The sequence below is a fragment of the Fusarium subglutinans genome (genome assembly GCF_013396075.1).
Source record: "Fusarium subglutinans strain NRRL 66333 chromosome Unknown NRRL66333_c0000055, whole genome shotgun sequence".
In the NCBI taxonomy this organism is placed as follows: domain Eukaryota; kingdom Fungi; phylum Ascomycota; class Sordariomycetes; order Hypocreales; family Nectriaceae; genus Fusarium; species Fusarium subglutinans.
The window spans coordinates 1-274,406 of record NW_023502118.1 but is presented as its reverse complement, the minus strand read 5'-3'; the positions used below and the strand labels follow the sequence as shown (position 1 = coordinate 274,406).

At 49.0% G+C, this 274,406-nt stretch overlaps 76 protein-coding genes across 76 annotated transcripts in view; 45 read left to right on the top strand and 31 right to left on the bottom strand.

Annotated features, from left to right (window-relative positions):
• The window catches only part of FSUBG_5607 (uncharacterized protein), a gene marked incomplete at both ends in the record, with an annotated part of 6,368 nt that extends 5,742 nt beyond the window's left edge, over positions 1-626 (bottom strand). Inside the window, one exon of the mRNA XM_036683722.1 lies at positions 1-626. This exon is cut by the window's left edge and continues 3,423 nt beyond it. Within this exon, the coding sequence (XP_036538949.1) occupies positions 1-626 (626 nt within the window).
• Positions 627-1,352: 726 nt separating this feature from the next.
• FSUBG_5606 (amidophosphoribosyltransferase) lies at positions 1,353-2,813 on the bottom strand (the record flags this gene model as incomplete). The annotated part of the gene is made up of 1 exon (XM_036683721.1): positions 1,353-2,813. The coding sequence occupies one exon, from the start codon at positions 2,811-2,813 to the stop codon at positions 1,353-1,355; it is 1,461 nt and encodes a 486-aa protein (XP_036538948.1).
• A 1,609-nt stretch (positions 2,814-4,422) lies between these two features.
• On the top strand, positions 4,423-6,363 carry FSUBG_5605 (DNA (cytosine-5-)-methyltransferase; the record flags this gene model as incomplete). Its single annotated transcript, XM_036683720.1, has 2 exons — positions 4,423-4,614; positions 5,014-6,363. 2 exons carry the CDS (start codon positions 4,423-4,425, stop codon positions 6,361-6,363), a joined length of 1,542 nt encoding a protein of 513 aa, XP_036538947.1.
• Positions 6,364-7,031: 668 nt separating this feature from the next.
• FSUBG_5604 (atp-dependent helicase) lies at positions 7,032-9,487 on the top strand (the record flags this gene model as incomplete). Its single annotated transcript, XM_036683719.1, has 2 exons — positions 7,032-7,094; positions 7,148-9,487. 2 exons carry the CDS (start codon positions 7,032-7,034, stop codon positions 9,485-9,487), a joined length of 2,403 nt encoding a protein of 800 aa, XP_036538946.1.
• Positions 9,488-11,769: 2,282 nt separating this feature from the next.
• FSUBG_5603 (zinc finger transcription factor ace1) lies at positions 11,770-13,675 on the top strand (the record flags this gene model as incomplete). The annotated part of the gene is made up of 3 exons (XM_036683718.1): positions 11,770-13,260; positions 13,321-13,346; positions 13,396-13,675. The coding sequence occupies 3 exons, from the start codon at positions 11,770-11,772 to the stop codon at positions 13,673-13,675; spliced, it is 1,797 nt and encodes a 598-aa protein (XP_036538945.1).
• Positions 13,676-14,849: 1,174 nt separating this feature from the next.
• FSUBG_5602 (Hsp70 heat shock protein) lies at positions 14,850-16,681 on the top strand (the record flags this gene model as incomplete). The annotated part of the gene is made up of 3 exons (XM_036683717.1): positions 14,850-14,985; positions 15,063-15,189; positions 15,253-16,681. 3 exons carry the CDS (start codon positions 14,850-14,852, stop codon positions 16,679-16,681), a joined length of 1,692 nt encoding a protein of 563 aa, XP_036538944.1.
• A 289-nt stretch (positions 16,682-16,970) lies between these two features.
• FSUBG_5601 (uncharacterized protein) lies at positions 16,971-18,417 on the bottom strand (the record flags this gene model as incomplete). Its single annotated transcript, XM_036683716.1, has 4 exons — positions 16,971-17,602; positions 17,654-18,242; positions 18,304-18,327; positions 18,379-18,417. 4 exons carry the CDS (start codon positions 18,415-18,417, stop codon positions 16,971-16,973), a joined length of 1,284 nt encoding a protein of 427 aa, XP_036538943.1.
• Positions 18,418-21,256: 2,839 nt separating this feature from the next.
• Positions 21,257-23,977, top strand: FSUBG_5600 (ribonucleases P MRP subunit POP1; the record flags this gene model as incomplete). The annotated part of the gene is made up of 2 exons (XM_036683715.1): positions 21,257-22,484; positions 22,539-23,977. 2 exons carry the CDS (start codon positions 21,257-21,259, stop codon positions 23,975-23,977), a joined length of 2,667 nt encoding a protein of 888 aa, XP_036538942.1.
• A 368-nt stretch (positions 23,978-24,345) lies between these two features.
• Positions 24,346-24,876, top strand: FSUBG_5599 (glutathione-dependent formaldehyde-activating; the record flags this gene model as incomplete). Its single annotated transcript, XM_036683712.1, has 1 exon — positions 24,346-24,876. The coding sequence occupies one exon, from the start codon at positions 24,346-24,348 to the stop codon at positions 24,874-24,876; it is 531 nt and encodes a 176-aa protein (XP_036538941.1).
• A 261-nt stretch (positions 24,877-25,137) lies between these two features.
• On the bottom strand, positions 25,138-26,212 carry FSUBG_5598 (ell-associated factor; the record flags this gene model as incomplete). Its single annotated transcript, XM_036683711.1, has 2 exons — positions 25,138-26,048; positions 26,104-26,212. The coding sequence occupies 2 exons, from the start codon at positions 26,210-26,212 to the stop codon at positions 25,138-25,140; spliced, it is 1,020 nt and encodes a 339-aa protein (XP_036538940.1).
• Positions 26,213-33,742: 7,530 nt separating this feature from the next.
• Positions 33,743-35,943, top strand: FSUBG_5597 (ariadne-2; the record flags this gene model as incomplete). Its single annotated transcript, XM_036683710.1, has 2 exons — positions 33,743-34,362; positions 34,431-35,943. The coding sequence occupies 2 exons, from the start codon at positions 33,743-33,745 to the stop codon at positions 35,941-35,943; spliced, it is 2,133 nt and encodes a 710-aa protein (XP_036538939.1).
• Positions 35,944-38,976: 3,033 nt separating this feature from the next.
• On the top strand, positions 38,977-41,644 carry FSUBG_5596 (GTPase-activating beta-chimerin; the record flags this gene model as incomplete). Its single annotated transcript, XM_036683709.1, has 7 exons — positions 38,977-39,237; positions 39,304-39,357; positions 39,430-40,042; positions 40,099-40,304; positions 40,352-41,099; positions 41,148-41,297; positions 41,367-41,644. The coding sequence occupies 7 exons, from the start codon at positions 38,977-38,979 to the stop codon at positions 41,642-41,644; spliced, it is 2,310 nt and encodes a 769-aa protein (XP_036538938.1).
• Positions 41,645-42,772: 1,128 nt separating this feature from the next.
• FSUBG_5595 (SRB8-DNA-directed RNA polymerase II holoenzyme and Srb10 CDK subcomplex subunit) lies at positions 42,773-47,435 on the bottom strand (the record flags this gene model as incomplete). The annotated part of the gene is made up of 3 exons (XM_036683708.1): positions 42,773-45,955; positions 46,007-46,211; positions 46,264-47,435. 3 exons carry the CDS (start codon positions 47,433-47,435, stop codon positions 42,773-42,775), a joined length of 4,560 nt encoding a protein of 1,519 aa, XP_036538937.1.
• A 3,909-nt stretch (positions 47,436-51,344) lies between these two features.
• On the bottom strand, positions 51,345-52,187 carry FSUBG_5594 (FMn-binding split barrel-related; the record flags this gene model as incomplete). Its single annotated transcript, XM_036683707.1, has 1 exon — positions 51,345-52,187. One exon carries the CDS (start codon positions 52,185-52,187, stop codon positions 51,345-51,347), a length of 843 nt encoding a protein of 280 aa, XP_036538936.1.
• Positions 52,188-55,068: 2,881 nt separating this feature from the next.
• Positions 55,069-57,190, top strand: FSUBG_5593 (agc ndr ndr-unclassified kinase; the record flags this gene model as incomplete). Its single annotated transcript, XM_036683706.1, has 3 exons — positions 55,069-55,660; positions 55,728-56,766; positions 56,833-57,190. The coding sequence occupies 3 exons, from the start codon at positions 55,069-55,071 to the stop codon at positions 57,188-57,190; spliced, it is 1,989 nt and encodes a 662-aa protein (XP_036538935.1).
• Positions 57,191-58,479: 1,289 nt separating this feature from the next.
• FSUBG_5592 (nitrogen regulatory areA) lies at positions 58,480-61,590 on the bottom strand (the record flags this gene model as incomplete). Its single annotated transcript, XM_036683705.1, has 3 exons — positions 58,480-60,534; positions 60,687-61,035; positions 61,127-61,590. The coding sequence occupies 3 exons, from the start codon at positions 61,588-61,590 to the stop codon at positions 58,480-58,482; spliced, it is 2,868 nt and encodes a 955-aa protein (XP_036538934.1).
• Positions 61,591-73,357: 11,767 nt separating this feature from the next.
• FSUBG_5591 (AGC YANK kinase) lies at positions 73,358-75,546 on the bottom strand (the record flags this gene model as incomplete). The annotated part of the gene is made up of 7 exons (XM_036683704.1): positions 73,358-73,835; positions 73,887-74,338; positions 74,394-74,549; positions 74,596-74,800; positions 74,854-74,965; positions 75,088-75,210; positions 75,504-75,546. The coding sequence occupies 7 exons, from the start codon at positions 75,544-75,546 to the stop codon at positions 73,358-73,360; spliced, it is 1,569 nt and encodes a 522-aa protein (XP_036538933.1).
• Positions 75,547-81,808: 6,262 nt separating this feature from the next.
• On the top strand, positions 81,809-82,231 carry FSUBG_5590 (uncharacterized protein; the record flags this gene model as incomplete). The annotated part of the gene is made up of 1 exon (XM_036683703.1): positions 81,809-82,231. One exon carries the CDS (start codon positions 81,809-81,811, stop codon positions 82,229-82,231), a length of 423 nt encoding a protein of 140 aa, XP_036538932.1.
• Positions 82,232-82,767: 536 nt separating this feature from the next.
• Positions 82,768-83,115, top strand: FSUBG_5589 (uncharacterized protein; the record flags this gene model as incomplete). The annotated part of the gene is made up of 1 exon (XM_036683701.1): positions 82,768-83,115. The coding sequence occupies one exon, from the start codon at positions 82,768-82,770 to the stop codon at positions 83,113-83,115; it is 348 nt and encodes a 115-aa protein (XP_036538931.1).
• A 976-nt stretch (positions 83,116-84,091) lies between these two features.
• On the bottom strand, positions 84,092-84,753 carry FSUBG_5588 (uncharacterized protein; the record flags this gene model as incomplete). Its single annotated transcript, XM_036683700.1, has 2 exons — positions 84,092-84,669; positions 84,735-84,753. 2 exons carry the CDS (start codon positions 84,751-84,753, stop codon positions 84,092-84,094), a joined length of 597 nt encoding a protein of 198 aa, XP_036538930.1.
• Positions 84,754-85,469: 716 nt separating this feature from the next.
• On the top strand, positions 85,470-86,213 carry FSUBG_5587 (FMP52 mitochondrial; the record flags this gene model as incomplete). Its single annotated transcript, XM_036683699.1, has 1 exon — positions 85,470-86,213. The coding sequence occupies one exon, from the start codon at positions 85,470-85,472 to the stop codon at positions 86,211-86,213; it is 744 nt and encodes a 247-aa protein (XP_036538929.1).
• An 891-nt stretch (positions 86,214-87,104) lies between these two features.
• FSUBG_5586 (riboflavin kinase) lies at positions 87,105-87,782 on the top strand (the record flags this gene model as incomplete). The annotated part of the gene is made up of 2 exons (XM_036683698.1): positions 87,105-87,212; positions 87,258-87,782. 2 exons carry the CDS (start codon positions 87,105-87,107, stop codon positions 87,780-87,782), a joined length of 633 nt encoding a protein of 210 aa, XP_036538928.1.
• A 348-nt stretch (positions 87,783-88,130) lies between these two features.
• On the bottom strand, positions 88,131-90,402 carry FSUBG_5585 (transcriptional regulator RDS2; the record flags this gene model as incomplete). Its single annotated transcript, XM_036683697.1, has 3 exons — positions 88,131-88,181; positions 88,236-89,962; positions 90,183-90,402. The coding sequence occupies 3 exons, from the start codon at positions 90,400-90,402 to the stop codon at positions 88,131-88,133; spliced, it is 1,998 nt and encodes a 665-aa protein (XP_036538927.1).
• Positions 90,403-95,906: 5,504 nt separating this feature from the next.
• Positions 95,907-97,479, bottom strand: FSUBG_5584 (drug proton antiporter YHK8; the record flags this gene model as incomplete). Its single annotated transcript, XM_036683696.1, has 4 exons — positions 95,907-95,970; positions 96,022-96,550; positions 96,604-97,106; positions 97,163-97,479. The coding sequence occupies 4 exons, from the start codon at positions 97,477-97,479 to the stop codon at positions 95,907-95,909; spliced, it is 1,413 nt and encodes a 470-aa protein (XP_036538926.1).
• Positions 97,480-99,952: 2,473 nt separating this feature from the next.
• On the top strand, positions 99,953-100,600 carry FSUBG_5583 (methyltransferase domain protein; the record flags this gene model as incomplete). The annotated part of the gene is made up of 1 exon (XM_036683695.1): positions 99,953-100,600. One exon carries the CDS (start codon positions 99,953-99,955, stop codon positions 100,598-100,600), a length of 648 nt encoding a protein of 215 aa, XP_036538925.1.
• A 1,522-nt stretch (positions 100,601-102,122) lies between these two features.
• Positions 102,123-104,275, bottom strand: FSUBG_5582 (glucan 1 3-beta-glucosidase; the record flags this gene model as incomplete). Its single annotated transcript, XM_036683694.1, has 2 exons — positions 102,123-103,735; positions 103,786-104,275. 2 exons carry the CDS (start codon positions 104,273-104,275, stop codon positions 102,123-102,125), a joined length of 2,103 nt encoding a protein of 700 aa, XP_036538924.1.
• A 1,123-nt stretch (positions 104,276-105,398) lies between these two features.
• Positions 105,399-106,667, top strand: FSUBG_5581 (3-methyl-2-oxobutanoate dehydrogenase (lipoamide)E1 beta chain precursor; the record flags this gene model as incomplete). Its single annotated transcript, XM_036683693.1, has 2 exons — positions 105,399-106,575; positions 106,630-106,667. 2 exons carry the CDS (start codon positions 105,399-105,401, stop codon positions 106,665-106,667), a joined length of 1,215 nt encoding a protein of 404 aa, XP_036538923.1.
• Positions 106,668-107,070: 403 nt separating this feature from the next.
• Positions 107,071-108,219, top strand: FSUBG_5580 (F-actin-capping subunit alpha; the record flags this gene model as incomplete). The annotated part of the gene is made up of 7 exons (XM_036683692.1): positions 107,071-107,124; positions 107,182-107,200; positions 107,259-107,340; positions 107,405-107,522; positions 107,579-107,631; positions 107,685-107,822; positions 107,871-108,219. 7 exons carry the CDS (start codon positions 107,071-107,073, stop codon positions 108,217-108,219), a joined length of 813 nt encoding a protein of 270 aa, XP_036538922.1.
• A 2,059-nt stretch (positions 108,220-110,278) lies between these two features.
• Positions 110,279-110,830, top strand: FSUBG_5579 (cytochrome b5; the record flags this gene model as incomplete). Its single annotated transcript, XM_036683690.1, has 2 exons — positions 110,279-110,397; positions 110,467-110,830. 2 exons carry the CDS (start codon positions 110,279-110,281, stop codon positions 110,828-110,830), a joined length of 483 nt encoding a protein of 160 aa, XP_036538921.1.
• A 1,361-nt stretch (positions 110,831-112,191) lies between these two features.
• On the top strand, positions 112,192-113,106 carry FSUBG_5578 (transcription initiation factor TFIIE subunit beta; the record flags this gene model as incomplete). Its single annotated transcript, XM_036683689.1, has 1 exon — positions 112,192-113,106. The coding sequence occupies one exon, from the start codon at positions 112,192-112,194 to the stop codon at positions 113,104-113,106; it is 915 nt and encodes a 304-aa protein (XP_036538920.1).
• A 348-nt stretch (positions 113,107-113,454) lies between these two features.
• Positions 113,455-114,147, bottom strand: FSUBG_5577 (uncharacterized protein; the record flags this gene model as incomplete). The annotated part of the gene is made up of 2 exons (XM_036683688.1): positions 113,455-113,939; positions 113,985-114,147. 2 exons carry the CDS (start codon positions 114,145-114,147, stop codon positions 113,455-113,457), a joined length of 648 nt encoding a protein of 215 aa, XP_036538919.1.
• A 1,573-nt stretch (positions 114,148-115,720) lies between these two features.
• On the bottom strand, positions 115,721-117,133 carry FSUBG_5576 (zinc finger protein; the record flags this gene model as incomplete). Its single annotated transcript, XM_036683687.1, has 3 exons — positions 115,721-116,446; positions 116,496-116,635; positions 116,689-117,133. The coding sequence occupies 3 exons, from the start codon at positions 117,131-117,133 to the stop codon at positions 115,721-115,723; spliced, it is 1,311 nt and encodes a 436-aa protein (XP_036538918.1).
• A 9,770-nt stretch (positions 117,134-126,903) lies between these two features.
• On the bottom strand, positions 126,904-128,498 carry FSUBG_5575 (LSB5-possible role in the regulation of actin cytoskeletal organization; the record flags this gene model as incomplete). Its single annotated transcript, XM_036683686.1, has 5 exons — positions 126,904-127,178; positions 127,228-127,384; positions 127,435-127,896; positions 127,945-128,340; positions 128,481-128,498. The coding sequence occupies 5 exons, from the start codon at positions 128,496-128,498 to the stop codon at positions 126,904-126,906; spliced, it is 1,308 nt and encodes a 435-aa protein (XP_036538917.1).
• A 1,475-nt stretch (positions 128,499-129,973) lies between these two features.
• Positions 129,974-132,070, top strand: FSUBG_5574 (methionyl-tRNA synthetase; the record flags this gene model as incomplete). Its single annotated transcript, XM_036683685.1, has 2 exons — positions 129,974-131,004; positions 131,065-132,070. The coding sequence occupies 2 exons, from the start codon at positions 129,974-129,976 to the stop codon at positions 132,068-132,070; spliced, it is 2,037 nt and encodes a 678-aa protein (XP_036538916.1).
• An 809-nt stretch (positions 132,071-132,879) lies between these two features.
• On the bottom strand, positions 132,880-133,707 carry FSUBG_5573 (methylene-fatty-acyl-phospholipid synthase; the record flags this gene model as incomplete). The annotated part of the gene is made up of 4 exons (XM_036683684.1): positions 132,880-133,385; positions 133,444-133,460; positions 133,522-133,561; positions 133,647-133,707. 4 exons carry the CDS (start codon positions 133,705-133,707, stop codon positions 132,880-132,882), a joined length of 624 nt encoding a protein of 207 aa, XP_036538915.1.
• Positions 133,708-134,587: 880 nt separating this feature from the next.
• FSUBG_5572 (uncharacterized protein) lies at positions 134,588-136,209 on the bottom strand (the record flags this gene model as incomplete). Its single annotated transcript, XM_036683683.1, has 4 exons — positions 134,588-135,696; positions 135,737-135,902; positions 135,952-136,073; positions 136,170-136,209. 4 exons carry the CDS (start codon positions 136,207-136,209, stop codon positions 134,588-134,590), a joined length of 1,437 nt encoding a protein of 478 aa, XP_036538914.1.
• A 762-nt stretch (positions 136,210-136,971) lies between these two features.
• Positions 136,972-139,541, bottom strand: FSUBG_5571 (beta-glucosidase; the record flags this gene model as incomplete). Its single annotated transcript, XM_036683682.1, has 6 exons — positions 136,972-137,979; positions 138,036-138,377; positions 138,429-138,737; positions 138,784-138,856; positions 138,914-139,087; positions 139,201-139,541. 6 exons carry the CDS (start codon positions 139,539-139,541, stop codon positions 136,972-136,974), a joined length of 2,247 nt encoding a protein of 748 aa, XP_036538913.1.
• Positions 139,542-140,640: 1,099 nt separating this feature from the next.
• On the top strand, positions 140,641-142,986 carry FSUBG_5570 (alpha-d-xyloside xylohydrolase; the record flags this gene model as incomplete). Its single annotated transcript, XM_036683681.1, has 1 exon — positions 140,641-142,986. One exon carries the CDS (start codon positions 140,641-140,643, stop codon positions 142,984-142,986), a length of 2,346 nt encoding a protein of 781 aa, XP_036538912.1.
• Positions 142,987-145,422: 2,436 nt separating this feature from the next.
• FSUBG_5569 (uncharacterized protein) lies at positions 145,423-147,407 on the top strand (the record flags this gene model as incomplete). The annotated part of the gene is made up of 8 exons (XM_036683679.1): positions 145,423-145,469; positions 145,538-145,786; positions 145,840-145,904; positions 145,957-146,412; positions 146,474-146,489; positions 146,641-146,735; positions 146,794-147,159; positions 147,217-147,407. The coding sequence occupies 8 exons, from the start codon at positions 145,423-145,425 to the stop codon at positions 147,405-147,407; spliced, it is 1,485 nt and encodes a 494-aa protein (XP_036538911.1).
• Positions 147,408-147,797: 390 nt separating this feature from the next.
• On the bottom strand, positions 147,798-151,220 carry FSUBG_5568 (nitrite reductase; the record flags this gene model as incomplete). Its single annotated transcript, XM_036683678.1, has 4 exons — positions 147,798-148,878; positions 148,930-150,902; positions 150,953-151,103; positions 151,156-151,220. The coding sequence occupies 4 exons, from the start codon at positions 151,218-151,220 to the stop codon at positions 147,798-147,800; spliced, it is 3,270 nt and encodes a 1,089-aa protein (XP_036538910.1).
• Positions 151,221-152,589: 1,369 nt separating this feature from the next.
• Positions 152,590-153,193, top strand: FSUBG_5567 (uncharacterized protein; the record flags this gene model as incomplete). Its single annotated transcript, XM_036683677.1, has 2 exons — positions 152,590-153,025; positions 153,081-153,193. 2 exons carry the CDS (start codon positions 152,590-152,592, stop codon positions 153,191-153,193), a joined length of 549 nt encoding a protein of 182 aa, XP_036538909.1.
• Positions 153,194-153,342: 149 nt separating this feature from the next.
• FSUBG_5566 (uncharacterized protein) lies at positions 153,343-158,372 on the bottom strand (the record flags this gene model as incomplete). Its single annotated transcript, XM_036683676.1, has 7 exons — positions 153,343-153,972; positions 154,022-155,432; positions 155,482-155,915; positions 155,964-156,101; positions 156,635-157,106; positions 157,157-157,729; positions 157,777-158,372. 7 exons carry the CDS (start codon positions 158,370-158,372, stop codon positions 153,343-153,345), a joined length of 4,254 nt encoding a protein of 1,417 aa, XP_036538908.1.
• A 2,021-nt stretch (positions 158,373-160,393) lies between these two features.
• FSUBG_5565 (glucosamine-6-phosphate deaminase) lies at positions 160,394-161,768 on the top strand (the record flags this gene model as incomplete). Its single annotated transcript, XM_036683675.1, has 3 exons — positions 160,394-160,573; positions 160,619-161,197; positions 161,247-161,768. The coding sequence occupies 3 exons, from the start codon at positions 160,394-160,396 to the stop codon at positions 161,766-161,768; spliced, it is 1,281 nt and encodes a 426-aa protein (XP_036538907.1).
• Positions 161,769-162,433: 665 nt separating this feature from the next.
• Positions 162,434-164,138, bottom strand: FSUBG_5564 (acid phosphatase; the record flags this gene model as incomplete). Its single annotated transcript, XM_036683674.1, has 4 exons — positions 162,434-162,551; positions 162,606-162,991; positions 163,045-164,045; positions 164,111-164,138. 4 exons carry the CDS (start codon positions 164,136-164,138, stop codon positions 162,434-162,436), a joined length of 1,533 nt encoding a protein of 510 aa, XP_036538906.1.
• Positions 164,139-164,986: 848 nt separating this feature from the next.
• FSUBG_5563 (n-acetylglucosamine-6-phosphate deacetylase) lies at positions 164,987-166,424 on the bottom strand (the record flags this gene model as incomplete). The annotated part of the gene is made up of 3 exons (XM_036683673.1): positions 164,987-165,269; positions 165,321-165,991; positions 166,044-166,424. The coding sequence occupies 3 exons, from the start codon at positions 166,422-166,424 to the stop codon at positions 164,987-164,989; spliced, it is 1,335 nt and encodes a 444-aa protein (XP_036538905.1).
• Positions 166,425-166,977: 553 nt separating this feature from the next.
• FSUBG_5562 (beta-n-acetylhexosaminidase) lies at positions 166,978-170,483 on the top strand (the record flags this gene model as incomplete). Its single annotated transcript, XM_036683672.1, has 6 exons — positions 166,978-167,378; positions 167,553-167,671; positions 167,725-169,005; positions 169,055-170,283; positions 170,331-170,417; positions 170,466-170,483. 6 exons carry the CDS (start codon positions 166,978-166,980, stop codon positions 170,481-170,483), a joined length of 3,135 nt encoding a protein of 1,044 aa, XP_036538904.1.
• A 1,636-nt stretch (positions 170,484-172,119) lies between these two features.
• FSUBG_5561 (nicotine oxidase) lies at positions 172,120-174,243 on the top strand (the record flags this gene model as incomplete). The annotated part of the gene is made up of 4 exons (XM_036683671.1): positions 172,120-172,279; positions 172,944-173,146; positions 173,198-173,293; positions 173,347-174,243. The coding sequence occupies 4 exons, from the start codon at positions 172,120-172,122 to the stop codon at positions 174,241-174,243; spliced, it is 1,356 nt and encodes a 451-aa protein (XP_036538903.1).
• A 390-nt stretch (positions 174,244-174,633) lies between these two features.
• FSUBG_5560 (DNA helicase II ATP-dependent DNA helicase) lies at positions 174,634-174,906 on the bottom strand (the record flags this gene model as incomplete). The annotated part of the gene is made up of 1 exon (XM_036683670.1): positions 174,634-174,906. The coding sequence occupies one exon, from the start codon at positions 174,904-174,906 to the stop codon at positions 174,634-174,636; it is 273 nt and encodes a 90-aa protein (XP_036538902.1).
• Positions 174,907-175,174: 268 nt separating this feature from the next.
• Positions 175,175-178,156, bottom strand: FSUBG_5559 (DNA helicase II ATP-dependent DNA helicase; the record flags this gene model as incomplete). The annotated part of the gene is made up of 1 exon (XM_036683668.1): positions 175,175-178,156. The coding sequence occupies one exon, from the start codon at positions 178,154-178,156 to the stop codon at positions 175,175-175,177; it is 2,982 nt and encodes a 993-aa protein (XP_036538901.1).
• A 1,956-nt stretch (positions 178,157-180,112) lies between these two features.
• Positions 180,113-181,630, top strand: FSUBG_5558 (RNA polymerase II transcription initiation nucleotide excision repair factor; the record flags this gene model as incomplete). Its single annotated transcript, XM_036683667.1, has 1 exon — positions 180,113-181,630. The coding sequence occupies one exon, from the start codon at positions 180,113-180,115 to the stop codon at positions 181,628-181,630; it is 1,518 nt and encodes a 505-aa protein (XP_036538900.1).
• Positions 181,631-183,827: 2,197 nt separating this feature from the next.
• Positions 183,828-186,830, top strand: FSUBG_5557 (myc-type bHLH transcription factor; the record flags this gene model as incomplete). The annotated part of the gene is made up of 2 exons (XM_036683666.1): positions 183,828-184,700; positions 184,749-186,830. 2 exons carry the CDS (start codon positions 183,828-183,830, stop codon positions 186,828-186,830), a joined length of 2,955 nt encoding a protein of 984 aa, XP_036538899.1.
• Positions 186,831-187,534: 704 nt separating this feature from the next.
• FSUBG_5556 (uncharacterized protein) lies at positions 187,535-189,889 on the bottom strand (the record flags this gene model as incomplete). Its single annotated transcript, XM_036683665.1, has 2 exons — positions 187,535-189,543; positions 189,598-189,889. The coding sequence occupies 2 exons, from the start codon at positions 189,887-189,889 to the stop codon at positions 187,535-187,537; spliced, it is 2,301 nt and encodes a 766-aa protein (XP_036538898.1).
• Positions 189,890-190,233: 344 nt separating this feature from the next.
• Positions 190,234-190,752, top strand: FSUBG_5555 (uncharacterized protein; the record flags this gene model as incomplete). The annotated part of the gene is made up of 2 exons (XM_036683664.1): positions 190,234-190,286; positions 190,338-190,752. The coding sequence occupies 2 exons, from the start codon at positions 190,234-190,236 to the stop codon at positions 190,750-190,752; spliced, it is 468 nt and encodes a 155-aa protein (XP_036538897.1).
• A 1,363-nt stretch (positions 190,753-192,115) lies between these two features.
• On the bottom strand, positions 192,116-194,134 carry FSUBG_5554 (alcohol oxidase; the record flags this gene model as incomplete). Its single annotated transcript, XM_036683663.1, has 5 exons — positions 192,116-193,480; positions 193,561-193,629; positions 193,684-193,831; positions 193,878-194,015; positions 194,085-194,134. The coding sequence occupies 5 exons, from the start codon at positions 194,132-194,134 to the stop codon at positions 192,116-192,118; spliced, it is 1,770 nt and encodes a 589-aa protein (XP_036538896.1).
• A 1,792-nt stretch (positions 194,135-195,926) lies between these two features.
• On the top strand, positions 195,927-197,360 carry FSUBG_5553 (integral membrane protein PTH11; the record flags this gene model as incomplete). The annotated part of the gene is made up of 7 exons (XM_036683662.1): positions 195,927-196,079; positions 196,133-196,160; positions 196,219-196,390; positions 196,439-196,575; positions 196,617-196,677; positions 196,737-196,883; positions 196,934-197,360. 7 exons carry the CDS (start codon positions 195,927-195,929, stop codon positions 197,358-197,360), a joined length of 1,125 nt encoding a protein of 374 aa, XP_036538895.1.
• A 1,667-nt stretch (positions 197,361-199,027) lies between these two features.
• FSUBG_5552 (NADPH-ferrihemo reductase) lies at positions 199,028-201,205 on the bottom strand (the record flags this gene model as incomplete). The annotated part of the gene is made up of 2 exons (XM_036683661.1): positions 199,028-200,908; positions 200,960-201,205. 2 exons carry the CDS (start codon positions 201,203-201,205, stop codon positions 199,028-199,030), a joined length of 2,127 nt encoding a protein of 708 aa, XP_036538894.1.
• A 1,518-nt stretch (positions 201,206-202,723) lies between these two features.
• FSUBG_5551 (ARCA-like protein) lies at positions 202,724-204,956 on the bottom strand (the record flags this gene model as incomplete). The annotated part of the gene is made up of 9 exons (XM_036683660.1): positions 202,724-202,746; positions 202,791-202,852; positions 202,969-202,997; positions 203,052-203,506; positions 203,555-204,561; positions 204,609-204,705; positions 204,773-204,783; positions 204,845-204,873; positions 204,915-204,956. 9 exons carry the CDS (start codon positions 204,954-204,956, stop codon positions 202,724-202,726), a joined length of 1,755 nt encoding a protein of 584 aa, XP_036538893.1.
• An 893-nt stretch (positions 204,957-205,849) lies between these two features.
• Positions 205,850-207,510, top strand: FSUBG_5550 (myo-inositol transporter; the record flags this gene model as incomplete). Its single annotated transcript, XM_036683659.1, has 2 exons — positions 205,850-206,056; positions 206,119-207,510. The coding sequence occupies 2 exons, from the start codon at positions 205,850-205,852 to the stop codon at positions 207,508-207,510; spliced, it is 1,599 nt and encodes a 532-aa protein (XP_036538892.1).
• Positions 207,511-208,933: 1,423 nt separating this feature from the next.
• On the top strand, positions 208,934-210,061 carry FSUBG_5549 (myo-inositol 2-dehydrogenase; the record flags this gene model as incomplete). Its single annotated transcript, XM_036683657.1, has 2 exons — positions 208,934-209,254; positions 209,321-210,061. 2 exons carry the CDS (start codon positions 208,934-208,936, stop codon positions 210,059-210,061), a joined length of 1,062 nt encoding a protein of 353 aa, XP_036538891.1.
• Positions 210,062-212,159: 2,098 nt separating this feature from the next.
• Positions 212,160-214,063, top strand: FSUBG_5548 (beta-fructofuranosidase; the record flags this gene model as incomplete). The annotated part of the gene is made up of 2 exons (XM_036683656.1): positions 212,160-213,898; positions 213,946-214,063. 2 exons carry the CDS (start codon positions 212,160-212,162, stop codon positions 214,061-214,063), a joined length of 1,857 nt encoding a protein of 618 aa, XP_036538890.1.
• A 5,297-nt stretch (positions 214,064-219,360) lies between these two features.
• FSUBG_5547 (uncharacterized protein) lies at positions 219,361-219,759 on the top strand (the record flags this gene model as incomplete). Its single annotated transcript, XM_036683655.1, has 3 exons — positions 219,361-219,412; positions 219,470-219,529; positions 219,587-219,759. The coding sequence occupies 3 exons, from the start codon at positions 219,361-219,363 to the stop codon at positions 219,757-219,759; spliced, it is 285 nt and encodes a 94-aa protein (XP_036538889.1).
• Positions 219,760-221,103: 1,344 nt separating this feature from the next.
• On the top strand, positions 221,104-222,267 carry FSUBG_5546 (ribosomal S7; the record flags this gene model as incomplete). The annotated part of the gene is made up of 3 exons (XM_036683654.1): positions 221,104-221,337; positions 221,392-221,760; positions 221,815-222,267. The coding sequence occupies 3 exons, from the start codon at positions 221,104-221,106 to the stop codon at positions 222,265-222,267; spliced, it is 1,056 nt and encodes a 351-aa protein (XP_036538888.1).
• A 1,964-nt stretch (positions 222,268-224,231) lies between these two features.
• Positions 224,232-226,441, top strand: FSUBG_5545 (usp family; the record flags this gene model as incomplete). The annotated part of the gene is made up of 3 exons (XM_036683653.1): positions 224,232-225,297; positions 225,350-226,214; positions 226,276-226,441. The coding sequence occupies 3 exons, from the start codon at positions 224,232-224,234 to the stop codon at positions 226,439-226,441; spliced, it is 2,097 nt and encodes a 698-aa protein (XP_036538887.1).
• Positions 226,442-227,419: 978 nt separating this feature from the next.
• FSUBG_5544 (beta transducin) lies at positions 227,420-229,379 on the top strand (the record flags this gene model as incomplete). Its single annotated transcript, XM_036683652.1, has 2 exons — positions 227,420-228,593; positions 228,649-229,379. The coding sequence occupies 2 exons, from the start codon at positions 227,420-227,422 to the stop codon at positions 229,377-229,379; spliced, it is 1,905 nt and encodes a 634-aa protein (XP_036538886.1).
• Positions 229,380-230,654: 1,275 nt separating this feature from the next.
• Positions 230,655-232,910, top strand: FSUBG_5543 (uncharacterized protein; the record flags this gene model as incomplete). Its single annotated transcript, XM_036683651.1, has 4 exons — positions 230,655-231,274; positions 231,327-231,589; positions 231,644-232,091; positions 232,139-232,910. 4 exons carry the CDS (start codon positions 230,655-230,657, stop codon positions 232,908-232,910), a joined length of 2,103 nt encoding a protein of 700 aa, XP_036538885.1.
• Positions 232,911-233,752: 842 nt separating this feature from the next.
• FSUBG_5542 (polyadenylate-binding cytoplasmic and nuclear) lies at positions 233,753-236,059 on the bottom strand (the record flags this gene model as incomplete). Its single annotated transcript, XM_036683650.1, has 2 exons — positions 233,753-233,876; positions 233,931-236,059. 2 exons carry the CDS (start codon positions 236,057-236,059, stop codon positions 233,753-233,755), a joined length of 2,253 nt encoding a protein of 750 aa, XP_036538884.1.
• Positions 236,060-238,347: 2,288 nt separating this feature from the next.
• On the top strand, positions 238,348-241,893 carry FSUBG_5541 (ubiquitin ligase e3 C; the record flags this gene model as incomplete). Its single annotated transcript, XM_036683649.1, has 4 exons — positions 238,348-238,776; positions 238,822-238,847; positions 238,909-239,024; positions 239,156-241,893. 4 exons carry the CDS (start codon positions 238,348-238,350, stop codon positions 241,891-241,893), a joined length of 3,309 nt encoding a protein of 1,102 aa, XP_036538883.1.
• Positions 241,894-242,221: 328 nt separating this feature from the next.
• On the bottom strand, positions 242,222-243,881 carry FSUBG_5540 (meiotically up-regulated; the record flags this gene model as incomplete). The annotated part of the gene is made up of 3 exons (XM_036683648.1): positions 242,222-242,324; positions 242,375-243,519; positions 243,576-243,881. 3 exons carry the CDS (start codon positions 243,879-243,881, stop codon positions 242,222-242,224), a joined length of 1,554 nt encoding a protein of 517 aa, XP_036538882.1.
• Positions 243,882-246,867: 2,986 nt separating this feature from the next.
• Positions 246,868-248,835, top strand: FSUBG_5539 (uncharacterized protein; the record flags this gene model as incomplete). The annotated part of the gene is made up of 2 exons (XM_036683646.1): positions 246,868-248,672; positions 248,736-248,835. The coding sequence occupies 2 exons, from the start codon at positions 246,868-246,870 to the stop codon at positions 248,833-248,835; spliced, it is 1,905 nt and encodes a 634-aa protein (XP_036538881.1).
• A 4,313-nt stretch (positions 248,836-253,148) lies between these two features.
• FSUBG_5538 (TATA binding protein) lies at positions 253,149-254,088 on the top strand (the record flags this gene model as incomplete). Its single annotated transcript, XM_036683645.1, has 4 exons — positions 253,149-253,393; positions 253,455-253,542; positions 253,592-254,012; positions 254,072-254,088. 4 exons carry the CDS (start codon positions 253,149-253,151, stop codon positions 254,086-254,088), a joined length of 771 nt encoding a protein of 256 aa, XP_036538880.1.
• Positions 254,089-255,058: 970 nt separating this feature from the next.
• On the top strand, positions 255,059-256,480 carry FSUBG_5537 (fructosyl amino acid oxidase; the record flags this gene model as incomplete). The annotated part of the gene is made up of 1 exon (XM_036683644.1): positions 255,059-256,480. One exon carries the CDS (start codon positions 255,059-255,061, stop codon positions 256,478-256,480), a length of 1,422 nt encoding a protein of 473 aa, XP_036538879.1.
• Positions 256,481-257,028: 548 nt separating this feature from the next.
• FSUBG_5536 (phosphoribosylglycinamide formyltransferase) lies at positions 257,029-257,841 on the bottom strand (the record flags this gene model as incomplete). The annotated part of the gene is made up of 3 exons (XM_036683643.1): positions 257,029-257,296; positions 257,354-257,588; positions 257,667-257,841. 3 exons carry the CDS (start codon positions 257,839-257,841, stop codon positions 257,029-257,031), a joined length of 678 nt encoding a protein of 225 aa, XP_036538878.1.
• Positions 257,842-258,627: 786 nt separating this feature from the next.
• On the top strand, positions 258,628-260,994 carry FSUBG_5535 (u2 snRNP-associated SURP motif-containing protein; the record flags this gene model as incomplete). The annotated part of the gene is made up of 1 exon (XM_036683642.1): positions 258,628-260,994. The coding sequence occupies one exon, from the start codon at positions 258,628-258,630 to the stop codon at positions 260,992-260,994; it is 2,367 nt and encodes a 788-aa protein (XP_036538877.1).
• A 1,724-nt stretch (positions 260,995-262,718) lies between these two features.
• FSUBG_5534 (copper-activated transcription factor) lies at positions 262,719-265,942 on the top strand (the record flags this gene model as incomplete). The annotated part of the gene is made up of 3 exons (XM_036683641.1): positions 262,719-262,750; positions 263,006-264,197; positions 264,830-265,942. The coding sequence occupies 3 exons, from the start codon at positions 262,719-262,721 to the stop codon at positions 265,940-265,942; spliced, it is 2,337 nt and encodes a 778-aa protein (XP_036538876.1).
• Positions 265,943-266,389: 447 nt separating this feature from the next.
• On the top strand, positions 266,390-267,187 carry FSUBG_5533 (nicotinamide n-methyltransferase; the record flags this gene model as incomplete). The annotated part of the gene is made up of 1 exon (XM_036683640.1): positions 266,390-267,187. One exon carries the CDS (start codon positions 266,390-266,392, stop codon positions 267,185-267,187), a length of 798 nt encoding a protein of 265 aa, XP_036538875.1.
• A 625-nt stretch (positions 267,188-267,812) lies between these two features.
• On the top strand, positions 267,813-268,740 carry FSUBG_5532 (nicotinamide n-methyltransferase; the record flags this gene model as incomplete). The annotated part of the gene is made up of 2 exons (XM_036683639.1): positions 267,813-267,957; positions 268,010-268,740. 2 exons carry the CDS (start codon positions 267,813-267,815, stop codon positions 268,738-268,740), a joined length of 876 nt encoding a protein of 291 aa, XP_036538874.1.
• Between the last annotated feature and the right edge of the window lie 5,666 nt (positions 268,741-274,406).

Sequence of the window (274,406 nt, the reverse complement as noted above, 5' to 3'; positions counted from 1 at the left end):
TTGAGGCCACTTTTCCCTTGAAGTCGCTGGAAAACATACTGAAAGGTCATCCTTCGATCAGCATCCTCCATATACGGCATGCAGCATAGTGCCTCGTATATAGAGATATGGACCTCGGGTAGATGCTCACCGAGTTGGGATTTCTTGAAAGTAGAGCCTTCTGAAATGATCTTCTCAATAAACCCCTTAGCCCATCGGAGGCTTAGGTCGATTCGTTCAACATCTCTCTGCTCCAACATCGACCGAATATCGACTACAACTTCTTCGTTCCATCGTTCTTGGAATTGCTGCAAGAGTTCTCTGCGTTGCATATGCCAATTATAGACACAATCTGCGCAATGCTTTAAGCAACCGTTAAGCCTTTCGCTGAGCTGCTCTCCCCATTTCCCTTGGCTTGATTGATCGAAGCCGAAAATCAGGCAATTCCAGTATGTGACTTCTAGTCGCTCCTTTCCTGCCTTAATCCGATTATTCTTTTCTTCTTGCGTAATCGATGAGTCGGGGTCGTCCATGAGTTTGTAGTTTTCATTATCCTCGTCGTTGATGCGTGGGCACAGGAGATGGCATTCCTCGTCGAAGCGTTGAATCTTCTCGTACCATTGGCTGAGTTGCTCATGAAGATCCATTGTAGGGTTCGCAGGTACGTTGGCGCATCTCTTGGGATCGTGACTAAAACAAAGGGTTCGGGGGTGCTGTGGGAAGTCGGATTTTCATGAGGTTGCGACAATTTATTGCCAAGTGTAGCGAGGGTCGCATCCGGTGAAGAGAAGGGTATCTTCAAACTTGTCGCAACGAGTTGAAAGTTGGTTGGTGGTGGTGGTCGAAAAAATCGAAGTTGAGTTGAGGGATCGTTGCTGGGGCACTCTGGCTCCAAAATCAAACAACCCGTTCCTTAAGTGCCTGACAGTTTGCGGGACAACCCTAGGAGATAGAACAGGGATGCGAATGAAAGGCCGGGTCGCAGAGAATGTATGAAGTCCCTTGATATCCTGTCGGAGCTTGTATACCAGTGAGGCAATGAGCCTACGGAGCAATAGGAAAGAAGAAGATCAGGTAGGATAGGAAAATAGTTGTAACGCTAGGTCAGAAACTGGCCGGGCTTTGACGCGCTTGGGTTGCCGCGTTTTGTGCAGGGGGTTTAATGAAAAATAGCGGGCCGTTCGTCGCTGGCTGACAAGGCACCTAAGCCACTGATGTCTAATTTGGGTGAAATGGTTGCTGAAGTGGCTTGTGATAGGACACAGGTAGGATAATGCATTGCATGTGTAAGAAACATAGTTGCACGAAATGCTAAAGAGGTGCAACTTATTTGATGAAAACAGCCTTACCCCCAATTATCTAACCACAGGCACTTAATCACTGTCCTCTTCCTTCAGCTGCTTCTTCAATCCTGCTTTCCCTCCATACTGTCTCTTCCCTGTTCGCTCCATCAGTCCATCAAGAGGACATTTTGATTTATTCCATTCTTCGCTCCCCTCGCTTGTGTTTGCTCTACAGCGGATACAACTTCGTCCGTGTTGGACGAACAGCTTGTGCAATCCATACTTCAGATGATTGGGGATGCGCACCTCCAGATGACTAAATGTTTGATCTCGAGTGGCTTTGGGGGGTATCCATTTCAACCATCCACTGATGCGGTGAACATGGGTATCGACTGCGAAGCTAGGTTGTTGGAGACAGAAGAGAATAACGCAAGATGCTGTCTTGACGCCAATGCCAGGGAATTTAGTGAGTGTCTGCATGGCTTCATCAGGAGCCATCCCATGTATATGGTCTAGCGAAAGAATATCTTGGTCTGTCTTCAAGATTTCAAGATCTTTTTGACCCTGAGTTTTGTTGTCCGCTCCGGCAATACCAGACAAGCTCCCCCCTTTCTTCTCTTGCATAAATGCCTCTCGTCGTTTGGTGTTCTCTTCATGAACTAACTCCAGGATTGCCTTGATGTCCTTGCCCTTGACCTGAGCCAAGCCACCTGTCTTGATTGATTCAACGATGGTGGGCAAAGGAGCAATTCTGACCTTGTTCCAGTCAACACTGCCTTTTCCGATACCTTTGTCAACAGTGCCAAATGTGGCCACCAGCCCCCTGAATGCTGCACTTGAGTTGCGGTTGGAGGTGTTCGCGCTTAGGCGGGTACGAATCAAGGCATCGAGAACAGATGGTACCTCTCCGCAACCCGACACTTCCAAAGATGGCGCTGGTATCTTCTCGGGGGCTTTGGCCTCTCCGTGTATTTTTGCCAGTCGGCGATAGACCACTTCACATTCTTCTGCTGATGGGGCGTTCCACTCTGGAAAGGGCGTCATGCCAGGAGTAAGTCCATACGGGTTATCCTTCGTTTTTTTGGCCGTTTTCCGAACTGGTGCTTCCATTGCCACCTGGAGATCCTCATCCTTGACCTCCATCTTTAGGGGGGTGGACTTGACTTGAGGTTTAGTTATTGTCTCGTCATCAGATTCGAAGTATGAGGATTTCGATGTCGATTTCCTTGGGCGAAGGGATCTTCGGGTTGCCAACTCCGTGACCTGGGTCGAACCTTGCTTCACAGCTTTCATCCCTGATTTGGCCACAGGTGAGATATCTCCGACTCTGGTACTTCTCTTCAAGTCCTGTGTCTCTTCCAAATTTTCTGGGGGTGTAGGAATCGTTTCAATGTTCTTCCGGGGAACACGAACTGGTCCCAGATTGTGTGGAAGGTCATCCAAATACTCATCTTCCACCTGGTCCTTGTTCTTCCTCCCGGTCTTCATTCTCTTCGTGGGCACCTCCCCTCCACTAGCAACCTTACGTTTTCGTAAAGTTCGAGCAGCCATCTCGACTTGCGCAGAAGCTGTGGAAGTGTGGAAGTGACGAAAGCTTGGAGATGATGTAAATAGGCTCGGACAGGGGTGCAGGGGTGTCGAAAGCTTGACGGCAAATAGCAAATAGCTTTTCATTCCACAAGAGCAGGCAATCTTTTGATGTTCTATTTCAGAAGGGTACTCATTTTTGTTCTGGCCATGGTAAGTGTTTGATCAGTTTTGTGATTACCTACTTATAGTTGATCGCATCAATGACCTCAACAGTCGACACAAGGATCGCTGGGGTCTATCTCCATCCTGCAAATCGCTGCTCTGCCAGGACGGGATCCACTGAACTAGGTACCTTAGGTAGGTACCTAATCGAAACTGGTCAAACAGTTAGTCGTAGTCCCCTTTACTTACCCTGTGCCATCCGCTCTTGAGACAGCAACATCAAGGAGCATCAAAACACAATGAATACATTTATTATGTTCTTCAATTATTACTTCAACCTCCATAACTCCTTTGTCTTTCTTTCTCTAAGGGATCACAAATTATCACTACCCCAACTTCCATCATACCCAATCAGGGCTCAGTGACAGCTTTTGTTAATAAGATGCGTTAAGAATGTTCCAACATCAGTCAGCTGAATCAAGGAGATTCCGAATAGAGCTCAGCAAATGGCCCAGGGAAGCATTTAGAGACATGAATGAATCTGGCTATGCTTTTGGAGCTCCATCTGAACGGCGGTGAACTCATTCATCACATTCAAGTGCCTTCCACTGCCTCACAACACCTTTGCAATACGAACCCGTTAGCCACTGGATCTATCATCAGAAGCTATTGAACATACGCTAGAGCCAGTCAGGCCAGATGGCGTTATTTGATAGCTAATATAGTTGTGGTATGCATGTTTTTAGATTGAGTAACATAGCCAGCAGGTCTTGTGCGGTTTATATGTGATGTACACTGCCCAAATAGTGAACACTGCTGGACTGGAACATCGATTGAAGAGCTCTAACGGAGCTACAAGATCCATTGATTCTATAAGACGCTGGTGAGCTATTTCTCGGTGTGGCATAACCGATAGATAGAGCGGATGGTCTCCCTATGCACACACAAGCGCATGTAAAAGACGGCGCCTGGGACACTGATGCAATGATACCTAAAGGAAGCATATATATCAGGTCCTGTAATAGAGCTGTAGCACAAGCGCCACGAGAATACGATGCAGGTCACAAGAACATAATGATTGTTTCAATATAAATCCTCAACTGGTCAATAGTACTTATACCAAGGTTTCATGACGGATAAGAGCTTTGACGGGACAAACGACCCATAGGTCATATTGCACGAACCAAATATTTTCAGAGAAAGATACATGTTGCCCCAGATACCAAGGAATTTACTTAAACTTGAGGACCTAACCGCTTCTGATACAATAAAATGCTTCTCTCGCTTTCTCTCCTGCAACCAACCATCGCTTTTTCACACTCTATTCACTGGCCTGAGGCAACAACTGCCTCGTTTGCTCGGGTATGCAATTATAATCTTTTCTTTCCCATATTGTGAGTCACAGTGAACTAACGCGGAGCGACGTAGACATTTCTTTTGCTCGCTAGGCTGAGGTCGATTCTTAAATATGCCTTGTGAAAGAATCGATATTGAGGCGCATCAAGAGACTGATGACGTTTTATTTATTTCTCAAGAATATCGTGGGACCTTTGGTCATCGAAGGCGTCTCTCATCTTGCACAATTGGAGATGAGGATACCAGCAGTCACTCAGATACCTCAGCCCATCCTCTCAAACAGGGTGAACTCGAGCTCAAGGCAGTAAGGCTACTGAATACGACTATACAAGCAGGTTCATTTCTTGAAGTGCGCCCATTCTTTCACGGAAAATATCTTGTTGAGTTCATTCTGGTCAAAATTCTGGTTCGATGCCGGTCTACAAATGCGATCAAAATCCGTGGCACACCCTTCCTGAGAAACCGTTCGGCTTTAGCAAAGCTTCCAAAGAAGCCAAATGAAGTCTGCATGCTCATATGTCGAGATGATGACACGAACCACGAAGAAGCAACAGACATCAGTGCATCACAAGTGGTTCAAATGCACACTCTGCTGATAACCAACGCCAAATACCCCAATTTCAACCGGGCTGTCTTCAATCCACAATATCCCGCAGAAAGGGGCCGACCGAATGTGCAGTCCACGCACTTGACCTGCCGCTAGAAGCTGGAGGTTTGTTATGCTGGACAAGGGAACCGTCGGAAGCAAGATGAAGAATCTCTTGCTCGTATTGACCCCAGCGAAGTCTCACGGAGAGAATATAGAATTTCCAACGAGATACTCCGCAACAGATGGCGAGGAACTACCGCCAAAGGAGGCTCATGGAACCCCTTTTCAGCCAGTCACTATATCGACCTGGAGTCTGAGCGGCCCAACGAAGAAGATCGAAGCCACGGTCAGCAGTACACGATATTTGACTCTTGTTCCGGTGCTGGCGGAGTATCGCGAGGAGCCCTTATGGCTGGTTTCAAAGTCCGATATGCGTTGGATAAAGCACCAGAGGTTTGGGATACCTACCAAGCAAATTTCCCTGAAACCGAACTATTCAAGATGTCCCTTGACCAGTTTCTATCTAGTGCGCAGACGATCCATATGCGAGTTGATGTTCTACATTTTTCTCCGCCATGTCAATTCTTTTCGCCAGCACACACGCACGCATCAGAACATGATGATGCAAATATTTTTGCGTTATATGGCTGCAATCAACTCCTCAAGAAGCTGCGCCCCCGTATTATCACTGTGGAACAAACATTCGGGCTCACGCATGACCGGCACGAGGAGTACTTCAATGGCTTCCTCGGAGACTTCACACAGCATGGCTACTCCATACGCTGGAAAGTCATAAGGCTTTGCACATGGGGAGCTGCTCAAGACCGGAGACGCCTAATCATAATTGCCGCCGCACCTGGAGAGAGACTTCCGACCTTCCCCAAGGCTACACACAGTCAGGATGGCGGCAACGGATTGCTGCCCTACAATAGCATCGGAAAGGCGCTAAGGGGCATCCGCGCTGGAGACGATCTTCATGACCTTGACGATGTCCAGTATTTTGATCCACCACGGGTGCCATATGACCCAGAACGCCTGGCAGGGACTATCACCACTGGCGGAAGTTACTTCTACTACCCTGACGGCTCACGAAAGCTCACTCTCAGAGAGCATGCAAGCTTGCAGGGATTTCCCAAGTCACATCAGTTCTTCGGTACTAAAACATCCATCAAACGGCAAATTGGAAACGCATTTCCCCCAAACACGGTCCGTGTTCTCTACAAGCACTTAGAACAATGGCTCTTGAACGAAGACCGCATGAAGCCATTCAACAACAACCAGGACGCCATCCTCATTGAGGATGATTCCGACACAACAGCCAATCTTACAGATAATTCTGAGGATAGGTCACGCCACTCTCTGGATATGATGGACCGAAATATTTTTGAGACTTTCGATATGCCGCAACATCGACGCGGCAGAGACCCTTGGGCAGTCGAGGACATGGTGATTGACTTGACCTAGCTCCTGAGCAGGTTTGATCAAGACAACATGTTACGGAGAACGAGATTAGTGGTTCCTGGCTTCGTATTGTAGCAGCCTAGAAACTAGATGACAGTTTTTCTCCTTGGAAAGGGCACGATGTGGTAGATAACTGTTCTGTTCGAGCTATAGATCCATAGATACCTACCTTCGTACTTAAGGTAGCCGTCACGAATACTAATGTTTGATAACATTACCTAACTTCTAAGGTACCTTCCTTAGTACTTTAGTACTTTACTTGGCACATACCTACGCTCTGAGATAAGGTACCCTTTATAAGAGAGAGCCGACCCTGAACAGGTGCGTAAGTAAGCACCTAACACCTGCTACCACTGCCTTCTCTCTCGCTGCCCTCAAAAAACTCCCTCCGACTTTTGACAGTGATTCACAGCTGGCGCGCAGTGCGGAGCTGCGCGTCGGGTGCCTGCCGCGGGAGCCCTACATGAGCACCTTCTTATAACAAACGGCGAGTGCAAACGCCTCTCCTCCTTCCCTCTTCTTTTCTTCACCCTTGCAAGCTTCTGCCTGAGATTAGGTAGCTAGAAGGGACCATCGTCTCCCACTTCCACTTTTTCTTTTCATTCTCCTTTCGATTCTTTAATGAGCCTCAGAAACTCGCTGCTATCACGACTTGTTGCTATTGTTCCGATATGGCATCATCTGCTTCCCTCGTATCGGCCCCTGTCGGAAGAAGTGTTCCTACGTCCGGAAATGTGAGTTTGGGCCATCCAGCCCTGTGAATTATGTCACTGACATTGTGCTTCAGAAGCCACTGGAACCACTGTACACCCTGTCTGTGAGCGAGTATGTGATCAGACACGAGAATGGCACTATGATCGAACAACGAAATGAGGAGACTATATTGAAACGATTCAATGATCTTCGAACCCCCTTCAAGGCCTGGCCCATAGGTCAAATTGAATCCTTGGGCAACTCTTTCACCACGACGTGGCTCCTCCTTGTCCCGGTTCCTAAACAATGCGAAGAGGTCATCTTTCCTGCGCTCACTGACAACTTCCGCATCGAGTTTGAAGAAAGAATAAATCTTTCGAACAAGACCTACTCTCTCGTCAACTTGTCAGCAACACGCGTAAAAAACCCGTATGAGGATATGGAGACCATCGTCGGCCCAGAAGTCGTGAATTGTGCGGCCTTCAACGTCCAAGTGCCACGTGCGGTGAAGAACGTCGAAGGCGACCAAGAGATCCTCGAGCTCATGGATCATATGAAGACAGCCGCTGCACTCGACGACTTTGAACACATAACCTTGGATCCGCCGAGTCAAAAACATGTCTTCATCACATGGGAGACGTTTTCGAATACTTACGAGGCCGAACTAGCCGCACTGCATCGCCTAACTGGAGGTTGCCAAATTGAAAGTCGACAGGTCAGCCCAAAGTGTAAGGCTGCTTTTGAGACAATACTTGAATTCAAGCGACCAAACACGGCGGCTGCTATCGATCTCCACGGGATATTCCCCCACCTCCAGAACCCGCATCACCCAGATCATAGGGTTCGGAAGAACCTTCTGCGACGATTCCGATCCTTTAACAAGGACCACGTAGCCGCATTCCAGGGACTAAAGGCTATACCGAGCGGTCTCTATTTTGTGAATGGATGTCCCGGTGCGGGTAAGACCGAGTGGAACATGGTCGTTTCTGCTCTGATTCAGTCAGTACGTCGTCCAGGCGCGAAGAGACGTTATAACCCCATTCTATTTCTGGTTGACCTCAACAAAACTGTCGATGATGCTGCGGACCGCTACTTGAACTTGGCAAAGGACTGTGGTCTTCACCTTCGCATCATTCGAATGCACGGTTGGCCTTACGAAATCAAGAACAGCGAGAAACTGAGCAAGAACCAAGCAGAAGACTTCGAGCAGCAAACAGACTTCACAAGAAAGTTTCTGACAACTGCAAACATTGCAAAGACTTTGAATACCGGCAGAAACACCAACAAGGCGCCAACACTTGATGAAGCTGCCTGGGACTACTATGAAAAGCACAAGCATGGTGGTTTTGTGGTGCTCAAGAAGGTGCTCACGAGAATGGAGGCCGAGGAAGTCTTGCACCATGACGACTGGAAATGTCTGCGCAATGAGATCACGAAACTGTACACTGCGGTTTTGAAGCAGGCAGACTTCATAGCCACGACACCCGTGGCCGCATATGGCGGCTTCGCTAGGCTTTTCAAGCCAGACATCATCTTCATGGATGAAGCACCTCATGCCAGAGAGCTGACGACGCTCATACCTATCGCCTTCTTCGAGCCGATTGCTTGGATATTCACGGGTGATGTCAAACAGACTCGACCTTTCGTGAAGAGCGGCGATCCACGCGATGCCCTGAAGAAAGGACTTGAGGTGAATCCATATGCTGAGCAGCTGCGTCTTAGTCTCATGGAAAGGGCCCATAGAATGGGGGCGATCAATTGTTCATTGTTGATCAACAAGCGAGCCCACGGGAATTTGCACAAGCTGCCGTCGGATCTCTTCTATGGCGGAAAGATGTCATCTGATTACCCATCATCGAGGCAGTTCCCGGAAACGGTTAGCTACCTGAGACGGCACCTTGAAGCCCTTGGTAGTGGAAAAAGGCTGAACGCGAACCGGGCTATTGTTGCCCTTTCGGCGAGCAAAGAAGAAAACCATTGTCACAGTTTCTGGAACCCTGTGAATCATCGCTGGGTCTTGGCTGAAGTCCAAAAGCTTTTGCAGGACCCGGCATTCCGAACGATCACGGACAGTAAGCAGCCCGGGCGTGTGATGATTCAGACACCATACAGTGTCTCCATGCGTCAGTATGCACACGTGGTTAAAGGATGGCCAGTTGAGTGGCAGGAGAGGACAGAGGTTTTGACGGTGGATAAGGCTCAAGGTAACCAGGCAGATGTGGTTTTCCTCGATATGGTGAGAACCACGAAGCCCGGCTTCATGGACGAGGCACAGCGCCTCAACGTGGCGATAACCAGAGCCAGACAAGCGGAAATTGTTCTGATGCACCCTGCAATGACTTTTCGCATCCGTCAGGGTAAGCGGGTACCGACCGATTACACCTCAAAGGTCTGGAACGATGCAGTTGTGAACGATCGCTTATTCGTGGTCTAACTGTGAAGTCTTCAAGAGGGATTGTTGAGGACGATGAGGAAAAGCGTGTTTGACGGTGTTTGTAGCTGTTTGAGCACTTGAAGTTCAGTTGGTTGATAGGACAAATTGGGTCTGTCTTTTTGTTAATTAAAGGATGTTGGGTTGAACCAAAGCAGAAGTCTATCGAAGCCTGTACGTTGTTGTCTAGAAAACGTTGAATGAAAGAGAAATCGTCAACAAATATTGCTACTCGCTTCCCTTTAGTCAAGAGATGAAGTCAAAACAAGGTCACACAGTACTCCATATCCGATGGACTAGGGAGCTTAGTAGTGTGAAGTGTCTTGGAGGCAATCGAGCCACACTGGGGTCGGTGTGGTGGGGGAAATGGCTTGGCAACAAGATCGGGATTTTGTGAAGCATGAATGTTAAATTTAGAAACGGGAATAAATGCCTTGTCCATGTCTTCACTTTCTCTAAGACGATGCGAAATGGGACTGGAATGTTCAGCGCAACGACTGACAGTGCTGACATGAATAAACCGGGATTGGCTCAGGACATTACCATGGAAGAGAAGCCAAGAATAAGGGTCCAATGGAGTATCTACCTACGCAGGAGGGGGTTAAATGGAGGAAAGACTGTCCAAGTTATTTTATTATCCTTGACATTCTGTCACAATAGGCTAACATAATCTTATCAGGCGAAAAAAACCATGACACTCTTTTCTGTTTACTAACCGATGTCCAAAACCCCCCCCTCCCTAGGTATAGGCACGTAGATAGAACAGTGACCCAAGGGTCCGTCATCCAAGACATCCTTTTTATCAAAGGCCGGTCCACTCTTTGAATTCAACTAACTATTATTTCTAATATTTCCAAACCCCGTCACGGATCCTATTTGTTATGATGGGTAATAGTTACATTTTATCACGGACGAGAGTAACGGAATGACAATAATCTCGCATGATCAGTGCCAATCAGACTGATCCGAAATGGTGCCAATTCTCAATCCTTGCCTTGCTCCCGCTCGGTCACGAACACTGGAGAGGACGGGGCTGAGTCTTGGCTTGTAGGGCCAGCGAATAAGAACATCTTGTAAATACAGAGCTGTCAGATCTAATGCTGTAGGCTTGAGCAAGGAGGACATTCATTATGCAGCCAATTTGATGGCTCTCTGAGTAATCTTTGCTCTTTCGATACCTAGGTATTCACAAATGCATTTATTTATAGAACTTGGCTGCAAATTATCATCGGCATTATATGGGGCCAGTAGCTTGAGACCAGCTGTTTAACGAAACCCGCGGTCGAATGAAAACAGGGAACAGTGACATCGTCTCCCGATGTGACGATGCGATTGTTGCTAATACTGCTCATCTTCAATCAAAAAGAGAGAAAAGACCTTGACGTAGGAATTGAGATAGATAGATAAGTTGATAATTATAGACAGCACCGTTGAAGTCAAACAAGTGATTGTGTTGAAACTGGATGACCCTGATGACGCCAGGGGCGAGTTGACACTAAGCCGAGATGAGGGTGTGGCTTAGACTGACGGAGCTTCGGACGGGAAGAGGGGCCTAAATAACCGCCCATGTCCAATGAAATCTCGCCCCGGTTGAGCTACCTTGATCTGGCAAGGGGAGGCAAGAAAACTGAGCTAAGGAACAAAAAGATACAGGCATAATTCATCTTAGATCTAGTGAAAGCTAGACCGTGTAATTTTGACAACCTGTTCTAACGTCGGAAGTTTTCTTGCGCCCTGGTGCCATGGGCAGTTGAGGACGTTGGAGCCCTGAAAAGGCGCGATAAAAACCAATTGTCAGAAGGTGCTCGCTCTAGAGGGCCGTTGCTTTGCGCTTGGCCGCTGACGACCACCCCCGGATTCCGCTATGCCATTGCATCTCACTCATGCATGAATCTGTCTCTCCCAACGATCGATCATGAGTACACTAACTATCTAACAGCTAAAGTGATCATCCCTTAATCCCCGCCATATCTTCCGATTCATCGACTAGACCCTTTCAACAAAGCACAAGCCTTCCACGGGGCTCGCTGTGTCTCGCGCGACTGCGACGGCGGCCTCCCAAGTCCCGAGCATCCAGTATTATACCGGCCACCCCGCCCCATTGACCTAACCCAGCAATACGAAAAGAAGCATCACTACTCGATTAGGTGTCCCAGTTCTCGGCTACTATTAGCTCTTGCTGGTCGCTGCTGGCTACCTCCCTATCCGCTACTTATTCCTCGAACCTAGTGCGGTCTAATTAGATGGATACTCTGCGATGTCTAAGTCGGAGGAAGAGCTATGCGATGGGTAATCTCGAAACCAGAGGCGTCGTGTTGAAACGCCAGCTCAGCGATGGAGGAATCGCGGGTGTTGTTGTTGGTGTTATCGTGGGCATTGCCCTCGTTGTTCTTTGCTCGTATCCCTTTATCATCCGCCGCATCAGACGCCGAAAACAAACATCTCTTCACGGCCCCCCGGACACGAACGACCCGGAGACTGGCGAAGTTCCAGCAACTGGAGCCCCGGGCATAGATGACAATCAACGCCGCCTGTCCTCACAAGACTCTTTCAAACCTTCAGGAGAAAATACGCGTGGGGGAGTTGATGGATCTGTCAAAGACTTAGATTGGACAGCCCACGATGGCTTTTTGCAGCAAATCAATGGGCAAGGTCAACCAGACTATGTTCCCCGAATCGAAACAAATTTGCCTTCCTATGGCTTTGGAAATGCCCAGCCAACTGCCAAAGACTCAATACCGCGCTCAGCACCATTCGGCTCCGATGAGAATCATCATGAAGAGTACATGCCGCAGTCTATTGGTGATGCACCCCGTGCTGTTCTTAATGGGACCAGTGCGGATTACTATAGCCCATCAGTCCCCTCAGAAGCATTTGGCATGTTTTCGACCGAGGAGCCCCGACCTCAGCCTGAACGTTCATGGTCGCGTGGGAGCTCTTTGAGATATAATTTAAAACAGATGTTTAGTCGCAAGAGCACGCGCGATCAGTCTCTTAATTCACCAACATCGGAATGCCTGGCTGGAAACATCGAAAGCGTACCAAGAGCACAGGATGGAAGTCTTCAACGGATCACTACAGCAGGCGGACCGACCGAGTCTCCTACTGACATGACTGCTCCGGCGACCGATTCTTTGCCGGTACCTTCGTCTACCCAAGCCTTGGGCTCCCCGATCGCTTTACCATCTATCCTGCCAAAGGGGGCTGTGCAAAGCCCCCCAGATTCCCCACCGACCACTTTCAACTTCAACGCGTCTCAATCCCCTCCTAGCCATCCCGCTCCTGGTACTGTGAATCCCATGGACATCATGCCTGCATCGACAGAAACCGAATTGTGGCACAGGAACGACTACCAATTATATGTATCGCAATCCTCACCCAACCAGCCGCCCCCCTCAGTAGGGCCTGTCACGCATGAAGGACCTGTGGACTCGCCGTCGCCGTTGACCCTCCCTCCTAGTGATCCTCAACCTCAGCCTGTGCCCATAGTTCACTCACCTACACCGACCCAGAGTCAAATAGCGTTTAAAACGGAGGAGGTCGATGACAACCAGGATATCTCTATGTCTGAAATTCCAACGGCCAACCACTTGAGTCCTCTCCCCAACAGTAGTGTTCGACACCCAAGCTATCCCTCCGATGCGTCTACCCCCCTGCCTGGACCGGCATTCACCAACCCGTCATCGCTCAGTACACCTGCGACACAGCTTGATACCCCTTCACCTCACTCTGGCACATCTTCAGACTACCGACATAGCGTGTCACCAGGAAACGCTGTAAGCAACCCGTCACCGAGCAATGGTTCACACGCATGTGATGAGCCTGGTTGTAACCAGGTGTTCGACCAGCCACACAAGCTCAAGTAAGTTTATCATCGCCTGGCTGGTACAAGTCGCTCATTAACCCAATAGGCATCATCAACGATATCATACGAAAGATCACAAATGCCCTTACCCGAACTGTGGCAAGGGATTCGGGACCAAGACACATCTCCAGCGACATGTCAATGATCGACATGAGAGAAAGAAAAAGTTCCACTGTGCTGTGCAAGGCTGCGACTACTCAAGGCAAGGAGGAAAGGGATTCCCTCGCAAGGATAACTGGAAACGACATATGACTAAGATTCATAACATGGATCAGAGACACCTCCCAGAACCTGTGGAAGTCGACCAGGAGATGAGCGGCACATAAGAACACCTGCCTGAGACGTCATCTTATTTGCTGCTATAGATAGGGGATACTGCCGCCGCATCTGGCACTGTACTATGTGGCCCCTGGATCGGCCGCTGACTGACAAGCCTTGGCATTTTACTAGGTTCTCTGTTTACCTATTTTCCTTTTTCATTTACAGCGATTTGATTCTTACACTCATTCAATGTTGGCATATTTGGGTATTGGAAGTCTTGGATTCAGCACAAAAATCAATGTTGGGACGTGTAGGACTATTCGGGCGTTAGGTCATGGGAAAAGACATATTCGTCCAACAACGGACGAGCCAGGCGTGTTCGTTCTTGGGTATCTATCTATTAATTCGACACTCTAGAGATAACGCTCAGCCAGGAACACACATCATATGTACTGTACGACGGCCTCGGGGAGCAAGAAAACAACAGACCTTGATATAGGGTGTCAAAATAAATTCGGTAAAGGTTAACCTAAGCTTAGGCTATCTTAGCTAAATCTTTTTGTTATTTAGGACCGCGGTCCTGAGTTTTCTTTCCTCTCCTAGGACGGGACATATGGCAGCAGAGTGCACGGACACCAAAGGTTACCTAATAAGGTAAGGAGAGAGGTTTTTTTTTAGGAGTCCTACTGTACTATTAATTGCACAAACAGGTACCTGAGACTTTGGTGCAGTAGCAACAGAGATCAAAGTTACCAACACAGTTTAGGCACTGTGATATACCGTGTATGCACTGTATACAAAAGCTTTATCCCTATTAAAACTAGCTATAATTAAGATATCGGGTTAGGGTTAGCTTTTAATGTTAAATTAAGGCTAATCCTATGTTATTTGAGGCTTAAAATTAGGGTTAGGGTATAGTATTAAGGTTAAAACCTGGGTTATCTAGGTTATGTCTTTGTATTTTGAGGTACCTTCTTTCCTATTGGGGTTAGCTTGTTTGTGCAAATAGAGCTTTTTGTTTGTACATTTACTCCGTAGTAAGACTCTTTTTTTTTTTTCCAATCTCTGAGGGAAAAGAAAGAAACCCCACTAACATCTATCACCAACTCGCCCTCGCCCTCCAAAATCTTGACACCTTGAAACCTCTTTGCTTCAACTCAACAGAGGGACAAAGTCTTGAATTTTCCTCTTTCTCTCTCTTTCTATAAGGACCCGCAAAACTCCCTCCCTCCCGACCTAATGAGTGACAACGCTGGAGCCAAGGGCCCTGAGCCTGGCGAGCGAGTTGCCATTGGTATTACCTTTGGTAACTCTAACAGTTCCATTGCCTATACTGTTGATGACAAGGCAGAGGTTATTGCCAACGAAGACGGAGGTATGTTCTAGATCGATTTGAACTGTGCCCCGTGATACTGTCACTAGGTCGCTTGCTAACCATTAACTGCTTGATAGACCGACAAATTCCCACCGTTCTGTCTTACGTTGACGGTGATGAGTACTACGGTGGACAGGCCAAGAACTTCCTCGTTCGCAACCCCGATAACACCATCGCCAACTTCCGAGACTTCCTTGGCCAAGAGTACGCGACCTTTCCGCCGCACTCTCAATTCTGGAACTAAGGACACTGACAAGATGCCTTCAGATTCAAGTCCATCGATCCCACCCACTCTCATGCCTCCGCCCACCCCAAGGATGTTTCCGGCACCGTTGCTTTCTCTGTCAAGGACAAGAGCGAGGAAGAGACCTCGACTGTTTCAGTTTCAGAGGCTACTACTCGATACCTGCGACGACTTGTGGGTTCTGCTTCCGACTACCTGGGCAAGAAGGTCACCTCGGCCGTCGTTACCGTCCCCACAAACTTCACCGAGAAGCAGCGAGAGGCTCTGATCAAGGCCGCCAACGACGCCGACATCGAGATCCTCCAGCTTATTTCTGACCCTGTCGCCGCTGTACTGGCTTACGATGCCCGTCCTGAGGCCAAGATCGAGGATAAGACTATTGTTGTCGCCGACCTTGGTGGCACTCGCTCAGATGTTGCCGTTATCGCTTCGCGAGGCGGTCTCTACACTATCCTCGCCACTGCTCACGATTACGAGTTTGCTGGCGTTCATTTGGACAATGCTCTTATGGAACACTTCGCCAAGGAGTTCCAAAAGAAGCACAGCATCGACCCCCGAAACAACACTCGCAGTCTTGCAAAGCTTCGGCTTGAGTCTGAGGCTACCAAGCGAGCTCTGAGCCTGGGTAGCAACGCTCAGTTCAGCGTCGAGAGCTTGGCGGATGGTTTCGATTTCTCTGTTACCATCAACAGGATACGATACGAGATGATTGCCCGCAAGGTTTTCGAGGGCTTCAACCGACTCATCGAGGGTGTTGTCAAGAAGGCCGGCCTCGATGTTCTTGACATTGACGAGGTTATTCTGTCAGGAGGTACTGCCCACACCCCTCGTATCGCTAACAACCTCCGTGGTATCTTCCCTGAGACTACCGAGATTCAGGCTCCCGCCACGAGCGTGTCCGCCATCAACCCTTCTGAGCTCCTTGCTCGCGGTGCTGCCCTCCAGGCCTCTTTGATCCAAGAGTACGAGGCCGCCGATATCGAGCAGTCCACTCACCCTGCTGTCACCACTGTCAAGCACATCTCCAACGCTATTGGTGTTATCACCGTGGGTACTGACGGCGAGGATGTCTTCACCCCCATCATTGCTCCTGAGACCGCCGCCCCTGCCCGTCGCACTATTCATATTCCTGCTCCTAAGGAAGGTGGCGATGTTCTTATTAACATTGTTGAGGGTAACACCCACATCAAGGTCACCAAGCCTGAGCCTAAGGCTAAGGAGGAGAATGGAGATGAGGATGAGGACGACTCCGATTTTGATGATTCTGATGAAGAGGAAGAGGAGACTCGGGAGAAGATCTGGAAGGTTGGCAACCCTCTTGCCGAGGCCGCCATCAAGGGCGTCAAGGCTGGTGGCAAGGTCGAAGTCACGATCAACATTCTAGCCGATCTAGGCGTTACCGTCACAGCCCGGGAAGTTGGCGGCAAGGGTGGTGTGCGAGGAAACATCTAAGTCTGGAAGTGCCGGACTCAAAAGCAGGAACTTTGATTGAAAAGCCGCAATGATTTTATGAGTGGGTTTACAAGGGGGGCTGGCATGCAAAAAGCACGGGATTATTGGTATATTCTAGAGGACACAATAGAGGGTTGTCAGGGATGAATTGAATAAAGACTTTTAACATTCACAAGAATAATATCGAAACATTTCGGTGGAAGCAATCCGGGAAACATTGTTAAACAGTTAATCTAGCCAACTCTTCGAGGCCGTGAACAAGCTCAGTTTGACGTTTACATTAGACCCTTCAAATTACCTGGTTCGCATCACCCGGTAATCGCCAAGCAATGAGGTCGTTTCGCATATCATCCTCTCTAACCTCGCGGGTTCCCTTGTAACTCACTTCGCGCATTGGGTCGTTATCAATTGTCATAGTAGACGTCATGCTCGCCATACTACGCGCATGGTCGAGGTGGCGCTCATGGATGCGTACACCTTTGCGCCGGTTCGACGGAGTAACTGTAACTGTCGAGAAGCTCTTATCACTCGAGTTACTTGGTGTGCGGCGATGTGAGGAGCCAGCCGGGCCGTTATTTTGGTGATTGTGCGAAGGTGAGGCAGTTCTGTTTGAGTGGTGGTGATTATGGTGATGAGGATGAAGGAGGTTGTGAGTTATACGGCGAGTGTCGCGGGCTCGGATGGTATCACGTGGACTCATATCATCGTCGTCGTCGTCTTCTTCTCCATCAGTGATAGGGGAAGCATTATGAGGTTTAGTTTTCCATCCGTTACCTCCGTTGAAAATATCCTCAATGACTTCTTCAGCGGAGTGCTCATTCGGTTGCCGACTCCACGAAGCAGCGAGAACGCTTCGGTACAGGTCTTGGAGCTCAGCGGCGTCGCGAGGCTTAGATAAGTTGGGAACCGCGACAGCTATTGCTATATATTGTCAGCGGCAGGGAATCATATGGAAGAATCAGTTCAACTTACGCCCAGCGTCGTCCTCTATTGCCTCGCTCATGATGCCTCCAATACCTCCAAAGACGGGAGCCGTTTTCAGAGGAGGAGCTACATAACTCCGTTCTCCGTCGACTTGGATCATGAGGATACTGATCTTCAACGTGCTGTTGACTTTGCTATCCTGCATGAGATACCTTCTCACAATGCCATCCTCGACAACATCTGAATCACGGCGCGGCCGTGATGTACCACCCCTCGTCGGGCTGACACCCATACTGTTGCTACGCATACGACCAGGAGATGCGACATCCTTGACGAAGGCTTCGCTCTCTTCCACGTACTCGCTCAGGTTGAGGCGAACAATACCAAGGGTGACCTTCTCTGTCAAGCCAAATTCCTGTATGACCTCAAACTCCATGGGACATTCGGTAAGGTTGTTATTGCGGTCTATCGATATGCGGATAGAAGGTACCGCGGTGACAAAGCCCCATTCAACTCTGTGGTTGGCAATTGGACATTTCTGCGTGCGCCCGCGATGCTCCGCGGTCATTGAGTGAGAGAGGTGCCATTTGACAAAAGCCTGACCAGAAACGAGCGGCACGTTATTAAGGTCGTAAATCTAGGAAGTAATAAGTCAGGGTTTCCTCATAGAGTGGCTGGATGTAGAGTGAAGGATGTACCTTGAGATGAAGGTCGAATTTTGGCTAGAGATGAGTCAACCTGAGTTCGAGTTGAAGACTGAGATGAATCCTTACCTTACGAGCCTTGCCAACTTCAGGTTTGAGAAAGCCCATGTTAGCAAAGATTGTCAAGATATCCCTCTACCGATGATTCGCAATGCTCAAGTTACAACAATGTGAGTAAGGTAGGTATATAGCGAGCTCGCTTGAGCGTGACTACAGACTTCCGTAATGAGACTGCAGTGAGTGAATGAGTGCTGGTTGCAGTATCGGCAAAGTTAAGATGCCAGAGAATATATATACAAACAGCCCGCGTAATGCAGCGGAAATGCGAACCTTGTGGGGATGCGGCTTACTTAAAGAGGCCATCCCCTTCTGGATCTACCTCTGTTTGTTTGGCGTGGGCTTTGGCGTTGACTTTGACTTTGACTTTGGCTTTGACTTTGGATTTGGCTCTGGTCTGCCAGACACTTCCAACTCTAGTGGACTCTGTCAGCGACTGGCCTAACGATACGGGGGTCCTCTATGGCGGGCTGTATCTGACGGAACGGTCGCGGCCGTTTGAATGTGGAACTGAAACTGACTGTAGTCAGTGATGATAAGATAAGCCCGTGATCGAGAGCTGATGATCCCAACGTAAATGATGAGGATATCGTCATGTGCAATGGTTGAAGGATGGCCCCTGTGACTTGACGCCACGAGAGATGTAACCAGCAAAGCCACAGGAGGCTGATAGCCGTCCTGATAATCAAGAGTACCTACCGACTTACCTCTGTATTACTCAAGGGAGGGCATGTTAACTCAAAATAATTGCATACCTACCTAGGTAGATATTCATCTTTTTTAGATATCATATTCCCGAACGCTTTACTAAGTATAATCTGGCTGTTACACTCTTGTCCAAGCCTGGAAGTGGTATTATCCCCGTTGATGAGGTCCTACATTTGGTCTTCAGCTCCCTCGCTTCTAAAAAGAAAGAAAGAAAAACGCCTGCGAGTCATTCCAGCAAGGCTCGAGCCCGACCCGACCAGCTGGACCGCCACCGATTCATATGTTTCATTGAGAGCCATTTACTCCGTAGATAGGGAGAAATGGATTTAAAGGAGATCGATCTATCGGAAATGTCTCAACATCGAGATCCTACAAGGATGATTTTAGACATGATTGTATGGTTACTCATGATACATAATAACCATCATGTTCTTAGAACTTCTAACAAACTGGTAACAAGACCTACTGAATACGACTTAGTTTCTCAGCGCCCATGTTCGATTTTGAGCTGAGAGAGTAAGCGATCCTGGCAAGGTGAAATAGTCTGAAACAGAAGAGGAACAGGGGGGGTAGTTCAGCCGTCGAGAGAAGAGACAAAAGACAAAATCTATTCTATAGTTACCCATGGACCGAGAACCAACAATGGACTATTGCAGATAGAGCTCTCAACATCACGTAATATTCTCAACCTTGATAGTAAATTCGAAGTAAGAGTCTAGGCTAGCGGCACGATTCAAGTCTTTCCTGGTCATTATTACCTAGGTATGTGCCTTGTTCGTCTAGCTTGTGTGACCATACAGACCAAACAGTTCCCTCTCCTCCCGCGAGAAGAGATGACAAAAGAGACAACTTGTACTATTATGCACAATCTTCTCCCTTAATTCTCAAACGCCCGTTTCCCGATCTGTCCTTCGGCTCCCTGCCGCCTTGCAGGTTGCATCGCTTCCTTATGATGGCGTTCTCAAAAGAAGCAATATACCACAGTTATGAGACCTTGGAGTCCGATGCTTCGGTAAGATGTCCCATCGGTCACCTCTCACCATGAACCTTAAGCATATTTCACAACAATGTGATCGAATAAAACTGAGAGGTCAGACATGTAATATAGAAGCGGCCCTGCAAAAAGGGGGACGATCGCCGTTGAGTCCTGATCTCTTTCTTTGTCAAAATCATCTACTCTCGAGAATGTGTGACTATTTCTTTGTATGGGCTCCCTCGTTACTTGAGTTAGTGCAGTGAAGGAAGCCTCTTGCTAACCGCCAATGCAAGGTCGAGTTTCGGTGCCAACATCATGCTTGGATTGTTCGAAAGTGGTGCCCAAAATACGAAAGATCACAACGACCATGTACGCCTAATGTTGTTGATCCCCCGGAATTTTGGTATGTTCTCCGTCATTACATCGATCTGTGTCAGATGCATTGAGACACTAATAAGCTGATCGGGTTCTAGGGGCCATAAGATGTGTTCCAAATGCCAACCTCCAGGACAATTGGCAGAAGCAGTGAGGAGACATTACAGTGTTACGGGATAGAGCCAGAATAGACGATTCGGGGAAGCTCAGTGGCCTCATCATCACGTTTTGATCAAAAATCACTTTCTCGTCGCGGCTTGGTAACCAAGTAGACCCCAAATATCTGATCGTCTCAGCTTGGCAACATCTAGGACGATTATCTGGCGAATGGCGCAAACTTGATGGATTATTATACCCTTACTAGAGGCGTTCATATGTTATTTCGATGTCAATGTTGGATAATTCAATACTGAAACCAAATTACTGATTTCATTAACGATGTGCAAATGTGTCAAAGCGCATGTTGGACGTGTTCGTCCTATGTAAATAAAGGTTCCTTAGCTTGGTGGCTAGCTCTGAAGAACTGTCCTGGCTTGGGAAATAAAATCGCGTGGCTTCCAACTGATCTATTTTTTGCAGAGAAAAAAAAAATTAAATAAATAGCAAAATTAATCGACTGACTCGCCCTCTTCTGTCAAAACAAGCCTCCCTAAGTACCTACTAGGTAGGTATTCACATGTCATGATGGCGGTTCTGAAATGATGACTTCCATTTAGGGTCCGTCAAAGCTTATCGATAAAGCTTTTATTTTCTTTCCATCGCGTTTCGACGTTTACATTCAAGATGACCAAGAACTCCCAAGATTGATATCTTGACAACAAATATCTCACCATGGCTCCGGGATCTTCTACCGGAGCCCAATCTGGGCCGGACAGCAGAAAGCGAAAGGCCGACACATCGGCATCGAATGGCCGTAGGGAGAAGCGCTCTGTGGTTCATTCTGCGCGCAGCATCCCTGCACAGCCCGCCGAAGCTGCACTCAAAGATGGCGAACTTGATCTCCAGGCTTTTGTGGCTGCCCACGAGTTCGAGGTTCGCGCACTTGAGCAGAGCATGGCCACATCGAAAGCTGTTGCTACCAGTCGCGCCTTTCAGAAGGTACCAAGAGGCTTACGCCGCCGCACGGCGAGTCACAACCCCAAACGGGTGCCTCGCCGACTGCGAAAGCGAGCTTTCAAAGAAATGAAAGACGACAACACTCCGGTTGTCGAAGCCAGAAGGAGGAAACCCAGAACAACGCGAGCGAAAATAAGATCCGAAACAGCACGAAAGTTGGGAATATTGGCAGCGAGGAAACGCAAGGCTAGCCAGGCGAAGGCGAAGGCGAAGCAGGATGGAGATGTCAGTAAAGACAAAGCATTAGCTGTAATAGGAAGACCACCGAGACCAAAACTTCGACGAAACGAGCTCAACGAGCCTCCAAAGCCAAAGTCCAAGTTCCGCAAGCGTCAACTGAACAAAACATGGTTACCAACTCACTCATGGCATGCCAAAAGAGCACGCATGACTGATCCGTTGGAGCCTTTATGGCGGTTCGCTATCCCATTAACACCAAACGAAAAGATATACCGACCTACACATCGAGCTCAGGGCGATAGAGGCGCAGTTGTATGGGAGATGAGCTACATGAGCACAATTGGACTTTACGGTAAACGCGCTGGCATAGAACGTGTATTGAAGCGGATAGGGGTTGTTCAGGATTCGTGTTGGAATGACAGGGGAAAGAAGTGGAGGATCGGAACCCGCTCGTGGACCGGTGTTCTAACTCGGACAGTTCAAACGGGAGAGCAGAATCAAGTCGACCGAAAGATGATCGGACCATGTACTATCTTATGGAACCCCGAACCACCGACGCAAGAAGACAAGCAAGAGCTCAAACAAGAATCGAGACAGGTTTTCTTGAGGATCCACCCATCAGCCTTCCTCGAACTGTTTAACGAGTTACTATCTTTAATAAAGCAGGAAAACCCTCGGCTTTACATCGAAGATCTCCGGTTTGAGATTGGAAGCTTAGACTTGACAGGACCGGGATCTACAGAAGCTCTGCTAGCTATATTACGTACTTATCCGATAAAGGACAAGACGAAGACAGATCATACTGAACTTTTTCAAGGGCTGGCCGGGTTGACAAATGCGGCCACTCTCCCTGCTGGCGCAGTGTTAGGGTTCTCGGTGCAGGATCCCCGTCTTCAATATCCTCCAATTCGCCTTGAGGTTCCCGAAGACCCAGAGTCACAACTTCAACTCCTCGAAAGGATAACGCCGTGGCTGGCCGAGGATGGTTTGAACCCGTATGCCTTATTCGATCGCGACACTCGCCATGCCGCGTCCTGCTTCCCTTCACAAAAACAAATCGATAGACGACGAGCAAAAAATGCTCCCGGAACCACCTTGAAACTCACAGCAGATGATCCCCCGATCCCGGTCATCCTTTTGGCTTCCCGAACGGATAGAGGCACACAGAAGCAAGGTACATGGACTCTGCTTGCACCATGGAAGTGTATACAGCATCTATGGTACTGCTTGGTGCATTATCCCCTTTCTTCAGGGGGTAACCCACGATTCGCAGGTCTGAACGAGATCCGCCAGGTTGCCTTCGAACGAGGCCAAGCTTGGTTCCCTGGGGACTATCCGGGAACCAAGGCGGGTGCTGCATGGGAGCTCGAAGAGCGTCGAAAAAGAAAAGCGGCTTGGGAGAAACGACCAAAGAGCAAGAGAACCGCATGGGAATCACTTGATCTGGGCGGTGGGAGGAAGGGCGAGATTGGCGATGGCTTCGCTAGCGATTTTGAGCTGTTGTTCAATGCAGCAGGTTCACAAACTAGCGATGAGAACAATACTGAGGGCGCGATGGACGTGGACCAGGACGAAAATCCAGCTTCAACACAAGTATCGAAGCAACAAGAGCCACGCATTTACCAGCTGCGTCAAATCACGAAAGATGTTTTTGACCAAGCCGTCACTTCTCCGTCTACCCCTTCAACAATACCGATAAACGCTCTTCTTGGAGTCCGTATATCTCTAATCTCTAGGGGCGTTGTCACACCCTGTGCTCGCATCTACCGCCTTCCATCTCGTCCTACCACAGCTCCACAGTCCTCTGAAGCCGAAGTCCCTGCCACTATTCCCCCGGGTTCATTATCTACGCCCTCCTCGCTTCCCTACGATCTTCGGTCCCAATGGCTCTCTCAGGCCCGGCCGTCTCTGTCCACAAAGAACAAAACATCCAGAACCTCGACGCCCCGCGACTTGGAATTTCTGAAGCGTCAACTTGCTGCTGAACTTGTCTCTAAACCTGCTCCTTACCCCTTTTCGCCGGCTAATGAATCCGACATGAATGGCCATCCCCTTGTTCCTAACGCCGAAGATCTCGTTGGTTTCGTCACCGCCGGATCATTTAGTCTAAGTGAGGGGCACGGTATGGCCATTGGTTCAATCGCGATAGACAAGGTGTTAGACGATGTCAAGCAAAACGCAAAGGAAGGACGATATTGTATTGTTAGAAATGCGGGTGAGAGCGTCGGGTGGCTTGCAAAATGGGAGGCTGTCTAAATATGTTATGATTTAAACATCAACTGGCGTACTGACACAGTAGTTGAATTCTTCTTTTCGGACATCATGAGTGCGGTTGGCGAGGCATGCGTGCATTTATACCCATGCCTAAACATGATACATAGATAGGCATTAGTTTACCGGCCATGAGAATTAATAGCGCCAGGAGTTCTGAATTTATGGATGTTCATTAAACAGGGAAGCGAAAGGCGCCATTGACATTCTTGCCGCGGGCAAAGTGTCTTGATGAGGGGTCGCGCCCTTCAACACTATGCAATATAACACTCAAGCTTCTTCCTTGTCTCAATGCTTTTTAATATCAAACATTTCGGTCTCGTTGCCACTATCACTCGTATCAAAGTAACTCAATGGCCTCAGAAGAATACCCTGCAAGCGTCTCTGGCGGATGTCTCTGTGGCTCAGTTCGCTACAGGCTGACATTTCCATCTGGCCATGACTGGAAGAGAAGCGTACGACTCACTTCCCGTTTCTCAGATCTCATTGAACTAACCATCACTTGGCAGTGCTCAACCTGCCAATGCTCCCAGTGCCGTAAGAATGGCGGCTCTCTCATTGCATGGCTTCATTCAGTCCCTGCTTCCAGCGTAGAGTTCACCTCTCAGACGACGCTATCGCGATACCACGCCTCACCGGAAGCCGCACGAGGCTTCTGTACCAGTTGCGGCAGCTGGCTCTTCTGGCGCTATGAAAACTCCGAAAAGATCAGCATGTCTGTTGGAACATTTGACAAAGACGACCTGAAAACCTGGGGCCGGCAACTATCCTATTCGGAGGTCCATCTTTGGTCCGAGGATGTGATCGAGGGTATCACGGATCACCTGCCAGGAGAGAAATGGAAGTATGATAATGAAGGAGAAGGGGCTGAGAGGATAGCATGAGGGGCACCATAAGCACGTTGTTTTCTATGTGAATATATATTTCATCGTGTGTTTGTTTTACGATAGTATAGCCGGAAATGGTTCCAGGAGTCGTACTGGAAGTGGCAGTGATGTCGTCTAGTATTCCTTTGAAAATGGCTCTTTTCCAACGCCTGGTTAACAGCATAACCACTGTCTCTGGCAGTATCTGCGCAGTAGATCCCGTAGAAACGCCGCATATAAACACGAAATAATCGAAAGGCGCAATAAACCCAAACCTTTTTAGTCCTCTTCACTAATCTCACTTTCATCGCCATCAGGGCTTTCTTGTTGGCTGTTCTCCAGATTTTCGAACGCGTCCTCGAGTTCTTTGGCGAGATCGACTTCTAATCCTTCCTCCCCTTCCTCTTCCCCGTCTACATCCATAGGATCGGGCCCAGTCTCATATTGGCTACGGTTGTTGACAGGGCTGGGCAGCTTGAACTCAAAGTCTGGATCATCATCTTCCTCGCCGTCGGCATCATCACCTTCAGACTCGCGCTGATCCATGAATTCATCAAAGCGGCGCACAGACGGGAAAGCAGGCGAGAAGTCAGTCCTACGCGCTGTGTTGGTGTCGGCACCAGGATACTCGACAAGAAGGCCACCATCGTCATCATCCTCATCCTCGTCCTCTTCTTCGGGGGCTGGTGTACGCTTCTTGGGCTCCGCAGGTTTTGATTGTTCATTAGATTGAGGTACTGGTAGCGAGAGCTCGATATTCTTGGGGGCCTGCTTCTTCTCGGGCTTGCGCTTGACATCTCTCTTCTGTATGGAGGATTTGGCGCGTGCTTTGGCATTGGATTTGTCGGAGGCACTCTTTTCAACCTTTGTGTTTGTTTTTGATGCGCTGTTTGATGTGCTGTTGATGTGAGGATATTGTCGACGGAGACTGTCAGCATCGGCGTTACCAGGCAGTCGAGTGACGTTCATGTTGAAGGTAGAGTCGACAAGATCGAGGATAAAGGCCTCGCGGCTGGGGTCGAAATAAAGAACATATTGGCCACTATCTTTATTCCTCGTCCCTGTGAACGCATACTTTGCGTCGTTATCGGTATATGTGAGGTCGTAGGATGCCGTCTTCCCAGGGATAGAGGGTTTTATGCGAGCTAAGTTGGGGGCTGACTCTGACGATAGTGTCGGCTTGTGATTGTCTTGGAGTATGTAAGTATCATGGCACATCGAACTTGGAGGTTGAGAAAAACCTACACTTGATGCCGGTGAAGATCTCGTTTGATGTCTTGCCTAAGAGAGCATCTCCGAGGATGACGGGATAGTTGCCCGTCTTTGTCGGATCGATCAGGCCAGCCGCTGCCATAGTTTGATGCGCGACAGGGCGTGTAGCAAGGCGTTAGAAAGTGAGGGTATAATACTGGCGTTGGAAGGTAAAGAGTGTAGCAATGCGATATATTATCCCTGGAGGATATCCAAAATGTTATTGTCTCGAGTTCTTCGATTCAAATTGACGCGCGGGTTGAGGAAAGGGAAGTCCGGAGGAGGGTCTAGAGTCTAGAGCCCGAGAAGATGGGGCCGAGTGGACGGGGGTTCAAAGTGGGGAGACGCCAGCAGGGGAGTAGGCCAACAGGGTAATAAGAGGAGCAAGTGTACGGAGTAATGTCGTTCGGACCTATTTTATCAACATCGGCGATAAAACCACGATATTGTACTGTCTATAATATCCAGCAATTTCAGAGTTGAGATAGGAAATCGCAAAGACAAAGGCGAATATTGTATGCTTTCAGCAAATCATTTGTTTTGCACTAGGATCCAATGCTTTGATCAGTTGTCACGAGCTGACTTCCATTAATAGACTGACTCACTGTTTTGTTGTAGCCTGCTGAGGCAGTGAACCAGCTTGAACAAAGGAACTCACCAAGTTCCCGATTCAGAGCAACAGGGAACAAAGCACTTTCAAGTCCATTTTCAAAGCTCATGTGATAAGCCTTGCCAACAAGCCTGTTAATCAGCCTATCCTGTTTTACTAAATCCTATTATACGATGCCAAACTCCGTGCCTCCGAAGAATGGCCTTGAAACCTTAACAACTGGTTCTTAGTAGGACATAACAGTGCCGCTTTAGTTTTCAGAATCTACTGCATTGAATTTGGCTGCCTCTTGGCCTCATACGGCCTACTCAAGATCCATAGCCTTCTTTTTGTCCTATTCAAACCTACGGCTCTCTCCGACCATCGTCAACAGCTATCTGGCTCTGTCGCTACTCTGGTTTGATCTTTCGGATCTTCTGGTTCGTGCTGTCCATAATAAAGGGCTTCTCTCCAAACGAGGTTATAGAAATCGTATACGTCACTCAGAATGGTATGCTTACGTCTAATAAGAGTTCTTGACGGGCTATGAAAGGGGTGTGATGACTCATAGACGTGACAGAGATGGTTTTCCCATACTTGCAAGAACATTGGAATATAGCTCTATCTTCAACTTACAAAGTGTAGATGTCCTGCTATCCAACTATCATACATCATACATCATACCCATCATCTATTGTCTAAAACAAAAAGTTTTGAAAACACGGCAGATGGATCGCCAGTAGACTGTGCTGGCTTCACCAAGAATGGGATGTTTTCAGTATGCTTTTTTTTTCTTTTACGTGGTATTTCCTGTTCGCCATGGTATCAGAAAGTAATACGGATATGTCATAACGATGATACCGAGATGTCTTTACAATCAAGCCAATCTCCTCGGTGAAATATCACAGACTGTAGCAAGCAGTTAAACGCCGATGGACAGGCTTCCAACGCAGTTCGACTACTGGGCAGGAGAACATTCGAGGCAGAATCTAGCAACATTTGAGCTACGAATAGATCTATCTCCATTCAAAAAGCAAACTAAACTCATACCAAACTTATCAGAGTATTATGATACCTTAGGATAAGAGTCTCAAGATTTCTTCTAGATCATGGCCGAGTACGGGATCCTTAGGCTACCCAATGTTTACAACCAAGCCTTGGAGTCGGACATAGCTCCGGATTACCACACAAGGTAGATATGTGATGCTGTGATAAGGTTGTGGGGGGTTCAAATGAGGCTTCAGCCTCCCAATATACGAACAAGATACTCATCGCCCTCACTGTTGCCTAGGAAATATATGATGCACAGGGATATAATATCTGGTCTATTGGGAATCGAATATTTATTTATATACAAACTCTTTGAGTTTTAGTAAGAACGTCTGACTCCACTAGCCTTACTACTGATATGGGTCTTGGGTGATAAGGTAAGCATCCAACTTGTGTGAAGCTGGAGTCAAGGCAATATGGCGATGCCGTCTTGCCTGGGAAATGCTTGAGACCTGTTAGAATCTGGGCCTGAAACTGCATAGCCTGGGCTCCAGTATTTACACAAAGGTAGGTATTTGGCAAACATCCAAACTCCAAGTGCCAATGTTCGTATGGCTGTTTTGGCTAAATGATTTAATTTTGATAGATCTTTAGTGTGTGAGAATATCCCAAGTGCTTTGGTTTCGAAGTTTATTATGCGTGTTCCAGATCGTAATCTCGTAGTTTGTGGCTGATCTGAGAACTCATATTCGATAAAAGTCGGCGAAGTTCATATATGGCTCCATTAATTCTATATTCTTTATGCAAGGTGGCAGAGCAATGTCGGCACACCGACATTCGGCGTTTCTTTTGTTCCCTTGCCTTACTTACATCTGAGTCTTCCATACTTGATTGATTTGAAGCCATCAACTTACTCGCCACTCGGTGAGATAGATCTAGGCAACTCGGTAAAAATAGCACAGTAGCTTTTTTCCCTCCAGGCAGAATAGACTCTATTTACCTCTTATCCAATATTAACTCTCAATAAACAAGCCATTTAATATATGCTTTTATCATAAGTCAACCATTCCATATGGTGGTCATAACGTGCCTATGGTTTTTGATCTGCTAGTCTGCCTTGTCTGCCTCAATGGTGCATTGCTGAGACCCGTGTGCCAGTGACCGGCTGAGACGGATGGATAACAGACTTCCAACATCCGTTGGTGATGAGTCAAGACATCGATCAGCAACAGTGCACACCCTCATGTACCAGCTGCTCGGAACTGGCGTTGATCATAACGTCAACATCGAGCCTCAGACACGAAAATATAGATGCGTGAAGTTTTGAGATTCAACACAATCCGAATACCGTGTTCTCTTCTAAACAAACATGGATTGCTGAGCATCCGAGTGTCTTAATACGCTATAGCAAGGGGGTTAATAAGAAGTCAGCTGTCGGCGATTGGGCTTCGGGAATCGTCGATCCGACGTCGATCACTCATGCAGCCCGCTTTTGTTCAAGGAAAACTTACAAGCGACCTGTAGGTAGGGATACAACAGAACGACGAGTCTAGATTCATACAGTTGAAAAGACGGCGAACTCATAGCGCTTCGTTTCAAGCGCGATGCTGAGTGGTCGCGAAAGGTTCTGAGGCCTGCCTCATTATAACGAAGGTGGCATTTCTTGTCTTGAACCTACCTACACAAGCCTGCCTATTCGTTGGTTTTGTGTCAAGTTTGGCAGTTAATCGTATCCGCTAGACTACCTAATACGGTGCACGCTGACACTAGAGAGTTCAGCTAAACCAGACCCAGTTCCTGGATGGTTACTTCAGCTCTTTCCTTGGTCTCGTCTCATCCTCCCTTGTAGTCCTGGCAACGTGATTGGAAAGCGAGCGTGTTTAGGCTTCACATCTCCCGCCAAGTTTTTATGACTCTAACAGCTCGACTGTGGCATTAAGTTCAAACTCGTAAGCCATTGACTAACGATAGCAGTTTTTAGCTCCCGCGAGCTTGTTCTTGGGGGCAAACTCAAGAGCGTAGCTCCCGCCAATTGACTTGTAGTGTTGACCTTCAAACGGCGTAGGCTGGTACGTATGTATGTAGAGTGGTTGCAGCTGCGGATACTGGGGGCTAATTAAGCTAACCATTAATTGTTGCCGATGCCTCGGCCGGGCGGGAAGTTTGAAGGCTGAAGCTTTGTTGAAACGAAACTCAAATGGGGTGCTAGCAGAGTCTACAGCGACACGAATGCTTTGATGGTTCGAGATGAAGAGCTTCCGATGCTTGATGAAGGGCCCCATTGAATGATTGGCAAAAGAGCACTTGTGCTAATTAGTCCTCTTGCATGCGTATCATGCACATCATCTGCAGCCGTCACTAGTCCAGGCAAAAGGGCTGAGCGAGACTTCGCGATGCAGGCGGCTGAGCTTTGAGTTGTAGAGTATTAGCACAAGTTACATTATCCTCTACTGAGCGCTTGAATTGCTGGAAGACAACACTGACAGTCTTTGATGCGAGTTCCAGACATTCATACGCATTCTCATGCCGGTTCATCATCCGCCACCTCCCTTACTGCCCCAGTCTCAGACCTCACTTGGTTATACGATACAACGGCTGAACAACAACAAACTGCGGCACGCCCTCACCGGACAACAAGAGCTGAAAACGGACCCGGATCTCATCTAAAAGTTTGCCGAAACAGCAAGACTGAACCCTTGCGTAAAGCCTATCTACTCTTTGAGGTTGTGGCCCCGAGACATGCGGGTGATCTGCCGTCAAGGGATATCAAGATCTACGTTCGTCACAAACATTTCACATTCTCATCTGACACAAAGTCAGCCATTGATCGAAAATCCCGAGATTCGTCACATTGCGGCTGCATATACACCTGCATGATGTTCACCGCTGCCTCCTCTGCGGCTCGTAAACAGGAGATTGGGTGACTTTTTGACATCCCTCGGAGCGTCGTGGTTGTACGGAACCGGCGTCGCCCAGGCCAGACAGTCAGACGGACAGTTGGGAAATGAACATGCGACGATCGTTGGTAGAAAAAGCATTTACAAGCCCCATTGGATTGCGGCGGTTGCCGTGAAGCAACTCGTCTGAGCCTGACATTGAAATTGATAATTCGCTCGCAATACCACGGCTAATATTCGACTATCCCGCGTTTCGGGGAGTAAACTGCGGAGTGATTTAATGGTTGACGAGGTGGGTCAAACTTCGCGTCGTACGTTTTATGTACCGGAGGGTTAGCTCAATAGGTAGTAGGTAATGGCAAAATGATACTATTAGCCATAGGTAATGTCGTGTCAGAGGTCATCATGAGGGAAATATCGAGTCAGGATGCCTCAATTACTTCCCTGCTTTGGCATGGATGTCGTAACTCGCTCGCAGCTTGCCTGAATGGGCGACTCGATTGGAGTTCGCGAAAGGAGTGTGTTGTAGTAGGGATCTACATATCGGCAATCCAACGGTGTCTTTGAATGTGGAATAGTTGAACGCCGCGGTATCAAATGACTTGTGCCAAAGAGAGGCCGATCGACAAGAGCGGTTTGGATGAACAATTAAGCAATTGACGTTGAAAGTCTCTACGTCATGACATGATAGGCGAGCCGATCAAGGCATTCCTACCTACCTAGTACTTACCTTGGTAGCTTGGAACTGGAGGAGTTTGGGGATACGAATGCTACTGTACGTAAGGTACCTTATACTGACTCTTGTTCGGCAGATGCAATTGTGGTCTGTTGTTTGCAAGTATCGCAGCTTGCCGGCCCTCGAGCCAGAAGATAGAGAAAGGAAAAAGAAAAGTCAAAAAAAGAAAGCAATCAAAGAGACAATGTGCATATCAACTAATAAAAATACCAACAGGAGGGGAATATGTAAGAAAGGCGCCTCGATAAACTAAACAGAGAAAATACGTAGTGGGCTTCTTGGCGATGGAGCCGTCCCGGCCGAGTGCCTCCAATTATCTCATTCGGCAGCCCCCCTGTTCAGCCTGTGGCGTCTAAGGTCGCCTGACTGCCGGGAAGACAGGAACAGAAAGGAACGGTTAGACTACAATTTCGCAAAGTTCAGATGATGAGCCTGTGAATTCGATTCAGCTGCAATTGTCCCATCCCTTGAGGTTTCAATCGATCATCTACCCAAGGTGCTTCCCTACAAGCTGTACGTGTAATTGAATACTGCCAGGGGTGATTCCTTCTGATTCATTGTCCTCCCTACATTGTTTACCGCTCTGTTCTCCATTTCTCAGGCCTGCTCTGCGTCTCCATTCCCACTTACACACATTCTTGTGATGACCCCCTTTTTCTCCAGTTATCGCAATGTATCAGTGTATGTAGGTATCTCCCTCAATTTTGAGACTCCACTATGTGTCAGAGTTCTCGCAAAGAAAGACTCGACTTCGAATGGGCCATTGATGATGTGACGATGCGGATGGCAGGCAAGGAGAGAGTCCAGGACCCTGGTCCCTCCCCCTCGAACCCCCTGTATTGTCTTCTGTCTTGCCGCCCTTGTCAGCCCGAACCCTGGCTTTGGGGGGACCCGCCCTGTGATCGTGAGCTGATGTGGCTGGATATTTGCTTCTTTGCTTGGGTCAGCTTGGCTGTGAGTGTGACGATTGCTGATTATCGATTGCTGGTGGGCATTTTGTATTACCTCGACCGCTCCCGATCACGAAGAATGAAGTGCACAAGCAGAGTCAACGGTATAGATAACAGCCGGGTTAGCATGTTAGAAGGGCTGAAATACTGTATTTTATATCAGTCAAAGAGAGGCTGAGGTAAACAGCTGGCATGTTGGTCCATAATAATATATTGTTGTTCATGTTGGTAGGTCCCTTGACGCATGAGATTTAGTTTATTCGCGGCTTTTGATGTCTTATTTCCTTATTAGCACCCTGCTTGTTTCTTTGCTTTGCTTTGCTTTACCCTGCCTTACCTTACCTTGGCTTGCCTGCTCGGCCTTGTATCTTGGATGCCCACTCTGTTCTTGTCTCTGATCTGCTCTACCTAGCGCATTGTGATTTGGCCTGAACCTTTGATATCTCTTTTCGGAACAGGTATCCCTCTAAAGTGGAGGTTCCCCCGACCTCGAAGTCCCATCCCGCTCCCACCTGTGACTTTATTAAAGTATTATTAAGGATCATATCCCGGCCTCTTTTTTTTTCTAACCTTCTCTCGGTCTCTTTGGACGTCTCTCGACCTTGTCCTTTTCGTTTGAAGCTTGCCTGTCAAAATCTTGCTACTTGTATCTGCACTCTCCCGACGACTCCATTTTCGATCCCATCCTGTCCTTGGCCACCTCCATCCTACCTGATCTTGTTCGTGATTGTCTCTGGCCCATCTTTGCGCCCACCAGCAACTTGCACTTTTATATGCGAGTACGGATTCATTATTCCTATAATTCATCGTCCTCCTCTTTCAGTGCTTTGTTTGATGATTCTTCCTTTTCATCACTTTGTATTCTTACGTGGATGCTCATCGTGGCGCATTCTCACCTTCATCGCCGTCACTCGTATCTCTCCAATCGAAATTGACCTTCAACGTTCCAAACGGCAACAATTCTCCCTCTTGGGCACTGGTATTCAGTCGAATGCGCGCGCAAGATTTGTATGCTCCAAGACTTGACTCAGATCCAAGAGAGTTGTCACTTGTCAGACATTGCCAATTCCCCAGAACCGAATCGAACCCAACAAAACCCAACCCAGCGCAAGGCAACTTGTTAGTTGGCAGCCGGATCTCCCTGGGCTTTGTGTGATTTGTTCCATCATCATCGAATCGTCAATCTAGACGGAGCCACCCAATCCCAGAAGACTTCGCCAGCATCACCCCACGCCCACGCCCTACAAGAAAGTTCAACCACACGACAACTTCACTAGGTAATCTTGATTGCTTTGCTTTTCGCTCACCTCACCTCACCTTACTCCCTCTTGGCCATCGAACATTTTCCCCCAGGACCTCGTCTCTCCTCTCAATGATGCACTGAGAAAGCGATACCCTCGGACTCGACTCGAACTGAACCTCACCGCCACATTTCCATCTCCCCTGGCTAAAGAGTCGCCGTTCCCGGAACATGATCGCTGCGTCCCTCCGTCGGAGCCCGATCATCGCTGTCGATATGGCCAACTCCACCACAACGACGCCTTTGACCACCACAACCGTTAGCACTGGCGTCAACAACGGCGCAGACACTGAGCTAAGCGACCTCGACTACTTCATCACTGTACTCCAATTGCCGCATGGTCGAACGGAGAACCAGATCGAGGATGACCTCGTCTCCAAGGCCAACGCCCTCGGTATCTCGAGTGCGCCTGTTACTGATAAGCGTATCACCTCAAGCGTCGAGTCAGCCTCAACAGTCTATAATGCTCGAACATTTTCTATGCTCTCTGCCGGATCCACAAGCACCGCCCTGACCACGCATTCATCTATCTTTGGTCCATCTACACCTGATCTGGCGCTTTCCAGTGCCCGGCAATCCAAGGATCTGAGCTTTTCCCAGTATGATCGCTATCTATCAGTGATCGACCCTCACTACAACCACTCAAAAACTACAAGGGACTCACAAACGCCCGACGCCACTGCTCAGAGTATATTCAGCGGCAAGACCAAACGCAGCCTTTTCAGCGTTAGGTCGGGCTTCAGATTACGATGGAAGAAGAAGGCATCCCCACAGCCACTTCAGGTCATATTGTGCGTCCTAAACCGGATTCCGACTAACATGGTATCACGAAACCAGAGCGTGCTGACTCTCGTCATAGGACCTGTGCGAGCTGCCGTGCGGACTTCAAGAACTCCAAATCATTACACAGCATCTCATGTGGCCACACATATTGCGATAACTGCCTAAGATCGCTCATCCACACAGCCATGTCCGACGAATCGAGCATGCCACCGAGATGCTGTGCTCAGCCATTGCCGGGATCCTTGATGAAGGATCTTCTCAGTCGCGACGCCCAACAGGAGTTTTTGAAGGCCATTATACAATACAGTACACCCTGGCAGGCAAGAATATTCTGTTCCAACCCTTCATGCGGAGGATTCATTCCACCACATCAAAAATTGGACCCAAAGTATCCTTCCACTGTCACTTGCCGCAAATGCAACACAAGAATCTGCCTTATGTGTAAACATAACGCACATCCGACAGGAAAGGACTGCCCGGAAGATTGGGAACTAGATCAGGTTATCAAGGAAGGGGGCAAAGCTGGCTGGAAACGGTGTTACAAATGCCAGAACTTGGTGCCACTTGAAGAAGCAAGTACACATATGACTTGTCAGTGCAAAGCTCAGTTCTGCTACACATGTGGAGGTGTATGGGATGCTAATGCTGGGTGCCCGAACGATTGCGATGGGGAGGAAGAGATGGACCGGAGGAGAACGGAGGAAAAGGCTCAACTAGCCAAATATGAAGACGAGAAGGCCGCACAGGAAGCAGCCGCTGCAGCGGCATCCGCCGAGCGCCTAGAAGCCGAAGAACGAACGAGAAACAAAGCTGATTTTTCCAACCTCGCCGAGATGCATCGGCAAGAACTTGGACGATTCCTCGAATTCGCTGAACAGGGTAGGGAGCACATGAGGGCTCGGTTTGTCGAGCAGAAATGTGCGATGATGAAGCGTCACGCCGAGTTTAAGGAGAGCATGAAAGAAAAACACGCGAGGGCTGTGAGCCAATTGGAGGATCGTCAGGTAGCTGCCGAGATGGACCTGAGAAACACTCTGGAAGCGAGTGAAAGAAGTGTCAGGATTCGACTGAAGCATATGGAAGCTTACTGTGATGGGTTGGGACGCAATGGTGCGAACTCAAGCCCAGGCTCGAACTCCCAACCACATCGAGTGGTTACGGAACGCGATCTTCGAGAGCTCGGGCAACAGTACAATATTCGCGATGGCATGGAAAGATCGCATCAGGCCAAAATTAATGTGATGAGGGATCGCCAGGCCAAACGCATGGAAGAACTCATCGACCGACAAGAGGCAGAGTACGAAACCTTACTCGAGCGGAATCGACAGGAGCTTGTAGAGTTGCATGCTCAGGCGGTCCTGGAGGAAGAAACACTGGCGCACACATTCACTGCACGAAAATCTAAGCTTGTGCGTCGGTGGGAACTTGCCATTGAGATCTTGCGCAAGGAGCTCGAAGACCAAGACGGTGTCAAGTACGCACCGATTCCCACACCGACGTGGCCTGAACAAACATCGCAGGTTCTTGTCAGACCAAGCCAAACGCTCGGGGAACCCCTTGCTATAGCAAGGTCTTCCTATGGCATATGACTGACTAATGGTTCTTTTGTCTTCTGAGGAAGATAATTTGCATGTCTATCCGCAGCATCACATTGACTGCCACACGACTACCTTTATGATACAACATATTCTTCGTTCCATTTCACTTCACGATCAAAAGCGAATTTGCGCCTTACTCTCTTATAATTTTTCTTGTTTCAACACACGCACATATCTTATACAGCATTATACCAGGCGTAAAGGCCATGGGGTACGGACGACTCAGAGCAATCTCCGTCAGTTTGTCTCTTTCTGGAAATTTCGGGCATTTTCTTAATAGCATCAGCATAGCATTATGGCCGCATATTTCATTCATATATTGGTGGGGGCGAGACAAGGTCGTTATGAGACGACGCTCTGTTCGCAACCATACTCATACCCAGACATCGGTCTTGATAGAGCGGATATCCGAGGATCATAGAAGAAGGAGGAGAGGGTTATCAGACTCCAGACTTCGTTCGCACACTGTTTGCGAACGGACCTGAGTATTACGAAAGTTCTGGAGTGGGTGGCCTGGTTGAATGTGCATGACTGTAAATACCCCGGGCTTGATAGATAGGAATTGAATGATTGACCGAATGAATCAGAATGGTACTTCATCAAGCCATAGTACCACCCACCCGATAGCATGTGTTTGGCAAACGGCATCTGGGTCCGGCAACTTGCACCAAATTCGCCATCGAGAATGCTGTCGCACCCGCGGATTAAGTCAACAGCTGTAGCATCGCAGAAGATTGATGACTCGTTTAACCAGTAACACCAGACATGCACTTGCAGTAAGGTATCGGCATTGGAGGGCTGACGTTGGCGCCGAACCCTAGCCCCTTGTTCTATCCAGCAGCCAACATGCGTGTGTTGCGATAACGAATATTTGAGGTGGGCTGATGTGTATTGTGAAATCCGTTTGGTCTGTTTGTCAGGCCTAGGGTTGCATCGTCAAAGAGTGGCAAACACGGCGTGCTTGTGCATTCGTTTGTCGGAGAATACAGCCATCCTCTTCCTTCGTGGACATGTATGTAGCAAGGTGTTATTTTTTTTTTTCTACAAGGGTGATCATAAAAGACTCAGACTGTAGGACAAAACCACCCAATGCGGGTGATGTTGTTTGTTTGCGGCTGTGGCTGCATATTGTCTTTCTTGTTTTAGAAACAGGCGTCTCGGCAATTCGGGTAGACTTTCAATAGTCTTGTGCGCGTATCCTCTGCTGGAATAGAATATGCTAGGATCTTATATGAAACACGAGGTCTAGTTTGAGGATTTTCAACACTAACTAACCAGCGAGTTATAAATAGGAGAAGCTACATATATGTCTGAGCGACAACCTCAACGTTTCAAAGAGTTGTACGCTCTGTTGGCAGGCTAGGACATCCCTTTTTAAGCATATATGATAGATCAACCCTGTTGGAGCTTTTGTGTGTGGTTGAGGTGTGTTACCGTCAGGTGAGGGGGTATGAATGTAAGTGAGAACGCAACACAAACGTTGTCTCGCCTCTGCAGATATGGCTGCATAAGGCCGCAGAGGGTAATAGCACTGCGGTTCCCGCAGCAGGCTACCATTTGTGCGAGAGATTGGCTGTTATTTGATAGACGAACTAATGCTGGCGCCCGCAGCCACCGAAGAAGGCATGTTTCAATCGGTAAAGAGTCCTGGGCGGAACGATAGCCATCCGTCAGCAACGACGCATATCACATCAGGAGTCAGAGAACCAGGTGAATATAGTAGGTAGCGTTTAGAAAACTGCCGTCAGCCGTTGTGGCTTTTGAACTTGTCCAACTCGTCGCCAAACACGTTGCGAAAAGAGTGGGCGGGGGTACGTAAGTAGAAGACTTCCCGTCCACTTGCAATCTAAAGGTATTACATACCATCAGTACCTTAGGTATAGTATGTACTCCGTACCTAGAGCTTGTCTTGGCTGAGTAGCCGTTCCCTGTAAGAAATCATACATACCTAGGTAAGGTAGGTAGGTAGTGGGTGGGTGGCTTCAAGGCACTGTTTGTAAGGATCATGGGTAAGGTAATTCCTCCGGGCTCTTGCATTCGAGGCGCTTTTGTTTGTGCGTGCTAACTTTGAGGAAGTGGAGGTAAACAATGCCAATGGAAGTCTTTGTTTTGGGTGAAGTTGAGATCGGGGTTATCGAGCTAAGAGAGACAGACGTAGCCACCAAATAAAGGGTCCCGTCCCCCTCGTCCCCTGGAGCCGTCCTGTAGAAAGAGACCCCTAACACCGCTAAAGAACCGCCCCGAGAGACTGCCTTGAAACCCGAGGGGACAAGAAATAGGTGGGCTCAGCCACAATCAGCCCAATTTATGGTTCCAGGTTCCATCCAATCTGTCCGTCTACACCTCACAGGCTCACAGTCAGTGTTTCCTTTCCATTCCCTCCCCACCGGCGGCCGGCCAAGCGATCTCCATATCCATATCCATTTCCAATTCCAATTCCAATTCCAACTCCGACTCCATCTCCATTTGCATTGCATTTGCATCTTGCACCTTCGAGGTATATTTGCCTCTCTAATTTGGCCCCATCCGTTCTGTCACCTCTTCTTATACGGGCGCGTATTCGCCTGCGTTGCCTTGTGCATCCCCGCTGTTCATCATTTCCGAAAGACCGTGCTGCCTCGACGAACAATCGGCCCAGCCAGTCCGTCCTGGCACCGAATCATTGATCACCCCCCCGCCGCTGCGGATTGCGAAGCTCTCCCCATCAGAACAGAACAGGCACACAAAGCTTCATTCGCCAACAGCTGCTCCAACGCTACCATCACTGTTGTCGCCTTGACGCATATCCATTTTGACTTGTTCCTCGCGATTGTCACGGTGCTTATTGCGCTCCAATTCACTGATCCTACCTTAACTCTGCGACGGAACAGTTCCTGCCCAATCTCTACTCCACGACCTGACCCAACTCAAGGAATGTGAGCGTCCACTTCGACCAAGTCTGACTCAAACAAACAACTTGGACACTCCCCGGCATTATAAACTAAATATTCGTGCGGGACACCTTTCCAAATTGACATCAGCATCATGAACGAATACCACCCCCCGTCGGCGAACGAAGCCTTCTCTCCTTCACAGGAGCGCGACCGGTCCGGCAGCATGTCCTTGGGCAATATCCCATTGAGTCCTCAGGGACCCCCATCAGATCACGGCGGTGCTGCAGTTGACGACGCCATGAACAAAGACCAGAAATCCGACGCCGACACCACATCGCCTACGCAAACATCAGGTCCATCCGGTGTGAATTCCGAACAGATTAAGCAAGTTTCGGACGTTTTATCTTCCGAGGTATGACATACCTCAGGCAAAGCAACATGCTTAATGTCTGGATAATGGGCTAACTGTATTCAACAGATTGGCATTGTTACGCTGCTGAACCGCCTCAAACAGAGCATAGCTTCAGCAAAGGTGAGAAACCCACTGGACCCCATCCAGTTTCCCAACACTCAGGTAACCCGGCTTACTAACTGGGGATTCTAGGAATTTGCATTGTTCCTCAAGAAACGATCGAGTCTAGAAGAAGACCATGCCAATGGCATCAGGAAACTCACCCGTACCACCCAGGAGGTCATGCGCCGACCCGATCATCGGCAAGGCACATTCGGCAACGCATACGAGGCTATGGCAAGCACCCACGAGCGTATGGCTGAGAATGGCATCGAGTTTTCCAAAGAACTACACCAGATGCATGATGAGCTTATGGAGCTCGCTGGTGTTGCCGAGCGCAGCCGGAAGTCATGGAAGCAAAACGGTTTGTCCGCTGAGAACAAAGTAGCAGAGATGGAGCAGACTATGCGTAAGAGCAAGGCCAAGTACGACTCTCTTGCTGAGGATTATGAGCGGGTCAAGACCGGCGAGTCGCGCCAGAGCGGCAAAATGTTTGGCCTCAAGGGACACAAGTCAGCGCAACAGCATGAGGGTGAGCTGCTGAAGAAGGTTCAAGCAGCTGATTCTACCTACCACGGGCACGTCCAGGCATTGCAGGCTGAGAAGGCCCAACTTGTTTCGACGACACGCCCAGAAGCTATTCGAGCTCTTCAAGACTCGATTAAGGAGATTGATGCAGGCATCTCATTGCAGATGCAGAAGTTTGGTAAGTCTATCCTCGAGTATTCTAAATCGTACAATCGCAGCTCATTTTTTATTTAGCCTCCTTCAACGAGCGTCTACTATTAAGCAACGGTCTGAGTGTCAGCCCCATTCAGGGTCCTGGGGCCCAAGGCAGCTCTGCTCAACGCAGTCTGCGACAGGCTGCTTCTTCGATTGATAATGACAAAGACTTGAATGACTATGTCACGGCACAGCACAGAAGTGTGCCTCCCAACACTGGTGAAATCAAATATGAGCGCAATCCAGTAAGTGGCTACGGGAAAGTAATCAGTATTTTGACTAACAATTTTAGGCACTTAACCCTCCGGGCTCCAGCAGCCAGCATAATCCAGGAGGCCCTGTCCAACAACCCGCAGCTGTTGTGCAGTCACCAGTATCACAGACGCAGCCCCAAGGTGGTTTCTCCGGACCACAGCCTTTAGCTCCAGGATCAAGGACCAGTACCCTTGGTCTTGGCCCTATTACTGGCGTTACTGGCGGTGACCCTTCATTTCCCCCAACTGATGACCCTCGACCTTTTTCACAGCCTCATAATAGGAGCTTTAGTCAAGGTAACATGCCAGTGCAACAGGGCACTCCTAACCAGCAATTTTCAGGTCGGGGCCCCAATCAACAACAGGCACCTAATCAAAGATATGGTAATGGGGGGTCAATCAGTTCATCTGGGCCACCGCAACTTGGTGCCCTGCCCTTCCAGCCTGGCGGTTCCCCTCCTCAACAGCCAGTTCCTGGCCAAACTCCTCATGAACGTTCAGGAAGTGGGGTAAACTCTGGACAAGGACCTCCAGGTGCTACACGGTCACCACCTCCCTATGGAGCTTCTAGTCACCCTCCTCCTGGGCCTGGGCCTTCCGGGCCTGCCAGGCCAATGTTCGGCTTGCCACTGAGTCGTCTTTATGAACGTGACGGCTTGGCAGTACCAATGGTTGTTTACCAGTGTATCCAGGCGGTGGATATGTACGGCCTTAATGTGGAAGGCATATACCGCCAGTCTGGGTCCATGGCTCACATACAAAGACTAAAGAATATGTTCGACACAGGTTCGTCATGTTCTACTTGTACAAAGTACAGGGCTAATCACATAGCAGAGTCATCCAACCCTGCGCTCGATTTTAGGAATCCCGAGAACTTTTATCATGACGTCAATAGTGTTACTGGCCTGTTGAAGCAGTTTTTCCGTGATCTCCCCGACCCACTACTCACCCTCGAGTATCATGATAGCTTCATCACGGCTGCCAGTACGTCGCTCCAATTCCTTCCTTTCGTGTGTCCACCTCTCCTTGGCAAACACTGACTGATATGCACAGAACAAGAAGACGATACGGTGCGTCGCGATTCGATTCACGCGATCATCAACAGTCTTCCTGATCCCAACTACGCTACACTGCGTGCTCTCACTCTTCACCTCTGGAGAGTCATGGACAACAGCCACAACAACCGCATGAATTGCCACAACCTAGCCGTCATTTTTGGCCCGACACTCATGGGCACTGACCCCAGCACCGCCATTGCCGATGCGGGCTGGCAGATTAAGGCCATCGACACCATCCTGCAGAACACGCTCCAGATTTTTGACGAGGATTAAACGTGTATGTAAGCGCCTGGCGTTGGTTAAGGGCATAATATGTAACGCTTGTCGAAGGAGACGGAGAGGGATGTTTATGTCTATGCATGTTGGCTGTTTTTATGTTGCATGGCGCATCATATCTAATGCATGTTCGTTTCTTCTCGTGCTTGAAGATTAGTGTAAAACCACTGGGTGGCAAACGTGAGCGCTTTTTTCCCTTGTGCTTCTTTTGCGCTTGTTCAGTTTACATCTTATTTGTTCTCTTGCGTGTGATGGCATTCTGTATGTGATGGGTTAGACTCGCAGTTAAAAATACGCGAGGCATTTCAAATAATTTGCTGTAGGGTAAGCTATGCCACATGGCCCTTCGGTCTTTATCAGTAGTTATCGCTCCTGTTTAAAAGTCTATGGGATGTCTCATGTTCATGGCTCTCGAATCACTTCCACGGGAGCAGTCACGTCAACAGGCTCACGCATCATAGGGTGCATATCAGCATAATCACCGCTTTCCAGCATGGCAACCTAGTCGAGATGGTGATATGATGCTAATCAAGTGACTTGATTGAAATTCTATGCTATTCCACTCCAATGAGTGATGCAGATAAATGCAGCGAGCCTTCTGCCCTCTGTTCTCATCAGACACCAACCTTGATGTCTTTCGTACATGATAAATGCTCCAAGTATCGTGCGTGTTCTGTGCTCGACATATCATCAGCCGTTTCACCAGTCCTCTTTGTAATCAGCGCCATGCAAAAACACACAAGCAAACCCCAGAAAGCAGAAACAAAAAGAAATGCGTCATCTTCCCATAAAAGACAAAATAAAATATTCGACGAGACCATTGATGCACTATGCCCCTTGCAGCCCAGAATAAACAATACTGAGAATAATATCCGTCTTGCAGTGCACATTATCGCTTATGCCAACATGCCTGAGTTCCGTAACAGGGGTATAGCCGTGAGAAGAAGGAAAAGAAAACTTAGACACAGTCGGGTGTATGATAATGCATGTTGGTGATGCTAATGATGATGTAGGGAAAAGCCTGAACGCACTTCGCGTCATGCTGTATGAAGGGTGTCAAAATCTTTGACATCGATAACTTGGTTTGTGGTGATTAGAAGAGATACAAGCCGGTCCTGAACGATCTCACTGAAGCTTGATAGCTTCAAAAAGACCTAGGCTTAAGCTCGTATCGTTCTCACCCACATTGGGAGTCGGCTCGCTGAGCACCTCCCAGCGACGAAGAATGAAGGGACTCAGGCGCTCCTGGACTACTGGCCCGATGCCGTATTGCGCACCCATACCACGAGCGGCAGCACTCTGAGGCGTTGCCGCCTTTTCTCGGTGGGAGAGCATAAGATTATCTGACGGAGACAGTGGTGGTGAGCTGAATAAATAGTAAAGCCGAGGGTCAGATGATGTTCCCTGGTTAGGCATCCCGCCTGGAGTTAACAAGATGGCCCTGGCACAGTTGGCTCGCAATTCCTCGGGCAGGGCATCTACCAGGAGAATAGCAATGTCGAAGACCTGGTGGACAAGAGAGCCAACAATAGCTGGCGGCAGTGTTTCCAACTCAAGTAGCAGCCCGCAAAGAACAAGGACAATGCGTGCTCGAACATCATGCACGGGTGGGATGGGAGGCCGTGTCGCCGAAGCCGTGGGAAGAGGGGCTGATGGTGGCTCGGACGACAAGCTATGGAGAGTCACAAAGCGAAGCATGGCGGGCAGCCAATGCTGTAATACGGCGGCGTGACAGTTGGGACGCTCCTGAGGCCCTGCTGCGACGATTTCCCACAGGTCTGTCAGCTTCTCGACCATGCCCAACGATAACTGTGCCATCTTAGGGGGAGCTTGGCCCGAAATAATAGCCTCCACTACTTCTAGTAAGTTCTCGGCCATGCGGAGGGACTGCCGTGACCCAGTGTCGACAAATTCAGGAGCCTTCGATGAAGGGATCAAGTCGAGAAATCCAGTTTGAGCCTGTGTCTTGAGATGCTGGGTAATGTCGTCACTCAGACTAGGTAATAAACTGGTCCACATAATATTGCCTGCTTCAATGGCTCGATCCATCGCCCTGGCAAAGATCTCAAAGCGAGAGGAACTCTGATCTTGTCCCTCAATTACATTGGGCTGTGGCAAAGACAGGTCTAAGTTAAGCTTCAACTGACAGAACGGCAGTGTCAGCTCGTTGGCAATCTGTAAGATATGATCGAACGAAATTTGAGTATCGCCCGAGTCTCCAGGAATAAGAAGTTTCGTGGTCACCTTGCGGACAAGACCGACAGCTTCAGCAGGAAGCGCTCTGATGCCTAAAGCATTTGAGACAGCGGAGGAATCCACCAGAACAAGAGTTCGTAACGTCTCAAGCAGACTTTCTTGGCAATCAATATTGTCAAGAGGAAACTCGTTGCCATTGACATGATTTCTAACAGTCGAGTACTCGAGCAAAGCGTTTCGAACAAGGTTCAGCAATCCTTTGGACTGCTCAAATTTGGCGCACTTTTGCTCGGTATGAAACCGGTAGCTTTCCTCAGCCACAAGCCCTGTTCCCTGGGGAAGCGGCATGATGATGAGTTGTAAGAGTTCTTGTAAGTATGTCGCAGGACCTTTGGACGACTCTGGGGCAAGAGTCTGGATATTCGCGAACGGGGGGCTTGCGGTGCTCATTATAATAGGCATTGTCAGACACCCTGTAATGATAAGAAGTGGGAATAAGGTAGAAAGGGAGGAGCGGTTTGATATCGAACGAATATGACTTGTCCAGTCGGTCATGAGCTTATCGAAATGGTGAGCATCAAAAACTCGTATTCTTGCGAGTAAAGTTGCCAACACCCGGCGTGTATCGTCCTCCTTCTCCCACCCGCGCTCAAGAGCAGGGATTATCATTCGGAAAAGCTTGTTCATTGTTGGAGGGTCCAATCGTGTCCCACTGGAAAGTGTTTTCTCGACATCTTCAGCTACATTGTTTTCAGCTTGGTGAGAGGGGGTTGCCACGATGTCGGAAACCGGGGAGCAAGCATCAATAGCGTTGTTGCGATCATTTTGGACGAGTTCTTGGCGAAGCTGGCTGGCAATCACCTCATGACCAGCCATGCGTTGGGCAAGACTGTCAAGAGCAGCAAGTAGCGGTCGTGGAACGAGTCTTTGCTCCTCGTTCATCATTCTAAGGCGCTCGATCAGGCTGTTAAACAGTTCATCTGCGCTATCCAAGGCGCAGAAGATCTGCAAGTTTGAATGGACAGTATCGGCAACCGACGCCAGAACGTCAGAATCGGCGGTCTTCGCGCAAGCTCCAAGAATGTCGGATAACATGGCGTAATCTTCGGCCGTTTCCATAATGTCTCGAACAGCGGTGAACATAGGCAGAGACAAAGAATGGCCCTTCATGATGAACTGCCCAGTTAGCTCATCGCGCAAATGTGCCCCAATGCTGCTCCTTAGAGCAGTACTGCTACCGCCCAACCGTTGCAATAGCCTCTTGAATGACATTGGCTTTCGTCCTGACAATGGATCATCTGACAGTAAAGGGAGCCCCACAACATGTTTCACGACCCTGATTGCGTTGGTGATGTCTTGTTCCTCCTCAGCGATCGAATAGTTGCCAGCCCGTCTTAGTAGATTTCCTCTCTCAGCCCTTTTCTTCTCAGATAAAGCATGAAGCGGAAGCTCGACTAGCAACCTGCTAGAGCACGGACCTGATACGGGGTCGATTTCCGCGCCACAATGATAACCACCACGAGCGATAGTCCACTGCATATATTGCGAGACGGAAAAGTGGCCGGTTCGAACGAGCTCCGTGACAAGGTGATAGACGAGGTTCTTCCGTGCCTTGTCATTGGGAGCGATGTTGTCGAGCATCTCGAGGATGGGCGTAGTAGGGTTCACACGAAATTGGCTCCATTGCCGAATTAAACGGGCTGCGGCATAAACCTTGGCTAAACCTGGACGATGGAACGAAGTTGCCCACTCAACTACTGTCCTCATTATCAAAGACTTGTTCTCGCTCGTTGCCCAGCATGCTGCGGCTAAATGGTTATCGCCAGACTCTTTCAAGGCAGCATCAAGCAACTTAACCAGCTGACTCCGCCCGGCAGGAGGAGAAGCAGTACTAGACACAACCAGCCGTGAGTTTCGTGAATTAATGGCATGTAGTGCCTTTCGAGCCTGCTCATCATCAGAACGTACACAAGCATGTAAAGTATCCTTGTACGTCAACCAGGCTCCAGGGTTGATAAAGCTCTCTGGGTTGGAACGAATTAGTGAGCCGAGCAAAGCTGACAGTCTACTGGAGAGTTGCACAAGAAGATCCTTATCAGGGTCGTTGGATATCTGGTTTTGCTTAGTCAAACCGTTTTGAATAAGAGTTGCGAGTGAACCTACCACATGCAAGTGGCTGAGTAGAGCAAATACAAGCCTCCGGCCATACTTGCGTGACCTGAGAAGGTCTTTCCAGTAAATCTGAGCAATGAGCAGCCACATGGGAAGACGCGACTGAAGGCTATTCTCAATTCCAGACACAACCCAATCAAGGTAATGATCTCGATCTAGCAACTGCTCTGAGTAAAGGTTCGTTGCTAAGCGGATACTGTGTGACAGTTAGCTACCGTGCTTCTGGTACAATAAGCATGTCGACTTACGCATATGTGACTCGGCTTTTCCATTCACTCTCACCAAAACCAGCAACAACGGCATCGACAAATTGCTCAACAAAAACGGTCCAGTCGCGAGCCCATTTCAGTTCACCACCCATAACAAAGGCACCATTGACACCCTTCCTCTTCAACCCCCTGATCTCATTGGCACCGACACACTTTGCTAACCAAACAGCTCGCTCGGCGGGAACATTCTTGTTCAAGCATTGGTCGAGTAGCGTTCTTCCGCGAATGCCATGGGGAATTGTTCGGCTGAGGCGTCTTAAAGATATCGCGGGATTCGCAAGGTCCTTGAGCCAAACCTCTCTCTTCGTATCCGTGAGTGTGACTCGAGGTGGTGGTTTGAAAGTCGAGGGCGCATTGATCTGTCCTCGATGTCTGCGCTGAGTCAGAACTCCCATAAAAATAGTAGACAGTGCATTCAGGCCAGTCTTTTGCTTCAGAGCCGGAAAGATGGCAAGCTTAGCAGACGAAGTTTCGGGAACATTCAAGTTCACCTTATCCCATGTTCCTTTGGTGATCGCTTCGCTACTCCACTCGTCTTCATAATGTGCTCCATTCCAGGGAAAGAAATCGGCGTATCCAGAGTTAAGACCTTTGCTGAAAGGGTCGACGGGATTTCGTACTGCAGTTTCGGGTCGGTTGGCTGAGAAGTATCGTGGCGCGACGGAGGGAATCTCGACGGTGTATGGCTTTGGCCGGGCATCTTTCTTGACTGGCGCAGGCGCTGTCGCTGTAACTCGAGGAGCGAATCTCGGTTGCGAAGGTACTGGTCGACGTGTTGGCATCGGCATCAAAAGGAAGCTGGCGCTGTCGGCAGGGCTGCCGACCATAGCTTGAAAGGGATCGGAATTGGTAATTCGCGAGGGTGTAAGAGACTGCGGCGATTCGGATGTAGGTAAAGAACTAGAAGAAGCATTGTGTGACAACTCGAGCCGAAGACGTGAGCCGCCTCTTCTAGGTGTTGTGTGATAACGATTAGGGGTAGCATCGCCGGCGTCGGCGGTTAAATCGATGAAAGAAGCATCTTTTCGAACTGGCGAGGCAGCCGCCATAAACTGCTGCTGATGAGATAATGATCGCTGTGGCGGGGGGCGCTGGACAGGTAACGATGATGAGCTCACGGAACGCTGAGGCGGCCGCGGATGGGCGCCCATTGTGGTCCGCGAGGTCATTTCTGGGTCGTGGGCGGAGGCGCCATTCCGAAAAATCTAAATAAAGGGATGTATCGACTTGTGTTTTATGTGATGACGATGGACAACCGCAGTAAACGCGACTCCTGGGAATGGTGCTGCGATGTCCAACAGTATTCGGTGGTGCCTCAATACTCAAAGGTGAAATGGGGCTCGAGGTTTGCGTTCCTATGGTCGCGTTGTCGTTGATACGTGGTTTGTTGAGCCAGCCGCGCAACCAGAAGCATAGATGGACGAATAATCAACGTGATTCGGGAATCCGAACTCGATTGTTATCCATGCGTTCTATCATCCCCCAACTATCGCAGCCGCCGTTGCCGTTGTTGTTCCGGGTCGATAGGATGGAGCCACGCACGCGAATGGCTTCGACTCGGTGGAGTTGGGTTGTTCGAGTCAAAGAGGAGGAAGATACGGATGCACAAACTGGAAAGAATAGTGTCTAGATAGCGAAAGTATGTACACGAGCGGCACGGAACCCCGACCGAGAGCGGCAACTGTCGATGGATTGATTATGAGATGTACAGATGTGGATGGGGTCAGACGGGGCGAGGTAATGTTAGGTAGGTAGGTTGAGTTAGAGCGTTTCTGAGGTGAGGCAAGGCAAGGTTGGCAAGGTACTAACTTAAAAGGCCCTCAAGAGACAGGAGTGGAGACGAAGGTAGAAACTACCAACGGAGAGATGGCTAATGTGCCGCGACAACAGGGCTTTTGCGTTACAGGACGACTTTAGACACTATATCCGCAAAGTACCAATTACATAGCTTCGATAAGTTTTACATGGATCTGCCCCCCCCCCCCCCCCCCCCTCCCCCATCCGGGCTCTCAGCCGTCGCTTGGCCGGTCCCTTGAATCGTTTATTACGCTGGAACCCTGCCCGGACATTTTGAATTTGGAAAGGGTAGGTAGGAATTGTTCGTCGGTTGTCTCTTGATTCTCGAGACTGCCCGTGCGGGCCCGACCCGAGCTACGGGCTTAGACTACGGCTATGGCTGCGGATAGGGACCGACGGGGTCTGGGACTGGGGAATCAATTCCATTACATGAGTCTTATTACAGCGCGAGTCTTGAGAGGAAGATCGATTGGGACAGACGCTGAGCGTCAAGTGGCGATACATTGTGACAAATGACTCGTGGCTGGTTTACGATATTATGCTAATCACCGAGGATTCCTGAACAACAAAGCCCTCTATGCGTACAGTGCTACGTGTTGGCTCTCCAAGGGATAAGCGGGTGAATTGCTTGTAAAGGATTGAGACTGACGGGCGGGTTGAGGTGAAAGCGTTCGGGTCACATCAGAGTGCATAACATTGTTGTGCTATTCAAGGGGTTACAGTTGGCTACCTACCTGCTTGGCGATCAAATAACATCACAGCGCCCCCCAGCCAAAGGCCATCAACCCCGCTTGGAGGCACACAATCGCGCAGCTTAAGATCTCATAGAAGCATTTGCTTCGTGGAATGTGTGTTATCTATTGCACAGCGCTTCCATTGTTGGGGGTGACTGATGAGAGGCCGCCTCAGGTGTCGTTTGGCTCTGGTAAAATATTATCAAATTTGCTTGCAGATAATACTCGTGCAAGCAAGTAAGTCAGCTAGGAAATACATTGTGCTTAACCTGAGCACAATAATGAGTTTCTTTCTCTCAAAAGCTTGTCCCATATCAGTTGGACATGGATGTCAGCCATCATTTCTCGAGGTGCTTCCCATGACGGCATTCGGCCAGACGAGAGCGCTTCATTCGATGGCATATCACCTTTCCAACAGCTTTCAGCTCCCCCCTCTCGAGCCACGCCTAAGCGAATGGGACATTCTTATGTCAATCATCAACCGTCCACATTCACTTAGTTTAACCCCCAAGCCAAGCCATTGTAAATAATCGACCGATAGTTCCCCATCTAAGAACATCAGCGGCCAAGCCGTGGTCTGTGTCCCCACCAAAACAACTCCCCCTTGGCTGGCCCTTACTTTCTCTCTTCCCAGCGACATGGGCGTTGGGACTTGGGCTTCCGGGGATGGACACATCGGCGCTGACAAACAGTGAGATTTCTGCTGTAAGCCGCTCGCAAGCCCCGATGGCTGTGTAACTTTGTAAACTGCAGATAACCCTCACCGGTGACTTGATGACTATTGCGAAACCTAAAGTAAAATTGAATAAGTCTATTCGCTGGGATGATTGGACGAGCCTCTTTTGCCTCAGGGCTGAGAGGGGGACTTTATTGTGCGGATCATGGGGTTCATCAACTTCAATATGGTGCTGCTGTTGGCCCATACCAGCCGCTCTCGGCTTGGCTAGCATTCGCTTCGTTTGACAGGGTCGTGCGTTTGCGTTGCGGTGTGCCAGTTGATGCGGAGAAGATACCCGGAGGTACGGGGTGAGTGTCTTATCAGCTCACATCCAACGCCATCCCATGCAAGACAAGCCTCTTCATGCATGTATCATAATCACGGCTAATTTTGCAGCACCAGGTCGAGCCTCCAGCCTCTCAAAACTTGTTTGCCAGCTGTTTGACTTCTTGGAAAGGAACATCCTGTCTTTTCCGTCGGGATCCAACCCCGGCCCGAGATCCTCTACCGACTGACCAGTAACTAGGGGTACTAGTTGGCTGTATGAGCACTTAAAGTCTAAAAATCAGTGATTCTGAGAGCCCTTGAGTGAGGGATAGACTAAAACGTCCTCTTTGGGGGAGACCGTTGTGTTGCGGCAATGTTGTTCCGTAGGTAGGTATGGAAAGGTAACTTAGCAAGGCCTTTTCACATGCAGAGTTCCGTAATTCGTTGCACTGAGCCGTTCTCATGTCTCTTTCATTGTAAGGTACCTACTGTAGACCCTTTGTACACGGTACGGAGTACTTGTGACCCTGTACGAAACGGTGCCATGAGCATCAATGTACGGCTGAGGCTTCCTGAGACACCTTCATATGATATGCGAAGACTGGCAGAATAACTGCATCTTCACAATACCTAGGCTAAGATTCTGATGGCTTGTAGGATTGAGATATCCTATCGACAATAGGCTACGCTAGCTCATCCCGCGTTTCTCACACAATATTGACGCATGTTTTCCCCACAAACATGCAGTTTCAGTCTACATACATGCACCTAATCAGAACTCACGGGTAACGCAGGGTATCGGATCGTCCGTGGCCCGCCGGATCAATCCGTGCGACTATGTACGTACTTCGTGCAACCCACGACTATCGCCATCCCTTGCACCAGTCAAGAAGAGGCATATCATCTTTGCCCGTCCCTCCCAAATGCAGTCAAAGTGCACGGTCACATAAGGAAGGGAGAGCGACACCTTGAGTTGTTTGTTTGTGATGGGACACGGATCGTCACGGGCTTGGAGGTCAAACAGCTATGTATGAGCCAAGTCCCCGATCATTGGAGGCGGTGACTGGTGACCACACCACACGCTGCCAAGCTTAACGAGGCGGCTTGCCAAACGTGGGCGCTGGGTGAGACAAACACGCTCGTATCTCATTGCCAGTCCTGTCGGACCGTAGCACATACAGCAGAAATGCATGTCAAGTGAGACAACATGTCTCCAAATTGTTCAAGATGTGAATTCGGTTATCTGCGTGCCGTGTTCAAGAATCTCCTTGATGGTACAATTTGTCATCTCAGGGGACACAAGGAAAAGGAAAATGGTATGCAACAAAGGCTCGTACTGCCTTACTAGATGATTGCCGCCCCAGCTTATGTAAAATCGACTCCTCCGGTTTGAACAATTGCGGCCGCCATTAAGTATGGCCCCGTATTCGTAGCAAACACATGTGGGAAAGAATGTTCCAGCCCGAATATAGTATCGTCTCAAACGGAAAGAAAACAAGAGGAAAAGAAAGGAGTGCACTCATTCGGATCCGGCGATGTCACTACTACAGCTCTGCAGCATTAACTGACCACTCACTCCAACCTCTCTCCTCACCGGGAAGCTTGATGCTCTCCCATTCGTCTCTGGTAACGCTCTTCCACTCATCAACGGGCAGCCAGCCGATTCGGGCGCGGTCGCCAAAGCCGCCAACCCAGTAGATCTTGGTTACGACCAGACGCGCCCAAGCGCTCTCATGGATCACATTGCCAGGCAGCCAGTACTTGGCGTCCTGGTGCTTGCGTGTGAAGCATGCCGCAAGTTTCAGCGCTGATACCGGTGTGGTCTCGATGGGCTCAAGATACCCAAAGAGGGCAAAGCGTGGCAAGTTGGCCGCAGAGTAAGGGACAGTGTCCGGCACGGAGAGCGACTCCTCCAAACGGCTGTTGTAATCGTGACTGGGGAGGAAGGGGATATATGCTGAGAGTCGTGAAAGAAGGGAGATACGCTTAGCAGGCGGATAGGGTGGAACCCAGTTCATGGAGAGTGTAAGGTTTGATCCAGCCCGAACGTTCCTAAACGTTGTTGCGATCTTGATCTCGAGAATGGTAGGGTTGCCTTCATCCTCACAGTCCGCTACATAATCCATCATTCCGATAGGGACGCCCTCAAGTCCATTACTGTCGGTCTCGAGTCCAATATTAGATCGCCCAAAAGGGAAGACGGTCGAGAGTGTCGCAAGCTTGGTAAGAGCAAGGATGCGGCGCGCCATGATAACGGACTCGTGGACCGTTGGGATTTTATGAGGAGCATTTGTATCTGCGTTATCGCTGTCGCCAAAGATTTTGGACGCCGGCGTGAAAGCCTGCACCGTGGCAGCAAAGCCTGCTATGGCATGCGATAACTTCATGGTGTCGTTCTTAATCGTATCGCGTGGGCAGAGTCGATGACACCGAGAGGCTGGTGAGAAGGTTGACCTATGATGCGCTGGACACGGTTAACCAAGAATGAGAACACGGGTAGGAAGAAGGTAACAGAGGTAAGCCAGGCGAGGCGGTGGGAAATCCGATGGCTTTTGGCTTTGGATTCTGCTGGCGCGTGAGGAATTTGCTAGTGAACAATGGTGGATGTTGGCCGCGCTAAGCTGAGGGGAACTGATCCCATGATGGATGATGTTACTCTCGCCAAGGCTCATGTCAGTAGATTGATAAGATTAGATCCTTGCACGTTATCGGCTGAAACCGGTTGGCGACCATTCAGCTGTCAAAAATGACCCACAACATTTTGATGTTGTAAGAAGGCTCATGAGGAGTCATTTATTGAATTTCTTGATATTTATCAGTAATATTATACCAGTGCTGGGCGGGCCAGCCGGCTGCGAAAAGCGTATGCATCGCTTTTATCCTGCTAATAAGAGTCCAAAAGAGACAAGCAACTTATGACCTCTGATGGCTTGACCTGACGGAAAGGGCGACACCTCGGTGGGTGAGTTTAGTATGACTTAGTAGGATTTTGAACCCGTAGTTCGTCTTGGCACTCTGGATTAATCTCGTAGGTGTTCCTTTTCCCTGTGGGGAGTTTCCTGGGAGGTCTCCTTCGTCCAAATTTGGTTGCGGGCAGGGATAGTATTCAAGCAACATTCCAGTTTGAGAAGTCTTTGTACTCTGAATGAGCTGTTATTGCCCGTTAGTTGCTTCAAGGCTCATGATATATCTTTATCAAAGCTTATCTGGAGTTGAGTATTGTGTAAAGTCATGGTCATAGTAAAGTTATAACTCATTTGTCACTTTTGAGACAGCTTTGCGATTTGGCAAACCACACCGGACTGACGATTTGAGCCCCAGCGACGTTCTAAGCTCAGCCTAACGAACCCAGGGTACTTTGAACTCAAAGCAGTTTCTTTTGGTCTATTTGACGATCATGTCTGGGTGAGCAAGTTGAAGTAAAAATCATAGACCCCCACATCGCAGACACTTGAATGTATTCTAGAGCATCAAGTTTGATATGACCATATCTATGATTAAGAAGTAGCGATTTCTTTCTAGGCTTTATGTAGCTTACTAGGTTCTTAAGTAGGTAGTACATATTATATTGAATATTATGCTCAGGAGTGGGTTTATCATCAGCTCAGCTGTATTGTATACCTGCGCTCAGCCTCTCTATGGGGTTCAGATATAGTAGTTATGAGTTATAACAGCCGAATACAGAACGGAGTTCAACTCATTTTGCTTCTGATTCAGACGACCTGGCTACTACCATTGGGTATGACCAACTCAGCAAACTACTTAGCTAGGAAGTGCTTAAAAAACAATCCAACTGACCGAAATCTCAGTCGCCATACTCCACCTGTATCTTAAGTTTGGTACTCGATAATAGTCTGTATTCATGTACCGAGCGACAGTCTTCGGGGCCGTGTATCGTCAAGTAATCAGACCTGGTCTTCTCTTCCCCTTCTCCACTGATGAGCTCGACTCACGAAACGTGTTCATGAGTAGGTAGCTAGGTTGGTGACTGTTCGTTGCTCTCCTCTCTTGTTTGCTCTACACGACCCCTTGCCGGTCAGAAGGTTAGACTTGAGACTGCTAACACAGGCTATTGGGGCTCGACGCCTTCTTCACAAGATGATTCTTCGCTCTAGCTGTCTGAGATGCATCGGTTTTTCCAGGCAGGCAAAGGAGACACTTCTTTAGAGACTGCTCAATCATAACCATCTGACGCTGTTTTCTAGAACCTCTAGCTCAATGCTTAAACAAATCAGAGTCCTCTTCTCATGTAAATCCATTTCCCATACTTGAGCATTATATAATGTCAGAGGCATGAGGGCTTTTGTAATAGATTTAGCTGAGAGCAACTACCTTTAACATTACCTACCTAATCTGAGTTCTTGGTGATTTGGCGGTGCATGCTTAGAATCAGCCGATTGTTTTATCTATTAAGGTTATTTCTGAACTCGGGTGGTCTTTTTTGAAGAAGCCACCACAATAAGTACGATACCTACTGGCTATATATGAGCGTGTACGTATGGAAGGCCATTGACGAGTTACTTCGTCTTACCCTAAGGTAGCTAGGTGCTCTACCTTAGTACCCATAGTCGAGAAGAATGATCCGCCTTGTGGTAAGGTACATGCTTTAAGACGGGAGACTATCAGAATCTAAGATTAGGTGCCTTACTCAGGCGACAGCACGTCAGCCAAATGGAGATCATTCCATTTGATAGGCGGCTGTCAAAGCAAGGTCCATCGATTACTTACTTATTTTAGTGGATTATTTAGGTATGTACGTCTTGGTTGCAGTGGCAACCATCCCTAGGTAGATAGATTTGAAGGAACAGCCAATAGCGTTTCAAGTGGGGTCCTGCCCGATCACAGTGCTTGTAAGTTGTTGATCAGATCTTCATCGAGCATCCAGGTTCTTGCCATTTCAGACCTATCCTCTCCAATTTCTTTTCCTTAGTCGGAGCCAGCTTCCATTTGATTTAAATTTCGTCAAGCTCCATCACCATCAGTAAGTTCGCTTTTACAGCATCTATACGAGTCTCATTTATCGGGCTTCACTTCCACTGCCAATTCAGTGTTGATTGTTATTCTTATCTCTTCCCCACTCGCCGTCTGTCCAAGCCCAAGCTAAACAAAACAGAGCCCACCCGCTAGTCTACCCCTCGACTCCAACTCCAGCTCATATCGCGACAACTAAACATCCCCACCATACATATACTGCAGTACCGAACCTTCTTCTCCCTCAACATTCCCTCGCTCAATTAAGCAGACATCTCCGGAAGAAGACAAGCAGCCATGGCTAGCTTCATGTCCAGTTTCTTTCCCGGAGGGAAAGAAAAGAACCCGGCCAGCGAAAATGGCAGTTCGCGACCTGCTACACCATCCTCCAGGGTGGACAACTTCCTCAACCCCGCGAGCACACCTCAAGGCAGCCCGAGCAAGAAGACCAACCCTCCTGGCTCACACGACCTCCCGTCTGCATTCGAGAGTGCCTTGACACTCAATCCTCCTGTCATGGAGCCACCCCTCAAGTTGGGCCGCCCTCAAAGCGTTGTAACCCCGCTATCACCTGGCAAGACCAAGGTTCAGCCCCTCGACGAGTCCAACGTCAATGTCGATGAAAGCGTCGTCCACAAGACACGGCCTGCAAGCCCTCAAAAGAAACAAGGCCAGGAGAACACACCCCCTAGTTCTCGGTTGGCTGGCACCGATTCTCCTCACCAACATAGCCATGCTGCCGTCACTCGTCAACAGCACTATGAGCACAGAGAGCGACCAAACACGCCTGCAACGAAGAAATTCAACACCGCTCGAGGCCTGACACCCGAAGAGCGCGAGATTCTTCAGAAGCCCAACGTTAAGCGACTCGTTAATGTTACTCAGCTTTGTAGGCATCCCCCAAACCCATTGATCGTGATGGGCATCTTATTGATTGGTCTCTAATACTTTGTTAGACTTCCTTGACTATTACTTCGACCTCCTTACCTACGTTGGATCAAGACAAAATCGACTAGCAGCCTTCAAGAACGAGTACCCTCCGCCACCGGAGACTGATGAGCAGACGCACAACCAAATGTGGACCAAGTACACAGGACGAGAACGCGCCAACTTGCGCAAGCGTCGAGTTCGACTTCGACATGGCGACTTCCAGATTTTAACACAGGTTGGTCAAGGTGGATATGGCCAGGTATTCTTGGCTCAAAAGAAAGACACTCGTGAGGTTTGTGCCCTCAAAGTCATGAGCAAGAAGTTACTGTTCAAGCTTGACGAAGTTCGCCATGTCTTGACGGAGAGAGATATTCTGACCACCGCCCAAAGCGAGTGGCTCGTGAGGCTCCTCTACTCTTTCCAGGATGAAAAGAGTATTTATCTGGCCATGGAATATGTGCCTGGCGGCGACTTCCGCACCCTGCTTAACAACACCGGTGTGTTATCCAACCGCCATGCCCGTTTCTATATCGCCGAGATGTTCTGTTCCGTTGACGCCCTGCACCAACTCGGTTACATCCACAGAGACCTCAAGCCCGAGAACTTCCTTGTCGATTCTACAGGACACATCAAGTTGACCGATTTCGGTCTTGCTGCAGGTGTGCTCGCCCCGTCCAAAATTGAGTCAATGCGTATCAAGTTGGAAAAAGCATCCGAAAGTGCAGTTCCCTTCGGCAAGCCCATGGACCAGCGAACTGTGGCTGAGCGTCGAGAGAGCTACCGGACAATGCGCGAGAATGATGTCAACTATGCCAAATCCATTGTGGGATCGCCTGACTACATGGCCCCAGAGGTCCTTAGAGGGGAGGAATATGACTTCACGGTGGACTATTGGAGTCTGGGTTGCATGCTGTTCGAGGCACTCACTGGATTTCCTCCTTTCGCGGGTGCCACCCCGGATGAGACATGGCGTAACCTGAAGCACTGGAAGGAGGTGCTGAAGAGACCTGTATGGGAGGACCCCAATTACTTCCTGAGCAACAGAACTTGGAATTTCATCTGCACGTGAGTAAATCGCACACTTTTGATGCCAGGTCATGGCGAACTGAAGCTGACTGACTATGCCCCTAGATGCATCAACTCTCGCACAAGACGATTCTCGAATATCAAAGATATCTATGCTCACCACTACTTTGCAGAAGTTGAATGGGATGTTTTGCGACAAACTCGTGCGCCCTTTGTACCAGAGCTGGACTCGGAAACTGATGCGGGCTATTTCGATGATTTTACCAACGAGGCTGATATGGCCAAGTACAAGGAGGTTCATGACAAACAACAAGCTCTCGAGACAATGGCTGAGCGTGAAGACCAAATGAGCAAGAGTCTCTTCGTCGGATTCACGTTCAGACATCGCAAACCCGCAACGGAAGAAGGCGGGAGTCCCAGAAAGCGCATCCCCACTGATGAGACGTTTGGGACGATGTTCTAGGACGAGCCCCAAACTCCTCAGAGCGTGGTTGGCTGGCGAGGTTTTGTCAGCAGTGGAAAAGCACTCTTCTGATGTGATACGAGCGAGTTGCCTCAGGCCCTTATTTCCGGGTCTCAGGGCGTGGCATGCATACCAGTATGGGAATTCTTGATGTCTTTGTTGGTACTTGACCCCTAGTACTTTTCTTCTTCGATGTTGCTGTATTATCACTTTGATTACTGTATTCGACACTACAAGTTCTGCAGTTCTGTTTTCGCGTTATTCATTTTCGGCAGGCAGGAGTTCTATACGGACCAGGTTTTTGTGTGTACGGTCCGCTGGTATGGAGTCTGCGAGCTGTCAGGCAGCCCAGCCCACGATAGTTGAGGTTATGTATGTATGTTTTGAGAATAGTTTCCCTTCTGGCTTTGGCAGGTATGAGGCCAGGGGGATTCCGAAGATAGAAATGCCAATACCTTAGTATTGGCTCTGAAGTAACCAGCAACTAATTTTGACTCGCCAAGACCGTTTTGTGAGAGCATGCTCGCCTTTATGTTAGCCACATATACCAACCAACCTTACATACCACTGCCCACTTTAGTATCTCCTGATGTGGGAATCGAAATCGCCAGGACATGCATTTGAGACTCGAGACACTCGATCTGTTTTCTCGTGGTACCGTTCCCAAGCATTCCCAAACCTATTCGGTGGTTGCATTGATTTAGCCTACGAGAGCCGCCACAGGCAAGGAAGGATTTGTGAGAGAATGAACAAGAAGTATATAATAGACTTAAGTGGTATCATCAAACCTCTTTCAGAGGGTGTGTTCATTGCAAAGTCCTGTCCCATCCATCAAATTTGCACCATCAGAAACCCTCCCATTCGCTCGTTCCAAGGCCATCTATAGAAAAAACAACAAAAACGGAAACCCTCGGCCCATCGTCAGATCTATAAGGAGACGTTTGGAACTTGGAAAATTGTCGTGACAACTGCGCCATTTCCCGACAACATACAGGTTTCGGCATGTGCAATGATTACCCAGTAATAACCACATATCGAAAGGCCATTCCCTCCGATAAAACTCCAGCAACATCAGTAGCGGTACAATCCGCCGCAAGTTAACATCCAAGTAAGGTATCAATCCGTCATATGATCAAGTCTCCAAGAGAAACGCCACCATCTAAAACGCCCTGAAATCATGCCCCATGTCGTTCGAGTGTATCGTTCGCAAAATTTATACCGTCATTCAAGGCGAAGCCTCCAAAATCTCCATCATTACCACCAACTTATTTGGTTCTATGTTGTTGCGATCACAGACTCATCGTCAGCCATTCCCATTCTTGAGGACCGGCAGAGCTGCCAATCAACGAGCTTGTTTGCCCACCAGACATGCTGATCATGCCGGTAGCCGACCCTAGCGTACTGGGTCGCTGGTTCAAGTTGAAGCTGCTGGCGGACATGCCACCGGGCAAACTCGAGAGCCCAGCTGAGGAGCCGAAGGGACGCGGGCCGTCGATAGAGCTGGTTGATTCGGGACTGTCGATATCCATCGATACTGGTACATCTCCTCCAATGCTCTTGCTGTGGCGGCGTTGCCGTTTCGAAGAAGCAGTGGCGGGACGCTGCAACGACATTGATGAGGCACCAGGTCCAGGGCTAGTCTTTGGGGGCGCAGCCGCGATGGGGACAACCCCTTTACCGCCCACAGCACCAGAAGAGGGTCCCGGACCGCCAAAATGGCTGTTTGGAGTGCTTCCAGCGGTGTTGGCACCCGACGTAGTACCACTTACAGGGCTATCGATATCCTTACTGCTAGCGGGTTGACTAGTAGCAGGCGGTGTCGTTACTTTGGGCGTCGGGTTGCTGCTGTTTGGTTTGGTGCTATTTGCTGTCGCAGTGGACATCGACAAGGTCGAGTTTTTGCGAGAGTTCAGAGCACTCGCCGTCTTCTTTGACCTCGTGCTGCTCCCTCCAACGGGTACATTGGTCCCGGAACCACGATTTCGCTTCTTGATCACGTCCGTCTTCAAACTCAACGGCCTCACCACGCCGTGCAACTTTAGGAACAGACCACAAGCGTTACACAGTGGCTGGCCTTCAGGGTTTCGTCTCCATAAAGGAGTTGTCTGCGTGAAACAGTTCGTACACGTGGTCGGAGCATTTCCGTCGTTCCCATTACCGGCAGCTGACTGCAAGTTGGTGGTTGAGCCCTGCTTTGACATGGGAGGCGAAGAAGGCCTGCTTGGAGCCACAGATGAGAATCCTGACATGGTTCCGTTTCCATCACCAGCAGGAGAGCTTTGCATGGACTGTGCAAGCTGCTCAAAACCATTCTGCTGTCCGCCAAAGTGAACTGGCGTAGATGCATTTCGCGGTAACTTAGGATGCTGTCTTCTTAGGTTTCCTCCTCTGAAGGACTGCGACTGTGATCGCTCAAGGCCATTCGTTTCCCAGTCTCCATTGTTGTCTACAAAATCAGTTGTTGTTCCTCCGATCATCACCTGCTTGCGAGTTGGTCCGCCGGGGAAACGAGCTGCTTGGGTGCTGAACTGGCCTGGCAGGCTGGCATCCCAGCCCATCGCTCCCGACTCATCAAGTGATGAAGACATATCCTTTTGCATTGAAACATTACGATCAGCAAATGCGTTGTTATCCTCATCATCGGAGTCGGCTCCAAAAGAAAACATGTTATCTTGCGGCATCTGAATCGTGGGTGAAGTGACAGCTTGCTCATTTTGGAACACCTGGGCAGGGTCGATATGCCCAAATGAGCTAGGAGCAGTGCTATAAGCTGACATTGACTCCGATGCAGTACCTGGAGCAGAGAACATAGTGCTGCCGCTGTTTCCGTTCGAGCCACCATACATGAACTGCTGGCTAAGCATACTGCCGATGCTCTGCTGAAAGCCCTGTGGACGCTGCGGTCGCGCATCCTGGGATCCAAAATAGAATCCTTCCTGCTCAGGCACAGGATGAGGGGTCGAGACATTCGAGGGGTACGCAGACGCTGGTGGCGAATAAAAGTCGCCGTTGTTGTTATTGTTGTTGTTGCTCATAGATGCTGAAGGGACAGATGAATTGTGGTACATGCCGGAAAAGGGACCATGGGGTATCATAGGTGATGTTGACGGAGAAAATGAGAAGTTCTGCTGGAAATTTCCATTGTTGACCATGGAGTCATTTTCCATAAAAGTATCGAGGTTGAAGGGAACATTGCTGCCATTAGACTGCTGAGGGATGCCGGCCTGGTTGGGCTGGTCTAGGGAATAGTCATGCAACTCTGAATCAAGATCCAGGTCATTCTGCGCGGCAGTGCTATTGACAGCTGGGACTTGGGGGGAGAAATTAGCAGGGCGCTTTCGAGTCTGGTTGTGAAGGTTAGCAGCCGAGCGCGAAATAAGCTTGCTATCACATGTAAAATAAAGAAGTAACGCAAATTTGGAGGTTTGCGACGGGGGAATGGCAATATGCAGCGCTGCTGGTCACACAAAGAGGAGGGGCAATGAGAGTTACTCACCCTGCGATCATCGATGCTCGTTTTTCGAAGATGTCGGTTCACATAGTTGAATTCGCTACCCTGAGTAGCCTGGTGAACTGGTTGGACGGGGACAGACTGTGGGACAAAATTCTGGAGAGATGGTTCCTTGCGGGATTTGATTGGGATGGCCGACGCCATTGAACTGCCCGACCTATCGTCAACCATTTTATCACCTTCAGGAGACGCAAAGTTGATGGGCGAGCCAGAATTGTCAGAAAAAATGAAGTCGTCAAGATTCATAGCATCAGGTTGAGCCATATTGTTTTCAGAAGACTTTCTCAGCTGGGCAATGCCGCTAGGAGAGCTTTGCATCATTGGGCGTCCAAGCCTAAAGCCCTGGTTAGCACGTCATGGTCCAGATGTAAGAACGCGATTCGATGCACAAATGACGTTGTGGGAATAAAAGATGATTTACATACCGGCTGTTGGCGTCCATGTTCTTTTTCCTTCGAGCATCGGCCTCGTCTTGCCTCTGCTGCTGCTCTTCTTTGTGCCTGCGTATGTTGAGAGCCATCATACGCCAAGTCAGATTCTCCATGCGGTGCTGACTAGGGAGCTGGTGCTTGGTCCTCGCGAAGAATTTCCAGACCTGAGTCGCAAGCGGATCATCCTGCTGCATTCTGTCGATACTGCGATCCGAGTCGGCCAAGCCATTCTGGAGAAAAGGGAAAAGGGCGCTGCCGCCCAGGCCCTGCCGGGCAAGGGAATATGTGGTGGCCATGTCGGTCTTGTGCTCCTTGAAGCTGGCCGAAGCGTCACGAGAGTTTGGGATGCGGTTCGAGTTGCCACTGCGCTGAGTGGGAGCGTTGTGAATAGCAGCGCCAGGCCATGCACTTGGCCTTCTTGGAAAACGAAAGTCGTGCTCTGTTATTGTTGGGTTCATTGTTAGAACAGGACTTGAGGTTGCGATTGAGACAGATGTGCTCATGGAGGAAATATTGGCCGCGGCTTGTGGTGGAGCGAGGGTTGAACGGGCTATGAAAGAGGGAAGAGAGTATGACTGAGGGTGAGCGAGAGGCTGAGGTGACGAAGAGAAGGGCCCCCCACGTAGTGGCTTTAGTAGGAGGGTGTGAGAAGGTTCGGGTGTGGGTTGCACTGCTGCAGCTGCTTGCAGTCCAGATGCCGCTCAATAATTTACAGCGAGTATGTATGGGTGGATGGCACTGTAAGTTACAGAACCTAGCTGCAGCTGCAGCTGTAGCTATAGCTGAGAGCGGTAGGGCCCTGAGCAGAAATCCAACCTCGCTGAGATCAGGGCAACCACCTCACCACACCCAAAAGCGGCCACCTCAGACCGACTGGGATGCACCAGGTTCCGGGCGGGGTGGGGTGCTTGTTTTTGGGGGATGCTCCGGGGGCTTCAGTGGGAACCCGGCGTCAGTGAGGAGCGGGTGAGCGGGCGCTGTCCACCGGAGGAGAAAGCCCAGAGCGATTGAAGGGGTCGGGGGTTTGTTTGGTGTAGGTGCAGAGGAACGATCGAAGATGAGAACGTACGTACGTTACCAGGTACCTTAGGTACAGTAGGCACCTTATGTGTCTAGGTAGGTAGGTAGGTGTTGAAGTTGATGATGTATGTCCTCCGCACTATAATTGCTGGTGCCGTAAGGATATACTTGTGTCGTCGAATGAAAAGGACTTGACGGTGGAAGGATGAGATGACGAGAAAGCTAAAAACTTAGATGTAGGGGGGGAAAGGGATGCGGAGGGTTTTGAGAGTTTCGTCGAGTTTAGTTTCTTCGAGCCGAGTCGAGTCGAGCCAAATGGGATCTTGAGGTTTACGGATACAAAAGAGTAATATTCATCGAACCGATGGAGAGAAAGAAGACAGAAGGAACCGACATGACTGGCTCGTTTATTTCCGTACAGAGGGTAATCAATCGCTAGTGCCCCACGTTACTATTACCAGTCTCAGCAGCGAGCGCATCCATCGCACATCGACCCCCGACCAGAAAGAAATCAGAGGAGGGCCAGAATTAGACTAGACGAGGACGAGGATGAGGATGACGGGTATTCGCCAAGCCTTTCATCGTCTCGACAGGTACTGTACCCATCACAGCGGATCCCGCCACAGCACTTAGGCCCGAATCGACAAAGATGAGCCTGCTACTTTGCTACTGCGACGGCTGAACTCAATGGGCTTGGAAGAGTCACTGAGAGGACCAGGGAAAGCCGCAATCGCATTAGGTCCAATCTAGTCAATTCAAGTTTAGAAAACCGCCCACCTGTGGGTATACATACATACACTAACGCGCTGCCGATTCCTATAACCGGACCTCCACGTCCCCTCCAGAGGATACCTTACATGTGGCCCATCGATCAACTACGGAGTCCAGGGAGCCATGGCCCGCCGATTGTTGACGAGTGCCTCAGATTTCAAGGGTCCAGGCCCAATTTCTACATGTACTGTACGTATGCCACGGAAAGTGGTCGCGGGAACGCCACATTTTGGCCTTGCCCAACCCCCCAGGCCATGGCATTGTGTGTATGTAAGTCATTGAGTCAACTGTCGACATCTTGGCTGAATGCTTCGAAAGGCCATAGCTATTATGCTTTCTTGGAGGGAATAACTTGGGATTTCCATATGCTTATCCAACTCATCTTCCTACCTGATTTATACTTGATGATAATTCCTGTTGCACCTACTTTTATCGTGATCCTGAAAATTTGTCGCCGCGAGCTCGGCGGGACTTTCTTCTTTGTTTTTCCCTCATACCTCAACCTCCTCCGACTGCGGATGCGTCTTACAGCCAGATGGGATAGTGCCTTTCAAAACATCAAGGCTCAGGCAGGTTCCAAAGCTTGAAGAGGAACCTACCTAGCTCATTTGTCTTGTCTCGACTCTATTTATTCTCTCTTGTGAAATAAGACGAGAAAGAGAGAAAGAGAGAGAGAGAGAGAGAGAGAGAGAGAGAGAGAGAGAGAGAGAGAGAAACATCTCATGTGGCTCTCAAGTCGTAGCCACCAACAACACAACATGGATGATCACCAGCTCTACTATACAGTACAGCTGACGAACCCCGGGACCATGAGTGGACAACGGTCACTCTTTTTCGGGCAAACACCGCCAACTTTTAGGACCCACGATGTCGGGCTTGTGCAGGGCGGAGAGAATCGAGAAGCTGGGCTCTTCAGCCGTGTCAATGGTCAAGGGGCGCTAGGCACGTCCGACCCAATGAGCCATGAATTTTGAAGATCCAAGTAATTACTATGTACTGCTCTGCTCCTACGGATGGTTGTAGCAAATAAGACCCAGCCAAGCGGATAGACTATCGACCAAGGCGCGATCTATACTTTGATTGGTGTCGTTCTGCAGCGCACATGGCATGGGCCTGCTCGAAGTTCCGTTAACCGCCCCAAGCACCCAACCCGGCCGTTCTCGCAAGCATGGCAGCCTACGCTTGCCTGAATCCGTACTGGTCTAAGTCGACCTCAACGGCCGGATATCGCTTGTCAACATGTACTTGTTACTCTTCTTGACCAAAACACCAGACTGAAAGCCGAGTCATGACGCCCGTTTCTAAGCTATATGTTTCGACATTACCTGCTACGGATTGCGTCTGCCTTGTGTCGATTGTCGACATCAATGCACGGAAGTCACCACGCTTCCGAGCCATCCTATATAGCATCGCGTCTGTCACTTAAGACGGAGTATGCAAGTTGAAACATATCTGGTACCGAGGCATCTGTGCGACTTCGGACGATGGCTCAGTGGAGTTTGAACATTGCCAGATTTGTCCATACTGGCCGTCGCGTCTGTGGCAATTTGCCGCACCGCTCTCTGCATCTCATTCCTTCATTGAGGCAACTTCAGAAATGGATATTGAATAGAGGGGAATGAGAGAGCTTGAATGTATCTGGAACGCTTCATCAAGACAGACCCACGACCGTGCGTGAGCTTGTGCTAGGGGTCGCCCTGGCAGATTTAGATGGTGGAGCCATATTACTAGCCGCCACATACATACAATTCAGCCCAGCAAGAGGATTTTCAGGGTACCTGGTCGCTGGTTGCTCGATACAGACCAAGTTCATGGGCCTGTACATCCGTCACGGCAAAACAAACTAAAACTCTGGTCTTGGGGCTGTCACTTCGGCTTCTGGAGATGTACCATCACAAGTGAGGAAATGACGAACCGCACGACGTTAATTCTTCCGTGGTGGCTGCCAACTAAAAAGACGAGACCAGAGGCTCTCCAACAACACATGCCGTCGGTGTGCCTATACAGACGCTCATTGGACGAGGTGGTTCGTCGCAATTGCGGCTCCGAACCACCTATTTGAGACTTCGTTCTGGAAACATGGCTAGGGGAGGAAAGAAAACACAGGACCTTGACCCTAAGCAATGAAAATATTTAGGTGAATCTAGCTTAAGCTTAGAGGGGTCTTTCCTCAGTTTATTTTGACACCCTATGTCAAGGTCCGGTGTTTTCTTGCTCCTCCGAGGCATGGGCATCGAGCAGCACACGAACGAGTAGATTCGGGGAATACAAAGCTGGGGGAATGGGGAATTGGAGCACACGTCCAGATGCTCTGTACCACCATATATTGGCGGAGAACTCTGGGGGTCGTCTAGACTTCGTATCGTGTTACCAGAAAAGCGCCAAACAGCCCGCACGAGTCGAAGTGCAAGATTTAGGTACCAATCTACTACCTAAGTTTGAGGTTCATTCATGGATGTCACGAAAGACAGGGTATCGGGCACCCAAATTCTTATTCTTCCCTTGGACAGATTTGAACTGACAGGGTTTGATATTGACTTTGGCCAACTTGTGCCTTTTGGGGACTTCACCAACAAGCTCCGAAGTTTGAATGTAATGCATTCGATTTTCATTAGAAGAATCAAATATTCAAAGCATGCATTAGCCGGGAGCAGCAGGCAAAAGCAATCCCTGGCTACATACAGATGCTTATTTTAGCCGCATGTGTATATCCCGGTGAGCTGCACGACGACGTTGGACGGTTTGAGACAACAGCATTTACGGAGTAGTGGAAGTACATATTGAAGTTGGTGGAGCGAAACACATCCACACTCACATTCAAACTCTCTGTCTCACACACACATAGCGAGAGCACTTGCATCAACCCCCACTTACTACCCACGAGCCGGCAGGGATGTTGACGGGCGAGCTAGGAGGGTTAGGGGTGCCTTGCTAGTAGTACTTGGACAGCAGGTATGGTTGTTCCGGTATTTTCCATCCTCATCACCAAGACAATAAGAGTCTAGGCTGATGATATACCTTTGATGGACGAGTGTAAGCCCAAGCTGGTTATTGACAGAGCATTTGCAGGATCTACCTAGTCTTTACCGTGTGTATCTATCATCGTCTAACACCACGGGCAGAAACGCAATAACACGAGCTACATGGCCATGGAGATTCTCCAAAACCAACATCGCGATTGGACAAGGAGACTTGTCGCCATAGGCAGCAAATTAACTCTGATACCTACTCCGTAGTTCATGTTCGATTTGAACGAGATCAAATAATAACACCGAAAACGAATTCTATCCTCCTCGGGCCGGGAAACATAGACGAACGGCAACCCTTGTCACTTTCAGTGCCTCGTTCCTGTTGATGGCTTGCAACCACTCGGCTGTGAGAGGCTCGTGTAAGCGTTGCGCCCGCAAATGATTCAAATACTGCACTAAACGACCGAGCATGGTGTCAGCGGCTTGACCATCCTAGCCATCCTAGTCATCCATGAGAGTGTGGGTTCGATCTTTAGCCTGTTGCAAACAAGCACTGAATCAATAATAAATTATAAATCCACTGATCAATAGGTATCATCGACATCCGGCAAAACAAAGATCCAAAGGCTTTAGAGGCTGTCGCTACAGAATATTGGCAATGGAGGCTTGACGACACCTGATTCTTTTACAAGTTCAAGCGCCTGAGTATACGAGAAATAGTGGCTGTTGAGGGCAAGCAATTCCAACAAAACAACCATTTATACAATGCTCGCCCGAATCAAGTAGTTATACTGGATACCCCATTAGCCGGCAATGTTGCCTCGAGTCCCCAAGAAAGATGATGGTACTCTGGGGAGTCATGCGGGAATAGGTTTCCGTCGAGCCTGAATCGCTTTGAACGGCTCATACGCTCGAGATTCTGGGCAGTTCTCCGCCTCCTAGCATGAAAGAAAGCATGTGTTCAGTTGATGCAACTTCACTTCTTCTCATCAGCAACCGACAGCGGGAACAAAGCTCTATGCATATATTCTTTCCCCACACGCCGCTCCGCCTGCCAGACTGGGGAGTGGTGATCAGGGAGAACAGGGCCGGAGGGCCTTCAGAGGGAAACCCGGTGGCAGTGAAGGAGCAAATCAAGTGGCTCGTTTGATGGGTAACACGATCTGTAACATTCAAGGAGAAGAAGCCTCTCAGAGTCTCAAGCGGATCTCGCACAAGCAAGAGAGAGCCCGGAGTGTCGCCCCACTATAGCGGTGTGGGCCAGAGATAGAGACAGATATCAATATGTCATGCCTGCTTGTGTCCCCAGACATTAGGAGTGGGTTGACCGATCAGATCTCTCAGCGCCATTCTCCAACGCCCGCAACAGTCCCCTGGCCCGCAAATCAACATGTGAGATGCACTCGAGCGGCAGAAACCAGCAAGGAAACTAGGCGACCAGGCCTGTCGTGAGCCATTTGCTACTGTACTCCGTACGGTACCGGCATGACAGTTCTCTAGCTTCGGTCAAATCCCCGAGAGGCACCTATCAACAGAGACAGTCAAATTGGAGGGATGATGAGTGTCAGTGCCGCCTCGGCGCAGATTCACTGTTTGAGCCCTCGGGACCGGTTTCTGGCTTCCTTGCATCCGGTGGGAATAGACCTGGGGATCAACCTTGAATATTGCTTCGCCTGCAGGTGGGGGTCCCAGTTCGAGTTGGGGGTCCAAAGGTCAAGGAGCAGAGCATTGTGCGAGTGCAACACTCCGGACGGACGAGACCATGTTATCTCCTATCTCAAGAGGCATGCTGCTCGGCTGACCTTGGCGGTTAAGGTTGCGATCATCAGGCAGGGGTCGAGGTGTTGCCAACGCAGGCGAGTTGGACCATGATGCGTTCATCTCATCGAACTGCAAGAGCATCACCGGTGAGGTTGCTGTCCGGAGGTCTTGCTCGAGGCCCATGTCATGCTCAAGACTCCTTCAACCACTGCCAGGCTTCTCATCTCATCTCAGAGCCAGCAGACCAGACGTCCCAGCCGAGCTTGTTTGGGGTCTAGTTAGAAACAGTATGCTCAGAAAGTTGGGTGCACACAATCCGGGGTCCTCGAGGCTTTTAACTCCTGTGTTATCTCTAGCACGTACCAATGCGAGTCATCTCTGCAATCCTACGTGGCTGTTGACCCTCGTCACTTCTCAAAGGTTCTCGAGGCTGAAGATTAGATAACCAGGTTCCCCAATCATGGCCTGTGTCTGGCTGTGTATACGGGTTTATCAGTCCGGAGATCCAAGAAACACACTATCCGCATTACAGAAGAAACGGCCGCATATCAGTTGAAGCCAGTTGCTCTGTAACCTTATCTCAACGCCATCGCCCTGCATATCTGTGATACCATAGCCTTAAATTCGTCGATGCTGCTCCTTTGTCACTTCTGCTTAAAACAACTGTTGAAGGGACTCTTGTCATACGTCTATTTCTGCTGTCAAAGAAAGTGACACGAGACCCTGTTGGTCTTACAAAATGCTCAGAGGTCAATGCATACCAGACCGTGACCGTAGCCATTCTTTGTTTTCCTCATGCTCAAGGACCTGTGTGTGCTCTTTGTTAAACGAGCCCGATCGAGACACGAATCAATGTTCTAAACTTGGCCCTATCGAATAGTCATTATGAGGAATGATTCCCCGAAACGATGCGAGCGAAAGAATCCCAACATAATAAAATAACAAAGCACCTCGATATGGCCTTTCATGGCGAGCCCTGTCATGAGCTCTTCTCTTTGTCAACTAAGTCAGGATGATGCTATTCTTGCATGACTGTCGGTCCTGTAAAGGAAGATCCTTGAGAATGAGCCGCTCTATCAAGTGTTTATAGACCGATGAACCCCGTGGTTCACGACGAATTCAGAATGGCCCCGAAGCATATCGACTCCGCGAACGAAAAACATGCATATAAACTCTTCGATACGACTTCCGGTATATCTGTTTGTGGTCTTCAACACCCGGTATGCGTGGGCAATGCCAGTAGTAAACGGACATATAGTGTTGAGCAGGGAAGACACCGAGTCACTAGTATCCCACGCCCTTGGGAGCTTGACAACCCCAGACCAAAGGAACCAAGAGACTTGGCAGGACAATCATGCAAGAGACAATGTAAGGAGCAGTGCCAATAGAGGTGCAATTGTTGGGGGTACTGTTGCTGCCGGAATCATCATTTGCTTTACGGTATTTTTCGGCGTTCTCATCCTCAAGAAATATCTTGTTCCTCAGGGGAAATGCAATAAAGGGATCGTTGATGCGAAATCTTCACGCCCAGGTGCTGAGACACCAGGAACAACGACATCGGCTCACACTTCATGGCGTCAGACGTTCAACCATCGAATCTCGGTCCCGTATGCAGACTCTGTATACTCTCAGAGATCTCTCGGGAACACTACAGCTGCCACTCCTATGAGTAGGGCCTCAGCCCAACCAACCCCGCTACCTACTGTACCGTCAAAGGCTGCCCAGATCTTAGGAGTTGGAAATACGAAATTAGCAACGCCTCATGCAAAGGCACCTCTGTCTTCGCCTCGCTTACCAATTACACCTCTTTCAGAGAACTTTATGCCAGAGACTCCTATTCTTCAATACTCTTGGTCCCAGAGTTCTCCGAAGCAAAGCCCTCTTCGAAGGAACCCTCCGTTGCTGCCCCCTCCGCAGAATCCTCCTCCTCAAGGACCGCTGCCACCTGTCCCTACCCGCGAGCCACCAGCTAATGGGTATTCTAAGTCATCCAGAAGCCCCCGGGATCGTATATCTTCCGTTTGTACCATGAGCACTCTTGGTATGGAACTTCTCCGCGATGTGATGCAACCTCGGGACTCAACCACATTCAGCCCACCCCCTAAAAAGGCGTCCTTCTTTCGTTCACCACCGCCAATGCCAAAAACAAATCAGCCGCCTCAAGTAGCCAGGAGAAATTCCAAAGGGCAAAATACAGTGCCTGGTAGAAGATATTTTGTACCGCTGTTCAAGAACAATGGACAGCTGCCGAGTCCAACATCGCCTGATGAGGGGTTACTTTCAGAACCAGGGAGAAGGAACAGAACGAAGAGTGTTATCAATTCCAAGGCGGAAACGGTGTTACGAGACTCTGCGAGGGCTGGACTATTCTCTCTCGGTTACAATAAAATATGAGCCTTGCAGGCCGAGGTTAGGTGGATTTCTTTGCATTAATGAATGCTTGTTCACACTTACACCGACTACACCAAGCACGATTTATTGATTTAGCCTTATATACTACTTAATATACCAACATTTTCTCTTTACTCTGCAAAGTTTTACCATTGAAACAGCTTTCTTACTTCCCCAGTATTGCTCATCTTCCGCCTTGATGTCTGTCTTCACCATTTTGCGGAGTCTTGGGGAAGCCCAGATGATTTAATATGCAGTCTGTCCGTTTACTAAATACTCAATTAACTCTCCACAATATCCTCAATAATGCCAAAGGCGTGTATCTATCGTAGTTACACCCATCCGAGATAGATTGACCCTGGTCCGCCTACGTATTTGGTGGAACCCCCTTTCAGCTTGAGCACAACCGCCATTTCGACACAAGGACTTGCCACTCTGCTGCATCTTGGAATGTGCCAGAAACTTACTGTGCGTATATTGATAGGACGCACAGATTACAAAGTGATATCTCGCCAGTCTTTGTCACGAGCACCTCAATCAGAATATGAATCAGGGGTTCCGGGTAAAAGCTGGGAACAAGACCAGAATCTAATGATTGAGCCTTACAATTTCCTTTTGTTACTCACCTTATAACCATCACCGACATTTATTATACTATTCAGTCCCTTGATAGGCAGCTAACCTCACCCACCGCTCTGGATGCTTCTATTCCTTGCTGCGGTGTGGTTGAGCTGGAACCTGAAAGACGGCTCTCATAGCGACCTCTACAAGTACAAGTAAAGCTATCATCTGTGTTTTACTATTAAGACTAATATAGCATAGTTTCTATTACGGTTCAGCCTGTATCGCAGATGAACGTCAAGTATATTGGTTCCGCATCGCTGGGCCGCTGTCATGGCCCGCTCAGTTACATACGCTCCAGCGTGCGGATGGAATACCAAGCATGAAGGACAATTACTGCTTTATAAGTCCTGCACCTGTGCTCCGGGGTTGTGAATGCCTTGCTGCCTACTGAAAAGTGGGATTACATCTGGGATACGAGTAGGTCTCACGTTACTCTTAGCTATAAACCAACTAGAAAGCTACAAACCAACAGGTTTCAAGCAATTGGTATGCTTTAAACGCTGTCTCTATATGCCAGATCGCCATCATAGTGTCTATTGAACAAGAAACACAAGTTCCACTTCCATTTGCCAACCAAAAACGTGCTGTACAAGACCTCACCTATCGTGTTCAAGAGGCCGGTACAATCGCACCGAAACAAAATCTATTGACAATACGGGAAGCTTCAGACGCTCTTAGCCCTGTTGTATAACCAGGTTGGGAAACATCCGGTTGACAAGCCGCTTCTCAGGATATGGGACGACCTTTCAGGAGGTCAACCAGATGGATCCGGAGATATGTCCGCCAGAGCATCAGATATCCCATTGGTAACCTTTGACACCAATCTCCACTCCAGACTCATACCACTCATCGTAACTGGGCGCCTACGCCATATATATCTTTCACTTCCTTGCTGGAAGCACTCAAGAAGCCGGCCAACTTCGAAAGTCTCACCCCTGAAGAAAGCATCAGGCAATTACTGTGTTCTACCTATCCTTCATTTTGTCTCGAGTCAGGCTGGCCTAACATTTCCTATGTTGAAGAACAGGACTATTGCCGCATCAAACCTCCATACAGGATACCAGATGGGGAACTCAAGGTTCACCACCTATATGTTTGGGCAATCGGAGCAGATAAAGTCGTTCAATATTACAAATGGGACAAGGTTTCTTCAGACTTCAACTAGTGTCATAATATTCTTCGCCTGGATTTTAAGAGGCTTCATGAAGCAAGGCGGCGCCGGGGGCGGGGGCAGGGACAGATTCAACATCCGATGGACGATCTATAAACCGTTTTCAGTACATTACATCTTGTATATCCTCCATCATATTAAATGGAAATGTTTGGTGGTTTTTTTGGTGGATGCCTCTTTATCACAAGAGTTCCTGGACTACAACACCATGGGAGAGACACGCGCCGCTGCCAACCGATTGAGCAATATGTTCAGTCGTTGCTACGAATACGATATTCTTTTCTCTCTCTGATTACAGGTGTATATGGTTAGAGCAGAGGATTTTCAAGACGTCGTTGAGGGTTGTCATTTGCTTATTTTGTTGTTCTTGCCCTCGGTATTAGAATGTGGATGACCTTAGACTCAACTTTTGCTACTTCGAACAGTGGATTATAAAGTCTTACGGAGCTTGCTGTGCTTAAATTAAAACTAGGCATTTCAACAATCATGGGAGGAATCGTTCATTGCTGGCCATCACACTCAGAGTGATGATATCTCAAATATCTCTATGCTCCTTACTCTAAGTGTGCCTACCCTCCAGTTGCTCCGGATTTCGTTTTCCTGCCTTGAAGAAGACCTCCGGGCTAATTCAGGCCATGAGTCACGAACCAAAAAGATCGTTTACTTCCGGCGCATTCCCGAGTCCTCCTGGTCAAGGAGACAAGGTTCAAGGATTTCTTAGTGTTTGGAGGCGTTTCTTTAGAATTGCATGAATCAGGCGAATGAGCAGGTCAATATCAAAGTACAATGTGTAATGGGGTATTATTCCAAATATGCTCACAATAATAAACAAGTTAACCACCAGTACCGGAATCTTGTGGTAGTGCCCCTCCTCCCCTGTTTGCCTCCAAACCCATCCAGTCCAGTTGTATATGATCCTTCTCTTCCGGCCGGACATTTGTGAAAATGCCGTTAGTATGAATAATGTGTGTAAAGATATGATTATATCCCGCCAATGTCACCCTCATGGAGAAAAAGACGCCCTCGAGAGTGAAGCATCCGCCAGTTTGTTGTAGGTTCAAATGAATGAAGTGCCCCTGCAAACACTAAGCTCCCCTTCGTGTTGGTGATTTACTTGGTTCGTATCGCGTTGTTACAAATTAGCGTTCGTTTCTCTGATGCAAAACGCCCCCTGTAACCAGAGGCGGGAAGTACGTCTAGCCGTAAAACATGACCAAACGCCGTAATGAATGAAGTAGAGGCCGTTTCTCATCGTCCTTGCGCTGCTACTACTGCCGTATCTCGATCAAAATGCATGCTCGAGTGCGGCGGTTGAACAGTGAGCAGGAAACGCGGTACCTGTGCATGCCGGATTAAGCAGGCTGGTACCGCAGGGATTGTTGAATGATCAGTTCCTTGGTGCAGACTCTTCGTAGGATTGAGGCCGATAACTCTCGGCGTTGGCGTGTAATTCGTCAACTGGCTGTTTGTCGGTCGACTTTGAGACGCAAAAGGCCTGCTGTGAGCCTCGATCGTCCTCTATCCGATGACAACTCGTGCACCTTCTTTGCCCAATACACCCCTTTCTTTCGGCTTGGGGCTATTTGTACGACCCTTCTTTCCCTTGAGAAATCCAAACATACCGCCAGAGCCTTCACTCTTGCCGTCACCAATATTATTAGCATCTGTAGGCAAGGTTGCATCCTGGCGAGCTAGTTCAGACCAACTACCGCTGCCGTCGAGAGTTACTTGTACGCCCCCGGTAGGACTTGTCATCCGTTGGCCGGCAACAATCGGGACATGGCGAGCTCGGAAGTCATTCTGCAGTGGAGGTGGCGGAGCAGGGCGTACAGGGCGTCCCTGTCGGCTTTCATTACTGGTACTTGGGTTTAGAGGTGATGACTGATAACCTCCGTTGACTGCGGGCATAGGCGTTGCTTCATCCGTTGTGATCGCTTGAGGAGCGTTGTCCGAGTCGGGATGTCCTTCGGGATTTGCACCAGTGCCCTCAGTGATTCTGTTCAAGTTAGCAAATCGATCCCATAGCAGCCAGTCTGGGAGGTCATACCTTTTATAAGCAGCCACTGTATAGTCGAATGGCTTGAAATCTGTCTCAATCATGCGATACAGCTCGTCTTCCCTAATCTCTTTCTCGGTCGCATCGTCCTTTAGACGCTCTCGTGGTTTCTGGCGTCTCGCACGGGCTTCGAGTGGAGCCTCCTCTAATAGCAACTCTTCGAGGTCGTATGTGGCATCGAAATTGGTCTTCTCGGATGAAGGAACGAATATGGGTTCGATTCTCTTGAGTTCGAGAAGTTCGAAATCAAAACACTTGAAGAATTCGTTTTGCGTAAAGCTCTCCCATGTTGAGCCCATTCGAGTTTCGCGGTTCGGGTCGAGGGCGGAGCCGATAGCGTAGAGGCAAGCGAGGGACACAGGCGGTTGCGTAACGGGATATTTGGGAGAAGCGGCCTGGATCTGTTGACTGAGAGATCCTTCGGAGCCACCTTCGAATGGGCGCTATATCACATGAGAAAAAGGCGCATATATGACGGGTGCAGTTTAACAAGCTTACCTTGTTGTAGATACACTCGTAGAAGAGAACACCCAAGGACCACCAATCTGCCCGCACATCGTATCCTTTGCCAGCATAAACTTCAGGTGCAAGATAAGCTAATGTGCCGGACTTGCTAGTAAGTGTCCTTCCTGGAACGACGTCGGAAGCAACGTTCTATTTTGGTTAGTTTCAGCTGCATTTGAATGTAAGAGGAGCGTACAAAATCTGTTAAATGGACATGGCCATCCGCATCAAGCAGGACATTGTCGGGCTTAATATCTCGATGGATGATGTTTTGGGCGTGCACATATCGCAAAGCACATCCAAGCTCTGCAATCCAGAATCTAACAGCCTCTTCGGTAAAGGTTTTTCTCGAAATATGAAATCGTAAATCTCCGCCAGTCATAAGATCAACTACCAGATACCTGCCATCGAATGTGAGCTAGCACTAGACAGTGTAGATTATAGGAGGGCGTACATGTACTCAATATCTTGAAAACTGTATCTCAAGTTGCAAATGAAAGGATGGTTGACATATTCCAACATTCGACGTTCGCGGATGATGTTTCGTACGCTTTCGGATCGTACGACTGCAAGGTTGAAAAGGATTAGCATTGTGTCACAGAGATGATAGCAGGTTCCATCAGATTCATTGTTGCCACCGATGAAAGTGGTATATGAACCGAGACCTTAGGGAGCGCCCCGAGCTTACCTTCATCTTTGCGGATATATTTGAGGGCAAAGGACAAGTTCGTATCCTTCCGCTCAACAATTCGGACCTTTCCAAAGGCACCTCGGCCGACGACTCGCAACAGGCGGAAATGATTCAAGTTCACTAAAAAGTTGTTAGCATCAACCACCAATCACAATGCCATAAAATTAAGGAGCAGAAGCATGTAAGGCTGCGAGAGCAATAAAACAGAGAAACTGGTTCGTGAAGAGCGTGGATAGAGGTTGCATGACACACGTGGGAGACAGGATGACGCCAAGTAATATGCGGCTGAAAGATAGCAAATGGCATGCAGGATGACGGGAATCCCAGATAAACCAATGGCGACATAGGTTTGGGGGGCGAACGACATCAGAAACAGATGCAAAGAAGCTTCTGAGCTGAGCTGCTTGACGTACCTTCACCGTTCAGGTCGACGGGCTTTCCCTGGCCATTGCCCATCGCGAGGGGATCGATATGTTGGACAACGTTGAATTATCGTGAAAGATAGCAAAGTCCCATGCTGAGTCTTGAATCTAAGGAATGGATCGGGGGTGGAGTCGGAGCGCCGTGGTAGTATCCGCAGGGCACTGTATCTTGCGGTGTAAATCGTGGAAATCAAAATTCGATTCGAGATAGAGGATGTATTGATGGCACTGAGCTCGATGATGCTGATAGCGACGGCGACAACGATGATGATGGCAAAAGGATAAAAGTCGCAGGGGTACAGCAGCAGAAGCAAATGCAGCTCAAAAGTCAGCGAAGCAAGATGAGGCTTGGCTTGGCTGGGTTTTGGCGCTTGTCAAGTCGAATCGAATCGGGACACGGACAGAGCAGGGTCTGGACCTTAGCGGACAGCGTAAAGCACGGGAGGCGAGAATCGGATTTTTCTTGTAGTGCAATTCAGTCCAGCTTCGGTCTTTTGGGGGGGATGAGACGTCGATTCGGAGGTTGGTGGCGGCGGGAGGTCAAGGGGACGGCGTGCGACTTTGGACCGACTTTCTTAGGGAAGAGAGAGGGGAGAGAGGATGGTCTTTTGAGGGGGAGAAAAGGAGGCCCGGTGAAGAGGGGGCTTGTGGAGGCGTTTCGAGACGTGGGATGTCAAAGTGCTCTAGTTCTAGCTGAGTTGCCTAGCAGACTAGACTTGTTGGAAATGGAGAAGAAAATGTACTGTTGGTGAAAATACAAGATGGAGAACAGTACGGCAATAGCGGAAGAGAAATGGTCTAATATGGGCAATAAATGGCGATAAGGTACCTAGCGGTAAAGAGCTTTGACTCAGGTAAGTACAAGTTTGAGAGTGTTTGAATGGATGGATATTCCAGAGAGGAAGAAGAAGAGTCAATGGAACAAATGGAAATGGAAGGTCTCGGTACTAAGTTTAGGGAGGAGGACGGGAGTCAGTACCTATTAATCAAGGTGCTGTAGCTCAGTACAGGTAGGTCACAGTAGCTTAGCGGTAGCGGGCAACTGTGCTAAAAGGGAGAGGGGGTCCCTGTGTTTGAAAAGTGCCCATTGACCTGATGCTGCACATTAATCTACAAGTTGTCGAATCAATAACGATTTCGTACTGCAGACACGGAAACATTACAGGAGAGCCACACCATCAAACAAAGAACTAGTCAACTAGTGATGCCACTCTGAGCTTTCAGGGCGTACATGTCGGCTCCCGTCCCTGACGAGCCGTACCAGTACATGCTTCATTCAACTCCTTGGAAACGGGAGTGCAATTCGACACGGCCGAAAGTGATTCATGGTCTGTGCCTATTCAATTCCGTCCTTCTTGCAAACTCGAGTGGTCTGTTGTCTGTAGGTATCTCTAGTTCCCTTGCAATCCAATGTAAGAGAGCACGGACAACTGCATCCGTTGGCAGGGGTCCAGAATAATGAAAAAGCTAAGAACCGGAGCAACAGCACGAAAGAGGTCAGAAAGCCACGTCCAGAAGAGCAGTGATTTTCGTTTTTCTGCTCGCTTGTCAGACATTAGCTCTGCCTAACTGTTGACAGACATATATCTGGTTTATCAACGGGGGAACAGGGGGGGGTTCCCAAGCCAAGATGCTAGCTTATCAAGAGCTGGCGTCGAGTTGACTCCAGAAGAGGAATTCCTGTCGTCTGGTGTAAGACGGAGGATTCGACTTGACTCGACTTGGTGGATGCCTTCAAGTGCTAAGTTAGGAAGTATAAAACAACAACTAACTTGCAGACGATGTTTGCTGTGACTAGTAGGACAGAGTCCTGTACTGCAAAGTACCAGAACCGACAATTGCCATTACGGTACACAAAACCAAGCGTGGGCTAAATAACCGACCAACGATAGTGGCCGGTGGCAGTCCAACCAGAAAGAAGCGTCTGCTTGTTTGTTAGCATGGGATGGAATGGCTTGGCTCGGCTTGTGGGATATAATGGCATGAGGATTTGAGAATGGCTAGAGAAATGTCATGGTATGACTTTACTTTACGATGTATCAGGAGATGTGCTGATGAATAAAACTGGTTAGACAGCTCAGGCTACTTGAAAATGATGTTTGAAGTCGTCCATCTATACTATCTTGCCTTGTGTCGAGATGTTCCACAACTCCCGTAAAAGCAGCCTTCCCTCCTCCTCCTCTCTCCCCATACTCTATCTTGACCATCTCACATCGCCAAAGATGCCGTCGCCGCATTTCCTTGCATGGGTGAGTTCGTCTCTCTCGCTATTCCCATTTTCGTGCTCTCTCAGCTGGCTCAGAGTTGAGTTCGTTCGTCTGGCCCCAGACCATGACAAGGGTCCTGACTCTTGTAAAAGAGCCAGCCAAACATGACAGGGGACTGTATGTACGACCTACCCTGGTTCCACTGTCGTTCAAAAAGAGCCCAGGCGCAGGGTGCAGAGAAACGTCCTGCGTCCCTAGGTGCAGCATCGTTGACCTGCAATGTAACTATGCTAAAGGTGCACTATTATACCGCCAAAGATCATCACCACGTCCATCTCCTTTTTTTTCATTGACAAGTAAAAACACCCAGTTTCACAATCATATAATTTTCATTGTTTCAGGAAGCCACACACAGCCGGCATGTTTCCCTCTCTACGGTTACCGCTTACTACCACCTTGCATGTTCATCCGTAACATAACATTACTGACCAACTGATTACCTCTCCTCTTGTTCGGCGTGTCCGAAGGGGTAGTGCTTGTGGATTGGCGGCGCGTGGCGGAAACCAGTCTAACCACTGATCAGCTTGACAACTCGACTAAGACCAGACCATTTCGTGCCCCGTCGACACAAGATCGAAAACACACTGTTAGTTGTGTCCCAAGTATGTACCTTTCGACATGTGCTTCACGATGCAGACCATTTCTGACCTTTATCGCCGAGGCCAATCAGCTGCCGGGCGTGTGAGAGTCCCCTAATACTCACTGAAGCCGTGCTCGAGATCTACCTGTCGATACGTGCTAATTTTGACTTGGCGGCCTTACAAGTGCTCAGCAACCAACCAACTTGACCTTTGTCGCTTATTGGCCAGTTCTGTTTTAATCTTGTTCGATATTAATGTTTATTATTGAGGGAGCCGGATATGGTATTCACACGTTCAAGCTCTCGGATTCAACGTTCCCATTGCAGAACTCAAAACTCCGACCATGGCTAATATCGACACGGTATTGGTCCTTGAAATAATCGCAATTGGCCAGCTGAGCAAAGATCTGCTCCGCCTCAGCTCAAATTTCAACCTCGGATTTACAGGATGCCTAGGTTCGCCGGAGAAGTATTCCCCTTTTCGCCTGGACTCAATACGTAGCACTCTGCTGCTAGTGATCGTCTCCAATGTTTGAGCTCTTGATGCTTCGTGGCGTAAACCAATATGGGGGACCAACAACAGAAAACCCGACAAAGGCCGGACGGGCGGCCAGGTACGAAAAGACTAGGGGGGAAGCTGACACACGACGATCAAACTACTTCCTCTGTTAGGGATTGATGGAGACGGAGGAGACGTGGAGTTCTTGTTGGTCGCAGGGTTGACAGGGTTATTCGACATCGCTATTGACTGACCAACCAGCAACGACAACTCTCTAATGCAACTATCCAGCCAGTTGGGCCTTTGATGATGATGCATTCTCAGAAGACTCAGATCTCATCTGGAGGACGGGCCCCTGCATGAACGAGAGCGACTACTGTATGTTTGCTTCACAAACAGGCCTCCACTGGTTTGTGTTTGTGTGACCCTAGAGTCGTTCTGGAAGGCTTCTTTCGGCTCGCATGCTAATCACACAATACGGACGGCCCAGTACCGCTGCATATGCACGAGTCCTTCGGTTATGAGTTGGATTTGGATTCCGCAAACGCCGTTCATGTGCAGATAAGCGACGGAGATGCCTGTAGTCGTCGACCACTGCCACACTGGTGACCTGTCGTGTAAAGGGACATGGTGGCGTCCCTCATGACTTAATAACCAAGCAGCCAAACCGGGGCTAGTTTGGCCTGCCGCGTTCCGATGCATATAGACCGGCTTTGTTTGCCATGTTAGGACTGACGTATATTTCACTTACTCACTGCTCATAGAGGCACTGATGTAGTGGAGCTGAATACAGCTACCTAGAAGCTTTTACAGGTCAGAGATAATGCGTTCTGCAGCATCGCAATATCATGGTACGGAAGACGTAGGTGCAAATTGCACATATCTCACTTACACCGATCCCTTGCCGAGGTGCTGGATCGTATTGGGCGGTGGACACAACGCAATGGGCTGCCAATTACACCAACCCCAAGAAAAAGCAAAGAAGCACATATAGCACCAAAAAATAGTTGTTGTACTCCGTACCTGTACCACCATCTCGGGTCCCTGCTCCAGCTACCAACGGCGCCGCCTCTTTGATGCAGGCCAGCCAACCAATTTCATTTTGGAGCAGCCGCATCAGCATTCAGAAGATCCCCTGGGAGCTAACGGGCGGATAGGTGCTGAGATGGGAGGTGCCTCAACCGTGTTTCAAAGCCTGTAACCTCGGCGGTACTTGCAAAGTTAGGTACGGGTACTATGTTCCAGACTCTGAACGTCATCACAATCACAAGGCTGCCGAAGACGTTTGTCTGTTGCCCCTGTCCCTGATACCGTTCCAGATGCCGACCCTTGTTTGTTGATCCTCCTATTCTTTTAACGCCGCAGCCGCTTTCAAAGTATTTCGTGTTACTACGTAGTTCGATCAAGTCCTTGTCATGATTGCATACCTAGGTATCAAGTCCAAGTCTAGAGATGGAGTAATTTCAAATCCGCTGCATGAACACGGAGGAAGCTGATACTCGCCAGGGGGGATGGATAACTCCTCGCTCCCATCAAACCTTCAGCAGGGTTGATCCCCGAGCAATTCTTCAACGTCAACTCGAACTGCCTCCTGTCAACTTCCTTACAGTTAATCCCATCACCTCAGCGAACGGACCTCGTTTGATAAACCACGTGTGGCACTGGCTTCTTTGCATCCGCAGTGTTTCTTCTATGAAAACAAAATTGAATTGTTCTAGAACAATGCTCCAAGACGTTAGTGGCTTGGAAAACGCCTCTCGGGCAATGCCGCGGCCGGCCAAGAAGCATTTTATATCGAATATTGGTATAGGCAAAGAATCACTTCTCCGATACGATGCCTTTTTTCCGCTGAATGGCATTCAACATGAGTCTGGTTTGCCCATCGATGTGCCATTTATCCTATTTGCCGGTGATCTAACAACTGAGGCGCAACGCCGCCTGTCAAGGTCTACATTTCTCACGATAGTTTGGTGTTTAGTTTGTCTAGTTTCGTACTCACGAATCCACGGTGCGGGTATTTTTTTGTCAAGATCATACGTTTGTGTTCTAGAATTGGAAGAACAAGGATCCAGCTGAATCGCAACGGTCAATTTAAATAGCTTTGGTGCTTGGTGCGCATAATTGAGCAAGTTGCGCAAGCCTGATTCTCGACGATATCTCACAATCTTTCTTCTTCTGTATGCCCAGGTATGAATAGTCAATCTGCAGGCTGAAACTCCGAAACAATGGAGGTTGATGGATTTCTTTCTGAGCTATATTCGTATTATTCGATCAGAGGAGACGATCTTTCTGTCGACGAGGGCTAGACGGCGATCTCGTTTCAGTCGATAACTTTATTTCGTTGTTGTTCTCTGTGCAAGCGAAATTCGGCAAGTCAACTGACTTCTAATCCTTACGTTATGGATCCTACCTTGACGGCAGTCATGATCCTTCAACTACCGATCAGATGGATACTTATCTCAGATGATAGCGACGTTAACCTCTAAGGTAAGGTACAGTAGATACAGTATCTAACCTCTGCTATCTGAACAAATCATATCTCACCATAGATAACCTACCCTGGTTTCCCGGAGGGAGTGCTCCAACCCTGCCAGAGTCATCATAAAAATTCCCGATGCCATTACTCCGTCAATTTTTTAACTCGTAATTAAGTATCAATTTTAGCCACGAGGATTAAAAAGTCCCCAGTTCTTTCATTCCATGATCATCACCTAGGTATGGCGTAGGTTAGTCTACTAACCTAGAGGTAAGGTCAGTACAAATCATGACGACTAAGATCGCTTAGAGTATGATGCTTGATGACGTAGTTGAAATAACATCACTCCAATTTGAGCTGCATTTCAAGCCCAGATCTTGTCAAATACATATTTCAATTGCTTCAGAAAACTACACAGATCACCTGTAACATCACCTCAAGCTCAATTTCTACCAGAAACCCACGTCTATCGCCATGTCTCTCTTCCGCAATGTCCTCCGTACGACCGCAACCACTATCCGCCCTATTCACACAACAAGGCGCCTGCAGATGCCATATAAGCACGATCAGGACCGAGAATCTCTGCGCCCAGTTGTGAATGAGAACACAAAGTCAGGAACGGACGAGCAAGTTGCCTCGGAGCACGCAGACATTGCCTTTGACCCTAACACGACACGGCCCGAGGAAGCTGCCGACAAGACCAGGGAGAGGACCAAATCCAAGGGTCGAGAGGGAGAAGACGCCCTGAACGCGAGTGGTGCGAACCAAGAGCTTAGCACACCCATGGGTGATGAGAAAACGATCAAGACCAAGGGTGCTGGAGAAGAGATCTCAAAGGGAGGATCCAGTGGAAGTGGAAGTGCGCCCAAGAAGGGAGATCTACCCAAGGCCAAGTAACAAGTGGAAAAGCGAAGCGAGAAGTCAACAGGTTTATGAACTGTATCTCATCATATGTGTTACATATTTGTTCATCAGAAGAAGAGCTTGGGGGCTTGATTGCATATCTAGATAATGAAGAAGGAAAAAGCTCACCACACCAACCTCGGCGCCAGAAAAACATGGAACTTTTATCTCGATGAGTGATAGGAGAACGAATGACTGGCGAAGTGCTACAGCACTCCCACCTATTGATAGCACAGACAGTCACGACTACTAATGACTTACCTCGTTACCGTACCTACCTTAGTACCTAGCTAAGGTACCTAAGGTAGGCAGGTACTAGGTAGTGAGCCAGCAACTACACAAATATCGAAGGAAGCTCCCAACTGACAGACCTCGTCTTCCTTGTTTCACCTTCCAAGCTCAAAATGCCATCTGTTTTGAGCAATTCACATCATTGTTCCAAGTTTGATAGTCATTGAACAATACTCGAGTTACGTTCAATATTCATCATCTGTGATAGAAATATCATTTTCAACAAGCAAACGAACGTCATGAAACCCCCCGAAACATCACAATGTTACATCTCCCTAGAAGAACTGTTAGACGAAGCCGATCGGGACGACTTACACTTCGACATAGTCAACAAATTCAATCGAGCTCTGAATACTAGAGACCGCACCCCAGATCAATCTGATGATGAAGTTGATGATGAAGCTGATGATGAAGCTGATGATGAAGCTGATGATGAAGCTGATGATGAAGTTGATGAAGCTGACGACCAAAAAGGAGCAGAATCTAGTAGAAGTAGGCCTGGAACTGGACCAGACCAATCTACGGAGGGTCAACAGCTTGACGCCGAGGGACAGAAGCTCGCTGATGAACTGGACGAGCTATGGTAGAAACATGCCCGTCACAATCTCAACTCCGAAGCTTGCGTGTCTTCTGGCTTTTCTCAAACATTCCGGAATGCAGTCTGGAAAGTCTTCCGAGAAGTTCCTCGACGGATTCCAGTCGATGATGAACGTATTGATCTCCTTGTACACACGGTGGTTGCCCTCGGGAAAATGCACAAAAAAACAATCAATTCTCAGGGGATATATGTCTGGAAGGACTTCCTAGGACTGAAAGAGCTTCTTCTTGAAGTTTGTGAAGGCATGTTCCTCAGCTTGCCCTTCGTCTAAACCTCTCGAGTCCCACTGACTGTTACTTAGTTACTTTCCAGCGTCTGACGTATGAGGGCTCGGTGTCTTTTCAGTCATTTTATGCTCGTCTCGTTGCCAAGAATATACCGCTAGATGACACCCTTGCCTCCCACGTCATGAAAAAAGCACTGGAAGATCCATTACCACCTGATCGACAGATGGCCGAAACCTACATTCGTGCGGCCTGTGAATGGCTTATAGCAGCTGGCCCACAACTATTTCTTCGGATTAGGGATGTCGAAATAATATTGGCACAGCAATCACCACAATGGCCGTTCAAGCAGGGCGCAGTCCCCAGAGAAAGATGGGAATTGTGGAAAACGAGGCTCAAAGTACTGTGGGGAGCAGCATTCAGGCCTGACCAGCAAAGTCTGCAGGATAGACTGTTCGAGGCAGGCATTCACATGAATCGGGTACATGGCCAATACATGTTGGCTGAGATGGATCAAATGTGCCGAGATTATGGCGAATTTCAAGCATCGATACAGGAACAACGAGGAGATGTAAATAAATGGTTGGGTGGTGTATAACTTGCCAAGATACTGGAGAAGGGCAAGATAGCATTAGCAAACTGTTGTCAATTTTACATTCATCATGCCATGAAAACATGAAGCTGATAGTGGCTCGAACTCCCGACGCCAGATTATGCATATCACTACTAACGCACCAATGCCTAGGCGTACATCATATCGCCATCCTCGTCGTCGTCGTCATCCTGCACTGCAGGGACCTCCTTCTTCTTCCCCAAGTCTTGACGGCACATGGGACATGTACCCTTGCTGCGCAACCAAGGTCCGACGCACTCGAGATCAAATCGATGGCCTCCTTTGCATGGCAGCTCAACAACGAGGCAATACTCGTCTTCTAGATAGGGCACCTTGCAGATGGCGCAGTCGTCATCTTTCTTGAGGGTTTTGCGACTGACACGATCGATCGAGTCAACGAACTCTTGCGACACGCCATGTAAGCGAGTGGGGGGGTCGTTGATATCATCTTCTAGATTCATTATCAGAGACTCTAAAAAGTCTCGGTTATCATCTGTAGGGGCAGTTGTGTGCAGCAGGTGTAGCTGTTCCTGGAGGAGGCGGAAGAGAGCGGCCGTGTCCACGGGGGTAGGCGTGGCGTGTGGGTTGTGATGAGGAGTTTGGTCGCCTGAAGGTTCGGCGATCTGATCGAGGAGGGAGAAGAATGATGACATGTCTACGCGACGGCCTGAGCGACGGCCTTCAGCAAACTTGACATTGTGTTCGACTTGGGAATGGAAAGTTAGCTATAAGATCGAATGGAGGGGTTGAGGAGGGGTTATTCTATGTTACCTTCGTACTGAGTAGCCATTGCGAATCCTCGAAAGCTGTGTTTGATTGTTTGTACGCTGCTGGTGTAGATATTGAGAAAGGATAGTAGGAATAATGTACAGGGAGAAGAGAGGGCGCGCTGGCATCAAGACGTGGTTGTGTAACGGTCAGGCCCAGGCAGAGATGATGTCGCAAGTCGAGAGCTCTTCCATGAGTTGTGGGGTACCATGGGAAATGAGTGGAGAACTGGACCCCTGCTTTAAAGAGTGCAGGACGCCACAGTTGTGTAGTAATGTTAGGATGCAGACAGGGCAGAGCAGGGCTGAGAAAGTTAGTTATACATACGATTAGGTTCTTACAGGGTCACATAGAAGTTTGGCCCTTGAGATCAGTTAACAATGCATTCATGAATTGAGGCTTACATTGGTAGGAGAGCAATTGACTTGATTAATCACGATATCATCACATGCCAACTCGGTTTAATGTGGCTGATTCCCTATCCCGCTTGGACCATGTCGTCACATCATTCAGTCCCAAGCTCTCGGAGATCTAACGGTTTAAATACTGTACTTGCGTCTGTCTTGACTGCCTACCCATCGACCGATCGATCAACTAGTTAGGGTTTCAACGGACTGTTTATCTTCCGCCTTTCTTCCTATCCAAGTATCTTACCTTGCCTACCTACCTATTATTGCTCTCATCTTGATACCCTCACAAACCCTTCACCTACCATAACCACTAATTTACCCTGTCGCCATGTCTTTGCCCTCTGCTGCCATCATCGGCTCGACCGGCCTGGTCGGCTCAAATATCCTTTCAACGCTGCTGGCCTCCGAGATCTACAACCCTGTACATACCATCACTCGACGCGCTCCCAAGGCGACATCACCTCACCTCAATGCGATAGTCGATACCGATACGGCCAAATGGGCAGAGCTTCTCACAGGTCTCACGCCCAAGCCATCTGTCGTTTACTCTGCACTGGGCACCACTCGCGCTCAGGCAGGCGGAATCGCCAATCAGTGGAAGATCGACCATGATCTCAATATCGAACTCGCAAAGGCGTCCAAGGCTGCAGGTGTCTCGACCTTCGTATTCATCTCCAGCGCTGGAACACGGTCTCTGCTCTCCTCATCTTCGCCTTACGCCAAAATGAAGAACGGGGTTGAAGACGCGATCAAGGAACTCGACTTTGAGCAAGCCGTGATTCTCAAGCCCGGTATGATCCTCGGCCACCGAGAGGCCAGCCGCACAGTGGAGGGTATTGCTCAAGGGGCAGTCAACGGTCTTGGCCATCTCAGCGCTGGTATCAGAGATACCTTGGGTCAAGATGCTGATGTCATTGCGAAGGCGGCTGTGAGGGCTGCGCAGTTGGCGAGTGAGGGAAAGGCGCCGAGTAAATACTGGATTCTTGGTGGAAGCGACATTATCGAGTTGGGAAGGACTGAGTGGCCGGGTAACCAGACTCCCACGGAGACGAAGCCCGAGGCTGCTGCGTAGAATCTTTGCGAGGGTGACTTGACACAATCTCTTGGTTCAGTCACAACTCTCTCTACCTTTGCACAACGCTTTCGCAAACTGCCAGAATCAATTGGCGGGCTGTTTAATGACGTCCTTCCTCAAGTACTCATTAACAAAAAAAAAAAACATGAGACGAACAGAGTGGTTTCTAATCCATAATGCATACTCTCCTCCCTCTGCAACACTCAACGACTCTTGCGACAGAATTGCGCAATATAAAATGATCTTCAAGCTATCAAGACTCCAGCTGGAGATGCTTCACTAGAGGACCCCAGGGATGAGAAATAATTCGCCAGTTAAGAGCACATAGTATTCTCGGTCTTTTATCCGTCTTGTACCTTATATATGCTTATGATTTAACATCATTGGTTATGATCAATTGCTCAGTTCCCATCCCACTAGGTCTTGGCATGAGAGCACAACCCTGTCTATGATTCTGTACACCTCGTGTTGCGTTTCACGAAGCTATAAAATGCAGTAATTTCCCCCTGAATGAATACATGTTCACGTTGAAGCTGGTATATAGGTAGTTATCAAAGGCCTTCTGCTAGGCAGTAAGCAAGTCTTGATCTTTCCCCCGACCCATCGCACTTCGGCATTGCTTCTCCCCGCCCCCGCCATTCGCCAGATCTCATCATCAACTCCACTCCTCGACTCTGATAACCACCACCAGCTTCTATCGACTTCTCACTCACTCACTCACTCACTCACTCATTCACGAAGCTTCATCTTTTGCTACCACAACTAACCTAGATTTACTCAAGTAAGTTTCGCCTATGAGAATTTCCTATCAGCCCCCAGTTCTCACAATTCAATAGCCCAGTAATCCATACCCGCTGTCGAGCACATCATCGTCTGTGATTACATATCATGTCTTCCCGTCCTTCAGTCGTCGGCCCAGACTCCGGTCCCGAGGCCCCTTATCCTCTTCACATGGAAGGCAAAGTGATTTCTGGTTTCGGCCGCGGCTCCAAAGAGGTAAGTCTTCTTGCATGCATCACTTATTTTACTCACACTTCTTAGCTCGGCATCCCAACTGCCAATCTCCCTGTGGACGATGCTCTCACACCGTGGATCGCCAATATCTCCTCTGGAGTCTACTTCGGCTATGCCTCTCTCGCTCTGCCCACAACACACCCGGACATCTCATCGGCTTCAACCAACGGGCCTCCCAAGGCTGACACAGAGGATGCTCTCCTCGCTGCCGAAGCCCCTGCTAATCCTCCTTTCCACATCTTTCCCATGGTGATGTCCATTGGGTACAACCCCTTCTACAAGAACACAGTTCGCAGCGCAGAGGTCCATGTGCTGCACAAGTTCACCGCAGACTTTTATGATGTGCCTATGCGTCTCCTCATCCTTGGCTTCATCCGCGAGGAGAAGGACTACAAGAGTCTGGAGGCCCTGATTGAAGACATCCACTTTGATTGTGAGGTTGCAAAGAACAGCCTTGCCCGAGAGGCCTGGGCTCCTACAAAGGGACGTGTTATTGGCGGTAAAGATATTGAGGGCAAATTAGATGTCGAGTGGTTACTTCGAGATGCCTAGGATAGATCCAAGAGAAATAGAACATGGTAAAAGTGGCTGGGAGTTATGGATAGATAGCAACATAGAAGAGCTGGGATCTTTTTCAAAAGTCATGGTTGTTTCATTTCACATCTGCTGAACTACCTGGGTATCATGCGAAACCCCCGTCTGCCTGACCTGGAGCACTACCAATAAACTATTCAGCATCAAAGCTAATCTTCTATGCAAAAGGGTGTGCTGCAGATCTTTCCCTTCTCTTGCAAGGTAGCCCTCCCTTAAAGGCCTGGCTAGTATCTCATTTCAAAGAAAATAACCTCCAACAAAAAGGGAGAATGAACGTATTTCAGTTTTGCCCATAGTCATAACTAGCTAAACTGCCAGTAGCTGGGGTCCTTGGTCTGGTAAATATCGCGGTAAGAACTGCAACTGAGTTAGCAAGAAAGAAGTCTCAAGGTACAAGATGCTAGAACTCACATTCATTATAATCATCATGGGTATGTCAAAGACGTCTCGTTTGATCGTCCAACAGTAAGTGCATTCAACCTTGCCATCCCTCTCAATCCTCGATATACCGTGCTCGCTGTCAATCCGCGTGACTCGGCTACTGAGGATGCTCGGCTGTACGTCCTTCTGAGCAGTATGATCGGGTTTGATGTCCATGCTCTGAGAGGATCGATACTTGTTGAGCCGGCAACTTCTCTGAACCTTGCCGCGACTGTCCTCAAAGGCCAATTCCGCAAAATCTTGGTAAAACTCAACCACACTGTCATCATCCAGCAGCTCACCCAAGAAAACAGGCTGAGGTCGCCCGCCGGTCATGTCAAGGGTGGCTCTCTGAGGCCGGGGCGTTGGCATGTCTCCCTGAGCAGTGTTGTCTGGTGTGTTCGACCCATTGGTTGAACGCCCGCTGTAGTTATTGATATTGAGGTTTGGCTCTTTCCCGAGTAGTACCTCTTTTGTCCATCCTGTCAGCGCGATAAACTCTTTGTTGACAGCAGCGACCTCGCCCGATCTTCGACAGACAATGGTCGGAGCGCAGCAATGCTGTAGAAAGTCATCATATTCTACCAACGTTCTTTGAAAGCACTTCTCCATGAAAATGAGATCCTGGCGAGTCAGATCCTTTGTACACGATATGAAAGACGGTCGAATCTCTCCCAGGGCTTTAGCGATTCGCAGTAACTTGTTACCAGGTAGACGGTTTCGTAGAACAGCCACCATGTTGTGGAATCCGGTTGTGTAAGGATATGGCTCTTTTACACTTTCGTAGATAGCAGCAGAATCTCTCTGTCGCTTGCCAAGATACGACTTGGGATTCGGCTTAGTACTCTTCGGTCTGTGTCGTTGTGCGCCAGGAACCGTAGGGATTCCAGCAAAATTATGGCCTGGTGAGCCTTCCATGCCTGCAACAGAATGAGGGCTGGCTGTCGCATCTGTACTTGGGCTGGCAAGACTTGTAGGTCCGGCTGCAATAGCATAAGCATGGGGTAGTCCGTGCTGGAGGTTTCCCTGGGCATATAGAGATTGGTTGTTTTGGTCCATACCCGAAAAGTCGGCCCCTAACATGGGATGATCAAAGCCGTTACCGTTACCATTTGCATTTCCGAAGAGAGCTGCATAAGTGGCCTCGGTGGTTGGAGTTTGTGACAGGGAGTTCTCTCGTGGAGGTGTCTCGGCTCCAAGGGCCATCTTGTTAAGAATGCCAAACTCCCAGCCGGCGTACTGACTCCCGAAATTCAGACCTTCGAGGTCAAAATTGTACAGAGCAGGGTTGCTAGGATCGAATAAGGCGTTAAAGTCCATATTGCCAGCAGGTATAATATTGTTGATTGGAGCGTGCGCATTGCTGATCGGAGCCTGGAAGGATGTCGGGGACGTTTGTGGGTTGAAAGGTAGACTATCAATGCCTACAGGAGTCTGCGCCCCCGTCGAAAAGACAGGCAGTGTCGTAGTGCTCGCCTGAGAAAAGAAGTTGCTGCCAGTTGCAGACATACTATCTGACTGACTGGCATTCGAGTTCTGGCGCTGAGCGTTGGGCCTTGAGGGAGTAGGATTGGGACTGGGGTTGTAATTTGGGCCAAGAACAGGCCGCAGGGCTTCCGGAGGAGCATCATGAAGGTATTTAGCCTTCTTGCGCACACCATCTTGGCATGCATCAGCGAGGCCACGCTTGATGCACCTTTGGCACGGTCTCTCATCTCCTGGAAAGATGTCAGTTTGAGATCTCCTGTTGGTTGTCAAGCACGCCGATCTCAACTGCGATTCTCCCACAAAAATGGGTAAAGGAAGCGCGCAAGGCAGTTTGGCAGCGAAAACACCGACAACTGATGGATTGAAGAGCCAAACTTCACATGGAGAAAGCGAACTCGTATCATGATAATTGGCAAATTGCCAGCATTCGGTCGTTGCAAGGACACTTACCACAAGTCAGATGAGCTCTTTGGCATGCAAAGCAAGCCCTTCGCGCCTTTTTCCTCCTGGGGCGCATAGGATCTTTGGGGTCGTACTTCTTCTTGACCTCGGTGGTGCTCTCGGTGGTGCTCTGGTCGGTCATCTTCTCGTCTTCTTCCTGAAGAAAAGTTTCCGTCTCGTCTTCGTTCTCAGACATAACATCTGAGACCTCAGTGCTATTCTCCTCCATTTCGTGCGGCATGGTGTCTTAGGTTTTATATACAAGGGCCTGGAGACCAGTACAAGGTCTTGCGACAGCTGGAATATCCTCCTCTCAGCTTATTTGCAGCCCGAGACCTTGTTTGAGTTACTGCACACAAGGCGGCTCGGATATGCAGGCTCCGATCCCAGAAACCTCTTTTTTTGTTTCTCTCTTTCACTTTGTCCTCCTTTTAGACAGCTTTGCGAAACCACACTTACCCAAGCCGTGGTGGGACAGCCAAGCAGGCACAAGTACGCCGTCGAATTGAAGTTACAATCAGTGCTGTTCAGAGTGACAGCAACCCCCACGGTGGCGTGGCAATGCGCAGATAATCTTTCACCTGATCTCCCTCGCTGATCGCTAACGCGTGCTGCGTAGGCGATGTATGTGAGATGAGGAACAGCCTGAACTGCAATGCCCAGATGCGGTAGGATTATGGCGTTGGGCGCAAACGAGGCCAGAAGGCTGTATGCAGCCGTGTATTTGATGATCACGTCTCTGGGCTAATTGAGAGACCGAAACCGCCCGGTCAAGCTCGTATCGTAGAAGGGGCGTACTCAATGAAAGCCAATAAGTGTATAGGTATGATACGCAAAGAGGCGTCTTGGTGGAACGTATATTGAGTCAATAGTAGGTCGCAGGGGCCGTGAGGCTGTGATAGTTGTCACCGAACAAGGTGGAGGAGGTAGAATTCCGATTCGACGAGCTTGGGTGATCGATGATCGCCAGATGCAGGAGAGTCGTCGGTCAGCGGTAGAGGCGGAGCTGTCTAAGGCGACACGGAGGAAAAGCAACTGCGACACGGGAGATGAGAGATTTGGCGACTGCGAGGATGGGATGCGAATGACGACGAGGAAAGAATAGGATGCAGCTACCCGCGGGCCATGAGGAGTGGCTGCACCCAGAACCAGCACCAAAACCAACCAGTTTAAGCAGAAATTGGCCACTACAGCAACAGTAGAAGCTCACACGGCGTCGGCGACCGTAGAAGCAGGCTGTGGTGACAGCGTATATGTAGCGTTGTGCAGAGATGAGGCATGCGAACCAGGCGCGGCGCGGGGGACAAAGTTGAGCGCAGATTGTGCGGAGGAGCCGGATCGCGATATAGATTGGGTTGAAGAGGGAGTATAAAAAAGAAGATAGAGTCAACGTTGAGAGTAGAAGTCGAACGAGGCAATTCGCAGAATAAGTTGTAAGCAATGACTGGTCCAATTCAAGGTCAGTTAGAAGAGCCCAGTCAGGTCAGGCGACAGGGTGTTGTAGGTAGCATTGTGGGTTTTGGTGGTTGGTGGATTAGCAGACGCCACAGACAGGGCAGTGGGCAATTGGAGGATTGCAGATGCAGGTGTTTTGAGGTTGTTCCTGTGCTGATTTTACTTCCTCCAAGTTAGGTACCTGACCTTGAGCTAGAATGTTGTCTTAGTACCTTACCTTCAGCTGTAAGAATCGAGTGCGAAATGCGAGCTGCCTTAGTAGTACTATAGGGATCGCGGAAGTACCAAGTTTGCTGTGCCAAGCCTGCCAAGTACCTGATGTAGGTAGGTACAGTACAGCAAAGTAGGTTCACGACAACCTGAGCTTGAGCTCAGTCAGAGAAAGTGGATTGATTATATTTAAGGGGAATAAAGTGACGACGAATCTTGATTTCACATCACAAGGTGCAAAGACAGCCAAGGTTCGTTCGCTGTGCAGCCATGGCCATGTGCAAATGTAGAAACCCGAGGTGATGATGCTACATGCAATCTCGTGAACAGCTAGTTAGTAGAGTACCTACAGAATGTACATACAAACAGGACATTGGTTGACAGGCGGATGATCGAATAACCATACGGGTATTAGCTCTAAACCCACACAGGGTGGGCAACTCTTGATCCTTTCAGTCAACTCCCCTGTCTGTCTCTACGTAGCAATGAAACGTCAAGCCCTTCAGTAGGTAGCCATGGATGGGTATCGTACATATCTGATAGTCAATTGATTCAACATCGTCACCAACAACACAATCAACACGCTGATCATCATGAAAGATCCAACCTCGAGCAGTCCCAGGTGGATTTGATAGACTAATATGGCTGATGTTCTTACTCAGTCGTTTATGCCTCAGCAAACCGAAGTTTCAAGCCTCCCATTTTCACCAGCCGCTAGCAGAATCCAATTCGAGCCCAATCAAAGTCAAAGTTTTGACTGCGGGGTTTACTAGGTATGTGCTAGGTAGTGGAGGGAGTAACCCGCTCTGGGGAAACTGGGCGCTGGCTATTGGTCTGACGATGCTTCTATTTGTAACTGCTGAAGCCTTGTAGGTAATCAAGATCAGATTTTTTTAGGGTGAGGTATCCAAACCAGGGGGATAGATGACGACTTACTCAATTCACTTCTAGCGGTCAAGAAAGGTCATGGAAGGAGAATTTCACCTCCTGCGCCCCAAGCAATAGTCTCGATCGAGAAGATGAAGCTAATAAAGAGGTCCCGCTGAGCCGCCAAAACTACTCCATTTATCCATCCATTCGAATTTGTATGTATGTATTCCCAATCACCAGCCACCCAACGACCTCAACCTCACCCTCACCCCTAGACCTGGCTTAGACTGATGCATTGTGAATCGCAAGAGTCTGGGGCCTTGATTGGATGCTTCTATGCGCGTATGTACACGTCGACATATCAAACTCTCTTTTGTTGTTGGTAATAGCAGAGTCAGCCAGAGTGTGATTCGTACCTCGCCTATGACAGGGGTCTCTAGGTGTCGTGCGACTGCAGCACCGTTGCGACGAAGTGCAGCGTCGGGCTGATGTTGGATAACTCTGGTGATACTTGGTGCAGAACGCCAAATGCCATCTTGCCGATAGTCTGTCGTATCCGTACACAAGCCAACATACATGCATGTACATGTATATGTTTCAAGTCATCTCTTGAGCAACTAACACGCAATTCTAGCCCTGTAATTAGTCTTTACCAGAACCCAGAAGCAAAAAGAAAATAAAAGAGGACCCTGGTGCTACTAGTAGATAAAGAAATTTAATTCACCGGCGCAGTCACTGACTGGCCGGTGTGGAACAGCTGGTAGGCGGCGTATAAGTAAGGTACCCGAAATGAATATACAGAGTACAGAGAAGGTAACATAGAAAATCGACAGAGTTATACTTGTCCTATACAGTACTGCTCTCCTTGACAAACGGAGGCTTCATGGATCGCAAATTTTTACATACATTCATCAGGGTCTGCCCCCAAAACTGTAAAGCCGGCCACCCGGAACACGGGGCTTGATGCCGAGCCCGGTTGCCGGAGGTGAGGGGCGGCAGCGGAAGCCCAACGCCGCCGAGGATAGCTAACGCTCAGCTGTTTACGGTGAAGAATAGAACGATCCAGGTTTGATAGTCAGGGTCCTCTATTGGATATCCAGTACCCGCGGTTCGCTAACCGACCGCAACCCGTCGGCGACCGAGGCTTTTGGATTCTTGTCTATGACTCTTGAATCATGCCAAGATACAAGGTAACGATCCTCATCAAGTTGCGCAAAATAGGAAGTCTGCGCGGGAGCCTGATCTTCAGCGCATAGGTTATAGAGACCTGTGCATTGATGTTAGCGTAAAAGTTTGCGTTACAATTACCTAAAGCCAGGCAGAAAGGTCCTGTCTCAGGTGTAACTATTTGTGACTATCAACGAGACTCAAATCCTGTAGCATCTGTCAGCTTTTGTTTGCTTTTTCCTTTGTTTCTCCATTGCATTGCATGACAGCCGCCCCAAGGCAAGGATTCCCAAAGTAATTAACACATCCGGCTGAGCCTCTTGTGGGCAATACCCCCCCTAGTCCTTGTTACTTGCTTTTTATAAATCTTCACAGCGGGTAGAGGCATGCGTGCGTCAATGCGGTTAGAGGATACGACCCATGCTGCTGGCCGAGAACCTGGAGGCTGGAGTCGAGTCGAGGCTGCGATAGCCGAGGGCTTGCAGCTTGTAAATTGGATGTAGGGACTAAAAGAGGACTGAGACACCCTTGTCGATCTTGAAGATGTTCTTCACACCAAAGGTGTGGTTGGTCTGGCCTAGCTTATGCCGATGTTTGGTGTTCTAGCTCAAGGGTACGATGTGATATTGATTTTCTTTTTGGCAAACACGACCAGCTGACTGGGGTCAGATTTGCCAAGTATGATAATCAGTCATCTGAGCTGGATGTACCTATTGCATGTTCTGTGAGGAAGACGTAACCTGGATCATGGTTGTTGAAGCCCGCAACAGCTGAGCACTTGTATCAAGCCACCATTTATACTCGCCTATTATTGATCATCATCTGCCTGTCCGTCATCCAGATCCCCGCATTCGCCTAGCGGCCCGGGAAGATCTTTACTCAAGATAAACTTAGCTGGCTGCATTAATTCTGGGGGAATCCTGAAATGCCTTTCAGCCGAGGCGATCTTAACAAGCATTCACAATCAGATCATGCACCTTCATCGAACTTCTTGGTATATCCTCTTCTCAAGCAATAGAATTGACTTGTGACAGAATTTTAGGTGTCTTTGAATACAAATCACAGAAGCGCCAATATTTCAAGCCCTGTATAGAGGAGCTAGACCGGCCTCTTTTGTACAACCGGCGATCAATCCACTCGTTTTCCCGCAAAAGCCACTCTTGACCTAGTAGGACTCTCGGTGTATTAGTTTGATATGTCTATCTAATAGCTTCAGTGCAGGGGTTTAGTACCTGTTTTGGTGGCGCGGGTACACGGATGAAGTCAGGACTTGTAGCCATGATCATTACTCTTCTCATATCCCCTACTCTACCCTCGGGGAACAGTCTTCAAGAAGTAGCAAAGCGACTGTTGGCTCTGATTCTCTTTCCATACCGAAAAAACAGATAAGGGAAAGGCATCATGGCAACTGTCAGAAAAGCTAGCAAAGACGAAGCCCAGTGGTTGTTGAGCTTGGTGTACATCTGGTTACCAAACAGGGGAAATGCAGCTGCAGGACTCGAGTTAGCCATAATTCATGCAGCTGGATCTCAACAACTTTCCGGGCTGACGCCTCATGCTCCCCAGAATAGGCTATGCCAGGGGAAGTTGGTAGCCAGCCGGCGGTGAAGAATCAGACAGGTCCACGGGAGTAGATACTCCAACTACTTACCAGCAAAGGCACAACGCACGAATGCATTAGCAGCAAGGGCACTTGCGGCATACTGTGGATAAGCATCCACCTATTTCCATCAAAGTCAGCACAGTCTCTTCCCTGGTACGAGCACACTCCTGTCACAATGGCTAGCAGAGAGCCGTGTAACGTGCGGTGAGCCTGTCACAGACTTGTGATACAAACACAAAGCTGGACTTACTAGAAAGGTGAAGACTCCACTGAACACAAGGAGGATCCTATATCAGAGTTGAGCGGTTAGCGGCAGTTCGTCAAGCAGAGGTTCAGGGGATACGAGATCAAGAGGCATGACCAAGCGGTGACTAAGACATGTTTTGTTCTTCTTGTGCGAATGCGATTCCGCGCGTCCGGTTCTTGTCTCAGTCCCGTGTAAAGTTGGATTTGGGTATCACGGTGCTCCCATTGAGAACGCCTCCTTGAGGCCTGCGAATGGTTTGGGTTGATATGATATGGGATGGAATCGTGATGACTTACCCAGCTCCAAAGATTGCCGATCCAATTGTGGGCACAATCCAGTGAACCCAAGGATAACACGACCAAGCAAACATGAATATACCAGCTGGAACAAGGATACCTCCCAAGATGGCTGGAGGTAACCTGAACTCAGGCTGGCTGTTTCCTTCAACACCGGTCTCCTCGCTCAATTTTCGAATGAGTTTGCTCCGAATATTGTGCCACAAGGGATCAAGGCCAGCGGCGAGCAGCATTCCCACGAGGATGCCGAGAAAAGAGCAGCCATTCTGCCAAAGGTTGAAGCCGTAAATATCGCCAAATACAAGGTGAAAGGCTCCAAAGAAGAGATATAGAATACCGAGGACGATGGCCGTAAAGATACATAGGTTGAGGCACATGGGCTCGAATATTAATAGCTGAAATGGTCGTAGAAGCGATCGACCTATCGCGCTGGCGGCTGATTTCTGGACTTTTTCTGTAGGAGCTTTCCATCTGTCATCTCCAGTTTCCTTTCGCATCTGTTTGGCTTTGTTCTTGAGCAGAATCGGATCTTAGCGGAGGTTAGTTGGGACATGTTGGGTCTGTATGCTAATTTGAACTCACGATATGTCTCAGGGACGAGAAACACAATGCCCAATAGTAGAATGAATGCCCAAATTAGAAGTGTCCAATGAGTCCACCTCCAGTCAGTGTTATAGTTAATGAAGCCCCCAATCAAAGGTCCAATTGACGGACCTACAAAGGGTGCGAGCGAAAACATCAACATAGGCGCTTGCAACTCATCTGCCGTGAAGAGATCTCCAACAGTACCTCCTGACACAGCCAGAAATGCGCTACCGGAGATCCCATCGAGAAATCGACTCACAATCACGGTCTCGATATTCTGAGCCACGGCCTGAGGAATGATGAAGATGACATAAAGAGTCCACGATACAATATAGATAAGTCGTCGACCATAGAACTCGCTCAAGGGACCGAGGAACATGGGACCTAGTCCGATGCCTAAAACAAAGAATGAAAGACCAAGAATAGAGACTTCTCGAGAGTTGCCAAATTCATTCTCCATCTGCTCGTACGTAGATGTGTAGATGGAACTAGCAGCAGTTCTATACTCATGTTAGTATCTAGCTTTCTCGGTTGAAGGTGCGGCAGAAATACTTACACGCAGAGACTTCCAGACGAGACAATGATAATAATGAGCCATTTCTTCATCTTGTGAAAGCTCCGAGGGCATAAACTGTCGTTGTCACCTCCATCCCAGCCGACTTCGAAAGGGTCCTTTTCGACTTCATCATCCGAAGGCTCGCTGTAGGGGTTACAGCTGTAACCGTTCTGGGACTGACAGCGGGATATCCTGGCAGACGCTCGTGAGCGAGTTCTAATTGCTTGTGGTGATTGAATGGGCGCAAAGGTCGTGTCGTTCCTTTCAGGGCCGAGTGTCCCTGAATTCGTTGACGTCTTTTCAATGTCGCGATCCATGTTCCTCGTGGTTCTGACTGTTGACGACAATATTGAGGTAGATATCGTGACCTCTAGTTCAGAGGACCGACTTCTCGTAGTCAAGATAACTTGGTATTTCAAAACTATGCCAAGACCCTGGTGCTCCTAGTCTTTATATACACTCTAAACACCTTGCTCTCCAACAAAACTCTGCCATTTCTCACCACTATAAAGCTAGAATCCTCGACTATCTCTCTCGTACCGTGGATATCACCTCTTGTTGTCATCGCTGACCAAAAAGATGACTTTGCACCCTGTAAAGATGCGAAATGTTATTAATACCCAATCAAAGCTGACAGGCTAGGGTCTCGAGAGGAGCGATCGGCCGCCGTGGCTTGCTTATTGAACAGCTTGAATCTAGGAGAATCAGGGCGCGTATCGTGTATCCCGTATTTACGAAGTCAGTCATTTCTGGTGAAATAAGATTCACTTTATTCCCATGAAAATCATTTCTTGAGAAGGACAAGTTGACTCTGAGAAGCTGATGCGCTGAGACGGGCTATTATACCTTTCCCCCCTCTCCGTGTTGATCTCGGCGATAGATTGTTATGTAATAATACATCGCGTATTAAGACCGAAGAACTCTTGTTTCGGCTTTCGGCGTTTGAGGTCTCTCAAACTGTCTTTATTGGATTCTTTCGGCTCTTGAACATGGCAAATATTCATCACTTCTTCTCTCGTTCAGTTTCTCGGGGAAAGGGAGAACAAGAGCTCAACAATAATCTCATGATTTTTAATTGATATTTCCCCGCATATCGAGACTTATGAGGCTCCCTTTTAAAGAGTCTTCAGTACAGATTCAAGAGTGATGCCTGTGTTCATGTTTGAGTACCTTGGACTTGATCGAACATCAGCAGCTCCGTATCACGCTAACACTCGTCATCTTCAGGTGGTCGAATGAGAGAGCCTCATGCTCAAGCAATACGACCCTGCAAGAGTCCAAAACCCGGTTATTCTTCACATGCTGATGGAGATATTGTCCGACTCCGTCAATAAGAGCCCCTTAGCTATTTGGAGTTGACGAACCAGGGCTCGAATCACTTGCATATCCCAGACACGGCTCAACATGGACCAAGCGGGACCAATTATCAAATATCTTGGCACCTCTCACGACATCTGATAGGATGCTCAAGACGACATGCGTACATGCCGTCATCCAGTTTCACTCGTACCACTGCGGGCGCTGGTAGGGTTGTAATGCGGGACATCAGTCACGGCTCGGTCAGCAAAAGGGAACGCCAGGAAAATGCCCGTGATTTAGAGACATCGTGTGTTGTAGGGTAAGCAGGTCCCTTGATGCACACCACCTAGTCGTAAGGTAGTAGTTAACGAACAGATGCAATTAAAGAGTCATGAGGAGAGGTAAGGTATGTCACATCTATGCCTTCAAATAGTCAATGGTTGTCGAGACAGTTATCAGCGCTCCAAAGACACGACAATCGCACCAATCCCGCTTCAACCATGAGCTTGAATTGCAACTCAGAGATGCACTTCCAAGGCACACTGCAGCTGCACTGCCCAGTCTGGCAGAGGCGAAACGAGGCAAAAGTGCTGCAACTATGCATGTAATTCTCGCAATAGGGCTCACTCATGATGGCCCCGCGACCGGCTGAACTCTTTTCTTTCCCACCATGACCTTGTCCCATTGGATTCTTCAGGGAACAGCGTTTCTTTCCTTGTGATTATTGACCTGTTGTTGGTTACACTCAGTTGTTGCGATCGGGCCAAAGTTTGGTCTCTGATGGTGTAGTAAAAGACTGTCAGAATTCACAAACAGACTGATCGCAAACACACAGAAAAAGCCCCCAAAGGAAATAGAAACTTGATTGAAAAAGAGGACACATAGCTCTACTTGGCCCAACAAAAATACAATCAATTGACCCAGTTGGCCAAGAGTCCTCGGCTGATCATAACCGCCAACGTTGCGTTGCGTTGCGTTGCCTTTGGATCCCCTCCAACACTCGCACCATGAACATAAACATGGCGGTTTCTTTTTGACAACCCCCATTTCTCTGACGAAAACATATTATTACAACTATCAAAATGTACAGATTTCTTTCCATCTTTTAGGCGCTTACCTCGGATCGCTCCTTTGGGCCACGCCGAGTCGCAATCATAATCCTGTCCACCAATGGATTCGCATTCAGCAGCACGCTCAAACGTCATTTCGGAACCTCTACGACGCGGGGAGACGAGGGGAAACAAGACGAGACGCGGGGGTTTTTATTTGTTTGGCCTGGTTATAAAAGGTCGTGGTTTTCTCCTCCAAGTTGTTGTGATTCTAAACCATCATCTCAGCTCTCCCTTCGTCTTCAACACGAACAAGCACTTCATAAACACTCAACTTGAATACCCTGCAATCTTACCCCTACTCATTGAAACCTCTACATCACTCAATCGAACACGCTGCACATCTGCCCCTATCATAAATACCCCCAATTGACTCAACATCATGTCTTCTCAAACCACTGCCCAATACTTCCCCAAGATCTACTCCCTCACCTCCGCTGATCATGCTCGCTCTGTCTATGATGAGTGGGCAAAGACCTACAATGAGGAGATCACTGGAAAAGGCCAAGACTATGTCGGCCCAGCCATTGCCGCTGCCTATGTCCCTCAAGTTCTAGGCTCCCCTACCATCAACCAAGACGTCGAAATTCTTGACGCTGGTTGCGGCACCGGCCTCGTCGGTGTCTTCCTCGCTCGCCTGGGTGCAAAGAAGGTCGACGGTGTCGACATCAGCCCAGGCATGCTCGACGAGGCTCGCTCTACAGACGCATATCGCAACCTAGACGTGTGTGACCTGTCGCGACCGTTGTCCGCAAAGAATGACTCTTATGATGTCGTGACTTGTGTGGGCACCCTGACTCAGGCTCACGTTGGTCCCGAGGCTATCAGTGAATTTGTGCGTGTCGTGAAGCCAGGAGGCTACATTGTGGCTACCGTCATCCGTGAGATCTGGCAGACTGGAGGCTATGAGGCACACGTGAAGAGCCTCGCCGAGCAGAACAAGATCAAGGTCCTGTCTGCTGAGTTGCAGGACTACCGAAGGGGTGCTGGAGCCAAGGCCTACTACCTCATCTTGCAAGTGTCTGCATGAAGTGATTCATTGATGGTAACTTCGGTGATGATGATGATAATGCTATTCGTGGCTGGCTTCCCTTTCCTTTCCCTCTCAACAAAGAAACAAGAAAACAAAAAAATGCAGCACAGGAAACCCTCCCTGCCCCAGGAAAGCTATTGAAGTGGAACATACACATCGACACTTGATATGGTACAGTTGCCATCGCCCCTGGCCCGTATCCACCAAGGTATTCGCTTTGGCAAGTTGATGATGACGATAATGATGGTGATCATATGAGAGACAACAAAGAATGTTCGTGATTGGATTTCGTTTTGACATAGGTGACTCGCCAGTGAGCAACGCGATCGGAATCTCTTACACATTCCTTCAGCAACACATGCAGCATAAATATACAAAAGGCGTGCGTGCCCAAATCATGATTGTGATTCTGACAGTGAATGTGACATGACTATCATTTCGTTCTAACTTAGATTATACATGGAAAAAGTAGTATCGTTGATTTCTTGCCTGTCATAAAGTATATATAGTTCTTCTGTTGTGTGGAAATCCAGCTTCATTACAAGAAACTTTATCTAAACTGGTACAAAGTGTTGCTATGGCATACCTGTAGTCTTGTTGTTCAAGCATGAACAGCCAACTACTTGATCTTTTTCGTTGTACATAATTTCATTAAAAATGCATATCCAGTTGTGGAATAGGCTGGCTAATACTAATATTCCGCCCTACATATACGTCGTTACAAAATAAAGAAAACGATAGTAAACAACACCAGAAGATCATATCTTATCTACAATGGAGTTGGTTTCATGATAGCTAGCTGTTACCACACATTCAAAAGCATTGCATTCCATTGCTATTAGCCATATATTAATCTGTCAGTTGACTTAAAGTTCCGAGACTCGTTCTTGTCTATGAGTGGCTTGAATCTTGGGGGAGTCTTTGCCTCATCAGGATGTATAAATTTGCTAGGTATCTCGACTATTCACCGAATCATAAAACAGATGACAACAGATCCGCCATGGATCAGCGGCAATCATAACGCCCAATCGGCGGGTCTCGGGCGGCTCATGAAACTAGCTGGCCATGATGATGCCTATCCTCTCGGGGAGTTTTCCCTCTTGTCGGATACTCTGAGGCCTTCCACCGTCCGGGTTGGGGCTTGGGGGCTTGTCCTTGCTCACCGACTCTCGGATACCACTTCCGATCACGGGACAAGACCCTCTAGTAAGTCATCATGACATGTCCCCGAACTGTCTCACATATTCCGAGGCATGATACACCTAGGACCGGGTCATGATACTGACGGTCTGAAGCCAGAGAACCAACAGCATCGTAGCAACTCATTTTCCTTATATTGTCATTATACATCTATCTACCTTGGGACATTGTGTTCCCTCATCATAAGTACTCTCCATCGGTTCTCGTAGCGCACCATATACCAACCATGCATGCATATTCTATCTCAATTCCAAGCAATCCAAATCCAAACCCAAACGCCAAACCGCACCAACATGTATTGCCAACACAAAACACATCTCTAAAGATACTCTGGCAACCCACTCTGGGCAAAGTCAGGAACATCCTTGTCGCAATTGAAGTCACGATCCCAAGGCTTCTCGGGCAAAACACCCGCCTTGAGGCCAGACTCATAACTCCACTGGTAGTTATTCTCCGTCTTCCATGTCCAGTACCACCACCCCCAGCCCTTCTCGAAACTGTGCATCTGTGCTTCGGCGAACATCTTGAGGAACTTCTTGTACTCGTCGCTCCAGTCGCTAGGGTCGGCGTTGGCGCTACGACATGAACACTTGTCGTCCTTTGTTGGGCATCGAGGCTCCAAGATGGAAGTGTCCTTGTTTCCGGTATCGTATGTGCCCTCCCAGCGAGTACCCCAGCCCACGCCAGTGAGATACTTGGCGCAGTCTGTATCGGCTTGAGACCACTCGGCAAAGATGGTCGGCCCATAACCTGTCGAGGGATTCATACTGATCTCAGCCTGCTCAGTCCAGCCATCGCAAGCATACTCAACCTTCTCCTTGTGGGTAAAGTCGATCTGATTCTCGTTGAAAATGACATACTGATGGACGTCAAGGACCATATCATCGTAACCCGTCATCAAGCCTTGCCAGTTCTCAAGTCCCATAAATCCATCCCCAAACACCACGAGAGCCTTGATGCCGTTCTTGCGGACGAGCTTGTAGGCATTTTCTGTCCATTGGATAACATCGCTTGTTTTAAGGCTGGTCATTCGAGGTTCGTTGGCGAGACCATAATGGGTGATGATGTTCTTATAGCGAGGTTGAGCGAAGAACTTGGACAAACGGTCGTGAATATCGAGTGCCCGCTCTGCGTTTTTGCTACCGTCACTTCCGTTGAGCCAGCCAATGGAACCCCATCGACCACTATGGTTCCATCCGTTTTGACTTCCCGGAATACCGTGCAAGTCCAAGTTGACTCGCAAGCCGTACTTACGGCACCACTCGATCGCACGGAGAAGATATCTCCAGGATGTTCGATACACATAAGGATCACCATCGTAGACCTCGACGGCCCAATAGTTGAAACCAATTCGAACGTGATCGAGACCAGCTGCTTGTATGTCCTTAAAGGTTTGTTCTGTAATGAATGAGGCATAATGTGCTTCAAGAGTTTTCGCAGCATCGGAACCCAGCTTCTCGGACAGAGTCCATTCATCAATGATCCCCTCCTTGGTGTCATAATTGAAAAGAGATGGGCTGATGAAGGGCTCTAGATAGAGCCATCCTCCAATACATACTCCGCGAGCAGGTTTCTTCGCATAAGATCCCCAGGGTTTGTTGAGAGGCGGCACATTGTCGTTGGCTCGGGCCGAGTCGTCCCAGTCGTCGTAGAGACCCATGACGGGCAAGTTTCCAACCATTTGGTCAGTGAAAGTGAGGTTGAAATCGGTGGTTGACTTCCATGTCCAAGGATCGAGATATGTGTTTTGCCACTTCTCGGGTATCTCTGAATGATCCATTCCGTCCAAGTCAGAAGTATCCTCAGTTGAATCGCCTGAGCTACCGCTGCTACCTCCTCCTCCTCCTCCACCGCCTTTGTTCTTCTTACTGACGACTACTGCCACAATGATAATGATAATGAGGACAACGGCACTCACACCGAGTGCAATCCCTGAGTACAGTCAGCTTCTCAACTGCCAATTCCACCGCATCACAACTTACAGAGTTTCTTTTTGCTCTTCTTTGGCGGTTTCGATAAGTAGAAGTCCTTCTCTTGTTCCACACTATCCACACTCCCCCAACCACCTCGAAGATGAGTCTTGGATCGTCCCTCTTCCATAATAGCACCGCTCACGACCCTCTTCTTCTTGTGTTTTCCATGAGTTCGCGGCCTATCGGGATCCCGATCCCGATCTCTCTTTTTGTGTTCATCTCGTCGTTCTCGTCTTCGTGATTCATCTCTATGGTCTCGACTCGCTCTTTCGCTCCGTTTCTTCTGTCGCGCATTCTCCCTTTCCAGATCCGCCAAGGCATTCGCTGATAATGTCCTTGAACTTCTGCCCCGGTTGTCTTCAGATCCAGAGACTGGTCGCCGGGAGCTTTGCGATTTCCTTTTCCGCTGACCGTTCTTTCGTCGATCCCTTTCTCTGTCCCTATCGCGGTCTCGAGGTCGGTGTGAGTGAGAGCGCCGCGATGACTCTTGTGGCGGCATCGTGAGACATGTAGCGACGGCGTAATTGGAATGCAATCTCTATAGAAATGGACTTGAGCGAGTGTCAATGGTTTTACGACCAATTACGACGTCAGTCTTGGCCGATCGTGGTTGTCGGGGCAACCAGATAATATCCTTGGAATTATCCCAGGCCCTGGCCTAGATCTCGCCGAAACAATAGCCCAGAACTTATTCGACACGCCTCGTCATGTTTTCTTTTTATTTCTCCAGTCATTAGGGAAGCCAAATCGCCCCTGTCAGAAGAAGCCGGACTTCCTTTGTCTTCAAATGCGACAGTATGTCAATGGTCAAAGCAAATGAAGCATACGTACGCAACGGCAACTCATTGCCGTTCAGTAAGTGAATGGATTCCCAAAAATAGATGCAATGACTCTTGGAGTCCGCGGATGTATCCAAGACTTGTCCAGATATTGGCAATACCATGATCTTTATTACTTTGGCCAAGTACGTACTAAGGTTGGTTGACTGGACACTCTGGCCAGCGTTGAAGCGCTTGGATTTGGCTGAACGGCTCATGATGATTTGCGAGACACCACGTCAACCAATTGTTTTGTGTAATTCATGAAGCACTTTTTTGCTCTCTAAAATGATTCCGTCAAACTTATATTATTCGGGAAGATGAGAAAGGCACTATCTCGACGATGATACGGATTACTTGTGTGCCTTATCTTTATCTTTATCTTATCGCCAGCAGACTAGTCCGTATCTTCGTCTTAACCCATAAAGTCTGCACGCAAAGTGAAATAGTCCTTTGATGAAGTATTCTAAACTCTACCGTAGAGTTCTGCTTTCCTAGTGTTTCCTGTGTAGTGATCCGTGTTATTAGGAGCTGATTGGGTAACTCTCCGTCTTGTTCGGCATTAGATCATGAGGGCGATAGAAGCCGCCGCCAATCCCGCAGCCCGCAGCAAGCCGAGCTTGACATCACCTTCACCGAGGATCAATCAATCAATAAGCCTCCTTCGGCTGGCTTTGGATATCTAAGGTATAAACATTCTGCTACAACTCAGTTGCTATTACTCCTCTGACATGCCCTTCAAATTGAATCTCTAATCGCCCGTCTCCTGTCATTACAACCTGTGAACATTGCCAATCCATCGCCATGAAGCATCGTGTTATTCACCAGTTCAAGCGGGCACACGTCGTCAGCAATCCCTCGACTGCACGACTCTCACTTGCGCTTCCTGTAGGGCGAAAGTGCTACTCGACACATCCGCCGAATGCCAAACTAAATCTGCCTGTCGACTATGGGACGACACCTCTCCTCGCACACAACTCACAGGCTGCCTTGAGCCACAAGGAGCTGCCTGAAAGCATTCGAAATGGGCCGACCAAGAAGATGAATCTGTTTCAGGCCATCAACGACGCGATGGGAATTGCGCTAGCTGAGGACGAGTCTGTCGTCATTTTTGGAGAGGATGTTGCTTTTGGTGGTGTTTTCAGATGTACTATGAACCTTGCTGAAACACATGGTGCTGAGAGAGTGTTCAATACTCCTCTTACAGAACAGGGTATTATGGGATTTGGTATTGGTCTTGCCGCAGAAGGCATGCGACCTATCGCTGAGATTCAGTTTGCCGACTACGTTTACCCAGCTTTCGATCAGTTAGTCAACGAGGCTGCCAAGTTCAGATATCGTGATGGGTCCTGCGGGCGAAGCGTGGGTGGCTTGACAGTACGAATGCCCTGCGGTGGTGTTGGTCACGGAGGTCTCTACCATTCACAATCTCCCGAGAGTTTGTTTACACATATTCCTGGACTCAAGGTCATCATGCCAAGGTCGCCAGCTCAAGCCAAGGGTCTTCTCCTCGCCGCAATTCGCAGCAACGATCCCTGCGTGTTCATGGAACCCAAGATCCTGTACCGCGCCGCCGTTGAGCAAGTTCCTGTTGGTTCATATGAACTCCCACTATCGAAGGCCGAGATTCTCAAGGAAGGCAAAGATGTCACAATTGTCTCATACGGTCAACCCCTCTACCTATGCCAGAACGCAATCAGGCAGGCGGAGCAGGATCTGGGCATCTCTGTTGAGTTGATCGATCTTCGAACTCTTTATCCATGGGATAAGCAGACCGTACTCCAGAGTGTTCGCAAGACAGGACGAGTGATGGTTGTCCACGAAGCTATGGTGAATGCAGGCATTGGTGCTGAAGTCGCCGCCACTATTCAAGAAGATCATGATACATTCCTGCGATTAGAGGCACCAGTTGCTCGAGTTGCTGGGTGGAGTATTCACTCTCCTTTGCTATATGAGAGGTTTAATGTTCCTGATGTTGCTAGTAAGTAATCGAAAGATGGTTGTGATGATGGTCCAAAGCTAACATTGTTCCCAGGAATTTATGATAATATCAAGAAGTTGTTGAATTACTAGTGGAAGAATAATGGAACGGAGGTGAAACGGCTAAGAACAGCCAAGATACCTAGCTAGAGCCGTGAAATAGAAATTTGAGGAATCGATTCTTTGAGAAGCACAAATGATTTGATGATATCTTGATAGGTATTCCAAATTATGAGTCTTTCCTTGTGGTAGATGATAGGCAAATAGAACTGCTAGCATTAACCCCACTGACGCCGTCACCTACCTTAAGTTAGTACGGAGTAGGTAGGTATGCTCTTGCTCCACCTAAGCTAATGGAGCTCCTCCATCCTCTGCCCCGCCTCCCCTTGACTGTGGCCCATGCTGTGCCTCAAGAACTCCACGCCCTGAGCCTCAACGCCAACGCCCGTCCTTTTCGCCTTATACCTATACACGGCGCATTCAATCGCATTAAACCATGTCGGATCTGGAGACTGTTTCTGCCTTTGTCGAGGGAGCTCCTCCCGGAGAGGTACGTGCTGATATCATCCTATTGTCCGCGGCGTCATCAGCTAATATGAACTCGTAGCTCGCAGACGTTATCGCAGGTATTACCGGTCGAAATGCGATTGCTGAGCCATCAACATTACTGACACGAGTCTACAGATATCAAGTCTCTCACCCTCGAAACTTCGCCCGATATCATTTCCAGCCTCGGTCCCGCTTTCGAAAAGTACAATGAGGAGCAGTTAGTTACGGTGAAGCTGCCTGGTAGCAGCCAACCAGTAGGTGACGAAGAATTTCGAAAATAGAGAGATTGGAGCTGAACAGGAGCGCCAGGTCATTATTAGTTCCCACAACTCGCTTGGAGACGGCCGTTATTACGATGTTGAGAGCTCTTCCAGCTTTGCTTTCGACCATACTACGCAGGTAAGCTGCGCATATCTACCTGCACAAATGGGTGTATGGTTCTGACGGAGGGATAGAAAGCTAGTGCCGTGCAAAGCCATGTTCTGGAAGGAGCCCAAGCGGATCTTGTGTAAGTTGGCTCGAGCCGGTTGGACAGCGTCAAGTGCTAACATACAATGATAGCAAATCCACCCTCAAGAGTATCGGACCTTACGTTGATGAGCACTTCGCCAATGCTGCGCACGGTGTCTACCCAATCGAGTCGGATTCCAAGATTGCCATCGTTATTGTTGGCAACAAATATAGCCCCAACAACTTCTGGTAGGTATTCTACGTTTCAGACCTGTTTCACCCAGCTAATGACCCCAGGAACGGACGCTGGCGGTCGCTTTACATTCTTGACCCATCTTCTGGAGCTCTTGAAGGGTCCCTAAAAGTTGACGTACACTATTACGAAGACGGCAATGTTCGTCTGCTCACCAACAAACCCGTTTCCAGCACCATCTCCTCCGTCAATGGTGCCAGCATCGTCAGGGAGATCTCGACCACTGAGAGAAAGTACCAGGAGGAGCTGAACAAGGGCTTCGTGAGCCTCAGCGAGGGAGCCTTTAAGGGTTTGCGTCGACAGCTACCTGTGACGAGACAGAAAATTGAGTGGGATCGCGTGACGAGCTACAGGTTGGGTCAAGATATCGGGGGTGGAAGCTCAAGGCGATAGAGCATGGTCATTAGTAGCGCACGAATTTGAACGATAGACTGGACGAGGAACAACGTAGAATACATGCCAAGGATCGATGTCTATCTTGAAGGTGCTGGTCTTACCTGCACAAGGGTTTACGATCCGAGCATCGATCGAGAAAAGCTCGGACTTGGTCGCGATTATCTCGATAATCAACCGTATCATCCAAGCCTTTAATAACTGTATGACCCCTAGCCCACAAATCACTAGGTTGGGCATTTGGCATGGAAGGCTTCGGAGGCTTCTGGTCTCATGCACAAGGTGTAGCACATAAATCGCGTTTGCGACTGACGGGAGCTTGATGGATGGCACTCCGGGCATACATGACCGACGATGCAAAGCGGTTGAGCAGCAAGAAAATCTATACGCCAGTCTAAGTACTAAGGCCACTGAATGTTTCATCTTATCCTTATCCCGAGAGCAGTTTGCAATACTTCATTCAAGACCCTCCGATATAGCTAATTCATCAATCCCCGGGTGGTTTTACCTAGATGGTCATGAGCTTAAAGGACCCAGAGCAACCAGATATGAGACACAGGAGGCTCACGCCAGGCAAGGCCTCTGTCATATCTTGCTTATCTTGCATAAGTCAACCGCAAGCGGTAAAGGTCAGAGATGTCTTTCCTCGGGAATCGGAAATCGGCATCTCCATCGGTACTGGTTTGCGAGTGGCCTTCAAAGTTCAGCTCTTGGAATCATAGCATGTGCCATCAAAGCTGTGATGTTCCTCGGAATTAGGTTGCCAATGGAACACGTCGGCATAGTGTCCGGTTATCTTGACTCTTTATCATGAGAGATGTCCCGCCAAACTTGTCTTGAAAGGGTAATTTCCTCCCAAGGGGTGACTTGTGACAATGACATAACCCCGCGGTGGACGGAGGATAGGTCCGTGTTTTAGGTGCCGGTGATGTTTGCCTTAGTTTTTAAGATGCGGGGGAGATCATATGTGGTTGGAGGGGCAGATCTGGTGTTGATATCTACATATTTTGTAGCCTACCTACCTATTGCCAATCTGTCCTTCACGGGAGAGATCGGAAGCTTGAGTAATAAGTATCCGATGCCTTTCGGATTGGATCAACACAATTTGATCATAGACATAAAGAATCATACCACGTTGCGTGCGAAAAACAATGGAATCCGCCGTTCAAAATGACGGTGAAGTAGTATTGAACCTGGGGCGGGGAGAAATCACCGTATTCGTATGCCAACAAACAAACGGAATCAAAGAAGGGAATTATGCTAGCCCACGGTTCTTGGGCCTCATCAGCAGCCGTACAAGTTACTTGGGTTGGTAAGGCTGGGGTTGAGAAAAGGTGACGAATCAGAGAGTAGAGACGGTAATTTTGATGGCTGCGATTGGCTTAAAAGTACCCTCGGCGATGGGCCTTATAGGGAATGGGTCCGGATGTTGGGACACCGAGTCGTACCAGGAGCTCCAAGTGGGTGAGGTTGAGGTTGAATTCACTACAAGTCATGGCCTGAATGATAAGGCTGTGAGGAGCAAAAGGCACATGTTAATGGAAGAGAAATGTGCCGAAGATGATCATTAAGAGAGAAGCAGTAGGTAATTTCAACGGATACAATTGGACCCCAAGAATCCGGTAGTACGGTACGATTTCGGTCGACTTCCTTTCCGATGACCTTCCGAGGAAACAGAACAGAAAGAAACAATAGAAGGTAAGACGCCGCAAAAGAAAGGATCAGGATCAATTGTACCGGGTACATAGAATTTGTGTGGGGCAGTGCTTTGCTCAGTCTACTATACCTAACCTATGGGCCCTGGCAAGAGTGGCCGCCGCCAAATCTCCAGAAAGGCCACCTAGAAACAGGGGACCTAAAATAATTTAGCTGGTAACTTGGGTTAAGTTCCGTCCCGGCCAGTTACTTGTGACTTTCCATTCTTCTCTCCTCCTTTCTTCTCTTTCTTCCACTCCCATCCTCTTACAATCCCAATCCCAACACTTGTGCGACGACAGTCCTCGAACAAGACCAGAACCCCCCAATTCTCTTCACGACTCGTCACATCAACACCGCAATCATGTCCGCGAAGAAGGAGTTCACCATGCAGGATGTTGCTGAGCACAACACCTCCAGTGACATCTACATGGTTGTTCACGACAAGGTCTACGACTGCACCAAGTTCCTCGACGAGCATCCGTACGTTATATTGCTATCCTTCTGCGCTACGTGGCGCAATCGTTGCTCAGGATACTAACATCAACTTAGCGGTGGTGAGGAGGTCATGCTCGACGTTGCTGGTCAGGACGCCACCGAGGCTTTCGAGGATGTTGGCCACAGTGACGAGGCCCGAGAGGTTCTCGACGGTCTTCTCGTCGGTGAGCTCAAGCGTCTGGTGAGTAACAGAGCCCTTTATCTCGATGGAGCAAACGCTAACATGTGCCCGTTACAGCCTGGTGACGAGGGCCCCAAGCGTCAAATCGCCAACTCGAACCAGGGGAGCGGCACGTCTGATCCCGCCGGCTCCAGCTTGAACACATATGCCATTGTTGTCGCCGTTGGTTTCATCGCCTACGTTGCCTACAACTATCTCCAGAAGCAGCAAGAGGCTCAAGGGCAAGCCTCCGCATAAGCGCCTCATGTCAATCGCATCGCATGAATGAGGATAGAGAAAAAAGGGTGTTCTTTGGATTTTGCTACGGCATCAATGCAGATGTATGTCTCTGAGGACCACTATGCATTGGGAGTTTTCTTTGGCCTGAACAGAGGTCGGTGATAGACGGCGGGCGCGCAGCTACTAAATGCAGCTTACCCCGGCTTGGACATGATGAGAACAGTGGGCAGCGGCGAATTCACTCATGTCAAAGCCCATGCCACGTCCCAATTTTCGGGATTTTACTTTTTTGTTGGGGGTGGACGGAAGAGGGGATCGGGACGTGCAACCGAAACCCGAAAAGAAAGATAAGGATCGCAGCGAAGCGCAGACGAGACCCATTTGCGATGCGCAACTCATTCGCAGTCAGACAGACGATTCGGCCATCTCGTCTCATGGGCCACGGTGCTACATGAGCACGGGACATGCATTCAACAATGGAGATGACAATCTCGGGGCAATAAAGTGGAGTAAATATATATCACTGTTTTAATCAATGACTGGTTATGACCATTTTCCGCACTTGCCTTTCGTGATTAACCCTACTCGATACTAGGTTCCTGTTGAGTGATCCTTCGTCGTTCTGTAACCTTACGTCGACCTCTTCACCTATAGGATTCTACAGAGTTGAAAAGTCAAGGCAGAGTTTAAGTCTTTTTCAAGGACGTGACTACAATATAAGGATTTACGGTTATCGAGAAACAGGTAAAGTCTTGAACTGATAAAGCTTCAGCTTGCGGCCGACAAGTATATCAATATTTTCACCAATGGTTATTGATGCTACGTTTCTCAGAATCACTTTAATTTTTCCCCCGTGAATTATAACGAGAACAATCTTCTCAACAGACCTAAATTCACCATAAAGTAGAACAAAAGAGTTTGATATCCGTTGCCTATGACCGTACGTTCCCTGCAAGCAAATATAAATATGCGTTCGATGCCCATGAATTGGCCATTCTTTTTTTCCCTCTTGCAATCACACACTCTCTACTCTGTACTCACATATTGAGCCTCATTCTGGATACTCATCGATTGTGGATAGTCAGTCAGTGGAGGTTAGTACAGAGCACAACCACAGCAGTGCACGCCCCCTGGTACTGCTGGTACCTACCTGCCTAGCGCCACACTAACGTGAACATCAGCCTCGCCGGATCAACCTCAATCCAAACTTCAAGCTTACCTTACTTCACTCAACCTCCATCTTCTTTTTTCCTTATTCCTTTGTTCTTCGCTGTCCGCCCTGGCCGTCTCTCCTTGACACCAATCCCCTACAAACAAGCGCGACCTCTCGATCTTCATCTCCGATCCGCAGAGAATACATTCTTTTTTCCTGGATAATCATGTCGTCCTATCTCGAAAGGCAGGCAAATGCTTTCAAGGGAACCCTTTCAGCAGCCGCGACAAAGATCTCAAATCCATCAACAAACAAGGCTTCATCTCTCGCCGTCCCTTCGCTTGCTCCTCCCTCGCCATCTCCTTCAGCAGCCTCCGATCCAAATACCCCTACTTCCAAGCGAAAACGAGATGCTGGCCCTGAGGTGCCCTACTCTCAGCCGCAGCTCACAGGCTATGGTGCTGGGGTCAAGACGCAAATGACCTATGCTGTTGATTACCTAAAAAAGAAGGGCGACGCAAAGACCATCACGGATATCATCGACCATCTGAGTTTGCGGAATTTCGACGATGAGCACAAGCGACAACTTGCGGAAGGCCTACGAGGACATCCCCGTGTAGAGTGGAAGCCAGATGCAAACCTGAGTGAACAGACCTGGAAGACTGGCGCCTATGTCCACCGACCTATCATTCCCGGAGTCAAGGACGCAACCAGCCTTCTCGCTCATCTTCAAGCCAAGACAGACGCCTCAGGTGTGTCAGTCAAGGATCTCAAGGACGGCTGGCCCGACTGCGAAGACACAATATCAGCCCTCGAGCGCCAGCACAGGATCTTGGTAGTGCGCACCAAAAAGGATAATATCCCGCGCTACGTTTGGCCCAATGATCCGTCGCTGCACCACAAGGTCCAGCCAGAGTTCCAGAGCATGTGGCAGCGTGTGCAACTACCACCCCTCGAGGAGATGCACCGCAAGCTTACGAGTGTCGGACAAAAGCCTACAAGCGAGGATCCACGCAAGGCAAAGGATGGACAGGGCAACAAGCCCAAGGCTCAGAAGCGTCGCAAGGGCAACAGGATCGGCAAAGCAACCAACGTGCACATGGCGCATCTCATGCAAGACTACAGTGGCATGCGACGATAGGGAACGCGTGTATCATAATTGTTTTTCATTTCAGGGCGTTGGGGTGATGAGCTCGTGACTCAAGGGACGAATCACTTGATTTGATTTGATTTAATTTTTATTTGGCGTTTGGCGATAAAGGACCCCATTGAGAGCAAGGTCACACAAAAAAGACAAAGGGCATTATGAGACGGGCATCGCCGGGGTAGACGTAGGGAACAAGGCAGCGGCATGTTTTAAATTATTCAATCAGCAACATTGTTCAATATCAAAAACTCCGGTCGCCTTTTGCTGTGTACGTGACAAGCTTTCTATCTCACTTGTGTGTCTCTCGCTTGCCATTCCCTCTGTCCCAACATTGATTTGTCTTTACCTGTTCTCCCTCCGTATCTTGTCAAACAAGCTCTCAAAAACGTCTGACTCTTGATACCCCCCAACTCGAAACTTCTTCTGAACCGTAACGCAAGGCACGGCTTCTACACCCGCGATGGCAGCAGTTCTGACCTCGTCCTCGAGCGTCTTCCCCAAACCAGGCCCCAGAAGCGCCGCTATCATATCAGAATCTTCGAGTTTGGCCTCTGTTCGGCCTACATGCATCAACCAGGCTTCGTCAGCAATGTCAGCCCCGTTTTCAAAATGGCCACGGAACAGAGCATCGAGAAACGCGGACTGGACATTTGCTCCACGAGTTTGGAGGGTCAAGGCCACAAGCCTATGGGCTGGCTGTGAAGGCCCTGTCTTCCCAGTCACGGAGAATTCGATGCCGTAACGAGCGCCGGCTGTTTGGAGTCGAGAAGTGAGAAGACGAAGCTTTTCTGGGGACATGAGCTTTTCATAGAGGGCACGCTTGTCACCTGTGGCGGGTTAGAATAACGGCGAGATATAGAGGGCAGAATTACCTCGTCGTAGCGTGGGATACAGAAGAAAGGGCTTCCATGTGACATCGAATTCGACTTCTGGGTGGAGTGCTTGATATCGTTCCATGGCTTCCTCGAGAGTCTTTTTCTGGAGAAAACACCACGGACATAGAATGTCTCCATGGATGACGATGTCAAGAAGCATGGTTGAAATTGAAGAGAAGGTGTTGGAAAAGAATACGGAAGAATCTCTGTTCGTAAATCGTTCCAGTCTGTCAAAGCGTATAAGTAAAGATGGACGCTAACACAAAAGGTTAAAAACCGTTGAATACCGTCACACTTTAGTGAGAAAGCCACTGTCGATCTGCAGAGCAAACAACCCAAGATACTTATATATATATGAACGGAGCACTCCCTCTCCGTCCTGTATGTATGTAGGTATTACTCCGTATGAAATCTCACATTTTACCCTCCAGGGACCAGGGCTCTAGCCAAACATCTTCCAACAGCCCTCTCGTACATGATAAAAGCCCAGCTCATCCGGCGTCAGGGCTATCCGATTGGCAAATCCAGGCATCAATGCCGCCCATCGTGGCCTGTGGTTGAATATTGAATATGTCTGCGATGAATAATCAGAAAATCGCCGTTCTGCGGGGGTCTAGCCTGCACTACCGGGAATTAGGCAGGGGGGGAAGCTTTCTCGCTTTTTCGCTTTTTATAATTTTTTTTCTTATTCTCAAAATGGCGTGGTTTCAGCTTCTTAGCTGAAATTTATGGTCTTCAAAAAGTCTAGACCGGTCGCTGGGCTTGACACTCGCGTGCTCGTGGAGGCTTTGTTGTACGCGATAGACGTCATGGAGGTTTTTGGGCTTGACAGCACGGATTTAGACGAGGGGTTGATTTGTCGATCTCTCTGGGCAGTGAAACAACAGAATGCTCATCCATGCGGCTCAACTGAGGGGGTACATATCAGTTGACAATAATTGCCGAAGGGCATCGGCTGCGGCTGACCGATATATCGACCGATAGCTGATGTTCTGGTTCTAGAGCAGGTCTATGTGTGTGTGTCACAGCATAAACCAGTCAGTCATAAGCGGGCTGATATTCGTTTTTGTTGAGTGTAGTAATATATTCATCGCATCAAATAGCAAGTCTATGTTGGTTCCCAGTCCCCAAGTCCAAGTCTACATAATAATACACAAACATGCCAGCGTCTTGTGCTTCCCCATAATGCCTGCTGTCTTTGTCTCTGATACGCTCAGGAGAAAAAGAAAAAAGCAAGCAAATGTTCCTGTGTAACTCCCATCCTAGGTTTGCGTTATGCAGACAAATGCAATGTCCTGTCCGTCGTTCATCGCATTGCTATCCGCCAGTCTATTTGACACTAGAACAAAGGAAATAAAAAAGCATCCATAATGTACGAGAGATGGGGGAATCGATAAAGCATGAAAAACACGAAACAGTGCAGAATTCAACGTTCAGAGCATGCTCCATCTAGGAGCGAGCCCGCCCCTATTAGACGGTCGAGTGATGTGTGTTGTGGGGGGGTTGATATTACACTAAGACATGCACACAACTTGTCGTCAGCTGCGGCAAGCTTAGGTGAAGGGGTATGAGTATGGGAATCCAGTCCAGAAGGAATTAACGCCGCCATAATCTTCGTGCCCGAGTCGGGCACAGCTTCAATAATACAGGGTATCGGTGAGCTCACTCCAGATCATCACAAGAAAGACGAACCTGAGCATTGCTCAAGAGTCAGAATCTGGCAATATGTCCGACTAAGCCATGTGTACCAGTCCAGGTTCAGTGCTCTGGGGTCGGCGCATGTGCGCAGCGGCACTGTAATACATTTGGTTCATAGCCTGGTTGGCAGGATACGCATCCGCAGGGTCAGGGTAAACATAGCTGGCGTTGTTCTGCGCGGGCGAGGCCATGTGCGAGGGAGACTGCCAGCCAACGTTGGCCATGTGAGGGCTTCCACCATTGCTGCTGGGCGTACCCTGGCTGTTATCCAGGTTAGGCTCCAGAGTAGGAGGAGGACCATAGCTAGTGGGATGCGAGGTAGGTCGCATCATATTGAAACCGCCAGATGAGGTGGAGTTAGGACTGCCAACACGCATGTGCATGGGCAAGGAACCATTCTGTGACAGGTACTGGAAGTCACCAGGGTGACGAGGGATGCTGTTGTTACCGGACAGATCGACACTGGGCGACATAGACATAGTTCGCTGGCTAGGAGAAGGAGTGGTCAAGGGCGAGCCGTGGTTAGACATGTGGTCGCTTTCAGACCGAGCCTGTGACAAGCCCTTTGACTTTGACGCAGCAAGAGCAGCAGCGGTCGCAGCAGCAGCCTCCTCGATAGTACCGCTGTGGTGGTTCTGATGGCGGGTGAGGGTGGTGCGGCGAGTGAATGTCTTCTGGCAATCAGCGTAGGGGCATTTGTAGGGACGCTTTCCAGAATGAGTCCTGCGGTGTCGGGCAAGAGAGCTGCTGTCGCTGAAGGGCTGTATTTGGTAAGCGACCGTCACAAAACCCAGAGTTTGGGGTACTAACCTTTGCGCATGTCTCACAGTGGTGAGGTTTCTCTCCAGTATGCACGCGCTGATGCACAGTCAAGGCAGATCTTTGAATAAATTGCTTTCCACATTGGGGCCAGTCGCAAACATGGGGTCGAACTCCGCTGTGAATGCGCTCTGGGACTCATTAGCATTGCCAGTCAGTCTCTCAACATTTTTTGTTTACTTACCGTGGCGAGCAAGATCACTGCGTCGAGCAAATCCCTTGCCACAGGTACTGCAAGGATAAGCCTTGATGGGCTGCTGGGGAGGAGGCGGGGGTTGTTGAGGCATCTGTTGCATGTGCATGTGAGGCATGCCTCCCATGTTGGGCATCTCGGGATAGCCTTGCATTGTCATGGCGGCTGACATAGGGTTCGGCATATGCATTGGCGCTTGCATCGTGGATGGCGATGGATAGGCTCGGGCGATACTGTGAGGGTTGGAGTATTGCGAGTGCTCGGAGCCGTGAGGAGAGGCTGATCGCTCCATACCAGGTTCGTGCTTAACGAAGGCGTGTTGGTATTGTTGGTGATCGAGGAGACCGGAAGTAAGTTGTTGCATTTGACCTTTCTTATTGAGCATGTTGGTGATGTCCATAACCTCCGTAGGAGCTGGTGATCGCATGCCGCTCATCTTCAATATGGTGGGAATTGCCAGCTGAAGACGTGGCGCGTTTGGGGAAGGGTGTGCGAGGGCGCTCACAAGTGACGGGTCACGGCAGGAAGGCGGTCAAGCTGACGTTGGCTGCGAAGATGCATGTTAGTTACTTGATCTTGATATGGGGTAGCGGACCATGTTTGATGCTCAAGGTGCCAATACAAACAACGACATCCCGACGAGACCGGCAGTTGGGTAAGCGAATGCAACAGCATGCTTAGGTCCAACCAGTCGCACGGAGACGGCATCGTCGGTATCCAAGATCCGCCGAGTGTCAGGTCCCGAAAAACAACTTATGCGACTCACCTTTCCGTGTTTGTTTGCAAGTGACGTGTATGGTCGCACTGGCTAGGTGGACAGGAAATCTTGCAGACCGCTTTTCGATGCGGGTTCGGTCGAAGCGGGAGGAGAGAGGTCGGCCGGCGACAGGATTTCGTTGTCGGATTTTCGGTTCTGGGCGGCGACGAAGTTCTCTGTAGTTGGAGCGTTGAAGGAACGCGCTTGGTATGTGTAAGGTGGAAGAACCGAGGGCCGCAGGGGTTAGGCAAAAATGGTTAAATTTTTTTCTGTAGGTACCCTCCACAAAGTGATGCACTGTCGATCGGGCAGTCGGTGATGAAAAGTCAACAGAACAGAAGACTCTTGCAAGTTTCCAATTTCAATTTACACTGTATCAGCACACAGATAGCTGATGAGATAGATGTAGTCGTTCACAGGCGCGATGCGATGAAAGAAGGGATCAGGAGGTGGTCTGTTCACAGCTGATGGCGAGTAGTCTAGACGGCGCAGGTACCGTTAAAAGGTCAACTGGGGGGGATATAGATGGTTCTTAAAGAGGTGAAAGATAGTAAAGCGGGATATCAATCGTCAGGACGTATGAGGACCAAAACGCAACGAAAAGACGGGAACGGGAGATAGATAAAATAGACCAAAGGAGTTGATGCAATGATCGAGGGCCAGGTAGGGGCCAAGTCTTTATGTCAGGTTCCAGGACGGGTCCCTATGGCGGGACGTGACAAGGCGAAGGCAGGCAAAGGCAAAGGCAGAGGCAAAGGCAGCTCCGGGATTTGAAAGTGGGAGGGTGAAGGGGAAGTGAAAGTGGATTCCCTATGGGGGGACCTAGTGGAGGGAGGGGGTCTGCGAAATAAATTACGGCGCACTCCCGGGCAGGGGTTGAAGGGTGACAGGGGCAGCGGACCTGAATGAGGGCGTGAATAGCGGTAGTGGGAATGAAGTAGACTCAGACTCATTACAGCGGCCAACCCAACCCAACGCTTCAAGTTCAGCCAGTTTAAAGCAAAGCGCGTGTAGCGCATCAGATGAGACCAGATAGTAGGGCAGAGACAGGGATTGGGGAAATAAGAATAAAGCATAGCCAAGATACTCTCTGACCTGACCTGAGCTAGAGTAAACAAACGCCAGAAATAGAGTCAATGGAGTCAATGGGACAGGATAATGGAAACAGTAGTGCAGGCGTAGATCAGGCACGAGTAAGCAATCATGTCTTTGTAATTAGAGTATTGGGACATTCTAACAAAGAGAAGAAGAAATCATCTCAACATAATAAGTACTCGATATGGATGCATACGTACATACAGTAAGGTAGGGGTAACAAACAAATATATGCTTCTTTTTGGTCTCAATGAAATGGCGATCGATCCTTTTTAGCTGATTCCCGTCCCGTCTTTCTTTGTTTTTTCTTTTCTTTTTTAGAAGAAAAGCATTACCCGAAAACCGTTCGAGGGTTTCGTTTGAACTGGATCTCGCAAGTTTGGTTTGCTCTGTGCGCCAGATCTCGCAAGAGACATGGTGGCATGGATCGAAGCACAGGACTGGGGTTGGCAGGACCTCGAGACACGACACGACGGGAAGAAATCATCGAGGGATCGACGAACTGTAACAGTGGATGACCTGCAAATTGAGGTTTCACATCACGGGCGAACGCGAGCTGAGAATGAACAAGGCCGAGCACGCTAGAGTTGTTAAATTTTACATTGGTGGTGACCTAGTCTAGCACAGTAAGGCGAACAGCTGAGACAAGGACTCAGACCAACATCACGTTTCTGAAAGAAACATATGCTGTAGGTAGCCTCGAAGGGATATCCCTCTCAGTTCTTCGGTTATAATGACAACAAACGATGTTTTTAAAACAGTGCTATCTTTATAATCCTCTAATTATCGTGTCGAGACATACAACCTAAAGTCCAAACCTTTTTAGGTACCACTCCCATAACTTACACAAGCGGGGACTGGCATGCGACAGACGTCACAAAGAACGAGGGCCAGAACCTCAATTCCGCCCTAGAAACATCCATCAGCCGTGGCGTCATTCTCACTTAACCAACATGAAACGCCGTTACGTGTGTAATCCCAAGACGCGGCAAATCAAACCATAAACTTTTATTCATCCTACCTTCATTTATAGTACCTCCCAGTGAGTGAGTGTCCCGAGGATTTGGGAGCAAAGCAAAAGAAACAAAAAAAAACCTCCACTACAAGCATTCAAGCGGACGGGTGCCTAACCCTCGGAAGAGATGGTTCCCGTCGTGTTGCTGCAACTTTACGATGCACAAATTGGAAATCTCCCGTCCCCGGGCAGTTGAACTCCATGTATGTACAGCATACAGTGCATACCTACAGTGCATTCTCACATACAGGGTATTCCCCGGCCAGCCACAGCGCGCCGCCTCACCCAACCACCAATGCCCATAACAATTCAATACCTACCTAGTCACTAAATGACTGGCGTGGAAGCGTCCCTGGATAACATGTTGCAACCTTCAGAGAGCCGTTGCACGACGCTGATTGGAAAGAGGCTGTGGTCCTCCCTCATCTGTCGTGAATAGCAGGGATAGCTGCTGAGGGAATAGGCATCTCGCAGGCAGGCCGATCCTTGTCAGCTGGAGTGATCCTCAGACGTCGATCGTATCGTTCGTTTCTCTCACTGCATTATGTCAGTTGGGCCGCCAACATATCATGCCGTGTCTTCGTGAGTTGCGAGTGGACGCCCCATCACCTCCCTTTTCGTCTTCTCGTATGTCCACTTCCAACAACAGGATATCATGAAAGAAATGTGCTGCGCAAACAGGGTCTGTACAAGCCTCGCCCTGTATCAATCGCGCTTGTTTGCTTGTACGATACTAAGCATGTTGCTATTGATTGTTTCTCTCCTGTGTACGGCGCTGTTTCCCCTCTCTCGAGATTGTGAACAGGCCTCTATCTGACCCAGCTCCCGCTGTTTGATCTTCGACCCCAAATCGATTCCCCTGGTCTCAATCAATGTACAACGCATCACTCTCCCTTGCCCACCCCTACTCACCAGGGCCGACGTCATGAATCTTCCCTGTACCCTGCAGGGTCGACATGGCATGTGCGCCCCTCAAAATAACCCAGGTCTGTTCCCAGGGGAATTCAGGCGGGTCCCGTCGATTTGGGCGCGGTCTACGGAGTAGCGGGTCAGAGCCAGAGCTGGTGCCCAGAGCTGATGTCGGGCTGTCAGGGCTGGCTGGGGGCAGGCAAGGCGGCAGCTGTCCTGAGTGGTAGATTTCGTCGACTTCCAGAAGAGTTCATTTATCAGTGCCCATGCTCCCCTGACCCATATCTCACTCTCAGGCGGTGTCGAGTTGTCGTCCCCTAGTGTGGCTTGCCTCATCTAGGGGATCCCACATCTTCGTTGGAGCGTTGCCTGAATCTGTGGTACACTTGACATGATGCAATCTCAATATCTGGTCACCTGGTCTAGTTTAGTTGTTGTTAGCTGCCCTGTCATCGTGTCTTTGTTCTTCGCTAAATGGTCTCAAGCAATCGAGGCTAGCTAGTGGTAGTAGACGAATCACTCACTCAATCAACCTTCGTAAACAAAGAGCTTGTGAAGCAGCATTCAACTGCATATTGAACACACACTGTTATAATGGTGTACCCAACTGAGGCGGTGTCACTTCTTATTCCGCTCTTTCCCTGCCATATAGCCCGTGGCTTAATTAGCATGTTAATGCATGCAACGCGCATGAGTTTGCTGCCGTGAATGTGGGATGTTTGTTGCTCCTAGGCTCTAGGTTAAGGGTTGCCCTAGATACGACTACCCAATCGGATATGAAGCGAGTAGCCTAGGTAGGTGCTCCCTTCCCAACTTTAGAGACGTTAGAGTCAGCAACCCTGTACTGTGTGAGATATGAAAGTAGTGGGCCGAGGCAGGACTGATCCGCCAAACCTGGGAGCTCTTAACGTAGAATGCTTCATCATGGTCTGTCTGCCTTCCAGAAGACAGACAGGTATGAACTTACACCGCCCAAAGTTTAGCTCCCTCGAAGACACTGTGCTGTGGCTGTTCGGTACAGACAGCACCTAATACATCAATCAATTAATCGACGATCCCCGCAAATGCCGTGCGCAAGATGCAGGCGCCGGCGCATATGCCAGTTGATAATTAAAACAGAGATACCAAAAGAAGTAACCTAATGCAATATAAAGGATAAGATCCACCATGACGCTCTTGAACATTGACTTGAAGAGTGAGAAAGGGGTGTATCGTGGACCCAGAGAGAAAAAAAAATGAATGAAGCTAGAATTGGAAGACACTAAGAAACTTGGGAATCAAACTCGACAGGGGTGGGAGGCACATAGGCATTGGTTGGCTTCTTTTCGAGGCTAACAAGGTCTTTAGATGGGTCACTCACACATTCGGAAATAACGCTAGCTCACCGAGGAAGGTTTCGAGAATTCTTCTGGAACAATGGTAATGCAGAGGCGGATCTAGCGCTGTGTGACAATGCACGTCCGAGCGTAGCGTTGCGCCCACGACACATCTTATCCTTCTACTGAGCTTCTTTCCGTCCTTCGATACCACTTTCTCATTCCGATCCATCACCTTATGTAGAAGCATGCCACCATCAAAGCCTCACCCCTCCTTCCATGAGGTGGTTCCAAGTTCCAGCCTATCCCATATTGGTATCCATGCATGAGATGAACCTTCCTCACCTTGGCAATTCGACTGTCTACCTTATTCACCTCCGCACTTTCCATTATTGGTTGCTGTACCTGATGTACCGATCTCTACATGATCCCACTCGGTCTCTTTATCTTACTCTCCCACTCACACTCGTACTCACATTCACACTCACGCCCGTACATATCCATCATTTGATATTATTTGTCTTGTGTCTATCTTATACGTAAGAGCGCTCGGCCACCCAAACTTGTCCTGACTAAATCCTTGCCCTGGCCCCATGCTCCCGGGGCCCCATCTGAATCTGCCCCGTGCTGCAGAAGCATGGATCACTTCCATCCGTTCTGGCGTCCTTCCAGAAGTTTTAGAATTGAGTCAGTGAGCGGTTGGTCTGGAGGCTACAGTCATGGCGCAGTATCCGTCCAAAACCTACACTGAGGCGGGAATGGGGATGAATGGCTGACCATGGCATGCTGTAGGTTGGTCAATGTGCTGGTATTCGGCTTTTCATTAAGAGACTCTAATTAAGGACTAGTGCATACCGGGCACGGAACCTGGGGCCACCGGATATCAATTGAGAATCAAAGAACGGCAACCATACCACGCATCGACAGAGCACTTCAAGACTGGACACCAACGAATGCGAATGGGATGTGGTTCACAGTCGAGGACGTATGTCAAAGAAAACGGCAGGTACTTGGGCATCAAGATGTCACAAAGCCTGCGGCTCCGGCTCGACTCGGCTCTCACTCCATGATCCTTCTCAGTTATTCTCAATTTATCCTTGGCTTCTTCGACATTTGAGTCATATTGTAAAGAAATGCAGAACTTGGCCTTACTGGGCGGGGAAGTCCTGTCCGTGCCGGCGCGGGGGCTAGGACTGAGAGCCTGCTGCATGGAAAATCGAGGAGCATACATTGAGAGATATGTTGTTGGATGGATTTGTCAACGATTTGCCTCCCTAGGTGGCCGTAAGATTTTGTGAAAGGCTTCAGACTTGAGTAATTGAGTCGAAGGGGAACTATGAAGGTCCCGCGTAGGCTCCCCCATCGATTCCTTAGACAGCGGGTTGCTTGACTATGCAAACCCAACAAAAACTCAAACAAAGAGGATCTCGAGGACGGCAAGCGAATGATGTATGTACTCTCGCCATACGTATCGAGTGGTGCCTGTGGCTTATTAGGTTTGGCCAACTCTCATACCCATTTACTTGTTCAGCTGCCCGACTACCTTGCTAACCAACCATGTGTATAGAACAATTCTAGAAATATGGCGCCCACACCACCCATGGAGGCTTCAAACGACCTCGCGAGCATGCCCCTCTTCCTCATTCACGAAGCTATGCCTTTGACTGTTGGTTATTATTAGTACCTGAGAAGAGTCCAGTGCTCAGCTGTGATTCCATTCCAGTCCGTTCTTCCCGCCATCCGTCGGCCATTTTCGGTGAAGGCGATGCACCGACCCCCAAAGAGGGTTGGTGGCTTTAGTGTATCAAATGTAAGACTTGGCAGCAATCAATACGAATACCTTCTTTTTGTACTTGTGCTCGGACACTGGCCTTGCCAGACCCGAAGCAGAGATGAAACAGTTTGGCATTGTATTCCCCGCCTTAGCGCAGGTGAGTTCCATTAGCTTTCTGTTTCGAATATCACGAGTTCCTGGGGTTCATACGGTGAGTTACTGAGCAGCGAGCAGCGCGTTCTTTGCGCCGATGTGAGGGCTCATCCTTTCTCGTTAGGGTTAAAGATGCGTTGTTTCAGAATACACTTGTTCACCGAAAGCTAACGACGCAGGTAATTCTCGGGCCGGCTAACAGAGTTTGGGAATATGAACTGTATATCATGATGATATTCTCATCTATCCTCTCAGCCTGCCGCGACAAGCTTGTTAATGCTTCTCCCGCATATTGCCGAAAAATATAACTGGTCACGGCTCTCGAGTGTCGCAAATCTATCGCTACGGCCTTCGTCGATCTCATAAGAGCTTTTCATGTCACAGAGCGGCGTTTATACGTATGCATTCGTGCAATGACTCGGCCTAAAGTTGGTTCGTGGGGCGTTCGTTTGCGCGAACAGCCCCGTGATCGACATTTCACCGCGTCTGCAACGGAACTAACGACTGGAACATTGCAGTGCATGCTGCAAAGTAACCTTGAATTTAAATTGAAGCATCAAGGCTCGCGCGGAACCTTGGAGTGCAACACAGAAGGCAAATTGCATTGATGTTAACAACGTACCATGGCTATCTTTTTGTAAGTTCAGATACATCACATCCAACCTACGAATGTATCGAGTGCGTCTTTTTCATAACGCATGGATTTCAGTTTGCTTTCTGCTCCATCTTTGTATCATCAGGACCAACCGGGAGTCTGACCGTTGTCCTGCAGCATCCCAGGGCGGACCCTGAACGGAACCAAGTCAAAGCCCACAGGACCGTGCTTGCCATCACCGACGATGAAACAATTGACGGAAGCCTTCCAGAAGCAGTGGAGCAGTGTAGGCCCAAGCCTCAGAGGGTGAGGTGACGTGGGATGCTCGGCCAATTCTTCCAGGGCTGAAATGCAGGTATGGATGTATAGACTTTTCCCCCCATCCACCACGCCAACACCCGTCAGGGCCAATGCAGGGGTGACTTTGGCCCATGGCTGCCACGAGGGTTATTTTCGATATCAGTTAATTGTGCCATCATATGCCTCTTTCTGCTGTGATTCACGTCGGGTCTCGTCCCTCATGTTCCCAAATGCGACGCTACAAATGCGGGAGAAATGAGACATTTATCAGCTCTTGTATACCACCCACCAACTCAGTCCCGAGCGTGGTCACAACGACTGATAACACGCATTCTTTGCACTGGGTGAGTCTGATACGGTGGAGGTTGGGTGAAGAGAAGACGATAAATAAAGCTACCAATTTTATCAGCAATAAAGTCCTTGATCATGTGGACTAGTTCTGTCGGGGTTGCTGCTGTTTGCAATTTCCTTGTAGGCTCTTGATTAACTACTCTGCATAGCATACTCCACGAGTGGGTGGACTCGTCTGGTGGCCCGGGCTGAGATTGCCGTCGGCGCGGTTTGAAGACGGACGCATGCCTGCGCGTTCCCGCATTTGTGGTCCTCGACACTTGACAGTCTGTCCCATCCTCTCACCGTTCCCTTGCGCTCAAGGTCAATCAAGCCAAGCTGAGGTGAGCCATGAGCATGAACCAGCCCGGAGCCTGACCGTACTCTCAGGGGCCGGACCATATTCATGGGTGACAACAACCAAAATGGCCTGGTCCTGGCATGATTAACAACCGAGTTGGCTTTGCTGGCAAGCAGGCCATATTGCGTGAATAACTCACAGGGTCGATATACCCTTACCTACCATATGTGTTCTCTGAGATCTGTGAATCGAAAGTCAAGCTGCCCTGTTGCAACACTTGGAAGCGAGGCGGATATGTCGATCACCAACGCTTCGGCCAACTGTTCAGGAACGTGCTACGTATCTCGATATCTGTTGTAGTGTAGCATTCAACTCACAACTATCGTTGCTGCTCTGTCACTGCCGGTCGACGAAGTGCAAGTTTTTACCGCCATATTGATGGATGCACAGCAGACAAGCCCTCCCCCCCACGAGGGAATCCCAGCAGTCTTTAGCACACCTAGATCTGCATCCACGACTCGTCGTTGCTTTTTCTCGTGTGGCGTTTGACGGCAGGTAGATGTCAGTGGTAAATGTGCGGTAAGGATCATGACAGGTTGCGCAGATCACCATCAGGAATAAAAGGAATCGCCAAAAAGACGGGCCGTCTCTCGTTTGTGCCAGAACTGCAGGTTCACGATTGCTTGCTTTTCTTTTTGCTTTTTTGCTACCGGATTGTCCTTGCTGTCGCGTGGTGGTGTTCTGTCAAAGTGATTCTTGGGTTGGTTTTGCTTTGCTGACCGCAAGATCCAGCAGGCCATAAAAGATTGTCGATTGCATCCCATTGCTTGCATCGTGGAGATTAACGGTCTGCCCTGCACTCCGCATCCGTGCATTCTGGCTGCACGAGTTGCATATCCAGGGAGTGTGCAGTACGACACCGCCGTGTCAGACCATGTCCTGGATGAGGGCGGTCTGGAAGTTCTCGGGGCGATAAGACCCGCGATTCCTTAAGGTTCTTCCAAAAGGTACCGGTAGTTGATCCAGAGTGAGATCTCATATTCTGTGGAAAGTCGAGACCCGATATCGTGGGGTCTTGAAATAGATCAGTTTGTGTGCCTGACACTCGGCCAGCCAAGGAGGGATGTTTGTGGCAATGGACAATCATTTCTCGGGTTAAGATAACGCAGTACAGAGATATGTTGCATGCCACTACGTGCTTATCGGTCCATCTCTGAAATACTATGGTGTATATCGCAGAAGGTCGTTTACTAGACCAGGAAGAGTGATCTCACTACATACCCATACCCTCATCGCTCATTACCTGATGAAATCTCTCGCAAGAGCAATATGATCTATAGAACCAGGAGTTGACACCATGTCGAATCAACTGACTACTGCTGTATATGTTGATCCCAAACTGAACATCGGCTTTGTGATTTCACTGATTTGACAAGGCTTTGTCGCCCACGTCGTTCTAGACATACCCTAGACCTAGCACACATGTCCTAATGGTAACAGCTGTATGTGACCGTTCAGTTCACTCAACGAGAAATCACTTTTAGGGATGTGACTTGATAGTTTGAATTCGACAAAGAAACTGAACGGATGGCGCTGGTATCTGCTCGGTTTATAAAGGACTATGCGCTTGCCGCGACTTGACTTGGTCTTTAGACGCATCCCTACCACTTAGGCTGATCACGTTCATGCATAGGTGTCTCGAGTGCGTGAGAATCGCCGAAGGGATCGTCTTCATCGTCTTCATCCTGCGGAGCTGCAACTGGCCTTGGGGGTTGAGGGGGAGGGTTTGAGTGAGGTTTGGACATGGGGGGTGGCCGAGGAGGAGCTGCAGGAACGGGTGTAGAAATGTTGAGCTCGGAGAGGTCCGGAGGCTGTGAGGCGGTTGGAGACTGAGAGGCAGCCTTGGCCATGGCCTCCTTGCCTTTAATCGTAGCCACTGTGAAGAAGTCAGCTACATCCTTGCCAGAATTCAAGTTAACACTTACTCCGGTAAAGATGAGCTTGCTCGGCAAGTTCGTCATCTGAATCACTGTCTGCGTCAATCGAACGATCGAACTGTTCGAAAGACATGAGGGCATGGACAAGCTCGTCATTAGCATGAAGTAATCCTCCGAGCCACTGCTCTTCCTCCACATGATGAACCTGTATATGATTAGTTCAGATATTTTCTCATAATACAAACGAAAACTCACATATCGAAGTACTTTGCGTCGAAGAAGTTTACAGGCTTCAAAGCGCTCGACTGCCGTCTGGTTCTCTGAAATACGCTCCACCTCACGATTAATGCTTTGAAGCGCATTCATCAAGTTTGTTGCTGCGATGGAAGAGTCAGCAATGACAGACTTCATTTGCTCCTTCTCAGCCTCAAGGTTGAAAGGCTTTCGCTTCCCCTTGGCCTTATCCTTCTCTTTCTCCTTCTTCTTGTCTTTAGAGCTACCGAAGAAAGCGCTGGGCCCTGAGGAAGATTTGGTAGAAGAGTGTCCGAATGTTGAACCAGATGTTGGGGTTGAGCTCGAAGGGCCTGAAGCGTTTCGTGCTTCACGGGCTGCCTTTGCCGCAGCTTCTTGTTCGTCGTCGACAAATGGATTTTCTTCCGTCTCTCTGAGGACCCGAGATCTCTCCTGTGTTACAGCTTGCTTTCTTTTGGGAAGTTCCTGCAATGTTGAGCATTGGATGCGAAATGTTGAGTGAGAATGACTTACTCTGTGAAGTCGCGCGAGACTGTCTAGACCTGGCCTGCCAGCATACTGTGACCATGAGCGAAAGAGCTCCCTACACTTATTCCTCACTGCAACATCAGACAGGTCAGATGTACCGCAAACACGTAGACGTTCAAGCAAGGGCTCATCCACAAAGGTTCGCTGGAACCTCTCGCCAGCGTTCTGGATGAGACCGTCAAGAATGACCAATGCACGGATCTGGCGGTGGACATTTCCGTATTTAAGCTTCTTTCGAATAGCTCGAGCTGCTTCACTGGGGCCCGTAGCTTGTAGGGTAATGACATCGACCAGCTCGGGGATACCGCTGAGATCTTCCTCTTCATATGATTCGGAGGTAAGGTTCTCGACGGTTACAGTTACCGCCGAGAACGGCTTTTTCTACAGGGACGTCAGTAAATACATTAATACAAGTTGGAGTTACTCTAGTGACATGTAAATAGCTCATGAGAGCTATCAACAGACGATGTCCGAATTGGGCGGAAACTGCTTGCTTAAAGGTCAGGGCGGAATGATCTTACCGATTGGAACATGCTCATGATGGGCTACACTGTCGTGGCTTAGGTATATGATCTGCAGCGTTGTAGCTCTGCGACGTAGGTTATCAAGTTCCACGATGATGCTATTTCAAGTGCGGTTGGTAGCTCTGGCAGCTTTGAGTGCCTGATGACTTGATAGTAGACAAAGCAGCGCGGGGCTAGCCAGGGGCAAGTCGACACGATCGCTGAGCTCGTTGCGCCGAGGAAGTGAATAGGTTCGAGGGGACCTGAGGTATAGTAGGTAAGTAAGTGGTGAGAAGTTTCAAATATCTCTTGTATCATGAGGTTCCTTGCCAGCCAGATAATGAATGGATGTCAATAAGGTACCTTAGGTTGGTACTTTAGTCAGGCGCTCACTCGTTCCTGCTGTGCCCGGCTCAGGTATGGTGGGGTTGTTGTTCTGTTGCTTGGTAGCGGGACGTGAGGGGGGCTCCTTCTCAGTTTCTGTGGGGTTCTGTCGTCACTCGTCAAGGTGGGAGCCTGGGAGGAAGTCGTGGTAGGTTGCCTCTAGTACTTAGCCGAAAAAGGGTCTTTACAGGTCCAATTAGAGTGGGACAAGGTTCTGTGATAGGTTATGAAACGAATATCAAACTTATTGAAGGATCATTGGTATTGCGTGGAAAATCTGACCAAGACGAGTTCAGTACAGACTCATCGTATCACAACGGTACTGTAGCTTGAGATTGTGTCATACCTCTGGTACATCAAGTTCTGGGGGCCTGGTGGAATGAGATATCTCTAGAGTTTGCAGGATGGCGGACAAGGTTCGAGCAAAGACCTTTGTAAGGGCGAATGTTACGAACAGCTTAATAGTTTTCTAGCAGTCCGCCCTTAAACTTGGCTTTATGACTACCTAGCTATGTATGAGTGAGTCAATGAAGAGGCTTGCTCTAAGCTTTGCTGATGAACATCTGTCTAGGACCTTATGACTGTGAGCATGCTTTAGTGTTTCTGTTCAAAGACCTGGCAGTAAAGCTGAAGGAGTTGCACCAGTTGCAACCGAGCATAATACATTACGATGGGATGTTTCCCACTGAACTAGTGGAACTCATGATGCCCATCCTCTCGGCATCAATGTAGACATCGTTAGGATTGACTTTGACAAGCCCTAAACACGAGAGAGTGGCATTTTCCGAAGAACCCCCAAAGATAGTTTATGCCATGACTCCTACATAGAAAATGACTCAGACAACATTCAGATTCCTATAATACAGCTCCATCTGTGAACATAGGTAAGTACCTAGTGCCTTATACATTATCTACCTATACCTAAGAAAGTCCTTGCCGCCTAACTCTGGTTACCCTAGACCTTCCAATCACCCCGCCCCCGCCATCGCACCTCAGCTACGAATTTTGACTGTCAAAGGCGTTATCGCAGCTCTGTGACTCACAAACAGACAAAGACAACCAACACCAAACCTCTCATCAATCATCACGAGCATTCGTAGAGTGATTGATATACCAGATCGCCGAAAATGGCTTCAAAAGCACCCGTTCTGCCCCAGGAGGGTAAGCGCAACATTCTAATCACCAGTGCCCTTCCCTACGTCAACAACATTCCGCATCTGGGCAACATCATCGGCAGTGTTCTTTCCGCCGATGTATTTTCTCGCTATTGCAGAGCGCGAGGCTGGAACACCATCTACGTTTGTGGCTCCGACGAGTACGGTACTGCTACCGAGACAAAGGCCCTCGAGGAAGGTCTTTCGCCCGCCGACCTTTGCGCCAAGTATCACGCCCTTCACAAGGGCGTCTACGATTGGTTCCGAATTGACTTCGACATCTTCGGCCGAACACCCACTCAACAACAGACGCAGATTGTGCAGCAGATCTTCAAGGAGCTCTGGAAGAATGGTTATATTGAGGAGCGAGAGACTACTCAACCTTTTTGCTCGGACCCTGCCCATGGCAAGTTCCTCGCAGATCGATTCGTCGAAGGAGAATGCAGCATTTGCCATGATCTCGGAGCCCGTGGAGATCAATGCGATGCCTGCGGTAGTCTTCTCGACCCATTTGAGCCCGAGCGCGAGCCCAGCACCTCTGATGATGACCATGTCGAAGCGAAAGCGACTGGTTTCCTGATCAACCCCCGCTGCAAGGTCGATGGAACCACCCCCGAGAAGCGAAAGACGAAGCACCTTTTCCTTCGTCTAGATGCAGTTAAGGACTTGCTCGTTCCCTGGTTCCACAAGAGCAGCAAGGAGGGAGATTGGAGCACAAATTGTATTTCTATCACCCAGTCATGGATCGACAAGGGACTCCTTCCCCGTGGTATCACTCGAGACCTCAAGTGGGGTGTTCCTATTCCTAGGGATCTCGAAGGCTTGAGTAACGAGGAGTATGCAGAGAAGGTCTTCTATGTTTGGTTCGATGCTTGCATTGGCTACGTCTCTATCACCAAGAATTTGGTCGATGGCGATAACTTGGATGGCACGAACTGGGAGAAGTGGTGGAAGAACCCTGAGAACGTCAAGCTCTACCAGTTCATGGGCAAGGACAACGTGCCGTAAGTGGCCTTTTTCAGAACCCCACATGATATGATGAGACGGTGCTGACAATTCATTAGATTCCACACTATCATCTTCCCTGCCTCTCAACTTGGAACGGGAGAAAACTGGACCAAGGTTCACAAGATGTCGACAACCGAGTATCTCAACTATGAGGGCGGAAAGTTCAGCAAGTCCCGCGGCGTTGGAGTGTTTGGAAACACTGCTAAAGAGACTGGCGTTGATCCTGATGTTTGGCGATACTACCTTCTGTCCAGACGACCCGAGTCCGCTGACTCTGAGTTCAAATGGCAAGAGTTCATTGACTGCAACAACAACGATCTTCTCAAGAACCTTGGTAACTTGAACCAACGAATCCTCAAGTTCACTCATACCAAGTTGGATGGCGTCGTTCCTGACTACACAAAATACACCGACGAGCGGCTAGAGGAGCATAAGAAGGAAGTGAACGAGGCCCTCAAGACCTTTATCTCACAGTTCGACGCCATCAAGCTCCGCGCTGGCCTCGCCACTGTTATGCAAATCTCCGCCCTTGGTAATAAACTTCTGCAGGACAGCAAGCTGAACAACCAGCTTCTGGCCGATGAGCCAGACCGTTGCGCTGCTGTAATCGGTCTCGGTATCAACCATCTCCAGCTCCTTGCAAGCATCGTTCATCCTTACATGCCCTCCACTTCCGAGGCCATCCTGGAGCAGATCGGCAGCCCTGGCTTGATCTCCATTCCTGAGACATGGTCAGGAGACCTCGTCAAGCCCGGCCAAAAGATCGGCGAGCCCAAGCTTCTCTTCACACAGATCCCCGCGTCTAAGCTTGATGAGTGGCGTGAGGCCTTTGGTGGTGAGGAGATCCGAAAGCAAAAGGCCCTCGAAGCGGAGAAGGCGGCGGCGAAGAAGGCAGCTAAGGACAAAAAGAAGCAAAAGAAGCTCGCTCTTCGTCAAGCTGAGAAGACAGGAGAAGCTTCTACCGAGGAGAAGCCTGCCGAGGAGAAGCCTGCCGAGGAGAAGAAGCCTGTTGAGGCCTCTGCTGTTGACTTGCTCCCCGATAACAAGCCCTCTGAGACATAAATGCATGTACACCAGGGTGAATCGGAGTTGGCGTTAGCAAAAGAAATTGACTGGGCATGGGCGGTGCATGAGGAGTAGCGTAGAAACGAACATAGGTTGCCGAGCTTATTTTGAAGGGTTGCCGAACTGTAGAGTAGATTGTTAAATCAACTTACAATGAATGACTAGATCATGAGCTAGATGGCTGTTGGATCTAATGTACAGTATGTTTTAAGTTTAGGTATATCGAGTTTCTCTTCAGACTCTATCCTGCACTTTTCAGGAGTTCAAGGTAGTATGTCGGCCAATCCTCTCATCAGACACACAAACGAGAAGATAGCTTCCCTGTCATCCAATCCAGAGAAACTAGGCCATAACGCAGAAATGCTTCAAATCAAAAAGTTCAGATGAGGGCCACGCGTGGGTCTGCAGACGTGGTGTCTAAAGGGGGAACAGTTGCTATCCGTTTTGAGGAGTGGAGAAAAAGTCGTCCAAGTATATTGGCCTTGGTTGCGAATGCTCAGTTTGGTATTGTTCTATAAATCAAATGCAATCCTTTATGCCTTTCGACGATTTTATGTCGGCAAGGACGTGGTATCTGTATGTTTAACCCGAAAACTCCTTAAGCCTGTTGAGAGGCACCTGGCCTGTTGAAAGGCGTAGCTTTCTGTATCGACTTGGTGTGTATTGTACACTGTTCGACTAGATGGAGCTGTCTGGCAGTCTCCGTTCGTTTTTGCGGCCCCGATAACGTTTCATAAGGCGCTGGTATGCTGTCTTGTGACTCTTATTGTCGTTTACTTGGGAGAGTTTAGACAGACTTTGGGAGCTTAGTTGGACTTCTTTCCAGCAGCACGCTCACGCTCACGCTTGGCGTAGATTTCAGAAGTGAACGGGTCCTCAAATTTCAGAGCGATCCTGTAGACAACATCGACCCACAATGTGAGCAGGATACCGGCAGGCTTGCCATACCACATGGCGGTAGCGAGGAAGCTGCAGGTAGAGCCAGTGTACATGGGAGAGCCGGTCACGTTGAAGGGAAAGCCAGTCACCATCTCGTCCATGAGAATGCCAAAGTAGTCACCGAGGAAAGTGCCAGTAATGCCTAGTCGCCATGTTGAAGAGACGACCAGGACGTTACCAACAATAAACAGAGCAACAGCAGCGGCCTGGATGAAGTCGTTGACAAGAGCGGGATGCGTGGGTTGCTCGGCGATGGCAGTCTTGAAAATAAAGTCGCGAATCATACCAAGAGAGAAGATAGTGGCAGCAAGGGCATAACAGGCAAGTTGGGAGTTACCGCCGAAAATCTTGGTCAGAAGTTTGTTGTGGTATTCTTTCAGCGATCAAGTTAGTCGAGGATGAATCGTATATTATAGCTGCAAGCTGCATACCTTGACGGGCGACGATGCTAGAAAAGAGGAAGAGTTAGTGATTGATGATAGAACGTCACATTGGGGCTTGCAACTCACTTCCAGAAGAGAGGGTTGAAGGCGATGGAGGCAGCAGAGACTGGAAGAAGCAAAGAGCTTGAGTCAGATTCAAGTAATCGTTTGGTAGATAGTGACTTGCTCAAGTCAAGTTGGTATATACTCACTGTACAAGCTCTGCTTATCATAGTCGACATATTCGACAAAGTCTTTCAAACCAAGAGCCATGATGACAGCTGGGTAACCAAGACAAATAGGCACGAAGAGTAAGGTAAAGTGAAGTAATGGCAAAAGTCGTGATCACTGACGTAACAAGTTCACGAAAGAGTCACAGAAGGGACAGGTTCAAAGAAGACTGCAGACGATTTGCAATTTTGCTGTTGAGAGGATAAACTGTTGAGATATTAGAAGAAACAGGAAATAGAATTAAAGAGAGAGTTTGGAGAAGGACAGCTTGGAGAGCTAGGGTACGTCCCTCAGGTACCTACCTTCCTGTAGCTGTCCTAACTGAGGTACCTTAGGTAGGTAGGCTGTCACATGGAAGAGAGTGGAAAGCGGAAGAGGAGAGAGTCCGGCCCGCGTCATAATGAGAGGAGCCCGGAATTAGTGGAGAGCCACCGTTCCGTTCAGAAGAGGGTCAACTGGGGGAGAGAGCCCTGGAGCTTTTGATCCACCATCCACAAACCAAGCAAAGCATCGATCCAATCCATGGAACCTGACCAAACGGAAGATCCCTGCAGTGCAGCCGGGAAATCGAGGCAAGCAACCCAATCTGCCGAATTCAAACTTACCTATACCGAGAGAAAGCCTCATTAAGTCACCCAGGACCAGGACCAGGACCATGGCCATGACCACAACAGGCAGATATCGAATCTCATCTCATCTCATCTCATCTCATGGGTATGACCACTAACTACCTAACTGACTAGACTATATGCTTCAATATTCACATCTATCGATGCTTGTAACAATACGCTTACTGCGGTTGGCATCAAGGCCTATCTCGCGGGTTTTCCAAACGCCAGCCTTAAAACGCCCAAAGCAAAAACCCCAACAAGTCAAGTTCAGTCATCATCATCCATCAAAAAAAGAACACAGAAACCAGCAGCTATTGACGTCGGTTTCTCGTCTTTTTACCAGTCGTCTGCACATCTTCTTCCTCTTCATCCTGCCCCTTTTTGAGGTCTTCTGTGAGACCCCATTCCTCCTTGTCGTACCAATCTTCCCCGTCCGACATGTCTCGGTTAAGCCCTGAATGAGCTTCTGCCTTGGACCAGTGGAGTACATTCTTCCGCATCTGCTCGGCTTTGAGGAGTCCTAGAAACAGCTTCTTTGCCCCTCTACACACCTCTTCTTGCTTTTGCACGTAGAGAGCAAGCAACCGTCGAATATCTTCCGCTTCTTGGTCTGGCAAGCCGATATCCCGATCTGGTCTTGCTCCTGAAGGCGCAAGAAACATGGGATGTATGAAGTCATCGTCCCCATCGGAGATCATGAACACATCTGCACCTATTGTCTCAGCCGATTCCGTTTGTTGATGTGCGTCGCTGCCTGAAGGTTTCGCAGTGGCCTCAGCTCTGGTTGCCTCCATCTCATTCGTCCCTTGTTCGTTTGTATGCTCGTTAACCCCGTTTGTCGCTTCACCCACGAAATCTTTTTTATCGGTCTGTGCAGCTGGTACTTGCTCGCCATTGGGCATATTTGAAGCCGTTCCAGCACCGTCCTTCTCGGCCTCAACCTTTGTGTTCTCGTCGGCATCCTCTACGAGAGAATCATCTGGGTCGGCAGTTCCAGCGTCCGTCATGGTTATATCGGCATCCTCTGCTGGATCCTTGTCCGTGGGCTCGCCATCGAAAGTTGTGTCTGGTACAGCATTTACTTGTTCGACACCGTTGCCTTGTTGTAAGTCGCCGTTGGTGATTCTGGGAAGTGCCGATACTGCCTGGGAAAGCGCCAACAGATGTTGCGCCGTGTGGTTGTCTGTATAGAGCTCAACATCTGCCGGCCTAACCATCATCTCGCATGGGATCCATGTGTAGTCGCCGCAGAGCGATGTCAGGAGATGCCTGACTCTCCACAGAGACCGGTTCTCCTTGCGCATTATGTCGCAACTTTGATCAACAAGTCGAGTCAGGGTTTTGGACGTGAAGGGCTTCGATAGGGTCGGGTGTGTCGGTAACGCAGTTGATGCAGTAAGTGGAGCAAGGATATCTACTCCTGTTAGCCCTGTTATTCAAATGCGTGATTGTTGACCTACTCTCTATTTGTATGTTGGCGTAAGGGTTCATCTCTGCCGCTGAGGCCTCTGCTTCTTGAACGCGCTCCTCATCTTCGTCGTCGCTATCTATTTCGTATCCTTCCTCGTCGACTAATGGGGGATTGCGATATAGGATCGAGCGTCGGACACCACCATATTCGACGTACTAGCAGAAGTCAGAAACTGGCCTGGGAAGATTTGCCAAAACAACGAACCTCTTTATACGAACTTGGACCATTATTTGGGACCAATTGCCCTTGACGGGCAAACCGTGCCTGCTTTTTGAGCTTATGGCCGCGATTGCTATAGCTTTCGATCTCGGAGTCTGAGTCGGATTCTGTTGGGTCGATGGTTAGCTGTCAACCCCTACATCGCGACAAGCGCAATGAGATTTCCGTACCATATGATTTCCTTTTGAATGCCTTCTTCATACCCGCTATGGTTTCGGCAAAGAGAATTTGTTGCGACGCCATGGCAGACAGAGGGTGGAATGAAATGTCGAATCGATGGGAGTTGTGGGCGAAGCGGCGAGGGAGCGCAGGCCTTTTGGGCGCGTCCAGAGAGGAAAAAAGACGCTCGAATGTTGTTGGTAGCCCTCTAGTATAAGGCTGAGTCTCGATCCGTGAAAAAAAAGTCGTGTTGACGTAGGAAAGCTAACAATAAGCAAATTTGGACCGACTGTGCTGGGACGACGAGGAGAAGCTGGAACGAGAAGCGAGGCTGCCCGCCTTCCCGTAGCCCATGACCACATTTCCGGGCGCAGACTAATCTGATTGGTCATTGCGCGGATGATAAAAAAGCCGGTGCCGGATAAAGCAATCCCTGACCGTTTACGATAAGAGATAAGCCCAATCTATGGCTCTCATTCATGCTTCATTGCTGTATTGGGTTTTTTTTTTTTTTTTTTTTTTTTTTTTTCAAGATTCGCAGCTTGGCTCGACCTATTCTACCCAACTCACGTGGATTGCATGAACTCATGCCACTAATTGCTCGAAAGAATCAAAGTACTATCCTTTAAGTCAATTGACTGCACCAGAGGGAGTTCCAACAACAAAAATGTCACCATCTGCAATACGTCAACATCATGCAAGCAATTATGACTCGGTGCCAGGCACGTCAACGCCACAGTATACTGTGCAACGTTGTATGACTGCAGGGATGTGATGAACTCAATTGGGGAAAACAAATAAATTGACAAGCCCTGTTGCGGGATTGGGTGTTTAATCTAAAAGGATCTACGAAACTGTGACAGTCACGTTGCCTTTGAAGTTCTCGCTCGAGTTTCCTACAAAGACAGTGAAATCACCAGGCTCCACGACATACTTCATCTTGCGGTTCCATAGACCCCAGTCCTCAACCTTGAGATCAATCTTGACCGTCTGGGTCTTGCCAGCCTTGACGGCGACCTTCTTGAAACCCTTGAGCTGATATCGCGCAACATCGACAGAGGCAAGCATGTCCTTGACATATAACTGCACGACCTCAGAGCCGTCGCGCTTGGACTTGTTGCTTACGTCAACGGAAACGGTGACAGTGTCGGTCGCTGTGACATTCTTCTTGGAGACGGAGATGTTGGAGAAATCGAACTTGCTGTATGACAAGCCATAGCCGAATGTGTAGAGGGCCCCGGGGTTCTCAAGGACGTAGTTGCTACCAAACTTAAGGGTACCGTTCTCATAAATCTTACCAGGGTTTGGCCAGGCTCGCGCAGAGTTGAGATAGTCGTAATAGATAGGCGTGGTGCCGACATCGTAGGGGAAGCTGACGGAGAGCTTGCCCGAGGGATTGACGTTGCCATACAGAATATCAGCCAGAGCATGACCACCTTCCTGAGACTGGTAAAACTGCTGAATAAGAGCAGAAGCCTCCTCTGAAATCCATGGCTCTGTGATAGGCTTTCCGGAACTGTACACCACAACGGTGGGCTTCCCAGTCTCGATGATGGTCTTGACGAGCTTGGGCATGGCACCGATGAGATTCAAGTTGCTCACATCTATGTGCTCTCCTGTTGTGGCGTTCATACCAGCCCATAACTCGTTCTGATCTCGAGACCACGTTCCGACGACTACGACGGCGACATCAGCGGCCTCGGCGGCGGCGACAGCCTCTTTGAAGCCAGACTCGTCTGTGGACCAGCGCTCGCAACCTTGAGTGAAAGTCACTTTGCCTTTGCTAGCGGCCTTGATGCCATCGTAGGGAGTAACTCCTCGGGTCATGGCTGTGTGAATGACATAGTCACCGTACTGGTTGTTGAGTTAGTAATGGTGGTTCACGAGGAACATAGTCAGAAAATACCCACATTGACATAGCCGTGGGCCATGGGACCGATGACAGCAACATTGGCGTCTTTCTTCAGGGGCAGAATATCCTCATGGTTCTCCAGAAGAACGATACTCTCAGCATCAAGTTGGCGTGCAACCTTCTTGTGGGCCTTGGTGTTGACATAGTCCCAGATCTTATCATCTGCGACGCCAGTGAAGGGCTTCTCAAAAAGACCCATCTCGAATTTGGAGCGAAGAACACGGGATACAGCGGTGTCGACGACCTTTTCGTCAAGCTTACCAGCTTTGACGAGCTCAGGGATGATCTCAAAACTCCAGTAGCCACCACCCATTTCAGCATCGTTACCAGCGGGTAGAGTCTACACAAGTCAATATGTTACTTGGTGAGGGCTTGGCTTGGGGGGACTTACCTCAAGAGTGATGCATTCATCATCCTCAACAGGACAGACGTAGAAGGCCTGAGCAAGACGAGCAGTACCACCAGCATCGGAGATAACGTAGTACTTGTAACCCCACTCTTCTCGAAGGATGCCAGTGAGGAGGTAAGAGTCTGAGACGACTGGAACACCATCGTAAGAGTTGTAGGAGGACATTATCGAAGTTGCGCCTCCATCGATGATGGCTCGCTTGAAGGGAGGGAGATAGAGAGACCGCAGCTCTCGCTCACCACCGTGGACTGGGCCAGTGTTGATTCCTTGCTCTGGAGTTGCAAAAGCAGCCTTTTGAAGGTCAGCACACGAACTGATGGTGATTGAACAGACCTACATAGTGCTTAACCATGGCTGAGACGCCACCTGCCTGAAGACCCTTGACATACCGATAACCCATTTCTCCAGCTCTGAACGGAGATTAGCAACTACTAGATGGCCATACGCTTAGTTTGGTAAGAACATACAAGTAAGGATCCTCGCTGAAGCATTCCTCAACTCGACCGAATCGCAACTCTCGAGCGAGATCGACTTGAGGAGAAAACAACTGATTGATGCCAAGGGCTCGAGACTCTGTTGCAATGACATCGGCCATCTTCTCGATGAGCTCTGGGTTGAACGAGCAACCCATGCCGATTGGACTGTTAAAGATTGTTCCATTCAGAATCAAGACTCCGTGGAGACCTTCACTCTGAACAAAGGCGGGAATGCCTGCTGAGTATTAGATCGTGACCGCAGTATTGAAGCAAAAAACTTGCCAAGCTCAGTCTCCTTAGCCAAATAATCTTGTCCTAGCTTAGCAGCCTTCTTGATAGTAGTCATGTTCGCGTACAAGCCTGTCCAGATGGAATTGGCTCGATACTTGAAGTTCCATGCCAAACCAGTCTTGTTGACAGTCTCATCAGTGAGATTGAGATAGTTTGTCATATCGCCCTGGATCAATTGCGCCGCCTTGTCCTGAATGGTCATCCGCTTGAGAAGGTCCTCAACTCTGTCATCGATAGAAGCTTTGGGATCCTTGTAAACAGGTTTGTCCTTGGCAGCCTGGATAGCCACAGCCAGAACTGCCGCGCAGAGGTAGCTAGAGAGCTTCATTGTGAGAGTTGAAGGTGAAGAAGCTGCCTGGAACTATACACTGAGTGAGGCGGGATCGTCATATTTTATATCTTACCTAGTACCTTGTCTTTACAATTAACCGCGTAGCCTACGGGGTGAACTGCGTCACTTCGTGATGCTTGACATTGCACCTTACTGTTCAGTAACATTGCATAAAGTATGAGCTTTAAGTGCGGGCTCCTAGTCCATGTATTGTCCTTTGAGGATATTACGACCGAAGACCAGGACGATCATGACAAGACCCTGGAGAATGCGGGGGCGCCACAAAGAAGGAGACGGGCAAAAGATTGGGATTCGTGGATTTGATTTTAAGTTGATATGGGATGAGAGTGAGTGAGCAAGGGGCGCGGGCCGGTATATGGAACGACGAGCCGAATATCCTAGCTTCGATGCAGATGAAGTGACTAGAAAGGATGAAGCTAGCTACAAACTTGTGATGGGGAGATCATTTTGGAATAGGTAAGGTACCTAGTTGGGTATTTGCTGCTTGCGGAACAAGTTGCCTATGTCTACATAGGTAGGTATGTACAGGGCAAGCTGAGAAACCTCTCACAGAAACGAACGATGCATCCTTGAAGACCCAGTGCCACTACAGAAGACCCCGTCGTTCGTTACAGTGGCCCTGAACCCCGCGATGGGCTGCAGCTAGAGGGGCCCCCGTCTGTGTTCAACCGGGCGTGCCTCTAGCGTCCGCTGATTTATCCACCACTTGATCGTCGAGCAGGGGACCCTTGAGGGGACGGGATGCAACTCTCCAAGAACATCCATCATGTGTGTAACTCGTTGTCAGACCCGAACGAATGACGCTGAGGGGACAATGTCATGATAAGTTGGTGGGGTCGAGAGGGGCTGCTCCGGGTGAATTGTCACCGTGAGAGGAGTGGGATGCTGATGCTGATGCTGATGCTTTTGAGGTTCCATGATATGGAGGGTTGTTGAAGTAGAGAGTAACACCATCTATTCTCTCTCTCTCTCTCTCTGTCTCTCTCTTATTCCAAAACTTGACTATTTCTTGGAGAAACAATCCGTCTTTTCACTCATCAACAGACCAACTCCCTTCAATCAAGAAAACACCAAAATGCATCTCCGCGATGGCATGTGGCTGCCCGCCCAAGACTTTCGCACCGAGTATGCCGAAGATGTCTATGAGATCACTCCCAGCAAGGACCAGCAGGCCCTGAATCTGCTATGTCCCGTAAAGCACATCCGATCTCGAGGCGATACTCTCAACCAGCCCACGCTTGATATCGATATCAAAGCAGAGATGGATGGAGTTATCTCCATCGAGACCACACATTGGGCCGGTGCTCAACGAAAAGGCCCCGACTTTGATCTCTTCCCAGCTGGTCAGCCCAAAGTTGAGGGGAAGATCGTCAAGAGTGATAAGGGCACTACTATTCAATCTGGAGTTCTCTCTGCCACTATTCACCCTGACCAACACAACTTCGACATCAAGTTCCATAGCTCAAATGGCAAAAAGCACCTCACAAACCTGGGCAATCGTAGCACAGGATTTGCCTACTCGCCAGCTCCTAGCACACCATTGCAGACCGGAGATATGCGCGACTTCAAACACTACATGTTCATGCAAACAACCCTGTCCGTCGGCGAGTCCGTCCACGGACTTGGCGAGCGTTTTGGAGCTTGGAATAAAGTTGGTCAGAATGTCGTTCTTTGGAATGCCGATGGGGGTACTTCAAGCGACCAAGCGTACAAGAACGTTTCTTTCTGGATGAGCAACCGTGGTTATGGCGTCTTCGTGGATAACCCTGGAAAGGTAGATTTCGAAATTGGCAGTGAGAGATGTTGTCGTGTGCAAACAACTGTGGAGGGCCATAGGTTGAAGATGTATATCATCTACGGTGACGGGCCTAAGGATGTTCTCAAGAAATACACTGTCCTCACTGGAAAGGCCAACAAAGTTCCCAGCTGGAGCTTTGGCCTTTGGCTAACGACTAGCTTTACTACCAACTACGACGAGGCTACGGTCAACTCATTCCTTGAGGGGATGAAGTCTCGTGGGTCGCCTGTCGATGTCTTCCACTATGACTGCTTCTGGATGAAGGGCTTCAGATGGACAGATTTTATCTTTGACGAAGAGCGCTTCCCTGATCCCAAGGGCCAGATATCGCGACTCAAGGAGAGTGGGCTCTGCAAGAAGGTCTGCGTCTGGATTAACCCATACATCGGCCAAGCTGGCGCGGCATTCAAACACGCTGCTGAGAAGGGCTATCTCCTCAAGCGCAAGAATGGAGATGTCTGGCAGTGGGATCTCTGGCAAGCTGGCATGGGTCTTCTGGATGTGACAAACCCTGAAGCTTGTGCTTGGTATACCGAGTGTCTCAACGGGCTCTTTGACAAGGGCGTCGATGCCCTCAAGACGGACTTTGGCGAGCGTATTCCCACTCTTGACGTTCAGTGGCACGATAACTCAGTTGACCCACACAAGATGCACAATTACTACGCCTTCATGTACAACAAGCTTGTTTACGAGGCTCTCCAGAAGCGATACGGCGACAACGAGGCTGTTCTTTACGCTCGCGCTGCCTGTGCTGGAACTCAGCGTTTTCCTCTCGTATGGGGCGGAGATTGTGAGTCTACACCTGAGGCTATGGCTGAATCTGTCCGTGGTGGATTGTCAATGGGCCTCAGCGGCTTTACTTTCTGGAGCTGTGACATTGGTGGCTTCGAAGGTTCTCCGCCCCCGTGGATCTACAAGCGATGGGTTGCGATGGGCCTTCTCTGCAGTCACAGCCGTCTTCACGGTTCCAACTGCTTCCGTGTTCCATGGATTGTTGACAATGATGATACCACTGAGGAGGGTTGCTCTAGGACTCTGTCCAAGTGGACGGCGCTCAAGACGCGATTGATGCCGTATATCTTCTCTCAGGCTATTGAGTCTATAGAGGGTGGTATTCCGATGTCTCTTCGGTCTGTTGCACTTGAGTTCCCCGAAGACCCAACCTCTTGGTATCTTGATCGCCAGTTCATGGTCGGATCCCAGCTGCTAGCTGCTCCTATTTATGAAGAGTCGGGCGAAGTTGAGTTCTACCTCCCCAAGGGCAAATGGACATCCTATTTCACGAACGAGGTCAAGTCTGGTCCTGGCTGGTTCAAAGAAAAGCACGCTTTCGGCACATTGCCTTTATACGTCCGTGAAAACACTATCCTTGTGCTTGGCAGCCGCAAGGAGGTTGGTTCTGCATACGATTTTGTGAAGGATGTTGAAGTGGCCTTGTACCAGACTTCTCCTGGCGCCAAGACTACTGTGATGGATGGCGATGGAAACGTTGCTGCAGAACTTGTAGTTGGACAAGATAGCAAACTTGAGAGTACTGACATGCTCAAAGGTGATTACAAGATTGCGGAACGTGGTCGTGATTTGGAGGGAGATGCCCCGGTTTCGATAGAGTCTCTGTCATAGGCACATAATAAACTTCATGACTTAAATTAATACATAGAGAACTTGATTAAACTGCTGCTACTTGTTCTGGGGGCTGAGGCTCTTGTCTTTCAATGCGACGTCTTTCACTTGATGGCTCTAGTGCTCCTTAGAGCCACAACAGAGCTCGGCTCATGCCCTTAGTCTTCACGACCACATGTCGCTTAGTGCCATATCAATTTCAAATATCGGATATTTAGAAATTGGCGTCCTGGTGAAAACTCCTCAGTATAGCTTGGTATTTACTCGTGCCGTTGTCCCGAGAGGTTGGAACATGTCAAGCCTGCTCGTCAGCACTAAACTTGGCTACCTCGAAACTCCACAGAGAGCATGAGCTAGCGAGAATCCTCTGAAACTCCTTGAAAGATTTGTATCTGGTGATGATCCGTCCGGGCGGAGTCAAGGAATACGACAACCCGAGGGAAGAGGATCTATGTATATCATGAAGACAAAAAAGCTCAAGTAAGCTTAGCTTAGCATAGCTTAGTGGGTCTTTGGGCTACTTATTTTTGGCATCCTAAGCTTCTTGTTCCCTGAGGTCACCCCACAGTGATCCCCCACCCGAGTCCGCGTTTAGGCTCCACTGAGTCTTCAGCGGGGTTTGGGGGTTAGGAATTGCCCGAAATGGTAGTTTTAGTGGTCTAGAGTCGTCGCGATTGGTTGGCCGTTTTGCTCGTGAAGTGATCTAAACATATGATCATCAAGACAAGTAACGTAGCAGGGAATTCCAGATCAAGTGATAGAGCTAGAGCAGTTCTCACACGATGACAATTTATCCGGTTGCTTAAGTGGTGGCATCATAAGCGGTGACCTGAGTGCCATTGTACCCGCCAGATGGAACAGGCAACTTACCCATGGTATGGGATGTGATTGATCGCTGAACATTCGCGCAGAAGCATATAGAAGAGAAAGAAATACAGTCCTGTAGAAGAGTTGCGCCTTGCGGGTATCATATGATATGTAACTGTGCGCCAGAGGGGTAACGTGAGATGAAAACGAAGCCAATGTCAATTCGTTACATCAGAAGAATCTATGGACATTCAATATCGGCAATTACGTTTAACTGCCGTTGAAAGAAGATCAAAATATGCGATTGGAACATGCATATTCGAGGCACTGTCTTGTGAGGTTACATTGTCACGGCATAATATTGATAGGGAGGGTATATGTGATTCATTCATCCTCAATGATGATAAAGCCAACGAGACTTCTCATAATCCTCGCATGATGCAGACCTGGCTGAGTGTGCGGACCCCCAAAGCCGAAGGCCTCGGGTTGATATCTCTATTGATCTGTTACATCAATATACCTCGAATAGCCGAGCCCATGTCCATTTTGTCTCATGATTAGTACTTCAAAGCATGAGCTTACATGACAGACATTTGCAGCACATTCGGGGCTGTACTGGCGACGGCGTAATTCCTCCGTTAGAATCCAACATCAACCGTACCTGGATGCTCTCGGTGGATCTTTGATATACACATCATAATTGAATAAAGGGCCTGCCTGTTGTATCTGACGATGATCTGAACTCGGGTCGGGTCAAATACTCCCGAATGAAACTGATTGGTCCGGGTGTAAGCAACCACCCGAAGGATCAAAGGCACACTTACAAGTTCTTCTGCTCCATGTAGACAACTGCAATCAAATTTAGCCGGGACGGAAAAAGTGAAAGGATATGTGCTAAGATGCCTGAGTTCGCCAAAGACAGATGTGGCTGACGGAATAGCTATGACATCGTGGTGTACGGCCAGACCATAATCGTAGTTCGACTTTTGTATCGCCTAGTCTCTGCTCCAAACATTGACACGGTAATATCTCTGGCACGTTAGGGAGTCTATACACGTTGGAGTCTAGAGCGTTTACTCATAGGCTGGTTATTCTTCAACATCCTTTAACCGCCGCCTCGAGGGGCCGGTTGCCGAACACTAGTAGCATATTCTCCGACCGCTCGGACCCGACGAGGAATCGCACCAGGGGTACTATTTAGCTCTGCCGCATCACGATTTTCGGCATGTCATGTCCCATCTAGAGCCTCGGCCGAAGCCGGGGAGAGGTCATATCAGGGCTGAAGATGCTGAAACGGGCCGTTACTGGTCATGAGTAGGGTTCACTATGGAGATAGCAACAAACCTTGCGTGATATCGCCGCCTCTAGTAGTACGACAGTTGCGGAGATGGCCTTTGGGGCCCCCTGGGGAAGAAGAGGCCATGGGTCTTTGAGGATCAGGGTGTAGTTAGAATTGATCAACATGCTACATGAAGCATCGAGAATGGAGCCATTGGTTTGGGGGTGATGATCGTACAAATAGTGAAAGGTCCGCTGTTAGTATTGGATCTGATTCATCTGTTATTTATCGTCTAATATATTGAACTACGAATCACTTATACGACTTTATAGGTAGCTAAAGGGTCTAAGATGGGGAAGGCATACAGTATCGGCCTGGCATGCTTTGCAGCCATTGGGTACGTACAAGTTATTTGGAGATCCCCTTCGAAGTTAGAGAGAGAATATTGACTGCGTTTACCAATAGTTCATTTCTTTTTGGCTATGATTCCGGCGTGATGACGGACGTGATAGCGAGCAAGAATTTCCAAAACTACTTCGACACAACATCCACGTCCTCCATCATAGGCGCCATCAACTCGACATTCAGTGGTGGAGCTGTATTTGGTGCTTTATTCGGTGGAGTCATTATGGATAAGTATGGTAGAAGGAAGACGATCGGAATCGGGGCAGCTATTTGCACAGTTGGCGGTATCCTTCAAGCTGCGGCCTATCAGTATGTTTGAGTTGTTGAACACAACTACTATGAAGTCACTAACTAGATGATAGTTTGGCTATGATGCTCATTGGCCGAATTATTGCTGGCTTCGCTGTTGGTTTGCTCTCCATGAGTGGTCAGTCAATCTTCTGATTCGTGAGTTCCATGAACTTACATATGATGTATAGTTCCCGTCTATCAATCCGAATGTGCCAGCCCCAAGAATCGAGGACTCATTGTCGGCCTCGCCCAGCAAATGATTGGAGTAGGTTTCATCGTATCAACATGGGTTGGATATGGAAGTCATCATATGCCCGACACTTCATCTTTCCAATGGCGTTTCCCCTTGGCTTTCCAGACATTCCCATCGGCACTTTTGTGCCTGGGCATGCTCTGGCTTCCCGAGACACCCCGACATCTCATCGCGACAGATCAGTTGGATGATGGAATGAGAACCCTCCGGAAGTTGCACTTCGATGGCTCGAATGACGAATGGATCAAGTCCGAGTTCAACGAGATCAAGCTCACACTGGACGCCGAGAAAGCTGCAACCGCACCTGGTTGGATGATCATGTTCAAGGTGCCTCAGTGGAGGAAGCGCCTTATGCTTGGAACTCTTGTTCAAGTCTTTACTCAATTCACTGGTATGATGCCCTTATGCCGAGAGCCCTCTGTGTCAAGAGCACGAACTGACATTAATCCAAGGAATCAATGTCATTGGGTAAGCTATCGAACTTATTCTTAGTCCCTTGATGCTGTCTTGATTTCTGGACCATCTTTAGTCCCATCTCAACTTTAATCGTCACTGTTTGCTTGAAACACGGATCACGTAGCAGGCATCTTTATATGTGCTCACTAACAGATGCACGCAGTTACTACCAAACCATTATGTACGAGAAGCTTGGAATCACTGGAAAGACAAATCTTCTGGTTGCAGGCATTTACAACTGTACCGGTCCTTTTGCGAGTAAGTTCGGCGTTCATTCCCCTCAATAATTTGTCTATTAGAGACTAACAATCTTGAGATCTGCTTTTCATCACCTTTATCTCTGATAGGATCGGCCGAAAGAGGCCTCTAATCTACGGCATTATTGCTATCACCATTGCTCTGATCCTAGAGAGTGTGGTCAACTCCCAGAACGTCGATGGTTCACACAGTGGTCTAAGCATTGCCGGAGTTGCCTTCTTATTCTGTGTTACAATCATCTTCTCGCTATCGTTTGGACCTGTATCCTGGACGTACATGTCTGAGGTTATGCCATATCAAATCCGAGGAAAGGGTTGTGCTTTCGCCACAGGTATCGGTAACTGGCTTGTGAGCACTTTCTGGAACCAAGTCAGTCCTTATGCTCTCGAGGAGCTTGGCTGGAAGTTCTATTTCCTCTTCGTTGGTAAGTAAACTCTGTGGCGGCTTTTCTTTTGTAATTACAATTGACTGACACCAACAGCTTTCAATCTTGTCGTCACACTGCCCACCCTTATCTTTGCTTTTCGAGAAACAAAGGGTCTGTCTCTTGAGGAGATTGATCTCATGTTCGGTGACCGGGCTCTTGGAAATCTTCCCGCGGACATTGAGAAGGACGGCGGTGTCATTGCTGTGACAAACACCCATGATGAGAGACCTCACCAGGATCTTTGAGGAGCGAGCTCAAAAACAAGCACATGGCCCCTTATCCGCCCAACGATGAGTGAGTTCGATGGGTATGATGGGGGAAGAACCGGATGATAATCTCCTCAAAGAGCCTCCTAAGTTTAGGTAAAACTTGGATAAAACTTACTTTAGTCTTTTCATCGAGGCTTCTTTGCTTACCTCCCCTACCTAGGCCTTAATATTTTGTTGCAAAGGGTGACCTGAAGAGATCCGCGGATATAGGTAGTAAGTGTAACATAAAAAGAGGTATTTATATATGCTCTACATAACATAACTCATAATGACCCGAACCAAACCAAACCAAACCATTCCGATATCTCCTCAACGCCGAACCATGATATCTTACTTAAACTTGTCTATCCTCTATGTTTCTTTTCTTTACCATTCCGGCGCACCGCCGCCACATCCATTCGCTGCCATCATAAGGTCAAGTGGCTTGGTGGTCATCTTGGCACCACCAGTCGGCTTGACATATGGCTTCTTCCCTCTCAGCCCAACAAACTTGATCTTGCTGTCAAGCTGAGCAAGAGGCGCCTCACCGGCCTCGCCCTTCTTGACCATCCACTTTTTCGTACCCAAGGCGGCATCAAGCTCCTCCACGGGGGGAAGCTTAAGGTACAACATACCGTCGGCTCGAGCCTCGGTAGGGAATGTGGCGATGGAGAGAGACTCGTCTGTCTTGCAGGCACCGTTGCCGAGGTCAAAGTTGCGCTTGTGGTGAGGACAGGAGACCCAGGGTGAGGCACCATCTTTATCACCATTGGCCACAGCCTTGTTGGGCTCTTGGCCTACGAGACCGTCGGAGAGGATAAATGCACGCTTGTGAGGACACATCTGTTGTGTGGCGTAATAGACGCCCTTGATGCGCCAGATGGCAAGCTGCGTGTCACCGCGCTTGATAGTAGCGGAGATACCGTTTGGTAACTCGTCAGCACCGTCAAAGTATGAAGATTCGATGATGGGCTCCCAAGAAGTCATGGACCACTTGTCCTTGAGACCTGAGAAGTTGTCTGTAGCTGCAGCGTCCGCGGGCCAGAAAGCTGGTCGCTTCTGACCACGGTCATCTTCAAGCTCCATGTTGCGTGTTGTGTCGTTAGTGTTGGCGAACTGCTTGAACTTGGCAGCGATGGCAGGGCTCTTGATAGCTTCGGCCCACTCGTCGAAGAAGCTGTCAACAAGTTCTTCCATTTGCGCCTCGAGTGAGGCGTTGATGCCGAGCTTGTCCTCGAGGATGACCTCTTGCAGGTACTTGATACCGCCGGGAAGGTTCTCGACCCATCGAGCTGTTCGCTGAAGCTTGTCGGCTGTGCGCATGTAGAACATGAGATATCGATCGAGGATTGTCACAACATCAGCTGGGGGCACATCCTTGGCTAGAAGCTCGGCGTGGCGAGGGTTCGCACCACCGTTACCGCCAACGAAGATGTTCCAGCCCTTCTCAGTGGCAATCAAACCGAAACTGAATCCATGTTAGCGAACTGAAGAATTGACAGATGGGGTTGGTACATACTCTTTGCCTTGAGCTTCAGCACATTCTCGCACACAACCACTCACACCACCCTTGATCTTGTGAGGAGCTCGAATACTCTTGTATCGCTCCTCCAGACGAACAGCCATGCCAACACTATCACTCAGACCGTATCGACACCATGTGGAACCTACACAACTCTTGACGGTTCGCAGAGACTTAGCATAGGCATGACCAGACTCCATACCACCAGCAACAAGCTGGCCCCAGATGTCGAGAAGGTCCTGCTTCTGGGCACCAAACAAATCGATACGCTGACCACCTGTGATCTTGGTGTAGAGGTTGTACTTCTGGGCAACCTCGCCAATGACCACAAGCTTGTCAGGGGTAATCTCACCACCGGATACACGAGGGACAACAGAGTAGGTACCGTCTCGCTGGATGTTACCCAAGAAGCGATCGTTGGTCTCCTGGAGACCGTGGGTGGTCTTGTCCATAACGTGTCTGTTCCATAGCGAAGCCATGATACTGGCTACCACAGGCTTGCACAGCTCGCAGCCAAGAGCCTCCTTGTCGTTTCCAGCCTCGCGCATCACCTCACCCATGTTCTTGAGGCGCTTGACCATGACGATGTTGAACAGGTCAGCGCGAGAGTGGTTGAAGTGCGAGCAGACGTAGTTGGTCACCTCCTGGCCCATAGATGCCATTGTCTTGTTGAAAATGGTGGTGATGAGAGGAACACAACCTCCGCAGCCGGTGCCGGCCTTTGTGCACTTCTTGATACTGGCAATATCCTTGCAAGTTCCATCCTTGACAACCTTGACAATGTCGCCCTTTGTGACGTTGTGACACGAGCACACCTGAGCATCATCGTCGAGATCATCGGTATCTTCGCCGCCGTCCTTCTTGACACCGAGAATAAGTTCACTAGGAGAAATCTCAAGCTCCTTCTGCGCCTTGACCATTGGTAGAAGCTTGACGTAGTCGCAGACGTCGCCAATCATCATGCCACCGAGGAGATACTTTCCATCCTTAGTAAAGATGTACTTCTTGTACACATTCGAGAAGGGGTCTTTGTATGTGAGAGCTTGCACAGCCTTGGGCTCCTTAGCGTCGCCATTGACGAGTGTCCTGGCGTACTTGGGAGGAAGCGTTACGGGACCGTCGCGATCAGCGAAGCAGTCACCGAAACTAGCGACGTTGACTCCCAGGAGCTTGAGTTTTGTGCTCATGTCGGGAGTCTTGAAGGTCTGGGGGCTGTGAAGCTTGGCTTGTGTGAGGTTGAAAGCGACGACTTCGGCCATGGCTACGCCAGGAGCGATAAGACCGTAAGCCATACCGCGCCAGCTGGCGCACTCTCCAATAGCGTAGATATCGGGCATACTCGTTCTCAAGTCGTCGTTAACGACGATACCACCGCGCTGACCAACTTCGAGGTTGGCGCTTCTGGCGAGGTCATCTCTTGGCTTCACACCAACAGCGAAGCACAGTGTTGAGCAGCTGATCTCCGAGCCATCGTCAAGGATAATTCCAGTGAGGTTGTTGTTCTCGTCAGTCTTCATGCTTGACACGCCTTTGCCGAGATTGAGGTTCACACCAAGCTGGGAGACCTGGTCCGCTACCATTTTGCCACCCGTCTCGTCGACCTGTCTTGTGAGAACCCACTGACCCTTCTCAATAACGTCGACTCTGTTGAAGGTCTCAAGATCAAGCATGGCCTTTGCGGCCTCAAGACCAAGAAGACCGCCACCAACGACAGCTCCATTGGTGCCCTTCTTATCGTTGGAGAACTTGATAAGCCTGTTCAAGTCTTCTATTGTGCGGTAGACGAAGACACCATTTGCGTCCCAACCCTTGAGCATACGGGGAAGAATAGCGTCTGAGCCGGTGGCGAGGACGAGGATGTCGTAGGGGTAACTTTCGCCGTTTGCGCATTCGATGAATTTATCCTCGGTGTTGATGTGTGTGGCTTTTGTGTTGATGTGACAGTTTAATGAGCTTCCAGCTTCTGTGTACTGTAGGATGTTAGTGCTTGGATTGCGGTTTTGGTACAGATTTAGCATACCCATTCTGCTGGGTTCATGTAAAGCTCTTCGACCTTTCGGTGCTCGAAGAATGTAGTGAGTCCTACTCGGTTGTAGGCGAGATATGGTTCTTCTCCAACCACTGTGACTGCATATTCTTTTGATTTGGCATCATATTTGAGCAGCTTTTCTCTGTATTACTGTCAGAACATGGTAAGCAAGTAAATAGTGCAAATGGACTTACATGAAAGCAATGCCGACCATGCCCAGGCCAACGACCACCACACGTTTTTGTGTTGTTGCAGCCATTTTGATAAGTCAATATTAAAACAAGTATACTTGGGAAAGGAACCCAAAAGATGGAAGGGATATCATGGCCTCTCATGGTTATAAGTGATTCTCAGAGCCTGTTACAAAAAGAGGGTCGGTCTTCTGTACCTCAAGACCGCAAACTACCTATGGATCCCCCTCTGATGTTTTTTCCCATCTCCCTCCCTATCTAGAACGTACATCTCCGGGATAGTACAACTCGTGCTAAGCATTTCCGCTGTGAGCGCATTTGCACTGCAACTCTCGGCAGGGCTGATCTCTGATAAGGAGACTGCGCGCCGTGGCTGGGGGACCAATCAGGGACTGCGCCCGCACGGTAGAGGCGTTTTGGCCTCCGCGGAGAAGCAGTATTCTCACCAAGCGGTCGTACGTCGGAACACACCACGACAGAGCATGATATGAGGTCTCGAGGCGATTCTCATATTAAATTGTATCCGGTTTCTGGCGAAATATCATGCTCCAACTCATAGTTTCACCGTACGCTGCTGTCAAGTCTTTTGTGGGTTGTTGACTGATCCGACTCTCGGTGAAGGATGAAGCCATCTCGAATGTCGCCTAATTCAGTGTAGAATGGTCACTACTCTTTCTTGGCCTTATCTCGAGAATGCCCTCAGGTCCTGAAAAGGGAATGGTATTGTTCTAGAGCCGCTCAATCAAAATCCTCACTCAAGGCCGGATAATAGATTTCCTCGAGCTATTTTTGTGTCTTGTATCGATCGGGAATATTCACTACCTTGACTACTAAGTTAGTTCCCGTATCAACCTTTCTCCTCGGAGTGAGTCTCCTTATCAATGCCGGCATAGATAAGCCTCAATATTAACCTCTTCTGCTTTGCAACACAGCGACTCTAACTGGGTCATACCTACAGTTCCCCCACAAAGATAACACCACGGCTCAATGTCGCGGAGATTCAATTGTCAAGCATTCTCCACGGAATAGTCAACAGCAATACGTAGCGACTATGGGGGACAAGTCCGTCATGTGGAGTCTCGGGGAGGAATCTCTTCTCTGAGGCGAAGATGTCGTACGAATGGACATGATGTGATTTCAAACACGAATTCGCGCTTTGTTCTGGTACAGACTAAAAGACTTTTATTTACTTCGTAGATCTTCATCCCATGGTTCGATAAGGTACATAGCAAGGGTAACAAGAAATGGGATACTAACTAAAGCCTCAAGGCCTAGAATTGCTCTGCATTGCCGTCAACGGCTTTGGCCGATCAACCTATCACACGTGTTTATCCTGACGGGTACCTTAGCTGTAGAGCCCCTCCCACGTCATCGTCTCAGCTCCTCCAATCTTCAACACCACACAAACATCACCAACTTACCTCAGGTAGCTAGACAATGGCGACTACCACCGAACCTTCCTTCACATTCCCCCGAGAATACCATTTCCCCGCCTTCTTCACTCGCCAAACTAATCTCACTACACTCCATGCCCAGCGCAACAAATGGTCCGATCTCATTCTCGCCTACGCGCGACATAACCGTATCTTCCGTCTATCGCTTTCCGAAGCAGCAGATTCAGACCTCTTTGTAAACCGAAAACTCGATCGGAGGCTACAATTCGATGACATCCGTGATGTGATTTCTTTTATGCACACAGATGGACGTGTAGAATACGTCGGAGGCAAAACAACAGGGGATGTTGTGTTTCTATATTGGCGAAAGCCCGAGGAGTGGGCGGAGCTTGTAGAGAACTACGTCGAAGAGACGGGACAAAAGGGCAGTGTTCTTACAATCTATGAACTTGTCGAGGGAGATGGTACAAAAGGAAATGGTAATTTCAGTCAGGCAAGCCAATATGTCAAAGACCCTATAGCTGATCCTCACAGATATTCACGGCATGGACACTGATGTCCTTCTAAAAGCTCTGAACATCCTCGTCAAACGAAACAAAGCTCAAATATTCGGCCAGGACGACTCATTAGGCGTCAAGTTCTTCTAAGTACTGGACCATACATACTCATCTCTACATAAAGCACATGCGACTTTTCCATCACAGCACGCGCACCAATATAAACCGACTGCGGACTCCAACATCGCTGCCGATGTTAAACCATCCTGAACGCCATCACGCAACAGTCAGAGAAAGGACTACTGCGAATTTCCGTAAAAGTTCTCCGCCAAAAACTTGTCATCAAACCGCACCTGTTGAGCCATTGCGACATCGAGCAACCAGTCAGGTGCAACAATGCGAGGCTCCATGTTGCCGTTGTACGCCATGTCACGGAATTTCTCCCAAAGCGGTCTCTCGTCGGGTCGTCCGCTACTTAATAGGTAGACCGGCTCGGGTGGCGCGTTACCCTCTTCCTCTGCCGTTGTTGGTCGGATTGTCGTCCCACTCCGAGCCCGATAGATCTTGAAGATCGCCCCGTTGGCCTCGGCGATCGTTTTGTAGCTCTCCGCACCATTGCGGATCTTTTCCGTGCAATAGATGGGAACACCAACAAGAAGTTTGCCTCTATTTGCCTTGGCACGAGCCACTGATGTCTCAAGGACAATGTTGTGCCGTTTCTCAGCTGCATTGTCTTTGAGAATGAAATCCTCAACATCGAGAAGGGTGCCCCTGTCTAAAGACTGGTCAATGAAAGTTGACGAGATCACTGTTGGGCCGCGTGCAAGCGCGCATAAAAATTTGACAGTACGGACAACACTAGGGGCTGCCAAATAGTCGCACGGCTGACCCTCTTGCACAATCTGTATGCCCATGTCCCGAAGCTTTCTCTGTCATCTGGTTAGAATAGATTCAAACAAATGGCTGGCGCTCACGTACTCGATCCTGATCTTCCTTGTTCTTGTCTCCAACCCAGCGAGTGAATCCAGTCAAGACAACACGCATCTGAATGTCTGGAAGTGACGGCTTGGTCTTTTTGGTTGGCCGCTTCGATAATGTGTCGGCATCTTCATCTTCGGGCTTCTCCTCAGGTTTGGTTTTGGTGTTAGTCTTTTCGGCCTGGTCGGCAGCTCGCTTTCCACCCCAGATTGTATTGCCTCCCTTGGCATGCCTCTTCTTCTCCTTTTCGTAAAGCGCAATGTCGTCGCTCAAGCCATGCAGACGTTCCTGGGCTTTCGCTTTGGCGCTACGACTTCCTGTGGAAGCCACCGACGGCGTCTCGTTCTCCTTCCCAGTACGGCGCGGGCGAATTGGAGTTGCATCTCCAATGACTCTGGTCTTCTTTGTGGACTTCTCGCTTTCTCCTCCGTTAGAGTCTTCCATCTCGACGTCCCCTTTACCAGGCTGGCCAATAACAACGCCCTCTGCTGGCCCTCGTGCATATGCGTTCTCCTCTGCAGCTTCCAGGATTGCTCGCTTCCTCTTGGCTCGTGGTGAGAGCTTGGCCGGCCCCCCAGGGTAGTACTTTTCGCGCAACTTTGGTTCATCAAAGAACGTTTGCCCGATAATCTCGCCCAGGTTAGTGCGCGGAGGGAAATGATTATACTTCTTGATATTGATGGGTGTAATTTCGCACTTGGCATAGCTCTCCTCGATCCAGAGATGGTTGACGACGGCAATCCCCCATTCAGGGGCAGCCTTGCATTTCTCGCTAGAGTCTCTCGCAGTGATTAAATGCGTATTCTCGGCTCTCATCGTTCTGGTGAACTCGGCTCCAGAAGCTTTGATCAGGTTCTCCAGGTAAATTCGTGCTTCACCACCGTAATTTGATACTGTGATACGTAGACCCTTGAATCCTTCTATACCATCCTTGGGGATCGGATAGTGTAGCAGTCGACGCAGCGGCGATGTCCACTCGTTGTGGACGATAAGCCAGTAAAGCCAGGCCAGATTTCCGACCTCTTTGTACGCTTGCGCCGCTTGAACATATTGAGGACCGTCGCGGTATTGGCAAATGAGCATGTCGCAATCCTCGACTTTGTCCACGAGCTTTCCGCCTCCTCTAACGATAATTTCCCTGACCACCTTTGACAGTCGTTCGGTTATAGTCAGATCCGCGGATAGCAAGACATTACGGTCCTGGAAGATAGTGACAGGTGGGCGAACAACCTCTCCATCAGAAGGCAAGGGTAAAGGGAGGTAATTCGGTGTCGGTGATGTCGCACCCGCGAGGTTTTCGTTGGAGGGTATTTTAAGATCGTCTGCGGAAGTCTTCTTAAGAATTTCGGGATCGGGTAGTAGATAGGGACCTTCGTCGATACGTTTCCCAAGTTTGAAGCAATCATCGAACCTGGAGCTTGTCAACGACCAACATTATAAGCCGTCTGCGCTAGACATACCAGTGTGGCAACACAACTTTGCCTTTCCATCCCTTTTGTAGAGCAACCTGGACCTTAGGATGATCCATCGAGAGGGCGCAAATATGCGTGGTTACCTTGGATGCATCTTTTGTTTCTTGTCCACCCAAAGCCATTGTAGCACCAGCAATGCTCTCCTTGTCGGTCTCTGGCAGATCCGCACAAGTCACCACCACCTCAGAAAAGATCATTCTCGGATCAGGCGAAAAAGGCCTAATTTGAGCCTGTTTCCTCCGAGCTATGGAGAAGGTGATCCATTGAGTCGTCACTACAGGGATCATATGAGCCTGTGCCTCAGTGAACTGGGGGAAATCGATCGTGTTGGAGATGATGTGGGTGACTTTCTCGATCGGTAATGAGCCGTCGCGTCGAGGTTCACATATTTGTGCACCATTTTCTTCCAAAATGGTTGATAGCTAGGAGTTGTCAGTATTGGTAATTGGGTTTGGCAGCTTCAGGTTTACCTCTCCGATCAGTTTGGGAGTCAGTAAATTGCTGGCGACGAACGCGATGGCGCATTCAGCAAATGTGTCGGAGGTGGCCATGTCGCGTGTTGAGGGCAAAAGGTTAGGATGAAAGAGAACAAAAGAATCGAACAGCGCCTTGGTTATGACATCAAGCAAAAAATCAATCTAAGCTCAAGAGATCAATAGCAGCAGGAAGATATTAGGTAGGTAGGTGTAGAAGATACCGTGGGGTGCCTAGAAGCTATTGTGAAGCTGCAGACGCGCCAACCACTCAACGCGAGAGTTTGACGCCTGCACGTGACCATCCTGTCCACCCAAATGGCCTTATTTGAGTTGGGAAGGTGGGTCAGTGCTGGCGGTACCAAACTCTAGACATAAGAAAACGGTTATGATAAAAGATCTTCTCATAAGACTATTGTTCAAGACTGGGTAATCACATTTCGGTGCCAGAATCTATCATGAGAGGTTTCCAAGGACACGTGTGCCTAAGGACTGTATTAATATAGTATCGACATCTCCGTCCCTAGTTCATCATATGAATATATTCTCCATAAGAAAGCATCCAGACATCCAATATTTCCATCTCGAAAACCAAAACGCCCAACACCGATGCAATGCTATAACATTTTATTAAAATGGCGTATACCTGTTCCTTTTCTTTAGCCTACCACGCCCAGTGGCCCCTCTACGACCTCCTCCAAAGAGGCCAAAGCCACTGCTGCTCCCATCAGGGAGCTCTCCTTTGCTGACACAAGCTTGATTGTTCTGTTTCCAGACTTTTCCATCTTGTCAGCCGCTACCAAGTCGTTCAGATATGACTGGCAGCTATCAAGATAGCCAGGGTAGCTCTCAATAACGCCGCCGTTGTAGGCTACTGTCGTCTCAGCCAGGTCACGGTCTGCTTCGGCGCTGTCTCGCTCAGATGATTCGGGTGATAATGCGGATACGAACTTGTTCTGGCTGTCGATGCGCAAGTTCCAGAAAGCGTGTACGCCAGCAGCAACAAGCGCACTTGAGCGCCTGGAGACCAAACCGGCTAGCTGCTTGAGGAATGATAGATCAGCAGCTGTGGGGATTTGGCTCGATGGGTGGCGAGAGGAAAATTGCTTGCGCGCCTCTTCGGCATCAGAGCTCGTATCCCTGTTATCGTTAGCATGCTGAAGCCGGATAATCTTGAGTCTGAAACTCACCTCTCAATGATAGAAAGGGTCTCGGTTGAGAACGAGTAAGGTTTCTCCAGGGACACAGGAACAACACCTCCGAAGACTCCAGTCGACTCAATCGCCTCAACAAGTGCCAATCTGCAAATCTCGCCCAGATACATGCCGCTGACCATGTGCTCTAAAGGCTGAAACTCAGGTCGGGCGTGGTTCGCCAATAATTGCCGATCCCATCTTGTCAAGGGCAAGATATCTCGGCCCATCATGCTGATCTCGCTGTTGATGATGACATGTGTTGCTTTCTCAAACCATTGTGGAGGACGCTCGCCAAATTTGACACGTCCGATGGCGGATACAGGAAGATAGGCAGCAAGGTTAACGCCAGTACCAAGGATAAGGCCGAATCTTGTTGTGGGGTGGTTATACGACTCCGATAGTAAGCATGCACTGGAGTCGTTGACAATAGCTCGAAGTTCTACGTTGAGACCGCGGTTCAAGCAGGCTGTTCGTACGATCTCTCCAAGATCTTGACCTAACAACCCGTTGCACGCCGCGAAGCCCTTGCCCATGCCTTGCAACTTGCCACCTGCTAGTGATGTTTGTCTAAGGAACGTTAGCTCTGGACGAAAAAGTGTGTGGAATAAGCATACTCAATGGGAAAACTCCATGCCATCGACATAGGCAAAGGTCCATCAGATCTATCTTGCTGCTCTAGCTCTGCTGATAGAGTCTCTAGTATCCTCTCGGCCATCCAGTCAAAGAACAACATGCCTTCTAGGGCTTTGATCTCAGGGGTGATGTGGAAGTTCCTCATGCTCACGATCCTGCTCTCCTCCCCGATATTGGACACGCGACCACACAGTTCCACCAATGCTACTCTGAGGGTCGAACCACCAACGTCCAATGCCACAAAGCGGCCAACCTCTGTACCTCTTGGTAGCTGATGACTGTATGACGGTAGCATACACTCCATATCAGTTTCCAGTCGCTCTAGGAGTTGTTTTCGTAGGTTGTTGGATAGTTCTTGCAGGCCATCTTGACTGACAGGGTCGAGGAATAGAGCCTCTGCCTCTTTGAGAAAGTCTCGGGCAGATTTGCGTGGCGTATTGGCGACTCGGGTCTTTGTGTTTGTCTCAAGTCCCAGAGAGCTGCCCCAGTAAGCCAAGAGTGACTGAACTAGTGATTTCCCCCGAAGGAGGCTCTTGATGATGGCAGCCAAGAGTGTCTTTTGAAAAGTCGCTGACATGATGGTAACGAGTGATTATGGAAAATAGAAACGAAAAGGGAAAAGGAAGAAGCTTTGAGTCATGGACACGGCAGAATGTAAATAGTCCAAGAGAATGCGAAAAGAAGAGGTTGAAGCAGCTGCCTTCGAAGGAATAGATGGGATGGGTTGGGATGGGGTGAGGGTGAGAATCTTACGCTCCGATGGATGGACCAACTACTACTACCTACTGCTACTGCTACTAGCAGGTGGAGAGTGTCTGATGGACAGGCACAGGTTCCTGGATAGGTAGCTCAGGCGAGGGGAGATCTGGAGGAAACAACACGAAGATGGAGATGGGCCACCTCTGATGGGACATGCCAGGAGTAGACGGGGTCAAAGCATGAGGAGGGACGGATAGAGCGGAGCAGACGACAACAGAGTCCCGCAGACAAGAAGCAGACAAAAGTCGACGTTGCAAGGGGAAGAAGTCGGTCTGGTCGAATTAAGTTTCAGTGCAGTGCAGTTCACGCCGTGTCATGGAAGTAGAGGGAGAGCAAGAGAGCAGCAGGTGTAGTAGGTAGGTAGTAGGTAAGTGGTAATTGGTAGTAGTAATGTATCATATCGCCTCCAATTCGTCCATGAGATCAAAATCAACGTCGTACAGCGAAAGCGCCCGCTCACGCACCCGCTCTCTCACAGGCGACACGCGACAACCGCCACAGCGATGCGAGCCAGCAAATTAGTGAGCAGAAGCGCCTGTAACTGTAATTGTCATTGTAGGTGGTCTTTGGCCTCTGTGTGGCCTTGGAGTTTGTTGGTCAGACGGGGTCGAGGATCGTAGCCAGATGGGGGCACTTAGTTAGGTAGTGGTAACGTAACGTTGCGTGTGAGTGTGAGTGCCCCGTGAGAAAGTGGATGGTAGTGAGAGACATGGGGCCCGTCACGTTTTAATTGTTAGTGTGCACCGCTACATGCTATTGGAGGCTGAAACTGAGAGGAGGCTTATTTGTGGCCGTCTCAACAATCACAATCTCCATAAATCCAGAGGGTTCATCTGATTTTGCATGTTACTTCAAACTTGTCCTTGTTACACAGACATCGCCAAGGAACGTAATTTGAAACAATCTGCCCTTCTTCGGCGCGTCTAGTACCTCTATCCTGGACCCCTGCAGGCATTGAAGCGACCTTGTCACGAACATGAGCATGAAGAAGAACAAGAACAAGAACCAATCCTGTCATCAACTAGTGCGCTTACACGGCATTAATTCTTGATCATCCTGAAGGATGTGACCTCGGTTCAGGCTCATTGCTGGGGCGGGGACTTGACGCAACGAACAAAGTTCCAGAAGCAAGGTATCCAATACGAACAAAAGAACTCTATCATCCTTCCAAAGTTCCACCTCCCGTAAAGAGGGAGGAATCGGGATTCTGAGACCTATGTACCATGGATCTGATAACATCCTTCCAACGCTACCTTACATCGGAGCTAATGCCGACTAGGTACTGTATATCACTGACTATCTCCGTCTTTGCCCCGTAGAAACAAGCAAGCTTGACTTTGGCCAATGGAAGCAGAAGGCAACCTTGACAACACTAGGTACCTACCTATCATGAGCAAGCTTGCAATACAGTGCGGCTTCTCAAACAGTGTCAAACTTGATAGTAAACGTTTCATTCCCTCCACCGCGAATCACTGCGCCTATCGTGACTTGCTATCCAACCTTACATTGCCCACTGACCGAAGTCGCTCTCCCCACGCTCCATCATGAATGAATGGCAGTGGGAAAGCGGCAAGGAAAGTGGCGTCCTACCTATCTCAGGTAAGGTAGTGCCACTGTTCCTATCATGATGCAACGGGTCCCCATGGATGGCAAGTGACTCTCTCTTTGCTAGTGACTTGTGCGCCTTTGATAAGTTCTCCTCATAAGCAACTGACTCCTCGAAAGTGTAATCATATTTCTTAAAACTCTAACACACCCAAGACCTCCTACCAAAAATCCATTACTTGATAACTTCATTTCTAAAACCATCACTTATAACATCACCCACTCACTGCCATCATGCGGCTCATCATCCGTGACGACGAGACTGAGGCATGCAAGTATGTCGCCAATTACGTCGTGGAGCGTATCAATGCCTTCCAGCCCACACCCGAGCATCCCTTCATCCTCGGCCTCCCTACAGGTTCTAGCCCTATCGGAGTGTATGATATGCTAGTACGCAAGTACAAGGCTGGCGAAGTACGTTGCATCACCTCATCCTAGAGCAGCATCTAACCATAGCAGGTCTCGTTCGAGAATGTAGTCACCTTCAACATGGACGAGTACGTCGGTCTTCCTCGAGACGATCCAAACTCCTACCACTCCTTTATGTGGAAGCACTTCTTCTCTCATGTCAACATTCATCCTTCCAACGTCCACATACTTGATGGCAACGCTGCCAGCCCGGAAGCCGAATGTGATGCATACGAGGAAGCTATCAAGGCAGCTGGTGGTATTGATCTCTTCTTGGCCGGTATTGGTGAAGACGGCCATATCGCTTTCAACGAACCCGGATCAAGCCTTGCCAGTCGTACCCGAGTCAAGACATTGGCATACGACACCATTCTTTCCAACTCGCGCTTCTTTGACAACGATGTAAGCCGGGTGCCAAGAATGGCCTTGACTGTGGGCGTCCAAACTGTCCTTGAAGCAAGAGAGGTTGTTGTCATTATCCTGGGAGCCCGCAAGGCGCTTGCATTGCAAAAATGCGTCGAACAAGGCGTCAACCACATGTGGACGCTATCATGCCTTCAACTCCATCCTCATCCCATGATCGTCGTCGACGAAGACGCCACATTGGAACTTCAGGTAAAGACAGTCAAGGTAAGCAACTCTTCCTCCCATAACGAGCCTCCACTAACATGGACGACAGTACTTCAAGAGCATCGAGAAAGTTGCTCGCGAGCAGGGATTCGAGCAGATTCTTCCCTCCAAAGTACGGACTGGCAATGTTGCTATCCCTGAAACCAAAATTAAGAGAGCTGAGAGCCCTGCGATTATCGCTCCGGAGCCGATTGCTTCACATCTCTTGCGAGCGACACCTGCAGGAGACTACTCTATGAGAACCCCTTCGCCCGATTTGTGCCCCGACCGAATGGCGTCGCGAATTCCGGAACCGAACCTGAACCGCAGACTTACGCCCAACCTCGAAGTTCAGACCGACGTCCCAAAGACGAAAGTTGAGATGATCGATAGCGCCGTCGCCATGTCTCCAGACGCTCCTGTCGCGAACTTACTTCAGCCGATGACCGCAAACATTAAGGCAATGCGATCACCGTCGCCAGACCTAGTTCCTGACAGTATGGCCTCGCGCATTCCAGAGCCAGATCTAAGCCGCAGATTGACACCCAACCCCGAACTCCAGAAGAAAATGAACACTGTCGGGGCGCAATAAACGGGATAGGTGGGTATGCTGGGGAACGAAGAGTAGAAAAGAAATGGAGACCAGGAATGTCTTGTTCAGTCACTACAGGGTTGGATCCTGGGACAAAATTATCAGACTACAACAATAGTATCTTTAGCCCCGTATTCGATTAAGACGTTGAAGTCAGGTTAGAGATAGAACACAAATACCACCGGTGGCTTTTAGATAGGTTGTGTGTTGGAGTTTATGGGTGTTACGTGTGTTGTATTTTGGCGTGGAGGCGTTTGGTGGGAAAAGGGTCATTTCTCGGCAATCGATTGCCATATAGGACGACTACAAGATTATTACACAGGTGTTCAATACGATCTATTGCCTTCCGTGACCTGAGATTTCATTCTGTGTATAGATTTACTCAAGCAACATGAGCATGATTCAACAACATATGCTGTGCTTTGTAATACGTAGGTACTTTGCAATAGCCAATTGTCGCATTAAAATTCTCGGGTATCGATGCAACCCATCTCATGCCCTCAACGATGTGTTAACCGTCCACCTAATGTGTATATACTTGCTCGCAATGTGCTATAATCCCAAACAGACTCCCCCTTTCCAGAATGCCCGTACAAAAGCTTAGATATATAATATACAGGAAATCGGCTTTTCCAACAATTCGTAACTCGTCAGTCTCGACCACCTCAGTCAGAGGCAAAGTACCGCTTCGCCTTGCTCTTGAGCTGTTGTGCTTTCATCTCGGGTGGCATGATAGTGTGATGGACCACGTGAGGCCGATAAACAGCATCGACAGGCGGCATCCTGGTGGAGGTTAGTAACGTGAAAGTGGGGAGATCCAACAAAGTGGTAACGTACCAATCATCCACAGTCAGTGGAAAGTATTCGTACAAGGGATCGGCACCGTCGTCTGCAGGACTGTTTTCCCTGTTCGCCCCTGCGGTGGTGTAGCCTTTGCCAGAATTGGGACTGTGCAGCTCGGCACTCGAGCGGTTTGGACTTCTCTCGTCCTCTGATAGCGATAGATTGATCGGCAGGGATGCATTCTGACGTGGGAGTGAATTTTTGCTATTGTGGGAATTTGCTGCCTTAGCAGAGTTGTTTGGATCGCTGGACCAAGCTGGTATCGGGGGTCTAGTCATTGTTGGCGATAAGGCGACTCGTTTTGCCGGATGTGGACTTGCAACGGGTTGAGGACTGGGTAGTGGATGGGTAATTGACCCAGGTGTTGCCCAGTCGTTCGGCTGCTTATCTGTCAGCTCTGTCCTTGACGAAGATGGACTGACGCATGTCTTACCTGGAGATTTCCAGCAGGAGGGAATCTTTGCGTGAAGTTCGTCGAATTCTCCCGTTCGAGTTTAAGCGTTGGGTGATCGACATTTGACGTCGATGTGCTTCTCCTCTCAAATCTCTTGTCACCTGTAAGAGGAACGTCCTTCCTGCTATCGAAGTTTCTAGGACTCCGGCCACGCACAATGACTGGGCCAGATTTGATCTCCGATACTTTGATGAGTTCACCGGCCTGTGTCTTTCCCAGCAGGGTGATCTGGACTACGTAGTGCTGTTGCAAGCCCTTTCTTCTGCCGTTGTTGGCAGTGGCATGCTTGAACTGAAGCCGTTTCCAAGATATAGGCAGAGAAACACGATGTGCGTCGATTTCCTGCCCTGTCGTTATATCCAGTGTGATAGTAGGCGGCGCTGAAACGCCTTTTGAGTCATCGCCTCCCTGGGGATTGGCGTTCTTCCAGGGGATCGATATTATTTCTGTCGCCTTTCCTTCGATGGATTCGATGGCCGCAATATTCGCGACTAACTCGACTATTTGAATGTGTTGCCCTTGCTCATTCACAATGTTCCTGATTCCGCGAGGGAGAGTGATCTGCCCCGAACACTGCCAGAGGTTGCGGCGATAACAAGTCAACTCCATCGGGCGTCCGGTTGATTCTCCTCCAAAGACATCCTCGGCAACGAAGAACATGCCGTACAATTCAGCCGTCATGCCGGCGTCAACAAATTGGTTGTTCTCGTTGACAATGGTAGCGTTGGAAACGGGAGCGGAGAACCCAAGAAGCTTATTATCGGGCTCCTGGGGAGATGATTCTTCGTGCAGCGCATCTTGATTCGGCGGAGGATCGAATTGTTGTCGAGTCGAGTATGAGAAGGGATCTTCAAAGGTCGAGGAAAAGGCATCCAAGTCGTACGAGGTGCCGAAAGGTAGAGTCTGCAGTGCAGCCCCATCACTGTAGATGTTAGCTTGAGTAGCTCCCCAGCCAAAGTTGCGCGCGCGTTGCAAGTGCGCTGCAGTGCTTACAGGAGTGATTCATCAAATGTCATATCCTGGTCAAACACGTCCATATTCATACTCTGAGAGTGGGCAGATCCGAAGTTCATCGCCATCGCTTGGCTGGAAGAGGCGCCAGTTGGCAGCCCCGACATTGAGTTGTAGGTTGACATGGCATTGTTTAGTTGAGAAGAGCCGTCAAAGTCTCATTGGCGCGGCGGGGGAGACAGCGACACAACGTGATCGCACAAGTATGTGCAACGGTGCAAAGGGATGAGAATTATCTGGCGACACCGGCGATGGCGGGTTGTTTCCCCGGTAGAGCGCCGAGGGTTTGGGGCCACGAGCAAACAGAGCCGAAAGAGTAGATAAGACAAGTTCAAGGTCGAACAGAGCGAGGTAGAGATAGCCAGGTAGTAGTCTATGAGGAGAGGTGGAGGCGGAGACGGAGGGAGTGTGGAGGGCCTGGGCTGCCGACCTCCAGCTAACTCTACGGGCTCCGGCTACTGTAGGTTTGTGGAGAGTCCCACTGGGCTGGCTGACCCTTTACTGTTCCCAGCGATAGGTTCTAAAAGTTGATTGGCATTCGCTTCAACAATTGGCCGAGACAGAGCTTCATGTGAAGACTCGAGACCCCGCGGGCATTGTTATCTCCTAGTTAAAAGGGAGCGCTATATAAGAGGAAGCTTTCAAGATATGTTCTTGGCGTTGTTTGCCATTTCGGCATCTTCCAGGAGGGTTTTATTATTCATTAAAGTCAATTAAAATGAAGCACAACGTTGGCAGCGTTTGCAGTAATATTTTATTTATCAATGCTTCCTTCATGCCCAATGCTCCCCAGGTCTTTGCCTTTCTAATAATAATGCTCTTTTAATTCTAGTTTCTGTTTCATACACCATACCTATGTATTCTTATCATGAGGACGGGAACCAACAGCAACGGCAAGCCAACCAAACTTTCACATCAACTTGCTCTCCTTGGCAGAATCAGACACCCTCTCACCAAACTTCCACACTTCGTCCAGCATAAGAACTTCATTCGTTCCCCTGACTTCACCCTGGCCTTCGTATCCGTCTGACAAAATCACCAGATCTGCGTCAGCCCCCGATTCTAGTGAACCCTTGACTCCCTGTAAGCCAAGCATGGCCGCCGGTGTTGATGTGACCGCTCCAAGGGCCTGGGGAATACTAGCCCCAGTCCACTGTCTGAAATTATTGACACACTCGAGGAGAGTGATTGAGCTGATGAAGGTTAGATACATGGAACGCTCCATACGGTAGATCAGTACGTACCTCCCAGCAATCGTGTCAGAGTTCTCAAGGAGCAATTTGGAACCTTGCTTGACAATGTTGCATGTGTACTCTCCGTTTGTCCACGGATAGGCTCCATCCGGGAGACCAACAAGATGCATAGCATCCGTGACCAGAATAAAACCGTCAGGATGGGCGCTGTATGCGATCTTGATAGTCGTAGGATGCAAATGAATGCCATCTGAGATGATGCCAAAGTAAGGTCGTGGCAGACTCTCGGCCTTGCCCAAAACTCCAAAGACACCTGGGTTTCTGTGGTGCAACGGGCGCATGGCATTGAAGAGGTGTGTAATCATTGTGGCACCCTTACTGACAGCTTGCGATGTCTCTTCGTATGTTGCCTCGGTGTGCCCAACGGAATAGATGATACCTCTGGATGTGATCTCCGGGATCAGGTTCATCATCTGTCCACGTTCGGGCGCTGCTGTAATCATCTTGATCGGCATCGGCGAGCCATCGGAGCGAGGGACCATGTTCTCACGACCATAGCATTCCTCAATATCCTCTATCGATTCAGCTTGTGTGAGGACATCGACATTGTGAACTCCGTTCTTGGTGGGACTCAAGAACGGACCCTCGCAGTGAGCACCAAGTGACTCGGCGCCGTGAGCCGGGATCCGCTGTTCCCCAGACGGGCCAAGATACGGGAGGGCCTGGCAGGCGTTAGCTTCATGTACGATTACCCCACTCAAGAGGAAGGCGTACCTTTTGGTATAATTCAGGCCGTTGGCTGGTGATGGTTGGGATGTATGATGTGACCCCTGTCTTGACCAGTAGTCGATTGATCTTTTGGATATTTTTGCCATATTCGGACATGTCATCCAGTAGTGTTGAGAAGTTGAAGCCAAAGGCACCGTTGAGCTGGCACTCGATCAGACCTGGTGCGATGATGCGTCCACCGAGGTCAAGAGTATTGTCAGGCATGTTGCGGCCGCCATAGAATGAAGCTTGGCTATCGATGATCTTGCCAGTAATAGAGCTGACCCAGAGGTCCTCCCAGACCAGGTCGTTGCCTTTCAGCAACCGACAGTTGGTGAATTTAGTGAGGCCATTCTTGGGTAAGGTCGGCGACACGGCGATAGGCATATTGAAGATGGGCTGGGGGAGTCTGTGATGAAGAATTAGATATTTCCAAGTGGACTGTTTTGGTGCTCTCTATCTTGAGTTGAAAGTCCCTAAGGACAATGAATCACATAAAACGAGAGGCGAGTCGTGGGATACTAGTATTTTCCAGAAAGTTTCATCCTCGGAAGCCTAAAGCCCTATCAAGCCGCCGACAACGGCCACGTTTTTTTCCAGATAGCATGAGAAGAGTCATTTCGTCATTCCTGTGAGCGATTCAGTAACCGTGCCATCTGGTCCCAAGCCGACGGTGCCATCGTTGAAGCCGTGATAGTGAGACTGTGTGGAGATGTTTTTGGTCTGAACGTGGTATGGTTCCCTTTTGCTATGTTGCTGTGCATATTGACAGCCAAAGACCAGGGTGCAGTGGAATACAAAGACCATGCCATCCGTCCATTTTTGCCTCACAAGTAATGTTCATCCTTACCTGGTTTAATCTCTCACGTCTCGACACAACGTGAAACCGACCTCTTTGTCGCCGACCATTTGTTGCTGTTGTTCCATGTAACGTTAACTCATGGGGCGTAACCCATCAAATCAAATCGCCTGCCATAAGAAACAGCCAACAAACAAGGCGACTCCACTTCCCTATCGCGCCCAACAGCTGGCTCCTTCCACAACTGACCAATCAATATACACCAATCAGCTCAGCCGAGGTTTAGGCGGTCGGCAGCATTCCACCTCCACTCCAATGGCCCCTCCTCCTGCTGGGTCAGCGTCTAGCTCATCCTCTCGAGAAGGCTACCGCAGTGTCAATGCATCTCATCGTTACCTCAAGCACGCGGGGCCATCAAGGGGTGAGCCAGAACCACAGCAGAAGAGATCAAAGTACCATGTGACGAGGCATCGACGCCGCCCAACCATCATGGCCCATACAGACAATAGCGACCTCGATCCAGCATGGCAAAATCTCGACCGGTACGTACCCATAGGCCTCACCTCACCTCACTTCCTGTCAGTCCCGTCGAGGCGCGTCTCCGGACGGCGCGGGACTGTCAAGGGGGCCGTCTCTCCACTATTCGGCTCCGAATCTCGGAGAATAACTATCCATTCATTCACTTGACACCATGATACTAACTCATTGTTCTGTAGTGCCATTGGGCAGATCCTGATTATGGGCTGGGATGGCACTGAAGTTACCCCCCAGATCAGGAGCCTCATTGAGGATCATTACCTTGGTTCCATTATACTTACAGCCAAGAACCTTAAATGTGAGTTCTACTCATAGACATGTGTCTTGCTTCATAACCCTAACGTTATCAAGCTGCTCAGCAAACAGCAGAACTGGTCCAGGAATTACAGACCATTGCTAAGAATGCTGGTCATTTACAACCTCTTCTCATCGCCCTCGATCAGGAGAATGGAGGAGTCAACAGTCTTTTTGACGAAGACTACGTATGCCAATTCCCCAGTGCCATGGGCGTCGCAGCTACGGGTCGAGCCGACCTAGCATATGAAGTGACAAAGGCTACTGCCACTGAGATCTCGGCATGCGGTGTCAACCTCATGCTAGGACCCGTCCTCGATGTATTGAATAACGCTCGCTACCAACCTCTGGGAGTGCGTGCTACCGGAGATGACCCCCAAGAAGTATCACAATATGGCCTAGCTGCTCTCCGAGGAATTCGAGATGCTGGAATTGCTTCATGTGGAAAGCATTTCCCATCGTACGGAAATCTAAACTTTCTGGGCTCAAACCTAGATGTGCCCATCATCACTCAAACACTAGAGGAACTCAGCATCAGTGCTCTAGTTCCATTCCGAAATGCCGTCGCCTCTGGAAAATTAGATGCTATGTTCATTGGAGGCTGCGGCATATCCAATCCGTCCATGAATGTGAGTCATGCTTGTCTTTCAGATCAAGTTGTGGATGAGCTCCTACGCGATGAACTTGGATTCAACGGGGTCGCAATCTCAGAGTGCTTGGAGATGGAGGCTCTCAGTCATGAACTTGGTGTCCAGAATGGTGTCATAATGGCTGTCGAAGCAGGCTGTGACCTTGTCCTTCTCTGCCGTGCCTACGACGTCCAACTCGAAGCTATCAAAGGCCTGAAGCTCGGTTATGAAAATGGCATTGTGACGAGGGAGCGGATTTTTACCTCTCTGAGAAGGGTACTTAACCTGAAATCGACCTGTACCTCTTGGGAGAAGGCGTTGAACCCTCCAGGCATTTCTTTACTTTCTCAACTCCATCCATCTCATCTTGCTCTATCACTCCAAGCCTACGATGATTCCATCACAATCATTCGAGATAAGGAGAAGCTTATCCCACTCACCGCCTCAATGCATCCCGGAGAAGAGCTCCTCTTGTTGACTCCTTTAGTCAAGCCGCTGCCTGCATCTTCACTCACCAAAAAGTTGCTGGCAGCCAAAGATAACCAGAATCAAGCAGAAGGACAACATGAGATGTGGGCGCATAATGGTCGTGACCGAAGCGCGATATTGAGTGGAGAGGGTGTCTTCCGAGAATTTGGCAAATCTCTTGCTCGAGCTCGTAATGAAAAGCTACTTCACACAAGCTATACAGCTAATGGAGTTCGCCCAGGTAAAACTCTTATTATTCAGCCGATGAAACTCAATCTGACCAGATTTAGTTCACGAAAACCTGATCCATAGAGCATCTTGTATCATTATTGTCACGGCTGATGCAAATCGAAACCTTTATCAAGCTGGCTTCACTAAGCATGTTGATATGATGTGCTCTATGCTTCGAACCAGGGGTCAAAAAAAGCAACTGATTGTAGTGGCAGTCAGCTCTCCGTATGATTTTGCAATGGACAAATCCATTGGCACATACCTCTGCACCTTCGACTTCACAGAGAACGCTCTCCATGCTCTTGCACGGACACTAGTTGGAGAAATTGCACCCCTTGGAACTCTCCCCGGTACATTGCGTAAGAGCAAGAAGGTTCTCAAGTCCAGACAGCACTGGCTGGTAGAAGAATACAGTGCGAAACGTGACGCATCTGCTTTGAATGACCTACTTCGAGCTGTTCACAGAGCAAGCGCACCAGACCTGCAGTTTCTACGCACAACAACTGCTGCTTCCTTTCAGCTTAATAATGCCAATATTGCCGAATCACATTTTGTGGTTAGAAATAGCAGCACCAACACTTTGTACGGCTTTGCTGCTACTTACTTTGTTCACGGTGTTGGTATCCTTGGGGGTGTCTTTGTCGAGCCCACCAAACGTGATGTATCGATCGGAAGGTCCCTTCATCGACGGGCGCTCAGAAGTCTCGTGCAACGACGAGGAATTAAGCAAGTCCAGATAGGGACAGCTTTCCCTGGAGTATTCCTAGGCATTCCCAATGATGTCGAGGTCAACACAATCAAAGAGTGGTTTGCGAACAGTGGCTGGGATGTCCAGTTTCCACGACGCGTATCAAACATGATTTTACAGGATGTGGCAAGCTGGTCTGCCCCGGAGGGTTTGTCCCAGAGCATTCAAAGAGCCAGTATCAGCTTTGACCTGATTCATGATTTGGACAACGCGGATGGTGTTCTCAGCCATGTCCGTCACAACGCGAATCCTGAGGTATTAGAGCTGTACCGCCATGCGCTGTCAGAATCGAAGTTGAGTGGGATTGTGCGGGCAAAAGATGCGACAGGTGCCTTGTTGGGTACGATCATTGTTTGCAAGCAGCGCAGTCCATTGGAAACTCATATTCCCTCATTGGTGTCACGCTCTGAGGACATCAGTGGCATCATTGCTCCAGTTGTACCTCCTGGACCACAAACAACTCTTGCCTTACAAGGTTTGACGCTCATGGGCATTCGTCAGGCAAGGAGTCACAAAGCTACAAAAGTGGTACTTGGTTGGGTAAGTCAACCATCCTCCCCAACCTTTCAGTATGGCTAACAGCTCAGGTTGTGGATGATGGTTCTGAGTCCCTCACAGCGATGGGCTTTGAGACACTCCAAGAGTTCGAGGAAATCACAAACTCCCCAGAGAATGTAAGTATACCCACTTCTAAAGCTACAACAGCTACTGACAAGTAATAGTTTTCCAATATAGTATGAATAGGGGAACACAACGGATGTGTTGTCACGAATCTACCGGGAAAATTATGATTAGCGAATGAATAACATGCTGCCTTGGATAATATGCTTATAAGTTTTGCTCCTGCTCCATCCTAAGTTAGGTCATGCCTCATGATTCTACTCTTGTATCCCTCGCTGTATCCCAGCTCTTGCAGAGGGTCTTCGAAGGAACACTGTTTGTATAGACAGTGAAGTCGTCAGTATCAACGTAAAACTCCATCCTAGTCAGAAAGCTGAGTCCCTCTTTCGGTAAAGGGGATTCGACTTGATACAAAGCAAGCTTGTCTATTACTTATCGGGCATCAGTCGCCAAGTCAATATTCATGCTCTTGGTTGGTATTGTCCAACCATTCGAATTTAACCAATATGAGGGCATTAGAAGACTTGGCAAATTGCCCGGTATCGTCATGCTCAATAGGGTCTCTGGGTGTTCATCTTAGGATGTCCACTGTTGTAGTTGGCCCCCCTCTGTTTCCAATTGGACCGACGATAAACATTTTTCATTCTCCTGGCCGGTCACATCGCCAGGGCCTGGATATCGTGCACTTACCCTTCAATGTGAGGCTTAGCCACGACTTCACTACGGAGCCAGGTGAGGTGAGGTATTGAATGCCATTCTTAGTCAGATTTGTAGACTAGGTATTCTGAAAAGATCCGTAGCCATAATAAAAGCCGTCTACTGGGTACTAAGTCATCCTCACTTGCTAACTTGAAATATAACAGTGTTCCTGGTGTAACTAAATGACTCGGTTGATCTTTTGGTGCGTGACGAAACTTTGCACATTTACTTTCGCTATGATTCTGAATCTGACAGGCAGACTCTGTTTCGGCGACTCTTTAACCATACGATTACGCTACATTGTATTTCAAGAAAGTACTACTGACAGTCAGCCTTTCGTTTCCTAATGATCAGGTGGACAGAACTTTTGTTCTTGGCTTCTAAGGCATAGGTACCTCCTTTAGCCTTGCCAAACTGTGTTCCCTGTACTTGTAGTGACAACAGTACAAACTGAGGGCGTCAAAGCATGGCATGCCTTGAATTCAGACTATCGTGGAATCTCTTCCAGAAACCCCAAATGCATACACTATCGATCTGAGATCAGTACAAGAAGTTTTATCATTATCGCCGATTTCTCGGATCACTTTCGGGTGGCAGAGAGGCTAATCATAGCAACAACCACCGCAAGTAAAGATACTTGATATAACAACCAATTCACTGAGTTTCATTCAGTATATCTGGTTGTTATATTATGTATCATCAAATACTGTTTTATGAGTATATATTAGGTAAATTAATAGCATCCTGGTCTTCAACCTCAGGTAATTGCAAATGTGTCTAAACTGTTCCTCCCTAAAAGGGTGTTCCTTCCCCCTGAGTTTTCATTTCGACATCTTCCTGGTTCTTTCCTCTGGACAAATAAAATGTACGTCATTTTACAAGACAAAAAAATCAAAGGAATATGGGAAGGAGCCAAGGAACATGTAGGTACCTACCTGATTCAAGTTATGGTTGTCAGTCATGAGCGTGGGAAATAGAGAGGATTTAACATGTAATTTGCCATACATTCGACATATCATCGTCCCATCAATTTACACTGATTCTACTTGGTGAACAATGGCAACTCTATATACGTGTTCTCCGAGAGGTTTGTCTTCTCATAAGTTCTGGGATGAGTCTGAAGAGACCGTCTGGCCCAATGTGGCCTCAATTCCTCCCCCCTCGCCCCCCCAAGTCGTTGCTCCTATTGAGCAGGAGCCTTGTGCCAATTTTTCCTGTAAGTTATTCCTTCTCAATTGATTATCTACCTTCCTTACCGTCGGTAAGGCAGATAGGTAAGTATCTAAGGTAGGATTGATGAGTTGACAGAACTATAGAGGAAGAACTAAGGGCCAAGACTGATGCGAGGATCCGGCGGGTGGCAGAGGATGCCAGAGAGCACCTCTGGGGGGAGGCGTACGCGCATCTCCCCCATTGCGAAATAGACTGGTCGCTGGATGATGAGTTTAGCTGCCGTGTCGTGGGGATGGAGTGTTATGGGATGTTATCTGTGAGGCCAGCTTCGCTCCGGCGCCATCTTCAAAGCGCTGCGCATGTGGTAAGTTAATCTACCTATATAATGAGTTCTCTTGTGCACATGAGTGTCTTTCCTACCTAGGTAGTACCTAATGGGTAGTAGGTATGAAGCTACTTTTGGTCCTGTTTACTGATTGTGACTACCTGTAGAAGCACGAGGCCCGACTTGCCAGAGAGTGGGTTGAGCCTCCCTCCTCCTCCCCCCAGCCGAGCCCTCCTCTTCATCAACCACCAACTCCAATTGCTCCTGCCCTTGAGACGGACTTGATGAAAGTTGATGGAGAGTTGGAAGCAGAAAGAGCCATGGACGCCTCGCAATCTGCTGTTGCTGCTGAGCCTGGAATTCCCATCCTGAATATATCTAGCAAAAGGAGCTCTGCTCCTGATGCTAAGACACCAGACATGGGAGCGGGGAGGGAAAGCGCTCCCCAACCACCGCCACATTTACGTCGTTCGCGAAGACCCAAGTCTTCTACCATTACTTACACTATATAGTGGTCGTGCTGGAACTGTTGGTGTGGGTGGTTTCGTGACCGGTGGAGGAAACTCCTTCTACTCTGCGTCTCATGTAAGTGACAAAAACACCAAAAAAGCATTTGGAAATAACTCACATATACAGGGAATGGCTTGTGACACAGTAGCGGGTTGGCAGCTCGTCCTCGCCAACGGTGACATCGTTGAAGCTAACGCCGAATCCAATGCCGATCTCTGGCAGGTGAGTATCTCCATATTACATTCATTCAAGTCAGTCATTCTAATCTCAACTAGGCCATGAAAGGTGGCTCGGGAAACCTGGGTCTGATCACAAGAATCGACATGTATCCCATTGAGTTTGTCGACCGCAGCAACCCTTCAATTTGGGGTGGCAACCTTCTCTACAAGCCTGAGTCAGGCCCTGCAGTCATCGATGCCCTCATTGATTTCACCGCCAATGTACCCAAGGACGAAAACTCCAGCAGCATCGTTTACTGGGCTTATCTCCCTGCCTTAGCTGGTGGCACTATTCTCAACGCAGCTATAGAGAACACCAAGGGTGAGGTCAAGCCCCCTGCCTTCGACAGCTTCTATGCCATTCCTGATATTCAGGGTGACACTACTGTCACTGAAAAACTCAGCAAGGTCACCAAGGATCTCGGTTCAGGTCAACCTCCCCACTTCCGCAACGTCTGGTTCACAAGCTCCTTCAAGCCCAATGCCGAACTCCTGAACTATGTCGTTGAGAAGTATGACGAACTCAACCAGGCCCTTGAGGCTCTCATGCCCAGTGCCGAGTCAGAGCTTAACACACTCTGCATGTTCCAACCCATCACCAAGTCCATCGCCGAGAAGGGTGTCAAGAATGGCGGCAACGTCATGGGTCTAGACAAGTATACAGAGGGCGGAGATGGTATCATGTTCCTCCTTACCTGGGCTGCCAAGGGTGAGGCAAGCGAGGAGGCTGCTTTCCCTCTCCTCAAGGCTTACATGGACGACATCGAGACCAAGGCAAAGGAGATGGACGCTTGGTGGGCTTGGAAGTTTATCAACTACGCTCATCTTACACAAGATCCTCTAGCGACTATTGGAGATGAGGCTCTTGCTAAGCTTCGTGCTGCAAGCAAGAAGTACGACCCTCAGGGTGTCTTCCAGAAGCTCCGAGTTTCTGGTGTTAAGATTCCTTTTTAATCAGAGTACCATAGAGATGAACATTAGAGGCATTATAGACCGTATGAATATTTGAATCACATAGATCTCTAATCAATTGTGTGGAGAGATTTATCAACTTGAATTCGATCTCATGTAGCAGAAAGACTTGGGTAAGTTTAGGATAGACTTAGGTGAGTTTATTACATGTTAGCAGGCCTTTAGACCAGTTTATTTCAGCACATTGGCTTAGTGTCAGAGATTTTCTTACTCCCCGAGAATTATCTTGTTATTGTATTTTATATAGTATTAACGTCAACTGAAATGAGATGAGGTTTCCACGTTTCTCTTCCATAAAGGTCTGTTATCATCGATTCTCATGCGGCATAATGCTCAGCAGAGTCGAGCCATGCATGAATCGAATGGTTTCTCTCAGTTCCTAACAATCTCCTTGCCACCAAACCATGCTCGAATAGTAGGCCAGTATGTGTAGTGCAAGTAAACATCGACAGAGGCAACGACTGCGAGGCCTGCTAAGACATATCGACGATTCTGAGGAGAGGCATTCCTCCATTTCTCGACCAAGCTGGTAGACTTCCCGACATTGGGAGCGGTGGTGCTTTTCATGGCGGTTGAGCTTGAGATGTACCTGCGAGCAGCTTGGCTGGCAGAGGTAGAGAGGCGGGTGGTGATGATGGGCGACATGATGTTTTTGTGGTTTAATTGAAGGATTTGTTTTGGGCTTTGTATAACTAAGTTCGGTCGCGCGTGTGATTGAATTGTTTCTATCGAATTGTTCTTGTTGTTTTTATATTCTACCAGAGTTGACAAACAGTCTATATATATACTCTCAAGTGATATAACCCAGTTACCAAATTCCGTTATGCTTAACCATAATGCCTAACGATCCCCACAACGCCTCGCTCAAACATAACATGCATCACTTTGTACCATCACAGATGATCTCATCGCATCAGCTACCTGGTCGCTTCGGTCGATTAATCGTCAGCGGTTTGAATGGTTTACGCAATCGATCCATCGAAGGCGCCGGCCCCAGGCCAACTGGGCGTCGCACACCTCCACTGGGTTTTACAGACATGAATGTTGTCGCGTGAAGACTTGAAGCAGGCTTGTTAGGCAATGCTTCTTCCTCGTCCTTTTTGTTCTCTTCTTCAGGCTCTTTTCTTGACGGTGGTCGTGGTGGTGAACTGGAGAAACAGGAGTAAGGTTTTCGAGGGCCCGCGTCTATCTTGGGAACATTTGGTTTTGATAGAGGTCGTGCAGAAGGAAGTTTATGTTTTGCCAGCTCCGGATCGATCAATGGCTTTTGTGGCTCCAGCCCTGTTGGTAATCTCCCAGTCATACCATTCTGCCGTGACAATGCAGACTGGTATCGCACCTGTGCAAGGGACCTGGGCGGCTGCTGCTGCTGCTGCGGTAGAGGCTGACGTTCGGGTCGAGATTGAGGAGCATCTCTTCCATGATTAAGCCATCCAAGCATACTCTTCTGCCCAATGCCTCTTTTCGTCGATCCCTTCTTTGGCCCTAGTTTTGAGCTTGCTGGTTGGGCTGCTGCGGCTGCGGCATCTAGGGCAACTCTATGAGCTCCAGCGGTTGTGAACCCTGGTAAAGCAGAAACAGTGAAATCAGATGATTTTTCCATTGTTGTGGCATATTCTCTCTGCCAGGGAAGCTCATCGGTTTCATCGTATGACGTGACCGGGTGCGCCGTACGCTGGCGCTTGGGTGCTCGCGAGTAATGTCGTCCAGTCTCTTCGTCGTATCTATCGACGTTCTTCGGATCAACAGGGTCGACAGGAAACCCGTCATCTTCAACTGAGAACATAGGTGGGAGTTTTCCGAATATTGCCTTCTCACCTGGAGCCTCTCGTCCCAAAATTTTTGCAACGCCCTCTACAACTGCTCGATCGAACGATGGCCCCTTCTTGGCGAAGACCTTGGATGCAAAAGGGGAGACAAACGGTGAGAGTTCAACCTTACTGCTCATCCCTTGAGAACCGTAGAGTGGGCAGCTTAGGTACAATAGCGCTTGGGCTCGTGTCATTGCCACATAGAGGAGACGTCGTTCCTCATCTGTGTCTTCCGATCTTGAATGAGGAATTGATCCAGTATAGACGGAGGGCACGAAAACAACAGGCCACTCCAACCCTTTTGCTGCGTGAATGGTCGATATAGTGATCAGCGATTTCTGGTCTTTTGTGTCGCCTTTGTTCTGTGCGTCCGATGCCAATGACACGTTGGCCAGGAACCGGCCTAGCATATCATCCTCTCTCACTTGATCCATATTCTCGATTTCAGGGAGTGCTTCTTCCTCTGGTCCGCCAAAATCTCTCATAAAATCGCTGACCAGATTAACAAACTCCTGAACGTTGGCCCATCGCTGTTCATGTTCTTCTGTGTATTCTTCCTCCAAATACTTCTTAAAATCAAGATGGCCAATCAGTTGCTCTATCAAGTTGACCAGAGTGACAGGGCTGCTCTGACTAATTAGATCGGCTTCTTTTCGTAAGCTCGAGATGGTCCGGATGAGTTCTGTGTTGAGCTTTTGCTCCATCTTTGGTCTGATATTGGTGTTTGCTTTACGACTGCCTTTGCAGTGCTTGAGAATCAAAGTCCATAGGCTCATGTTGGTCTGCTCCGCCTCTTCAAGAAGAGATTTGATGGTTGCTTCTCCTATACCTCTTCTTGGCACATTGATTATCCTGGCGAGCGCATCGTTGTTGTCAGGCTGGCTCACTACACGAAGGTAATCTATCAAGACTTTGATTTCCTTTCGTTCATAGAATTTGTGGCCTCCAATCATTCGGTATGCGACACCAGCTTTCCCCAAAGCTGATTCGATGTGTCGAGAAAGCGCAGCGGATCTTAAAAGAATTGCAACATCTTCAAAATTGAGCATATCTCCAAGCATCATGATGACTCGCTTAATCTCAGAAACGATCCATTCGCCTTCAGATGATGAACTCTTTAGTGTCCTGAGAACCGGTCGCGCTCCCTTAGTGTGGACTGGCAGTAACACTTTCTGGTATCGCTTTTTGTCTTGTTGAATAACGTTGAGAGATACATCAAGGATGGATTGTGACGATCGATAGTTTTCTTCCAGGGAAATTTCATCTGTATCAGGATAATCTCTTAAAAGTCGATAAAGGTTTCGAATCTCAGCTGAACGCCAACCGTAGATACTCTGATCAGGATCGCCTACAATTGTGATTCGCTGGCGTGCTTGGGCGAATAACTTCATCAGCTCATATTGAATGCCGTTTGTATCTTGGTACTCGTCGATAAGGACAGTCTGGACGTTGGAAACGCAAGCTGGGTGATCTCTCAATAGTTCGACACACTTGACCAGGAGATCATCATAGTCCAGCAAATTTGACCTTTTTAGCTGAGCTTGATACTCTTCATAGCAGGTCCTTAGCGCCGGGTTCTCTTTTTTGCCTTTCTGCGTTGGAGCCACGGCGGTATTTGGTCCCTTCGCTTTCTCTTTACTGATCCATGACCTCGCATGTAGCGGCTCGATGCCAAGTTCGAGCCTCTTGCAGATTCTCTGGATGATCGCCCTCGAATCTCCGTCATCTGCGATTCCAAACTTGGAGTCTAGTCCGATGCGATTTCCGTATATAGACAAATATCTTCGGGCAATCGAGTGAAACGTTCCAAGCACAATCTTCTTTTCGCATTCCTCGCCTAGAGCTTTTCCTATGCGCTCTTTCATTTCTCTGGCAGCTTTAACGGTAAAAGTTGCGACGATCACGTCGGCAGGTCGATAGCCAACTCTTTGAATCAGCCATACTACTCGTGAGGTGAGAGTATGGGTTTTTCCACTACCGGGACCAGCTAGAATTGCTACAGTCGATGCAGATGAAGTAACAGCTCGACGTTGCGCCTCGTTCAACGACTGAAGAATCGCATCTTGTGTGGTCAAAGTGGACATGCTGGGTACGTGGACGAATCCACGAATTGCTGTCGATTGGTCGAGGAGGATAGTATCATCGAAAAATTCTATACCCATGCGAGATTGCTCGAACGGGACTACAGCGTGGTGTTTCAGCCACCGGCGTCGCTGGTGGTGTGTTCTATTCGATCGAGGGGCTTTCGCGTTGATGAGAAGCAGGCATCTCGCGACGCGATGTCATTTTCGCGATGTCACGTGCAGTACAACGCCTACGATGTTGTAGGGTGGATAGGATCAAAACACCAAGAATATTGATCATATTTTACATCATATCATTATTGACTTCAATTAAGCACCTGTCTTGTTCTTGTTTGGTGGTTCCTTCAGGATTCTTGTGTATAACTCACATGTTTTCTCTTCACGCTTTTCAAGTATTGTGCTCATGACACTAGTCTTGCCATTCAATTTCCTTTGCAGTCATTGCGAATTCCTCCTTTAACTCTATCAATGGGCAGAAGCATTGTGTCTATGTGTCACATGCTCATCTTTCACTCTGACAGATCTCGGTATCAACTTCGTCACATCCCCTTTACGCTAAGGCTTCTCCTGTCACTATCACTGTCACGATATGCCATATCAATCACCGCTAAAGAGTGACAAACAAAAGTCCAATGCTACGGTGATGTCCCACCCTGAGAGTTCTAACAAGCCAAAAACGATACTGTGGGACACCGTTGGCATTGTTGCCCAAAAAGGTTAGACTTTGGAACATAATATTTCTCTGGATGCTGTGAAACATTGCAGTTTGTTTAACAGCCAGTGATATAAATCTATGATCGCATACTGATATTCATGAGCCGCTCTGATTTCCCTGTATAGATGCTCACCGCATAGCGCCTGTTTTGGATCTGTAACAAAACCCAACATGGTCTGAATTATGATTGTCACGTCTCCATTCAGCAATCACCAACCATATCACCAAAGTCACTTGTACAGGGTAGCATGAAGCTATAGTCGTGCGATAGTAGTGCGACTTTACACAATAGGCGCCGTGACAGGACTTTCCATTCGAGGGGATCGACACGAACATCGCTAGCAATGCCGAGCTACCTAGTGTCACACAAAGACGAGCAGCCCATTCGAGGACTTTGGCACATCACATGATGAGAGGGAGAGTGGGAAATTCCACATGGTTAAGGGCCCGACAGCCTGGATGATGCAGGCAACACACACAATTGGGCCTCAAAGTGACCCTCACTGCCTAGACTGCATCGTCTATGCCGTTAGTTGGGTGATTGAAGAGCATCGTCACCAATCGCTGGGTGAATCTGGTTGTTGATTTGACCCCGCAGATCCAGGAACGTGTGAGTCGGACAAGACCTCTCTTTGTGATGGCGAAAAGCAAGGATCGCCCCGCCCCGCTTGGGACCCTTCAACGGACGACAGAAACGAGTCAACCACAGAGAAGCTTAAAGCAAGAAAACACTGCAGTGTCTGTATCCCGGCATCTAGGATTCTAGAGCCAGCGATAGGTCATGTATGTGGGTATTGGTGGTTGGCAGTGAGAGCTACCCGCCAATCAGACGATGGCACACTATATCGCTCAGCGGTTAGCCATCCAACCACAGCTCAGAGATGGCCTCGTCACACTTGGGCCCTCACATATCGCCTGCAACCACTCTGTTGCCATCACCAAGGGTATCGAGCTATTCTCAGACGTATTCTCATGCATTCGGCCGCTATTCGACGACCGCCAGTTGACTGGCGTTGTCTGCTCAGCGACTCAGCGTCCAGCCCTGGATAGCTCAGCGGCTAACGCAGAGTGATAGACGATCATGACCCAGCCCGCTATATACCCCGTTGAGACCGCAAGTTCCCTCTTCCGTGCATGATGTTCTTCTCTAGTGTTTCGTCTCATCGTGTTCAGGAGGTCACATCGCACAAGCTGGATCCTCCATAAAGAATAAGTGTCTCGCCTTGACCTCGTTTCCCACGATGCTTCTCGAGGGTGCTCGCTACTCACTACAACTCGGTCTGCTTCTGCCTCTGTCACTCATTGCAACAGCTCAGCCTGAGCCTGTTCTATCTTCGATACTCCAAGCCCGGGACACAGATAAGCCCTTACCAGGAGGACCAATTGACACAACCTATCTGCCAGCCCAGATTGGTGGTATAATCGGAGCATACGCTGTATCATTGGTGCTGGTCGCCATAACACTGCTTGCCCTATCAAAGAAGCGGCGTGAACATATTGCAGCTGGAATTGACGAGGTCGACTTTGAAGTCCGGAAAGATATCGTCAGTCCCGACTTTCCCCCAACAGCTGTGCCTACATCTCTGAATATCATCACCGACACCGAATTTGTCAAACCGAGCTTCCAGGACTCGCACGAAGGAAATCCATACATCTATCCATCGCCGGCTTCAAGTGTTGGAGCCCCTGGAACTAATCCCTTTGTCGATCCCCGTGTTGTGGCAGTAGACAGACTCATGGCTCAATCTCAGCTTGAAGACATGTACAAGCATGTCCTGGAGCATGAGGATGCAAAGAAGCGAGGAGTCGTTTACGATGTTCCTCTGCCTCCCACTGCCCACCACCAATCACGCCCTTCAGCCTCAGCTTCCGTACTCTCTCTGAAATCTTCGACCTCCTCGCCATCGAAGAAGGAGAGGAGCAAGCCAGCAACACTCAACCTTTCTGCTTCTCGCGAGGAGAAGAGCCAGTCGAGGACATCCTCATTTCTCTCAGCACTGCGATCACCAAAGAAGAAGCAGATGAAGGGCATGAGCATCTCATCACCTCTCATGACCCCTCAATCGGGCGAATTTCCTCGCTATGAAGGACAGGAGATGAGCGCGATTCCTCCCCGGCATTATGCTCCGGCAGCTCCTCCTCCGGTCCCCACCAATCAGGTCCCGTATGGTTCACCAGCCCTCCCGCCCAAGGCCCATGCGTCTCTTCCGACCCCGGATATCTCGCCCGAGAGTGTTTTGAGCATCGATGAACGTATTGGAAGTCAACTTCCTTATCCTGGCCACGCCCGTACCGTATCGCATGCACCCAGCGAGCGTGATCCCGAATCAGCAACATCGGAACACTCTCAAGCACCACTGGTCGGCCTGCCATCGTCTCCCAAGCCCGGTTCAAGGTTCCCATCTCTTCCTGCGTCACCCAAGCCCGGCCAGACATTCCACCGTGCCAACGCACCTTCAGCTGTGCGCACTGGTGGTTCTCTACCATTGCGTGCCTACGAGCCTGCCATGGTTTCACCAAATACCATTGCGAAGACTACCAAGCAGACTGTGTTTGAGAGGAAAGGACCACTATCACCAAGCGGAGCAATGACTCCGCACACAGCTGGTGCAGTACCTTATTCGCCTTATCAGCCCTTCACGCCATGCATGCCTGTGACACCTTCACTTGTAACCAGGGAGGATCGGAAGAGAATGAAGCGCATGGTACCTAAGACACCGACGCTGGAGATGGTTCAGAGTTCGGATGACGTTTGGTAAACGAAATGATTGGAATTTATAATTATTTAACAGGGTCTACATTGCATTATTTCTTTTGATGTCGTTGATATCAAGACTTAGGGGTTTACTTGGTTAGGGTTTAAGTTACAGTATTTGGTTAGAGCTGGCCCACGGGCTTGCGGGGATTTAGTAACGGCCGCAAGGACCAGAACTTTACTATCTGCATAAAATATTCACTTGTATATCATTTATTTCTGTCAAACCGATTTCGTTTACGAGTTCACGTTGTTTTCAAACGTGTAACGTCACACAACAGACGCGGTGTTTTCCATCTATCGTTACCCAGGCCCAGGCGCTAATATCTAGTATCAAGTTTACGATCTCAAGATCTTGAATCGCCAATCGGAACAATTAAGAAGATGCATGTGATGATACTTAAAAAGCGACAAGCGTTAAAACTAGAGGGTGACGCAGGGTTGATCGTTTGATCATCGGGATGGATTGGGGATAGCTAGGAGGAGAATTCAATATTGGGATCACGATCATTTGGCGGCGGCGGGGACCATCTCGAGAAGCGAGGATAGTGGCACAGAAGCTGAAAGCTGAGTCCAAGACATGCAAGAATAGCCTGCGCTGTGTAACCCGAGCAGATCTTCTTGTTCAACGCGGATTGGCAGGGCGTCAAATAGTTCGGTATTTGTATGTAGCTATCCGTCGGACAGTACCTGAGAGGGTTGCACCAGACGGGACATGGCAGATTCGAGGGATTGATATCCAGGTTTTTTCGGATTCTTCACAACGAACTCGTCTTGGCGACCGTTGTAAAGCCATTTAATTGGATATGGGATACCCAAAATGCTCCCGAATAACCGTCGCCTGGTTCTGGCCTTTTGCCGGCTGGAATGTGATAACTGAGTTCCTGTGAACCACGGGACGCGAGACTGAGACTCGCGTGGCTAACCCGAGACAACTCGAGTAGCACCACGGTTTATGTTTTGTCTTTGGACAGTGAGATTTTGACAATAGTGACTGAGAGAGATATCATCTATGTATTACGACTCGATTATGAGGGTAATTCTCTGCGTCATGAGTCGAGTTCAATAACACAAACTTAACTCCTTTGGCGTCCTGGCGTTCTCGAGGGTCCACCCCCCCATTCCAATTTGATCAAACAAAGTTGGTTTGTGCTTGACGGGTTACTGGATTTGTGATTGCGTGCACAGTGCAGACAGCACCCTAGACCCGAATGCGAGAGGGGTAAACCTCTAACTAAAGTGGACCGTATCCTCCAGATCGCCAATACTGTACGGTTCAAGCCGTAACGCCCCCTCGCCTGGAGATTCATCCCGTGCCAGTTGCTGGGCTTAGTGAGTACGCCACCAAAAGTCATTGACGTTCTGCACTGTATTTAGAGTACCTACGTACGGCAAACACTCAAATACTAGTGGATCCCCTGAACTCATCACTCCAGTCTTTCGTACAAAAGACGAGCTTGGCCAAGCGCGGACTTGACTAGGCGTCACTGGGCTGATATCCAGGTTCCATCGTACGATTTTCTGCCCTCTTCTCAAACTGAATTCCTTGCACCCATCGCTCGCCTCCGAATCATCACCCAAATCGCTTATTCTCCCATCAGCAATTTTAACTGCTACTCGTTGCCAGTCGAACCATAATCGCGAGACTGCGCTGCTCTTCCCTTGCTGTAGAACCCCTGTACTGTCCTTTCTCACCCGTCGACCGTTCGGCAACACCCGTTCAATCATTCGATCACAGAGCCATTGAGACAACCATCGATTCATTCTGTGGTTGCAGCACGCCCTCACCACCGAATCTCTCTATCTTATCCACCGATTGATCGCCTTAGCAGAGGCTATAGGCCTGCCGACTATTACAGGCTGACCCTCAGCACAGCCTGTAGCTGTAGCTGTAGTTGTAGCTGCCACTCTAGCTGGAGCCATAGCCAGTAGCTGAGGCCATCGCGGTCAAAGTCCACTCTTCGGCCGAGAGACTCAATTGAACAGGCCACGCCGGGGATAGAGGCCAATTCAACCCAACTGGAACTGGTCCTGCACCGACAACATCGACCCTTGCTCTTAGTATCGTCGGCCAAAGGCCCTCGTCTTCCCGAAAGGAAGGCCTCGCTCAACCACGGCGACTCCTTCGGGGTCACCCCAAGCACTGGGGCTCTCAATCAGGCCATCGCAACTGCATTGCATGGTGCTGGCCCATCCCCATCATGCCCGGCTCCCGCTTCTCCGACATGGCCGACCATGATTCTACCAACAACCTCTATGGCCTCCAAGATCCGAATCTAGGTGCTTTCATTGATGATGGCTCGGTCGTGAAATCCGACCCCTCCTCAGCCTCCCTGCCCAACGATTCCTCCCGTCCCCAGACCCAGCAGCAATACTACAACGCTGCATGGCAGTTCACCGGCACGCCCCCTTACGACTCGTACGACCCCTCTAGCAGCACCGCACCTCCTGCTCAAACCACCTATCAACCTTCACCTTGGAATCTCGCTTTCGGCCAGGATCAACAGAACCTTCAACAGCTTCCCATCTCTACCGGCATTGACGGCCTTCCGGCAACCTCTCTCAGCTCCGAATCAATCTACGCCGCCTCAAATCCTTCCCTGCGACAGCCTAGTTTCAGCGACAACGCCGTTCTTCAGCCAGCCCTTATCAGTCATCTGACTCCTGCTCTGCAGGAGAAGCTGCGCAATATCGCCATGCCACCACATCTTCAATACCACTCCCCCAGGAGCGCCTCTAGCCCGGACTCAGCAAATGGCGAACTCAGAAGGGGTATTTTTTCGTCACCGGATCCCGCCGATGGATCTTCGAAAGCATCGCGAAAGCGCAAGTCTTCCGCTGACCCCGAGGATGAAGAGGAAGAGGACGAGGATGGCGATCAGCCAGTGAAGAAGACCGCCCATAACATGATTGAGAAGCGATATCGAACCAATCTGAATGACAAGATCGCCGCTTTGAGAGATAGCGTTCCCAGTCTTCGCATCATGTCGAAGAGCGCGCGAGGTGAAGACACGACTGAAGATCGCGAGGAACTCCATGGTCTGACCCCAGCTCATAAGCTGAACAAGGCTACAGTACGCTGTGCTCTTCTAGCGATTTAACTCATGCTAATCATTGGACAGGTTCTGAGCAAGGCGACTGAATATATTCGACATCTTGAGAAACGTAACAATCGGCTGCTCGACGAAAATGGTGCCATGCAAGCCCGAATTGCCGCCTTCGAAAAACTTTTCATGGCCGGGGCGATGAATGGCGCCATCAGCCCTCTTCAGCAACCACCTACGCCAATCCAATATGCACAGGATACACAACAGTTTGTCGGGGGCCCGTCACAGGACGGCAACGCACAGCCAGGAGGACTGATTCAAGTTCCCGATGATATGAAGAGAATCATTTCGCAACAAATGGCTTCTGGTCAACCATATCCTGTACCCCAGCAACAGTTTCGCGGTGGAAATCCCGCGCTCATTCGACAGCAGCAGCTTCAACAGCAACAGCAAATGCAGCAGGGTCGTTGGAATAATGCCGGCCCTTACTTTGGTAAATTGATGGTTGGCTCACTGGCCGGTCTCATGATTCTGGAGGCGATGCATGAGGATGAAGTCAGCAATGAGAAGCCTGAAGGTCGTGGTTTGTTCGCCATGCCTATTCAGCTTCTGAAGAGTGCAGCGAGCGACCTTGACTTGACTGTTGGAGGCTATCATCTGCATACTTCCCTCCGAATTATTCTCCTACTTGGAACATTCCTTTGGGTGTTTGCTCCTTCACTATTCACACAAGGTTCACAAAAGTCGAAGAAACCACAAGTCGGGGTCCTTCAGGCAGCGCCATCGCTCGCTTCGCCGATTCATGTTCGCCGACAAGCTTGGCTTACCTCTATCCAGACCGTATGGGTCCCTCGTCACAATTTCTTTCTCGAGGCGGCAGCTCTCATCTTGAAGACCCTCAAGCTCAGCCTCCGAAATGCAATTGGAGTTCATGGTTATCAAGCAATCACCGGTTTGACTCAGGAGCAGGAAACCGCTCGTGTCCAGGCATGGAGTATTGCCCTCGACTCGCAGTTGGCTGGCGGCGACGTTGAGATCAACAAGAGCCGTCTTATTCTCACTCTCCTTGCTTCCGGCACTCTCCCCGACACTCCTGCTAGGCTCATGCTCAAGGCCCTCCATATTCGCGTTCTTCTCTGGGACCTGAGCCAGAACCGACTTTCACTTGGGGCAATCAACCTCATTGCTGCCAAACTTGCTCGCAGCAAGTGGAATGAGGCCCGCCAGCTGAATCGTCTCCTTACCCAACTTCACCGCGAGTCCTCCGAGCAGCATGACGACGATTTGCCCGAACATCTCGCTCTTTTGGTTGAACAAGACTGCGATGAAGTGCTCAACGACGATGTTATCCAGCGAGCACACAACCTGGCTTTCAATACCGATACTGACTACAACGTTGTGACCCCTATGGATGGCATGGATTCTGTTGTTGACGATACCGCTATTGGATCTCCTCTTGATGCTGTTGCTGCCTGGTGGTCGACCCAATTCCTACACCGAACTTTGGTCGCCACATTGGAAAAGGACGAAGAAACGCTCAGCACTAAGGTAGAAGACATCGAACTCACCATAAAGGCTGCACCCTTGGGGTCAACCGCGCAGGCTCGGGCAATCGTGGCACGAGCAGTTCTCGTTGATAAGGCACGCGGCGCTAACATCGCCTCTGCCTTGCAATCAATGGGCAACGAAAAGGTCGATGCTCTCCTGAGCTCTTCCATTTGTGTCGTTGACTCAAGCTTCCAGGCTTCTACTCCCGATCTACGACTTGCCCTACGATGCGCCATGGCCATCGCCCACCTCCGACGCGTCGAATGCACCCCTGGAAGTACTCACCAAGGACTCCGTATGATTGAGTCAATCATGACCCGTGGCAACGCCCCGCAGATGTCTCTGATTGGATGCACCGCAACCCTCGAACTGATGGAGGAGCTCTACGAGCACAAAGCAGCAGCTGAGACCTTCCAGGCCTCTCTTGAGCGACTATCTGGTGGTCTTCGCCTATGGATGGGAGGATCTCCCGGGGAGAAGTGTGGCGTTGCTTCTGATGTACGAGAGAAGGTCGTTAGCCGGTGCCTGGCCATCAACAAGAGCATGGTGGGAATCGATTCGGATACCGGCTACGGAAGCCTCGATGAATGTGAAGACGACGGATGTTAGACGACCAGGAGCAATTATCCCTTTGATTTTTTTCATTGTTATAAGCGACATACACCCCGATACACTTTTCTGCCACTCCATTTGAGCACCTCTTCACGATCTATTCTGCTTGTTGCCCTTCCGAGATGACTATCTGTACGAAAACGGTTATTAGATTGGTGGGAAATCCTGGCGCTTATCATTCAATGAGTTTTAACTTGGCGACGGGTAAAAGGACAATCAAACAGTACATGGCGAAGGACATATTATTTTTAACGGACTTTCTGACGGACTCAGCATACGCGAAGTGTGTTGAAGTGTTTTGACAAACAACGATATTTTTCCTTATTCTCATTCAAAGTACATCATTATGGCTCAATTCCCTGCTATCACGTGTGGTGATATCTGCTGCTGAGTGGCGTAGTGAGCGGCCACAGTGGTTTAACAGAGGACTTGAAAGCGATCTCAATATTAGATATCCGCAGAGTAACAGTAATATGAGTCTTGAAGGACCTTGACCAAAGTTGACGCAGACTCATCGTGCTTTTTCATAGGAATGGGAGGAGACTTTGACTGAGTTGGAACTTGCAAATTCTAGAAATCAAAGGAAGCTTGACCAGGATTGAGAACAGTCCTACAGACAAGACTTTGAAGACACAGATGATCTCGAGCGGGCTGAGGACACTGAGCAGTAAGTCCCAAACATGCTGGACTCCTGGTCTTACTCAAGTATCCTCTTCATCGTCCCCATCCTCATTCTCAGAACCTCCAAGCTTTTCGAACAAAGGCTCAGACACTTCAAAAATCTCACCAATCTCCTGGGGGCTCATAGTGTGGTGAAAAGATAGGAATCTGAAGAGACCTTTGGGGTAGAGTGAAGTATCTGTACCGCTGACAGTTGAAGTACCCTGAATAAGTCGTTTCAATCGTCTAAACGGAGTGAAAGTGCACGGTCTGTTGAATAACGAGCAGTGCTTGCAGACCCAGACGTCGTTTCGAGACTCATCTCTAGTGCAGGCCTGAACCCTACCACTGAGCATGTCGATTGCGGTACAAGAGTCGCATTTGAAAGCGCCTACTCTGACGTCCTCCTCCGACCAATTCAGTGCACCATGACGAACTTTCATAGGATCCGACGGCCCAACGAAAGTCATCTGTTCATTGGACATTTCATCGAACAAGTCATTGCCAAAGTTCTTTACCATGAGCTTGTAGTTGTACCCCCAGCTGGCTTTGGCTGGGGCTGGACGGGTAACTCGTTGCTGAGAAACCCAACGGTATTTCTGATTGAGGTGATCAGTCTGGAGCATCTGGACGTTCCCCATGGTGAGTGATTGTGGAAACCCATTGAGAGGTTCAGTATACACAATTCCCTCGAAGGCCTGGATCAGTTTCATAGCAGCTCTGTACGCCTCTATGGCGTATTCGGGGTCAGGACGTGTTGGATCGTATCTGAGGTGCAGGTAGGGGCGTTGGAGGTACACTGTATACCATCGACCGTCTGCCTGCCATTCAAATCGGAGGGCAATGCAGGAGCCTTCGTGGAAATTCTCGAAAGGTCCGACACTTGGGCATCCGACGAAAGCTCTGGGATGGGGTTGCCTGTCATTCATGATTTCGGCCACCAGATAGCCGCTCCGGACGTCTGGTCTGAGCCCGGTGATGCCCTCAGGATCATAAGGCAGGGGGATGCTCATCTTTTCAACGGCCCTATGGCCGTCTGATAGCCCGAAATAAATGAATAGATAGTGCCCCTGGCGAGATTCGGCGATGTTCTCTCTGATCAAGACGTTCCTTCCCATTCGATATGTTGTGAAGGCCTCGGCAAATGGACCGCCGCGTGTTGCCATCGGTATGCAGTGAAGATGAACTTGGTACCGCTCCTCCAACAGCGGAGACGATACGTTCAACCCTTGGCCGTTCAGTCTAGGCCAGTTTACCTGCGAACGAACTGCTCTGGCCGTGTCAGAGAATAGACGAGCACGGCGTTGAAGCATATATTTCATCGCATTCCCTGGGGTAGCGGCAAAAATCCAACGGGCTTCGGCTCTTAAGGCATTCAACATCACCTGCTCAGCCATGTTCAGCAGAATACTAGAAATAGATCGATCTTCAAAAACCAGCAAAGGAATTGTGTGTCGGTCTTCAGGGAGTGACTTCACGGCAGTATTGTAGTGCGTCTTGCCATGAGCGGGAACATGGAATTCGATGTTTCTTTCATGCTCTAGGTGGCGAACCCAGGCTTGCCGGGATTGACCGACATAGACCCCCACGTACTGATCTATATCAGCCTGCGCCTCATCGCGGGATTCGTCCTCTGGTTGGTCTTCCGGGTCGGTATAGATTCGCACATAGATACATGGTCGATCGCCAGGCCAGTCAATTGACGCATGGCGGATCTCAAGAATGTTCTGTAGAGAAAACCTTCCATCCTCGAGCGTCTGCTTTGCTTCGGGCAAGATTGCCTCCAAAAGAGCATCCACGTTGTTGTCCAAGTTGCTCCCCATGAAAAGCTCATCTGCTTCGGACGGAGAAAGTCCCAGCAAACGCAGATCCCCCTGCTGCCTTGAGGTTGATAGAACGAAGGAACGAATGAATTTTTGTAAAGCCCTGTCATTAGGGTGACTCCGAATTGACACTTGTGGTTCTCTTGTCGGGCCAAGTAGATCAGTCGTTTGCTGTGTGAGATCACGGAAGGGCCTTCCTTCGACAACGATACTGCTAGGCAGAACGACTGGTAGGTAACAAAGATCAGTGAAATCCAAGGGGCGCTGTCAAGCTTACTCACCAGGTATCTGCAAAGCTCCTTTGAAGATCAAGACCAGGACATCACTGTTGATTGGATTCCGGCCGAACAGATAGCCCATTTCGCCCTTCCATATCATCAGACGCTCACCATCTTTGATCTGCCTGGGTATTCTTCCACGGATGTTAGATGGTACACTGTCTAGTGTATCAACATATCCGTAGTCTATGGCGACGATCACAGCTGGGAGGTTTCTAATGGCGCCTACCGAAGGCCATGGGACAGTCGGAGCAACTCTCAGGAGAGGCTGCTCGACCGTGGTGGCGAGCGACATGCTGGGTTCTTGGATTTGTGTGTCAAATAACGACAAGAAAGATTCTGGAGATGAGGTTGCAAGGAGAAAAGAATTTGAGGAGGGCTGAGAAGGGCTTTATATAGATTTCTGTAGAGGCTGAATCACACACACAAGTGTTTGCTTTATTGCTACCAAACCTACGCTGTGAATCAATCATTGCTTGTGTTTGGCAGTGACAAACATGGCCCAACTACAAACGCTAAAGCTTGTGTTCATTGTTACACATTTGCTACCTATTGTTATACCTCCGAGGTGACTCATTGCTCCGATATAATGATAGTGAATTAATGTAACTACCTTGGCGTTTTACAAGGCGGCCCGGAATGCTTAAATCCATGGACCTAACTTGGGTTATCGCTTTCCCTTCGATTTGGATGTATGGATCACTTGTCAGCCTAGCAGGGCGTTATCGCTAACCTGCCTCCAGTATCGTCGAAGCGAACCTCATCATTACCTGTGCGACGATGCCTACGCTCCGCAAGTTCTTCAAACATGTTGCTCCCAAACTCATCGGCGAGTCACGATATGGAAGCAAAACAGGAAAATCGTCAAAATATGGCAAGCCAGATACAGGATCCAAGCCTCCGAGTCGACCATTTGTCCCGTCTTCCCGGGGACGCCGTGACCGAACACAATATTCACAATTCGATGGCGATGAGAACCCTATGCCCGATAACTTTGCTCTAGGACCTATCAATGGGCGCGTGGGACACAATACCAGCGTTGGTCAGAGCGAAGAGGTAACGGGCTGGATCGATAGTGATTCTGAGAAGGGGATCGTTGGGGGGACGATCAAGCCAGCCATTGTGCAGACGAAGACGGTGACGGTGGAGTATGATTGATCATTGTGATATCGATCGATGATAGAAAAGGCGTGGATAAGGTCTCGGGGATTGCATTAACAATAATTGTATGGATAGGAACTTTCGCTTTAGATACCACTTTAGTAATGATTTATTTCATCTCAAGACTCTGCCCAGCCGAATTCCCCCAAATGATACTATCGAAGATTACTAAACATAAATACATGGAAACCGTTGTACGTCAATTGCGTCTGTCAAATTGTGTGATAGATAACGTAGAACTAGTTCCCGCTGGTGGTATGATTATCCGTGACCTACCTAGTAACAACTGGCTTGGGTATTGTATTCCACTACAGAGTACTAAGCTGTCAACTGCCGCAGGTTGACAATAATTAGTGAAAGCTCTCACATGGAATCCTTAAGGACGATGCTCTAAACAGTATGTAATTTCAACAATACAGCTCAGGCATCACCTCTCCTTTCTCCTTGACTTCGAACTGATACGGAACATGTGCTCCGAAGAAGCTCAAGATCAACGCCTTTCTTTCAACCTGACTCAATATTGAGCCAACGATAAAGAGTCCGAGGATCTGACACCTTGGCTGAGTTGATGCCGCCACCATCCAACCAGAGATTGCAACTCCGAGTTGCATCACTGCAACCTCAAAGTTGAGCCCCAAAGAAAGCGGCAGATTGATCTTCACCCCTGACCAAACCAAGCCTGGTACATAACCAGATAACCCACTACAAAATCACCTTCCGCTTTCGAAGACGCCGTCTCTTGGGGATCAGCATCCGTGCGGTACGGTCCTAGTCAGAAGGAAATCCTCTTGCAGAAAAGTCGTCACCGTTTTCTCCCTGCCAGGGCGACAAGAAAGCTTAAGGACTTTATCCTAAATAATGAAAATACTTAGGTAAGTTTAGTACATTTTAGTAGAACTTTATACCAGCTTATTCTAACACCTTCCTCCTTATTGGAACCTATGTCCCACTGAGTTCTCACTGAGTGCTTCTTCGGAAGAGAGGGAGGCAATTTGGTTACGTACAATTTATAGCCAGGTACAGGGGAAGATCTCAATGTTACTCTGCGGAACGCGTCGATCTTGGCGAAGGATGATGACCCCTGCTACGGTAAACTCGCGGATGGTTCCGTCGGATATAGACTCAATGAGCAAAGACAGAGAGGTACAGGGTATATTGATTTTCATGGGAGTTTGGAAATATCAAGAATTGACGTTTCTGCCCTTCCAGTTATTGTGTTATCAGGTAAAGGAAGACTAGTTTCATATGAGTTGATTGAAGTAAATCCTAATTTTGGTTGATTTTTGTTTCTTTAACTTGCTTGTAGTGCTCCAGACTACGGAGCATATCCTATGTTTCTCCTACCAATACATCACCACTTTTACAACTTCGCAGACAGAGCCCATCTCTCCTTAATAAGATCAGCAGCCTTCTCGCCAATTCCATAAGCAGGCATCTGTGTATGACCGTTGTTCACAGTTGGCATTATCGAACAATCAGCGACTCTCAACCCCTTAACACCATAGACCTGTAGCTTCTCATCCACCACAGCCATCCGGTTATCCCTCTTGCCAGCGGCACACGATCCACTGGCATGATAGCAAGTCGTAGCATTATCCTTGACGTACTCCTTCCAGTCCTCGCGCGTCTTGTACTTGTGGTGCACAAGATCTGAGGGCCATGAACCCTTGACAATGTCCTTGGTGCCCGATCCCTCGGTGATGATCTCGTTGCCAAAGGCGCATGCTTCAGCGAGGACTTCGAGATCGAGAGGGTCAGAGAGGTAGTTGCAGTCGACGACAGGGACAGAAGTTGGCGAGGCGTCGCGGAGAGTGACGGTGCCTCGGGACTTGGGAGCGAAGAGCTCGGCGATCATACTGAAAGCATGTTTGTTGTCGATGGGGAATTGGTCGTACTGCTTAGGGCCGCCATAGCACTCAGTGGTAAAGAACTCGATCTGAGGCTGCTTGGGAGTAAGGCCCATAGGATCGCGGCCTTCTTTGCGAGGGGCTGCATTCCAAATCTTAGAGTCGGCGAGACGCTCATCTATGCGAGCGTAGGCAAAGATTCCGAATGGGAACACTGTTAGAGGGCCCTTCTTCTCCTCCTTCCATTGCTTATAGGCCTTTTCTAACGCATTACCGTGGTACACTAGAGAGTCAGTGGTGAGCCCCCCCTTGTCAGTCTCGTAGAACATAAAGACGATCAAGTGATCCTGGAGGTTCTTTCCAACGCCGGGAAGATCGACGAGAGTTGTGATACCGTGCTGCTCCAGCTCGACCTTTGCACCGATGCCTGATCGGTTGAGGACGTTGGGCGAGCAGTAAGCACCGGAAGATATAATGACCTCTTTAGAGGCCTTGAGCTCAACGACTGATCCATCGGCCTTGACTGCTCGAACACCAGTGGCCTTCAACTCTCCGTGGCCGTCCTTCTCAATGATAACCTTGTCAACATGTGTCTCGACCATGAGGTGTAGGTTTTCTCTGGGTTTCTGCCTGGTGATGAAGTCTGCGCTAGTGGTACGAAGGCCTTGGTAAACTGTTCTGACAGAGTGGCCGCACCCGTGGGGTCTCACACCCGCTGAAAACATATCGTGGTCAAGAGGTAGACCCTTTGATACCATGGATTCTCCGATCAAGTTGGAGATAGGAGCCAAGTCATGAGGCTCGGTGTGGACATGACCTTCATAGCCATGGGCGCCCTTGGTCTCCTTGAACCAATCTTTTGTGTGAAAGTTCTCAGCCTGTACCAAGTCAGTAATTGTATCTGAAGAGATGCATCAGTGGGAACGTTGATATGGTTCCCTTTCACTTAGGCACATACCTTGAGCATATACTTGAACATATCATCACCACTCCATCCGGGCAGGTTCCAGTCATCATAATCTTGTTTCTACGCAGGTTAGAATCTAGTACTAATTAATTGACAATCATCAAGGGAGCTCACCATTCCCTTAACCATAAGAGTGCCATTGACGCCAGAGGAGCCACCAAGGAACTTGCCTCGGCTAAGCTTCACAGAGCGGTTGTTGATACCAGGGCCAGGTATAGAGACGACATTCCAGTCTGTCTCCTTGTCAAAGTTGTTAGACCAACTAAAACAATGCGTTAGTCAATGTTTTTATAAACAGCTACGGATACAGGAGCAGGGGTACTTGCCCTCCAACCATGTGAACGTCCTCAAGATGCTCATTATGGGGACCAGCCTCTAGAACGAGAACCTTGACATTAGGATCCTCAGCGAGGCGTGCTGCCACGACGCAGCCTGACGTGCCACCACTATAAATGAGGTTAGTTAACCAATAATAGTCTTGGGCTTGAACCTTAGTTATGAGTGCGGAACTTTACCCGCAGATGATGAAGTCGTAAGTAGAGTCTGGAGCAGCAGCAGCAGCCATGTTTGTGTTATTTGTTTACTGAAGAGACAATCTGCCAAAAATATAAGAGAAAAGTTATCAACGAAGAAGTCAAATTGATGCCAGTAGCGCCTCTGTTACTTATATACATGACATTACCCGAGGTCCACTATCATCAAGGCTGTCTATCGAGCCACTCAGAACCGGAAATTCGGAAACCTTGTCACTCAAACAACAGGAGGATTCCGGTTATGTAGCAGCTAAGCATTAGGTCCATCATACCATTCCTAATAAAGGCAGTTGAGAGGTTCAGATGTTGCTGGTCTGGTGTGTTGTGCTCTTAGATCCTGGTTCTAGACAAGGACCCTGAATAGTCTCAGTTGAACCAACAGCATGAATATGGCCGCAGGTTATGCACCAAATTGTGGGTTCATGCTTAAAGAGATAGGGGGAGTTTCTCTGAGAGGCATTTACCCACCCCGCTGTCTGATATGTCGACGCAGGCTAGAGCGAGTCCTCAACTCTTCTGGAGCATCCAATCGGGGATGTCTCCGCCCTTTTCAAAGATTGCCCTACGGATCCGACGTTGCAGTGCAAGGACTTTGCATTTGCATCAGAGAAGGAGAAAGGAGAAAGGAGAAACGCCGGGTCTAATAAGTCTCCTTGTCCCCTTATTGCAACGCGTTCCGCGGATGGAGCTTGGGAGCTTGGAGCTGGGTGAGTGTACATATATGGGCCTAGCAGGGTACAGCCATGCAGCTGCAAGAGAACAGGCAACAGGAAGTATCACATTGCCCAAGATCATGTCTCATCCCCGGCCAAGGACCTAGAAGCCCTGACGACGCTTAGCTTGGGCGGGGCGGAACTAGTTCCACTCCCGCTGCAGATCACCGCGGCTAAAGGGCATCAGTGGAGAGGATTGGCCGCTAGACATGCTGAAATTGCTGTTAAGTTTCTGTTCTAGCGGGGTAGAGCTAGGGGCAGCTAGGGGCTTGGGAGCAACGTTGTAAGGTTTTGCCTCTAACAAGTGCTTGGAGTCTGGTATGTACATACATACATACATAGTCAACGACGTTAGTACTGGCCTTTACCAATAGACAGGTTGAGTGATTATCCTTGTAGACACTAGAAACTCACCGTTGACCGTTCTAATTTATCCCCACAGACACACTATCATCATCTTGGTCAAGGGCCTCGAGTTATGACCAGGGCTGCCCTGCCTTGGGAATGTTTTTGACCAACCAACAACACCGGCCGGGGTTCTGTGAGACTGTGGACCTGCATATGCAGTCAACCATGTTCTTTTCCGTAGCAGAAGAAGAAAAAAAAGCAAAGAAAAGAAGTGCTCGCAAGTTCTTCTTCAATGGAAGACCTTGAAAACTTAGCGGAGTCAAATTGACTCGTACATGACTGTGCCGTAGAGATCAACAAGACCTCGAAAAGATACTGGATGACTGTACGAGTTGAGTACACAATATGAATGCTCATCAACATATCCCAAGTCATGCATCAGGGTTGCCAAGTCTCCCCGGTCCACTATACCCAGCGTCTTGACAAGGTAGCACTCCTCCTACGACGGCGTCAATCCTCAAGTGAGCCATGGGATGGCCAATGCCTCTTACACTCTGCCAAAAGGGGGCGTCAGATCCTGCATCTGCATCTGCTAATTCATGTCAACTTCACAAGTCACATATCACACCTACATATGCCGGCCAGGCCTGCCATCTCCTCATCTCCATCTCTATTCCCCGAGGCTGTCACTCCTGGTCTGCATACGTTGTCTCGATTCTATTAGACAACTCTTGCAAGCTAAGGCTCTTCATTATCAACCAAAATGGCAACACCCTTCCAGACTGAGGCCTGGACGGAATATGGTCTTGGCACACTTGTCTTGTTTTTACGATACTTTGCAAGATGGAAAACAGTTGGCTTCAAGGGATATCAAGGCGATGATTACTTTGCTCTTGCAGCCCTTGTCTTCTGGACGGTATGCCGCTTCACTCTCCTTACCAAGTCATCCTTGCTAACATAGGCACATAGTGCGAGTTGGTCATGTTAGAACTTATCGGTAAAAACACCTGCAAATTGTGTCGGTTCAACTCGAAGGATCACTAACCCTACAATAGGTCAGTCTGGTACCAACATTGGCGTTACCGACGAGATGGGCGCCAAGATGTCAGCTGCAGAGATAGCCAAGCGCGAGTTTGGATCGAAATGTCTCCTTGCAGGATGGAACTTTTACGTGACTCTAATCTTTACCCTCAAGGGAGTGATGCTCTGCTTGTATAGCCGCATGACGTACGCAGAGCCTCGATTCAATGTTGATACATGCTAACAGAGCTCTAGGCTTGGTCTCTGGCAGAGAAAGATTGTTATCTGGACACAAGTCGGAACAGTTATTGCTTACATAGCAGTAATGGCTGCTATTTGGGGCCATTGTACGCCTGTTCACAAGAACTGGCAAGTTTATCCCAACCCTGGTGGTAAGTGTTGTCCTGACTGAACCGACTTCCGATTCTAACAGGAGTAGACACTTGCACCCTCGCCGTAGCGAATTATCTTACGCTGGTAGTGTTTAATATTGTGTATGTTATCGTTATCTAGGTATTCAAACTATGACATTTGATCTAACTCGCGAACCCAGAACCGATATAGCCATCGTGTCCATACCAGTCCCTCTACTATGGACTGTAAAGCTCACCATCAAGAGGAAACTAATGATTGGAGTTCTCCTTTGCTCTGGTGTTTTTATCATGGCCGCAACACTGTTGAGATGTGTGTTCTCGCTACGGTTAGTCCCTCCCCCGAGGCATAGTTCTTGGTGTTTTGCTAACAGCCCAGGGATATCCAAGGCATCAACACATCGACAATTTGGGCAATTCGCGAAACCTTTATCGCTATCCTTGCAGTGAACGCTGCTGCTATAAAGCCTTTGTTCTCAGCTTCTCGATGGCTCGTGTCGAGCAAAGGAAGCAGTCGGGACAAGGGAACGAGCAGCTACATCAACAAACACGGCCACCCACTCGGAACAATCGGTGGATCAGGTATCTCTGGTGGTATCTCTGCGAACCGACATCAAAAATACATGACACAACTCGACGACAATTCGAGCGAGGAACATATTGTTGGGAGGCCAGAGTTTGTGGGATACAGCAAGCCCGAGGTCAGGGCTGGCAGCACAACAAGTGGACAGAGTGATAACCAGGATGGCATTATGGTTACCAGGACCTACGAAGTTACTCCTGGAAAGTCTACACTGGATGTTTAGGGGATTTGGATTATGGAGTTACAGGAAAAAGGCAATACCTAGTATGGAGGAAGTGTGGGAAACACATGTAATTATTGTAATATACCAATAAATCCATCAATTCAGCACTCAACAGCTGTTTCAACACATGTAAAAGTCTGATTAAAGGTTCGCCTTGTTAGAATGCAGTTCTCAAATTACGGTGCAAAGCTCTGCTTGCCGCGAAATTACTCATATCTTCAGCTTCAGGTAACCAAGCTAGCGGGACCAGCAAACTATTCCAACAACGTCAGGTCCAGGAATTGGCCGTGCTGAAATCTGAATCTACAGGTGGCGTTGCTCTGTCTCGGTAGCTGGACTACCGGTAAACTAAGGAATTAACTAGCGCTGCCTAAGCACGGTCTTTGAGGTTGTATTAGTCGTATCCTAAACCGTCTAATTACCGCCGACTACGTAAATGAAACAACCCCTGATTGACGTTAGGGAGCCTTTGCCGCGTTACGCCCGGCTCCAAGACCAAGACCACTCTTGACACATGATTGAGTTTACATACATAGTGACATCCGGTTTCCGAGGCAGAGGCACGTTTCCAGGCCGAATCCTACTGCAAGGGGTTCATATACCCTCCCCTGCTAGGATCAGTAACTAACCCCTGAGGATTACGTACCTGGTTGTCAGATTTGGTTTTCCTTTTGTCCGACGAGTTGGGATATGCCAAGCAATACAGTACAAGATCTGATCGCAGAAGCAATAAGTAAGACATGCAGCATGAGATCAATTAGTGAGGTGGCATTACGTATTGTGTTGGCAGCTGTCGTCAATCGGCATTCAACTGTTTGGCAGTTCCAAATTTGGTATCCAGCTCATGGCACTGAACCTCTTTGGAAGAGTAGGGCTTAATCCGGTGGGTATTCTCCAAGTCATGTCCAAGAACAAATGCCATTGCTAAGGCACTAGTTGCAAATCATGAATCTTGGCAGCTTGAGTCTGTGGTTTCGTGGCTCTTGGTGGACTTTGGTCAACAGCTAGTCCACGGACTAGACTCGTAAGCTTGGCAAAGATCATGATGTTTCTCATGCCTGACTCAAGTGCCAAGAAACAAGTTGTAGGTTCCATGGTGAGGGGTGCTATATTACTCGTCTTTGACTTATGTTGAGTTGTGGCTTGTTACTGGCAGTCACGAGACTGTGATATGTTACTCAGAACTGTTGAGCTTACACAAGCTAAGCACATACTATCTTGAGTCTCCACGTGAAGCTAAAGAAGACGCTGTAGGGACCTCATGGTGGTCTGGGCCAGCCTTCTAATAAATGGCTTCACCAACACTAGTCTCGGTCTCACTTTCAGACTACTTGTTAGTTACGTTTCATAAGCTATTGGCTGTGAATATGAAGTGAAGGAGACGTAACTAGATGTCTGCTTCAAGTAGATATTAAGAAGGAAGCGAATTTGCAACTATCAATTACTTATGATATAGATATCATAAATCTAGTAAATGTTGCCACAAGTTTAGGACTAGGAAGCCTAAGTTTAGACTAAGTAGGATCAATCTATCATAATGAAAGAAGGTCAAATTGATCAACCTGCGTAAAGCTGCTCGAAGTTATGTCCAGAAAAAATTGCTAAACCATTGAACGTGCTCCTTAATAAACGCCATTTCATATCTACATCGCCTTATCCACACGAACTCAACCCCAGACATCCTCAAGCCACTTATTTCCCTTCTTTGCCGCTTCAGCCCAGCTCGTAGCTTCAGCCTCGCTCCAATTATTCTGCGTCTTCATTGACTCTTCCACCACGTTGCCAACTTCTCTAGCCATTGAAGCCCGACCGCAGAAGTAGATACTCGCACCATCTCGAAGAAGATCACATACATCCTTCTTCCTCTCCTCAACTTTGTCTTGGACATACTTCTTTGGCTGCCCATCTGCACGTGAAAACGCGGTAACGATCTCAAAACTGCCCTGTAGTTCTTTTGCCACCTCAGCGAGTTCATCCCGATAGAGATAATCTTGGTCAGGGGCACGGCATCCGAAAAATAGGATCATCTTGCCAACGGGCTTTCCGACAGATTTGAGACGTGCTCGTTCAAGGATAAACCCGCGGAAGGGAGCGAGACCGGTACCAGCACCGATCATGACGAGAGGTGTTGAGCTCATCGTTGGAAGTTTGAAGTTAGATCGGCGCAGACAGGCAAAGACTTTGTGGTCTTTGAGAGCATCACCGGGACCAGACAAGGCATATGTAGGAGCCTCGGGTCCAACCTCTGGTTGCTTGTCATCGCCGTTCAGAGACTTCCCTAGAGCGTAGAGATAATTAGTTGTGACACCTCGAATGGACCTGCTTGGGTCTCGTTGAAGAGGTGAGTTATCGACGCCACATGTAATCGAAAGCTTGCGTGCAGACACAGTGCTCGATGACGAGATGGAGTAGTATCGAGGCTGCAAGGTTGGTAAAGTCTCAACGACGTAAGATAGGGGAAGTTTGTCCCAAATAGACCCAGGAGCAACAAGAGTCAGGAGGCGACCAAGAGTGATATGGTTCTTGGCGATATATTCAGCATAAGCCTCTTTACTCTTGCCCAGAGTCGTCAGGTTCTGAGCAATCTCTGCCGAAGGTGCAAATCTCGCCAGTTGGCCAACGGTCTCTCGAGATACAGGAGCTGAGATCTCGAGATAATGCCGAAAGAGGGCCAGCGCAGATGTGGGACTGGGAATCTTGATTGTCACGCCTTCTTCTAGGGGTTGAACAAGAAGAGGCTTCTCAGCTCGGTCTTCAAGATCAAGAGCCTTGAGGAGAAGTTGTATCTCGTGGTCAGGGTTGATGGGATAGACGGCAAGATGGTCACCAGTTCGGTATCGAAGCTCAGGATGATCTGAAATATCGAGCTCCATATGGAGGCAATTTCGCCCGGGAGACGTATAAAGCTCGTGGGATGACTGGACCGTCAACGATCGAATAGGCGAGTACTGCTTGACAATCTTTGCAGGTCCGCTTCGGTTCTGAATAGGCTCGCCGAGGTTGAGATCCATGATATCAAGAGATTCATCCTCTACGAGCTGAATACTTGGCTCATATGGGATGTCTCGCTCTTCATAGCCCAGCTTGGTCTGGAAGTGAGTATACAGATCGTCCTTCCAGGAGAGGAAATCCTCTTCTGTGCCACCCTGAGCATCATTGGCCTTGGCCACCGGCATCAGCCTCTGTGCACCAGCTTTGTCAAGGAACTCAGCAACAACATCGATAACACGATTGTAGTACCTATAGCTGGTATTTCCCAGGCCGAAGGCCATGTATCGCAGGTTTGGTAGCTGAACATCAGGATTCTTGTGAAGCCACTCCCAGAGTGCAGCTGTGTTATCACTAGGATCGCCTTCTCCGTATGTCGAGATTATGAAAATGGCGAGTTTGCTTTGGGGAAGGTTGGCGATGGACTCAGGGTCGTAGTCGCATAGATCAGCGCAGAGGGTCTGAAGACCGAAACGCAGATGGCATTCTTTGGAGAGTCTAGTAGCAAACATTTCTGCTGTACCAGATTGAGAGCCCCAAAAGATCACAACGTCTTTGCCCTGATCATCTGTAAGTCTAATATTCCCTTTTCATGATATGAGAAAACTTACAGCTTCTTCCATCTTCTTTGCAATGTCACGAGTTGCTTTGGGCCCGGAAGAAGCACCATCTTTTGACCCCATCCGTTCGAACCAGATATGATGATAAGGATCTGGCTTATCCCAGACAATGCCTCGAAGAAGAAACGCTGCTGAGGCTATACCAACTGTGCCCAGAGCAGCAATATCGGCTATTGTCTGAGGTGGTCCCAGCTGGGAGAGCCGGTTCAAGGCTTCTGTTGTAAAGACGTTGGACATGATTGCTAAAGACTATACGAGAAAAGAGATGACAGTTTGCTTGAGTCTCTGGAGCGAGGAGAAGAAGGATTGACATTCATATTCATCATCTTTTGCCTTTGCTTCATCCGCGGAATTTCTTTCTATCCTAGGAAATTGACATACTCTATCTCTCATCCCACGTAGATCAAAGAGTCTCCAACGACTTCAGATCCCCAGCCAACGCACCACCATCTCCACACCTGAAACTCCAGACCCAACTAGACGCGCAGAAAACACCGAGAATCCGGGGCTAGCGTAGAGGCTATCCAATGACCCGGGATGGGCAAAATTTCCTATTTGGACAGAGGAACCACTTCACAGTGAACATGGGGAAGACAAGACGATGGATTCTAGATTCAAGGCGTTACCAGGCGCCAGGCTAGCCGGGTTCAGTATGTTTCCCCATTCGTCTTCCCTGCACTCATGCTCTTCGTTGAGATGGTGGGGAGGACTCAAGAGGGGGTGGCTAAATGAGGCCAGAAGAGTTCTCATGCTTCTAGACCAAGTTGTCTTCCTCAGAGTATTTCTTTCTTGTATTAATTGTGGCAAGTCAACGTTTGACGCTGCAAGAATGCATAGATAGATAGGTGGAATATCTTGTCTCTTCTGGACTCATCAATCTCTATCAAAGGCTCGACTTCACAATCTCTCCTCACGTACTTCGTCCTCTATCGCATCTACACATATCTTCGCGATCCAAAACGTCTCAGACGGTTTCCCGACTTCCATCCTCTGGTGGGAATAATCAACATCCCTTTTGTCTGTCAAGAAGCCAAGGGTTTCCGCTCTCGTACTCTGTATGAGATGCACAAGACCCATCCAGTGATTCGCACCGGCCCAAACTCTCTTTCCTATAGTTCCATGCAAGCCATCAAGGATATTTATGGTCATGGCACAAAATGCACCAAGGGAGAGCTACGAGACTATCACTTAGCCGATGTCATCGACAGGGCCGACCATGCTTGAAAGTGCCGTGCTCTTTCTGCTGCATATGCCTTGAAGAATCTTGAAAACTGGAAATTTAAAGTAGCCGATAAGGCAGAGCAGTTTATCCACGCTGCTAATGCTGCTTGCACTTTGATACTCAAAGCAGGCACACAACCCGATCCTAGAGACCTCAACTTCGATTACCGATATTAGCAGAGACAGGCACTGTTTAGCCCAGATTGACTCCATGCCAACATAAAGGGATAGGTTTCTTAGAGGAGATTGGTCTAAACTTTATAAGATATGTCCTAATTTATAAATCTTAGGCACCTTTAGGATAATATTTCCTAAGATTATCCTAAATCCGGGTTTCTTAGAGGAGATTATCCTAAGATTGTCTAAACTAGGTATGTAAAACATATCCTAAAACTCATAAAATTTAGGCTCCTTTAGGATAGTAATCAGTCATGAATATCCATTATACCAACTGCAAGTTACTATTTAACATCCCTGAGATAGGCATTCCAGAATTCATATTTTCGGGAGAATCGGTCCAACCCCAAGCTTCCTTTAAATACTCTTGTCTGCAATGGCTATTAGAATAATTAGTAACTGAGAAAATCTGGTTTCGGCTTACACTGATCGATTCGGCCACCCAAATTGTACATCTGCTTTCTGTAGCATGCCATATAAGGCTTCCTGTTCGAACAAGTTATGAAATCGGTCACCCGCCATCGTGATAGCTAAGCAAGCATATCTAGTTATAGGAGCAAAATTAGCAAGATGATATGAAGAGAAATGTTGGTCGGTCATACGCATAGCCCGTTGGATTGCGTTGGTTGGACTATTTTCCCGCATTAGTAGGAATCTATCCTCAACATCAATAATAAATTCTCACCTCAGCAACACCGCAGACCATCTTGACGGTTTTCCTGATCTCCTCATTTGTTGACTTGGCCGCTTTCGCCTGCCCGGGACCCAATTTTGGTGTCCTAGGGTTGTGAGCTGCCAGCAAGACCTGAATAAGCAGGTAATGGAGCACTCCTGTGACGACAGCATCGTTGAGATACAGCGCTTGGGGGAAGATGCCAGGTGCATCAGTGTTGATGTACATCGGGTGAAAGTGCCATGGCCTATCCGCCCACCATCGTTCTTGGGCCTCTTGCAACCTTTCCCATGCTGAGAAGCTCTGATCTTCAGACCCATAACAATAACGTAGACAAGCAGCACATTGCAAGATAGTTAAATTTGCAAAGGTACAACAGGTGTCATCGTCTTGAACAAGCCTAGAGATGTCTTCCAGGGCGAAATTTGGGTGGACGGGCCGGGCCTGCATAAAAGCCATGTGTATTTCTTGGTAAAGTTGTTAGCATAAATGACACCCAAAGCCTGCCTCCTTACCTTGTCGTAATGCAACCCAGAATGCCGCACGTCGTAGTCCAGTAAAGTCTAAAACCTTTTCTTGAGCTGCAACAAAGACTCGAGTACCAACAAGATGTGATTCGCTAGCCGTGTCTGCAGATGTGAGGGGCACGTCGAGTTCCTCCATGTAGCGAAGAATGACAATGGCAGTGAGGAGGTTTTCGTCCATGACAGCTGCAGAACTGCTCAGGGCAGGAATAAGGGCATCGAGACAGTTCTGGTGATAACGGTCGCCGACTAAGCCATCAAACCCATCGATTCTGCTTAATCGTTTGGCAGAAGCCGCAAGCACAGCGTTCATAAGTGGAGGGCATATGACTGCTCGACGCGGGACAATCGTAGCGAAATGTCTCTCGCTGTCACACAAATCGAAGAGCGGTGCCAAGACGTGGATGAAGTTGTAAAACAACATTGCCTCTTGTGGATCTTCTAGTGGCCATCTCGGTGTATCCAGGTAAATACCTGAGATGGCTTCGGCAACATTGTCCACTGGAAGTGGAATGTCTGTTCCACGAGAGCTCGCGAGCGCTGCAGCAACTTGAGGGCTCCCCACATCCAAAACAATATCGCTACCAAGGATAGGAGGAGATTCGATAGTGTGAGGCCCCGAAAACGATGAGAAAGGTCCCACGGTATCAGACTTCTGGCTGGGTGAGCGGGAGGGGTTCTTCCAATTTCCACTTGAAGATGGACTCAGTGCTCGTTTCTTTGAAGGACGGTCTTGATAGGAATAAGACGCTGAATCATTTGATCGAATTGTCTGTAAGGAAGCAAGGGGTGGTGAAGACTGATTGCTGGCACGGTCGATGATATCGCGTCCAATGTCGAAGTTTTCCAATGTGTCTAGGTTGTTCGAATCATGGATGTTGATGATATCTGGGGTCTCATCAACAAAACTTAGAGCTCTGGTTGTCTTGACCCATGGCTGGTCTTGAGAGAAACTGTAGTCTCTATTCTTGGCTTCAACAGCCTTACCAGATCGTATACTTTGTGTGTTGAGCGACAGAAGTCAAGGACAGAAATGGCAGCGTACCTCGGATTCAGACCATGTCGAAATCTCACACTGAAACCTCGAACACACTCAATATCACTCTTTCGGCAATTGGCACAAGAAGGCTTATCGTTGTCACCTGTTTCTCCGATTAGTTTCCGATATACAAGCCACCGCCGTTGGTAAAGTTAATGAATGCAACTTACACTTGAGATGTCTATCAGAAGTTGATAGTCAGAAAGGGGTAACATTTTCTATGTCAAGTAAAAGAGACTAACCGTTGCTTACAGATCTTGACACGGCAACCCTATCAGTTTACAGTACAGCCTCCATAGCGGGGCGACTTACGATGCATGGGTTGAGAGGCCTTGTTGATAGAGACTCTGACATGATTCATAGAGCGCATCAATAATGAGATGACGGCCCGTTCCACAAACTTTTGATGATGATGGGAAGATTGAAGGATGGAGCATGAAGGAATATAGCCTAGAGTGGATTAAAAGGGCAGTTGCCTTTCTTGGTCAAAAAGGGCAAGCCCAGCTGAATCCACATAAGTTTAGCCTCAAACTTCAACATCAGACTCCCTAAGTTAATGCCTGTTGGATGTGGTGGTAAAGTCGGACTGACCCCCGGGGGTCGTGCGAAAAGGTGGGTCAAGAACTACAGACCCGGACCGTGCTCCATCTTTATTAGCCAATTAAATCTAATAGACACGGTCCGGATCTGCTGTTTGTTGACCCACCTTTTCGGCGCTAGCAAGGGCACGATCCGGGTCAAGTCCGGGGGGTCAGTCCAACTTTACAGTACCATAACTGAGAACACTTCCCCATGGGGTTGATGTCGGTAATCTGGGGACTGACGTACATCGAGTAGACGAGCCTAGCATGGTCTAGATTCCCAGCTCACCCAATCAATCGAGTCCTTGGCCTTGGGTATTCTGGTCTAAATGCCGCTCGTTTGTATAATCTGGGGAGTAAGGCGTCAGGGCGTTGACCATGCTAGTCATTCTTTCTGAAAGGGAAATATTCATCCCCTCATTACCATCAGTTACAGATAATTCAGGTTTTGGAGTAGCAAGGAGTATCAAGCCCGAATCCTGGCTTGGTGGTGTGCTTCACCTGGGATGTTTAATATATAAGACCTTCGAATATCACCTGAATTGCTTCTTTTTCCAGATCAGCACCGAACTCCTTCTTCTCATTCTTCAAAACTCTCTGGAAATCTTCAAAGATATTCAATAACTCCAATATCAGCTTCACACTACCACAACCCCAACCGGCATCATGTCCAAGGCTGATACCAAGGAACGTCTCGAGCATCTCGAGGATACCGGCTCCCCAAATTCCATTCATGAAGTCAACATCAACATCAATGATCTCGACTCTATCGAGCAGACTGAAACCGGCAAGTTCTCATGGCTAATCAGCATCACTGCCGCCATCGGTGGCATGCTGTTTGGTTATGATACCGGAATCATATCCGCTGTTCTTGTATGTTCTGCCCCCCCTTACTCCATTCGATTTGCTGCCCCAGATACTGACGTTGGATAAAGGTCTACATCCACCAAGATCTTGGCAAGACTCTTACGTCTCAGGAGAAAGAACTCATCACCTCTATCACCTCCGGTGGTGCTTTTCTGGGTGCCATATTTGCAGGATGTTCTGCTGATCGGTACGGACGAAAAGTTGCTATCTATGTGGGCTGTGTCCTCTTCACTGTCGGTGCCATCATCCAGGCCGCTTCTTTCTCAGTCGCTCAGATGACTGTTGGCCGTCTGGTTGTTGGATTCAGCGTTGGTAGTGCTGCAATGATTATACCTCTCTACATTGCCGAGTGTGCACCGAGCAAGTATCGAGGACGTATGATCGGTCTTGACAATATGTCGATTACTGGCGGTCAGCTTCTCTCGTATGGAATCGGTGCAGCTTTTTCACAAATCTCATCTGGCTGGCGATACATGGTAGGCGGTGGTGCTATCCCTGCCATCATCCTTGCCGCTCTTCTCCCTTTCTGCCCTGAGTCTCCTCGTCAACTCATCTACCACGGAAAGCCTGAAGAGGCGGCCGCAGTCATCCGACGAATCTTTCCCAATGGTACCGAACAACAGGTCCAGGACAAGATCCGTCATCTCACATACCACGTCAATGAGGCCAAGTCCCTGAACGCGGGCAAGTCTCAATGGTGGGTGTTCAAGCAGCTCTATGTCAACCCCGCAAACTTCCGAGCCCTCGTATCTGCCTGTGGACTCATGGCTATCTCTCAGCTCAGTGGCTTCAATTCTCTCATGTACTACTCTCCTTTGTTGTTCTCTCTTGTTGGATTCTCCAATCCGGTCGCTGTCGGTACCATAATTGCTGCCACAAACTTCATCTTCACCTGGGTCAACCTCATGCTTGTTGACCGTGCCGGCCGCCGAAGAATTTTGATCTGCACAGTTCCTTTCATGGGTCTCGCTCTCGTTGTTGCTGCTGTGTGCTTCAAGTACATTCCTATCAACCATGATTTATCCTTGGCATCGGATGCTAAGATCGGCTGGCCTGCTATTGTGGTCCTGGTCAGCATGGTTATCTTTGTCGGATTCTACTCTTCTGGTATCGGCAATACTGCTTGGCTTTCAAGCGAATTCTTCCCAATGGAAGTCCGAGCTATGGGAACTATGATGCTTACCATGACCTGCTGGGGATCCAACATCATTGTGTCCTCGACATTCCTTACCCAGATGGAGAATACTACCCCCTCTGGTGCTTTTGGTTTCTATGCTGCCATCTGCATTCTAGGCTGGGTCTGTATCTACTTCTGTTACCCTGAAGTTAAGGGCATGACTCTTGAGGATATTCGAGAGATCTTCCAACACGGTTTTGGTGTCCAGCGAGCTCGAGAAATCCAGAAGGAGATGAAGCTTCTCAGGAAATCTACTGCCTCTGATGAGGTCGCCAAGGCTTAGCAAGCGGCTGGAAGTATGTGCTGGTATCCTTTTGGGACATGAGGGTTACAGTTGCACAGAAGTCGTTCGGATCGGTCTGCTTGGTTCATATACGATTCGGCGTTGGTAGATAGGATAACTAAACAAGACAGTCGTATAAATGTCATTGCCAAATGTTTTCAAATCTCTCCATTTTATAAATTGGCCAACAAGTGGTCTATACTCTGAAAGAACTGACCGGGCGAGCTTATTGGTATCTAGGGAACCTCGTAAGGTGTTGTGCAGATAAACTTTAAGCTATATTTTGAGAATTTATGATGAGATCTCAAAAGTTAGCCTAAGGGTATACTAAAGTTATCCTAAGATGCTCAAAAACACACGGAACCCAAGGACGGTGCTCGCGATGGGCACACTGCATGTAAAGGCATACGAGCAGGACTAAATTTTGGGGAAATACCTTTATTTAGGCTACCTCGTAGGTAGTCTCGCTTAAAAGCTAGACAGAGGTACTAAGGATGATATACGAAGTCAGGTATACTGCAACTCTGGTTGTTATGTGGAACATTAAAGACTTGTAAGAGGCACGCTGGGAAAGCGTGGGAGGAGACTGAGAAAATGATTTGCAGAGAAGTATAAGCATGTTTATTTGTACCATATCATTTATAATGACTTGAATGGAAAATTCTACAGAAATGAATCATCGTGAGATTTCTGATGTGGTGTTGTGTTACAGCCGAATAGTTTCAGCGAGTAAACAAAACGAAAGATTTTACCAACCAATCCAAACCTACAGAATAGGAAATTCCCCAGTCGGAAGCCACGGCGAGAGTTTCCTTCGGCCAATCTTTCCAATCACGTCTTCTTTTGAGTCAGTGAGGGGTTCGGAGAGTTAAGCCTCACCCGCAAATGCGGAGGCGACAGGGTCAAGGATCCGACATATAGATCTATTTACAGTAGGAGGCCCCGATAGAAGCTTCGTAGCTAATTACTCCATTTGGTATAATCTGACTTGTATTCTCCACTAGCAACTCATCTCAACGTCCATCATGTGTCTGAGATGAGGAAAGCTGATGATCTAGCCAATGGCCATGATACTATTCTCACTGAAAAGCGGAAGAATGTAGATCTTGTGACTTCTATTCCAAGCCACTGGCAGACACCATGTACTCATGTAACGAGGGTTTGTCCAATCGAGTTGAATGTGGTGTTAGGGTTGAGAGAGATTCGAGAAAACAACGAGCAACGCCGCGAGAGCTCCGAGTATCGGTGTAAATATTCTCGACCTAGATTACCGAGAGAGCCCAAGGTATAAGGGAGGAGAGCTCGCTCGTGCTCATCATCTCTCAGCTCTCAACTCTTCAGTCTCATTGTTGCTAGGAGAACCCGACAGACACACAGCTTTACCTTAACATTTCCTCTACAACGTCTTTTGTCTCCCAACATAATGGCCTCTCCTAAGCTCCAAGTCGCCGTTGCTGGCCTCGGCCGCATGGGTGCTCGCCACGCTCTCAATTTTCACAACAGAACACCCCGCGCTGAGCTTGTCGCCGCCTTTACCCCTGTCCAGAAGGAGGCAGACTGGGCCAAGGTTCACCTCGAGGGTGTTACAATCTACGATGACTACCAGGAGATGCTGAAGCATCCCGGTCTCCAGGCTGTGGTGGTTGCTACTGTTACTACCGCTCATGCTGAAGAGGCTATTCAAGCCATTGAGGCTGATAAGCATGTTCTTTGCGAGAAGCCTCTAAGTACCAGCGTTGAGATCGTTAGTGTCTCCTCCTCACAAATTAAGCTTATTAAGAACTCTAACTAACCCTTGTTCTTCAAACAGTCCCAATCCGTTGTCGACGCCGCTGCCAAGAAGCCTCACCTCAAGGTCATGTGTGGTTTCTCCCGTCGATTCGACGCCTCATACCGCGATGCCTTTGATCGCATGGACAGTGGTGCCATTGGTCGTCCCTCCGTTTTCCGATCTCAAACCTGCGATAAGCTTGACCCATCCGGGTTCTTCGTTGCCTATGCCGAGTTCAGCGGTGGTATCTTTGTCGACTGTAACATCCACGATATCGACCTTGCCTTATGGTACTTTGGCCAGGACTCTATCGTCAAGTCTGTTGTTGCTACTGGCATCACTGCTGTTCAGCCTGAGCTACGAAAGCACAAGGATGTAGACAATGGCGTTGGCATCGTAGAGTTCTGGGGCGGCAAAGTCGCATACTTCTACTCTTCTCGCATGATGGCTGCAGGTCAACATGACATGACAGAGGTCGTTGGTACTGAAGGCAAACTCGCCATCAATGCCAACCCTGTCGGCAATCTTGTCGAGATGTACGAGGCAACCGGAGTGCGACGACAGATTCCTGGCGACTACTATGGTCGTTTCGAGCATGCCTTCGTCACAGAAGCCAACGAATTCACATCTTCAGTGCTTGACAACCACAAGTTGCCATTCAAGCTTACTGGTGCTGTTCAGGCTGTTAAGATTGGTTGCGCACTCCAGGAGTCGCTCAACTCGGGCAAGAAGATTAACTTTGACGAGACTGGTCGTCGTATCGAGGAATCTAAGCTGTAAAAAGTATTACTATTGCCGAGCGTGTTCGTATTTAGATGAGTTTATAGAATAATTGGACTTTGTTTGCGCGAAACGAACATCCTGATCTTATATCTGAACCTCAAATGGAGTTGTATCCGTACTTGATGTCAAGCCCAACATTGAAAAACATTATCAGATGACATGTTATAATACAAGCCCAACCATATTTGTTGCCGGTCTCCGTCGGCCGAGCGGTACCAAGCAGCACCTCGGTACTATATATACCGATTCCCATCCACTAGCTGTACTTGGCACATAAGCTGGGAGATCTTCTGTTTCTTCATTCTAGAAAGATGCCCTTTTGGGAGTAATGTTACGCTCCATGGATCGTTGTGTTCAACCCATTTTTTACTCATTCAATGAAGCTTTATATAAATGGAAACTTAGTCCTGACTACAACCGAATCTCCATCAAGCTCACCTTGAAGGGTCAGTTATCAGGAGATCTAGCTTTCCAGCCAAAAACTAGATATTAGGTAACAGCAAGAGCAATAAGTGTATTACCTAAATGTGTTTATTGGTGTTCTTGACCTTTATGCCTTGGGGCTGAAGCCTCTTTTAACCTCTCAACTTATCACAGAACTCGAAAGCTCATAGGCCATTAACTCATTGAGCTCTGAAGGTCAATGAACGGAGGGCTGTCCTCTATCTCCTTTAGTAACACGCTAATTTGTATTGAGCTATCTCACTCTGGTACTTATGTAACTATACGTCGCTGTTTCTAAAGTTTCATGTTCTCATTTTAACCGAAAAGAGAATTGCAGAATTCTGACAGCTTTAACATAACCGGCTCATGGATAAGGCACTAGCCTGACTGAAACGGAATTAGAATTATATAGATAGTTCTTATTAAGGAATGTATAAAAATGCCTGCAGATAGATCAAGCGTGTGAAAGTTCTCCTAGTAAAATAGACGCTTATACTATGCTATATTTACTGCTAATTAAAAGTTATTAATTTATCATCTTCTGTAGTAATAGACCAGACTTACTAGCTATATCTTTAGTAATATCTTTACTATTATGTAATTGTGTTATTTGTTTATAGGAAGGCCTTAGGGAGTAAGAAAACTCAAGACTTAAAAAGAGGGTATTAGAATAAACTTAATCTAGGTAAGTTTAGGAGATTCTTTTTCCTCCCCTGAGAAAGAAATTGGTTATTCTGCTGAGAATCTTTGGGAGGGGCGTGTTTGCTGATCAAAGAGCGATATAATCCTAACGATGATGTTTGCGATGATGATCTGGGCGTGCATGTGAAGCTGAAGAGTGCAAGAGTTGAAATGAGAATGGGCTTCCTACAATATGGGCACGGCAGTTGTACACTATGCCGTGCTTGACCTCACGAGCTGACCTTTATGGTAAATCGTCGGCTTACAAAATAAAGGGATCAGCTTCTGTACGTAAAAGTCTCCAGACGAGCCATTTACTTGGCCTAGCTTGGGTAAAAACAAGGCGGCTTGTTCCATTGTAACGGTCCATGGGTGCTTGGAGATATGGGGAAGTGGTATTGTCCCTCGGCCCGACAGTGGCTCCGCATATAAACTCTCGACCCCATATGTCATTCGATTGTTTTGATTCCCCAAACCACCTTATGTAATGGTCATGATGGTGTTTGCAGCAGGTCTCATCTCTGGATATATTCAGCCTATTGCCATCTTTTGATCATCGTATACTCTACCAAACAGTCGGACCAAAAATCTTCACGAAGGAAGCATAATTCATTAGTGCCATCTGCCAAGCGTCTCTTCTCTTGAGCATACGTCACTAGAAACTCAACACCATGGTTCTCTGGGAAGAATGACTGTCGATCTCCCCACACAAACTCCGCAAATCTCCGGATTCCCAGGTTCACACTATTTTTCAAGGCCTGAAAATCCAATACTCAGGTGTTCTTTGACGCCGTGGTATCGCCGAGTAGTTCAAGTGAAGCTTTTTGGACTTCTCATGACGATGTTACCCTTCCCCTCGCTGTTTGTCGGGGCGACAGAAGTTAGTATGGGACGTTGTAACGGGCATATATAGTTTCAGTGGCTCCACGATTTTGACGTCCATCTGCATGTAACCGTTGCAGAGCACATCATGAAGTTCTCACTTTTCTTGACGGCTGGCTCTCTTGCCTGGGCCAAGCCATCGACTCCAAAGCTTGACTATAACCGCGCGCCCCCAAATCTCAGCACTCTGGCCAATCTGACCATCTACAACACATGGCGTCCTCGAGCTCACGTACTCCCTCCTACTGGACAGATTGGAGATCCTTGCATGCACTACACTGACCCCAAAACTGGACTCTTCCACGTTGGATATCTCCATGAGGGTGCTGCGGGTGCTACGACGGATGATCTCGTGACATATCGAGATCTCAACCCTGGAGGCGCTCCTTTCATTCGGGCAGGAGGTCTAAATGATCCTGTGGCAGTCTTTGACGGATCCGTTATACCCAAGGGCATCAATGGCACGCCTACACTCTTCTACACCTCTGTATCTTACCTCCCCATCCATTGGACCATCAACTACACTCGCGGAAGTGAGACGCAGTCCCTCGCCGTGTCAAAGGACGGAGGCCGTAACTTCACGAAGCTACGACAGGGCCCCGCGATTCCAGCTCCTCCCTTTGCCCTCAACGTGACGGCCTTCCGTGACCCCTTTGTTTTCCAGAACGAAGATCTTGACAGCCTTCTCGAAAGCGAGTCAGGAACATGGTACAGCGTCATTTCTGGTGGTGTCCATCAAAAGGGCCCTAGCATGTTTCTCTATCGTCAGCACGACCCCGAGTTTCAGTATTGGGAGTATCTCGGCGAGTGGTGGCATGAAAAGGCCAACACTACATGGGGTGATGGTCTCTGGGCAGGACGTTACGGTTTCAACTTTGAAGTGGCCAATGTCTTCAGTATTGATGAGAAGGGGTATAACTCTGACGGCGAAACCTTCATCACATTTGGAGCCGAGTGGCAGGAAAAGCCTATTGTTCCTCAGGTGTCGTCTTTCCGCGACATGCTGTGGGCTGCAGGAAACATATCCCTCGACAACGGAAAGCCAAAGTTTACCCCTTCCATGGTTGGCAAGCTTGACTGGGGTCGATCCGCTTACGCCGCGGCTGGCAAATATCTCCCTTCAGACTCAAAGGCGTCGTCCAAGAGCGGTGCACCAGATCGATTCATCAGCTACCTTTGGCTTACTGGAGATTACTACGGTGATCTCAAGTATTTCCCTACTCCCCAGCAGAATTGGACTGGGTCTCTTCTCCTCCCCAGAGAGCTCACCGTCGGTAAGATCAGTAATGTCGTCGATAATGAGCTTTCACGTGAAGAAGGATCCTGGCGTATTGAGAGAAATGAGTCGGGTGTTTTGGAACTTGCTACTCTAAAGCAGGTTATTGCTCGGGAGCCTATGGCTGCATTCACCAAGAAGACCTCTTTTGTTGAATTGGGTCGAAACATCAGCAAGGCTGGAACAACTACATTCGACCGTAACCCGGAGTCCAAATTTTACGTCCTCAAGAGCTCTATCTCATTCCCCAAATCTGCTCGTGGCTCGGACCTCAAGGCTGGTTTCCAGATTTTGGCTTCGGAAAAGGAGTCCACCACTATTTACTACCAGTTCTCCAACGAATCCATCATAATCGATCGCAGCAACACTAGTGCTGCAGCTCTTACAACTAGCGACATTGACGCTCGCCCTGAAGCTGGTCGACTCCGTCTTTTTGACGTCCTTGTTGATGATGAGGAAAAGATTGAGACACTCGATCTTACTATTGTCGTTGATAATGCCATCGTTGAGGTCCATGCCAACGATAGATTTGGAGTTGCCACCTGGGCTCGGTAAGTTGGGATATCCCCTGATGCTGTGATACTTGCTGACTTTTTAGTTCTTGGTATGACGATTCGACTGACATTCGCTTCTTCCATAAGGGAAGTGGTGAGGTGTCCTTCAGCAATGTGACGATTTATGAGGGTCTTGCGGATGCTTGGCCTGAGAGAAAGTGATAGGGATATGTTCTCTGATTGTATTATTATGAACATACTGCGTTAGACTTGGGGCACCATTCTTGCATTTGCAGATGACTCTATGTACATAATTTGGTGTGGTTGAAGTTGCAACTTGATACCTGAACCTATGTGCCCCTCTATGAAGGGTTTTGCTTTCCATCATCTCAGTCTTACTTAGACGATAATATAATTCGTTGCTTACGCATCAACTCGCACACCCCGAAGCCATCTCTCGCTCGGGATTTCGGCATTGTCCCAACAATAATATTCTCTCACTTCTTCACTTTGTACGCCCAGTACACCAACACCACGGATAATATGTATTGTGAGTTTGCGTAATAAGATCACCGCGGTGGTGTTGACTGAGATACATGCAGGCTGTCCTACCGATAAGTGAAGTTGAAGCACCAGCTCGGGCATCAAGCAACCTCTTGTGACTATAACCAAGCTTTTCGACGAAGGGATTTTGTTTGAGAACGAATGCAATTGCTTTGTGTATCAATTGACGTTTCGCAACGTTAGCAGTAGGTGGTGGCCATTCTGCGAAATAGATGATCAGTCCCCAAGCTCGGCCAAATACCACGCTCTGTGTATGTGTGCACGGCACTCAACCTCGTAACTTTGGGCCTTGCCTAGGGGAGAAAAGAAAACTCAGGACCTTGATCCTATATGACAAAAAGACTTAGGTAACTTAGGATAAATCTAGGATATCTTTTACTGAGTTTATTCTTAATACCTTATATTCAGGACTAAGCCCTTGAGGCTTACTTCTCCTAGATATTTGGGAGGCTTCTTATCAATATCAAGGATAGCTACATATTGAGAACAATGCCAAGGCTGAGAAGAGAAAGGCTATTATCAGTTTGTAAGACAAAGTCGCACAGCAGCATAGTTTTCTAAAACGGCGAGGTGCAGTGCTGTACGGCATGCAAGGAGGCAAGGAGGGAAGAAGATGGCTTGATGGAGGTCACGTTGTAGCATTTTACATTCCATCTACGTCACGTTTTCGACCGGTGAGTGAAGAGCAAGCTCATTGTGGATCCTGTCGTTGAAATTCCATGAGAGTGGTTGGTTGGTGAGGGCAGCATGATAGGTGCGGCCAGTACCCGAGCCGGATAAGGAGGAGCTCGTAGGCTCGTCACACAAACTGATGCAAGGTTTGTCTGGTGTCTGTCTGTCAAGCATAAGGTACGGTACGGTACGTAGTCTCATCACGATTCCCCTGCTCTGCATGACTGATCCATAGGGCTTTGAGAGATCGCAAACCCGGGTTAAAGGCACTGCATTGCGGCAAAGTCTTTGACCGGTCTGCCACGCTGAATCTCCATATACTCGATTTAGTAATAGGCGAGACACCGGTCAGTGCCCAAGCTGACAACAGTTCCCGCTATGGTGATCTGAAGCGTGGGGTGAGGGTATGTTGACGTGGGGTTGAACCGCTGCAGCTGGTACACTAAAAACCGGCACGGCTCGTTCGTCGCTTTGACTGGTATCGAATGTAAGGCTCCGTGACTCTTTTGGCTTTGTTGTCGCGTCAGTGTGGAAACAAAGCGAGAAAACTATGCTGTCCCCAGGTGTATAGCAAATGCTCAGACAATCGGGTTTGTGCCTTTACTGCATAATTGAACCGGGCCAGTCCTTTGCAGCTCCCATCTGTATCACCAGGCCTTGAACATAGCGAGTCTGGCCAGGGTAGTCGAGTCAGACACTTGCAGTCAGCATCAGACAAGTCTCGGGCCCGGAGTCGACGATACGACATAAAAAGTCACCAACAACGGACTGAGGCGAATGCTAGCATCTGCTAGTCTGAATAGACTCAGGGAAAAGCTTGAAGTGAAAGGCTAATAGTCCCGTTTTATGCAGGGGTCCGATGTGTCATCAGCTTCAGGCCTGGAATAGGCCAGTTTCCCGAGAAAGGTGGACGTCCATAGCGGGTTCGGCAGTCAAACTGAAGCGTCAAAGACGCAGCGGCCAGTAGTACTCCGTAAGTTCTCCGGCACTTTGAGATTGAAGCGCTTGGGGCATCTGTAAGTCGTTTGTCATCAATTTGAATATACTTTGACCAAAATGTATGGTTACGGACCCCGTGGGAAGACGCGGTTGCGGTGCACTACAACGGGCTCATCTCCGCTTATTGAAGGCGCCAGCTTTATTTTGTAAATATTGGCCGAATCATTGGCTCAGCAGCTTGTGAAAAGAGAGACGTTCGATGTGCCAGAACAGTACTGGAGTCGGGAACCACTAGATCAGCGAGTGAGGTTTGTGGCTAGTTCGGTGATCAGGTACTCCGTAGGTCATAGTAGATCGTCCAGGGTCCTGATGTCAATCGCAAGACGCGGCTAATTCATCCCTTGCAATGGCAATGAAAATCCAGAGTACGGAGTACACCAAGATCATCACCAAGCTACTGCATAGTGCCGCACATGTCATGATATGTAGGTACCAACCGAGTTTTGACCACTTCCCTGTGAACAGTCCGGCCGGTGTAGCCAAAGAACTCAAGACCAATGAGCAAAGCCCCCGGTAGTTGATGACTGCAGCTATGGGTGGATGCAGTAGTGATGCTTGATCTGACGTTGGTTCATGTGTCGGGAAACGCCAACTCTAGTACCTAGCGATCGGGGTTTAGAAAGGAGATGACATTGATCTTAGCGAGAGTGAAGGACGTGTTGTTGCTTTGTTTTATGGAGGTCCGAACACTGAACTCTGGTCAAGACACGAGCTAGTGCTGTAGAGCTTGACACTAGGTCACATGTCACCATCTCATCGGGCTTGCTTTAGTGCTTTGGGGGGCTTAGTCTAAGGCACGAGCACCCTTGATAGCGGATGCTCGGTGGATAGAACTCGAGGTCCCCCCACAAGCTCTAGATCCGGGCTCCTTGGCTCCTGGCTAGGGGAGCATTGAAGGAGGTTCCTGGAACTTCCTGCTGGATGAAGGCTGCTGAAAGCCGGGATCATGGCGGGCTAGCAGCCTAGCAGGCTATGACGGTGATCTTTGCAACTCCACAGCACATCCATCCATCAACGAAAAAGAAAACAAGAAACGAGGAGGACGACGTTAAATTTTACGAACTGTCAGAGACAAACGAGATGAGACATAAAGGAGGACAAGGTCAAAGCCATGGATGCCACGTACGAGTCCTTCTTTGTCCTTGGTCCTCAGCCTTTCCCGAGTCTCTTCATTGTCCTTTGCCTAGGTATTGTATTGAAACAGATTTCGTGGTGGTAGACTCTGCATCGACAAATTATATCCTTGACGGTTTCGGCTTTTAGCCAACAAGGCCTATTGGTCGCCTGTCTTGATCCCCTGAGCTGGACTGGGCTGCCCTGCCTCAGCTGGCCTCTGCCTCTGCCTCTGCCTCTGCCTCTGCCTCTGCCTCTGCCTCAAGATGCTGGCTGAAGCTTTCGCTTGACGTGGCCATGTTAAATGTTATCTCAACTGGATGCGTCCGACGGTACCAACAGGGGTTGTTTTCTCATCAACTTTGCCCAAATCTCCTCCTCAAACAGACGCCCAACGATCGCGTATAGTTAGTTGCTCACTTTCCCGGTCCTGTCGCGTGCCTGCAGACCAAAAACTGCACTTGATGCTCGTGTGCGACATCATCTCAAGCACGACACCTCATCCTGCACATCATCACCACTAGAAGTGAGAATCCTCTGCGTCGTATGTACTCGATTGGTAGGTAGTATTCTCTCTTGTCGTCTCTTTTCGCGTTCCCAAGCTAAGGATAGGACGTGGTCTGCTGCTCCGTGTTTATTCCGTCATGGCTGGTCAGCCTCATAATGGTATTTTTTTTTTCTTTCCTTTCTTTTCTTGTCTCCTCAATCATTGTGTTATGTATCCGTATTTCTATCATCCTTGGTGTTGGGCTTCCACCATCCAACCAGTTTTCCTTCGCTCTGCTCTGCTCTGCTCCCTTTGCTTTTTTCCACCTGGTCCAGCGTGCCAGTAACCTTCAGCCTTTCCAAATCAAGCTCTTAGCTTGGTTAACCACAAGGATGCATGCGCGCGTACATATCCGCTGTGATCTTGGTCCCATTTCTTGACTATCCCCTTGCACATTTGCGCCTAGCAGACAGAACAAGCTCCACGGCCACGAGACGAGCCTCTTATCGACGCCCTCGAAAATGACTTGGACCACACGCCCCCTTGTTTTCCTTTCTTTTCTGCTTCTATTCCTTGGGCGCACATTCACAGGTCTTCCTTTCTCTTCTCCAGGTCAGCCTCGTCAGGCCTCAGTTGACTGTTTCGCTATGTGTACAACACCTTCAGCACCTCGCCTTTCTACCCGCTCCCGCACCCGTTGCCGTTACCATTGCCATCCGTCTTAGACTGACGGGAGCCGGCACGGCCCATTCTGAGGTCAAACCGACTTCACACACACCCATCGTGAACTTGGACCCAATGTACTAGATCCCACCCTTTCCAATTCCTCCAAGGGGCTAAGAAAAAGCAAACCCAACTCGGAGCCCCATCTACCAAGCTCCAGGGCCATAGTCTAGTAGTGCGTATTGATGAATAGTACGCACGCTTGCTGCGTAGGCAGTTAGTTGCTTGCTTGCTTGCTTGCCAGCAGAAACTTCAGGTCTTTCTTTTTCGAGGTTTCGCTTGTCAATCCTTCCTACCTCCTCGTCAAAGCACAAGCTCACATAGTGGCTCACCTCCTACATACTAATTATTTATAATTTCTCCTCAATCTACTCTCTTGTCCCTTCCTCTCCGTGACTGTACTGACCTAATTTACTTGCATCGCAATGCCATATTCTCCAGTCTCCTCCAACCTCTGATCCTTGATCATCTGCAACTTAGCCTCACACAAGCTTTTTCTCGTCTACTTGAAGCCTGCATTGCCGCCTCGGTCACCCTTCCCGTTGGACGGCATCTAATCCTATCCTGCCACATCATCGTCCCGGAATCCTGGGCCCAACCTGTCTGTTCGCCTTCGTCTTACCTTTCGGGCCTCTCAACTACATCACGCGTTGGGCAACTCTACAGGATACCTGTTGCCGCCCTGTTCTTGGAAAACCTCACACCCGGCGTATTCTGACAGTGTGGCTACGTACAGCTTCGTTCGTCTGAACGTATAAAGCTCATCATCTCCTCCCTTGGTGTTCTCATCAGTCGTCTCAGCTTCAAATCAGTTCTTGAGTAGGCTTCGTTCGATCTTTGGTTATTCAGACCTGGTGCACCAACTTTCTTCAACTTCAACTCTCTATTCTCGGAGACACCATTCTCTTTGACCAACTATCTTACACCAATCCCCGTCTGGTATAAACAGTCCAAAATCACAATGGAGGTTCAATCTGCCACTCCTACTGGCCCCTGGCAAGACCAGCTCGACAGTATGGAAACCCCCACCCTCCGCTTGGCACAAACTTTCCATTCTAACTACTGATCAGGTGTTTGCCGAGATGCTCATTTGCATCCCCCGGTTTTTCAAATTGTGTCAGATCGTCGAGGTATGCTAGTCATCAAGATGATTTATACGTTCTGGGCCTGGACTCAAATTCTTATAGGTGGCCGAACTGCTTGGTCTAGCAGAGTAACTGTCCATGGCAAGACTCTCTCAGCTCGTTTCTGGTATGACGGCAAGAATCTCAACAATGCCAGAGAAGATGCTGCCGAGTGTGCCGTCAAGTGGTTGACTGGATCTGAATCTAGTTCTCCCACCCAGCCATGGGGTTGGTAGACTTACGATGTGGGGGTCACTCCTTTTCATATGCTTAACCCATTCAAGCATCACTGGCATCTACGAAAATGGTGGTCTAGCCATTTATGAACGAAGGAGTTATCTTTGTGTTATTATGATTTGCTTTTGGTCTTCCCTCTTTTCGAATCGACAAGCACCTGGAGTTTGGTACAAAAACTTACAAAACGGGCAAGATTATGGTCACCACGCTCTCAGTGCTTAGAACAACTGACCCCTTGGTCAAGACCTTGGATTGTATTTTATGGGTTGGGCTGGAGGGCGAAAGTCGGATGTTTTCATGTATGACTTGAGGAAAAGGGTAGGATATGTCGGTTATTACAGTTCTTGTTTGGTGTTTAACGGAGTCGGTTACACTGGGGGTCTCTACTAATAAGCCCTCTGTGGAGGTTTAAAATTCATGTATGACAGCAGACGGATACTTTTAGAACTATACAGTTTGATTCGATTCTTTGGTATTTGGGATGTTCAGTCGTTAATACTTACGTGGGGTACCCAAACAAGTTCCTTGCTGTGAGGTCAAGGGGGGTTCATCTCAGGACCTATCAGCATATCTTGCAGCATTCCTATGCAATGCAGTCAGCGCGTAGAGGCTCCGATAGTTCTCAACGTCGTTTTCTCACATACAGTTCCCTCCCGAAAGGGAAGTTCATACTCAACAATGTTGTGTACCCCCACCCTCGGTACAGCCACGGTCAGTCACAGCGTAGGTTGGACAGCATGAGCAGGTCACATGAAACGGCAGTTTATAAATGCCGACTGGTTTCTACTCTACTGTCGATCCGGCCTCGGGATTCCACAGCATAAGAATGAGGTTCAGTGCGACATCACTTGTGTTATGAACACCTACCTAGTATCAGTTGGGTAGCTGAAGTAAGCCTCATAATTTGATCATTGACAAGAAAAAAGCAGCAATGGCTCAGGATGATTATCATTGAGTTGATACCATAGCCATTGTGAGCGGACTGCGCTGGTTTCACGGTCCAATCCAAGCAGATCAATATCTTCGTATCGCGAGAGTCAAGCTCAAGTTCAGCCACGAGCAATTCAAACCTTTAGAATCCCAAGACAAGACTACATATAATTCCCTCCCTAGAATATTGAGTCAATATGAACTCAAATTGTTCAATTCTTGTCTTGCAACCCCGGAGTGTTGTTGATATTGAGGTTTAGATATGTTTATGTAAGCAGCAACTCTCGGATTATTGCTTATCCGTCATTCTGGGAATTTTGCATCGCGAATTAGACTAACAATCGGATCACAAGAGCCACAAGGCTGTTATAATTCCTGCTCCAAGAACGTTGCTAGTAACGCGGAGCTCAGTCATGTCTCCAAGAACGAGTATTTGGGGCGCATGCAGAGCTCTCGCAATTCGATCGAGACCTATCGCCCCTCGACCAGCCCCATTCATCCAGTCTCTTCCGCGCAACAGATGGTATTCGAGCGAAGGAAACGATCATCCTCCGAAGGCAATTGATAATTCTCAAGAGGCTCAGAACTCCCAGGTTGGCTCAGAATCGAAGGATGAAGTTTCGGCAGCAGAAAATGGAGAGGCTGAGGTAGGACTTGGTTCAAAAGCTCCCATGTCTTGCGGCTAATGAGCTGCGATACAGGTGACTTCTATGACGTCTAGTACCGAAGTTATCGACGATGCGACACTCGAGCAATTATTTTATGGTGGCCGTACACAAACCAGCTCGGTTGGGGGTGCTGAGGGTGGCCTGACACCGGCACAGGAGGATGTTCTTTATCGAGAGGGTACTATTCCTTCGGCTGAGAAGGCTGAAGCTCTTGTTGCTGCAGCAGAGAATTCCGAGTTGGAGGCTACGGACAGCACAGAGATGCAAAACCCAGGACACAAGTTTGGTCTTCCCAAAAGGCCGTGGCCGCAAGGGTTCAATCTGAAGAAACGCTATCATCCTGTGTTGGAGCAAATTACCCGACTCCTCATGAGGGATGGTAAGCTCAGTGTTGCTCAACGAGTAAGTTCCGTCGATGAAATGAAATTGGAGGCAATTGGTTGACCAATGATTCAGAATATGGCGATTGTCATGAACTACCTCCGAACCGCACCACCTCCGATCTATAGCCCGAAATACCCTCTACTGCCCGGAACTCCACCGGCCGAGCATCTCCCTCTCAACCCGATTCTGTACATCACAGTTGCCGTAGACTCGGTGGCCCCTCTTCTCAAAATTCGCAACGTGGCCGGCGCCGGTGGTGGTGGCCGTGCACTTGAACTTCCCGTACCCCTGGGTGTGAGGCAGAGACGACGAGTAGCGTTCAAGTGGATTCTGGACGTAATCAACAAGAAGCCCTCCAAGGGCAGTGGGCGCAAGCAGTTCCCGTACCGGATCGCTGAGGAGATCGTTGCAGTTGTTGAGGGGCGCTCGGGTGTGTGGGAAAAGCGAAAGCAGGTGCACAAGCTGGGTACAGCGGCACGAGCTAATGTTGGATCTAACAAGCTCAAGGTCAAGAAGAAGATGTAGATTTAGACGAGGTGCAAATGGAACACCTGGTCCTCTGGATGTATAGTAGATGTGCAAAATATGTAACTATATCAAGATACTGATGAAAAGACGCATTTAATGTTACTGTACCTTGTATTCAGGGGAATCCGCAGACTGTCCCGAATCTCCAAGCTCAATAACATGGCACAGTAGCAAAGTTGTGACTGTTTCGGCATCGTCATATGAGTCAAAGCATGGTTTGGGGCTGTGCTTATTGGCGCTGTTATATGGTGGGAACGAAAGCCCAAGATATCGGAGGAAACCTCGGTAGCTGCCGAGAGCCCGGCCCCGGATCCGGAGTGCAGCGACACTCGAATCGCTGTAGAGAATACGGGATGCTTTGACAAGTATTCTCAGTTCGTAGTGAAATAAAACTCGCTTAGGTTTTAAGTAGTAGACGATGCTCAACAAGATATGGAGACAGTCGGTCCTTCTATGCGAAAATTGATTATGCTTACCCAGCAAGATAAGTTGATAATTAGGTGCATACGAACACGACAGAGTTGGGGATTTATATTCATGGATCAACTGGGCTGAAGATAACTCCAGTGATTCTTTTTACGCAGGGCATCATATGAATAGAAGATCATTCCACTCTCCCGGAGCCCCAGCTCGAGTCCGACGCCGGTGAGAAATCATTGTCCAATAATGAAACTTCGATTTAGAGGTGGCAGAATGATGCTTTCACATGACGACACAATCACTCGATAGTTTGGTCAAGGGAGGCCTCAGTCGGGGTTGAGCATATCTACTTGAGACTTGGAAACTCTGTTGAATCATCAAAAGCAAAGACCCCATTGGGCTTTCTCTTTATTTATTCTTTCTCATTAACCAAGCATAGTTATTCTTTGGGCTTTGGGCATCTTTAATTTCGGCTGGTGAGTTGATAACGATTAACCTCACGCAGTAGTGGTGACGCCGTCCACTTTTAAAATGCTTTAACCGACGTCTTACGCACATCATTGCCATAATGAGGGTTGTCACAGGCACTGACCTTAAATATTAGTCGGATCTTTAGTGCCCAACTTCAGGGCAAAAGTACGGAGGGAAGAAACAGTCCGAGATAGGTAGCGTGTATGTTTGGTCTACGATTTGTTACCAAGAGCGGTGACATATCAAGATGCAATTCGCGCCGTTTCATTACCCTACTCTCTAAACTTCCTACATTTAAACCTAATAATAAGCCTTCCCAACTGTTTTCATCCATCTTACTCCATCCTAGGTAGGTGTAGCTGCGTCTACCCCACTAACCCGGTGATCTTCCATACTTCTGTGGCCCAAATTGGGGGTTGCTGCGCCGCTTCGGTCTGGGCTCTGGACTCAAACACCTCTAAACTCTAGACTCCACGCCACTACTTCCCCAGAACCTACCTCCCATAAGGTAGATCCCACTGCCACTGCCGCTACCGCTACGGTACAAGTGCACGTCAACCTTTCTCCTCTCCCCTCTTCTCTCCTCTTCATACCCAGCTTCATTATCCCCGTCACACAACGAAGCAAGAATTATCACTACATTGACACTCGTATATTTGCCTCCGTTGCTCCTTTTGGTATTGCGACCTTGCGAACTAAGAACATTACGCCGCTATTGGGCGCTCACCAGCTTCACCGAGTGGCCTCTGACGTACCGCCCAAAGTCCGAGCACTATCATTTATCACGACTCTTACCGACATCACCACCGATTATAACCAGCATCGACTCAGAGCCAATCTGAGAGACGATAGAATACAAACTCATTCATTCTTGGCCACACGCAATGCCACCTTGTATCACATTTGCATAGGCATCTCTAGCATCTTCCTACGGAACCCCCACCAGACTATTTATCTTTGTGGGCGCAATCCTCGACACCGTTTGGTTGAGCTCTCGTCGCACCTCACCCTGCTTAGAAACTTTGTCTATTCTCTGAATACGAACATCTCGATTCGAATTTTCCGTCATCATGTCGCACAACCAGCAACCCATGAGCATCGAGGCTATGCTCGACATGGAGCGCAAGGAAGTTCTCGCCTTGCTCGAGAATCGGCCTCGTCCTGAGCCCTCCATGCCAGGAGCCATGCGATCTGCTTCACCCTATGCCACCCCTAGATCTCCCGTTCGGAGTATGTTGGATGTCGACGATCAGCCAACACCAAGCTCGCCACGGCAGACTGTGCGGAGTATGCTGGACACCAGTTCTCCTCCGCCACCAAAATACCGAAGCATGTTGGATACTGACACCCCTCTCGCTGGACCTTCGAGGCCTTCCGGGACCAGCACGACTCCTAATTCTCCAGTCATGACCAAAGCGACTCTCGTACCCAGTACCGTCGGACACACTCGCAGCTTCTCTGATGCAGCCTCGAACCCAGTCGATTTTGGACCTAGAGCAGCTGCTGCACGTAATGACCCCACCGCCGGGTATCAATTTTCAGATATCATTACGCGCAATAGCGGCCAACAACTTCCGAAGAGAAACACGCAGGGAGGTAGGAAGCCATCTGCGAATGCTCTGAGTGAGGCACTCCGCAACGCCGATCTCAGTGGCCTGCAAATCCCCGGAGAAAGTGATGGCAGGCGTTCCTGGTTTGGCGGGAGCAGCAGCAGTCAGAAGTCAAAATCTCCTCATAATCGGCTGGGGTCAAGGTCCAGGTCTCCAGCTCCTGTAACGCAAGTATTGGCGCCAGGTAAGGCCATGCTTGATGATGGCCGAATCGTGGATATCAGCAATGCATATCGAAGGTTATCTGATGCCAACCTAGCGTACGCAGGTGGTAGCTTGTCTCAGCTGCCTAGGCGCAACCGCGAGGACGCCCAGAGTGGAAGGATGATAAAAGACTACCTTAGCCCTGATGGCGAGCACCTTGGCTCAAGTGAGGAGGACGAGGCGTACTCATCCGATGACGAAGATCGTGGTCGTAAGAAGGCACCCAGATCACTTAACCCCGATGCAATTGGTGGGTCGGCAGACGACCCAAATAAGGAGCGACGAAAATCAATGAGTCTTCTCGCTGCTGCAGAGGAAGAGCGTAAGCTACCCCTCATCTCACCTACAAGTCGGTGATGCTAACTTTGTACCAGGAACAACAGTTGCAGCGAAGCAACCCAAGTATCGTTCTCTACTCGATGAGCCAGAAATAAAGATTACCACCCCTCTGGGCGAGAACACGCGGTTGAACAAAGGCGGCGGTGTGCATCCTAAGACTGCTTATGATCAGATGTCAACAGTGGCTTCTGCAAACGATTCAGATGAGGAGGCAGATATGGATGAAATCAAGCGGGCTCAAAATCTTTCCTGCTCGATGTCAGGCATTATCTCCACTTCTGAGTCTCACCGCGCTATCCGTATGATTTATCGTGGCGACTACAATAAGATTGTTCAGCAAGCTGAGGAGGAACACCACCGTCTGCGAAAGTATCTGGTCGCATCGGATCTGAGTGACGAATCGACACATGCCCTCGAATGGGCCATTGGAACGGTCCTACGAGACGGCGATACCTTGATATGCATCTACTGCGTGGACGAGGAGACCGGCATCGGTGGGGTCGACAACTCGATTCCCGATGATCCGAAGGCTATGAGAGAGCAAGCAGCTGCTATCAACACGGTAGCAAACTCGAGATCTGCTGCGCCCTCCATGTCTGCTGTTCCAGATTTCGTGAGGAACTCTATTCGAGGAGACTCCTCCAAGAACAACACCCCAAACACGTCTCCCGCGCCTTCAAGTCGAGGAGAAAGGGGTAGGGCGGAAGAAGAGCGGCGGCGAGCAGTCAAGGAGATTACAGACAAAGTGCTCCGTCTTCTGCGAAAGACGACTCTTCAGGTCAGAGTTATCGTGGAAGTCTTGCATTGCAAGAACCCAAAGCACTTGATCACAGAGGTCATCGACCATGTTAACCCAACTCTTGTCGTCATAGGAAGTCGAGGCAGGAGTGCACTCAAAGGGTACGTTAAATTAAGCGACGTTTCCACCATCGAGGCAATGGCAGCAGCTAACAGTAGACAGTGTCATTCTGGGATCATTTTCCAACTATCTGGTGACGAAGAGCTCGGTCCCTGTGATGGTGGCACGAAAGCGTCTCCGAAAGCAGGGCAAATACAGGGGCGTGAAGCCTGTGAACAATCTCAGTAACCCAGCAGCCCGAAGTTTGGCCAATGCTAAGATTGATTGAGCGAAAGAATCACGTCGAGGAGAAATCTGGTTCGTTATGGAGAGGCACATGCATGGGAAATGCTCTACGAGGCTTCATGATTTGTTATGCTAGGTTCAAGCGGCGCAAGGATTAGCAGTTTATCCTTAGAAACGGGCTTTGTTAAACATTAGGTAGTTGGCGCAAACCTGGTGATTGAAGGCGGAGGCGGAAGCGGAACCATAAACAGAAGTTGAAAGGATTCAAGATATTTTTGGGTAGAAACCGCTCGTTAGTTTATTATCGGTAGAAACAATCCAGATTATGAGTTTAAAATCGCAATGTGGTCTTTGTATCCGTACAGCTGTGAAGAGTTGCATGAACCCATGGGGTTGGTTTCAGTGTCTTAAGTGACATCACGTGTTATCTATTAATATACGTCTATGTTTATTCCCATCACCCAATTCGACTCATGCATTTATAGGATTTAAGCTTGCACTCTTTTGAACCAGCGCTGGCGTTCTCGCGTTGACTTGAAATATCTGACCGTTTTTTTCGCATCTGCCCAACCTCTCATTAGGTATGCCTCGGAGGAATGAACAGAAACAGAGCAGAACCAACGGCAGCTTACTACAGTATCTTATTCATACGAGATTCGCCACAGGGATTCTGACACATTTCATTGGTCTCTCAACCCGTAACCCTAGGGAATTTAAGCCTGTGACTCGCTTGAGCTTCGCCTCGTATGGCCCTGAACTGGGCCTAGACTAGGCCTTCTCTCGCGTCTCGCCTGGACCAACAGCCAACACGACCAACTGAGCAGCAGGAGGCTGAACTGAAACGACCCTTAACTACGGACGGACACTGACACAGGCTCGAGAGGCAGTAGAGCATGAAAGTGCTCCACCACAATTATCACCTCTTTATGGCTTGACGATCTTGATATTTGTCTGCCTACCAATCTGACTTGTCTGTCCTATTTTTTATTTTCCTGTCTCGCTTTCTGATCCGCAAGCAATTATGAGACTTCTCAATACCAAGACGCTACAGCTTGAGAGCTTAGAAGAGGGGTCCGAAAAATACGCCATCCTGTCTCATACGTGGGGTACAGATGAGGTCCTTTTCGGTGACATACAGGATCCCACGCGCATGGAAGAGATTCGCAAGAAGAATGGTGTAGGTTACCGCAAGATAGTGCAGTCCTGCGAAAAGGCTCTCAGCCGCGGCCTCAACTATCTCTGGATCGATACTTGCTGCATCGACAAGTCCAGTAGCGCTGAGCTCTCAGAAGCCATCAATTCTATGTTTCGCTGGTACAACAACGCGGACATATGCTATGTCTACCTCACAGATGTCTTTCTACACGCCGTAGGCATCGGATTGACGTCTGGTCTGAAGCAGAGTCGTTGGTTCACACGCGGATGGACACTCCAGGAGCTGCTCGCGCCTGATGAGGTGGAATTCTTCGATCACAATTGGACGCCCATCGGCGACCGACATTCTTTGGCTTCGACAATCAAGGAGATTACAGATATTGATGAATCGTTTTTGGTCAGGCCCGACGGGAAAAAGGATCGCAAGATATCGGTCAAGCTCCAGCGTGAAAACTTGGCCACAAGGATGGGCTGGATGGCCCACAGGGAAACAACCCGAGCTGAAGATATAGCGTACTCTTTGCTTGGAATTTTTGGAATCAACATGCCCATATTATATGGCGAGGGCTCCAGGGCCTTTCTGAGATTGCAGGAAGAAGTTCTCAAAAAGTCGCAGGATCAGTCTATACTTGTCTGGAGATGGCCCTTGTCTCGGAAGCCTGAGGAGAATACCCACCGAATGCATTTCCTCGCTGACAGCCCAGCCAACTTTAACCTCCGCACATATGCAGGACAAGAGGACTCGGGCTTGTTTAGTGTCAGGTTGACAGATCAAGGGCTGGTCCTTCGAGTGTGGAAGTGTCCGTGCAAACTGACGCGTTGGAACCATGACAAGACGGAACTCAAGGAAGCCGATGATCGATGGTTGGCCGTCCTCGACTGCAGTCTGTCTCCGGATACTCTTTCCAGACCAGCTATAATTCTCAGTGAGAGTCCTTATGCTGAAGGTGCTTTTCGACGAGACCCTACGAGCGTGATCATGGTGATAGAACATGATCAGAATAAGTCCGGGTATTTGGATACCGGTGGTGATAGAAACGGTGAGCAATGGCCAACAATAGTGTTTTCGTGTGGATATCAGACTGACCGCCTTAGCAATATATTCCATTGAATACAAACCTGAATTCAAGACGGAGACAATTCTGCTTGAGTCGGATTCTATCGAGCCAGATGCTCGTCTGCGAGGAAGCTTTCCCTTCAAGGTCAACATGACTCTCAAAGACCGCGAGCTTAAGCAGCGTGCGGCTTATACCGGATCTCAGCGATATATCGTGGCCGGCAAGCTCGCCAACAAACCAACACAAAACCCCATATACGGAGTTTTATTTCTTGGAGCTGACGATAAGGACACCGAGCTCGTGGTATGGTGGGGTCTAATAGAAGAGGGCACAGCCATGTACGACGTACATAATCGCCACAATGGCCCTCGAGTCTGGAGTAACAGTGTTCCAGTGTGTTTCGCCCAGTCGTGGAAAAACCTCACGGGCTCAGAGACTTGGGATGCCAAGCTCGCGGAGTCGCTGGCTGTGGATATGCTCTGTGAGGAATTTCCCCTTCCGTGGAAGGGAACGGAGAGGCCTTCGGTGGTAGAGGTGGAAGACGGCTTGAATCTGCAGAACGCCCTCAACGATCAGAAGCCAATGGCGACAGAAACGGTGATCGAGCTGTTCACCCAGTGTGCCCAGCCAGTAATTGAGTGCATCGGCTGGGGTATGAGGCTCAAGGCGTCAATGAGAAGGATGGAGTTTTTGGGACGGCTGTGCTGTGAGTTGGCCATCGAAGAGAAGAACCCCAATGTCGAGAACGATGCTGGAAACTATGCATAGGTAGACATGGTGGCTGTATCTATAGGCTGACATAGCTTTGTATGAGCATGAGATGATTGTATATCAGAAGAAAAGGATGGCGGTAGTTATTAGTGAAGATAGACAGGCTACAGTTCATATGCATGATGGTTATATAAACTCTAGGAACCGTTGCAGCCTAAACTTTGGGGAGAATAACACGCTATGAGTTGAGCATCAGGCATCTTTGTAGTGATTCTGGGCCTCTCATCACTGTAGATACCATGGCCTCATCCCTTCCGCTTCATCCGTCATTGCATCTTGGCCTACATCAAGACCAAAGACACAGACCAGGTCCACTTTTGTAACAAATGGCCCACAATCAACAACAAAGCGTTGCCAGCGTATCAAGAGCGTGAGCGTCGAGTCATAATTGCGGTGTTATTGGTCCTCGTGCCCAAAAACAACACGGTCGCGATGCCCTGTGAATGATGACGGAATTTGCCTCCATAACAGACAGACACGTTATAGAGTCGTGAATACGTCTCAGTTTCGTGTAGTGGATCACCTTATAAAGGGAATAAATAGTCTTATCTCTCAGGATCAATAAACAAAGAGCACCATGTGACCGTCGCGTGTTAAGCCTAAGGCGCGTTAAGTGCTTCCGAAACAAGACTAGTGCGGGGGGCTCGAGAAGTGGTCTTGTTCTGCACGGTTGGCGGGCTTGATTGGATGTTATGCGTTGTCTAGGGGGGAAGGAGGGCCCAGCCTCGTTGATTTTGGGTCTTGGGGGGGAAGTTGCGGATGAATATGTGAGTAAAGGCAAGAGCGAGTGAGTGAGTGAGTGAGGTGCATCAGTTATTGTCTTAGTAAATGTCAGGTAGTAACTGAATAACCATTTGTGTTTCATGTCTAACTTCCTTCCTTCCTGCTCTTCAACTTTCATCCTTCCTTTCCCCTTCTCATCCACATTCCCAGGCTGCTCAGTCGGTCAAGGCACCTGCGGCCCCATCCTTCTTTCTTTCTCTCTTCTATCCATATACCTACACTCAAATATTACCTTACCCTTGCACAAGGAAGTTTGGAATATCGTTCCTGAGCTTCTATTTGCCCCTTCTATCTCCTCTCTACAGTAACCATCCATCCAATCATCATTCCATACCATACCATACCATATCAAACAATCGATACTCATTAACCTCAAGACTTCACAACCGTTTTTGTCATAACCCACTCACATTATCTTATTCAAGGTCAATTCAGGTCAATTCAGTGGCAGAGAAAGCCGTATATCACTATCACTCAGCTATCGTCTCTATGACTTCCTTCTTCACAGTCAACAACAACGTCTCGCTCGTCAGCATCACTATTGCTCCAAGCACGTATCTTATCACTGTTGCTCTGCTTCTTCTCTTTGCCATTATTTACGTCCCCCGTCTTTTGGCTTGCCGATTTCCTAATCTGGGCATACCGTTGCCATCGCTGGCTTCAATATTAAGGCCAATACTTGGAGACCCAACAGGCAGTCAAAGACAGCCAACCAAACCTGAAAAGGCTCTCCCGGAGCCACCATATGCCGCCACTGGACTTGTATTCGAGGATCAGCAGCAACTTGTCATCTCTGGGCAGGATATCGTCCTTGCGCAGCGCCGCCATTACCTCCAACAACAACAACTAGCTCAACAACAGCGACTTCTCCTCGAGAAGCAAAAACAACTTGAGTTTCAACAAGTAGAATATCGTCGTCGTCGGGATTCACACCAGGACTCATCGCCATCAAAAAGACCTACCGACAATGGATCCCCTCGAAGGTCTAGACGCCAGCTTACAGGACTTCGATCTCCCACCAAGTCCATCGCTGCCCCATCACTCAGCTCACCGCAGCGAAGCAGCAATGACAGAAGGGGATCTCGAGGAGTCGGAGACCGCTTCCGCGAGTGGGTACTCACCGCCGGCGTGGCGAAGGCTGGGAAACGGAGATCGGAGTAGTGGCTTCTGGAGAGCATCTCAGGACTTTATGCACCGAGGGATGAGCACGCTCAGGGAAAGTTCCCCTGAACTGGATGACAGTGAAGACGATGGCGTCCTAGAGAGAGCCATTCAGACAAGGCTGCCCAGAGGGAGCCAGAGTCCAGGCAAAGGCAGGAGTATGAGCCCTGAGAAAACGGATGACCCCACGATTCAGTTTCAGCTCCACGAGAAGACAAGTCCTTCAGGAGAGCTGAGATTGCACGAAGCGACACCAGATAACTGTAGGTGAAGTTGTGGCCAGATCCCAGATACATACCCTATCTAATACATGTCAGACATCCGCTTTGCCGTCCGTGCCGAAGTTCAGCATCGCACTGAACCTATTGAGACAGCCATCAACTTCATACGTGATCACTACAAAGCTCTTACTAGGACATGGTCAACAACTTTCACCACCATCATCATTGCCTTCTTCTCTGTCTCCATCTTCAAGTCTCTCTTGCAGCCCGCTGCCCCACGTCCAGTTGGCGATCTTGTGAAAGTTGCAGGACTAGCTCGGTCATTCGAACCCCTCATCTATTACTCTGAGCATGCCGTCTCCCAAGTACATGATCTACAGGCGACCAGCGTTGCTGTCTGGGATCTTGGTGAGAGTGTGCGTACAAGTGATATGCGCGATGCTCCTAGAATCGTGGCAGACCTAGATGCTCTCAGTGAGACTATGAAGACCTTGGCCATTGAGATGACCAAATTCTTTGCTAGAGTCGATGGTGATATTGATGGGTAAGTCCTTAGTTGGAAATTATCTTGACCATTCTAACATCTCGCAGCATTCTCAACGTCATGGATTGGGCCAAAATGCACCTCAACCGCCTCAAATCATCCCCTTCCCCTTCAACTATCTCCTCAGCCTACGACAACATTCATAATCTTCTCTCCCAAGCACATGTCCTTGAGGATGCCTCCGGCTCTCCTACCACCCTTGGTCGCTTGGCCAGCCACATATTTGGCCTCTCGAATCCGCAAAGGGAGCAACGCATGGTGCAGCTCCTCTTCACCGAATTTCTTTCTGTCCTTGAAGACTCAATCCAAGCTGAGCTACAACATAGCGTCACCCTATTCGCCCTTTTTGAAGCTGTGGATCATCACTTCCTGAATCTTGCCCGCACTGTTGTTCGCGAATCGTCTGCTCAGGAAGAACTTCATGCCGATATGCTTTCGAGCCTCTGGACACGACTCCTTGGTACAAGAGCAGCTGAATTACGTAAATTTGAACAGAATCGTCTGTTGTTACGTGATGTCCGGGACAAGACAGTGCGCAATAAAGGCATTCTTGTTGAACACAACGGCAAACTTTTGACTTTGAAAGCGTCCCTAGAAACTCTTCGCAGCAAACTCGTCTCGCCTCTTGTTCGCGGTGTCAACTCTACAACACTCACATTAGAGGATCAGATTCATGGTCTTAGCGATGTGAGCGATTACCTCGGGGATGTCAGAAAACAGCAGAAGGGTAAAGTCATGGAGACTCTGTTTGGTAGCGTACCCAGCAAAAAGTATGCAATCGAAGACAGGCCCGGCACTGTTGTCGTAAATCCCCTCTGAGGACGCACGAATTCTTTGAGACCCTAAACTACATGTTGGGTTTCTCTAATGCTAGGTTTCCCTTCCGACTTTGGAATGCAGTCACTTATCAAGCGTGTCTTGTATACCATTCGGTCTGAAGGATCTAGGCCCCTTGTCCTGGCAGGATGAGGCTGCTGGAATATGATTGTCCAACAAACCTTTGGATTTCACTGCTCTGTAGGTACAGGACAGGAATTTTGTTTGGGCGTTGGGTAAATCTACACTGACATGGTTCATTGCATATAACGGATAGCCTCTACTTTATACCTCTTAGTTTCAATTTACAAGTTAGCATTTTTACGATACGTACATGTACAAGGCATCACATTGGACCGATGTTTCTTTCTCACGATGGCGGGACACACATATAATAGTAACTTAAACATGTCTCTTTCATTAGAAACCCTAACCGTATAAAACCTCTGCGTTGATCATGCCTGCAAACGAGGACCATTGGTAGGGGGTATAGGCCAACAGCCAGAGTGTCAGAAAACCGTCAACGCCGTCCTGGTGGGTTCTCCCGAAAGCGCCGACGCCGTTGCTGTGAGCAAGCGACGGTTCGCGACGAGAGCCAGCCACCGTAAAATCCCCAAACTTTTGAAATCTCCCTTCCTGAGAAGAAATAACAACCAAGTCTATCTGTACATAATGCGCCCCCTCGGGTTGGGTAACACAAGGTCGTAAAGCATGTTTCGTTGCTGATTGTTCCATAAATTGCCTTGTAGAGGCATTCGTCGTTCCATTTGAGGGGGTTGCCCAGTCAGATAAGCATGAAAAAAAAAAAAGAAAATGATAGAATTTTGATGAAATTGGAAAATGGCTTAAGCCTTGGTCTCTTCCTCCTTCTTAGGCTCACCGCTCTCGCTACCCTGGGCCTTGACGTACTCGTCATAGACAGCCAGGGCCTCGTCGACCTTGGCCTTGAGAGCGGCATCGTCCTCGATACTGTGATGACTGTTAGAGTCTGGTCATGGTTTGTGGGAAAGTAGATAAACTTACAGGTTGACAAGCTCGGTGTTATCCATCTCTAGAAGCATACCGGTGATCTTGCCAGCAAGCTCACCGTTAATGGCTTGGATCTTGGGGAAGATCAGCTCACCGAGGATCTGCTTCTGCTGAGCGGGAGGAGCGGCAGCAAGCTGCTGCTGGAGCACATTAGGGCCGGCACCCTCGGCAGCACGACCTCCTTGAGGTGCGTTGCCGTTACGTCCAGGTCCGCCTCGGCCACCCTGCTGGCGGTTGTTAGGAGGGAATCCAGCCATACCGCCAGGCATGGGAGGACCACCGGGCATGTTCTGAGGACCACCACGACCGCCCTGAGGAGCGCCACGGCCTCCAAGAGCGGCTTGCTGGGCCTGCATAGCAGCCATGAACTGAGGAGTACCAGGCTGGCCAAACTGGGGAGGGAACTGGCTAGGCATGCCGTACATGTTGGGAGGCATCTGCTGAGGAACACCACCACGGCCACCCTGCTGAGGGTAGCCAGGGAACTGACCGGGACGACCACCCTGAACACCAGGCATTCCCATACCAGGCTGAGGGAAAGGAACACCACGACCACCCTGAGGCATGAAGCCGGGCTGCTGGCCAGGAGCAAAGTAAACAGGGGGTTGCATGTACTGCTGGGGCATACCGGCGGCGGCGGCGGCCTGCTGCATACGGAGTTGGTTGCGAGCTTGGATGCTAGCCTCAAGCTGGCTCTTTCGAACATCCTTGCGCTGGGCCAGAGCGACGTACAGAGGCTTGTTGTTAATCATACGCTGGTTCATCTCAGCGACAGCCTTGGTAGCATCGTCGGGGTTGCTGAAGCAGACGAATCCGAAGCCCTTGCTCTTACCGAGCTTCTTGTCCGACTTCTTCTCAGTCTTCTTATCATCTTTAGCCTCCTCGCCCTCCTTGGTCTCCTCGTTAGCCTCTTCCTTGGCTTCTTCATTGTTCTCCTTGTCCTTGTCATCCTGAGCCTCCTCCTTCTTGTCCTCATCACCCTCAGTGGGGGTCTCACGCATCACCTTGGCAGAGGTAATAGGACCGAACTCGGAGAACATCTGGCGGAGCTTATCATCGTCAACATCGTCATCGAGGTTCTTGATGTAGAGGTTAACGCCCTGGTACTTGTTGGCCTTCTCCAGGCGAGCAGCCTCATAAGACTTGCGGAGCTCCTCCTCGCGCTCGTGCTTCTTCTGGGCGCGGCCAACGTACAGATCCTGGCCATGGAAATCGTTGCCGTTGAGGTCGTCAACAGCCTTGGAGGCACTCTCGTGAGTGGTGAAGTTGACAAAACCGAAACCTCGGCTCTTGCCCTCCTGATCACGAGCGAGGGATGAAGAGGTGACGTCACCAAACTTCTCAAAGAGCTCACGGAAATCATCCTCAGTAACGTCAGGGGCAATGTTCTTGACGTAGACGTTAGTGAAGTTGGCCTTCATCTCCTCAAACTTGCTCTGGCGGTCCTTCTTGGGGATATGGTGGCCGACATAAACCTTCTTCTCGTTGAGAAGCATGCCGTTGACATGCTTGATAGCCTGGGAGGCAGCCTCATCGGTCTCGTAGTGAACGAAACCATAGCCCTTGGAGTTGCCATTCTCGTCCTGGGCGACCTTGCAGCTCAGAATGTTACCAAAGGCAGCGAAGGTGTCGTGGAGAGCCTTGTTGTCAATAGCGACATCAAGGTTCTTGATGAAAACATTGCCCTGGCCGTTCTTGCGAAGAGCAGGGTCACGCTGAGACCACATGATGCGGCAGGGGCGTCCCTTGATCAGGGTGTAGTTGAGCTCCTCAAGAGCCTTCTCGCCATCAGCAGTAGCATTGTAGTTGACATAGGCATAACCAAGGGAGCGGCGGGTGACGGCGTCACGGCAGACACGGATAGAGGCGACGGCACCGATCTGGGAGAAGAGCTCGAAGAGCATAGCCTCAGTAACGGAGGGGTCAAGCTCGCCGACGTAGAGAGAGGCAGAGTTCTGGGGGTGAGGAGCAGCGGAGGTGGGGGTAGGAGCAGCAGCATCGTCAGCGGCGGCAGCGACACCGGTGTCGACAGCAGGAGCCTTGGCATCACCACCGTTGAGAGAGGTGTTGTTGAGGTCGTTGGCGAGCTGGTCAACAGCGCCGGGAGCAGCGTTGGCGGCCATTGTGAATATCGGTTTTCTAGGGTTGAGTATACCTGCAATGAGCAGTAGGGTTAGCAAATAATCAAGCAAGCGCTTCGACAATTATAGCGAGTTTGAATATTGGGTATGAAAAGAGAGAATGAAAAAAAAATCGATTCATAAAGAGGAGGAGGAATGACAGGGCTAGGCATACCTGTTTAAGAAGCCGACAGTGGAGAAAGTTCGCGTGGTACTTGACCTTGAGCGAACAAAGACGAGGGAGCAACGAACAAAGCGATGCAGCGCGACGATTTGAAGAGTCTTTGATTACGAGAGAATCAAAGCCAGAGTTGAAAGAAGTCGTCGGAGGAGGAAAAGTCACTCGGGCGGTGGGTGTCGCGAGAGAGACAAAGAGAGAAGAGAGGTCGTGAGATGAGGTGAGGGGGTAGTAGTGGTGGTGTTGGTGGGTTGTGTTTTTTGGGGGTTTTTTCAAGTTTTTTTTGTGTTTTTGTTCCGAGTGGAAATGAAGTGAGCAGAAACAGAGAACTAGTACGAAGACCGTACCTCTGGACTAACTCGACTTATATGGGTTTTGGGGTTGAGTAATAAGGTTGGTTTCGTGGTTGAAGAAGGAAGAAAGAGAAATTTCGGTCGTGATAGAATATTTTTTGCTTAGCCTTGGCTGCACTGTAGACCTAAGACCAAGGTACGTACCGTACTGATTTGGTCATGGTAGAGGGGGAGGGATTGGTGGAGTGAACCTGCCAGAATTAATAGGCACCTTGAGGAAGTGGGGTACATGCCAACTGCTAGTGATAGGCTGCTGGGTATCGTAGAGGTCTTTCACTAACAGTTGAGGTAGGCCAGGCCACTGTACAGTGATAAGGAGCGGGCGGTACGTGCCCTACTCACCCATCTCGGCAGTGGCCAAGATACAAGCGGCGCCCCCGGGACTGGAAAAGGCAAACCGTTCAAAATTTTGTCACTTGTTGGAAGCTAGTAAACGGCCCATGCTGTCACTGGTCTGGGCTACGATGTAACAGAGAAAACTGTGTGAGGAAGCAATTTTTGCTTTTGCTGTGTGTGTTTGCTAATCTTGATGATGACGACTTATCTTCAGTGTCTCACTGTTCAAAGTGATCCACTTGCAGTTGAAATGGCATTTTTCTTGTCGCTTCGGCCGGGGTATCACTGTAAAAGCAATGTACGTGCATAACTACGAACCTATTACTAGGCGCTTCATTAGATCCAGCATGCCATGATGCTTGGTTTCTTCACCGCCAAAGATAGGCATACAGATTTATTACGGCGCATAAACTCAACAAGTGGACTTTCCTTCGGGTCAAGGTTCATTTGACAGTGCAATTTCCGGACGTCACATGAGAGGTATAACATGAGAAGGTGCAAGTATTTAGGACTGAAACAATAACAAGCAAAAATTCCTGCCATCGATAGGCGTTCTATGCAGTTACACGGGACTCATGTCCTCTTCAAAACGAAGCCACCCCAACAGGGTTCGAGGTCTATGGGAAGATTGTCACGCAATGTTTATGATGATTGAAAATGTCGTGTCATAAGAAGAGTATGGGCCTGCTTGTAACTAGTTTACTTCCATAATATGACTATTAAATATTTATACACAACCCTCATGATGGAAGCTTTTATTCACCAAGTTAGTAGTTGACTAAATAAGAGTGTTATAGTTTATTGAAACTCATTAACAAAAATACGCATAAATTATCAGATTCCTCAAAACGACAAAGTCCCAAAGGTATGATCGACCAGGTCTTATCATAGAACTAAATCTAGAACTTACCAAGACTTTGTATATCAGCATTTATAATCAGTGTATCATAACAATGTTCAGAACAGCTAAAGATAAAATACTCTCCGCAGAAAAAACGAGAGCAACTTCGCACGCATAGCTCCTCCACAATTGACGCATAATCGTGCTCAGGGTGTGGAACATGGCAATTCGCATTTGCGTATTCCGCAGTTGCTCAGTGTAGTTGGTCTTATCTTATCGCAATCCCGGCTCAGACAAAGGTGAGGTCACCTCAAAGCCCATCCCCACCAAAGCATCTCCAAACTCCGAACGCGGCATTGGGCAAATAGCATCTAAAATAGACCAGGCCGCCGCTCGTCGCTGACTGAGCTTCTAAGCTGAATCTTCTAGAAGCAGACTCGACACATATTCACGACGGGTTCGACGGCTGGGGCCATTCAACCATGATATCGTTGCCTGCCTACCTACCTAAATATACTCTCGACTCACTGAACCTCTTCGCTATCCTCCCGTCCCGTCCCGTTCCCCATCCCGCGTCACAACCATGTTCTCGACATTTACGGGCAACTCGAGGCGCCCCCGAAACGTCAACCTGAGCGGCGCCACCGGGAATCCCTTCACCAATACTTCGTGGTCACCATCAGCTGTCTCGAACACAACAAAGACCGTTTCAAACGCACAGGCCGAGCGTGAGAAACGACAAGCTGATCGGGAAAAACTAAAGGCAGCCGGCAAGATACAGAGAATATGGAGAGGCTACAAAACAAGAGCCGAGCTGAAGGAGTCTCAGAGGAGCGCCTTTGATGCTCTGTATAAATCAGGGTCTGGTCAGAATCCTCCTGAGAGGCTTCCTAAAGCATTCGGACTGCTTCTATCTTTCTTCAGCCTGCGACGAGATGACGACATACAGCGAGCTATTTGTTATGCACATGATACCGAGTCTGTGGACCTCGAAGCAGTTGCTCCTTCAAATGTTTGTCCGTCACAAGTAGGATGCCTTGTTCAACTGCTTTTACAGGCCTTGGACAGGTCTTTATCAATAGGGTACGTGACTTCGTTTATCACTGGTTCCATCTGGCCATTGTCTAACTAGTAAACTGTGCAGAGATCTTTCTGGCGATACCCATCTTCTTTTTAAACTCGTTCTTCGCATCGTTACGAAGAACCCCGATTTACTCGTTCCCGTAATCAACAGTTACTATACAGTAGTCGCAAAGCTATGTCAATTTCAGAATCTCAGTGGACAGTGGCAAGACCTTATGCTTCAAGCCATTTCTAGGCCACTCGAGTCAGTATCTCACCAAGGCAAGTCTCCAGATGAGGATTCTTGGTATTTCACTAACGCTTTCCAGGGACATCACAAGTTTATCGTGCATATGCCTTCTCTTTCTTGGCCAAGAATAATCTGTACTTCTTTGAAGAAAACATCTCCAGCTTATCCAACACGGTCAGAATTTCTGATCTTGCAAAGGCGATAGCCACAGAGCTGTCCTCTCGATCGAGCGAGAAAAACTCTGAGGATGCTCAACTCTGGCAGCTCGCCCACTTCATCGATTTGAGTCGCTTTAACGCCAACAATCGCAGCGGCTCGGGTGTTTTGGAAACGCTTTACGCTCAATTATCTGGCCTGTCTTCTACCATCAGTGTCCGGTTGTTGGCAAAGTCAACAGATAACGACGAGAATAGCTCTGACGAACCTCTGGTGCCATCACTAGACCCTTATATTACTGCTAGACTCATGTCCCTAGTGGATAGCAATGGCATTTCGCAAACGTTACACGAATTCTCAACCAACCTGGCAGGATCCTCTTCGCAAGAGTATCAAAGTACGAGCCTTTTGGCTGGGTATATCTTGACCCTGCTCCGATGCTTCCCTACAAACAGCGACGACATACGCATGCGCCTCTTCCTTGAGGAAATTCCTACGATCTCTGGTGATATCCCAACGATAAAATTTCTCTGGCACATTATGAGCGAAACGGCGGTCTTCGAGAAGTTGAGGACTGAGTCAGAGCCCCCGCTCAACGTCCTCCGCAGGTATCTGGGTGTTACATCAGAGATTTCGAACTCCCTAGAAGAGGAACAGGACTGGCGAATCGCCCTCTTGTTCCTTGAGCTGTACATCTTCATTCTTCGTTTGAGCGATGACGAGGATTTTTTCAGTGGTATTGACCCACGGATCATGGAGCAAAACCAATCAATATCGCGCATTCGATCTTGCAGCCTGTCTCTGGAGGACGTCAAAATGCTGACGAGCTTTCTGAAGAATACTGCATTTGTTCTTCACTACAGAGCCCAAGACCTCTCCAAAACTGCTGATAGCCTCGAGGCAGCCTCCAGATATCGTTTTGATACCTACCTTGGTTCTGGACAACCTTCAGCAATGATACCAGAGGAACCTTCATCCCCCACAAAGAGTCCGACAAGGCTTGATATCGACAGCCTACGAAACATTATCACAACAGCTATGAAGATGCTGTATGAAAGAGATTCGAGGAAGCAATTCTTACCCACAGATCATTGGCTCATGACCTCAAAACTCGACCAGTCAGACTTTGTCAGTGCTGTGATTGCAGAGGAAAAGCGACAGATCGATGAAGACTCTGATGCCAGCGATGAAGGCAGTGAAAATGAGGATGGTCCAGGTCTTTACTCCACCATTGTTGGCCAGCGACTGTCACGACATGCGAGACTCGAGAAACTCAAGGCTCAGCAGATTCGAAGTCAAAGAGAGCGCAAGTTAGCAGAGATGAAGCCCAAGCTGGAGATTCTAAAACACATGCCGTTTGCAGTTCCTTTCGAAACCCGTGTTCAGATCTTTCGTCACTTTATCCAACTAGATCGACTGCAACGAGGGGAAGGCAGCCAGGCATTTTTCGCCGGTCCGTTTGCGAAGCATCATGCACAGATTTCACGTAAGAGTCTCTTTGACGATGCATATAAGCAATTCTACGAGATAGGAGACGATCTGAAGGGCCCTATCCAGATCACATTTGTTGATCAGTTCGGCGCCGCCGAGGCCGGTATCGATGGAGGAGGTGTTACCAAAGAGTTCCTTATCAGCGTAGCGACAGAAGCGTTCAGTGCTGAAGGTGGTAGAGGCATGTTCACTTCGAACGAAAAGGGACTTCTGTACCCTGATCCTACAGCTCTCGACGTTATTCGGGAAGAATTGCGCCATGCCGGAATGACAGAAGCCGACAGCACATTCCGAGATATGATATCAGATTTACTCAGGCGATATGAATTTCTTGGCAGGATCGTGGGCAAATGCATGTATGAGGGCATTCTCGTTGACCTGGCTTTTGCTGGCTTTTTCCTCCTCAAATGGACATCGACAGGGCCCAACGATGAGAATACTTACAAAGGTAGCGTGAATGATCTTCGAGACATGGATGAAGATCTCTACAGAGGCATGCTGCGACTCAAGAACTACCCTGGGGATGTTTCTGAACTGGGAATCGACTTCACCATCGAGGACCAGGTTTCAGACCCTAAAGACCCAGTGAAGACCGTCACCAGAAAGCTTATAGCCAATGGCGATCAGATCCACGTTACGAACGACAACCGCCTCTTGTACATTTCGTATGTCGCTCGGCACCGTTTGGTTGTTCAGCCAGCACCACAGACCTCGGCCTTCTTGCGCGGTTTGAGGTCTATTATCCGCCCGTCGTGGCTGTCTATGTTTAACCAGTCGGAGCTGCAGCGCCTTGTCGGCGGCGACTCATCCGAGATCGATATCGAAGATCTCCGGAAACATACCATCTACGGCGGTTTATACCAAATTGGCGATGACGGTGAAGAGCATGAAACAATCAAGTTGTTCTGGAAAGTCATGCACAGCTTCACAGATGATCAACGCCGTGCCGTTGTCAAATATGTCAGCTCAACGCCCCGGGCCCCTTTGTTGGGCTTCTCACAACTGAAACCATTGTTCAGTATTCGGGATGGGGGGACAGACGAGGAGAGACTGCCCAGTACTAGCACATGTGTTAACCTACTCAAACTACCGAGATATACGTCAGAGGCGACGCTTCGCGAGAAGTTACTTTATGCTATACAGTCAGGGGCAGGTTTCGACCTAAGTTAAGTGGACATTGATCCTTTTCTTTTTTTTCATGAATCAAGAGGCAGATGAGAGGTGTTTTATTTGCGTTCGTATCAGAAATGCATGTTTAGGAGTTATGGCTATGATGAGACAACGGTGGCTTTCGGCATACGTATTGTATGAGCTGGTCATTAGACAGACAATCACACTGAATGTTTTATGGCAAGCTGATAGTTAAACAACATGTTATGTGAATCAAAATCGAGGATCAAATTAGACATGTAGGTGCATGTTGTTTTCCTCGCTCACCAAGGACGTTTGTGCAACTGAATCTTGGCTCGTGCAGAGCTTCTTATTACAAATTAATAAATCATTTCTCATCAACACCCTGGTAGCTCCTGGCTATTAATGTTGGTTTCCGTTTATACAAGTCCATAATCATTTGTCCAAATAAGCCATTGGCCCACGAGAACCTTTGTTCTGTCAGTACGCATAACACTTCAGCTCCGGCGGCATGACTTACCACGACCTTGTCCAATGCTTCTCGTTGTGACTATTAACTGTCTCGTGAATGAGACCGAGCCCGCTCGTTGAGTTCATCAACTGTCGTATACCATCCACGATCTCTTCGTCATCTTCAGTCGTCAAAAGCTGGACGATGAGCCCCATAGGCCATGCCATGCCTGGACCGAGATGAGGGCCACCTGTAGCATTCAGAACAGGTCCTCGGGCATAGTAGGGGTTATATGAGCTTAGCACAAAAGCGCGTGTGTTGTCGTATACGTGCTGCGAGACTGGTTCGTAGCCCAAGTGCGGAATACTCAAGAGGGAAGGAATGTTGGCGTCGTCCATGAGACTATATGATCCGAAGCCATCGATCTCATAAGCATACATCTCTCCGAAAATAGGGTGCTGGATAATAGCATGTTTGTTAATCCCAACTTCGATATTAAAAGCCAGCGCCTCCATCTCCTTGGCAACCTTCTCATCCAAAGGTCTCATTATCTTTGCGCATGCAGTGAGGTAGCGTGAAAACATCATATTGGCAGGGATGAAGTACTGGTAGATGCATGCGTCGTCGGATGGTCGAAAGAAACTGCGCACGAGGCCAATATGACCCTTGACAGGCGCGCCATGGCCATGGTTAGAAACAGTCTCTGAGGCACTGTCAGAATTTCGCAGCCATGTATATGCAGGCTTCTGCACTCTGCCCTGATCATCGTATGTCCCTTCTTGCATATGCTTCGCGACCCTCAAGATTGCCTTGACGGCCTCGACCCAGCCGAACTTGCCAAAGAATTCGCCATCCTCAGTTTCATCGTAGTAGTCCCATGATAACTGAAGAAACGCTGCAAGAGAATCAAGTTCATATTTGCACTCGAAGACGAAACTGGGGTCATATTTCGGACTGACGGTGTCTCGAGGTTGGAGAGATCGTTTCACACGGCGAAGTTTGGCTTCAGGTGGAGGATGGAAGGCATTACAGAAGGGAGATTTTGTTATATATCGGGCTTGGAGGTTTATGGCTCCGCGGAAGAGAGAGGCGATGTCGTTCTCATCGGACGGGGGGCCTCTGTTGGAGGAAAGGATTGACTTGTATGATTGGAGCTGATTTGCACTATCTCTCAGCCAAAGAGCGTTTATATCACCTGTGGTTATAAAAGCCAGCTGATGAAGCGTCAGCGGAGTTTATCGTATGATTTTGGACAAGAAGCATAATTTACCTCTTCATCAGGGTTATCAGCAGAAGTGCCTTGCCATTTCACAGTTGTGTCGAGTGTATTAGGCCATGTGTTGAGAAACAAACGATACAGATCTGGATCACCAATCGCTTGATCCATCTCGTCGTAAATCACCTTCTCAACCGCAGGCACTGAATATGTGCGGCAATCCTTGCCTGGACGCTGAAAAGGATACGCATGGCGCCCTGACGAGAAAGGTTCGTGTCGTTCACGGGCGAACTGTTCGTAGTTGGGGCAATCGGCAGACACGGCTACGATGCTGGCCAGAAGAGGGAGTATGTAGTACATTCTGACGATATTTCCGTCATTTGAAGAGGTTGTTGTTATGCAAACATTTTGGTGTTTCGTGGTTGATTGTCGTTACCAGAAGGAGCCCGGTTTGAATATGCAGGAACCAATGATGATCATTGACCCCTGACTAAAACTAAATGGAAGGGAGTGGGTGGGGCTGAAGCTGGGGAAGCCTGAAGCGTTGGAGATAAACTTCGTAGGCTAATTGAAATAAGGTGATCCCCTTAATCGGTCCAAAATGGGCATTGTTTTTTTATACAGATTGAGATAGGGATATTAATTGTTTATCTTGGGCAAGTTTGTATAAAGCCGATTTATTCCTACGATTGTATCAATAATTAACTTGTCAAATGTAAGATATTTCAATACATAAGGTAGATCAGGTATTTTTGGGACTTCGGCATTTTCTCGCTCGCCCTCGACTAAGAGACCCAATCACCAGGTAATTAGAACACCACTGATGGCCACGTCCTATACTAAATATTCCAACGCATGTTATCAAGAGTCTATGTAAGTGTATCATTGTAAATCGATAAGAATACTTACGTTTCACTTCGAGATTCACGCTACATCTGTTGGTTAACTCCTCAAAGCCAAGTCTCCGCAACAAGACATTCAGAGTCGCCTATACAATATCATATCCAGATCCCAGTGATTCATGCGTAGAGCTTGTGAATACCGTGAGATATTGCCCTTCTCGTATCACTGTTAGCTTTCGTGTATCTACGTATATAAGAGCTCAGGCTTGTGGTACGACGAATGTGCCTACACACAAGACCACAAGCCGCACAGCAGCACATAATGACATTGCCCAACATGTTTAACACTTCTCTACCTGCTAACTTCTTTATCAAAGAAGACTGTCTCAAGTTAATGCATACATGTTTTAACCGGTACTTCTTCATCTGCCCATACGCTATGGTTTATACATATCCAACTCCTATCCTGGTTGCCTTTGACGGAACTATAGTCCTCTGGGCTCAGAGTACGACTTCATTCGTTGAATGCGTTGATATGACTCACCACCGGATTCATCAAGAGTTGATGGAGTTGGCAGAAAGCGGTGCACGTTGGGTTGAGTACCAATCCATCAGATATGGGTTCTCGAAGTTGGCAGTGATGCCAGAGTGCTCGAACTCAAGATTTCCAGACGAAAACGCTCAAGATTGGGATTGGTCTGATGGTGCATCAGCAATGTGGTGCAACCAGGTAAATTGAGGTGCAAGGAAACCAGCTATACTGCAGCACGTCCTACACGATCAAGTATTAATACGACAACTCATCCGACATCTGTCTGTTAGAATTCCAGGCAACGAAAGGGTTATGATAAAGCTACAATGAACCTCGGGTCTAGGGTAGTCAACCAGTTGAGGCACAGTACCTACATACCTTATTAGTATATAATTCAAAGACAGCCCGCCTACCATTTTGAAAAGAAATGAGTAATACACTAATGCTGAATGAAAGCGTCACGTATTCTCATGCGTAGTCTCGTTATCTAGCTCGCCGGCTTAATCACCCTCCAACGAAAGCCGGACGGTATAACAACAACCAAGCCAAGTACACTCGTTCGAGGGCAAATGAACATTGAATTTTAAATTAAGAAAGTCTCACAACATTGTATAGTAGACCGGAAAAGCAAGCCAATCCCTGTGTAACATTGGTATATCAAGTCATACGCTGGCACACCGGACGACCTCAACACGTGAGTGGGAAATTGCTGCAGACTACCGATGTAGTATATAATACTGATGACGGTGAAGCAAATCCACGCCGAAACAATGCGTAGATAGCCCAGGACCCTGAGCCGCGGCAAAGAACAGCGTTAAGCCGAAAGAAAGCATCGGCCAGAAGCACCCGAATACCGAACGCTTGGGGCATGAAGTTGACGTAATTGTTCGTGGGCCCCGGCATCATGACAAGATAATGCATTCAAAACTTCAAGCACGTATTATAGCCACTGGAGCTTTCTGGGGATGTTCGAACAGGGACACTTTCAGACCTCAGTTCTAAGTGACAGAAATAATTACCTAGACAAGCTTAGGGTAGGCACCGGGGTTATGTACTTTAGGATGATTTAGTCTACAGATTCTTGGACGCATTCGTCAGGTATTGGATGTCATATTTCATCGCGACAGACTCCAAAGGTGAGCTGCCAATTGGTGGTTGTTTAACCTTATAGGCGGCAGTCATCCCCATAATCAATATAGCTCATATGTATCAGATAGTGTCACCCAAAAGCATATGCTGAAACTGACATTCTTCGTTATCACCATCCATCAAGTATGATGGCATTTGCACATGCTAGGAGCCCACTGGATACATCCAACCATTGTATAAGGTACCCCAGGTCCACACCAATGCGGATCAGCCGAGTACCAACCGCGATTTTAGACGTTGAGTGACCGTAGGTAGTTCCATGGCCTCGGTTATCCAAAAAACCGAGAGCCGGTGAGAGCCTTGACAAACCCTAGGTGCTGCAGCTGCAATACTCTACCTATGAGAGAGGAGATGATACTTTGCTGTAAAGAGATTTGTCGAGACAGAGAATCCCACCTCCCACTCTCTGATAGATCTGGTATCTAACTACCAAGGTAGAGGCCCGAGGATAATTAACGAGCCGAAAAAGGAGCCCCAAGCTCTAAAGAGATACCCGCCAAAAGAGCCAATTACCATCCAGTTAATTGTCAAAAAGAAGCCTCTCTTGGATCCAAAAGCGGTAATAGCCACCCCGGCGATCGTGCCTTCCCCACTATCGGCCCTCTCTACTCGCACCACGAAAGAAAGAAAGAAAGAGTCAACGACGGCAGAAAGTTGCTTAGTTGCCGCCGGCGCAAGGACATTTCTTCCCTCCTTGAGCTTCTCCAAAAGGAATCCTTTTCCCCTTTGCTTTCCCTCACCTCGAGTCTCACTCACTCATCCATCGCCAATCCTGCTGCCGGTGGCTGGACTTCCAATTCGCCTTCAGCTCTATATCGTCATCATGTCCGCCCCACGACCAGTTTCGCGATGCCTCCAGCGCAGTTCGTGGGTGCTTTCTCGCTCCCAAGTTCGTCCCGTCCGATCTAACCTCTCTATCGCCACAATCTCAGCTACATCCTCTATCACAAGAAGGACGTCCACGACAGTATGGTGTGGCGGAAGAGTTCCAATGGCCTCTCGTGCCTTTAGCACTACCTCTAGACTTCGAGACGATGACCAAGATTTCGACCCCGCGAGCGTCGAGCGAGAGTCCGACCAAGTTGATGTCTGTATTGTAGGAGCTGGTCCTGCTGGACTCAGCGCCGCTATTCGTCTCAAGCAGCTTGCTAACGAAGCTGGAAACGAGGATTTTCGGGTCCTTGTCCTGGAAAAGGCTGGCGACCTCGGCGCTCACATCCTCTCTGGAGCTGTGATCCAGCCCACCTCCATCAACGAACTTATCCCTGACTGGCTCGACGAGGACAATCCCAATCGTTTCGAACATGCCACTCCTGCTGGCACCGACCGTATGCGATTCCTCACCAAGAACTCTGCTATACCCATTCCAGCGCCTCCTCAAATGACCAACCATGGAAATTACATTGTTAGCTTGAATCAATTCGTAAAATGGCTTGGAGAGCGGGCTGAAGAGATTGGTGTTGAGGTTTACCCTGGTTTCGCTGCCTCTGAGGTCGTTTATGCTTCAGATGGTTCAGTTAAGGGTGTCGCCACCAACGACCTTGGGGTTGGTCGTGATGGCAAGCCTAAGGAAACGTTTGAGCGAGGCATGGAGTTTCATGCGAGAGTGACCATGTTTGGCGAGGGATGTCATGGAAGCCTGAGCAAGCAGGTTATCAACAAATTTGATCTGCGCAGGGACAGCCAGCATCAAACTTACGGCCTTGGTGTCAAAGAGGTCTGGGAGATTGATCCTGCCAAGTTTGAAAAGGGTCTAGTTGTGCATTCAATGGGTTACCCGCTACCCAAAGATGTGTACGGCGGCTCTTTCATGTACCACTTTGGCGAGAATCTTGTTCAGATTGGTCTCGTCGTCTCACTTGATTACTCGAACCCTTGGATGTCCCCTTACCAGGAGTTCCAGAAGCTGAAGCGGCATCCCTTGTTCCGTGATGTCCTCGAGGGCGGCAAGTGCATCTCGTATGGTGCTCGAGCTCTTATTGAGGGTGGTTTCCAGTCTATTCCCAAGGTCGCTTTCCCAGGCGGTGCGCTCATTGGTGACTCGGCTGGCTTTGTCAACGTTCCAAAGGTCAAGGGCACTCACAATGCCATGAAGTCAGGCATGCTTGCCGCCGAGGCAGCATGGACTGCTATTAGCGAAGAGGCCGACGAAGGCACAGTATTTTTGTACGACTACGAGAACAAGTTGAGAGATTCTCCCATCTGGAAGGAACTCAAGGAGGTGCGCAACATGCGACCATCTTTCCACACTCCTCTCGGCCTTTATGGCGGTATTGTGTACTCTGGCCTCGAGGCCTATGTCTTCAAGGGTCGTGTTCCTTGGACACTTAAACATAAGACTCCCGACCACGCTGCTACCCTTCCTGCCGATAAGGTCCCCAAGATCGAGTACGAGAAGCCTGATGGCAAGCTCACTTTTGATATCTTGACAAGTGTTTCTCGAACAGGAACCAACCATGAGGAGGACCAACCCGTTCACTTACAGGTCAAGGACTGGGATGCTCATACCGAGTCAACATACCCTCCTTTCAAGGGTCTTGAGAACCGATTCTGCCCAGCTGGCGTTTACGAGTACGTTGAGGACGAGTCAAAGCCTCACGGCGTGCGCTTCCAAATTAATGCACAGAAGTAAGTCCCAAAGCTTTTGCTACAGCTTTCTTAAGTTGAGAACCGGCTCTGACAACACAACAGCTGCATCCACTGCAAGACATGTGATATCAAGGCTCCTCACCAGGACATCAACTGGCAGGTGCCCCAAGGAGGTGAAGGTCCTAAATACTACATGACCTAGGGAAACCAAATATTTGCTCTCTTGGAAGTAACACTTTTTACGTTATGTTTTCTGTACGATACCTTGTTTATATACCTTGATGCATCATTGGCGCATTGGGTACAGTCAATTGCTATGAAGGCCGAGAGTAAGAGATGGGAAGGTTTGACATTTGGAGCATATTGGAGTCAAGGTACAAATGCAAAAATATGACGTTTTGGTACGGAGTGAAGATCTAGACGATAACATGGGCAGGCGACTGAAAGTATGCTGAAATAGCACAGAGGTGCTTGTTCTTTAGCTAGAAGCAATCGAGATGCTGTCGTTGCGGAGGAGGTCACTTGAGCCGCATGCACTTGAGCTTATCAGCATGTGAACAAAGAGGAATGGCGAGAGCCTAGAGCGTCCCATGTGGAGAGCCTAGTCCTTGCGGATTCCGCGGCTACGTCTCTTGACACATGCGGATATTTCTTTGAATAACAACATGACAATTCCAATCGCCAGACGATTAATAAATCACATATGTGAGGCAATAGGCCAATAACGAAGTATCCAAGCCATTCAAGTGTCATGACAAAGGGATCAAGGCTTATCTATTCTGTGATCCAGTTGAGGACTGAATAGAGATAGCTTTGCGCCCCACAAAAGAAGAGCAATCTTGTTAGCAAACTTTGAAGTGTGGAGTCGGTTCGTGCCCCTCGGGGAGCAAGAAAACACCGGACCTTAATATAGGGTGTAAAAATAAACTTAGCAAAGAGCCTCCTAAGCTTAGGCTAGATTTACCTAAATATTTTTTATTACTTAGGGTCAAGGGTCTGTATTTTCTTTCCTCCCCTAGGTGCCCCAGCCAAATTTGCCCATGGATCAAGAGGCTAGCGAGACATGGCGGATCCTGGTAGAACCATGAAGAAGATCAAATGAGGCTGGTTGGTTCCTCTGAGCCTTGAGGATGAACAGTCTGTGGAGTTGCTGTCCAAACCCGGGCTAGGACTATGATAAGTCGTGGGACCAGGAAATTGTTAGTGAGGTACTTGTGTCAGCAAGCCCCCGGTAATTTAACGCGTTCTCGTAAGAGGCAACCATACTTGGCGATCCTTGACAATCAAAATTTTCGTGTCACCACTTGGTGTCAAATTGACGGTGGCATCCTGGAACGTGTCCTCAATGCAGACCGGGGTTCCCAAGAGTCACGACATGCAGGCTTCCAAAGTCTAGCCCAGATGTCGGGAGCCATGCATCACTCTACACTCAGTCTCGCATGACAAGAAAACGGTGCAAAAGCTGGTGGACGCAACGTGATAAATACAGAATGCATCAGTGTGCAAGAGTGAACAATCATGACGACTGCATCATTTATAGCGGTTGCCAGCAAGTCATTGTACTGAGTACATGATGCAAGAAGCCAGTCAGTGGGCGCACAGATCCAGCCTCCCTGGCATTGCGAAGGGGGGACAGTTTGCTGGCTAACTGCTTCCTGGTTGGCCACAGTTGAATGACTCACAGAGTCAGCGGGCGGTTGGGCTCAATATGAGAGGGCACAAAAAAGGGAAACCCCGGTAACCTGCCTTTTACTTCCTTGTCGCTCGCTGACTGGACACGGGAATGGCAAAATTCGAGAAAATTTTCTGCTGTGCGGAGTGTCCGTTAATCAGGCTTTGTGCAGCCATTCAGTCGCGTGACATGTTGACCGAGCCATATTCTTGTTGCAGGTAATGGATGGGGTGACTTTGCTGATGAGACGCTTGCGAGACGACTATCGCAGTGAAATGAGCGCGATTCAAACGCCCTTGCTCGAGAAGCCGGGGTGACGACGCGCAGTAAAGGAGGGCGCGTGGGCTGAGCAAAAGAGTCAGTGAACTGTGAAGGGGGCAGAGCGTGTTTCAGGGTCCCATCGTGTTGGTGGTTAGGCAAGAGTCGGTGGTTGGGTTGTGTTGGAAGAAAAAAGTCCCACGGGGGGCGAGTAAAGGGTTTGACAGGGCGGAGCATGCCTAGAACCAGAGTTAGTGGTGCCCGCTCCGATAAGGAAGCGACGGGGATACGCGACTGCGATTGGGGCAACAGAGGCGATCTTGGTGCGCCAACGAGCGAGAGCAATCAGAGTCAGACGCTGATGAGAGGTGGGAGGAGTCAATCTGAATGAGTGGAAAGCCTAAAAAGCAACCAACCGCGCCAGCACGCCTAGTCGGACTAGCCCCCTGGTCCATAATTCCAGTCCGTATCCGAGGTCCACAGGCCTGCGAGTCTCCATGGATAGGCGCTGTGACGCTGTTGTCGCCGCCGGATTGCGTGCTGATGCCGTCGTGTTATCCGGCTTGAGTCAAGCCAGTCCAGGTCGAGGCAGGCTCTGCTCGTCGATGGGTCTCGGTGCCCGCCTTTGCTGTCTTTCGTGATCGTTCCCGTCGGTATTTGGCATCGTTTTCGTCCATCTCGACTCGGTCGGTACCGGTTCACGTCGTCCTTCGCTCTCGTTTCATTCTATATCGTGTGTTGCCTTACTCATCTTCAGGGTTATCGCCGTCGTTCGTTATCGAAATCGATCCAACATTTCGTAGCTGGTGATTCACTTGCAGATTGCAGTTGTGGGTTGTTGGAGAGGAGGAGGTGAGAGGTGAGAGGCAAGGTGATGGAGGGACAGAAAATAAAGCGCAGGGAAAGGGATGACGACAGCAAAAAACTCGCAGCCAGGAAAGGAGGGAAACTAGTCACGCCAAGCTTTGGAAGAAATAATCCCGATACTTGTGAACGGTTATGAGAAAAAAAGACACGCGATTGTAGTGTATGTTGTGACTTACTGTTGGTTAGTGCTGCTTGGGTGATTTTGTCACTTCAGCTCATCTCACCTAAAGCTTGGGATGTGGCTCGCTTAAATCGTTGCTTACAATATGTATTTCGATCCGCGTACACGTCTTGGCTTCCCTGGGTGTGTTCTCTTGTGACTGAAATAAGAGCAAGCAGCGCTGGCGAGGGTGAGAGCGTGCCACTATTGCCCACATGGACGGCCTGTATTGGGCAGCCTGTTAGTGGCGACCCTAAATCCTAGGGGCTCGCAACTCCAGTGCATCAGAGCGTACAGCGCCTAAGTGCAGAGCAACGGAAGTTTAGGCGCAGGTCAGGTCGTGTTGCTAAGTTAAAACAGATGTACCGATACATGTGTACATGGACTTTGAGTTTGCTATAGCGACACTTCAGGGGCTCAATGCTGAGACTGGGGTGAGTGGGTGGGAAAAAAGGAGATAAAATCAGCGTCGCAAGAGTGTTTGATTGGATCAACTCAGCTTAGTGCGGAGACTAGCGCACGCCAAGCCTGCCAGCGTCGACGCCACAGGTAGTGTTGTTGCCTGGGGTGTCCTGCCTGAGCAGCCTTTGCTCAAAATTATAAAGAGCCAGCCCTCCCCTCGCCCGCCTGTTTCGAAAGACCTGCGCGGAAGTCCCGACTGACGGCCCTACGTACCAACCACTTACGTCCGGCCTCTCTTTTCATTTTTGATCCCCCCCCCACGACGTCACACCCCACATCTACACTTTTCACATCCCAATCTGTGTGGACAATTACCATCTTGTACTATCTCAGTCTGAGCCTTGAATCACCTCAGGCTTTGTCTCTCCTCTTCACTTTGTCACTATCACGACCCTGCTGTTGCAGACGTGATCACACTCTCTAAGTCACAGCCCTTGCGACCAGATTGCAAGAACTGAAAAACGTTGCTTGCCCTCTTCGCTCCTTGCGCGCAATCGACATCGTTGAACCCGACCAAGACCGGAACAAAGCGATACCCGCCGACACCGTCATCGTCACACATCGAGTCGTTGCGCTATTGTAGACAACAATAGAAAGAAAGAAAAAAGAAGCTGTCGTGAAGTGAAAGAAGCTTTTGGTCTTCTAAAACTATAATAACCTGACCGATATATCGAATATCGATTTGGGGAAAAGGCCACTGTCTTTCTACCATCTTCCAAATTGTTCCGCATCGAAGCTTTGAATTCGAAGCTTTGTTTTAAAGAACAAAACTTTGCTGGGCCAGTTTCTTTGTAGGGGACACATTCACTTGTTTCTCTCCCACGATTGGTAGGTGGCCCTTCTGATTCACTGCACAGCCCCGCTACCCCCGCCTATAAAAGGCCTACTTCTCCTCCCTTTTTTCAACTTCACTCTCGCAACACCACAACGGCGCTACACTTGTGTTACCCGTTGCATCTTCACCATCGCATCTACCTTCCAGGGTAGGATGCACGCTCTTTTCATTTGATGCGCGGTGCTAACTTGGGTCCTGTTCTAGATCTGTTCAGCGATTTTTTTTTAAAACCGTTGACACATCTCGATACCGACTCCAATCATGGAAGGCATCCAGACACACCCATCGAATGCGGCGCAAGCCAAGGCGTTCACGGCGCCAGGATCGTTGTCGTTCCCCGGAGCCACCAACGAGCTGACACCCCCGCCCGTCGGCACTGGTGATGCTGCTCAGCGACCTGCCCTCAACGGCCAGCAGGCGGCAAATGGCAATGGGGTGGCACCCGCAACGCCTGTCGCGACGCCTGCTGCCACTCAAGGACCTAGTGGAATTACTCCCACTCTACAGTATGTATCCTCCTGAGTGACCTTTTTATGCTCAGCGAGGCTTATATGGCAAACTTTAAAGGAACATCGTGGCTACAGTGAACTTGGACTGCCGCTTGGACCTCAAGACTATTGCTCTGCATGCTCGTAACGCAGAGTATAACCCTAAGGTACTACAGATCTGGCGTGCATACTGAGTAAGAAACACGTTGCTAACAGAAAAAGCGTTTCGCCGCTGTCATCATGCGAATCCGCGAGCCCAAGACCACCGCTCTGATCTTCGCTTCCGGCAAGATGGTCGTCACTGGTGCCAAGTCTGAGGACGATTCGAAGCTCGCTTCAAGAAAGTACGCTCGTATCATTCAGAAGCTTGGATTTAATGCCAAGTTCACCGACTTCAAGATTCAGAACATCGTCGGCTCTTGCGATATCAAGTTCCCTATCCGACTCGAGGGTTTGGCATCTCGCCATCACAATTTCAGTTCCTATGAACCCGAGCTGTTCCCCGGTCTCATCTACCGCATGATCAAGCCCAAGATCGTGCTTCTCATCTTTGTCAGTGGCAAGATCGTCTTGACCGGTGCCAAGGTCCGAGAGGAAATCTACCAGGCCTTCGAGATGATCTACCCTGTGTTGCAAGGTATGTTTTGCATATTCGTTTACTCTTCTGATCGCATTGATACTAACAACCCTGAACAGATTTCCGCAAAGTCTAAGGTGCCACTTGACTCTCTGTCGTCTTACATCCGACACTACAATGTCACCTTCTCGACGTGTATGATTAGACAACTCGTCATGATACCACGATTGCTTTCATGTTCTCTGGCTTCCGCTTGGTCTTGATGCCCAGGCTGGAGGCCAGGAATTTGCGTTTGTACCATTTTGAATTTCTGCATTGCATTGGCGTTGGCAGGGGCGGTTAGGAAGGGGATTATTTACGAGGGATTTCGGTTCTGGGGAAAAGCAAAGACTACTCATCCCGCGACACATCATAGATTGCTCGCGCCAGTACTGTGGCGCACGCGCTCAGTTGATTTGAGCGCTTATAATATTCCTGAGGGACGCGTTGAGCTGAGAGAGGGTGCTGAGGAAACAAAGTCGAACAGTTGCCCGAGTGAGCCTTTTGAAGGTTCAGTCCAAAAAGCATGAACTTGGTAACGAGTTCGTGAAAACACGGAGAGCAATATCCCAGCATTTGCTGGTGAATTAAGACAATCGTATGGTTGTCTCGAACTTGAACCAACATCTGCGAGATGCATTTCTCCAGAGTACAGTCTTATCTCAGTAGTGAGATATAAATAAAGTTTTAAGTTCTCTCCCAACTTTGCAACCGATTTGACATTTTGTGTGTGTGAAGCTCGCGTGCGCCGATGATGCATGATGATCCACTCACGTACCCAGCCAATAATGGCATTCGCATAGTCAATCGGCAAACTATCCCCGATTCTCGGCAGCGCCAAAGACTTATAAGCCGATTTTTGGGCTCCTTCTAGTGTCGTTCGGGACGCTCTCCTCCTCGGACAACGCCGTGATCGGTGTGGGAACAGGGAAAAGTCTTCGCATCTCATCGGCCCATGTGAACTTTCTTTTGTTGACAGTGGCAGATAGATAGGTAGATAAGTATCGTGCCTCGTAGGAAGCCTTTCTTGTCTTGTCCTCGACCGTCTAGCATCTTTGTCTGTCGCAATGGCTGATGCTCCCTCTTCCATCCTTATCGTTGGCTCTGGAGTCTTCGGGCTTGGCACCGCCTGGGCTTTGGCCAAACGACCACACTACTCCAGCACCTCGATTACTGTCGTCGACGACTGCGCAGGGCAGTTTCCTCCAGAAGATGCTGCCAGTGTAGATTCGTCTCGAATTGTACGAGCCGACTACTCAGACCCTTACTATGCCGCGCTTGCCGCTGAGGCGCAGAAGGAATGGCGAAAGCAGGGTGATGATGAGGTCGGTGGACAGGGACGATATTCCGAGTCGGGCTTTGTCCTCTGCGCGAGCGAGACCCCCAAAGACTTCAAGCTCAAGAAGTCTGGCATGGACTATACCAAGGAGAGCGCCAAAAATGTCGAGTCCATCGCTAAGCAGACTGGTCTGCCCGTGGATAAGATCCAAAAGCTGGAGAGTACCAAGGCTCTCCAAGAGTTCCTCGGCACAGACGGCTATCCCGGAGACTGGGGCTACCTCAATGGCAACTCTGGCTGGGCTGATGCCGGAGAGGGTATGAAGTGGCTCTACAAGCAGGCTCAGGCCACAGGACGTATCCAATTCGTCAACGGCAAGGTGACAGAGCTCGTTACAGGGGGCGACCGAGTCATTGGTGCAAAATTGAGCGACTCAGAGGTTCTCAAGGCTGATGTGGTCATGGTAGCTGCCGGTGCTTGGTCCGGCTCACTCGTTGACCTTCGAGGAAGAACAGAGGCTACTGGCCATGCAGTCGCGTATATGGACATCACACCGGAAGAGCAGAAGCGACTCGACAACTTCCCAGTGGTGTTGAACCTCAGCACCGGCCTCTTCCTCATCCCCCCTCGAAATAACGTCCTCAAGGCCGCCCGCCACACATTCGGGTACATTAACCCGGTCAAGATTAACAACGCTCTTCCTCCTTCGCCCAACGATAATCGGGAACCCTTCCTCGCATCTCAACCCTACACCTCTCGCAATGATTCCTCGAACCCTTTAACCGTCGAGGCCGACAAAGATCTGCGCCGCGCACTCACGGACCTGTGTCCTATACGTGGCCTAGAAACTCGACCATGGAAGGAGGCTCGAATCTGCTGGTATTCCGATACACGAGATGGCGAGTGGCTCATTGACTACCACCCGGGCTGGAAAGGACTCTTTGTTGCAACAGGTGACAGCGGACACGGATTCAAGTTCCTACCCAACTTGGGTGAGAAGATCGTGGATGTTATGCAAGGCCAGGGTGGTAAGCTTGGCGAGAAGTGGCGATGGAGAGAGATCCAGAACGATGGAGTCGGAAGAGAGACGAACGGGGTTTATAACGGCCTCATGACTGAAGACGGTAGCAGAGGTGGACGGCCCTTGGTGCTATGTGATGAGCTCGAGAAGGGCCGGGCGCTTGTTGGAGACACCAAGGCCAAGCTATGATAGAACATCAGAAGGTCTTGGGCGCAAGCCGCATATGGTTTGGATTTAGATGAAGCGTTCGTTTGTAGCATTTCAAGAAATCAAGTTTTGTTTGTCAAGATGGAATGTTTGAGAATGTGAAGAAGCGACATGCATGGTCTGACTTGAAAGGAGGATAAGCTTACAACCACAACACCACTTACAGACGTTGGGTTGATATGGACAACGGGCTAATAAATATCCGACAGGCCATGTTTCAGCAAGGCTGGCTTTAACATGACTTCACATGTCAGGGATGACATTTATTTGGAACAGGGAGAGACAGATTTGAGTTTTATTCTGTAAGGGGGTATAATGAAGGGTTGAGCTAAGGAACGATGATGTTTGATTCTTTGGTTCCACGACTCCATAGGAGAGGAGCTTGTTAGTCACCTCCATGGCCATAGAACTGCTCTTGATCGAGATGGTTTGTCTCTTCTCTCGTGTTCCGAGTTTGTATAGCAAGTTTGTCTCATGTCACGTCGCTCGTAGTCATTGTGCAGTGCTGAGTATTTATGTCGTCTCCGTTTTTATGTCCTTCTGTTCTTGACTGTCTCCTGTGCCACCTTTGCAGTCGCATTGACGATCAACTGGTGCTCATGAGAGTGAACCTTCTCCTTATACTGTTCTAGGTCCTCTCCCTTCCACTCAATTTCCTTGACCAGGATAGGAGTACCCCTGTCTACTTCAGCGATCACGTAGTGGGCCATGATGCCTGATCGTGTTAGTCGACCAGCCTTGAACTCATCATAAGCTCGCTCGATCGCATTGGCCCCGTCAAACTCTCCTGGTAGAGCACTGTGTGGTTTTGTTAATGATTCGGTAATCTTCTAGGACGTAACGCATTATACTCACGGGTGCAAGTTAATGACATTCAGACCAGCTTTCTGGATAGGGTCCAGGAAAGCAGTCGAGAAGACATGCATCCAACCAGCGAGAACAATAAGCTCGGGCTTCTCGTCGGCTGAGAGAATCTTTTCGGCCAGCGCAGCGTCATATTTCCGACGACCTTCAGTCACTTTCTGATCGTCGGTTTCTCCCTTTTCCAAGAAACCGTGTGAGATCAAGTTAAAGTATTGCCAAGGAATGCCTTGTCGCAAGTCAGTATATACACATGAAAGTCGTATGGACTAGCACAACGTATAGGATCTTGTGAGAGGGCTCGTACCAGCTTTCTCGGCTCGGACAGTTGCGTGTGCGTTCCGTCGGTTCACAATGAGAGAAATGATACGACTATTTGGGAGTGAACCAGTAGATATCGCATCAATGAGAGCCTGGAAATTAGAGCCAAAACCAGAGGCCATGACTAGAATTCGGCATGGTGATTGGTCCGCGTTTGACATCTTGAAGGGCAGATACTGAAGTGAACTGAAGATTGTAGTATGCTCCAGTCACCCTCCGAATAATATTCTCCAGCTTCCGTTCAAAACTTTCACCCCTCCAAAGGGTATCACGTGATGCCGATAGCGGCAGACCACACATTGTCGAGAAAATGGCCCAAGACACGCTTAAACAAGATATAATGAAATAATTAGGCTATTTTGAGTATTTTCAGTGCTCATACTCTAGTGTCCCACTTGGTTTTGTTTTAGGGCCGGCTCCTTGTCCATGCTATGGCCTTTGTTCGGACCATTGCAGAGTTGCGACCTGAGGACTTATATTGAAAGCCTCGTTACCTTTGGCTTACATTGATCTTTTCTTGATTCGAAAAGCCACATTCACGAGACTTGTCGCCAAGAAAAGAAATCTCATCGAGCTGAATGTCCCCTTTTGATCATACGTGCTTCAGCCCGAAACTACTGTTAATACGTGCCGAAACTGCAACTCACTCGATATCGAGCCATACGTACCTAGGGTAGTTGACGACGAAATACCGAACTAGGTACGTTATGCCCTATTCAACCTAGCGCACAGTAAGCGACAAGGCTTACAGCGATGAGGCCCACTAGCTAGACCCAGGGAACGCGCTGAGACTATTGCGACAGCTACCTTAGTTAACCAGAACTCCAGCCAACATTGCCCGAATTCAGTCTTTCTTTCAACGGTCTCTATCTCCATGGATACTGGGCATACTTCGCGTACGACAACAGAGATGCGCTGAATCAACAAATCGAAAATAGAAACCGAAAATGTCCTCCGGAAAGGGCGTATCCGAATTCCCAAGCTTGGAAGCCAAGCTGCAAAAACCGACCAAGCAGTCCGCTTTCGAGAAACAAAAAGCAGAAGCTGAAGCCAAGCGACTACGAGAAGAAGCAGAAACCGCTGCGGTATATAATGAATTCGTCAAAAGTTTCGACCGCGATGATGACTACGATGGACACAACGCACCCAGCTCTTCAGCACCTCCACGCCCGCGACATGGATTTGGGGGCCCGCCACCACCCTCAGGACCAGGGAGACGGCATTTTGGAACATCGGGACTGAAGAGCGGACCAGGAAGCTTGGGACCTCCGCCATCCTCGTTCGCGAAAAAGCGGTCTTTCCAGGACTTTGCACGGCCGTCGCGGGATAAGGGAGTCCTGGGCTATGATGAGGGAGCCAGTGGAGGAGGGCCGATCCCAGCAGCGAGAGCTTTCAATACAAGCGATGATGAGGATATGGACGGCGTGACGGATAGGGCAGAAGTGAAGGCTATAGCGAAACCTACACTTCGACTGTCGAATATTCCTCCAGGAACTTCCCCTGCCACGATCAAGGCCCTGATCCCGGGCAATTTGACAGTCGAGAATGTCAAAATCACACCTTCGAGCAGCTCTGCCAACTCGGAAAGAAAGCATGCCGTTTCGATTGTCACATTATCCCAAGAAACACCCGCTAACGAGATCGACGCAGCCGTCAATGCGCTACAGAACCGATACCTTGGTTATGGATATTACCTGTCTCTCCATCGCCATCTTTCATCAGCCGTTGTGAGTTCGGCTGCATTACCGAATATTGGTTCTTCAGCGACATCACATCCCTTTGGTGCGAAGCCTGTTGAACAACCACCAGGACCACAAAACCCGCACGCGCAGCATGGATTCAATAGCAGATTTGCGCCCCCAACGTCTTATGGACCTCCTGGCGCAGGCATTAATCGGTCGGCCCTGTTACATGTGCCGGTCAAACCACCCACTGATGTAAAGATTATCCAACTGATTAGCAAGGTTATCGAGGGAGCTCTTGCGCATGGCCCAGAATTTGAGGCGCTGCTCATGTCACGACCCGAGGTGCAAAGAGAAGAAAAATGGGCATGGATATGGGATGCAAGAAGTCAAGGCGGCATATGGTACCGATGGAGACTATGGGAGGTCATTACGGGTTCACAGCAATCACGACAAAACGGGAAATACGTCCCCCTATTCGATGGTTCGCATGCATGGAGGGCCCCAGAGAAGAACCTCAAGTTTGAGTATACGACCAAGCTGGACGAATTCGTGTCGGACTCAGAGTACAACTCATCGGATGAGGAGGACTTTGAGGATGACAACAAGAGGGAAATCCCAGGTGCGGAATCCGAAAAGGCGTTCCTCAACCCGCTGGAGAAAGCCAAGCTAACACATCTCCTTGCGCGACTACCAACTTCGATGTCGAGGCTAAGAAAGGGCGATGTCGCTAGAGTGACGAGCTTCGCAATTACCCATGCTAGTCGAGGAGTTGACGAGGTCGTGGCGATGATCACATTCAATGTCGAGAAGCCATTTGCTCTTACTGGCGCAAACCCTGACAAGAAGTCTGAGAGCAAAGAATTCCAACCAAGCGCACCCGAGGAGGCGCCAAGTAACGAAGGCCCCGACATCAGTGGTGCTAGTCTGGTGGGATTATATGTCGTTAGTGACATACTGTCGTCTTCGTCGACAAGCGGCGTGCGGCACGCCTGGCGTTTTCGGCAGCTATTCGAGACATCACTGAAAGACCGCAAGACGTTCGAGACACTGGGCCTCATGGCGGAGCGACTCAAGTGGGGACGTCTACGTGCAGAGAAGTGGAAGCGCAGCATTCACCTTGTTCTGAATCTCTGGGAGGGATGGTGCGTCTTCCCTGTTGAGAGCCAGGAACTATTTGTTAAGAGTTTCGAGAATCCACCGTCGCTGGTTGCCGCTGAGAAGGAGGATAGCGAAGAGAAGAAGGGCAAATGGAAGACGGTGGAGGATGGACAATTACGTGCACTACCCGTTTCGACCGTCGAGGAGGAAGAAGAGGATGACGTTCGGGGCGAGGCGATTGATGACGATGATGTTATTGGAGAGCCGATCGAAGAGGACGATATTGAGGGAGAACCTATTGACGAGGATGACATCGAGGGAGAGCCTATTGATGAGGACGATGTGACTGGAGAACCAATGGATGAAGATGAGGCTGTAGGGGATGAGTTGCCACCAGCGGCTACAGATCAACCTACAATGGGCACTGAGAACAAGACCAAAGAGGAACCGTTTCAAGCCGGACAGCCTCGAAGACGGATGCGAGCAGTGGATATGTTTGCAGATTCAGACGATTCGGACAAGAGCGGATAGAGATAGGCGAAGTTCAATGATACCAATTTGTAATGGGATTAGACGTACCGTTCCGTCTGCGAGATGGCGCCATTCAACGGCGTGAGACCTGGGCGGGCCAAAGAGTAGGATGTGATCTCTAGGCTGTGTGCGACCGCTGGGCATTTGAAGATCAGTTGAGTACGATTCAACCTCAAGGCCAGAATGCCAAGGATGTGTAGAGCATGACATGAAACCAGACGCTAGACGAGGATCCCACGGGAGATGAGCCTAGAACAGAGGCACAATGTAACATGGATGTGGAAAAGCACATGCTGATAATGGCAGCATTGTCGTTGGCAGATGAGTTTGTGATGAGCTATGCTACCAAGGAGGGACTGTCGACTTTGTCAAGGCCCAACAAACCATGTTACGTCACAGATATTGATATGGCGGAAAGCAATTCATACGTATGAGGCAAAAATAGTCGACAAGAGAAAGCTGAGCGCTTGAGCTTTATAGTGGTGTTGGTATTGGTGTTGAAGGTGGCCGGCCGGGGCCTTTGAGCCAATGGAAACTTGCTCACTCGGCCGGGTTGGCTGATGGATACGGACACAAGATAGTGGAGAGGGAAGAGAAAAGCGACATGAACGATTGAAATGCGGTAAAGTCGGAGTTTTCACTGTTATTGGGAGGCAATGGACCTTATATTTATATACAAACATGTTTCGTTTTGATTAGAGTCGTTGAATTGCCCAATGTGCTCTTCCGGACGTTGCACGGGAGAGAATCGCCGGGTCTCCGGCTATACAGTGCTCCGTATCGGCGGCGGCTGAATTGGAGGAACGGGCCTGAGCCGGGGGGGAGGGAACATGCTGGGCTTGGCTTGTAGGGAATACTGTACGGATAACAACAACGTCATGGAGCACTCTAGAGATCCTGATAATACACTCTACTGCGTTCGTTTTCATATTGAGATGTCCTCGGAACAATTTTTATCTTATCACGGAACCATCTTAGACATGGCATGACTTTCAACGTGTACTATTCCGAGCCGATCTTAGCTGAGCGGGCACCGAAGACCAATATTGATGCGTGCCAGAGCCGAGAGCCCAAGTCTGTCGTTAGCGTGACAGTGATCTTGCCAACCAAGTGCCTTGCTGGGATTAGACACCCTTTGGGCTCTTTAGGGCGTTTCTTGCCCGCTGCAGCCCCCGCATGGTGGGGGGCGCGACGAATATTTGCAGGCAGGTCGTCCGCTGGCTGCTGACAAGGTTGGGTCAGGTCCCTGAATGAATAATGAACCATCTCTCGTCTTGGGTCTAGATCAAGATCCTTCGTTTTGCTTTGTTACATCTTCTTCTTGCACGACAACAACGGCAACGGCAACGATACATGTCATCATTCTTACAACAATTTGGCATTCTATAGCATTCACTTACACTGGCCATAAGCCCCCGTTTTCATCGAGTCCTACCTAACTCAGCACGACACTTTGATATAGTACACAGCCGCCGCGAACTTTGGAAACCCCGTCGGTTTCTGTATCCCGTCGTTTGCGACGCAAATTCCGAGTCCTCGAGTGTCGCCGAGTAAACCACGTCGCGTCTTCCACACACACACTCTCTCATGTCGACTCTTGCGAGACTTGCGCATTTGTAGGCAATTGTTACGGCTGTGAGCCGGCCACCATCTCTCCCACTACCTATCCGTCTTGCTCCACCTCTGTCATCCGTCGCACATACGTTCCCGACGACAGTCTCACCATGCCTCTCATCAATGGAATAAAAATGGCCTGGTACGATTAATCCTGGCACATTTCAACTGCTGTCGGTCTGTTGGTTAGACTTTGCTGACTCTGGACTTGTAGCGAGCCTTGTATTCGTGGTCATCGCTCTACTAAATGTACACACGCAAACGAGCGACTAATGGTACCTGTTAGGAAGCCAGGTAGGCCTCTTAGTACATGCCCTCATCCGGCTTCTCGTCCATGTTCTTGCGGCAGAGTCACGGCTGCGATACCAAAGAAGCAAGCATGCCATTGTGGTCCCAGCAAAGATACCGAATCACCAAAGCCTGAGAACGGTGATAGCACAAGCAGCTCCACGCCCCAGAGCCCTGCTAGCAAAACACCAGGTGCTGGATATCGAGTACAGAAAACGAGTTCGAAGGGCGGAAGTTCTAGCAGAAGAGAATCTGTTGACCCATCGGCCTTTCAGCGTATGGATCCCAAGATGCTCAATATTTTGCCCTCGTTCGAGGACATATCCCAGAAGCCGGTCGCGCCTCTTCCTGACATGTCTACTTATGGGAGTATGGGTATGACACCAGCAGACAGCCCTTTTGGACCCGTCATGTATCCAATGTTCCAACCACAAATACCACCCCCTATGATGAGCACAGGCACATCAAAGGAGACCATAGCTGGCCAGTCCGGTTCAATAACGAGCACGCAAGTTCTAGAACAACCAATTCAGTCTACACCAAAAGCCGGATCTTGCTGCGGAGGACGCAATTCTAATAACATTGCTTCCGTTCCAATTACGATGCCCTCAGTACCGAGTCCACCGAAAGTCAAAGCGAAGGGTTGTTGCTCTTCCAGTAACGACTCCCCCAAACTCAACCAGAAGAACGATAATGTCCCGGCCAACGACATAGCGACGTCCAACAGCATGATGATGTCGCCTTTTCCAACACCCATCATGATGCCCAATGGCATGTACGCCTACTACCCTCAGCCGACTGTGTTCACGTACCCACCTCAGTATGGTTCATACTTGCAGCCTCTTCAGCCGGAGCAATGGAGACAAGTAATGGCCGCGATGACTTTTGCTGGTCAAGGGGGCATGCCTTCACCCTTCGGAATGCCTGGTGCAACACCGTTTCCCGCCCCTACTGCCCCTCAAACTCCCCATTCGGCGACGGGCACTTCTCACCAGTGTAGCTGTGGTGCCTCGTGCGAGTGTGTAGGTTGCGCGGCCCATCCGTATAATGAAGCGACGCAGAACTATGTTCGATCGGCCTGGCAGAGCATGATGGATACCGGTTACACCCATGTGAACGGGCACGGAAATGGTGAAACGCCTACAACAAATGGCCACAGCGTTACCGCAAGCAAGGCTTCTGTACCTCCTCCTATCGGCTCTACTGACGGGACTGTATCGCCAGTCGCCCCACAAACCCCCTCTGAAGCGGCGTCAGGCATTAGCGAAGAGCAAGCACTGTCGGCGAATGATTTCTTCTTTGTTAGTTACCCATTCGGAGACTCTTGTGCTGGTGAGGAGGCAAGCTGTCCGTGCGGAGATGATTGTCAGTGTTTAGGCTGCGTAATTCATGGCAACTCTGAGTCAGCAGTGGAAGCAGAAGGCCAGGTCTAGAAAACACCTCTGATAGTATGAGAGCTTCTTTGATGAAACTTTCAAACTCGCCCATCAAGCGATTCTACGGATGCAAAGAAATCATCACGTAAGGGGGGAAGACGAGGGCAGCGATTTGCTAGTTTGCGGCGATTATACCCATTCAAGTTTTGGAATAGTGAAGAAGGCCACTGGGAGGTTGAAAATAATAGAGAAGCTTCGGCATAGTATGCATATAAATACGATTTACTCCCCTTCACGCTATGGCACATGCTTCTGAGTTGACATTAATCTCATCGTGATGCAATCAATGGAAGGCATTGTTTTAGGTTCTGTAAGCTACTAACTAACGTTAACCTAGGTAGTGTTATTAAAGAAAAGCGGATCGCACTGTGCTCATCCCTTGACCTCAAAATCTCATCTTAAAACACTTTGAACCAGATTCATCTCATCGATGTTCTAATTTTATCACCACAACTTTTGATTGCTTACATTATCGGACTTGCAATACTCAGACATAGTCTCAAAGCGTCGAAATGGACCGCAGTAACCGGGTTAGAGAGAGGTCGCCGCACCGTGACTACAATTATAGGAGAAGCCAGGACCGCGACAACACTTCATATAAAAATACGCGCTCACGATCACGATCACCTGATAACAAACGATCTAAAACATCATCTTATCGACACGATAGACATCACTCTGAGCCTAGTGGCCGTCTCTCGTCTCCCAAACATCATCATCGCCATCATTCATCACACAAATCCCGGGATCATGCAAGTCGCAAGCCTGAAGCTGTGGTTAACCTACCCTTCGAGGCGCGGCCCTTATCAAAAGCCGATCTGCCTTCGTTCAAGCCACTATTTGGTGAATATCTAAGTCTTCAGAAGCAGAAGAATATCACAGAAATGGACGATCATGAAGTCAGAGGGCGATGGAAGAGCTTCATTGGGAAGTGGAACCGAAAGGAGTTGGCAGAAGGATGGTACGACCCTGAGACATTTGCACGAATTGCATCGAATAACCCAGTTGCGCCTCAAGTAAGACGTGCTTCTGTGCATCGGGATGAAGCGCGAGAGCCCATGAACAACAGAGAAGATCGTGAGAGCGAGGATGATGAAGATGATTATGGCCCTCCACTTCCTGGTTCGGATCATACACGGCGGTCTGGACCAGGCATCCCCACACTTCAGGATCTATCATTACGAGCTGAGCTTGCCGAGGAAGACAAGCAAGCGTCTATTGCGGACCTGCGTGAAGCGCGCAAAGCTGATCGGGTTCTGCAGAAAGAGCGTCTCGAAGATTTGGTCCCTCGTGCTGAGGCCGGGACTCGTGAGCGCATGTTGGAGAAGCGAGCAGCAGTGGCGGACAAGATGCGCTCGTTCCGCGACAAGAGCCCTGATGCTATGGAAGTCAAAGACGAGAGAGAACTCATGGGCGACGGAGACTCATTGGATGAGTACAAGAAAGCCAAGGAAAGTGAGCAACGCCGCAAGACGGAGAGGGAAATCCGCAGAGAGGAGATCGAAAGGGCCAAAAGGGAAGAGGTGGAAGAGAAGAAGAGAGCATGGAGGGAAAGGGAAGAAGGGACCGTGAGCATGTTGAGGGAATTGGCACGTCAGCGATTCGGATAGAGGACATGATCACCTATATCCGAATACCTCTCTCTCATTCAAGTCTCGAAGCTATGATGATGACGATGGTGGAAGAACAACTTGGCTATCTATTCTTTTCGGTGGATTTATATGGTAGGTAGATTTACTGAGGGATGTATATTTTGACGCACTGTGGGAGCGCACCAATTGGAAGTTTGGCCCACCCGAATCAAAACTCTTCTTCACGACTTTCAACAACCAGAAGAAGCAAAACTTGGACTCTGATGCTCGGATCTCAGTACAAACTTATCACCGAAACCAGACGCGAGAGCGAGAGCGAGCTAAGAGAACAGTTCCTACTTAGACCACGAAGGATTTAAGCTGCAGCCATAAAATTACACAGAAGTCCTCCAACGGAATCTTACTCCCACACACATTTCAGACTGACTATTGCTCACCCTTGGACCGCACTCTTCACTCGACACAATGTCTGGCGAGGTAGACTATGGATTTGGCGACCTCATGGATGACCCAGAGGATTACTGCCCACCTACGCCCCCTCCTACATCTCAGGTCTTCACTATGCAAAGCGGCAAGCCCATAACACTTCACCTTGTTGGCGCCAGCCCTACTGAAGCTCACCATCTCTGGAACGGCGCCAAGATGATCTCCGACTTCTTCGAGGAGGATCCTTCTCGAGTACGTGAGAAGACGGTTCTGGAGCTTGGTGCCGCTGCTGGTCTGCCCAGTCTTGTCGCTGCTATTCTTGGTGCGCGCAAGGTCGTGGTGACGGATTACCCAGACCCGGATATCGTCAGAATCATGCAGAAGAACATTGATGAATGTGACGAAACGGTTGAGCCTCGTGGCCGAATCGCCAAGACTGTCGACGCTGTGGGCTTTGTCTGGGGCGCTGACCCTATCCCACTGCTTACTCGCCTGAACCCAACTGATGACTCTCACGAGGAGCGGTTCGATGTTCTCATCCTGGCAGATCTTCTATTCCGACACAGCGAGCATGGAAACATGGTCAAGTCCATCAAGGAGACCCTCAAGGTGTCCTGTGAGAGCGTGGCCTATGTGTTCTTCACATCATACCGACCGTGGAAGAAGGAGCTTGATGAGGGATTCTTTGACATTGCGCGCGATGAGGGCTTCGAGGTGGAACAGATTGCTGAACGGAGACTCGACAAGCCACTGTTTGAGAACGACCCTGGTGACTTGGATGTGCAGAAGACTGTCAAGGGATATGCTGTGAGATGGTCTGCCGACAAGTGCAGTTGATCATTACAAGGGCAACGGATAGATAGACGAAACTGACTGGCAATTGGTTAACGAATGACGATTATGACACCAAAGGTTGATACTGTGGATTCTCTTACATATGCACTTGCACTTGTACTGGCACATGCGTAAGAGTACAGTAATGAATATCTGACTACAGAGACTCTTACTCTTACTACTCACGATGCAGTACTCCAATTGCTACGTTACTTGACCTTATGAGGCTCCATCGTAGTAGATGCAACGAGCCGTCGGTAGGTGAGTACGTTCCCCACATCGATTCTTAAAAAGGCTCATCATAGCACAAGAAGAAGCACTTTTGGGGCATACAAAAGGAACTGAGACTCTTTCTGTAAATATCCGCGCCAAGTCTCGCTTCGTTTCGACCTCTATAGCAATCCTTGCCTGTGTTACAGAGCCTTTTGGCCGATGACCTGTCAGCTGCTTGTATCTCCAAGTACCACCTAATTTATAGCTCGCGAGGGGTAGTCAGTCAACTGTAACGGGATTTTTGTCTTATTTTACCGGCGGTCCACAAGCCGCAGAACACCAGACGTCGTTTCCGCGCCGCGCTGCAAGCCGCAATTCGTTCGACGGACCAAAACCCGCATTTTCATATCACATCATGTCCACTTCGCAGTATCTCCAAGATCTCAACAGGGATGGGTTTGTGGTCATAAAGTCAATCGTGAGCAAGGATAAGCTCGATGCTCTCCGTGAGGTCAGCTCAAAGGCCACTCAGCTTGCTCGTCAAGGGCAGTGGCCTTACGGTACAGCCCCTTGACTGTTGCTCTAAATAGACATTTTCCTAATAGTTTGCAGTACGGACTGTAGGAAAACAATTCCCACCATGGGATGCCAGTCAGGCACGTGAGCACGGAATATGGGGTGTCCAACATCTCATGAACCCTGATCTCCCTGGTCATGAGCTATTCACAGAACTGTACTTCTCTGAAGCCATTCTCGGCATTGTGAAGCAGCTGCTGCAATGCCAAGACGAACATCTCGTGATGGAGCTGTTCAACATGCTTGTCAGGCCAGAAAGGGATTTTGAGTTGAGGTGGCATCGTGATGATATCCCCGCTGAGGCTAGCGAGGACGAGGAGATGGAGCGTCTTGGCAAGCATGCCTACCATGCTCAGTATAACTTCGCTCTATGGGATGATGATTCTCTCATTGTTGTGCCTGGCTCGCACAAGCGCGCTAGGACCTCGACTGAGCGAAGCGCAGATCCCTTTGCCAAGTCCCTGCCAGACCAGCTCATCGTCAAGCTGCAGCCCGGCGATATTGTCTTTTATAACAATAATATTCTGCATCGCGGGGAATACGCTAGCAGCAAGGAGCGAATGACACTACACGGCTCTGTTGGCTATGTGCAGGGCAGCTCTCTTCGAGCGAGGAACGTTCTACAGCATGGAATTGGTACCTGGGTTGACAAATGTGCTTTCGAGTCGCTCCCAGAGGAAGATAGGCGCAGGGCCGACGGTATGAGACATCGTCTGCTCCAGCTTGGCAGTGAGAGCGGTCAAGTTGGCTACTCGCTCCAAGGCTGACCCCGAGAGGCTGAGAAAAGCGAGACCGGCGCCAACACTTTTTGATGTCGTTACTTGGATATGTCAATGCACAAGAAGTACGGTACATTCTGTAACAAATTAAAGAAACCAAAAGCAGCAGGTTGACATTGTACATGCATGACCTGGCGAACTATAATTCTCCATCTGATGCTGAGACTCTGCTGACAAAGGGACGCAAGAAACAAAAAACTCAACGTCTTGATTCTCGGAAAAGTTTAGCATAGTTTTGTATGAACTGAGAAGGCTCCTCAGCTAGTGCCATCACCCAGCAGGCACGAGCTTGAACAACGCCCTGATCAGACACAATTCAAAACATTGCCAGTGGTATCACTATCAACAAATATTGATGGTTTCTCACCTCCTTTTCAATGTTACCGGTATTGCACTTCGGCATTGCGATACAACAGCAAAGGAAGCACATCTGAATAACCCTGCCCTGACACGACCGAGGTTAGTTATCACGATATTATCCGGCACAAAGACCGACTTCCCGATAATATCTAAGTTGCGGCTTTCACACCTAGGCTGTTTCTCAACCCCGCATTTGCACCCGAATCGAAGTGGCTGCCACCTCGTGCAAATTGTTTGGGGACCCCGGATTTTGAAAGCTCGGTCAGATCAAGGAGCTCAAAGTGTTGGGCCGACTCGAGTTGATGAGTGGTCCTGGAATGATGTAACTATCATTGTATTCGACGAGTCAGGTACACATATGTCTAAATAGGCTTGGATCTATTCAATAAGTGCCAAGTTAGTATACTGCACCGTAGCCTTATCATCAAACCTTCTTTTCCTGGACTCGGTAACATCCCGGCGGAATGAAAAGGATGGGCTCGGCTCAGACGCGGTGTGTAACGAAGGCAACCCCACGGGGAAATTGTCTATAACGCGGGGGTATAGGCTAGCCAAAGGACAATTCGAGTGTCAGCATCAATCATCTACTCTAGCGGTCTGCACCTACAGGGGGGCAGAGTGCAGACTGACTGACTGACTGAATGCTTGCATGATTGGGGGCACAGGGTGCCCAGGTTATATGGCAGCGTGAGGCCGGTGTCTCCACGAGCTCAAGTTCCGGTGCAGAGACGCCCGGCTGCCCATGCTGACCCCATGAACGACTGACTCCAGTTGAGCTTGATGAGTACTAAGGTAGATGAGGATGGTCATGTCTTCCGAGCCTGGGCCTGGGTGCAAGATCCAAAGTCTAGACTACCCCACACGCACCGACCATCAATCCCCGCACCTCCACAGATCCCAGCATTCGCTTGTCTGATCTCAAAACCTCCACTACCTACCTATCTATTAGTTACTATTAGCAAATACCAAAACCACCTACCGAACCTATACTGTGTATCCGAACTTGGCAAATGTCCCCGGGAGAATTTCTAAAAGGGACAATTAAAGCGCATCCGAGGGGAAGCGAGATCGGTTCCGCTCTCGAGCTCGGCGTTTCTATTGTCTCTAGGCATGCGAGACATGAGCTATTCGAGCTGGTGCTGGCGGACAGGCAGCGCGAGGCTGGTTGACGTTCAACAACCAATGGGGACACGACATGATATTCTTGCCTCAACAAAGTGTGAGAAAAGACACTCAACACGTCGGGTTTAGCAAGGACCCCGGACCTTGACTGTAGGCTGATCACCACATTCTTGGGGGTGTTGTAGACAGCATCATTGCAGCTACGTAAAGGCAGGTCTAGGACGGAAGCGGAGCCGACGGGTGAAGAGAGTTTGGGAAGAGTTGGGAATTTCCTTCTCGCTTGCAATGCAGTTGGATTGTGTTGGTCATTGCGCAATAGGGCGGACAACTTCCTTGGATGCCGGATCTCCAACCGTGTGTCTTGTAGATCTACAAAAGCCCGCACATCAAGATCGGATTTCTGGCGATGGGTTCTGTTACTGTTGGAAATCCTGGTTCTATATTTTTACTGCCACAGGATGCGACCTTTTGTCAGTGAAACAGCAGGACTTTGTTGATGGTATCAATAATTCGATCGTCCCGGTAAAACAGTGTGTTTAGTGAGGGCTGGTCTGGTGTTGCTCAAGTTCCTTTGCTCCGCATCAGCCCTGTCTCCGCTTCCCACCCTGAACTCAGAAGTGATTTTCTTTCCGTAACGTTTTCTCGTAGCGCCTTTCATCTCCAAAGTAACGGCGCGAAAGGCGGTAGTGAGGAGGAAAGCGAGAGTCGCTTTGATTGGATAAGCTACGTTGAAATGCACACGAGCGAGTTGAAGAGGTTGTCGATGCCAGTGGAAAGTAATTTTACGATGTACCGGAGCTGAAGATGAAGAGTCCTGTCACGTGTAAATGAATCCATTCAGATAAGGAAGGCGGCTTGACGAAAATCACACCAAGGCAGATGTATAGTACCTTCCAGTTGTGTAAGGTGAAGGTAAGTGATGCAAGGCAAGGCAAGGTAAGGCAGGTACCTAGCTTACCTAGATCATGAAGCCTCCAGAGCTAGGTAGGTAGGTAGGTAGGTATTAAACATTAGCACTTCCATAGACTATTGGCCGAATCAACTCCGATATCGAGTTATTTCAGTAGAAATTCCTAGGATTTTGTCAAACTAAGCTAGACTCGGAACAAGTCCCCTCCCAAGACAGTTGCCGGACCGACTGATATACTCAATCAGCAGTCAAACTCTTTCAGGGCTGAAATAGACGGTCAACATTGTGTAAGTCGGCGGCGGGAAACGCGATTTTCCGCCGAATTTCGACCTTCAAATTTACAGCGTCGTCATGATATGTGTATCCGCCTAGAAGACAGAAACTGGGCCCCAAACTGACACGGATCTCAACCACCAAGGATAGACCTGCCGTAACCAGATAGCCTGCCTTCAGGTCTGTCAAGGCCCTTACGATTGGCTCGCAAGGGACCTAGAAAATCCTGGTTGCAGGGGTCAGGGTGGACAGGTCCTTTGCCCCAAACCCCCCATGGGGCGAGTGCTCCCCCCGCACCTCACGTATACCGGGCGGTACTTGGACGGTACGTACGTTCGGTTAGGAGCCGTGGAGAGATGGACCTACCTAGCGTTAGAGGTCTGGAGATGGAAAATATTCAGGGCAGTCACTGACTTGGGTCGTTGAACTTTTTCTTCTATCTTCTGTAAACACCTATGTTTATTGTATTTGCGGTTGCACTGGAGATGGTGCCTCCATGATGGCTGAGATGAATCATCCAGCCGTTTGCAACCAGTCGATCCTCCCGATTTCTGTCCCGTTTTAACATGTGCCTGGGCTGTCGATAACCGCCCCTGCTCGCTCGCCTGTGGCTGACAATGATAATCACCTTCAAGACTTCACTTCCACGCCTCACAGCTTCTGACACATGCCCAGGATGGCTTAGCAATACTGAGTGGGTGAGACTTGATTTGGCTGTTCAAGCTGATTTGGCACAGACGAGACGATAGTGAGACTTTTCAGATGGTGATGACGAGGTTCACCAAGCCCTGCGTACGCCTCAACACGCCGTAGCCTTGGCTACCTGCTGAGGCTATTTGAACAAAGACCTGATTGACAGCCTGACTGACTTGAGCTTGGCCCTACCGTTTCCTTTCAAGGTTGTCAATGGTCAGCCAGGAGAAGACGGCAAGACACTCCGTTTATTCCGGGTGTGCGCGCCTATGAACGCAGGGGATTCACCTGAATCACCCATCTATGTCTGCCGCCTCTGTTCGCCAGTACGTAGTGGACGGTACCATCATGATCACCTTTTGAAAGTGCTTTTTATGCCTCGCGGCTGACTTTCCTTTCTTTTTCCTATGCTCTTTGTTTCTCTGCCGCTTCGTGGCTTGCATTTTGGGCAGATTCAGTGGCTCCTTTTAGAGATCCATTCCCACAGATTGATGCTGTCCACTCACACTCCCCACAATGGTTGGCGTTGGGAATAGGGAATAGTGTCGGCTGTCAGTCTGCTCAAGTTCCATTCATTTTACGTACAAGGCAGCCTGCAGCTTGGTATCTATCCCATCTTTTAGTATGGAAAAGGCACGATATATCAATTTCGGTCCAAAATCGCCCGACTCTCAAATCCAGACTCCTGATTCTTACATAGTACAGTCAGGCTTGGCACGATCAGGAACGCTAGGTATGCTAAGCCAAGGTAGACAGCTCCGCCGCACCCAGGGATGTCTTTACAAAGTCCTGCTACAAGTATCTCTTAGTAGCTTATCACCTCCAATTTCCCCGCCCTGGCCCTTGCGCCCGCGCTACGCCGTCATACCCTGTCCGACCTGAAGGTCGCAGCAGCAGCCCGAGGATTTTCCTACACCTATCCTCAAGCGTTATCCGAACCGATACAGCACCTAGGACAGCCTTAGGTGCTATAGTTACGCACAACCCGTACTGCAACTCTCACTTCGGATACGTACCTTGCCACACCATTCCTGCTGGGTTGTCTCCTCTCCCCTCTTCACCCTGTTTCGCCACGTCTTGTCGCTCTTTTCTGCTTTCACGCCCCCTGTTGTCTTGCTCTGGGCGCATCTACGTGGCACCGAATGCTAAAGCTGTCCTACAGCAGGCACAAAACCCAGGCGCTACACCTTACTCAGTGTACTCCGCCCACCGCCGAGTTGAGTCGTCCACCAGGGAACATGATTGTACAGCAAGCTCTTGGTTGACTTGGGTCGAGGTCTTTGCGTATGTCCTCGAGAATCTGGGTTGTACCCAACCCCCAACAAACAAGGAAATGCAGTTGATGATGGTAAACGTCGCTCCAAGACGTAGAGGAGGTACTGAAGGCCATACGAATGCACTATCTCGTCATGAACCCGCATTTACTCCATTTTGGCTGATCCCGGTGCCAGTGCCAGTTCCTCGGGTGTCTCGCCGATGCGATGACTTACACCGTAAACTTGACACACACACCAGCCATTCTGGGTTCTCCATCTTCTCCATGTCCGGGGCAAACCCCCTCGCTTGACGAGCGGTACTTCTCCGTGGTTTTGACGTTTTGCCTAGTTAGTAGACACTTGTTGTTCCCGTTTTCTCCTCTTTCACGTTCACATTATCCGCCGTTCACACTTCCATGGGCAAGTTCCCCGACTGAAAAATTATACATCAATTGATCTGGGCGATGAAGAACGATTTCAACGCTTGAACAGCGCTCGAAAGATTTGAAAGTGATCGACATATGCAATATCCATATCCAAGTCTCGGAGCAGTCTTCCGAGAACATCGCTCAGCATTGCTGCTCACCTTCACACTGCAACCACAATCACAAGTATACCACCACAAGAACGACAAAACTTGATAAGATCTGGAAGGACGGTAAATGTGCAACAAGCACAGCGCAGCACAGTCTAGCACACCAAATCACAACACATACCTACATACCTATCTCTAGGTGTACATAGGCACTCTCAACACCAACAACCCCCAGGACCGACCTTACCTTGGTTATCGGCTTGAGTGGGGGAAACAGCCGAGATATTGTGCAGTATTGGACGGATACAGCACTGACTGAATGTAGTGCACGAGAGGGGAAGCGCTAAAGAGAAAGGGGTGTTTTCGTCTTTTTGAGGCTTGACCTTGTCCACTCCATCTCATCCCATCCAGCTCCTTGGACTTCATTCACTCTCCTTGGCTTAGGCTTGGCCTTGCTCAGGCGTCGTGTATTGTACCCCCAGTCAACTCCTACTGGACTTCGTTT